This window comes from Schistosoma haematobium, chromosome ZW, assembly GCF_000699445.3.
Source record: "Schistosoma haematobium chromosome ZW, whole genome shotgun sequence".
In the NCBI taxonomy this organism is placed as follows: Eukaryota; Metazoa; Platyhelminthes; class Trematoda; order Strigeidida; family Schistosomatidae; genus Schistosoma; species Schistosoma haematobium.
Window position 1 is genome coordinate 73,869,675 of NC_067195.1, and position 288,358 is coordinate 74,158,032.

The window sequence follows — 288,358 nt, forward strand, 5'->3', positions numbered from 1 at the left end:
ATACCTCGACATATGATTGATCTAAATGTCTAAACAGCATACTGAAGCCACTTCAACACAATCTAATTAATGTCTTAAAGGATTCATACGAATTCAAATCAAAAGTCTTGAAGTTATCCATCAACATGAACGAAACAGTGGTAAGCTATGATGTATCTTTACAAACTAGCATTCCAATTGACAGATGTCTAGACTTCACTAATGGTTCACTAGAGAATGATAATACTCTATCTATTTTAATCATCAAATCCTTGAAATTGTGCTTGAACTCAACACTTTTCCCTTTTAAAGGTACCTTATGTAACAAATGAATGGAGTAGCTATGTGATCTCCAGTATCTCAGATTGACCGAGACTTATTTATGTCCCACACTGAGTCGCTCATTTTTGCTAGCACCATCAGACCACACATCTGGCTCAGATATGTAGATGACACATTTGTCATTATTAAAAAGACCTTACTTAGAAATTTCTCCAAAAACATAAACACGCTCTCAGAACACATCAAATTCACTTTTGAAATAGATGAACATAGCAAACTACCTTTCTCAAACTATTTAGTTTAAAGGAATTCTAATGGTAGTCTAAATCTAACCATATACCGAAAACCGACACGTTCTGATCGGTATATTGATTTTAACTCTGTACATCCATTCAGTGCGAAACTTTCCCTATCCCTGAATCTTTTCAGAAGAGCAACCAGGATCATTACTTCAGAAGAAGGAAAACTAAAAGAAAAAGAGAATATAATAAACATGCTACGACTTAATAATTTCCCTGAAAATATTAAAAACATTAAAACAAAACTATCCGTCTGTAAATAACAATCCTAATAAAAGATCTTGGATTGGTACTGTGGTTTCACTTTACCACCAAGGTACAACAGAAGAATTACAAAGGACATTGGAAACGCACAAAATTGAAGCTTTCTATAGATAACTAACACTAAGAAACTATTTAGTTAAAATAAAGATACTATCCCTTTCACTTCCACACAAAATTGTGTCTACAGATTAAGTTGTGTCAATTGTGATGCATTCTGTATTGGAGATTCTCCTCGTGAGGTCTCGACTCGTGCCAAGGAACATTTAATTTACACAAAAAGACCTCGTAATGATCGTGTAGAATTGGAAAATTTACAGGTTTAATCAGCAATAGCAGTGCATGCTATTTTCACGAAATCAATACTAAAAGTATCAAAATAATTCAGAAAGGCTTTTCCAATTACAAAGAGAGGCGAGTAGCCGAAACGTTTCACATTGTGCCAAATCCCCTGCCTTCAATAAGAAAGAAGGCCTGAATGTTCATTCAACTTGGACTGTTTATCCAAACAACCACATATGACCTTATTTTCCACACAATTTTCATACACACACATACCTAATCTCAACCTCACTACTTTATATTACAAATACATACATTTTTCATACCCACATTCTGACGCACAATTTAATACAGTGACAGGTCACACAAATTCACCTTGACCAAGAATAACTTGACATTGACATATGCAAACCTATGGTGATTTTGATTGTACAAAAAATGGTTTGCATTGTTTCCTTTGTTCTATTTTGAACTTGTGTTAATTTAATTCGGTTGTTTATTTACTCTGTAGAAGTGGTTTACATTAAGTCACGAAACGTCAGAAATACAATTTTTCTACTCATTGGGATATAACAACAAAAAATACATTTATTATCTTGTTTTGTCAAGTTTGTAAGTGTTATTGATCAGTTCTGTACGACAACGATTCGTTGGATAGAGTATGTTGTAACTATATATATATATATATATAACCACAGGAATTTCTCTGCAGGCCTAGAAGTTTAGTCAGTCAGTCATAGGTAAAATAGATTTTGGAACATTTTTGAATGGGTTTAGGTCGCCAAACCACAGAAGCACTGAGAAATGACAGTTTTGGTAAGAGATCTTTTAATTATGAACGATTAAAGCTTTTAAGGACCCACTAATAATGGAAAGTAACGATATTGAAAAGCTATTTGTTTCTCTCTTTTGAGCGTTGATTTAATTTTTTTGTTTTAAAATTAAAGTTGATAAAACTGAGTTATTTCGAGTAACATTAAAATGAACCATTTTTGTTAAATTGTCTTATTAACAATTAAAATATTGATTATCATGCGATATTGCATAACTACTTTTTCAACAATTAAGATAGAAGCATGATTTATTTTTTGAATGTTGTATTACTTATGTAACAAATTTTAAAACCAAATTGCAATTATAAACGAAAGATGACATAATCTATACGTGTAATTCGGCATAGATGTGAAAAAAGAACGGTCAAATTAATGATGCGAATTAATGTAGAATAAAGACCATAGTGGAAACCTCCTAATACCTACAATAATTTTGGTAGTTAATGAAACACGGTGGTAGGAATGTTTTGTTGACTAAGGCCAAGCGAAGTTTCCTACTCGACAATCAAAAATCATCTAGCATCAATGAATTTAAGTGAACAGTACTTCAAATTGTGGGCAGTAAATTAAGGGTGTTATGAAAATATATACATAAAACTCCTGAACAACCTTTTTCTAATTAAAAAATCTCACTTTTGTACATAAATATTTCTTGATAATTCATTGAATTTTTCATCAGATGTAACATTATACTGATTTGATTGCATAATAGAATCATTGAGGAACATTTGAACTTGTTCTTCAGTGATTTTACGTTGTTCTTGTATATCATGGAAATTTGACACAATTAATATGGGCAGTTTTGGAGGAATTTGTACAAGTTCATGACATACATATTCAAATGTCCTATATGAAAATTTATACAGCGAATGAGAGTGGGTAAAAATAAACTTTCATGAAGAATAAGGAAATTAAAAGTATGGATAGTAAAGCATATGTTGCCTGATAATTTTCGAAATCAGCAAAAAACGTATCACGGAACTTTCAGAAGGAAGTAGGTAACAGAATAAAACACCCCAAGGGATTGAACAGGCAATGATATCGAAGAGGGTTTTACAAAAAAGGATATAGTTCACCAGAACTCGAGTTTTGAGAATATTCCGTATGGGAGTATGTTGTTTCAGATAAAGAAACAAGCATCTCTGAAGTCAATGAAATTAGGATTGAGAAGCAGTCTCATTGATGATAGTACGAGGATTGTACTATAACACGGAGTGACTGCATTTAGAAAGAGTGGAACATTGGACTACGTCTTGGTGATTAAATGATGTTGCATTGATTTCGAGAGCTGAACTTTCTACTGAGTTCAGCATTATGTTGGATCATGAGTGTGTATACTGGTCAAAAGTTCAAATGAAAACTATTCAATGCTTCCCAGATGAAGTTATTCGCATTTCGGATGAGAATTATCTTTGAACTATAAAGTCTGTATGAAATCACTTGATTCAAATACTTTATATGATCGCTATATTTATTGCATTCATGTTTGAATTACAGAGATGATATCGGCTTAGGGAAAAACTAGGTTTCTATATTATTCTGAGTTTTAGGACAACTTATGTACATAAAACTACCAATTTCAAAAGTTTAAAGTTTCTACAAAACAATCTGGCTAAATAATAAGTACTTTTTCACTAGTAACCAGGTTTAAAACTTTTTCACACTTCTAATAAGCTGCAACTTATGAAGACAACCAAAATTTATTTATGACGTTGGGTGAATATTATGAAATATCAGCAAATGATCAAATTTGGATATATGAAGTGTTGGGTATCACTACTTATTCATCTAAATGTATTTTACTTATTGTAAGATGCAAGCGTCTTGAGATCAATGGATTTTATGTGAATTTATGGCTGGGTACTGAAACTGTTACTGGGTACTTGAACTATGGCGTCTATTTCTGTCTATTTCTCTGTCTAGCTGTCTATTTCTCTTTAATTTTCACTGATATATCAGCTGACATTATCTTACGACTCAAACTCAGATAAAGTATCTATTCTCGTTTATTTGCTTCGATAGTTATGTTTTAAGTCAGCTTATGTGAAATAATTATACCATTGTAAGTTGAGTTACACAACTGAACTGTCAAACATCTGATCGAATATACCAATTCAATAATTTCCATTATATATATATATATATATATATATATATATATATATATATATATATATATATATATATAATTCGACAGAAAGTGAACAACACTGGTCAAAGTTATCATCATAGTCATCAGGAAAATCAAATCAATGCATTTCTTTGCGGAAAACCTATCGACTTTACACACGTAATTTACCTGGTCTAAATTTAATAGGGTGTTTGTTTTTCCTAATGCCTACACCAAATTATTTAAGATGAATCACATATTTATCCAGGATACTTATCTTTTCTCTGATTGGCCAGTTTTGACCTTGAATTTTTCTTACTATCTTCCTGACATTTTTTCCATGGATATCACTACATTATTGATTTTTGCCATATTATTGTGTGTTTTCCTTTTTCTCCTATAAAACACAAGGCCTGTGGTTTGCAAATACACAAGCAGGAATATTTAGCAGTAATTTCAGTAAATGGTAACTAATCACTAGGAAAAGAAGTCATTCATTTTATTCACCATAAAGGGTTTATGGAAATTTATGAGTTACATGGTTTATGTCAAGAACTGATCTTAGTTAGGTAATCTTTAAAAACCAGAAAGCGCTGGACAACGGTTTCGTTCTAATATGGAACCTCTTGGTAGTGAGCACTCACAAACCCACCACAGGGGGTAGAACTCAGGACCTCCGGTCTTACATGTGAACGTTTAAAGTCTAGACCACTGGACCGGGACCCAACAATTGACATGTTTCACCCCAATCACTTCATAATATCGCGCGACCATGTTCATAGTTAAGTTTTCATCATTCCTGACAATATGAAATTGGGGATATGGAGTATGTCGGTTCAATCTATTTTACCTTCTTAAAAGTACAGTAAAAAATAATATTAAAAAGATTTCGGGAATCAAATATGAAATAGGCTAACTGTTCAACAGAAATTATCTATGGACATTGAACAGCCCCAAATGTGCAACGTTACGCAGTCTAAGATTAGGATGAAACATCTGTCCGTTGTTTTACGTTTTTCAATGGTTGTGCCTAGTGATAAAGTCAGTCCATGATGTAAATTATAAACTGAAAAAGGATCTCCATAAACCTCATCGATATAAAAAATATTTGGAATTTCCTCGTTTTATATTAATTCAAAGACCATAGTCTATATGACAGAATGTAAGAGTAATTCTCCAAGATTTAGAGTCGTTGGACGATAAAAATAGTGGTTCTACAAAATACTACAACCGACTACTAGTGCTAAGTGCTAATGAAAGTCGATCGATCAGGAAAATCAATACAGATATCGATTGATACAGTGTATTAAAGAATAATTTGTTTTGTTGTTATTTCTCTCATTAAAGTTACCAATGAATATATTTAATTAAACTTGACCCATTTTTTGTTTATATCAGTAGTATAAATTACAAGTGAATGTGAAAACAGAAAATTTTACAAATAGTAGTAGTATATATTGATAAGTTTAAAAGCATGACCTCGATAATCGGTAATACCAAATGCGTAATTAACCTATCTACATAGAAAGTAATCAATATATATGAAAATTATGTGCAAATGTTGTGTGCACTTTCGGCGGATATCACATCTTCAAAGCATGATAATAGTTATTAGTGTTAAACACTATTCTACTTTATAAATTACACCTACTATTTATTTAATTGAAAGTTAGGTCATACTTGAATCAATAATAATAATAATAATAATAATAATAATAATAATAATAATAATAATTCAATTTCAATTTCTTTACTAAATCAACTTAATTTAGTGTTCATTAAAGAAACGTGTTAATAGTGAGAAAAGTAGACGATTATTAAACTGAGACGTGATTACTAGAGCGCAAATGTGCTGGGTATGAGATAGTTATGCATGTAAGATAATGAAAGATGGTTAATTAATCTGAAAAAGTGATTGAAGATAGATGTGTACATCATTGTATTCCAGCCCAGTGATCTGAAGATTAAGTGTTCGCGTATGCGACCGAAGGTCTCGAGTTCGATCCCTTGGGATGGGGTTTCGGGTTCACACAGTTTGAGAGTCCCATACTAGGACGAACAAGCTGTCCAGTATGTACTGATATTGACAACACTTAAGAATATCCACAAGTTTCTATAAACTTAAGGTGAAGAAATTACGGACAACAAAATGCTGTACGGGTTGTCCAAATTTAAAAGATTATGTTTTTGGAAGCATTACGAGGCAACTCGATCGATTTTAAATACTTCAACATCAGAAACCACTTAGTATATTACTTGTATAAAAGCAAATCTTGATTCATTAACCATTCATCGTTTAAAATTTTCACCGAAATATATCCAAAATAAGAGGAAAGTATTAGTAATCTACGATGAAAAATCTGTTTTCATGACCTTCTTAGATATACTAATTTTTGAAAATATGGTAAAATATTTTCGGATTATTCAGTGCACTACTTAAATCTTTATAACAGTAGATAAGAATATCTCGGTGGAATAGGTTTCAAGTTGTATTGAATAATTGATGAAGGGGTTATATTTAGTGTCAATATTATAACCAACATGAAATGTTTTACTGAACCTAAAACGACTGTAAACTAATGACAAATAGTCTGATTATTCTGTATAATCTCTTTTTCTTGACACAACTGATTGAATGGAAACGAAGCGGAATTTGAGTCGATTTACAAATTACATCAACTGATATTATATTTAACAAATAATTTCAATATATAACGGCTTACAAAGTGAGTATTCTCTGAAGATAACAAAACCAATTTAATATTCAGTTGAATTATTAATATTTTGGTAGTATCATAGGTACATAACCAAAAAGTTGAAATTTCAACTCACGATGATTTTGTCATATCCATCATTAAGATAACACCATGTGCACCTTTGTAGACATTAATAAAACTTGCATCTAGACATGGTTCAATATTTCCCTGTTATAGAGGAAAAGGTTAGAATGTGAATAAATGGGCATAAAATCTGAACAAAATATTTTTGAATTAAAAAGAATTATAGTAACCGAATTGTAGGTCTAAATCAAATTAAAATTTGGGAACTAAGTCAAGTGGAATGGTATTATGATGTATTGTATATACGTTATATATTTGGGGTTAGGTTAAAACGAAGCTCTGAATTCAAATCCTTTTGACTTATAGTCTAAATACCAAACATCTAATGCACACCCAATTACGAGAATTGATTCTAAGAAGGTGAAGGGAGTAAATAGCACCATGGTAATGTCTCCGATTGAAAGTTTCAAAATTAGGTTCAGATGTTGAGCGAAGAAGGGTTTTTCATCAGTTTGTGAACACTTAATTGAAGTAATCTAACGAGTAGATACAGTCTGAAGAAAATTGCGGTGTGTGAGAACTTGCTATTTAAACTTTGATACATTGATTTTTTTTTATCAGAGTACCCTACATCGATAAATGGTGATGGGATTACAAAAATGAATTATTATCACAAACAGATAAAAATAAGATATTGATTCCAAGTTATTTGTAGTCTTATAATCAAAGCAGACAAAATAGCAGGACGAATAGATTTGTGTGCATTTATATCTTGTAAAATTTCCATCAGAATGCTCTTATAATACTTGATACTATTATAATCATTTGTAATGAAATAGTTCCTTCAAACAATAGTATTGTCATGAGACCTCTGTAAGATTCCTGTTCTATCGAAACCTTTCAAGTCCTGAATATATTATAAGGCTAATATTTCCATATAAAGTGAACTCGTTTACTATTTATACATGTGAGGCTTTTCAAAGGAATGTTACACGAGGTTGAACAGATGCAAGATTAAGTGGTGAGACAATAGTGTCATAAATATTAAGTTAATTTTTTGAAGTTACTGATATATATGTCAGTAGTTAGAGAATAAATAACTCCAACTGTGGCTCTTTTAGGGTTACTGTCATTCCAAAGCCCACACAAAGGAGGGGGGTTGGGTATGGGGTCAGCAACCTGATCACGTAGAAAACGACCTTGCAGGAAAAAGCTAACCAGAATAAACAAACTGAACCATTTAAACCCTGTCCTCTGAATTGAAGGATCTTCGTTCAGAAGAATTATGACACATGGTGAAAGCCCAGATTCTTCGGAAATCACGAGGTCGATGCCCTTTCTAACAACCAGAGCAACAATTAACATAAGAATATGGAATGTCCGAACAATGTGGGGGACTGGGAGGATCAACCAAATAGCTACGGAAATGAGGAGATACAACTTGGCGGTTCTTGGAATCAGTGAAACCTATTGGACCCAAGCTGGACAGAAAAGAATATATTTAGGAGGGATACTGCTGTACTCGGATCATGAAGAAGAACATGCTCAGCACACTCAGAGAGTTGCCTTGATGCTGTCAAAAGAGGCATATGAAGCACTTGTAGGGTGGAAATCTCACGAACCCAGAATCATCAAAGCATCCTACAAAACAACAAAGGGATCATAATGAATGCTATCCAATGTTATACACCCACCAATGATAGCAACGACGACGATAAATATCACTTTTGTGAGAGGCTACAATTAATCACAGTGAAGTGCTGAGAAAAGGACCTGGCCGTCATGATGGGAGACTTAAACGCCAAAGTTGGAATGGACAACATCGGATATCAAGATACCATGGGACGACATGGATTGACTAGGAGAAACCAACGAGAATGGTGACAGATTTGCAAACCTATGTGCATTCAACAAAATGATTATAGACGGCACAATATTCCTCCATAAACACATACATAAAGCTACATGGGTCTGGCTCACCGGATCGCACTACGCACAATCACATCGATCATATTTGCATCACTAAGAAATCAGGTCAATGAAAGACGTGAGAACTAGGAGAGGAGCTAACATAACTTCAGATCACCACCAACTGGTGGTTGCCAAGATGAAATCGAAGATAAAAAAGCATTGGAAAACTGCACAAATAGCATGACAGAGGTTCAATACAGTCTTTCTTCAAGATACGGACAAACTCAACAACAGGTTCAAAGCCCTACAAGTTCTACTTAAAGAAGACGAAACTACTATGGAGAATAATTGGAAAAGGATCAAAGAAGCATTAACTTAACATATAAGGAGGTTCTGGGTTGCAAGAGGCATTATCATAAGGAAAGGACCTCTATCGACAAAATTCAAGAAAGGAAGACCAAGAAGACAACGATTAACAATAGCCGAACAAGGGCAGAGAAAGTCAAGACACAAGCTGAATACAGAGAAGCAAACAAGCAAGTGAAAAAGAGCATTAGAACTGATAGGCAGAAATACGTGGAAGACTTAGCAACAACAGAGGAAAAAGCTACAACAGAAGTAAATGTCAAACAACTATGTGAAACGACGAAGAAACTGGAGGGGAAATATAATAAACCAGAGAGACCGGTCAAGGACAAACAAGGAAAGTCAATCACTGAAATTTGAAGGCATCTGAACAGATGGATAGAACACTTTGAGGAACTCTTGAATAGACCAGCTTCATTGAATCCACTGGATATTGAGGCAACACACACAGGCCTTCCTTTGGATGTCACTCCACCAACGATCGAAGAAATCAGGATGGCCATGAGACAAGTCAACACTGGGAAGTTAGTAGGACCTAACAATATAACAAACGAAGCACTGAAGTCAGACATGGAAGTAATTGCAAACGCGCTCCACGTCCTATTCAGGAAGATTTGGGAGGAAGAACAAGTGACACGGCAGACTAGAAAAAAGCATACCTCATCAAGATAACAAAGAAAGGAGATCTGAGCAAATATGAGAACTACAGAGGCATCACACTACTGTTAGTACCAAGAGAAGTTTTCAGAAGAGTGTTGCTGAGCCGGATGAAAGACTCAGTAAACGCCCAACTTCGAGGTCAACAGACCGGATTCCGTAAGGATTGATCGTGAACAAACCAAATCGCGACACTACGGATAACTGACTAATGCTTTCTCATAGTCAAGAATTTTTATTTATTTATTTTAACACATAGATATTGGTACAAGGAGGCACCAAATACATATGCGCCACGCAAATCTCATTCGATATGTTTGAGGGCTGTGATACTGCTCGAGTACCCAAACCGGAGCAGGTGGTTTTCTTAGGGGGCCACTCCCCGAGTTTCCGACCTAAAGGTCTGATCCACAAGGGAGTGGAGCATCGTAAGGAGATGCAGTCCCATGGAAGCCGGTGATCAACAAATGGTTCATACGCCATTTGTTCCCTCAGGACCCTGAAGCCCATGTGCACCATTGGTTTTGGATCCGATTAAAGCGCCGAACATACGTTTTTCGTCCTCTCATTTTCGTAAACAACACCCCCACCACGAGAAGACTTCCCCGACAGAGGCTGTATACGCGTGGCCGTGTGAGAGCACTTTTCGAGGGAGAGCGGACTCTTCCCACTCTCGGCCGTACCAGGGCATTTGGGGGCAGTCAAGAAAGTTTATGTACAGTGACGAGTTCCATTAAACTGATTGTTAAACGGCGTGGATAGGAGGACTTTATGGAAACTTCAACACTAAGGTATAGCTGAGAAGATCTTCAGTATAATCCGGAATTCATAGGACAGACTACACTGCAAGGTCGTGAATGGAGCACAGCTGACAAACTCATTCCAAGTAAGCACCGAAGACAGACAAGGCTGCTTACTCTCTCCCTTTCTCTTTTTTATGATGGTTGGCTGGATCGTTAAGACCTCCATATCTCAGTTGAAGCACGAAATACAATGGACAGCTTGGATGCAACGGCGCCCAAACCAAAACATGGCACAAGTCCATGAAGTCACTGACAAGTGGACTGAGTCATGTTGCTAGGTGTAGACTACCTGGTTGGGGACCGCGAGATGATAGCAACCGATGGTTAGAGACCCTGAATGACATGGCTCGAAATCGTTTGCAATGGCGCAGGTGCATCCACTCTCTGTGTTCTCCCAAATTCTAATCTTTTGAATTCTTCATGTCCCTTTTTCCTCTTTCCAAATTTATTTCACTGGATTATACTCTTTAAATAACATCTCCAAACCCTAATCTTCCCGATTACTGCTTATACTCTTATTACCTCTACCACTACGGGATTTGAATCGACAACTGCATCTCTGTGCTAATGTGGTGTGGCAACTCAAACTGATGTACGTACGTACGAAGTTCTACGTTGTTACTGACTGACTGACTGATGCAACTAGACGATTTGGATTTTGCAGATGACCTGACCCTTCTATCCCACGCACACACACACACCAACAAACGTAGTTCAAGACAACCGGTGTAGCATCAGTAGGCCTCAACATACCTAAGGGAAATAGCAACATCCTCAAATACAACACAAAGAACACCACCCCAGTCACACGATTGAGAAACTCCGGAAGATGTGAAACTCTTCACGTACCTGGGAAGCATCATCGCTGAGCAAGAAGGATCGACTGTCAGAATCTTCAATACGAACGTCAAAACAGTTCTACTGTATGGAGCTGAAACTTACTTACTTACGCCTGTTACTCCCAATGGAGCATAGGCCGCTGACCAGCATTCTCCAACCCACTCTGTCCTGGGCCTTCTTTTCTAGTTCCCTCCAATTCTTGTTCATTTTTCTCATGTCTATTTCCATTTCTCTTTGGTCTTCCTCTTTTCCTTTGACCTTCAGGATTCCATGCGAGGGCTTGTCTTGTGACGCAGTTGGGTGCTTTCCTCAATGTGTGTCCTATCCACTTCCAGCGCTTCTTCCTGATTTCTTCCTCCACTGGGATCTGGTTTGTTCTCACCCACAGTACGTTGTTGCTAATAGTGTCCGGCCAATGGATCTGAAGTATTTTGCGTAGACAATTGTTGATAAACACCTGTATTTTCTGGATGATGGCTTTTGTAGTTCTCCAGGTTTCTGCCCCATACAGTAGAACTGTCCTGACATTTGTATTGAAAATCCTGACCTTGGTGTTGGTTGACAGTTGCTTTGAGTTCCAGATGTTCCTCAGTTGTAAATATGCTGCTCTTGCTTTGCCGATCCGCGCCTTCACATCTGCATCAGATCCACCCTGTTCATCAATGATGCTGCCCAAATATGTAAAGGTTTTTACATCTTCCAAATCTTCTCCGTCAATTGTGATTGGATTGGTGCATTCTGTGTTGTATCGGAGAATCCTGCTTTTCCCTTTGTGTATATTGAGACCTATTGCTGCTGAGGCTGCTGCCACACTGTTCGTCTTCTCCTGCATCTGTTGTTGCGTTTGGGATAGAAGGGCCAGATCGTCTGCGAAGTCTAGATCATCCAACTGCATCTTAGATGTCCATTGTATCCCGCGCTTCCCTTCAGACGTTGACGTCTTCATGTAGAGTGATGAATTCCATTCAATTGATTGTTCCACAATGATCCGTGGAGTTGCGATTTGGTCTGTACACGATCTATCCTTACGGAATCCTGCCTGTTGGTCACGAAGTTGGGCGTCTACGCAGTCCTTCATCCTGTTTAACAATACCCTGTTGAAGACTTTTCCCGGTATTGAGAGAAGAGTGATGCCCCTGTAGTTATCACACTTGCTGAGATCGCCTTTCTTCGGTATTTTGATCAGAAGTCCTTCTTTCCAGTCTTTTGGTACTTGTTCCTCATCCCAAATCTTATTGAAGAGAATGTGGAGTATCCTTGCAGTTGCCGCTACGTCTGCTTTTAGTGCCTCTGCTGGGATGTTGTCTGGTCCTGCTGCTTTTCCACTCTTGATTTGTCTGATGGCCATGCTGATTTCTTCAATTGTTGGTGGGCCAACATCGATTGGGAGGTCCGTGGGTGCTGCTTCGATGTTAGGTGGGTTCAATGGGGCCGGTCGATTCAAGAGTTCTTTGAAGTGTTCTATCCACCTGTTTTGTTGCTCTTCAATGTTGGTGATTACCTCGCCTTCCTTGCTTTTCACTGGTCGTTCTGGTTTGCGGCGATTTCCAGAGGGTTTCTTTGTCGTGTCATACAGTTGTCTCATGTTTCCTTCTCTTGCAGCCTTTTCCGCCGTCGTTGCTAAATCTTCCACATATTTACGTTTGTCGGTTCGGATGCTCCTCTTCACTTGTTTGTTTACTTCTGTGTATTCAGCTTGTGCCTTGTCTTTTTCTGCTCTTGTTCGACTGGTATTGATTGCTGCCTTCTTGTTCCTCCTTTCTTGAATCTTATCCAGTGTATCAACAGTGATCCATTCCTTGTGATGGTGCTTCTTGTGACCCAGGACCTCATGACACGTTGAAGTGATTGCCTCTTTGATCCCCTTCCAGTTGCTCTCCACAGTAGTTCCTTCTCCATTGAGTAGATCATGAAAGGCCTGGAACTTGTTGCTGAGGACTATCTTGAATTTGTTGAGTTTGTTAGTATCCTGAAGAAAGGCCGTATGGAACTTTTGTGATATTGTCCGCCCCATTGTCCAGTGCTTCTTGAGTTTCAATTTCATCTTGGCGACCAGCAAGTGATGATCTGAGGCTATATCAGCTCCTCTCTTGGTTCTCACGTTCTTTATAGTCCTCCTGAACGTTTTGTTGATGCAAATATGGTCGATTTGGTTTTGTGTAGAGTGATCCGGTGAAGTCCATGTGGTTTTGTGTATGTGTTTATGTGGGAATATGGTGCCGCCTATGACCAGTTTATTGAAGGCACATAGATTTGCAAATCTCTCACCATTTTCGTTTCTTTCTCCCAGTCCGTGTCGTCCCATGATGTCTTCATATCCAGTGTTGTCCGTTCCAACATTGGCGTTGAAATCTCCCATCAGAATAGTCAGGTCCTTTTTTGGGCACTTCTCGACGATTGACTGCAGCCTATTGTAGAATTGATCTTTAGCGTCTTCATTGTAGTCGTTGGTAGGCGCATAGCATTGGATGATGTTCACTGAAATACCCTCTTTCTTTGTTTTGAACGAGGCTTTGATGATCCTTGGTCCATGAGATTCCCATCCTATAAGTGCATTTTGCGCTTGTTTGGACAGCATCAATGCAACTCCTTGTGTATAAGGTGCATTTTCTTCTTCATGGCCGGAGTATAACAAGAGCTCTCCTGTAGTTAGTCGTTGTTGTCCAACTTGTGTCCAATGTGTTTCACTGATCCCAAGTACCTCTAGGTTGTATCTTCTCATTTCTGCAGCAATTTGGAAGGCTCTTCCGGTGTCCCACATTGTACGAACATTCCATGTACCTAAATAAATGGTTGCTCTGGTTGTCAGAAGGGGCATCGGCCTCGTAACTTCCGAAGGGATTCGGCTTTCATCATGAGGCGTCATAATTCTTCTAAATGAAGACCTTCTGACTCCCAGGGCAGAGTTTAAAAGGTTTGAATAATTCTTTCTGGTTAGCGTTTTTTTAGCGAGTTAGTTTTCTACGGGATGGGGACGCTAACCCCATGCCCAACCCTCCTCCTTTATCCGGGCTTGGGACCGGCAGTAGCCCCCGGAGGGACTCCAGGCGGAGTTAGCTGAAACTTGGAGAACTAAAACAACCATCATCAAAAAGGTATAAGTATTTATAAATCATTTACTACACAAGAGACTCAATCTACGTTGACCGGAAACAATCAGCACAACCTATTATGCGAGAGAACAAATCAACTTATAACTGAAGAGAAAATTAGGAAAAGACGTTGGAGGACGCTTCTTTTACTTTAGGATGTGTAGAAACTATGATTTCATTCACGGGTTGATTTTACAACTGTATTATATTTTTACTCTAGTTTTAGTGAATCGTTCTTATGCGTAAGGAAATGCAGCTTAGTTTTACTCAAAAGTTGGTAAAAATTCTCAGTTCATATCAACCAGCATTAGTGTCTGCTTGGAGTAGAACTGATTTCTTATGATATTTCGTTGAAATATTTCACCTCCAATAGCTAAGTACTCTGCAAATTACTGAACAAAGCCCACGAACGGACAATGTCAGGCATCTGGAACGTAAAAAAAACTGCCACTCAAGACCAAAGTCAGAATTTGCAGTACAAACGTCGAGACAGTTCCGTTGTATGGAGATGAAACTTGGAGAGCAACTAAAGCAATTGTCAAAAAAGTACAGGTATTCATAAACAGTTGTCTATGCAAGATACTCCAGATCCGTTGACTGGATAGCATCAGCAAGAACCTACCCTTACAGAGAGCAAACCATGTTCTATCTGAAGAGGAAATTAGGAAAAGGTGCTGGAGGTGTGTAGGACACAAATTGTGGAAATTATCAAACTATATCACAAAGCAGGTCCTAGCTTGGAATCCTGAAGGCAGAACAAAAAGATGCAGATCAAAGAACACAGTGCGCCAGGAATTGGATGCAGACTCTGAAAAAATGAACAAAACTTGATAACAACTGGAAAGGAGAGCCCATGACAGAGTTAGTTGGAGAATCCTGTTTGGAGGCCTATGCTTCACAAGGGGTAACAGACATAGGTAAGTAATCTAAAAACTCAGTACCAAGTAGCCCTAAATCAATATGGAAGTAACCCCTACTAATGATAAGGAAACTAACATGAGATTAATAAAGAGGGAATTAGATTCTCTTATCAGTATACTTTATTCAAGTAGCTAACTGAACACAGGAAGGTGGTAATTTATAAACTAAATCATTACTGAAGAAAACATAATGATATTTCTTTTTGAATTGTATAAAGCTTTTTTAAAACAGTAATTAATAGTAACTACTTAATGTAAATGGATTTAAACTTGTCTTGGAACATAATTCCTAGTACATATATTATTTATATTCAAGCTAGATCAGGATGATTGGATAATTTGAGCATGGTAAATTATAAGAATTTATATGTAAGCTTGATCCCATTTAACATACCTTTTTATTACATTGAAACTTACTAAATGTAATGAACATATAATTATGCATCTTGAAGACAGTCCCAGTTAAAAAAATATGTCAAACAGTCTGTGTGTTAAAATAATTACTAAGCTGAACATTACAGTGAATTTATCTGAAGTAGGATCCCTCCTGAAACAAATATTCCCTTCTTGCTCCTCCCCTAACTTCACCAATATAACAATGGTCTTGAGAAAATACAAGTTAAGCAATAGTTTAACCGAAGTATTCTATTAAGTACTTGATTTGAAATTAAATGCGAGTGTAAACCTATCATGAATAAGTCTAAAGAAGTGTTTCTGATTTTCGTAGTAGGTGACACAGGTTACGAATATTTGATGAGGTATCCATTTCTTCAAAATTACAGATATATTCATAATTTAAATTACGAACTGATCTTAGTTGGGTCTCCCTGTGGTGGATGCTGCTTATGCTGAAAAATATAAGTAGTAAGTAGCACCAATCGAAAGTGCAACATCTGGTAGTAGAAAATTAAAGTGAAGAGAAGAGGGAGGGAAACAAAGAGGAATTGGAATAACAACCGAATTTAAAGGATGGAGAAATATGTACAGGACAACTGATGGAAGATGTGCAAATAATGTATTTAATGTATGATGTTTACATTTTGCGAAAGCACTAAGTAATTTGCATAAAAAATAGTTTTCCCCATCAAGTCATCATTCACTACATCACCATAGTAGACCTGGAAGCACTGGACGGCAGTTCCGTCCTAGTTAGAACTTTTAAGCAGTGCCCATCCACAATCCCGCATTTAGGGATTGAATCCAGGACATTCAGTGGTGCTTACCAGTAAGTTTGAAATCTGAGTGTATGGCATCCTGCTGACTACCTAGAATCAATACTCATTGAAATACACTAAACAAAATTGACACAATTTGACACAGTTACTAATAAGTAATATAACATGAAAACTTAAGAAAATAATAACTCACAGCCTGTCCACCAATATTGATAACAGGTTGGCCTTTTGTTAGTTTATTGAAAAACTTCAAGCCTTTCGAAGCGCTACTCCTAGGTTTACCTTTATCAACAACATCCCAAACTTCTACTTTAATTACACTTTGGGAATTCTGATGATTCCAATGAATGTTAGCCAACTGTCGAATGAAAATAATATCCAATGGATAAAATTTTTAATATGATTTATTCAAATAATATCAAAGTGTAAATCTAACGGTCAAAAACGGTAATGTTATTAAGGATTAACTTGAGGATGCTTTAATTATAACAAAGTATTACGGTACATAACTAGGTAACATTCACGTGGAAATGTTACAAAACGTTTCTATCCTGAAATTACTTGTTGGTGTTGGCACGAGACTACACATCCAACAAAAAACTCTATAATCATTACATTTTCCAAAACCTAATAAACCCTATACATGAGGGATTATGAAACACCGAAAGGCGGGGGATAACACAACTAAACTCTATGTCAAAAAAATCGGAAATGAACATTCAGTGGAATGTGGGGATTATATAAACAGGAACTGTGTTAGTGAAGCACTGGACACAATATCGTATAATGATCCAATTTGGTTAAAAAACGTGACCACAATCTAATATTAATCATTGTACGGTTCAACTACTGAACTTACTTTGTAATGTAAACAGGGAAAACTAATATTTAAATGAGTTTAGCAACTACGATACGCTAGAATTTTCCAACATTGAACAGAGTTAAAGATACAAACATGATTAAAGAATCAACTTTTAACACCTACACTAATTTGTAAGAAGACAGACACAATATGACAGTTTTAAAGGCGTATTTACAAAACCACTTACATAATGTCTATTAGTGAAAGTAATGTATGGTTAGGTAATCCTATGTACACACAATTATTTACAACAAAATTTCAGCTTCATCAATTTAAGACTATTACTTATTACGGGGCACTGATTATATGACTTTGTATTTGCCCTTCAAATAATTGACATTTTATTGATAAGTTGCTTTAAAAACCATAGCTCTGATTTACTCATATTTTTGAATAGTTTTCGTAAGTTTGAAACTTTGTGCACCCTTAGTTCATTTCTAACTTACACCTACTCCTACCAGTTTAGCACACAAATGTTGCAATTACCAAAATCGATGAAGGTCTGCAATCATATCATATCTATATTCAATTACTTTATACTTAAACACTAGGATTGTTTATTTGTTGATTGTAATATACACGAGATCTTTTAAAGATTCTTTAATGGAAGTCTTTTACATTTGTAAGACAACACATAGAACTAGTGCGTAATACATTCACTTTGACAAGCATTCTAATATTTTAACTGCAGCATAGGTAATATAATTTGGCAAAAACTAAACTTTGTGCTTACAAAGAGGTTCCACCAATGCATCAAACTGATAAACCCCTAAGCTTAGTGATAAACCCATTCAATCACATCTCCTCATGTTAAACTGGGTGGTGATGTATATCAGTCTTGAAGCAACATACTGCGATTGGAAAACGAGGAGCATATTCCGAAATTCAGATTTTATTGCCTGATATATCTACACGATACTGTATTAATTTTTCATAGTTACAAGTCAATACGAGGACCAAAGGTAAAGGGTCAACTTCTGATAAGTTTGTGGGAAGAATTGATATAATTAAATAAATATTTTTCAGTATTTAATGAATCGGTCAACCAACCATGTGGTCAGAGGTCGACAGAACAGAAATATGAATGAAGGCATACTGTATGCAAATAATAATAATAAAGCATTTACATTATGTGCAACTGGTTTAAAAATACTTCCATAATCAACTCAAGAATTTAAAGTAATTAGTCCCTTTGGTAAATTTGGATGCTGTAAAAAGAAGACGAAGATTGCCAGAATTATGTGATGTGTAAAAACAATACACTTTGAACAATCTGATCACATCAGTCAGTCAGCTACAACGTAGGACCAGGCACATATGTGCATCGGTTCAAGTTGCCATATCTCATCAGCACAACAAGATGAACACCGGATTCGTTGAAGTAGTTAATTCAGTGGTGGTAATATATAAAAGAAAGATTGCATATAAGGACATAGTACAAGAAGAAAGAGTTAGTCGTGAGGGGGGAAGAAATATGGATATGTGTAGAAATACATTCGTACTTACGCAAGTGAACCGTGCGTGAAGAATTTCCGGTATATATACTATGTCTAGTTAACCTTTTACTTTTTCGTATATAAATGTTCATAACAAGTATATGTGTGGTCAGATTGCTCGAAATGTATTGTGCTAATATAACACATAGTTCTGATAATATTCGTCTTCTCATTACAGTACCCAAAGATGTTTTACTATAATATTTCATCTACTTTTCTAAACAGTAAGATATAATTATTAGGATTTTAACATATAAGCAAAAATAAAGTTACTTGAATCTCATTGGATGGGATGTATTCTTCTTTAAACTGTTCACCCTTCAAGCGCGAAAGTAAAGCTGACTTTCCAACATTACGATCACCGCGTATAACAATTTTCACTAAAAATATAAGTAGTTTAAATTTCTTAATTACTAGATTCATATAATACTGAACCACTATGACCGATTTTTACGCCATCGATGGCAAGTATCTTGCGGTCGTCCCCGAATAAGCAGTTAGAACCTACCGACATGGCTCAGAAAGACAACCAAATAATTTCGCCTTGCTTTGTCTGCTCGTAGTTTTCCAATCTACTATTATGTTGACTGACATTATATATCAGAGTAGGAGGTGGCATGCATAAACCATGTCTTGACCAACTCGGCTGACAAAGGTTTATAGCCTTATTGATGAATTTAGCTTTTTTATTTAGTATTCTGTTCATAACCACACAATTATTCACTTTTTGGTTCTAATATGTGCGACTAATACCTTTGATCAAATATTTTTAGCCGAAGTGTGTATTTTACTTTCATGAGTGATGTTTGTAGCCTCATGGTAGCAAAGAGTGAACTATTGTTGTTAGTTTCCGTAGGAGCATCCCGTTTATATGTATGTATATATATAAATACTTTTACTTGATTCTCCTCTAATTTTACCTTAATCAGTACTAAAAACTACACGAGATGTCACTGGTTACTACCCGTTTGTCAATTAGCGTCAACAACTCATCCTGACAAGAAATCACTCGTTTCCTTATTGAGATGAATCCAAAACAAAACGTTCTATGCATCATTTTAGGAAAATAACAACCCATTAAGTGTGCTGACGTTGAATTTTCTAGTAATCTGGCGTAAAGTAGCGAAGACTAACGAATGTTATTCAGTACTAGGCACTTATCAACGATAGCAGTGAAGGTAATAGAAACCAGTTTAATGCGAGGATGCAATCCATCCTACAGAAATATTCAGTAAAAGAACTGAACATCCTGGTAGAGAAACTAATTTTTGAACTCAGATTGGACAATACTTTCAGGTTTTCAGTGGTGGTCTAACATTGATCGATTCATGATCTCAGTCATTGTTGAAGTAACTGAAAAGATATTCCCAATTCTCTTTAGAAAGATTCTGGAAGGAGAACAAGTACCAGAAGGTTGGAAAGAGGTACACCTCGATACCTGAAAAAGTCATCGCTATCATACAGAACTTATACGATGGACTACATTGCAAAGTTGTGCATGGGGGAAGCTCACAGATACTGGTGTTAAACAAGGCTACTAACTATTACCTTTTCTCCTCCTGTTAACTGCTGACTAGATTATGAAGGCCTCTGTTCCAGAAAAACAACATAACATAGTGAAAACCTTGAACACATACGGATGCTTTGGACTTTGCAGATGACTTAGCCGTTCTATCCCATACACAACAACAAATGCAGATAAATACAGCCAATATAGCGGAGGACTCCTCAAAAATAGACCTTAACATTCACAAGGGAAAAAGTAGGATGTTGAAGTACAAAACAGTGAGCATCAACTACATTACACTTGATTGGGAATCTCTAGAACAGGTAGGAGTCTCCATATACCTGCAGATTTTTATTGATAAAGAAGGAGGATCTGATGAAGATGTGAAGGTACGAATCGACAAAGCAAGGACAACATTCCTACAATTGAAGGATATCTGAAACTCAAAAGAACTGTTACCTAAAACCAAAGAATTTTCAACATGTTTTAAAGTTTTATTGTATGGAGCTGAAACTTGAAGAATTGCGACTATCACTAAAACAGTGAAGGTTTTGTAAATATATGTTTACGAAAGATACTCCGGATCCACTAACCGCAGACTATCGACAATAGCCTAATGTGAAACAGAACAAACCATTTGAGGAAGAAATTAGGAAAAGCCAAACGTAGATAAAACATGCTTTGTGGAAGCCATGTAAAATTACATCGCAAGATCTAACTTAACAAAGGGAAAAGAGGAAAACCAAAGAGCATATAACGCCGAGAATCAAAGGCAGACATTAAGACTATGGGCACCAATCGGCAACAACTAGAAAGGATCCCAGCACAGAGTTGTTTGAAGAACCCTGGTTGGTGGCCTACACACTGTGTAACAGGCCTCAACAAAAATAAATATATATAATAAATTTGAGGTCTGATGAACTACATCCAATATTTAGAGTTCGAATTCACTGACAAAGAGCTCTAGATATGGATAATTTATCTATAAATAATCTTTACAAACTTGAATATAAGTAATATTCATAGCGAGATTTCAAATCACAGAATTTAGTTCTTTAGTCAGTCGGATGTACAACCAGTGAAGTGTCAATTAAAAATGTAGAAAAAATGGTAGTGATGATAAAAGTAAACATTTTAATTTTTATGCCAATTCCTAAACATACTATTATAGTCGACTCCATGAGAAAATTTCTCTTGTAAATATTCACCAATAGGCTGTATATCGGCAGATGAATACCTTTTGGTAGTTGATTCATTTTTATCCCACCACTTTCTAGCTAAAGACATGCTAAGCAAAAATTCGCAAGTTCAGTAAAGACGTTTATTTTCGATTTTGTACAAATAGTTTTGGCAGTAAGTACGGTACTACAAGTCAAATAAAAAAATGGAAAATGAAGGGGTATACGTCAAAAGAAATTGTTACACTTAGGTATACGAATAAACAGTACTACATAAATTCAACCACATGATTTGCAGAGATCCTGTTGGTTTGGGGATGGTTGACTTTAATTGAAGATTAATATCGGTTGAGGAAATTTGATGGGAGGGAGGCTAAACAAATCGGCACTAGATTTAATAAGTTTGAGGATAGTTGAACTACATTGTTTAACAACTATAGCGATGATCTCTAACGCATCCATTTGATGACAAGTATCCAGTATATGATACGATATTGTATTACTTAAGAGAGTGTAGATTTTGAGACGACAACTTTTAAAATGTAAGAAGATTTTACAAGATAACCACTTTTTCATTTTACTTGTGCTATGATATCACGTTAACAGGAATTAATACGTTAGAAAGCACGGGGTCTCTTGGATTATTGAAATTATACATTAATTCCGAGATTTTGCAGATATTTCTAAAAAAAAGGATAAGTATTTATATACCGTCTCTAAACTAATTTACTCTTCCTAGAAGTTGACTTGACAAAGTAAATGAGTTAAATTCATTTGTGATTAAAGAAAATAGCACACATAAAACATACCTTATGCACAATTAATTATGATAAATAACAGGATAGTGTGATGCTCCCAACCAATGGAGCAGGGGTTTAAGCTTCTTCAAGATAACTCCATACTGCTTGCTTAACTACAGTGTATCAGCATCTAACTTTTCCCATATAGGGAAAAACAGAGAAGCCAAAAGCTTCATAACTGGTTACATCAATAACAAGGTGCTTTAAGGTGTAGATTTTTTACGCTAAACGTTGTGAACCATAACAGGACTTATATTAAATCCTAAAAGTATTCGAGTCTCGTTTTTCACTAAATATAAGGTTTCTACAGAATTTCGGAGGAGTTACGTACATAATGAATTACTTCGGAGGTTAACTTCAAAAGGGCAAAACATTTTTTATAAAATACAGATCACACAAAGTTTGTGGTGATATTGTGACAAGCTATTACTCTAAATAGTATTTTTTCTGCATATGACTAATAAATCTACTATATTTTACAAATCGGTAAACATACGGTTCCGTTGATCATACGGTTCGTGCTAATTGCAACACAAACAACACATACGTGAAAGTAGTGTATTTCGGAAACACGTGAACTTTCTAAGGGAAAAGCAGATTGTATAGTGGAAGCATAAAGAAAGAGTATACATCTGGGAAAAATAGACTTTAAGAGGAATTTCGGCAAGCCTTTTACAAAAAACTTTTTTCAGCACAGGTTTTCTATTAAAATTGAGGAGAATGATTTTTCGTAGTTTAATTTTCCAAAATTCTCCCCAAAATAGATTGTTTGAACAGAGTTATATGGGGACTATAAGTAAATATAAACTGTCTTGCTGTTTATTCGGTTATCCCATACATCAAACTACCAATTAAAGCATGTTCTAGACATACTAGCAGTCTAAATAAATTATTTAGGGACTTTGTCGCATATTTAGGTGTGGACAAATCAATATTTTTTGGATAACTCCCCGTCGATATTAGAAAACTCATCTACAAGTAAACATTTAAACGCATTTTCAGGTTAAAGACTTTGGTTCGACATTCTGTAAGAATAAAAGAGATTTAGTATTACCTGAAGTTAGCCCCATAGGGCTAACTTATAAGAAAACAATGGGGTCCGCTTATATATTTAAGTACGTTCTTGCGGCTTGACATGTCTTGAGTAGTTATTCACTTAATTTTAAAACTTTTTTCCGAACAAATGTCAGGATTGACCATTCTATGAAAGCGTTTAAAATGTTAATAGCTTCTCACAAACCTACAAACTTAAAAGAAACGTACGTTTTCGTAATGACGGGAATGTTTGTCATGTACAATGGCTTAAAATGGTTTCAAATGCTTCTGAGTGTAATAGGGGAAGCTTTAGCTTAACGGGCTTCCGTATCTAGTAGCATTGGATCGCCAATGTCTCCAGGTGAGAAGCTAGGTATATTTAACAATGGTAGAGAAAAAGTGTTATTAAACTATAGTGAGATACTGTCTTTAAGAATATATCAAGTTTTCTCTTAGAAGACTACTGGAAAGTCTCTTATATTAACTGAGCAGGCAGTGAATTTCAGTAGTTGACTACTCTTAAGGAGTAGAAGGTGTGTCTACAATCCGTTCTGCTGTATTGTTTTCGGGTGTTACTTCTAAGGTACTGAGTTTAAGCAGATGTTTAAGGGGTGTCAAGGAGTGTTAGGTTGTTGTAATTCATGAGAAACTCAGCTCTAAAACGCCCATACTCTAATGGGTAAAGTTTCAGTGATTCGAGGCGCGCTTCGTAAGGCTTGAGTTCGTGAACTGATTTTGTGGCTCGCCATTGGATGCGTTACAGTGTCCTTATCTTTTTAGAGTGATTGAGGAAACGCTACATTTACATGCCCTAAGGGGAATAGAATAGAACAGTTGAAGATTAGGTGGAAAGTTCTGCCGTCGACCTGACCAGAAATCTTATGCCGAGGTGTTCCAGTTAAAGAAAACGCTCAAACGACCCAGAATGACATTATGGAATTATGTATTACACTTAAACGTTATCTTGGATTTCATAACGATCGTAAAGACCGGCATACCCTGAGAAGAGGCATTGCACGTAAGCGATCTGTCTCTATTTCACAAGAGACGGATAACCCCGACTGGTGCTGGTATCACAAATTCTACGGAAAGTCTTCCAGAAATTGCAGAAAACCCTGCATATTTCAGAACTCAAAACCAACCGGCACAAAAAACAATTCGGGAGACTTCCCAACCGGCACGCGTTAACGGAAACCGTAGCCGGCAAACATAGCCGTCTGTCATACATCACAGATGTGACAACGTAAGTTCTCTATCTCGTCGATACTGTCGCAGAAGTTAGCGCCACTAGGGGGGTAGTGATCGGTAGTGGCAAACAAATCCTCAAAATAAATAGCTCTGTAAGTTTGCGACATTGGATTCTGACCACGTTAGTTTTAATGGACTCACCTAGTTGGAGGCGCTCGATCATGCATCTGCACCAGATCACGAGTGAGAACGCCGTGCTCAACATCCCCTGCAGTCACTAGCCAGCCTAGATCAGATGATCCTTGACATATTGATAACCTATCAAATATATCTTCGAACCTCCTCGCTTCTGTCTTTTGATTTCACTTGGTGAGTACTATTCATATTAGGTGCTACCGGTTAAAGCGTTGTCAAACTTCAAATACCTGTGAAATCTTTACCAGCATTACCAGCGCAAGGCTTGCTGGGAAGGTGTGGGGGATAGTTAAAGGAGACCCATTTGGTACTTAGTTTTTATTACTATTTTCATTTTCATCAGTTCTCATAGTTCGTACAATTATCAGTATTGCCTGTAAACTTGTCGTTTAATGTACGTGATCTTTGACCTTCCGTTCCAGTATGTGAACACACATAACATGACACATTGATCGTTGCTCACAAATGCTCTGCTGCATACATAGGCTGTTCTAGGTTTCTGGGCAGACCAATCTATTCATTCTTCTCAAACCAAATTTCGAACTTATCACTTATTGACTTATTAGCCCTAACTGTTTTTATGTGACGTATGTGCGCCGATTGCTTATCCTATTCATGATATATCTATCCTGGAAGTCTAAGTGTCGCTCGATAAACGAGGTGAGCTGCAGTGTATCCAATTTCAGCTTTTGCTGCATTGCGAATACCCAATAAAACGAGTGGAATAGAGTCGATCCATTGTGAGATGTCTGCATTTGAGAGTAAAACTTTGAGTTGTCGGTGAAAGCGTCCTACCAGCCAGTTTGCTCGTGGGTGGTAGGTGTTCGTTCGGAATCATGTGATTTCTAATAATGTAGTCAGACAACGGAAAAGTTCGGACTCGAACTAAAGTCACCGGTCTGTAGTACTAGTTGAATGTCAGTAGAATTTTGCTACCCATCATTCGACGGTAGCGCGGGCCATTGCTTCAGCAATAATGTCTTCAATGGGTACTGATTCGAGTGAAACGGTATACACAAGTCAAGAGATGAAAACATTCATTTGAATCTGGTAAGGGTTCTATCAAATCCAGATGAACATGGTCGAAACAAGCGTCGGGAGTTTTGAGTGAGCCTATGGGACATTTGTTGTGTATGATCACCTTAGATTTCTGGTATCCTACACAGGAGTATGCTCATTCTTTCCCAGCTTTATTCATGCCGGGTCAGCGAAATCGTTAGGGTATGAGTTTGGTGGTTGCTCGAATACCTGGATAACAAATCTTGTGCAACGTATTGAAGACGTTGCGTCGATAATGTTTCGGCACGATTAGGCGATCCCCACTTGTAGATGTGTCGCATAATAAAGTTTCCTTACCTGATCCCATCTGTTTAATACCCAGTTTTAGGGTTTTCGAATATAACTCGTGATGACAGTCGGGGTCTTCTTCATAAAGCTGGTCAAGTTTAAGAGGGTCGATTCTTTGGAAACTGTCCAGGGAAGTTATGCAAAACAAAGCGTCTGCAACTACATTATTCGCTCCAGAAATCAGTACACACAAACTAACCGGTGTCATAACTCGTTTATTACCAGTCCAAAAATTCCAAAATCCAGTGAGCATTTTATGTCACTCCGAATAATTGAGATAAGAGCCCCATACTTTAATGAGATCTACGTACTATCTGTCTCTTGTTTTTTGTTCCCGTAATTTCCAGCGTACTACGATTATATAAATACGACGTTCAGAGTTACACACTGATGTCGCCGTAAGCTTTTAATTCTATATACCCTGTGTTACACAATCTTAAGTAGCCTCTGTACACTTCATATGCTGTTATAGACTCCTGCTATAATTATCCCGTCAACCAAGCGTGTGACTCATGCTTTATCAATTTCAACACATAAGCCGGTATTCGCAACTGAATTCGACTACTTTCTTTTATAATAATAGTGATAATATCTCTCTGATAAAGCAGGTTCACGCCTTCTTTATTGGCATGATTGTTGATTCACAACATTGGTTTACAGATAATATGCTCCACAAGTAGAGTTGTAAATAGGTAAATTCCATGAGAATAAATCGCAATATGTTAGTGCAGATTTACCGGCGAATTAATAGTTGGGTATGTGCGTTTATAATGTACCATGAGCGCAGTTTTTGAGACCTGCTTCAACAATGGCATTGCGACCACATTGTGACCCTGGAAAACACACAGCAGGTCTAAAATCGGCATCCTTATGTTAGAATTGTGGTGCTGCCAAATATTCATGCAATACAACTGTATACTGAAAAAATTCATATGATCGAAATAGTGTTGTGTTTCCGCTAATTGATAGAACTTTGGTCTTCGTACGAATTTCGAATATAATACGTTCGATTTCCTTCACAAGTTCTCTCTGACTTGGTACTGAAACATGCGTGGATACTAGAGTATAAAATGAAAAATTCCGTACATTGCTAGTTAGCACACCTAATTCAGTTATTTCTGATTGTTATAAGTATTTTTATTGTTCTTTTATTATTCATGTCACAGCCTAACGCCTTGATTTTCTTTCAGAATACTGTAGACGACGGTTGGAATGAAACTTGGAAAAAAAACAGTATTCACTTCCACATGTGACCTATACGAAGGAAAAACGTTTCATTGGAAGTGCGTATATTTTCATTTTAATTTGATTCGCAATATTACTTACCACCCATCCGTCTTGTAAGTATGGAAATGGATAACTGTAATGTCATTTATTCCAAGTGCTTACCTAAGACAATCCAAGATTCCAACTTCGGTGCAAAATTGACGGTGCTATTAAAAAGCTCGGGTGTGTATAGCCAAAACATTCTTCAAGACTTTAATTTCTTCTGAAATAACTACCAAGTTTGGTAAAAATCTGAAAACATTCAGAGCAAATTTTGTGAACCACCAAACAAAATATCTCTAGGTTTTTACTAGATTTGGGTTTCGCCCACATTTTATTCTGGATTTTTCCAGGCCCTGAAATTTTCCCTGGGTTCTGGGACATTCCGCAGTCTTCGTACGTGAAATCCCAAAGAACAAACTGCCTTTGGTATTTCTGCCTACAATATCCACATGATATCTCATTGGTCAACGTTGATGATTGGCGGTTAACCTCGGCAATAATTCACAATCCATTTAATAGACCGAAATACCTTGATGTTATAAAACAATAAAATGATCAAAACAGAATCTATAAGGGATTACGGAGATGCCGGAAATGGTGCATACACCCTAAGGTGTTGTGGAGAGACATGGTTCCGTATAATCTAGACTATCGTATAGTGAACAGACAAGTGGTAGATGAGAATAACAATATATTGTCTCAAAAAGTCTTATCAGTGACTAAGAGAACTTGGATATAAAGAATATGAAGCAAATTGAATCTGTAAAGGCTATGGTTTCCACTATGAATGCCTAATTTTTAAATTGTATGAAATGCCTTGGGTTGATTGGAATGGATCACAATCAGGGAGTGATATCTAACGATGCAGCCTGTGAAAGAAGACTTGAGTAGTTTTGAAGCTTCATGTCTCAGCAATTTGAGAATCAAAAAGAGGACACTTGAACAGATAGTCTCGGTCGCTTGTGTTTAATTAAGTGTTCTCTATTCGGTTATCTTTACCTATAAGTCTGCAGCGAAGAAAAAATGAGTGCTTCTGTAGTACACATTATATAAGAGCAATTCCAACTTCTTGGCTCAAAAAGTTCTGATCTGAAAATCTTAAGGGTATGCTTGGCATATGACTTTGGTTGCTGATATGTTTAATCACTTAAGTCTGTTACTCTCAATGAAGCATAGGCCGACAACTAGCATTCTCGAACCCACTCTGTCCTGGAACTTCCTTTCTAGTGCTATCCAATTTTCGTTCATTCTTTTCATGCCAGTTTCCATTTCTCGGAGTAATGTGTTCTTTGATTTTCCCCTCCTCCTTTAGCCTTGAGGGTTTCATGTGGGGGCTTGCTTTGTGACGCAGTTGGGTGCTTTCCTCAATATGTGTCCTATCCACTTCCGCTGCTTCTTCCTGGTTTATTCCTGGTTTGTTCTCTCCCATAGTAGTTTGTTGCCAATAGTGTCTGACGAGTAAGTATCAAAAAACGCCATAGTGATAGATTTGGTTGGTACGAGAAAGAAGATGAAGATTATCAGGACTACGTGATATATAAACACAATACACTTCGAACAATCTGATCACATACTTGTTAAGAACAATTATATATGAAAACAGAAAACGTTAACCGGACAAATGGTGGGTAAGAAATAACAGTCAAGAGAATAATGTGAAGAACAATGTGAAACTTTCTATACTGGATAATAAAATAATATTACCAGAACAGTCTTGGAGTGAAAACAGATTTGAATATATAAAAGGGCTTGAGTTTTTGTGTGGCCAACTTTCAAGAAGCCTTAGTATACACTCTTGAACACTTGGTACAACGCAAAACAAGGTCTATGCTTCACCGAAAGCCTAAAAGTAATATAAACGATCGCGTCACGTCCCAATGTGTTTACCAACCTACATGTGTGTGTGGCCACACATACATTAAGAGAAGTAGTCGTGATTTGCAATTTAGAGTTTAAAAGTATGTACCTAAGTGGTTGCAAGCACAACCAAAATCAAATGATCCAATAAGGGTAGATGATAAATGTACATCGTTCTCTATCGCCAAACACAGTTAAAATTGGTCATAAGGTTGATCTTAACTCGACTTTCGTGACGTTGTACGAAGTGTTCAAGGGTGTATACTAAGGCTTATTGAGGCCTTGGCCACACAAAAACTCAAGCCCATTTATGTATTCAGATCTGTTAGCCCTTTCTGTTTTCATATATAATTGTTCTTAACAAGTATGTGATCAGGTTGTTCGAAGTGTATTGTCTTGACATATTACATAGTTCTGATAATCTTCGTCTTCTGTTTGCAGCATTCAAAATTATCACTGTGACCATTTGGTATATTGTGATATGGTGATTTACGTGGTTGAATATTTTGCGTTTCTTGATTACGCTTTCAAAGCCAAAAGGGTGCACGTAGCTTTACACTACGGAATTTGTTAAATTTTGTTAAGACCTGTTTCACTGTGCTTATGTTCATCACAGTGCATTTAAGTGGGTGTGATTTTGCTGCAGTTTAACGGTGATTATTTTGCTCAGGTGTTAATATTTAGCTTTACTTCAACCTACAGGTCAAACACATTGAAATTCATTTTAATGGAAATAACTAGGCTTCATTGACCACCTCTAGTCTTTCACCATGCAGTTCTTATTTTCTCTCCACTTCCTTTTTAAATTGTGGTTGTAACATGAAACTATGGAGGTTCTATTCAAACTCCGACCATATGTGAGTTCACTAATTCATGATTTGCAAATGTAATTTTTTGGGTGCTTAGAATAACTGTAAACTCGTAGAACTGTTCGAATACACAAACGTATTTATTACGCAGTTAATGTTACCCTATGAATAGTCTGTCATCTTTTTTTGCTAGTTTCATCTCTTCAGCTAATCTAATCATTTGTAAACCTTTGTTGTAAATTATTAATCATGTTTGTGGAATTTGAGTGAACCTGTTATAATACAAACTGTTATTTTCGTTATATTTTCTCCTATATCACCACGTTTAGAAACGGTTAGTGTGACAAAGGACTATTCCAGTTATGTAATGGGGTTTTTAAAATAATTTACGTCTATGAAGAAATAGACGAAAATAGAGGGTGCAAAACAATGATGAAAAGTACTGTTATAGGCATTGCGTCACCTGAGTGCTCTGAAGCCTATCACAGGTGTTGGAGGCGGTCAATACACGAAACATAGGACACGATTTCTAAAAGTCTTTGGTACCTGTTAACACAAAAACAACCTAGTTGGCCGATAAGGAACTTGCAAGGACTGCAAGTAACAAATATAGTTGAATAGAGAATCTAGAGAAAGAAACATGGATGAAAAGAACGGTATTTGGTGATCAGTATAAGTGGTAGTTCCTAAAGTTTCTATTTCGCTTTATATCAATGACATGAAGTTATCTCTTTGTGTTGAAACTACCACTTTTAATGTTTCTGTAAAGTTGTTCACAGAGAAATAGGAAGCAGCAGTAAAGCCCTACTATGCCTGGCATTACTACACAATGATGTGCTTAGCGGGTTTGCAATTTTTCGATTATAGAAGTATATTTAAGTTTATCAATTCGAAGTTATTAGTAAACATTACTGCAATGAAATAACAACTGGAACTTCAAAAAATTGAAGTTCAAAAAATTAAGTGGCTGAAAAGCTAGAGGTGGTAGATTCTACAGAGTGTATTTTAATGAGAGCGGAAAACTGGAGAAACATTCATATTTGTTTGAACTCTTGAAAAGTCAAGGCAGTGTTGTGTTACGCGTTGCTAGTTTTTTAATTATCGTTTCACGTTTGCATGGCCTTTGCTTTTTTCCTGCAGCTTGAGACATATCAGGCTTGTGTTTATGTTGAAAAAAATTTCGAACTTTGTGACATATATTTGGCAGCGGCTGACGTTGTAAAAAAGCTGGTAGGTTTCTAAAATATCGTGATTATTGTTATTATAGGTATCTACTCGAGATGAGAGTAAGATAGTGGATAATATTGCACTCTACTGCAACAAAGATAATACAATTGATGGTTATTGTCAAGTTACAAGCACTTCGGATATAGTTTCTGGTTGCGTGATTCAAATTGTTCTAAATGGTAATTTTAAAATTCCATGTAATTGGTTACCTTTATGAATTTAAATAAAGCTAGAACAAATATTGATGCAGAATAATATGAATTCATTTTATTTCAAGGTCTTGCGTCAGCTGCTTACAACCAAATATGTATTGGAATTTAAGCTCAATGTTAAATTCTAGTACATATTTGGTTGTAAGCAGCTGACGCGAGACCTTGAAATAAAATGAATTCATATTATTCTGCATCAATGTTTTTTCTAGCTTTATTTAAATTCTAAAATTGCTTGACAATTATTTTAATATTTGGAACATCTTACTACTTCTCACACTGTATTCATGTGATGTAGTTTATGTAGTTGAAATTTTTGATGTGCTTTAACACGTGATGGTAATACTTCCAGTTGATCGTTTATTCGAATGTGATCTGTCTGAAATTTTGTCGAAATTCGAGGCAGATTAATTGACAGAGTGTTTTAAGAAACTAATTCAACAAAATATTTATGAGTTGATACTTATGGGATTCCTTAAGTTAAGCCATAGTGTTTGACGAAGGCAAGAGTACGACGTTTTTCATACAACTCAACAACTTTTGAGGAATAAGCTTTTTTAGTGCAAATTTTTCATACAAATCCATTTGTCGTCTAATTTTATCCTGAAAGGTTAACGGCTAACGAAGATAGTACGCTTTTCGACAAAATATATCATGATTGTTTTGTGATCCTTTCAAGTGTTTTTTCTTATTTGACCAACAGAAAATTAAAGTTTCACAGGTTCCAAAAGTATTATGTTAGCAACAATGGGATCGACTGGCTTCTTTCTATAAACATTTATTTTTACTAGTTTTTGGTAATCCTACTAATCACATTTCAGTCAGTTTTCCAAGATGCTTGTTGTTTTGAGAGTGGGCTGAACAAAACTCCTATATGCATAATATCAAATACAATAATCTACTAGAAACAAGAAATTTATCTTTCTTCGTCCTAAGTTAATAATTAGTGGCACAATAACACTTTTTAGGTTGCAGACATGTAGTGGTTAAAATTTACAAGTTAAAACAATGGATATCATCATTATGCTCATCTGTTTTCAAGAAATAAGGATGTACTTAGATAATTTTAATGAGTATCTTGATTTGAAGCAAGACAATACACATATACCTCTAAAAAGCATGAACACACTTTTACATTTATTTGGCCTCAAAGAATTTTTGTTATAAAGTGGAAAATTTAGTTTTTATAGACGTATTTTATCCTCAAATAGTATGGCTTTAATATTATACAAATATTTTGAGAATAAATGAACTTGAAAATTGTGAAAACCAAAACCGGTGAGACATAATAACTTAATTTTTTAACCCGATTAGAAAAATAACAAAAACGATTTCATTTTTGTCGTAAACAGACGAATACTATTACTTTCTTGATGAACGTAGAGGTATCAATTTTTGTTAGTAATTAAATTAAGGTATTCTTAAAAAGTTGAAACTTGGTTTTTAAGTCATCTTGAAAAGTTTTGTATTAAATGGAAGACAGTACGGTGCAGATGTCTCAGACCTGCTTACAATGTAGTCATTTTTTAATCGATAAATTATTTCTTTCATCTTATGAATAATTCACTTTGGTAAGTTTTGAAAGCTATGACTTTGTAACAGAAACTAAGTAAGTTTCTCCGATAAAAATGGGAATAGATAACGAGAATATAGGACAAAGACTTATTAAGTATCTTGTAGTTCTGCCTCGTCGCGAGTTAACATTGGTTTGGTAAGATCCAAATAATACATCGAAAACATAACTCACTTTATCTTCATGAATAGCAAGTCGTGAGGTAAAATCGTATGTTTCCTCTAATTGTTAGATAGTGATAATATACATCTTAACTGGTTTGGTCGGTCATATCTTCCGATCAAAAGTAAAATGGGGCTGGAAAAAAGTTCTTGGGCACATAACAGATTTTATTTTCCTTAAGTTTAGTGTTTAACAGATAAATAAACAAAAGTATTTTGTCATACAGATAGTATGATAAGATGCAGTCTAATTACTCATTGACTGACACATTTTGAAGCTTGAGTGGCCTAAAAGACTTTATCAAAAATGAAAATAATAACTGAAACGTCAACCTTTTGAAGTGGGTGGTGTAGGTGGCAAGAAATCATGCTAACATGGCAGTATGGGAAATATGCCTATTCTCAGACTTGCGTTTGCTATAAAGCACAGGATTAATTGTACATAAATAATGGGTTTTTAGAATATGGATTATATCGTTTTTTTCTATACGCCTTCCGGTAAGTACTACAGTTGACCATCTAAAGTCGTCGTGATCTGCCTTCAAAATCGACTGTATAAATGATAATATCAGAAAAAATCATCAATTGGCAAAAAGATGCACAATTTGCTTTCTTTAGCGCCGAATCGTTTAAAATATTATACTGCTCAACAATGGAGTAATATGGGACTATTTATACCAAATTTTACGTTTGAATAAAAAATCATTAAAATCAAGTAGTTTTACTTCTATGATTGGTGCTAAATAAGTGGAGTTTTGAAGTTCAAGTTCACAATAGGTGGATTATGTTTAATAGATGTCTCTACTTGTAATGCAAAGAGGCTGTTGAGCGTAGTACTCTTTTTAGGGAAGTATAGTACTAAGTTTTGATAAAAATTGTGCAACTGTATTTTTCACACCATTAAGGAATTCAGTTTCATATTTTTATGATCGTATTGTTGGTTAAAAATTTGCATTTTTTACTTTTATTCTTTCTGCCGCTGATCCATAGTTTTGTAGTTGCATAAAAACGTGCTAAGTTTGTGAGTGAATAAAGTCAGCCGTTAATTCCACACACAGTTTAAATGTCTTATATCCTACAATAATTTTGTCGATTCATCTGTATAAGTTTAGGATCCTATTGAAACATTGTGGCTTATGTTGGTAAATTAACTAATGATTAGTACATGATTGACAAGCTAAATATGTATGCATTACTAAAGTGGAAACTAGGGCAACAATCTGTTTTTAGTCGTCATTGCACATACGTTATTTTTCAGTTTTGAGTGGTATTAACCTAAGAATCTTCATATTTTTACATCTATAAACAGATTTATATCTATATCACTATTAGAAGGAGTTTGAAGTATGCGACTGTTGATATTTTTGACTGAATAAATTCAGGGGCGAGACTCTAATTTATGGACGAGCCAATCAGAGGAGTTTTAGAGATTTCAAGGTTACGGCGCCAACTTCAGTGCTTAATGCTAACGTACAATCGGTTCACAGGGAATTTAGTATAAGACATGATAATTGAGGGGCTATAACAAATAAAACGGCGGGACTATAATTTGTGGACGAAACAATCAGGTATAAGGTAATAGATCTCGAATTTTAACGCGAAAGCCTTTCATTCATTTGGCTAAATAAATTTCTTGCATTATAGCTGATGTCAGTTCGTGATGAAAACCCTACACATATTTCCTAAGTAAGGCAAATTACGGCAATTATTGCAAACTGGATAATAAAAGCACCAGTAACACTGGCTGCAGCCAGGTACTACAATATATATACGGATGTTTGGAGAGCGTACATACTCCTACATAAGCTTGGTTATGTGCATCGTGTCGTATCCACAAGTAGCATTTTGTGGACTCAACAACCGGAGTGCACATAAACAATATCGAGGCTGAAAGAATTTTTGGGACTTTATCATGGCTCCAGATGCCGACTATTCTGTAGCTGTCTGGATGATTTCCTCTACTGCATACATTACGATTTTAGAACCTCTGAACCTCTTTCTAACCTTGTCAAGTTTTCGAACCACGTATATGAATTGTATCCACTTTATTTCCTTGGTTTTATATAACATTATTTTACTCTATACTGACTGTGCTGATTGGCTAATATTTTTCAAGGTTACTTAAGATCCGTTCAGAGGTTGTCCATAAATTAGAGTCTAGCCGATTCAGGTGCATGCAATTAACGAGTCCCAAGTAGGATGAATTACGCACCTTGAGTTTCATTATTATCTATTAAATCTTTTAAAGAATAAAGGGGATACAACCATTTTAAAGCAGAAAAAATATTCAAATATGTCATTTAACTGTAACTTTAGAAGATAGATATATGCGATTTAAATTGTTTAAAATATATTTTGTGATTCATAAATTTTCAGACAGATTAACTTGATATCATCTAGGGGTTCTAATTGTCTTTTCCTTTTCTATTTAAATCATGAAACTTAAATTCTTTTGAATTTATTTCATTCCAATTAAATGAACAGTATCTTTAGTATTTTAAAAAAGAATTTTATCCAAGGTCAGATAAATAAATCTTTATTTTATAATTGAGTTACATTAACGTATGTGCCTTTAAATTGCCATCGCAACAGAACTCAAGGAAAAAGCAGACAGATTTTTCAGAATTTTTTAGCAAAGATTTTGCCATTAAAAATTATAGTTTTATTATTATTATTTATTTGAACACATAAATATTGGTACGAAGGGGCAACGAATACATATGCACCACACAAGTCACTTGATTTGTGTATGGGCTGTGATACTGCTCGGGTGCCCAGACCGAAGCGGGTGGTTTTCTTAGGGGGCCACTCCACGAGCCTCTGACCTAAAGGTCAGATCCACAGGACAGTAGAGCATCGTGAGGAGATGCAGTCCCATGGAAGCCGGTGACCAATGTTTGGTTCATACGCCATTTGCTCCCTCAGGATACTGGGGCCCATGTGCACCATTGGTTTTGGATCCGGTTAAAGCGTCAAACATTCGCTTTTCGTCCTCTCATTTTCGTAAACAACACCCCCACCACGAGAAAGCAGTGAGTAGGACTTCCCTGGCAGAGGCTGTATACGCGTGGTCGTGTGAGAGCATTTCGAGAGGGAGGGAGGGCCCACCCCACTCTCGGTCATATCAGGGTATTTGATGGCAGAAATTATAGTTAAGATTGATTAATTGTAAAGAAATAATTTATATGTATATGTTTGATAATAAATCAAGTCTTATTAGACTTTTTATCCTCAATATTTAGTTTATTTGTTTTTTTCGAGTGAGAGAACAAACCTTTTCCACATCCTCATTTAAATATTATTGTTTTCCGAGAGCAATTTTGTGTTGATCAAATTTTCGTTTCATAGGAAACCATCAAAATGATCATCATTTAATTGACTTGGTCAAATATTCTTAACAAACAAAACGTTATGATTACAAAGTATGAGCTTATATCAACTTGCTAATAAAAACAACTTAAAGTATATCATAATTATTTCATAAAGTTATAAGTTTATTTATAGAATAAAGAGAAGTCAATTGAATTAAGGTAAAGTGATTCATTATTTATTTATTTTTTTAAAATGTGACTTCGCAACCAAATTCCATTAATGACAAGAAGGGACCAAGGGACTTTCAATTATTTTTATAATTTAGAAATTATCTTCTGTTTTCTTGATGTAAGTATTATGTAGTAATTCCAGATTAATAATTTAGTAAAGTAAGAAAGGGAGAGAGAGAGTGAGAAGGAGTTATTTCCTACTCAGATTTATATATTTGTCATGTGGTTTATTAATTCGTTTGCTCAAATGTTTACCAATGATAATAGAATTAGATGGATACAATTGTAGAATGAATTGGACTTACTTCCAACTGACTTTTATGACATTTTGTTTTAGAAAAAATTTTCTAAAACAACCATTAATGTTGCGGAAAATTCCCCCCCCCAGTTTATTTAAAAAGTCTATTAGTATTGAATTGTTTCATAGAAATCTTGATGAGGTCAAAATTGATTTAAATTCTTTGTGTGTATTCGGTTAGTTAATGATTTACTTATTTGAAAATAAAATGAACAATTTAATTAGTATTAGTCTGGGAAGTAAAAGAAATTTGATTGGTTTTAAGTATTTTTCTAAATTGTCCAAAGCGAATTGGATATATATATTTTTTCATAAGGTTGAGTTTCACTGCTAAACTTGATAAAATAGCAACTGTACTGTTATTGTATTATGACAATTCTCGACCTTACAGGGTAACTACTTGCAAGTAGTTAAAATTACTATTTCAAATTTAAAGGGTGGGTGAACCTTAGATATTGTGTTTGCTAAACACATTGAATATTCATTGTCACTAGTTGTTAATAATGTTATAACCATATTACATGACTTTCATTTCAGATTAAATAATTATTAAGGTACAATATTGATTAGCTACTGATATTTAAGTAAAGTAAAACTCTAGAATCTAAAGTGATTAAATTATTACGAAAACCATGAGGGTGGTGTTTACTAAGTCATTTAAAACCATAGTTTCTTGAATTAGATATTGTGTTGTTAAGGATAGTTTATTGGTAGTTTTAGACGTTCATCTTACATACTTTGATATTTATCACTAGAGAAGAAGGTAATATCTGTTAGGATTCACTATCATAATCAATCAATTGGTTACTGATTAATGACTATTACCCGGTATTTTGTTGTTACTTTTAATCAACATTCTTTTTATATATATTGAAATAAATTTATATTATGAGAAGTTATAGAGTAATATGCCTTCTAAGTGTATGACTTATTTCTACATGTTATACATACATAGATATGTAATATTTATAGTAAATTTCTCTGTAATTTGCTCATAAACTCAATATATAATTATTAGGCTTTGATAGTTAAAGTTACACGTAATCAAGATAGCGATAGATTGTAGAAAATAGTAATTATTATCATTACATTATTATTTCATCCATACTCTTTAAAAATAGAAACTATTTGATTCTTACAAACATTTACATAGAAATAAGTAATCTTGATACTGTTTTGTGTTAACAAATGAGTTGATAAAATAAAGCGACTAGATTTCTTGTATTATACTGTATATTGATTATGACTAACCGGTTAGATCTATATTTTCGTTTTTTGAATAACTTAATCCAGTGACGTGATTATTTAATTTTAAGTAGTTTGATACATTAGTTTAGAGGCCTTGTGATTATGTTTTTGTGCTTGTTGTCAATTTTAGCCTACAGTAACTGGATTTATAAAGAAATGAATACTCTCTGAGGAACTCAAACCAGTGTTACACTTAAAGATGTTATCGTTAAAGCTTTCTCACTATAGCTAATCGTTTACAGAACATTACATGATTCTGTAATGATAGACGTTTGAAATAAAATATTCACTAGAATAAATTGCTCAAAAAAGTGAATTATTAATTTAAACAATATTGAAGATCAGCATTCTATTTAATCCGTTCAATATCAGAGGGTAAATTGAAAAATAAATAAACTACAGAATGGTAAAGATGTCTAACATGACTGGTTAACTTTACTTACTTGTCAGTAATGTTATAATTTTACACATACAGTTGAGTGGAAATTGTCGCTGTACATCAAGTCCATTGATTATGAAAAGGCATCTGACAGTGTAGATAGGGGGACGTTATGGAAACTTCTTCGACACTACGGAGTTCCTGAGAAGATTGTCAACATTATCCGGAACTCATACGACGGACTGCAGTGCAAGGATGTGCATGGAGGACAGCTGACAGATGCATTACAAGTAAGGACCGGAGTCAGACAAGGCTGTCTACTCTCTCCCTTCCTCTTTCTTCTGGTGGTCGACTGGATTATGAAGACCTCGACATCTGAAGGAAGAGACGGGATACAATGGACAGCTCAGAATCAATTAGACGATTTGGACTTCGCAGATGACCTAGCCCTCCTATCGCATACACACCAACAAATGCAGACAAAGACAGCCAGTGTAGCAGCAGTCTCTGCATCAGTAGGCCTCAACATACACAAGGGGAAAACCAAGGTCCTCAAATACAACACGGAGAAAAGCAATCCGATCACTCTTGATGGCAAAGCTCTGGAAGATGTAGAATCCTTCACATAACTGGGAAGCATCATCGATGAACAAGGAGGTTCAGATGCAAACGTAAATGCAAGGATTGGCAAGCGAGGGTCACATTCCTACAATTGAAGAACATATGGAACTCAAAACAACTTTCAACCAATATCAAAGTGAGAATCTTCAATACGAACGTCAAGGCAGTTCTACTGTATGGAGCCGAAACTTAGAGAACTACTACAACCATCATCAAACATGTACAAGTATTTATAAATGGTTGTCTACGCAAGATACTCAACATCCATTGGCCGGATACTATCAGCAACAGCCTTCTCTCTAGCTTCCATCTGAAGAGGAAATTAAGAAAAGACGATGGAAATGGATAGGACATATATTACGCGAATCATCAAACTGCGTTACGAGGCAAGCCCTAACTTAGAATGTTGAAGGGAAGCGGAAAAAGAGGAAGGCCAAAGAACACATTACGTCGTGAAATAGAAGCAGATATGAAAAGGATGAATAACAACTGGAAGGAGCTAGAAAGGATTTCCCAGCAGAGGGTTGGATGGCGAATGCTAGTGAGCGGCCTATGTTCCTTCACGAGGCGTAACAGGCGTAAGTAAGTTATACTATTGAATGGTTGAATCAAATAATCTTAGTGTAGTAAAATGGATTTTTATTTTATTCAATTACTGTCAAGCCCTTTAGTTTATTATTATGCATTATCCAGTAAGCCAAAAAATATTCCGCTTTAACTTAATATTTACATTTTGCACGATGTAAGTAGATGGTACAAAGTTTAAATAATTAAAAAAAAACTACCCAATTCGATCAGAGAAAAAAGTAACAGATTAAGCCGAATTATACAAATTCACTCATTTTGTAGATTTGATTTAGCTGCTTACAACCTAAAAACAATAACAATCATTAATTAAGACTAATATACCTGTTTAATATCATATCAATGAAAATTGGCTTAATAATTCTTACATCATAAGTGTTTTAAGCTGCACTTACATTACTGTCTTAAGCTATGCACTTTCATAGATGCTGTTACATAATCACTAACATCAGTTTTTCTTCTAGAATTAGAATATTAATTAACATACAAATATCCGACCGTTAGAACAAGTTTGGATTTCTTCTTCAATTACTGTCATTATTGTACCAGTATTCATCAAAATGATATAAAGTTAATGCATTTGTTTTCAATAATCATGAATTACTATATTGGTTGTTTGAATCTTCTCACTGATATTTAGGATTTGAAAATAAAACAAAATGCACGTCCTAGATTTGACTGCTAACCACCATCCATCTCTGATAAAGATCATTACTATTGTTTTTAGGCTGTAACTTACAGATGGGAAGAAACCACTAAATAAATGAATTAATACTAGTCTATTACGTTTGTTGTTTTTTCTATATTGAAAGTTTTAGATGAGTAAAAATTTCATAAGAGATCATTTTTGTTATTACGATTTATATGGTCTGAATCATAAAATATTTATTAATTACATATCATGCTAATAGTGTAGTGAACGAGAACACAAGTGGGGACAACCAAATGTATTTGAAAACAAAATTACAAAATCTCTTAGTAAAATCTGAGAACGATACAGTAAATACTTCATTTTCAAAATGTCGATCAATTATCTCAGACTTGATTGTTCCTTCGTTTCCACACCACTCATTCTCTGTTCTCGTTCTCTTTCCTTTGATCTTCTTAATCTTCTGCCTCCAGACATTTCACTTTCGATTGATGATACATACTACTTATATCTGTTGACATCAGTAGCACACACCACCAGATTTGTAAGGAATTATCATATTCTATTTCGGTTATTCTGTCCTATAGTACAATAAAAAAACAGTCTAGTGTTGGAATGTATACTAGATATCTGATAAACATCTAAAAATATCAAATTTTATCAGAATAAAAAGTTAATTATGAGAAATAGTTGAAATATTGAATAACTTTTCATACAGACTTTGAAAACCACAACGTATGATTTGATTTCAGTAAGAATTTCAAATTTTATGGAATCAAAGGAATCCAATTTATAATACAGAATCTCGATCAGTCAGTCAGTCAGCTCCAACGTAGGACCAGGCACGTATGTGCATCGGTTCAACTTGCCATACCTCATTAGCACAACAAAATGAACACCGGATTCATATAAGTAGTTAATTCAGTGGTGGTAATATTAAAGAAAGATTGCAATAAGGATATAGTACAAGAAGAAAGAATTAGTTCGTAGAAAGAAAGATATGAAGCGATTTTATCTCTTAGTTTAAGGGAAGACAGAAAGTGTATACACCGACGCCATTGCGATCGATTCTCAGCCATATCATCAAGAGTCTCCAACCATTGGTTACGATAATCACGCGGACCACAACCAAGTAGTCTGCATCTACCAACATGGCTCAGACTAGAAGTTAATGACTTCAAGCACTGATGCCACGTTTTGGTTTGGCCGCCCCTAACTTTCTTCCAACCATCCCGAACACCGGTTAGCATTGCACGTCGTGGTAATCGGTGTTCGGACATACGTAACACGTAGCCCAACCATCTCAGTCAGTGACTTCAAATAACCTATAAATATGAAAATAATCAAAGTTTTCAAATATAAGGAAATATTTCTCACTTAACTGATTTTATTCTTTTTGGTTCACACAATGACTTTCTTTGTTTGAACATTGCCAAAAGTATCATAAAGCTGCCAAGATTCAATGGGTTTCTACGACCTGTCAAGCCTATCTAAAAGAATACTAGAATGAAATTTGAAAGCTACATGGATAAAGGAAGATATACGAGACTAATCCGAATCATGACTCTTTAAAATTATTTACGCTGAATCATTTCAATGATACTAAGTCAAGATCAGTAAAATTTGAATAAAAACTTTCATAATGAACATAAACATTATTACGGTTTTAAATGTCTCTAAAAACACCATTTTATACAGCTCTATTGTTTTTTTCCCCTCAGAATACAATATTTTAAATGTACAAAGTTGAACTTAATTGAAAAATTCAAATATGGGATTTTAGGGTAAAGTAACTAGGTTTGCTAGTATTAACCAATTTATTACATTAAAAGAAAACATAGTAACAAAGTTAATCCCCTTTCATGGAATTTGACCTCAGTTTATAAATTTGTACATAATTATGAAATGATTATTTCAAAATGATTTCTTAATTTTATTCACCCTCAATTCGTTTGTATAATTCAATAACAAAAACATCATTTTACTGAATAAGATGAATTTATTCAATGTTAATAGGTTTGTTTCAGTTGAATATAACCTGAATATACAATTAGATAGTAGGGATAGAAAGAAAAATCAAGTACATTTTCTGTTTAGGATGAAAATGAATCAAGCTTACGTTTTATAAACAAAACAGTTAGATTTTAGTTACTTAAAGAAGTTAAAATTAATCAAGTTTTGAAATGTTTACCAAATAAGTGGAGCTAAAATTAAAAAAAAGGAAATGCAAAGAACGTTTAACAACAACAACAACAACAATTCGTTACACCGTGAATATGTTAATTGTAGTAGGTGTCTTTTTCTTCATTGAATAAACAAATGAAGTAATTAGATAAAGAAATAGAAATGATACTGAAAGTAATTTGAAATGAAAAAAAGTTGATTTTGTTTATAAGAAAAGATGAATGATGGCTTACAGTGGAATTCAGAACTCACATTCCATCCTATTCGCGACTTATCATTTCGATATTTAAACCATCACAAATTGAAATACAAATGACGAAGAAAATGAAAGTAATCAAATTTTAATGTAGTAAAGATGTACTAGGGTCAAGATATTTTTCTACACAGAGGTTAGACTTAATTTCATGGATAGCTAAAACTTTTGATATTTTGCAAAGTTAGAAACTAGTTTATATTTAGAGATTTGAATAAATTTAACGAATAACTTCGAAATTAATGCACTAATTAAATTCATTCAAGAATAAGGCTTTTGATTCTCTCCTTCCCACTCACGTATAATCAAGCTGAAATTGTAGTGAACAGAACACCAGTGCGGGCAATCGAATGTATTTAACACAAAATTACAGATCTTGTTCATAAAATCTAACAATCATAAAGTAAATGCTTAATTTGCAAAATGTCCACCAATTGTATCGAAATGACTTAGACTTCATTGTTCTTGCATTTTCAAACAAATTGCATCCTGTTTCCATTCTTTACTGTTCGATCCTCTTGTCTCTCTGCTGCCAGACTTTCTGTTTACGACTAACATCATATACTACTTATGTCAATATAAGTAGCATACACCACAGACAGACACTTATTATAGTTAAACTTTTTTATTTCACAAGAACAGAGATGCACACAAAATTAACCAAATGAAGAAACGTATCCCTTGCTTTTATCAGCAAAGATAAATAGTGGCTAACAGTGGAATCCAGGATGCACGTTTTGTCCTATGTCGGACTCGTCAGCTGGATCTACCTGCATCTCACAGTTGATGTTCACTCTGGGACTCGAACCCAGTACCGTTCACTTCAAACACTATCGCATTATCCACTCAGCTACTGAGTCCTAATATCCACCTGCTTGTGCAAAGGGGTGAAGTTTTAAATTCACTTGATATTGTTTACTTGAATCTTCCCATTAATGATTAGGACTGTAATTGATCAGTCTTTTATTGGCATATGTGCATACTGTGCGTACTGCCTTGATATTGCCATAAGTCACAAGCTTTATAAGTAAAGATGGACGGTGTCTAGCAGTGGAATCTAAGACGTCCCGGAGTGAACATCAACTTTGGGATCCAAGTACATCCAGCTAACTAGTCTCAAATAGAACGAAATGCGCATCATGGATTCCATTGCTAGTCACTGTCTATCTTTGCTTATATAAAGAAAGGTATGAAATAACTAATTTTGTTCTATTTAAACTGACTAATATTGAAACTTTGCTATTGAAATTTTAAATTATTTATCAATTGAATTATATATACATAAATAATTTACAATAAAAGACTAATCGGTACTTTGAGTAATCGTGAACATGAAAAAAGACAGTCACATTATAATGTATTATAACCAGTGATTAGAGAGTTTAAATGATATAGAACAGAATTGCCTTCAGGTTTATTGACTTTTTATCTTCATATAGTTTCTGAGTCCCAAAATCTCATACCATTTTTTTCTTCTTTTTAATACATACTCTTTTATACTAATACTGATACTATTTATACTTTACTGGGACTTTAATAATTTTATTTTAGTATGTTTATGTGATGTAGCAACTTCAACCGATGCATATATATATATATATATATATATATATATGACTAACTGAAGTATTACACCATCATTTATGTGTTCTGAATAATTATAATATATGAGCCTACTATTTTATATTAACTCTAGTTTTTAAGTGGAGTTTTATAATTAAATGAAATAATTAGAGATAAATTTAATATCAAAAGGGGTTTTGTGGAGATTGTAGTAATTTCAATAGTTGAGATCATGAGTCAATTGAAGCTACACCACCATAGAAAACTTGCAAGCACTGGATGACCATCTCGTCCTATCGTGAGACTCCTCAACAGTGCGTATCTACAATCCCGCTCTGAGTGATCCGAACCCAGGATCTATCGGTCTCACACGTGAACGCCTAACCACTAGACGACTGAGCTGGCCAGTATCTAACGGTGTTAATGTCTAACTTCAACTAATCCACGAAATTGAGCAACACATCCACCATTGTCATTAGTGAGTTACTATCTCATAACAGACCTGGTTGAACTCCACTGGTCACTGCTAGAACAAGTTTATGACTAGTTAAACTTATTAGCTCAGTAGATAATGTGTTAATGTTTGAAGTGAAAGATATCGAGTCTGAGCTTCAATGTTAACATCACTGCTAGGATGTGGATAAATTCAGCTGGTGAGTACTAAGTAGGATAAGACGCAATTCCACGGTTCGATTGTTACCAACATTTCAACTTTATATTTCCTATAATTCATTCAGGTATCTCTAAACAAGTTTTTAAAATTTATTCTCACTTGAACCATTTTTTTTCGAGTTATTTATTTCATGCTGAGTATTTATCAAAATAACTTTTATAATTATCGGACATAGTAAAACCACAGATGAAGTTTAAACCTATTCCAAGCACTTGGGTTTAACTATCGTACCAGTTAACCCATTTAAAATAAAACAACCCAGACTTATAGTTTATGATATTAACGAGATAATGAATTCTATTACTACTGGGATAACATTAGATATGACGTCAATAAATAAACAACAATTACTGATTCATGTTAATTTAGCATTTGTAATTCAGTCTTAAAGTTAACATAACCTTTAAACGGCTCTTATGAGTGCATTGATTTGGTTCTAAGTCACTTTAAACAATTTATCAATATTAATTTGAATGTAAACTCATACGAAAATTCTAAAACTATTTAGTAAGTTTTAAAGCGTATTTCATGAACTGATCACGCTTAGACAACTACTCAAAACCAATAAACGGTGGACAGACTTTTTATTCAAACACTGGCGACTTTGATGATGCACATTCACGATCTTGCGGAGTTTAAACTCATGACTTTTAGGTCTCATGTTAAGTGCTCAGTCTTGAAGCCAGTTAACTGGCATCCAATGATTTGGTTATCCAACTTCATTTAGTTTTCGAACTGATTGAATTTGATACTTCGAACCATTCATTCTTGAAACGGCGGCTTAGGGATAGCCCTTTCTTGGATACATTTCTGACGGAATCGTAAGTGGTTACTATACAGGAGCCCTATATTTCTTTACAGCAATTGTCCAATTTGTTTCCTAGATTTTAATAATTAGTTAGACCATGGCAAAAATGATTTGAAAACAATACTTATCCCTTAGATTCATTAACCAATTAAGCATTAAAACAAGATTTCCATTTGTTATTGACAAAGATTTCAATAGTTTCATAGGTATAATCCATTAAAATGTTCAGTTATTTAACATGATGAATAAAGCATTATTAAAACATTGATCACTACAAATAGATAATGAAAGTTCTATCATATCAGTTACAATTAGTTTATGTTAAAACCGATTGTTTACATTTATTATTGACAGCAGAAATAAACACAGATATTTTGTAGGTTGAAGTCAATTTCCTCTCGTGACTTGAATTATTTTCATAATCCCATATATATATATAATATGACACAGCAATATTTTGTCATTCAAAGCGAATTCATTATTAAGAATCATTGTTTTTCTCTATTCATCTTTATATTCTCTGTTTCTCCTACATTATTTTCATTAGTTTGTAGTAACTACATAGAATCAACGTGTATCCATACTCGTGTATGCATGAATGTATCTCTTTATGTGTGTGTGTGTTTGTGTTTAAATGAGAGTAGAAAAAATACAAATGTAATATGTACTATATATTCTAATAAACTATACGTTTCTTCTCTAATTTAAAATCGACCGAAACAAACAAGCAAACAAACATACAATACAATTGAATTACACTTTATTTTCTCTTTACTTTCTTCTCAACTTATTTTGAAAGCAAAAAAATGAAACAAAACAATTAAAGAACAGAGAAAAAAATAAAGAAATTTTCTCTTTCATTTCATGCATAGAAAAAAGAAAGATAGAAAGAAGGAAAGAAAGAAAGAAATGAGAATTCTTCGCAATTCAGTAATTCATTAGTGATGCATTTTCTTTTGTTTCTGTTTGATTAAACTAAAGAAATAGTATTTAATTATTTTCAAAATAAAGATGATGGTTGAATATTATTATTATCAATTTGAAAGTTTAATAATTGAATTTAACTACTGAACTCTATCTAACTTTGATGAATTAGTTGTTGTATGTTCTTTGAGAAAGAAGAGAGCTATAGTTTAAACGATGAAAAAAAATCATGTTATAAGATAGTAACCGAATGATGACAATGGTGGATGTGTTGCTCAATTTCGTGGATTAGTTGAAGTTAGACATTAACACCGTTAGATACTGGCCAGCTCAGTCGTCTAGTGGTTAGGCGTTCACGTGTGAGACCGATAGATCCTGGGTTCGGATCACTCAGAGCGGGATTGTAGATACGCACTGTTGAGGAGTCTCACGATAGGACGAGATGGTCATCCAGTGCTTGCAGGTTTTCTATGGTGGTGTAGCTTCAATTGACTCATGATCTCAACTATTAAAATTCCATGTTGCTTCATCTTAATTCAATGATGCTGTAAATTGAATAATACTAAAGTTTGATTTATGACTAATCAACCTATTTGTATAATTTGAAGTAGAATGAAAAGTAAAATATTGAATCGTTTGATCAAAACGTTCATTTTAACTGTGTCGAAAAAGTTAACTTATACTTCCGTTTTTCAAGTCACTGATTATTCAGCTCCTACTTTTATGCCTTGGTTGAAAATAGTTATTTATCGTTTATTGTTCAATTGTATGTGCTTTATGTCAGTCTTTCACTTGGACATTTGGATTTTACAATCAACTATGAAGTTGAAAATTATATACATGTCTTTAAAGCATATTAGAAACTAAATGTCTATTCAGTGGAATAATAGGGATATGGTTCGAATTATCTACCGACTTAAGCTAAACAAATATTAAGAACTAGAAGGTACTAGATAGCCATTCGTCATCATATAGGACTTAGTATTGAGCATGTACAACATCAGGGATCGAATTTAGGACGTGCAGGGTTAGTAGCGAGAGCTTAACTTTTAGATTACTCAATTATTATCCGGTTATTTACATGTCTAACTTTAATTGACTCGTGATATTAGGAAACCACCTTTCATTGTACTCGATAGTTAACTGAATCACAAGTGACCAGGTTGAACTCCATTGATCTCATTAGAATTCTAGAAATTTCATCTCGAATTTAGTTACTAGTTAGAACTTGATGATTATTAGTGTTGACGTTTGTAGATGTCAATAACATTGATGAATCTTTACAAAAGTTCATAATAAAAGAACATTGTATAATATAGAAAATGAGAAATAATTAGATTAAGAGAACGTATTACATATTTATAAATATATACCGAAATTTTTGTCTAAGTGCTTTTGAAGATTGAGTTATAATTGAGGAAAGAAAGTCGTTACTATGCTTCAGATTTGTTGAAACCATTTATGTAGTGAAATATTTTCATATGCAATTTATTCTTCAGAATATTGTAAATATATGCACATAAAGATGTATATGTTTCATTAAATACATTAAATAAACCAAGATTGATAGAGATTTCATTTATAATGAAGCATATTGAGAAAATGGTTTCGTAATAATCGTTCTTAAAACAATTTTCTTATAGTTTTGTTGAAGAGAAAGTATAACGAGATTTGACTGTTATTCACATGACACATTTTAAGGTTCAGTAATTTTCAGGTTTAAAGTCTCAAGGGTAATCTAATCAGGTTAAATTATCCAATCAATACATAATGTATACATTAGCTTAATATTTTTTGGTAATTTGGAACTAAAATGGTTGTAAAACTATACTATAGTGATAACTTTGGATGATATTATAAATAAACTTGATGTTTACGCTCCTTATGAGGGTCGATGAATACATAGATCGTCAAAACAAATAGTATGTTGTCATAAAAGTGATGAAACATGAACTCATATGAAGATTGTAGATAGTTTACGAGTGATTTGTGGTTTAGTATCAGTTCTCGCTCTTTTAAAGAAAACGCCTAACCACGAAGACTTATTAATTCTAAATTCTTAGTTTCTCTACAGGTCTCAAATCAAATTATATATATATTTTACATGGTTTTCATAATCTATTTGTCCAGAATCCCTGTATAGTCAATGTAAGGACGTTACGAAATCATGATTTTAGAGCCATTCAAACGAAATTCTTAACCTCAGTAACAATGTAATTTAATTGAAAGTTCGAACATATGATAAAGTCTTGATCTAATAAAGTAAACACATTGTGCAATTCACCTTATCACACTATATAAATTTCATAGCATAATGGCCAAATAAATCTTATTCAATCCTAACTAGTTTACATATTGAATAAAGGTAGCTTCTATAAATTTCTTATTAAAGCAAAATATTACTTAGCAGAACTTTATAAATTTATCACAAACTCAAGGTTATTGTTTTATTACTGACTTACCACTCAGTAATGATGAATTTGTGCCAAAATGATTTTTTAAACTGAAACAATCTTTCTTACATTCTATGCTCAAAGTCACAAAAATATACGTTTAAGTAGTTCAGTTCATGTTTTAGTAAAAGGATAATAATAATGATAATAGTAATCTAAGTTTAGGATCGGTTAAATAACTTGTTTAGTTGTAGAAAAGAAATAAAATGTAAAATCTTGCAACAGATTCTTATCTTTATAGGCATGTGCATTGTGAATAGTGAAATAGTACATAAAAAAATGAAAAAAAAAATGTTCTCACTTAAATATACATCAGGCTTTACTCTAGTGTGTGATACTGTTTATATGAATATATGAAAAACATTAAACCTTTCTAAGTAACCTGTGAATCATATCATTAGTTTACTTCCATGCTTACATGGACTGATTGTTCACACACATAGTATTAAGTCATTTTCATTAATGGTTATTTGAAAACATAGATATGTAAACGAAGAATATTCATTTAATAAATTCTCTCTACATTCTACTTAAAGAAATCCAAATGGATGATTGAAATGTATGGCTAAGTTTAAGACGAATACATCTTGTAAATCTAAGCATATAAATATAAGATTATTGATAATCTATAATTCATCCTGATTATTATTCTGAATGTTTCATTTATACGTGATAAACAACAATTTTTATTTTATTTTACAAACAACTTTGAATCCATATAGAAAAATGAAAAGAAAAACAAGTGATTAACCTTAAACGTGGTCATTTGTTTTTATCATTAATGTGGGTTTTTAGAACTGTAGGATTTGAATAGAATTGATTATTCACTTAGTATTATTTGATTGTATCTTCCCATTGTTGTTTAAGACTGAAATTGATCACTCACTTGTTAGCATATGTGCATCCTGTATGGATTACCTCAATACTGCCTTAATTCACAAGCTTTATAAGCAGTGATGGATAGTGACTAACAGTGGAATCGAAGACGCGCGTTTCGTCTTATTTTGGTCTTGTCATCTGGATACACTTTCATCCCAGAGTTAATGTTCACTCTGGAATGCAGGTATATTCAGCTGATGAGTCTCAGGTAGGATGAAACGCGCATCCCGAACTCCACTGCTTGTCATCACCCATCCTTTTTTTCCAAGTTTCGATCTACTTTTGTCGAAATCTTTGTTCATGTTGCTTATTATTAATAATAATTAATAATACACCTTCTGTCTTGCTATCAATTTGTACTTTTTACTTATTATGAACAGTTAAGTAGTTTATTTCATTATTAACAATATCTCATAAGTTGCCTTGATCGATTTACTATTTATTATATATGTATATATATATTGTTGTATATTAGGGTGAAGTCCAGTAGAAATTTAACTGAAAACAGAATTTCTCGCTAATATGCATTGACCTAAATTACACAACTCGAATCTGCAGAATTAATACGAAAAGTAATTCAGTTAAAAATAGTTTTTACAACAGTGGTTATCAGTTTTAAAATGCACAGATTGTTTTCCATTAATCTCTCCCATATATATATTCGTCGTACAACATATTAAGTACACAAATTCCAGTCTGTCTATTGTTTCTATGAACGAGGAAAAGTTGGGAGGTATGTGCTAACTACTATGGTATTTTTCCCCGAAATTCCTCGTTTGTAACAACAACGAAAGTTTCTCTCATATATCATCATATCAGTAAATAATAGATTGATAAATTATGATTACTTACTTACTCACGCCTGTTATTCTCAATGGAACATAGGCCGCCGTCCAGGAATTTTCAACCCACTCTGTCCTGGGCCGTTCTTTCTAGTTCTATCAAATTTTTGTTCATTTTTCTCATTTCTGTCTCCATTTCTCGGTGTAATGTGTTCTTTGATCTTCCCCTCCTCCTTTGGCCTTGAGGATTCCATGTGAGGGCTTGCCGTGTGACGCAGTTGAGTACTTTCCTTAATATATGTCCTATCCGCTTCCAGCGTTTCTTCTTGATTTCTTCCTCCACTGGTATCTGGTTTGTTCTCTCCCACAGTAGGTTGTTTTTGATAGTGTCTGGCCAACGAATCTGAAGTATTTTGCGTAGACAGCTGTTAATAAACACTTGCATTTTCTGGATGGTGGCTTTCGTAGTTCTCCACGTTTCCGCCCGAGTAGACAGTAGAACTGTTTTGACATCTGTATTGAAAATTGTGATCTTTATGTGGTTGACAATTGTTTTGAGTTCCAGATATTCTTCAATTGTAAATATGCTGCTCTTGCTTTGCCGATCCGCGCCTTCACATCTGCATCAGATCCACCGTGTTCATCAATGATGCTGCTCAGATATGTAAAGGTTTTTACATCTTCCAAATCTTCCCCGTCAATTGTGATTGGGTTGGTGGATGCTGTATTGTATCGGAGAATCTTGCTTTTCCCTTTGTGTATATTGAGACCTACTGCTGCTGAGGCTGCTGCTACACTGGTCGTCCTCTCCTGCATTGTTGTTGCGTGTGCGATAGAAGAGCTAGATCAACTGCGAAGTCCAGATCGTCCAGCTGAATTCTAGCTGTCCACTGTGTCTCATGGTTCTCCTCAGATGTTGACCTCTTCATGATCCAGTCGGTCACAAGGAGAAGGAGGAAGAGTGAGAGTAATCAACCTTGTCTGACACCGGTATTTACCTCGAACGAGTCTGTCAACTGTCCTCCATGCATGATTTTGCAGTTTGATCCATCATAGGAATTCTGTATGAGATTGACTATTTTCTTAGGTACGCCGTAGTGTTGAGGAAGCCTCCATAGTGTTGTCCTATCCACGCTATCAAATGCTTTTTCGTAGTCAATGAAGTTGATGTAGAGTGATGAATTCCATTCAATTGATTATTCCACAATGACCCGTAGAGTTGCGATTTGGTCTGTACACGATCTATCCTTACAGAATCCTGCCTGTTGATCTCGAAGTTAGGCGTCTACGGAGTCCTTCATTCTGTTTAACAACACCCTATTGAAGACGTTTCCCAGTATTGAGAGAAGAGTGATGTCCCTATAGTTATTACAGTTGCTGAAATCGCCTTTATTTTGGTATCTTGATCAGAGAAAAATTATGATGAGTTCATTCCAAAAAAAAACAACCCGATCTAGAAAAAAACAACAACTTATCATACTATTTATGAAAATCATAGTAGCCTAGAGAATTGAATAGAACATTTATTATACTTTACTTTCATATATTCTCATGACCTATTAACAATTCATGAAATTTTATTATAGTTAGTAGCAAGAAAATAAGAAAAATTAACACGGTTTATACAATGTTCAATTTCTTGTTACTATTTTACCAATGTTGATAATCATTATCAAATTAGAAAAAAAATTTTTCTTCTATTTTTTTGACAATAAATTTGATGAGGTCAAATGAGATAAAACTAAGTTCCAATCTTTCCTAGTAATTAAATTCCCCCTTTTTTTTGATAAAATTTTTAATAAACTGTGAATAAACTCAAGTTCGTATATGATAGGCCAATCGATATTATTGATAATTTTTCTCGAAGTATTTTTTATATTACTTATGTAGTAAGTTCATTTTCTATAGAAAGTCACTAATGTATAATAATCAATATTGAGTTAGTTCGCATAGGATGCATATATGCTAATAAGGGATTGATCAATTAAAATCCTAAATAACAATGGGAAGATATAAGTAAATAACACTAAGTGAATATAAAACTTCACTCTATTACACAAGCAAGTGACTATTAAAACTCAGTAGCTAAGTAGATAATACGATAGTGTTTGAAGCAAACGGTACTGGGTTTGAGTCTTCGAGTAAACATCAACTGTGAGGTGCAGGTAGATTCAACTAACGAGTCCCTAGTAGGACAAAATGTGAGTCCAGGTTTCTACTGTTAGCCACTACCCATCATTGCTTATAAAGCTTGTGACCTAAGTCAATATCGAGGCGATGCGCACAGGATGCACATCTGCCAATAAGAGACTGATCAATTACAGTTCTAAATAACAATGGGAAGATATGAGTAAACAACACTAAGTTTTTTTCATTGAATGTATTTTTATATTATTGAATTTCGTAAGTAATAATTATTTGGGCTGCTTTAGAAATACATATATTGTTCATAGTTTAAAATCTCTGTTGTTTGAATCAGGTTTTACCTTACAAATGTGTATTTTTATGGCCAAATAATTATTTGAACTAATATATTATACAAAATCAAAAATTAAGTGGAACATCCACATACTTGTTGGTAGAATGTCTTCAATATTAACAAACAAAATAAGTGAATAAGTTGATTAAGTGATCAAAAATTAGCTTTCTGTATGGAAATGCTGAACAGGCATTTTGTCCTAGTTTGTAACTCTTTAGTATTGTGAACACACAACCGAACTAGGAATTGAATCCCAGAACATTAAATCCTGAAGTGACCAATAACCTAGGTTTCCTAATACAGTTAACTCATTACTTTATAGAACTATTATCGAATAAAATTGGTGATACCCGCTTCACTCTGGACACACTTTCGATTCTACCGGTCAACAAATCTTATCAGAACTCTAGAAATTTATGTTGTGACTGAGACATGACAAAAGTCATCGCGAAACCGAATAGATATTCATCAGTAATCAATTCATAATGCAATAATCGGTTAGATAGAAAACAAAGGCCAGTTTATATTTATGTATATATATATCGAAAGATCGAGTTAATCATTTGTTTATCATTGAGAAAATGTTCAGTAGACCAGTATGATTTTTAATGTAGTTGCCTGTTTGCTTTTCGCTCAGTATCTCCTTATATGATTGAACAAAATAAGGAACGAGTCGGTAAAAAGAGAAGAGAAAAATTGGACACAGGAAATAAGACAACTTTTTTTCTTTTAAAGCAGTAAATACAGTAACTATAAAGACTTGTTGAAATACGTTTTTGAAAATGAAAACGAAAAAATTCATTTCTCAATTTGAACAACAAAAAGGCCAGGAAATGGTTTATGAGAATAGATTAATGAGAGAAAAATTGTAATTGCTTTTTTAAACTTTTAATCTTGATAGCCATCTCAGATATACTTTAAACGTTTTTATTTTTGTTCTGTAGTTTACATCACCATCTAAACTAGATAATGAATTAAAACCAAGAAGTAGTAGGTATCTATTTCATATGAATATTGCACTTGTCAATAATGTACTTTTACAACGTTGTCAGAATGTTAGTCCTTAACCTCCAAGACCTCTCTGTGTAAAAAGTGTTAGGTTACAAAGTTTGTAGTTTCAAGTAAACTCAAACTTAGTCAATTTGTAATTTTCACGTTCATTTAGATCAGATTATAAAAATTCTGATAGAGAACATGTTTATTGAGAGTTAACAGGGTTTACTATAGAAAATTCTTTATAATATATCATTAAATAAGTTTTCAATGAACATATGTATGCATTTTTCCTCTTGAAATCATATACAAATGGAGGTGGGATGGAGTATTTTGAGTTTTATCTCTTCTTCCAAATGTAAATACATTTGATAAAGATAAAGAAAATCTTCAGGAGAAAAAAAATCTTTTTCTTTTGACAAAATCATTTATTCAAGTCGTACATTCATGTTTATAGTTGTATGATAAATATGTGTCTATAGAAGAATAGAAAAGATTGTATCATAGAGTACATACATTTGATTGGTGGGAGTTATTAATTGTATATAAGATTTTTTTGAATCGACTATCTTTTGTTACAGATGATGAATATATCGAAGCTATTCGGTTGTTGAGTTTGATTCAGTCTTTTATCTCCTTTTACCCGATTTCCAAACTAGCTGACCTTTTATTTTTATATATAAATGCTTTTAAAAAGCATATGTGTGATCAGATTGTTCGAAATGTATTGCGCTATAATATCACATAATTCTGATAATCTTCGTCTTATTACATTATCGAAATTTTCTAGAATGATCTTAAATTAATAAAATAGCGTGCATTCGTTTGATTATTTATATAATGGTTAAGATCATGAGTCAGTTGAAGCTAGACTACCCTGGAAAACCTGGAAGTACTGGACGGCCGTTTCGTCCTATTGTGGGCTTCATGAGGTATATCCTGGAGTTCTAGTGAGAAGCAGTGACCAGTGGAGTTCAACCAGGCCTATTGTGAGATAGTAACTTACTGAAGAAAATGGTGAATGTGTCGCTCAATTTCGTGGATTAGTTCAGGTTAGACATTAACACTGTTGAATGCCGGCCGGCTCAGCGGTCTAGTGGTTAAGTGCTCGCGCGCGAAACCAGTAGGTCCTGGGTTCGAATCTCGCAGGGGGCGAGGTCGTAGATGCGCACTGCTGAGGAGTCCCACAATAGGACGAAACGGCAGTCCAGTGCTTCCAGGTTTTCCATGGTGGTCTAGCTTCAACTGACTCATGATCTTAACCATTGAAATTACTACAATCTCCACAAAACCCATCTGATATTTATATAATAAACTGTTTGATTCAGAGATAAACATATTTGAAATATGGCGCTATAAAGATTCTTCAACTCATTTAACGTCAAACTCAGTATGTCAAAATTCATTAAAGTAACATGTAACCCTAGTAATTTATTTATCTCAATATATTCTATTATCATTTAGGACAAAATAAACTTCTAGTTTATTTGGGTCTATTAATGTATGCAACTATTATTATTATTATAAATCCGAATGTTGGAAAATCTGGTACTTAGTTACGCAGGAACAGATAACGATAACAATATGTGTGACATCTCAAGCTTATGACGTATATGTTACATTCAAATCATTCCCGATGATGAAATTGTAACGCTTCTGTTTTCTAACATTCTATATGAATGCATTTCTCAGTATTTTCGGTGAATTTTCTCTTTATTTAGTTTGTGAATATTATATATAATAGCATATTTATTACTGAGGATTTTTTTAATGCCTTAACTTTCATCCTGTCTACTTTTTTCATCCTCCTTTACAGTGGAGTGTTCACCAAAGACACATGTAGATATCTTTACATGATTAAAATGAAATCCATGATAAAAGTTATTCTCTTACATCCAGCACTTACTAAATGAACTACAAAAAATGCTCGAAATCGTTGGATATTTTGCTTTTATTGGACACTGAAAAAGGGATAGTTAACCTCATATTTCTTAATGTAGATAAAAACCTTAAGAATTATACCTTATTGAGTTACACAGTATGAGAGTTCGGTCTATCAGTTTTATGAATGAATAATATCACTCTGTAATTATATGTATCACAAAGTATGTTGACAATAATAATAACGTTTTAGTCGTTTATATTTCTAAATAACACTTTCTGATGGAGTCTATCTGAAGTTTGTGCTGATGATCTCGTTCAGATGAACAATGAAAGCTCCACGACCAAACCATTCAGCTCAGAGAACAAAACTCCATCAAAATCATTCACTTGAGCTACAAATCTTCTCCACCATCTCTAAATAACACTGTTAGCTGGTTTTTGTATTGTTTCATTTCTCTCAGGACCAAACAGAAAAAACAAATTGTAGAAAAAAAAGAAAACAACTAACTGTATATTCGTTTTGATTTTCTCAATAGATTTTTTAATCCTTTCTAACTACTCCTCTACACACACATACATACACATACACATAAACACACTTTCTAACCTTAAAATAACAAGAAATCACGTTTAAAGTACATATAGATTGTATACTCAATGAATAGAAACACAGCGGTTTGTTTTTCGAAAGGATATATATATATATATTATTGAAATGAAAACAAATGAGAAAAAAAGTAGTCAGAAGAGGAAGTCAATACCTCCTTACAAATTTCAATATCCAAGTTCAATTATTTTAAGAAACGGTGTACATTTAACTAAAAAAACTTTGAAATTTTGAATAGTTTGAAAATGAGTTGGTTTATAGTATACAATACTCATATCATGAATAGCAAATCACTTTTGAATAAATAGATTTAGAGTGACCGTCAACATTCATTGATGAATTATGTGTCAGTCTAAATTCTTTTTATGATGATTTAATTTGATCGTTGAGTACCATTATAGTACCGAACCAGTACATTACAAGTAGACTTATAGAATTAAAATGTTTTGTGGATTTTAGTGGCTTGACATCTGACTTCAAATAGCTCACTTGCTGCTTGTTATTGAATTATTCATGTCGGCTATCCTCATATCTAATCATCGACTTAAGTAGCGTCGGTAAATAATGGGATTAAATAAGTCAAATACGAGAATGGATTTTTGAAGACATATATTTCGTACAGTCGTTTAGCGGAAAGCGAAGCAAAATGAAATAATACGCATTGGAGAAGGCATGTTAGCCAAATCGACTTAATCAAGCATGAATCAATATTTTTAGTCGAACAAAAATAAGTTGCAGACATGTAATGAGTAGGATAAGAAATTCACACACATGCGATCATATAAAAACAGTCAAGTTTAATAAGCGAATAATTGACAAGGTCAAAATGTGACTCAAGAAGAATGAATAAATTGCCTTGTCCGGAATCTAGAATAAGCTTTGTCGGTTTAACATAGAAACCAACACTACATGATGGAATAATGTAAAATTTCAAACTGGGATAAAGTTGGTTTCTTTAGTTATTTGTTTTATCATATAGCTTTAAATATAATAAATAACTGAGTCCAGTATTGAATACTCTAAAACATTAAAACCCAAATTGTTTGACTTCATACTTGAACAAAAGATTATGTTATTTGTATCAGTGTTTATTTGATTTGTTTACCTCAGTTCAGTTATAAGTTCAGTCAGACTCGCTCGCATACATTTAATGCTGACCAGTTAACTGTCATAGTCAACGTACTGTGATCGAGCTACTTAGATTAAGTTTTCATTCTTAGTGTGGTGTTTATATTAGTTGCTAAATGTTTTATATTATTGTTGTTCGTTTCTCTCATATTCGATCGAATCCACAAACTTGTGTTCAGGATTTTTTCTTCTGGTACATTAGTAACCGCTATTAGAAATAACAATAACAGTAAATTGATAAACTGGAAAGTGTTTCGAAACATCGAAGTGTATGTATGATGAGAAACGTCAAATATATAGGTGTGATGTCAAAATATTCAAATTAGTTTTTAATCAGAATAAAGCTACGCATGATGCAGACAGAGTAAACAAGGATAAGATCCAAATTAATTGTTAATAAGCATTTGTCAAATGGTGGCTAGCTGTATTCAATCCTTCTGTTCAGGCTGTTTTGATTAGTTTAGTACTTTTGCTGTCAATCTTTATGCGTGCTAAACCCTTTTTGAAGTATTTTGGTCCTTTCAAAGTTATTCTTGTATTCTGTTTTTAACGAATGTAGCATATTCAATGATCTATTCTCAAATTTCTTAAGATCAACTGAGGATTTGGAAACAATATTCAATGAGTGTCTGTCTGGAAGTTTCCCCCACATAAACATTGTATTCATAATAATTGATCTCATAAACAATGTCCTATTTCTCTTCTTCTAGTATTCTGTCCTAAACTGTAACTAACGTCAATCATGTGATATTGCTATTCTGGAGATAAACCCTTATAATATGTTTGATTAAAATTCTATTAATTTACATCACTGTTTTTGGACGATATGGGATGACAACGATGTTCTTTCATTCTCTCATTATATATTCTAATTTAGTTTTTCTTCCATTTATAACAATCCTTGAAAATTCTTTAGGGTTGTTAATTCCGTCATTCGGTTGTAATGAGATTATAGCTGATTTTGATTAAACTTTTATGACTATAAGATTTTGTGTTGATTCTAGAATTTTAATGGTTGAATTCATGAGTCGACCTAAGCTATATAGATAAATAAACATTGGTAGAAAAAAGATGAGAACTTATTAATAAGTGGAATATACTCATTGAGACACAAGATAAGATAAAGGGTTCTAACTTTATGAAGTCATATAAAACTTTGAGGTTACAATCTAATCATGAATGTGCACAGCTGAAGAGTCCTGTACCAGGAACAAATGACCTTGAAGTGCTTCCAGGTTTTCAGTGATGATTTAACACCGATCGATTCATGATTTCAATGAAATATAATTTAATAGTTGGCTTACTGCTTAAAAGGTTTTCATATCATGGAGATTTTAAATACATGGTTGTATAATTAATAAATATTTTCACTGGTTGAAATCATGAGTCAAATGAAGCCAGACCACCATGGAAAACTTGAATGCACTGGACGACCATTTCGTCCTAGTATGAGACTCCTTAGCAGTGCGCATCCACGATCCCGCCCCCCGCGAGATTTGAATCCAGTGGAGTTTAACCGGGTCTGTCGTGAGATATCAACTCACTGAAGACAATGGTGTACGGTGGTGCAACTTCGTGGATTGGTTGAAGTTAGACATTAACACTATCGGATGCCGGCTCAGTTAAGCGCCCGGCGCGAGACTGATAGGTCTTGGGTTCGGCTCTCGCGGGGTGCGGGATCGTGGATACGCCCTGCTGAGGAGTCCCATACTAGAACGAAACGGTCGTCCAGTGCATTCAGGTTTTCCATGGTGTTCTAGCTTCAATTGACTAAGGATTTCAACCAGTGAGATTTCTAAAATCTCCACAAAACGCATTCTGATGATAAATATTTTAATGAAATAATTCTACAATTTCAGAATAAATCAAAGTTTAATTTGTTATTTTCAAAATCATTTAACGATGCAGTCAATTTTGAATTATTTGGTTAAGTGTTTGTTCCTTTGAGTGTTCTAGTTTCCAGATAACTAAATGATAATGTACGTGAAACCTTAAAAGTAAATCTGATCCAACATTTGACCAAACTTATTGATCATTTATGCATCTAATGTTGTTGTTTTATTTCTCTTTGTTTTACAATTTTAAATGATTCATAACAATCTTTCTCATAGAATTTCGTAACTTATATATAAATGTTTCTTTGGAAAACATATATTTAGATAAAATTCAAATTGAAAGACAAGTACAAGTTGTCGGTCACAATTTTCAAGTACACAGTTATCGATCACCACATTTTTGTGATTATTGTGGGGAAGTATTATTTGGTTTGGTACGTCAAGGTCTACGCTGTTCGGGTAAGTGTTTATACTTTAACTATATATAAAAATAAAATACTTAACTCCCTTTGTTCTATATATATATATATATATATATATATATATATATATATATATATATATATATATATAAAGAGAGAGAGGTAGGTCAAAGTTACAGTTATTAGTTTTATGAAGAATTAAAATGGCTAATAGTTTTACTACTGTATAAATGAACTTTATAAATGCAAATAATTTAAGTTGCCATGGTTCGGTAGACTTCATACAACGTTTGTTAGGTCAAAAATACACTTTAAAATCCCGTTTTACTTGATCCTACTGTTAATTTGTTTGAAACATTTGGTAACATTTATTAAGTTGAGATTTCCAATTAGTTTATTTGGATACAGATATCAGATTGTTGTATATACTGAAGTAATTAACTTCTAATAAAATTGGCAACCATCTATTAGTACATTCTGCTTTGAAGGTCATTACTTTAGTATTATTATTGTTATTATTATTAGTGGTTTTATTCAATATTATATACAATATAGAATTCTCAGCACAAAGCATTTCAACAAGTTTTCGATTCTTATTTATTGATCGATCCTGACGATAGATATTTAATGGTTGCCAATTAGATGTTAGCAGTTCAGGAATCGACATCTAAATAGCGTATATTATTTTCGCTGTATATTGACAGCAACCAGGATGTCTCTGATTGTACTTTTTTGTTAATCGTACAATGAAAGGTCATAAAAGTGCCTGAACAGATTGCCTGGTTAATAAGTATAATGATGTGTTAAGACAAACAAAATCCGATAACTTGTAGAAATATCTAGATGGCAGAAACAAGTAGCCCAGATACTCAAGCGGGCAGTTACCAATTTAAGATACCCGCTAATTTCTGTAATGAATTTGAGCTTATGTTCAGTAGCTTGTGTTTTTCCATCCTTGATTCTAAGAAAAAAAGTTTCAACATGGCAATATTTAAGCAAAGTCTTCATGACAGACATCTCCCGATGGAGACTGATCCATCTCAGTCTTTAGTATTAAATAATAGCCATTGTAAACTATTTAGATTATCTTGAGAATTATATTTTATCTTCACTGAAGTATTTTATAATTAACCTATCTTATTCAACTTTAACAATAACTGGATATTAAGTGTTCTTATTTTAATCTTATCATTATAATGGTATATTGATATTATTAAATGGCTGTTCCAAAAAAACTTCTCTTCAACATAAAAATATCAGAGGGGGTTTTGTGAAGATTTTAGAAATGTCACTGATTGAAATCATGAGTCAATTGAAACTAGACCACCATGGAAAACCTGGAAGCACTGCTGAGGAGTCCCATACTAGGACGAAACGGCCGTCCAGTACTTCCAGGTTTTCCATGGTGGTCTAGCTTCAATTGACTCATGATTTCAATCAGTGAAATATATTAATGTAGGAAATAATCGATTCAAGTAAATTTCAGTGATATTTCTCAATTTTTTTTATCTTTCCTATATTTCTAACTTCTTTACAACATTATTAAAACTAGATAAATTATAGTAAAAAAAGGGGATTAATTTGCGTGTTTCAATACTTAAAATACCATACTTTAACTTATATGATGTTGCTAACGAATATGCAAAAAGAATTTTTCATATTATATAAATAAATTCCTTGTTTTATTTTACAATTAAACTCAGTTTTACGTTATGTAAAGAATAAAATAGTGAAGGTTTTTAATTTCAAATTTATCAAAGATTTTCATAACCAATGACATGCAATTTGTGATTAGTATTATTATTATTATTGCTGTTTTTGTTTCAGAGAAATATTAATCTTATGTTCACTTGGTATTGTTTACTTCAATCTTCCCATTTATGATTAAGAGTACAATTGATCAATCTCTTATAGCTTATAATGCTTGTGAATTAAGGCAATATCGAGGTAATGCGCACAGTATACATATATGTCAATAAGAAACAGATAGATTATAGTCATAAATAGCAATGGGAAGATTCAAGTAAACAATATCAAGTGAATTTAAAACTTCACCCCATTGCACAAGCAGGTGGATATTAGGACTCAGTAGCTGAGTGGATAATGCGATAGAGTTTGAAGTGAACGGTACTGGGTTCGAGTCCCAGAGTGAACATCAACTGTGAGATGCAGGTAGATCCAGCTGACGAGTCCGACATAGGACAAAACGTGCATCCTGGATTCCACTGTTAGCCACTATTCATCTTTGCTTACTAATATTATGTGTTTCAGTCCAAATTCCTCACTTTTGTTTATTACTATTGCTGTTGTTGGAAAAAAATACTGAACAAGATTAGGTGTTGAATAGAATTATTAGTCGATGATATCAACTGTGAAATTCAACATTCTCTACAATCCTTCTATAGTGTTAATATGCGTACTAGTAAGAAAGAAGGTAAATTTCCATAAACTATTTTAGTGGAAGTCACAACATGAAAATTAGGATAGAAATACGAAGATGGTTATTTATCACAAATTCACAACAGCCAGAAAATCTTTGAAATTCAGAAATCATAGAATAGTTTTGTCCTAATATAAGGTTCATTAGTAGAGCGTATCGAAACTCTGGAAAGAATTGAATTAAAAAACCTTAGATACTACAGTTAGCTCCTTAATTTAAGATCATTGGTTTGGAATCGAGTGATTTGTACTAATAACATTATTCCATTTCCGATACACTGCAATAATCATGCTAGTGCGTAATCGCTCTACACTTGGTCTAGCTAAAAACTATTTGTGAATTGTGATCAGATTCGTGGGAATCCGCGTCAAAGTTAATTACAAGAGAACACATTATTGCTGTTTATTTGATAACAATTCTAGAGGTCAATCTAATTTAAAGGTAGCTTTTTGTTAGGGATTAGTGTTGGACGGTTGGATCTTGATTTCAAAATGTGAATAATTAAATTCTGTCTCGATGATTTAATGGTAAGAAATGGGCCACAAGACCTAACATTCCTTGTTCCTTTCTCAAACAAAGTTGGCGTATATAGTCTCTTCTCATACTAGGACTTGCTATATGGTTTAACCTATGATAACGAACAGTCTTCAAGTCAAATTAACCCCAATAAAAAACGTAGAAAGCATGTTAGACTCCTTCCATGATTATCCATTTAAGAAACTAATGTACAGTATTTTTAATTAATGATTTTTGAATTTAATGAATTAGTGAACATAATGTACCAAGCTAATTTCAAAATCTTTATTAAAATGTCCGTAACTGTGTCATGTTAATCAGAAATTCTTAATTGTTTTAAGTTATTTGAAAAGGAATTCTATCAACTATCATCCATAGAGTGAGTCCGCTAATAAAACATTTAATCAAAGTAAATGATTCTAGGTAGAATTGACAAAAGGAAAAATAAGTCTGATTGTTATTTGTAAATAATCTTAATGTACAAGTAAATGAGCAGTATCAGATCTTTTGTACATAATACAATTTCATTGTTTGTGTTATATGTTTTGTGAAGATTGTATTTAGCGATTTTATCATTAAATAATAACAATTAGGAAGTCAGTAAGAATCGAATAGCGTTAAATAAATTGTATTGGTCGGTATTCGATATCCTACTTAAACTTCTTAAACAATTCGTCCTGATAATCGTTACTTGATAATGTCCCCAATGGTGTACAAATCAGAAGACGAGTACGAAGTGTTGATCGCGTTTATCATTGAACGACGCATAGGTCACCAATATCACAGACATGCTAAAGAATAATTGAAGGGCTAATGCCGAAAAGCGAGTTTGCGAGTCAAAATGAATAGGATTAAAATGTACGTATATATACATAGGGAGATGAATGAATCATCGAATCAATTAAGCGACAAACATTAAAGCTAACAATAAATATGTGCGTAGGCCGTAAGCAATGCTCAGGTAGACATATTCATACAAGCGCAACAATAATAAAGGCACAATGGCATAGATAAGTTGTTGTTGTTGTACGAATAACTCTGTTTGTTAAATGACTTAAAAAAGGGCTTAATCGACTTAAATGTGAACAAACTCAGTTGCACATGAGCTGCTATAAAACGTTTAATATTAGTTTCAGAAGTACTAACAGTCTGCAACCGTAGAGTGGTGGGCGATTTGACTCCGAGAACTTAGATTTCATGATACTATTAAGAAATTGAACTAAGATGTAATTATTCACATTTTCTTATTTCAAACATTTCAAATATGGTACTTGTTTGTGTCTAGCATTAAGATTAATTTCCCGACATTCAATTGTAAGTCCACAAGCTCTGGGATTGATTCTGTCTAGAGTGAGACAGATACCATATTATATAATCAATAAAGTTGGAAAATGGAATATCATGTGATTTCGACTCATCATTTCAGCATAATTAGTCTTTAATTCAAGATCTGAATGTACTGAATTCATTTTAATCATGCATTAATGAGCAAACAAACAAACAAACAAAAAAACTGAGGATTTCTAAAAATGGAAATAAACAGTTAATGATTGCCTCACTAAGATTGGTTAATGATCATACTCTCCTTCAAATTACATTAAAGCATAGAGATTTGTGGATATGGATACAATTTGTCTTAGCTATTCATATATTTTTATGTAAAAAAGTCTTTTCTTGCGTAACAAGATAAAAGAATATAAATATTAAAGGATAAAAGGGGAAGGATAATTTAACACTTTGTCGTTGCATTTTGTACTTCATTGTGAAAAAACCATCATGATCATTAGAAATTATTCTTTGTTTACTTTTAAGAAAAAGAAAATACAACAACTTATTGTTGCGTATAGTCATTAGTATAGTTGTTGAATAAGTAGACATAATGTCTGCTTATATATAGTTGTATATATTATAAGCTCTTCTTTTCATATCTATATCTTTACATGTAATTCATTGTACATAAGTAGCAATAAGTAGTAATTAGATTTATATCATAAGTTTTTAGAAAAAATATATCAATCATTATGATATATAAAAATTTCTTCTTACTTATAGTAGAATTATAGATAGATTCAAAGAGTAAATCTTGAATAACACATGTAAAAACTATGAAAATTTGAGAAGTAAAAGGTGTCTATGTTTTATTTTGACGAAGTTCATCGTTAGATATGAGAATTTCTTGAATTTCCTATAAAATAGTCAAACTGTGTTTTATTGAAAGCGTTGGTAACTTAATGGATAAAAAAAGACAAAAGTTATTCAAAATTATTATTGAATGATGTAATTAAGGGATTAAAGTATTTCAATTAAATTCTTACTGTTTAATATTATTTAAATATTAAAAAAACAAAATAATTGATTAGTAACCTTATCAATTATTATGGATTTGTATTTGTGTCAGTTTTTTATGTGTTGAGGAGGAATAAGCCTAGTTCAGTTTAATTTAATCCTGTATATAGCAACTCACGTGCAATTGAGTTTGTTCACATTTAATTCGGTTAAGTCATTTTGTTAACTTATTTAACGAACTGAGTTATCCGTACAACAACAACTTATCTATATCATTGTATCTTTATTATTGTTGCGAATGTATGAACATGTATGGTTGAGCATCGATTACTGCGTACACATTTATTCACGCTGCTAGCCTTACTACTAACCGCTTAATTGATTCGATGATTCATTCATTTCACTATGTATATATATGTCCATGTTATTCATGTTCATTGCTCTCTCTCGCTTAATTGTACTCGCTTGCTCGTACTCATATTCGCTGACTCACTCGCTCGCTCGCCTGCTTACCTTTCGGCACAACTCTTTCATGCTTGTTTAACGCACCTGTAATTTTTGAAATCTGTGTGTGTGGTCCCATAATAAACGTAATCAACACTTCGTATTCGCCTTCTGATTAATGTACCGTTGGAGCGTTATCTAGTGACGGTTATCAAGACGAACTGTATACGAAGTCTAACGATTATATTGAATACCGACCACCACACTGTGCAAGATTCTAGGGCTCAACTTTGGTTGTTGTTCTTTCAATTAATTTAAAAAGCTAACAAATTTTTTTTGAGTAGATGATGACTGTTTGTATACAGTATCAGGCTTTTGGGAAGCAAATAACTTAAAAAGTGTCCTAAACATTACATTTTCGTAGCTTTTATCAGCTACTGTTTTACGATATTCCTGTGTTTTTAGGTCTTGACTGATGATAACCTTTAGATCACTCTGTTTGGACAACAATAATTCATCATTATCTAAAATATATTTCTTTGTACTTTGGTGGTCAATATGAATAATAACGCAGATAATGAGATTGACCAAATATCAGCTTACCTTATTATTTCAATTTTTTTCTGAATATCAATTAACATTCTCTTCGTTATGTATCTGTATAATAACGAGATCAATCATTATAGCAAAAACGGTTGATCATTTACGTATAAATGAATAGTACTAACTCCAAACCTGAAAAAAACATGTGATACACTAGATAAATAGTAAAGATTTTACTTGTACTCTTTATTTCCATTTAACGATAAGATTCTTTTTTTTCCCAGTCATAATTTGTTTCTGATTCTAATGTTGAACGGCTTGCTGAACTAAAAAAAAACACAACAAAAATCACAGTTATATAGAATGTCTGGCATTAGCGCGTACACTAATTTTCCATACCAGTAACAGTTTAGTTGTATACTAAGAATGCTATTAAAACTGTTTCTAGCTGAAAATTGATAACATTCTATATCTACAATATCTAAACTATGTCTATTCACGGTTTAGACATTCACAATCATATTACTGTCATAATTAATTTGTAATTGTAATTAAATTGTCTGATAAAATTTAATTTGTGTATTTTCTATAGTCATCATAATGGAAACACTTGGTAATAAGAAATATAATAATTTTACCAATTTAAATGCTGATTGTTTGAGGTTAGACATTAACACCATTGGATGCCGGCTCGGTGGTCCAGTAGGTTAAGCGTTGGCGCGCAAGACTGAAGGCCCTGGGTTTCAATCCCGCGAGCGGGATCGTGGATACACACTGCTGAGGAGTCCCACAATAGGACGAAACGGCCGTCTAGTGCTTCCAGGTTTTCAATGGTGGTCTAACATCAATCGGTTCATGATCTCGATCGAAACTTAACAATCTCCACAACCCCTATGGTGATAATGATGCAACAGTTAGATTACCTTTAGAATTAAACAAAATGAAAAAAAAACAGACTATGAAAAAAAGAGATTATATATTAAAAGATTAAAACATGACAATAATAGTATCATTTTGAGAATTAGTTAGGATTTCATTCTGGTGAATAGATTTTACCGGGTTTTTATATTCAGTCAGTATTCGATCAAGTCATACAATAAACTATTTGACCAGTTGCAATGTATTACTTTTTAAGTAATACAAAATCATTTCTTATGTATTGTTTTATATGGTGGTAAGATAATTGGATTTCTCTTAAAAGATACTGATTAGTCGCAAAGTGAATTCTAAAAATAATATGCAATTCGTTGTGGGAATAGTTGTTAACACTCAGAAAACAAATATCCAGCACAGGGATTTTTAGTGGTCCAGCTATAAAGTATTCTGACATATCCTATCATGCAAATGTTCTAACTGGCTATTTTTGCTTACACTTAATGAATTCGACAGCCGACAATGAAATATAAACCAAATTAATTGATAGATTAGGCTAAGCCAGAAAGATCACGTGCTTGTGCCCATATGCCACTTCAAGATCATACGGTGAGTAAGGTAAAGTAAGCAAAGCATAGCACTGGATGAAGCCTACTGTGGACCCGATCAAGTTCTTAGTCTACGTGTCCTTATCAGCGTCTGAAGGAAAGGTGTATACACACAAATCTTAGTTAACTAGTCATTCGCGACCTTTTCGCTTGTATAACAGGTTGAGCAATCGTGTAGAAAGCATGGTTACCTGATGTTGATTTGGATGATAGAGGGACATAAAACTAATAATGAAATGTTTTTTACTTGGATAACAAATTTATTGGTTAAGAACCCTTGGAACTCCTAACTTCATTCCCTCTGAATGTTTGGTTTTCTCCAACGTTTATGGATTTTCCTATCAATAATTCAATCGGTTAGCCAAAGTCGTTCTGGATTATATAAGTGATGGTGACAATGTGCTTGTTGTGTCCGATTCTACTGTGTTTTAGTTAAGGATGCGAAATACAACCTAGTTTTTTAGTTTGCAAATGATAAGCTAATCCTATGATTGTTTATATCTAGAACTGCCTAGAATCAAAGTGGAAAGTCATAACCTATAAAACCAAGTAAGTTGAAAATGCTGCAGTAATTTATTAGCAGATAAAAATTGAACTGTATTGCAAAATATTTAACTATGCGCGTTCAATTAAATAAATATTATCATCAGAAGAGGTTTTTGTGGATATTATAGTAATTTCAATAGTTGAGATAATGAGTCAATTCAAGCTAGAACATCATGGAAGATCTGGAAACACTGGACGGCCGTTTCATCCTAGTATGGGACTCGTCAGCAGTGCGCATCCACGATCCTGTCTCCCACGAGATTCGAACCACAGGACCTATCAGTCTCGCGCGCGAGTACTTAACAATTAGATCACTGAGCCGGCTAGAATCCAACGGTGTTAATGTCTAAGTTCAACCAGTCCACAAAGTTGCGCGACCGTACATCATTGACTTCAGTGAGTTGATATCTCATAACAGACATGGTTGAACTCCATTGGTCACTGTTTCTCACTAGAACTCCTGGAAATACCCTTTAGGGACAGTCACTAATGATTATATGTTGGTTAATATCAGAAGGGTTTTTCGTGGATATTATAGTAATTTCAATAGTTGAGATCGTGAGTCAATTGAAACTAGACCACCATGGAAAACCTCGAAGCAATGGATGGCCGTTTGGTTCTATCATAGGACTCCTCAGCAATGCGCACCTACGACCCCTCCCGCCCGTCCCACAATAAAACGAAGCGACCGTCCAGTGCTTCCAGGTTTTCCATAGTGGTCTAACTTCAATTGACTCATGATCTCAACTATTGAAATTAAATAAATATTGCTGATATAATTTCATTTATACTCATTAGTATAGTACAGTACTGAAGAGTTCCCAATTAGAATGAAACAACTATGTGTAGTGCTTTTTGATTTTTAATCATTTTTTTTCAATTAATGTCATTCTGAATTAATGTATAGATAATACACATAATGAAATGATGAAATCTTTCATCTTCCTAAATATTCCTTCCTAAAAAAGAAAACATAATTAGTATAAATCACAAAACAACACAAAACATTTATTTCTATTCCTTTCATCATATATAGCATCAAACAACTTATTCTTAATATTCAACATTGTATATATATATATATATATATATATATATATATATATATATTCTAACTTGTCAGTTGAATGCTTCTTGTTATATCTGGTCGTCGCTGCTTGTTATGTTGGAAACACTTATCATCTATACTCGGAACGAGGGACCTCTGCAATTCCCACGATGAGAAAGTAAGAACGCAAAGACTGGTATAAGTGAAGATTTATTAACCCCAAAACACAACGACGACAATGATCTAGTCGAAAGCACACTCATTTATATATTGATTGTACACCCATTTTAATTAGTAATTAGGATGAAATCACATATATAGAAAAAGTACTTAGAGTTATAACAAATCACATATTGTGCATAGTTCATGTCAATTAAATACAAGAATAAAATATCATACGAGAATAGAAACACAATTACTACACTGAATGATCATTACATTGAATCAGAATGGAAGTAATGTGAAACAATAACTCATAATGAGTAAATCAATCGAATTTTTAACTTTTCTTACCATCTTATCATCAATATGTTATACTTTAGATAAATTTTTATATGGTATGGTATTATTTCAATATTCATATCAATTAAGGCATGATCATTATCAGATAAAAAATAAACAATAAAAATAAATAAATAAATTTTGATTAGTTATAGCATGATTGAATCAATAGTTTAAATAAAATGTCAAATAGAATAAATAAACAATTATTATTATTTATAAGAAGTTGATTAAATATTGAAAAAATTATCTTTTCGTCATTTCAAACAAAAAAGATATTTAACTGATTAAAAATCAATTAATTATTAGAATGATTATTATAGAGTAACTGGGACTATTTCAATAGTAGAGACCCCCCCCCTGAATTTCCTGGTACAGCTGAGGTTGGGGAGAGTCAACTCTCTCTCTCTCTCTCGAAATGCTCTCATATGGCTGCATGTATACAGCTGCTTCAAGGGAAGTCCTACTCACTGCATTCTTGAGAAGAGGGTGTGTTGTTTGCAAAATTGAGAGGACGGGAAGTAAATATTAGGCGCTTTAACCGGGTTGATGGATATGAAGGACTCACCTAGAGGAGTTGGATAACCCTGACTCCAAACCACATGGGCTTCAGGATCCTGAAGGAACAAATGTCGTACGAACCAATTATTGATCACTGGCTGCAATGGGACTGCATCTTCTGACGTTGCTCCATTGCCTTGTAGATCAGACCTTTAGATCGGAGACTCGGTGTTTGGCCCCTAAGAAAACCACCTGGTTCGGTTCGGACACCCGGGCAGCATCCCAGCTTTCACACAAATCAAGTGATTTGTGTGGCGCATATGTATTCGGTGCCCCTTTATGCCAATGTTTATCTGTTAAAATAAATGAATATTATATTTCTACTAACCATAAAATGATCATTTTAATGATTTTGAAATTAAATATTATTTTAAAAAAATAAAACAAAATGGACTTTCAAAAATGTGATCAATCTAGTGTTACGTAATTATTTGAGTTAAGTTATTATTGAATTTGGTTAGAATTAGTTGACAGAGTGTTTTAATTATTTAACTATGCAGTTAAGGTTAATTATTTATGAAATTCTAATACGATTAGAAAAAACGCTACATTATCTCCATAGATTGTTATGAATATTGAATCCCTAGAAAGATATTTACCTGTCGATTATTTGAATTTTTATATTCTCGCTTTAAATATTATCTCTATAGAAGTTAAGCTTTATGTTTTACTTGGATTAAAGACTCTATTTCCTTCTGGATAAGTAGCTCTTCATGTATATTGAATGTTCGAATTATTTTTACGGTCATTGTAGATATTTTTATACGACTGTAGTGTTCTCTTAACTTATTCTTGCTTTGGCTTTACCTATCAAATGTTCTTTTCAAAATTTGTCGTTTTGCAGTAATTGGGGCTGAGAGAGGAAATATAATTATGGTATCAAGATATTAGTATAAGAGGCAGAAATTATCGGCGTCAATTTAAGAGACATTAATAACATTTTGAGTGTGAACTTAATATCAATCAACTGTTTGGCATTTTATTAACAGTATACATATGTATCTAGTTGGAACTAATTACCAGATTGAATTACAAATAGCTTTTAAAGTCATGCATTGAATCTTATCTAACCTGATTTGTACAGTAATACTTTGCATTTTATACATAACAGAATTCATAGGAGTTTAAAAAAGTAAATCTGGTACTTGCGTTCAAGAATCGTTTGTATAACTTAATGTTCTTTTAACGTGACTTAACCGAAATAAATCTCTGTTCAAGGAAATTCTTACTTTCTATTCAAGTGAAATGATTCAGATAACTAGTAAGTATTGTATGATAATAAATAAATCTAAATACAAGTAAGAATGTTTATAAACCAGTGATTTAACATGGTATTTAATATTAGACTTCAGCCAAAAAGAACCATATACTAATCATTGAACAAGTAGGTTAAACAGACATTTTAATGTAAAATAAAACATCTGTTAAATATTAACACTTATCAGTTATTCTCACGAGTTATTTTTTTTTGTTGGTTTTCCGGTTTCGTTGAATCAATTTTGTTGTTATTCACCCTCCTTTTTTTAATGTCTCTCTCTTTTATTCATTGGTTACAACTATTCTTACGGATAGAAACAGTATGTATGAATCAATAAAATTTCGGTATTATGTTAATTGATGATAATGTCAATACTTGATTGATCAGTAGTTTTTATTAATCAGTTAAAATATGCCTTATGGAAATAGTTTTCGAACAGCTTAGACATGAAAACATTCTAAGAAAGAAAGACAATGTATGTAATGTGATAAAAACTATAAATTTAGTCAGTGACATAAATCTTTTCCCTAAACACCGGTTATGATCTTTACGATTTCGATAAGTTGCTTGTTAATATTCTAAATTATATTGTCATTATCTACGTTATAGCTTTCGGCTTGTTTGGAACTCGTCGGCTAAATTTATTTGGATTCCAGTTTTAATATTCATTTTCGAATTCGAACTCACTGTCTGTCACTTAAAAATTAAACAGATTATTCACTGAACTACTGGCTCCATATAACCACTAACTAAAGATGTTAATAATGGTTTCTAATTTCCGGTTATTGAAACTTGTGATAAAAGGTGTTTCGAAAAAATCCGCTTATGATGAATATAGGCCAATAAATGTTCGCGCGCGAGACCAAAGATCCTAGGTTCGAATCTCGCCAACAGGATCATGAATACGCACTGTTGAGATGTCCTATAGGAAACAGTTATCCAGTACTTCCAGTTTCTCAACAATCTCTACAACCCCATACGGATAAAAACTGATAGATTATAGTCTTGAATTTCAACAGCGTGACGTTACAAACTGTTGAGATTTATACAATAATCTCACCCAGTTTCTTAAAAATAATCATACTAATAATATAGGATTTTCTATTATTGTTCTATTATATATATATATATATATAACAAGGAGTCAGTATGTGAACAAACATATCATGGATTACTATTTAAAACCATCGTATAGCTACGATAAAAAGTTTAAGAGAATATGTTTTTTCACTAAACTAATTATTTAGTCTTACTTATTTTATGTCTCAATAGATGTTTATTGTTTCTGGGTATTTATGTGAATAATAGTCGATCCAATAAATAATTTATAATTATGCGATTATTCAGCTGATTTGTAATACTGTTTTTTTTATATTTCGTACATAACTATTTTGGCAGGTGGCACTTTCTTCTCCGTTTTTGTTTGTTAAGTTTTCATGTTCTAATATTATTGTAATGAATTCATTAACATGACAATTTTTTTGATTAAGATCATGAATCAATTAATGTTAGAAAATCGTTGGAAACCTGGAAGCACTGGACGGCCGTTTCATCCTAGTACGGGACTCCTCAGCAGTGCGCATCCACGATCCCGCTCCCTGCGAGATTCGAACCCAGCTCCACTGGTCACGGCTTCTCACTAGAACTCCTAATCCTAATCCGTGTCGGGTAGAGACAGGTATCTACCTCAGTACAGTGGAAGTTGGTCGCGCAATTTCGTGGATTGGTTGATGTTAGACACTAACACCATTGGATACCGGCTCAGTGGTCCAGTTGGTTAAGCGCCTGGCGCGAGACCGATAGGTCCTGTGTTCGAATCTCGCAGGGAGCGGGATCGTGGATGCGCACTGCTGAAGAGTCCCATACTAGGAGGAAACGGCCGTCCAGTGCTTCCAGGTTTCCAACGGTGGTCTAACATCTATTGATTCATGATCTCAATCAAAAACTTAACAGTCTCCACAACCCCTATACTGATGACAATTTTTTGTTATTGTCGTCCCATTTATATACACAATATAATTTCTTAGTATACATTGGGATTGTATGAATTCCTATGTTTTTATTTTATAAATTAAAACAATACTGTATAAAACACTTATAGCAAAGAAACATTGATAAGAATAATTGTTATAATTAACCGATGTTTATTTGTCTTTCATGTTCTGTTAATACTGAAGTAAGTTTTACGTTGAACTTATTATCTGGGGAGGGTTTGTGTTTTCTTTTTTTTGGCACTTATCGACCTTAACTATTAAAATTTGTAAATTCTTATGTGTTACCTAATATACATAATTTTTCTTGAAAGTTTAAGAAAAAACTTTTATTGTGTTGAATGAAGTATGGAAGGCGCCTAGTAATAAGTATAGTGGATTTATGATATCACTATGAGTATGATTGTAGATAGATATTTGAAATTTTGCAAACAGTTAACAAGTAATGTTTCATTAGACACAAATAATTCACTTCATTTTCTATCTTTCCACTTCACATCACTTCCAACAGAACAAAAAGCAAATATATTAAAATTCATGCATGCAAACAAGAGTAGAAAATGATCCACATTATCATATTTAATACATCTACCATGAAATAAAATGGTAGTAAGCATTAGTTTAACTGGAATGTTATATTAGCAAATATGTTGCTAGTTCACTTGTATATATTCTTATTTACCTTATAATGATTTCATTTAATTCTAAATAATTTATTTACTTATTTCATGTATATATGTGTACAAAAGAAGATACCTCTTCATGATATATGGAAAGTAAAAGGAGTTTGTTGAAATGTTGCATGTCGAGAATCCCATATTGTAATGAAAATGGGATACTGAATACAGCCATTATTATTATTATTATTATTATTATCAATATCATTATTATTAACAAGGGAGGTAATTTATGTCCTGAAGTAGGGAAAATAATTTATTACTTTCTAACTGAAGATTTTATCTTTAGTCTGAAAAACATCATTTTCAAGTGTAACTTTAATTATCCGATTTAAAAAGAATCATTTGTTATTGTTTTATTTTACGTTTGAAAAAAAGAAGGACGAATATTTTATACAAAAAAGAGGGCAATCATATATTCAGGAGGGGTTTTGTGGAGATTTTAGTAATTTCAGTAGTTGAAATCATGAGTTAATTGAAGCTAGAACACCATGGATGACCTGGAAGCACTGGACGGCCGTTTCATCCTAGTATGGGACTCCTCAGCAGTGCGCATCCACGATCCCGCTCCCTGCGAGATTCGAACCCAGCTCCACTGGTCACGGCTTCTCACTAGAACTCCTAATCCTAATCCGTGTCGGGTAGAGACAGGTATCTACCTCAGTACAGTGGAAGTTGGTCGCGCAATTTCGTGGATTGGTTGATGTTAGACACTAACACCATTGGATACCGGCTCAGTGGTCCAGTTGGTTAAGCGCCTGGCGCGAGACCGATAGGTCCTGTGTTCGAATCTCTACAGGGATTGTCAAAGAATTATTACTAAAATGCACTATGAATGTACATTTCAAATTCAATGGGGAAATCTACAGAAAAATAGATGGCGTCGCGATGGTTTCACCCCTGGGTCCCATATTGGCAGACATTTTCCTTTCTAAACTAGAAAACGGCCAACTGGCACAAGAGATCGATAAGTTTCCATTGTACTATCGATATATGGATAATACATTTATCCTTTGTAACGAGCGTACGGACTTGATAAGAACACTCGAGCAATTCAATACAGCTCACCCGTCCATAAAATTCACATGTGAGAAAGTAAATGGGGGTAAAATAGCCTTCCTAGATGTTCTGCTTACAAGGAGAAAAGATGGATCGCTAAAAAGAAACATAAACAGGAAAATGACCTGGACGGGTCAATATACTAACTTTTTCAGTTTCGTTCCTCTACAACAAAAAAAGGAACCTTATCAAGACACTACATCATAGAATCAAGACTATATGCACTATGGATACGATTGAAGATGAAACAAAGAGATTGTTTACAACCCTGAAAGAAAATGGATATCCAGAGAAATTTATAAATAAAAACCTAGCCAATAAAAGACAGCGTAGAGAATGTCCAACAGTAAATAGAAAGCCTCTATATATACGCTTACAATTCAGAGGAGACGCGCCGAGTGAAATGTTAAGACTTAGGTAGATCAATTCAAAGGACTTTCAACGCAGCTAAACTACAACTAGTATTCTCCACACGACCAATAATCACTCCGAGGTTGAAAGATAAATTACCTAGACTAGCCACCTCCTTCTGTATCTATCAATTCAACTGCTCCTGTGGAGCAAGTTATATTGGCAGATGTTCTAGGAATTTGTACATTCGGGCTCGTGAGCACCTACCCGTGTGGTTAAACAAAGGTGTTGTCAAAACTGTTAACAGCTCCATCTTAGACCATTTAGTCCAAACAGGACATACAGCCAACATGGAGCAATCTTTTGCAATAGTTTATCGTGTCAACAGCAGTCTACCTAATTCCGTCAGACTGCGAATCCTACAGACGGCTGAAGCAATTGCTATTCGGATCAAAAAGCCAGAGCTTTGTATCCAAAAGAAGTATGTTCAGCCTCTCCTTTTACCCTGGCCAACTAGCTAATAATCAATCTTATAATGTGGTGACATAATCTGATTAATGTTCATTTTATGTCCCAAACTTATTATTATTATTATTACTATTATTATTATTATTATTATTACTATTATTGTCTTTACACTTGATAAACCCTTTTTGAGGAATTTATTTAATATCCACCCCTGAACCTACTATATTTGACCTGATTATTTTACATATTACGCAATTTCCGATTTGTAATCACAATATTCTCTCGCTCTCTCTCTCTTACCCCATGTTGACCATATTTATTCTGATAATTTATCTCACAATTTCATTTCGCTTATAAACCGTTTCAAGTTAACACTTCATATTAGTCAGCCCCAACATTAACAATTTTATTTTTATATAACAAACAATTCCTGATTCACATATTACCATTTCCAAATGATGATGTATTTTGCCTTAAATCTGGCCAATTTTATGGATTATTAATCTGGATTTATAATTGTAGAACCTGATGAGAAATTATTGAAAAGAATATTCTTCGTACATACAATTGTGTTATTTTATTTGTTCTGTCGAGGTTTATGACCTCCAGAGAGTAACCATCCACTGTACCAAACGAGATCATGTCCAGGACATGTAGGTTACGGAGTAGGTACAATACATTTTAACTTGTGAGCTATATATTCTACCTGTTATATTGTGCAACAATCATAGAATGATGTCGGTGAATGGCTGCTTTATACCCAACATATTTAAGCTGAATCAATCACAATATATAACAATATTGGCACAATTAACAATGGCAGGCCTCGTAGACAGTCAAGTATTCCAGTATTCTAAGAGAAATCAACATAGTTTGTAATGTTTATTTACAAATGTGTAACATAGTTTACTTTAGAATTTTATTTAGATAATGTAAATTCATTTATCCTTTTTAATTGTCAATGTATTTTCAGGTTGTAGTCAAAATTTTCACAAAAAATGCGCGTACAAAATACCCAACACATGTACTGGTATAAGTACTAGATCAAGTTTAACGAAACAATCCAGTTTTGAAATAAATAACCAATCATCGTCCAATTTGTCAAACACTACCGTGGGTTATTTTTTTAGCTTATCTTCCATTTTAAAGTACATCTTTCTTTTTATTATTGCTTTTTTATCCGACTCTCATATTTATATCATTGAACAATGAGTATTTTGTCTGTTTATTTAACCTGACGTAACAAAGTAACTTAAGGACTCAATGATATGATGTTAACTATAAAGTTTGAATATTTTAGGCCTAATTCTGTGTCATGCTGTAAGAGTGTATTAATAATGAATTCAGACTATTACAAATAGTTTTCATGGCATTTCTAGATGATTATTATTCATAATATAAAGTAAATTGACCAACAGATTTGTAATACTGATATTGCGTCATCATTTGCATTGTTAAGTTTATTGTTCATTGTCATAATTTTCTAAAATATTTGGTTGAAACGTACATTGTTAATTTGTCACCATTTTGTTTCTAATGAGCATTTAACCATCAATAGGTTTTTGGTGTATCTATCCTCATTTTTTTTAAAAATTTGCTCTTAGGTATATTAATTATTTTATTCGTGCAAAACTAGGTTTGATTATAACTGTGAACTGTAGTTATATTTCATGGTAGGTTTGATATCAATTAGTATACCAAGGTTTTGATGAAGTTTTGTTTTCTGTGCTGGATGGTTTAGTCGTGGAGCTTTCATCGTTCTTCTGAACGACATCATCAGCACAAACTTCAGATAGAAGTGAAGTGTTCGAATTTCTCCATATGCGTTTCACAGCTTGTTCTATACACCTCGACATTGATTGGTATACCAAGGTGAAATGGACAATATTAACGACCCTACAGGAAATCTAAGTTAAAGATTGCAACTTTCTTGTTGAGCACGTTGTGTTGAATTACTCAAACCAATAAAACCCGATGGTAATCAACATCAAAACACTTTGAATAAATAATTATAGGATCGTATATTTCTAGTATCATTTTAAATTATACATGATTTTTTTTTCTATAAAATATAATCAATGGGAAGATACAAGTAAACAACACCAAGTAGAATATAAGATATAATCAATTATTGAGATTTTTCATATTGTTGGATTTAAAACAAAATTTGTAAAATCAAATAGATTCATACTACTTATTAAGTTTACTATTATCTACTTAAATGCCTTAAAATTTCATAATTGAAAATTATACGAAAATAACAGCCTTATTTAGAAAGTAATGAAATCATTTGTCTCTAAATTCAAAAATATGGTAGGTAGTATCTGTTACCTAGAAATGAACGTAAAATAACAAAGATATCTTGGAGAATCCTAAATGTGAGTCAAGAGTGAAAGTCATGAAATGTACCATATATTTCGAATGTCTCACGTAAAATCGAAAAAAAGTCATATTTTGAATCAATACTAATGGAGAAACACTCAATAAAGAAAAATAATTCCGATAGAAAAGATTGTGTTATTTATTATCATTGTTACTTATTTAAACACATAAATATCGGTACATGGAGGCACTAAACAGGTATGCGCCACATAAATAACTCGATTTGTGTGAGGGATGGGATACTTCCCGGATGCCCAAACCGAACCAGGTGGTTTTCTTAGGGGGCCACACCCGTAGCCTTCGACCTAAAGGTCTAATCCATAAAGCAGTGGAGCAGCGTCAGAAGATGCAGTCCTATGGTAGCAGGTGACCAACGATTTGTTCATACGCTAGTTGTTCCTACAGGATCCTGAAGCCCATGTGCATCATTGGTTTGGAATCAGTGTTTTCCAACTCCCCTAGGAGGACTCTCCATGTCCACTAACCCGGACATTCGCTTTTCGTCCTCTCAATTTCGTAAACAACACCCCCACTGCCAGAATGCAGTGAGTAGGACTTTCCTGGAAGTGGTTGTATGCATATGGCTATGTGAGAGCATTTGGGGTGGGAGAGTTGACTCTCCCCACTCTCGGCTGTACTCGGGTATTTGGGGCGAGAGAAAAGATGAAAGTTAAAAATCTTTAACACAACTGATACTGAATATTGTTTTTATTAAATATTTAGTAATTTGAGAGTAAAATAAAATCAAAATGATCGGGAAAAAATGGATAAGAGAGAAATGTATTGAAAGATTAAGATTTTTACTTGAAAAAAAAGGTGAACATATTTGTTATCAGCCTAGTGTAGAATTAGCAAATAGATTTTCACTTCTTGCATGAATAATACTATTGGCACTCGAATTTTATTGTTAGGGTTGAATATATATATCCTTTCAAATAATAAAACACACAATTATGACATGTTATTTGCTATAACCGTGACGACAGCAGATTAGAGGACAGCGAATTATCGACCGGACCAAAGACGCGCAAACACGTAAGAACAGCCTAGGGTTTTGATTGGTCCCGGTTCACTGTCTAGCCCAGCCAGTTGAGTCCAGAACACAAGTCTCAGCCTCTGAGTTATGAATCATTATATTTCAAACATACTTTGTTTATATACCAGTCAAGCAGACCACATCGTACCATAAAATAGAAAATAACATTGTACAATATTGACCAGTAGGAAAATGACACGTGAAATAAACGTTGACCAATGAGGAAATAACATCATCTCAAGTCCAAGGATAGCGTTAGACTTAAGAGAATAATTTTTGGGATATTTTTCTGAATATTCCAACATTATTATATGTGAAAATCACTTTCGGAATGTTATAAACATCAGAAAATTCTATGATAGCCAATAATGGACATTTGTTTGTCAACCAAGTGATTTGTTTTTAGAACAGCAACATGGTCTTGAAACATTACACCATCGTTTCCTAATCACCTAAATAATATGATTAATAGAATTGAATATCATCAACCAATTTTTTAGTGTTCGAAGGTTTAGTTTTGTTAATTGTGTTAAGTAATAGGACTCCAACTTTAAATAGGGTTTAGTTCAATCTATTCTGAGATATCAATTTCATTAAGAAATATGATAATATTTAATTAGATGAATAAAGTATATGGTTGAGGGGTTGAACATATCACCTGTAGTTGGAATAGCTTTAGTCAACTTTCTTTATACCAGGTTCAAGCATGATGTGTTAATTATGTGATATATTGTATTGTCATTGAGATAAATTTGATCGGATAGATTTGAATACCTTAGTAGAATTATTAAACATTTAACATGTAAACAAAGCTTACACAAATTATATTCTTCTTGAAGATGTACTTTTTGTTGTATTTTTGCTTTTGCCATCTTTTTGAATTCAGAACATTATTTCGTGACAGCACTTTTTAAATTAATGTATTCATTAATTTACTTAAAATAATTTTATATTATCAGTATAGGATTATGGAGATTATTAAGTTTTTGATTGAGATCATGAACTGATTGATGTTAGACCACCATTGAAAACCTGGAAGCACTGGACGGCCGTTTCATCCTATTGTGGGACTACTCAGCAGCACACATCCACGATTCCAGGGCCTTTAGTCTCGCGCACCAACGATTAAACTCTATACCACTGAGTCGGCATCCAGCGGTGTTAATGAATAATCTCAACCAATACGCAAAATTGCGCGACCATCTTCCATTTTACTGGGGTAAATACCTACCTCTGCTCGACATGGATTAGCTCCAGTGGTCACGGCTTCTCACTAGAACTCCGAGAGTTCCCTCACGAAGCTAGTCAGTAGTGAGCACATGGTGATTATCAGTATCGAGTTGTGGAGATTAATAAGTTTTGATTGAGATAATGAACCGAATGCCGCGAGCGGGATCGTGGATATGCACTGCTGAGGAGTCCCACAATAGGATGAAACGGCCGTCCAGTGCTTCTAGGATTTCAATGGTGGTTTAACATCAATCGGTTCATGGTCTCAATCAAAAAAGTTTATGTTACCCAAATATTTGGCACTTTTATTCATTTACTTGAGAATATCACATGATAATTGACTCCTTATCAGTTAAAGTTTATGGGGACTAACATAGAATAGATAGAATATGGTTAGCAGTGGAATTCAGGATAGATGTTTCGTTCTGGTTCAAACTCATCAGCTGAATATATTTACATCTCAGGAGTAATGTTCACACTGGCACTTAAACCATATACCTTTCTCTTCAAATGCCTATTGTGTTATCTACCGAACTTCTGGACTCACATAGATACTAACATATGAAAGAAGTATGTTTTGAACAAAAAGTATTGGTAATATTTGTTGAACTGACCTTTATTAGGTAATCATTAAAAATTAAGAAACGTTAGATAGTATTCTCTTCTTAGTATAAAGCGTTTTAAACTATCACCCATTCACAACCTCTCTGCATGTTTTTTTTTTCGAATTTACGACAGTATGTGATGTCATTAATAAATACTTAATAGAGTTTCACCGAAAGGTCACATCTTTATAATTCTATGTATTTCACTTGAATTTTTGTTCCATATTTTCCCTTTCCCTTACTCTTTCACTTCTGTGATATTCAAATCATGAATTGGACATTTAGTCATTTCATACATATGTACATTGTACTTATTTCTTATCTGGAATAAATTATGATTACAGTCGATGAGTTAAAATAAAATTTAATAAAAAAAAAACAACAAAACAATTTATTTTATTTTTCATGGTACTCAGAAGATTCATAATTAATAATAAGCGAATGAAAAGTACAAAAAGATTGGTAGCCACATTGCAATATGGTCGATAGCATTCGATCTGCACTAAATAAGGACTTAACACACATGACATTGATCACCACCCAGTGATCAATCAATAGTGAGTAAAAACTATATATTTAGTAGGTAACTAAAATAAGAAAATACAACTAATTCCAAATTACGCAATCAAACAGAACTAGAAAAAGTATTTGAATGAAATAATTCAAAGGTTCAGTTTATTTTGTCAAATTCTGAAGAGGCCTATCCTAATGTTAACAATCTATTCATAAGTAACTAGTTTTGAAGTGTACTTCTCAGAGTCACTGTGAAGAACTGTGGTTAGTAAGATTTAACCTTGTAAAATGCAAGTTGGTTATCAACTAATGTTTGTACAATATTGCAAATCAATTGAAGGTTTTGAAATGTAAACCTTTGATAGCATGATTCTACTCAAATCATTTTTCCTGTTATTTTCAACTACAAAAATTAATGTAGTACTGTTGTTATCCATTGAGGTACTTTTACATAGTTATGTAGTCTTGTGAAAAGTTCTTGATTTGATCAGTAACTGTAGTTTGATCATTATGAAGTTGAAGTAATATAGATAAGTAGTAAACTACATCAAGAAAATTTAGGGGATATAAACGATTTATATAAATAAATTAATCAATTAATCATTTTTGGCAAATATGTACAGTAACTAAATCATCTAGATGAAATTTGTTTAATTAAGCTGACTTCAAAAAATTAAGATAAATCAAATATTAGTTGTGTTGGCATATATAAAGAATTTGACTTTATTACAGTTTGTCATAACAGAGCAAAGACTAGTGAGGCTTAATACAAATAAGAAATCGAGACAGACAGATATTTTGTACACCGACAATAAATCCATATCTGATCAACAACTATATGAAAAATATGCTGATTTATATCTCATTTACTTATCTGGTCTATAGTTCTATTTGATTATAATGAACTAGGTAATACTTGGCATAAACTAATCAGTTTAGAATAACAGTAGACCAAACTACATCAACTAATTGATACAACCAAATACTGAGTTATGTAATTTTCTCTTTCTAACGAGTTCAGTATGTAAATGGTTTAAGGATTTCACACTGACAGAATGAATATTTACAGTTTGAAAATGTTTGATGAAACTCTTGGTAACATTTTAATGAAAATTATGTATTTAAATGCACGCTACAGAGGACATTTGGAAATTTGTTCATTTACCATTCTGCCAAAGCGGTTCTGTGTTTATCTAGCACTGATTTAAATGTGAGATGGTATTCAGCTTGTTTAATACTAGTATGGATGATGTGAGAAAAATTTCTCTTTACTTGCGCATGAATATATAATCCAGAATACCAGAAGTAGACTAAATTGAAACTTATTTATTCTTAACCTTTATACTTCTACCTCTGCTTTGTATAGAGCAAATAATGTAAAACTTAATATGAAAAGAGCAAGAACAAAGATTCTAGCAGAATAACATGAATTCATTTTATTTCGTAGGTTCTCGTCAGCTGCTTACAACCTATAGTATTTACAAAGATAATAATCACATAATGGGTTTGAATTGCTTACATGAGAGGGTTTATATTTAAGAAATATTCGTGAAGTATGACATGGGTGTAAATGAAATTAATAGGCTGAATATTGTAAATATATACCTAATGTGAAAGAATATTCTAGAGCATTAATTGTGACAACAGTTCAAATGGGTAGAAACAATTGATTACATAATGAATAAACATTGATAGGAACATAGTGAGTAGAGTTCAGTTGAAAGACTATTAATTTTTTAAAGATAGTTGAAAAAATAAAATCAATGACGTAATAAATATAAAAGATAAAATTAAAAATAAAATTTTTTTAGCTGCAGCGGAAGAATATTTGTCACCAAGGCAGGGAAAGATTAACAATCATCTCCTTCTGAACACATAAATCAGGTTTTGGCGCCTGATAGCAACTGCTTCAGCAAACTTCAGAAGACTGGAGTTTGGCTGCTTACTAATAACCTTGAATGATTGTAGGGTGTCAACCTGATGGCCTGTGTCAAGCAGATGTTTAGTGATTGCGCTACTTAGAGTCTTTCTTTCTCTTGTTCTGAGGTTTTTGGAACATGTTCAAAAATCTGAGATATGCCCTCCTTTCTGTTCGGCCAATGTAGCTGCTTTGGCAGGTACATGTAAATTTATAAATACAGTTGGCGGTAACATGAAAAGGATGCTTATCAACCTTTGATTGAGTTAATGAACATGTTGTTTTATAAAGAATTTGAAGTTTGGCCGCCGGATAGGTTCTGGCTAGCGCAGTATTCAGTCTCCTGTTGATTGTGTTTGCAACCTTTTCTCACTTATTGGCTGCAAATCTTTTAACTGGTCAAACAGATACCGCCAACTGTATTTATAAATTTACATGTACCTGCCAAAGCAGCTACATTGGCCGAACAGAAAGGAGGGCATATCTCAGATTTTTTGAACATGTTCCAAAAAACCTCAGAACAAGAGAAAGAAAGACTCTAAGTAGCGCAATCACTAAACATCTGCTTGACACAGGCCATCAGGTTGACACCCTACAATCATTCAAGGTTATTAGTAAGCAGCCAAACTCCAGTCTTCTGAAGTTTGCTGAAGCAGTTGCTATCAGGCGCCAAAAACCTGATTTATGTGTTCAGAAGGAGATGATTGTTAATCTTTCCCTGCCTTGGTGACAAATATTCTTCCGCTGCAGCTAAAAAAAATTTTTATTTTTAATTTTATCTTTTATATTTATTACGTCATTGATTTTATTTTTTCAACTATCTTTAAAAAATTAATAGTCTTTCAACTGAACTCTACTCACTATGTTCCTATCAATGTTTATTCATTATGTAATCAATTGTTTCTACCCATTTGAACTGTTGTCACAATTAATGCTCTAGAATATTCTTTCACATTAGGTATATATTTACAATATTCAGCCTATTAATTTCATTTACACCCATGTCATACTTCACGAATATTTCTTAAATATAAACCCTCTCATGTAAGCAATTCAAACCCATTATGTGATTATTATCTTTGTAAATACTATAGGTTGTAAGCAGCTGACGAGAACCTACGAAATAAAATGAATTCATGTTATTCTGCTAGAATCTTTGTTCTTGCTCTTTTCAAAATGATAAAGGGAACTATGTGTATGAAATAAAACTTATTAATCAGTCTGTAGTAACCAATGTTATGTTGTCCAGTTGTTAGTGTTGGTTAAATCCTCATGAGTAAATTACGATGTAACCACTAACTTAAATAACATAGGGACACGTTGTGTAATATTAAAGGACTAATAAGAAAAGGAATCCTGTGTCTAGGTTTTATATACGTTAGAATATGTCACTATGGCATATCTGTATTCTTGTGAAAGCTATTGATTGTTTTGTATTGTAAGTCCTTATCAGCCGATGTCATAATTACATAGATTATAACTGAGCTATTCACCATATGATTACTCATTTTTAAAAATTAAGATGCTTGAAACGATCTATCACTTATTAATAACCAACTTCATGCTATCTGCCAAGTACTGCTGAACAAATATATTATCCATATGATGTAATTTATTAATGGTTACGAATACTTATCAAGTTTTACAGCGAAAGTACTATTTAGATGTTATACATATTTATACCTGATAAAAGTAGCTAACAAATAAATTACAGACCAATCTGTTTGTTTCCTTTTTAATTTTAGAATCTATTTGATATAATGTTTATTCATAAAACCAATAGACCAAATAATGTGAATTTCATGGAGAATTCATTTACTTAACTTTACCATACACAAAAACAGAGCAGGTTTCAAACTGAATATAATGAATAGCCTGGAGATTTTTAAAGTTAGCAATGAAAATAAAGTTAGATATGTTAACAATCATTGTAACAATATAGAGGGTGTACGACTGTGATCTAAATGAAGTGAACATCTACTTATTACTTGGAATTTAGCTTAGATTAAAAAATGACACCATCCAGAAGACCACGAAAAAAAACTGAGGAGACATATATATGTAGTACATGTCTAGGTTTGATCCTGTGATTAGCTCAAGGTAATAACTTCTATTGAGTTCCAAACTGGGACTAAACAAAAAAATCACTATTTGTCTTTTTCAGTAGTTTTCAACATCAATAGTCGTCAGATTGAAATCTGACTGTCAGTTAATTTCTATCATTCTCTAAATAATGATTTATATGAATTTATTTTTTAAGTAACCAGCTATACCTTCATTATTAATTTGCTTCAGTAAGAACTATTTTAGGGATCATAATTAACGGAATAAAAGTTCCGAACGTCGATCAAGTAATTTATTTATCACTTGATAGTGCATACCGCTGTGTTAGTTCTAGAGCATGATGTTTATTATTTATATAATTCAATAACCTGAAGAAAATAGAACATAATACATCAAAAAATAACATTTTCGTTCTTGTGTAACGGTTTTATTATCCCTTCCTATAAATTAATATAAAGTCGTAGCACACCGTTGAGACATTAAGTCTCCACTGAAATATCAATTCTTAGAGATAGTCATATAAAGTTTCAGAAGGATTGTATGAAAAATGGACGACTTTCCAAGCAAAATTGAACAATCAAATCAGTTAGCTGTTGTGAAGAGAACTTTAGCAGCTTTGCTTCTTTAACCAATCACCGTCGTAACGGTTATTATATAAACCTCAACGGTGTTACAAATCAGAAGGGAAAGACAAGCGGCAACTACAGTTTATTAGCGGATAATACAGATCACAAAGCTATTAGCATATCGAGCAAATTTGAAGCGGAGTGGCGAATAAGTATGTGCGAGGAATCTCATGGGCAAATTTATAATCAAATTGCATAAGGGTGCAGTAAGGCAAAGCAAAAGCAAACATATAAATATATGGGGAGGAGCAATCAACATTTTAGCTAGAGTGTGTCATGTGCTCTAGTGATCATAACGGTACAAAGAAATATGCGAATCGTTACTATTCAAATAACAATGTCTGCTAAGTCTGTTAAGTAAGTTAATGAAAAGGTTTAATCAAAATTAACCATAATCAAAATTGGCTGTAGGATAGTTGATATAGAAATTCTTATCCAGTAATCATTATTACCATGTTTTATTTTTTCTCATATAGCCAGGGTCAATTACTGTAGGTGTAGGTGCATCTGTTATGATTGCTTGAATCTAATCAGTGTGTTTACTCTTGAAGATTACTAGTGTATTAATGTAGATGTAAAAGAGTGGAACTCTTCTAAGAGTTAATATTCTTATCAATCCTTGTCAAAATTATTATCTGTAGTTTTTCAATTGTTCAATGTATTGAAATAAATGTTATAGAGCTTGCTCTTTAATGATTTACCGATGAGACCACAATTTATGGACGACCATTGAGCGACGCTAAAGTGACATTAAGAGTGTTCACCTAATAACTAGAACCAAATGAAGGTTATAAACCAGTGTGAGGAATTATAATTATGATTTACAATTGACAGTTAAGTTTAGGAATTAGATTTAGGGTTTTCATCATGAATTGAGATAAGCTATAATACCAAAACTCTATTTAGCCAAATGGATGAGTGGATTTCGCACCAAAATTCAAAACTTATCTTATACCTGATTGTTTGGTCCATAAATTATAGTTTCACTTAATTATTCATCAAAAAGATTGATCCTAATCTCAGTCTCATTACCCCATTTTAAAAATACATTTTGTTGAATAATACCCTTTCAATTCTTTCATCATCATATAAAAATCATAAGTTAATTCCTTTCTTTCTATTCAATATTAATGTATATTTCAGATTCATTCATATATTTTTATAATAATAATAATAATAATATAATTCCAATTCTATTGCTATAAAGAAACATAGCTCTAAGCAAAATGGATTACTAGTAATTTGTTTATCTTTGTTTTCAGTTTATTAATTTGTTTCCCTCTTCTTTTTTGTTTTTTTTCCTTATTATTTTATTTATTTTCTCGTTAAATGAAAAAGAAAAAAATTGTTATCCTTAAGGCATAATCATATTTAACAATTTATTTAAAGCTCATTAAAACCTTATTTCAGTTTAAATAAATTTTTTAAGATTGAATGAATACTGGACCGCCGTTTCGTCCTATTGTGGGACTCCTCAGCAGTGCGCATCTACGTCCTCGCCTCCGCCAGATTCGAACCCAGGACCTACTGGTTTCGCGCGCGAGAACTTGACCACTGGACCACTAGGCTGGTCAGAATCCAACGGTGTTAATGTATAACATCAACTAATTCACGAAATTGAACGACATATCCACCATTGTCTTCAGTAAGTTACTATCTCACAACAGACTCGATTAAATTCCACTGGTCACTACTTCTCACTAGAACTCCAGGATATACCTCGTGAAGCCAGTCACTAGTGAGCATTTGTTGATTAATATCAGATGGGTTTTGTGGGTATAGTTGAGATCATGAGTCAGTTGAAGTCCTCTAATCGGCGGCCCCTTGAGATATAACACTATCTGAATTGTGTTAATAGATTAATATCCATTTTCACTTAGTTTATAATCGGTTGACGTAAGATATATTACTAAAAGTGGATTATGTAGACAAAGCAACAAAATATCGTACATCATCGTATATCGACTGAGTATACCAGTCGGTTGAAATTAGAAATTAAGTTGAAACAAAAACACAACAACAACTAAATATTAAGAAATGTAGACAATAAAGTAATTTTCCATGGAATTAATTGAACTGCTTTCAAATCGATTCTTCTTTATTGAACCCTATACACAGTTTATTTTATCTTTTGAATGTATAAATGTAAAATAACATTATACCTTTATACAAATACTACTATCTACCTAGTGTCTATTCTTTATTCTTATATAGATATCTTGATATCTAAGCTCAAAACACTACAAAATAAGAAAATAGATGTACGACAGAAAAGAAAAAGAAACATTTTGATAGTTATCACGTTCATGTTTCTAAGACTTTAGCATGTTGTACGTGCAATTATTATTAATAATTTGTTGCTTTGTTATTTTTCTTTTAAATCACTTAACTTTTTCAGTATTCAAGTTGAAGGTCTGTTTCTTTTTCTTGAAAAAATTGAAATATGATAAGAAAGTTTCAGTAGATGAGATCATGAGTCAACTGAAGCTAGAGGTATTTCATGGTGGTCTAGCTTCAATTGACTCATGATCTCAACTATTGAAATTATTCAAATATGCACAAAAACCCTTTCTGATATTAATCAACTTAAACCCATTAGTGACTGTCTCCAAGGGGTGTTTCCAGGAGTTCTAGTGAGAAGCAGTGACCAGTGGAGTTCAATCGGGTCTGTTGTGAGATAGTAACTCGCTGATGACAATGGTGAATGTGTCACTCAATTTCATGAATTGGTTGAAGTTAGAAATTTACACCGTTGGATTCTGGCCCGCCCAATGGTTTAGTGGTTAAGTGCTCACGTGCGAGGCTGAAAGGTCCTAGGTTTGGATAGTGGATGTGCACTGCTGAGTCCCACAGTAGGATGAAACGACCATCCAGTGGTTCCAGGTTTTCCATGGTGGTCTAGCTTCCATTGACTCATGATCTCAACTATTGAAATTATTATAATATCCACAGAAACCCCTTCTGATACTATAAGGATTATTAATTCCAAATGGTAACCTATGAAAGTGTTTATATCAAGAACCCATTAATAGGAAATCAAGTATTCACATAAATAAAGAAATTAAAAAAATGTTCTAATAAATTATTCAGTTCACTATTCATTATTATTTTATTCAAAATGGATAATATTCAACTCTCAAGAGAGTTAGAATTAGAATTACAGTTTTAAATCTTTTCGAATGGAATTCAAAACGTAAAGTCAACTAACATATCTCTATACAGTATGCTTTGATGTTGGCATTAAATGGTTTGAAATTGTTTAGAAACATTTCAATGTCATCATGAATCGAAGTTTAAAAGTCGAATTAAAAAAGGTTTACCTTATTTCTGACATATATTTCATTAGAAACATGATTTAGTCAGAATTCTCTCATTTATCATTCAGTGAAATCAAACTCCCATTCAAATATGTCATTATGAGCGGATCTAATAATAGACATCTTTATTTCGTACAAAATAACTCTACAAAAAAATGGAAAAAAAGTTTCATTTTCATAATTCTCAGATCAATTTCATTACATTAGTTCTTAGGCTTTCTAGGAAGTTTGACCAAACTAAAAGAACTTATTTATAAAACTGTATATGACCTGAAAATATACTGATTCCCTTTTGGTGGCGTTTTGTTCTCTGAGCGGGATGGTTTAGTCGTGGAGCTTTCATCGTTCTTCTGAATGACATAATCAGCATAAACTTCAGATAGAAGTGAAGTGTTCGAATTTCTCCATATGCGTTTCACAGCTTGTTCTGTGCACCTCGATGTTGATTGGTTCTTATTGACCTTAAATTTGTCATTGTTTACTTCTTTCTTTTGGTTGTGTCTCCCATTGGTTTGATGATGTCGTTCAGAAGAAAGATGAAAGCTCCACGACCAAACCACTCAGCTCAGAGAACAAAACTACATCAAAATCACCTACCTGAGCTACAAATCTCCACCATCTCATAGTTGATTTTTATGTTTATTATTCGACAGTTGGTCTATAATTTAGATAGTGTTTGCTCATTAAGGGAAGGATGTAATTTTTAAAATGAAATGTTTACGTTTTCTTAACTTCGATAGCATTTGCTAGTCTATTTATCTCAGTTGTTTTACATAAGTTAGTTACACTTATTTGCAAATATATTAATAAGTATAACCTAGTATTTCAAGACACATATTTTGATAATTAGAGAGTTAGTGATTTCACAATGTCTGTTACTTAATAAATGACCCATTCTTCTATTTAATAGTTTTCACTAAACCCATTTACCTGAGTATACTCATATCCAATTGAAGTATGCTCTGAAAACTTGACAAAATTTAAATTTCTTTTAAGTAGTATAAATATTGTAATGACGATTACTGATAACAGTTGAAATCTAACCCACTTCGTTCAGTCAGTTGTCTCTGTCTTATAAACTTTGATGGTTGAATTTAAGTGTCCAATCAATAGTTTCGATATACAAGATTTGTTAATTAACAACAGTGAATATTATAATTTATGACTGTCTAAATGTAGACAGGAGCCACTTGTTCTGTTATGAAAACAAAGATAAGTGTACTATCAAAAACAAATGGGAAAAACTACTGTTTATTTAATGTAATATTCTTTGATGGTTAAACATCGTGACATTCATCATATGTGGTACAGGATCAAACCTAATACTGTTCAATTCTATTCTATACAAATATAATTAAGCGATCATCGAGTATGTTGTGAGAAGACACAACTCTTTGTGTTATATTACAATATTTTAATTTGTACTAATGTGTTTTTGTTATGATTTAGTGAAATTACACTAAACCTTAAAAACACAGGAAAAAAGTGTGAACTGTTGATTTATTTATTATTATTACCAATAAGTTTTTATGGGAAGAGAATTTAATAGACAATGAAGAGATTTAATTTTTGCCTATGAAACGAAGTAACTCCATAGTAAAAAAAAAGAATCATATATTGTGATCTTATGACGTAGAGATTTAACATGATTAAATTCTTAAATTTTCGTTATTATTTTAACTCATGCAGATTCAATGGCTGAATTCATGAGTAAATTGACCACCATGGAAAACCTGGAAACACTGAACGGCAGTTTCATCTTAGTATGGGACTCCTCTGCAATGCGCATTGACGGTCCCACCTTTCGGGCTTCAAACCCATGAACTAACAGTCTCGCGTACTCGAACACTTAACCTCTAAACTATTGATCCAGCATCCAACGGTGTTAATGTCTAACATCAACTAATCCACGAAATCGAGTGACACATTCACCATTGTCATCAGCGAGTTACTATCTCACAACAGACCTGGTTGAACTCCATTGGTCACTTCTTCTCACTAGAACTTTAGGAAATACTCATTGGAGACAGTCACTATTGAGGATATGATGATTATAACCAATTGGGTTTTGCGGAGATTGTAGTAATTTAATAGTTGAATTCATAAATCAATTGAAGCTAGACCACCATGGAAAACCTGTAAGCACTGAACGGCCGTATTATTTTAGTATGGTACTCCTCATACTAGGATGAAACGGCTGTCCAGTGCTTCCGAATTTCCGATGGTGGTCATGCAAATTCCTTGATTCACAAATGTAAACAAAACGAAATAGATAATATTTACAGAATATCATGAATTCATTGCAGTTTGTTGCTTTCTCTTTGTCTACATACAAGATAATATGTTTAACTATATTGAATTAATAGCATCAAATTAAAAAATTCATCTGGAAATCATTGGTGAATAAATTGTGTAAAACAAAGAAGTGTTCTTATGATTGTTAAATGCAATACATCTAAATTGTTAAGATTATTTTATTAGTTAATATCACAACACCTTTTATAAGTTAAGAAATTAGAGGTTAATTCATGAAGTCAACTCACTAAATTCTGACTTTGATTTATTTAGAAAATAAGGGGGATCAACATGTAACCGACGCAATTTAAAATTAACTACTAACTCTTACTAGTTACAATGGTTAAATTTAAACGTTTTAAGTGTTTGGCTTTTGAGAATTTTAATAACATGGAATTGAACTGTTTATTGATCAAATCTATTTTGTGCCTCGTGTTCAGTAGGCGGCGTGCTATGGATGATGGAAACTAATTTAAAAATAACATTTCTAGCTAAATCATTAAACTAAAAATTCTTCATATTATTGAGTTGCTAAGTGCCAATGACATGTATATATATATATATAATCTCATGTTCTTTCAGAAGTATTACATGATTGAATGTTTAAAATTATTGAAACATTGGTGACGTTGTTCTATTGATTCAGTTCCATTATATTTAAATGAAATTTCATGTTTACATTAGAATTTTTCATCCAATACTTACATTTTATATTTTACCATGCACAATTCATATACTATACGTTTATATTAGCACTAATGAAGTATATCTATACTCTTCAGTTATTATATATGTTAGTCATATTTAACCATAATTAATTATATTACATGTTCAATCATAAATATTAACTTTAATTTTTATCATCTAGTGTAATGTATATTTTTGACAAAGTTTCCTACTTAAACGTGACTAAACACAAGATAACTATTATGGAGGAAACAAAAAAACACTAGTATAGGGGTTGTGGAGATTATTAAGTTCTTGATTGAGATCATGAACCGATTGATGTTAGACCACCTTTGGAAACCTGGAAGCACTGGACAGCCATTTCGCTCTATTGTGGGACTCATCAGCAGTGTTCGCGCACGAGACCGAAGGCCCTGAGTTCGAATCCAGCGAGCAGGATCGTGGATGCGCACTGCTGAGGACGAAACGGTCGTCCTGTTCTCCCAGGTTTCCAAAGGTAGTCTAACATTAATCGGTTCATGAACTCAGTCAACAAACAAACAAACAAAACACACACGTATTTTGATTGATATGAACAGAAACAAATAACAATTAACAAAGTAATATACAAGTTGACTCGTCTTATTATTTTTTCAGTGTTTTCTTTCTTTTTGTATTTTTTTCTCTTATGTAGTTGTCTATGATTTTTTTCTTCTTCTTACCATAAAATTATAGACAAGATAAAAACTGATTGATGGATGGATGGATATGATAGAAGTTTGTGTTATCAAGTATATTTAATAAAATAAAATTTTTTAAAAAAAAGAGCACAAAACTGGAAGTTGAATTACGTGACGGTTCAAAACAAAATTGTAGATGTTTATTTTTTCCTACATTTATCATTCTTTGTGTAAGTATGGGAAAGAGTTATAGAGATATGAAAAACTCGAAACTTCTCTTCACGTTGTTTTTTTACGTATTCTAACACGTATAACGATGAAGATGTAACATGAGATGATATATTTCTTTTGAACATAATCCAAATATGATGAACACAATGATTGAAGTCACTAACATTCAATAAAAATTGATTGCATAATTTAAATATAATAATCTTGAAAGCTTCTATTTTTTAATCTTTGTGTTAGTACACGGTAGTTGGAAAAAGAGTTATAACATAGTGTAACTAGTAATTATCGGCGATAGTTCCAAACTTTTTCGTTCCATACTAATTTTTGATGAAAGCTTTTGAAGTAGTCATTATATATATGACTGCTTGGATGGATTATCACATTATTAAAAGCATAAAAAATGTTTCGCTTGTTTTAATGGTGACTGATTATCGACATTATTAAGAGGTCATCAACTGATAATATGAATGATATGCAGTGATCACTTTTGATAAGATTACTTATATTGTTTCGAATCAAGAATTGACGTTAATTGAACAACCATTGAAACTAATAAGTATTAAATACTTGTTCCTTTCTAGTATAGGACTCCTTATCAATGTGAACTTGAGACCTTCAAGTCTCACTATAGAACACATGTTCAGTATTTACCAACTATTAGTGATTGTTTAAGTAAACCCTGTTCATAATGTAAAATCATAAATTTCAACAATCTTCAGAACAACTTATCCTAGAAAAGATTAATATTATCAGTTTTGTTTGTTCATCATAGAAATAGAGTATTGGTTAAAACAATTAACAGATGGCCATATACCATCTATTTTTAACTTTCCTATACTTACTTCAGTTGATACAACCAAAATAGTATCATTGATTAATAAATACATGGAGTGTTGTTAGGGTTATAAGTTGTATTATACTGATTAAATTATTCTGTATATTATTAAGATACTTTGAAGTAAACATCCTGGTAACTTAGTATTTTCTGTAGTAAAATGGGTAGTAATTAATGCCTGTTTAAAGTAATTCATTTTATATTGGAAACGGTTTTCAGAAAAAGAATAAACAGAACACTTATTTTGGAACTATAACGGCCAGAAGTTTGACATTTGATTTTAAATGTATTTTTCTGGTAGACTAAATGCATTTATCAGTAGTTTATTCTTGAGTTTGATACCTGACAAATATCTGTATCGACAAATTCTTTGGCATAGTTGTTACATATTTTTTCTATAGTTTATTAACAATTATGTTCTTATTTGATTGTCTCCGATTTCGGGTACCAATAAAGATATAACTATTTTCTCAGTGTTATAGAAATGTATTTCTTACATTTATTTACTATAAATAACTATGGTCTAGTTCAGAATATGACAATAGTATGATACGGTAATATTAAGTTTACTGTTTTCACTGAAACTGATAATATAATTTTTGATAGGCATTGAGCAATTTAGAAAACATAGTTTATATAATTACTTGGATCTTCTCATTGATGTTTAGGACTGCAATTGATCAGTCTCTTATTGGTATATGTGCATACTGTATATATTGCCTCGATATAGCCTTAATTAATAGCCTTAAATAATACCAAGTGAATGTTAACTTTACCACATTATAAAAGCAAGTGACTATCAGGACTCAGTAGGCAAGTGGATAACACGATGGCGTTTGAAGCGAACGGTATTGGGTTCGAGTTCCAGTGTGGACATCTACTCTGAGATGCAGGTTCATTCAGCTGACGGGTCCCAAATAGAACAAAACGCGCGTCCTGGATTCCACAGCTAGCTACTATCTTTGCTTAGTTACAAACTATGTAGACATTCAGAAATAATAATTCTTCGTTTTCACAAACGTATACTCAAGAAATGTGCGGATGAATTTTTAAAACATCGAACATGATGCGATTCTTCATGTGCCCATACATTCGTTTAGGATAATAAGTTACAAAACAAAGAACGTTTGAAATAAGCAAGCACTACTGCATATACAATGAACAAATGTTGTGCGATTTCAATTTACTATAGATGTTTATGATATTATATCGTAATGACTAGTCACTATGAGGATCACTTAGTACCAACTTATCAAACTCCACTATGAACATCAGCAATGGGATACAGATAAATCTAACTGATGAGTATCAAATGAAAATTTCCGCTCATTATGGGTTTCACTACTAACTATAATTCAGTCTTACTAAAACTTGTACTTACTTCTTTAGTTAAAAGGTTGAAATGTTATGTAAAAATATCAATAGAGGTTTTTTTCAGACTTCTACATAGTAAGTGTCGTAGCAACAGAAATATTAGTGATATATTTGTTCTAACAATCAGCTTATTAGCTTTTAATAGTCAAAAAGCAAATGAACTATTATAAATTTATCAAAAAATCATTATACTACTTATAACTCATCAGTAAATATCCATGAATAAAGCAAAATAACTGATATTGTAGTGAAGGAGAACACAGGTGAGGACAACCGAATTGTATTTAGCACAAAATTACAGTTACTTGTTAAAATAGAAAAACAATATAGTAAATCGTTAATTTACAAAATATCAATCCATCATGTCAACATGGACTGTTCCTGTTACAAACATCAATCCATTGTCTCACATTTCATTGTTCATCCGTTTTCTTACAAATTGCATTGTGTTCGCGCACTTCCTTTCTTGATCTTCCCCCATCTTCTGCTGCCAGACATCACGTTTTTAGCTCGCGTCATATACTACTTACATCAATATAAGTAGCACGCACCACAATAGGAATTGATTTTATATCATTTTCAACAATATAAAATGAGGAAACAAAAAATACAATATGTTCATCTTGGAAGACATGTTAATATAACTGATGATGTGAACTATCTACTTGTACATTAATATAATCTTTTATTAATTGACTTTTATAATAATCTTTCTTTAATAGTTAGTAACACAATTCACTAAATGAATACGTTCAAAAATTCATTATCTTTATTAAGGATTCATCTTTAATGAAAAATAACTTTTATTTCTACAACAGCTATTTGATAATATTGATTAGTTGGTACTAAGTGATCCTCATAGTGACTAGTCATTACGATATAATATCATAAACATCTATAGTAAATTGAAATCGCACAACATTTGTTCATTGTATATGCAGTAGTGCTTGCTTATTTCAAACGTTCTTTGTTTTGTAACTTATTATCCTAAACGAATGTATGGGCACATGAAGAATCGCATCATGTTTGATGTTTTAAAAAATTCATCCACACATTAAATGTAATTTGTTAATTAATTTTCATTGATAATTGAAGTGTATTATATAAATTTTATTAAAGAATTCAGTATGAAATTAGAATTTGTTTTATTGTTTTAATGACAAAAAAGAAACACTGAAAGAAAATTTAGATAAAAATATTGAACATTCAAACAAGTAAACAAACGATCAAAAAGTTCATTCATTTTAAGTACTGAAGTACTTTATCTTAAATTTAAATTATACAAATATTCTTCAAGATTAGAATGAATAGTTTAATAGAAATCAGGCACCGAATATAGAGAAGTCCTTATATGTGAAAATTATTATTTGAAATAATCTTAACGATTAGAATTTAAAATAATTCCAACGTTTCGTCCAGCTAACTTGTCTGGACTTCTTCAGGATAATAATCAAAATATATAGAACAACTTTCGTTATCAATTGTTAAAAGGATATTTCTGAGTGATATGCGTTGATTTTGATTAATACCCTGAAGAAGTTCAGACAAGTTAACTGGACGAAACGTTGGAATTTTTCTAAATTTCAATCACTGAGATTAATTAAAATGATGATTTTCACATATAATGATTAAATTTAATTGATTTTGATTTGATTTTAAAAAAAATTTTTTTCTGATAAATCAACTTTATTTGGTTTTCTTTATTGTTAAGTGATATAATTTTGATGAGAAAAGATGGATTTTATTGAATTTCATAACATCTTCGATATTTATAGATGATACTATCTGAATTTCATGGTAAAGAAAGTTTATAGTTCAGATAGATTATATCAGTGGCATTTGGATTCTTTGAGATGGATAGTTTACTTATGAATTATTCATTGTATTTGTATTTGTAAACAAAAGCGATCCCTTTAACCTCAAAATAGTGGACATTTTATGTTAATCTGTATTAAATAAGGTGGATTGACTGAGCTATCATTGTTTGAAAATTTGTTTTCAATAATTCTTTACTTTGACTTGACGTTTGAACTAGTTTGGAGATTGAGTCTCTTATCATTTGTTTATTGATTACTGAGTAAACTGGGAGTCAAGTTTACAAAAACAAAACTCTTGGAATTTCTTCATGTTTAAATTTGCTTTTAAGATATTTCCTCAGAGTAATTTGTGTCTGCAGTTATCTACATTCATTTGAACAAGTGAAGACATATTATTGTGTTTACATAGACCGAATCAAAGAGGATGGATTTCTTATACGGTGTATTTTGTTTCATCGTTGATGCAACCTATCTTTGTGATAATATTTCTTTTTACCAATTTGGCCTTTAGTTTGTAGAGATTTTGTGGATACAATTGATTGACCAATTACTATAGTCCTTAAATTTAGGATCTTGTGTATATCTTAGATTATGTAGATATATTACATCTATAAAAATTTATATACTTAATAAATTAGTGAATAAATCACTTTATGATTAGTTTTCTTTATGAAGCCGTACATTCGAATTATGAACATGAATTTAAAAACCCACTTAATTTAAAGAAGCAAACTACAAGTCTTAAAACTGACATACATTGTAAGCGATGACAACTTTTTTTTCTTTCTTTGATAACTTCTTAATGGAATAACTGTGATTATTAGTATCATTGTTCATATGTCATCAGGAAAATTAGCAGTTCAAACGGTGTCATACAAAAATGAGTGCATAAACCTGAAATTAAATTGATCGTATAAAATAGAAATTCCGCGTAAATTCTCCTTATCAGATAAGTGAAGTTCGGAAGCAAATCTATTCAGTTTCTATTTGTTAATTTATGCGATTGATGTTTTTGAGTGTATTAGCAGACTTTGGATTTACAAAGTGTTAAAAATGTCACTTTCATATGAACTATTACTAATTTAAAAAATCAGACAAGTTTTTTGATATGTTTTTTAAAACTAATAAATGGATTTCACTGAGAACTTACACCATATGATGAACAAGTTAAAACCTAAAGTATTAGAAAATAGTCATCTTCTAGTTCGAGACACTATGACAATGTTCACATAGAATTCAGTTTAGAATTCGTCAATCTTAAAATGTCTTGAAGATTATTATCAGACCCCGAATCAATGACTCCAATATTTTACGTTCGTCACAGGACTCGAGTTAACGAATTTTTCTGTGTATACTGATGAGTAGCATGTCACTGAGCAATATTTTATAAATAATTGGTACCAATAATCTCAGTCGATAACGAAAGTTGTGTTTATGTAAATTGAGTACCAAGTGTAATATTTCTTACATAGAACAAACTTACATGGTAAAGATTTAAGTATTAGTTTTCTTTAATGGACTAAGTCTAACCATCTTCAATTTTTCCGTAGCGTTAATAAATGCATTACATCTGAATTCTGTGACCAATATTTAGGCGTATATCACCTACGGATTTTTCAATCTACTAATTTATTCACTGGGAATGTATGTGAATAAAGAATTATTAACTTTAATGTTATAAGCTGGTTATCTAATATCTAGTTATTATTGCACTCATTTACTAGGTATAAGGTAATGTATCAGACTTCGAGCCAGATTCTAAGTGTATGTAAATGTGTGTGGCTAGTGATACTACCTGATCCTGATCTTGTAGATGAAGCTGAGTTCACAGCTGGGACCTATTGGCTGGAAATCAAACTTCATAACTAATAAGCGACTGTTCCATGTTTACTTGATAAGGATTAGGACTAGAAAAGAATATGTTTTATTTTGTATATACTTTAAAAGTGAAGTTCAATAAAACATAAACATAAGAAGAAAAATAAATACCGTTAATATATGGTTATTCTGTTACCCGGTGATAAATTGTGATAGGCTTTGTAGTCTTCAGAACTTGACATATTTTATCAGTTAATTTCTAGATGTAATGTATCAACATACTAGTAAATGTTTTAGGGACATTCGTTGGTGGGATATGATGAGTAGTGTACCGAATAGTAATTATTAGCAATGTAAGTCAGCCGAAATATCTCACTGGTAATGTCATTATTTGTACCTAAGAGTCAAGTAATTCAAACTGTTAAGAGGTTAAAGGTATCCATTTACAAAAAATCATAGACACATCCTCATGAAACCAAGATTTAAAAAATCTCGTTCATTGTTTTTAACAGTAAAACATAATACTTAGTTTAAGTTTAATGCACAACTAACGGGGAATACATAACATAAATAGTTAGATTGCCTCATGTGATTATATTGAAGAAAAAAAATCAAATTTATTATTCAGTACTCAGTTTTTATATTTCTGGTTGTTTCAATATATTTAATCTTGTGAAATTCGTAAGTTGGTTTGAGACGATAAGTGCCTGAATAAAAGCTGATGAGTTCGAATCAGTCAAACATTATTCTGAATCTGATTATTATTAGAAAATCAGCTCACTGGAATGTAATTTTCGATCCACTTTTTGTTTCAAATGAATCATCGACTGTCAAAAATTCTTTCAAGGTGTCACAGACGTCTGTTTAAGGTATCTGAAGAAAAAATTGTCAGTGCGAAGACAACTGAGCTCCTTTCAGTCTAACTGATAGTTAACAAACAACCTGAGGAACATTCTTCTTCTCATCAAGTATAAGGTGACCATGATATAATGGACGTACCAACTAAATTCTAATATTTGTTCTATATATTTGTAAATAATTCAGGTTCAATCGCATTCTCTTCATGGAAATGAAGACCAATCTCTATCGGTTCAGTTTCAGAAAAATAAAACTCAACGATCTTTAGATACCGGTTTGGAGAGCAAGTCGACTGATTTGAAAAGTAAGTATGAGAAATATGAACATCTTATTACATTGTAATTGCATATAATAACGAATAAATAGTTATTTTTTGTTATGGTATACGTACAATCTGTAAAGCAGATGCTTATTATTGTAGGATTGTTATAAGATTAATACAATTTATGGTTTATGGAATATCCAGTAAAACGTATTCACCTGAGGAATTAAACATATTTCCCAACTGTAATATAAACGACGAATGTTTATTGAACGTGGAGTCCAACTATGTCTGGCGTGAAAGGATTATCCACCACAGACAGTGAAAGACGGTAGAGAAATATCACTAACTGAGTGAGGTTAGACATTAATACCGGTGGGTGTTGGCTTGGTAGTCTACAAGTTAAGCATTCATGCATAAGACCTGAGGCCTTGGACTCAAATCCTAAATGTGGCTCATGGATTCACTATACTCAGCAGTTCCATACTAGAACCAAACAGACATCAATTAACTCAAGATTTTCAACAATGGTTTCATCAAGATCACTTTATGATTTCAACGATGAAAATTTTACAATTTCCACAAATCCCTCTACACTGATTTCTATTGATATTGTATTTATTGAGTAACAATTAGATTGTAATACAAGTTAGCTGACTATTAGATCATCCGAAAAGTATCTTATGCGATAAACTAAAAACAGTCGTAAATTTATATTGTTGAAATTATAGATAATAGATTGACTGAATCATATAAATAGTTACTGTTCTAGAAATATTTAAGTTGAAAAGGAAATTGTATCAGTATAAAATTTATATTAATAATCACAGATTCAATCTTTGTTATCAACTAAGTAATGAAATTCATTTGATGTTGTTTTACTTGTATATTTCGATTGTTATTTAGGACTGCAGTTGATCAGTCTCATGTTGGCATATGTGCATTCTGTGCGGATTGCCTAGATATATAGCCTTAAGTCACAAGCTTTTTAAGCAAAGGTGGATAGTGGCTATCAGGACTCAGTAGGTAAGTGGATAACGCGATGGCATTTGAAGCTGACGGTGCTGGGTTCGAGTCCCGGAGTGAAAATCAACTTTGGGATGCAGGTACATCCAGCTGACGAGTCCCAAATAGGACGAAACGTGCGTCCTGAATTCCGCAGCTAGCCACTATCTATCTTTGCTTAAGAAATGAAATGTTTGAAAAGTATTTTATTTACAACAATTAATCTCTTTCATAAATGTAGGTAATGGAATGAAAGGAAAAAAACGAGGTTTATCCTAGCTATATGACATATTAACTCCATATATTTCAAAGAATCGGATCACACATTTACTTAATAGCATTTATATATGAAAAATAAAGGTCGATTAAGTGAATTGAAAGATCAAAGAAAAACAAAGATAATAATAATAATTAAAAAAACAATGTGTAAAACAACATGTATCATACCAATTCGGATAATAAGTTTAATTTAAGTATCAGATTATTTCTGAACACAATCGACATTGGAACTAGACATTTAAATGGCTATGGTTTCAATGTTGAATTACGTAATAAGATTGGTTCTTATTCACACTTGATAGTTTTGTATATTAATTGTCTAGAGTATACACTTTGTTTGTAAATTGGATTATCTTGAAGTATTTATTTATTATCTATTATTATCGTATTTCATTGTTATTTTAATACATTGTGTCTGCATCGACCATATATTTACCATTCATCAGGTTCTAGAACACAGGCATGCTTATCGGCGTCCAACAAGGGTGGTCTTTTTTAACTTTAAAGCAGCATTTGACTCTCTAGACGACGAGATTCTGTGGCAGTGTCTGTCATTGAAAGGCGTACCTCAGAAGTACATAAACCTTGTGAAGGCTCTTGACTCGAACACTACTAGTTGAGTCAGAGCTTACGGCGAACTGTCATCTGCTTTTGCAACCTCATGTGGTGTCCGTCAAGACTATCCACTTTCTCCACTTTTGTTTAACTTGTTTAACATAGACTGAAATTTTGGGTCGAACGCGTTGACAACTTCACTTATCTTGGAAGTCGAATCAGCCCAGATGGGTTGATGTCTAACGAAATCTCAGCACGGATTCGAAAAGTTCGTCTGGCTTTTGCCAACTTCTGTCACTATGGCGAAGGCGAGATATCCGTCTATCAATAAAAGGACGAGTATACTGCGCAGCAGTCCGTTCTGTTTTAATTTACGGCAGCGAAACATGGCCATTAAGAGTAGAAGACACTCGTAAGCTACTAATATTTGACCACAGATGCCTCAGAAATATTGCTGGCGTCTGCTGGGATCACTGGATAAGTAATAGTGAGGCTAGATGCAGAGTACTAGAGAATGATGGTAAATCAGTTGATGAAGTTGTGAGTCTTCATCGACTGAGATGGTTGGGCCACGTGTTACGTACGCCTAAACACCGATTACCACGACGTGCAATGCTAACTGGTGTTGGAGATGGTTGGAAGAAAGTTAGGGGCGACCAAACCAAAACGTGGCATCAGTCATTGAAGTCACTATTTTCTAGTCTGAGCCATGTTGGTAGATGCAGACAATTTGGTTGAGGTCCGCGTGACTATCGTAACCAATGTTTGGAGACTCTAGATGACATAGCGGAGAATCTATCACAATGGCGTAGCTGTTTACACTCTTTGTCTTCCCTTGATCACCGAGATTAAAAATTACTTCATATCTTTCTATCTACTAACTAATTCTTTCTTCCTGCACTATTTCGTTATATGCAATGTTTCTTTAATATTATCACCACTGAATTAACTACTTTTATGAATCCGGTGTTCATTTTGTTGTGCTAATGAGGTATGGAAAGTTGAACCTATGCACATATATGCCTGGTTCGACGTTGTAACTGATTGGTTTTAATACATTTTTTTATTATATTCATTATTCTATACTATTGTGAAGTGTAGAGTTTATAACCCGATTAAAAAAATGAATGAATTATATACATCTTATAAATTTGTAAAATAATCCTTTAAAGTGTTCTACGTATATCATTCATTTTAATGTGCTAAGAATTTCAAAGGAAATATTTTTTATAAAAAATTTATTCCTTAATACGTTGAAAAGGAAATATTGATTTCTTAGTTGAACAAAAAAGAAACACAACAAATACTGATAAGATCCTTAATTTCTTGTAGGTTACTAACAGAAAATTAAAAACACTTCTAAGATAACCAATATCCTTTACATATTTCATATAATCCAGATTAATTTCCATTACAGATACAATCAATGACCTGAAATTTAATCAAATTAATTTCTAGAACAAATTATTAATACTACTTATTATTATTATTATTATTATTATAGGGAATCGGAATACCAACATAAATAAGAATGAAAGTAGTTCATCTATTCATTGTGAATAATAAAATTTCTAACTATTCAAACTCATGATTATTTTTTTATTACTGTTCAGTTAAATCATTTTTAATCAACATTTTATGATCATTAAAGTGAGAGCAAAAAAAAAGAGAGAAAAAAGGAAACAGTAGAAAGACAAACACGATCGATGGAGACAAGTTAAGGGAATTCGTATTGAACACGAGAGAAGTAGAAGAAGAAGAAGAAGAAAAAATAGGATTAATTTGTCTTTATTTATTTATTTATTTTCATAGTGATGTATATATGAATATGAATTCGACCCTATTAAAAATATGAAGGTTGATGAAGAGAAGCGTAAAAGAAAAAGATTAATGAGAAAGATAAATAGAAAATAAGCTCTATTCTATATTAATAATTTTGAATGAGTGAATTGAGAGCTTGAGCAAGCGGACTAAAACAAAACACATTCATAAGATTAATTAATAGAGGCAAGCAAAAGAAAAAAAATACGTCAGTTGATAAGAAGTAAACAAAAAAAAATTCTGTTTTCATTTTTTGTTCGAAAGAAAAACAAAATAAAAAAATAAAGGTCAGTCAATTTTGTAAAAAAAAATATTTAATTTTTTTCTGGCATAGAAACTTATATTCCTATCTCTTAACAATAATTAAATAATAAATAAAAGACAGTGGAGGTTTTTGGGGTATAACAAAGAAAAAAGAAAAAACAAACGTTTCTTTTTTAAATATAAAAGTTCATAAACATTCATTGATTTGAAACTAGTTTTTTTTTCTCTTTTAATGATAATAAACTGGTAATCCTTTAAAAGCAGATAGGACTAAGTTGATAACGATGTGGATATTTTAGATCAAGTTAAAGTATGAGTCTAATGATACCATGTTTTCAATAATATTTCAGTAGATGTGACTTAGTGATAAGAAAACTAAACATTAAAAAGACGTAGAATATATAGCACCTCATGTGCGATTGAGTTTGTTCTCATTCAATTCGGTCAAGCCCTTTTGTTAACTTCTTTAGCGGACAAAGTCATCCGTACTATAATAATTTATTGTGCCTTTATTAGTGTTGTGCTTGTATGAAATATGTATGCTTGAACATTGCTTACCGCCTACGCATATATTTAATTCTGCTAGCTTTATTATTAGCTGCTTAATTGACTCGATGATTCATCTGTATCCTTATATATATATACATGTACATTTAAACCTACACACTCCGCTCTTTCGATTCGCTGACTTACTCATTTGCCTCTCTGCTTTGTGGTCTGAGTTATCTGCTAATAAAACTGTAGTCGCTGCTTCTCTTTGCCTTCTGATTTTAAACAGCGTTGATGATTATATGATAACGGTTACGAGAGTGAGTGGTCAACGAAGCACAGCCACTACAAATATATCTGTAAACATTTCATGGATTATAATTAAACGAATGAGCTATAATGGTTTAAACTTCATCAGAGAATTTTTATATGTACAACATTTCTAGCTAATCATTTATAACTCATTCGTATTTGATAATGAAATGATTTGTAACTGAATTATTCATTACGAAAAAACAAACAAATAAATGCTTGATAAACAATACAAGTTAGTGACTATCAGCGTTCAATAGCTAAAGGGACAATGCGATGTCATTTGAAATGAACAGTACTGGGTTCGAGTCTCGGAATGAACATCAACTCTGTGATGTAGAAGGTTAATCCATCTAACGGGTAGAAAATAAAACGAAATATGCGTCCTGAATTCCACTACAAGCGACTGAAGATTGATTGGCGAGACTATAATTTATGGACGAGCAAATCAGAAGCGTTTGAGAGATTTCAAGGTTACGGCGCCAACTTCAGTGCTTAATGCTAACGTACGATTGGTTCACAGGGAATTTTGTACAAAACATGATAATTGAGCGGCAACAACAAATAAAACAGTGAGACTATAATTTGTGGACGAAACAATCAGGCATAAGATAATAGATCTCGAATTTTAACGCGAAAGCCTTTCATCCATTTGGTTAAATAAACTCCTGGCATTATAGCTGATGTCAGTTCGTGATGAAAACCCTATACATATTTCCTAAGTAAGGCAAATTACGACAATTATTGCGAACTGGATAATAAAAGCACCAGTAACACTGGCTGCAGCCAGGTACTACAATATATATACGGATGTTTATAGAGCGTACATACTCCTACATAGGCTTGGTTATATTCATCGTGTCGTATCCACAAGTAGCATTTTGTGGACTCAACAACCGGAGTGCACATAAACAATATCGAGGCTGAAAGAGTATTTGGGACTTTATCATGGCTCTAGATGCCGACTATTCTGTAGCTGTCTGGATGATTTCCTCTACTTCATGCATTACGATTTTAGAACCTCTGAACCTCTTTCTAACCTTGGTAAGGTTTCGAACCACGTATAAGACGTGTATCCACTTTATTTCCTTGGTTTTGTATAATATATTTTTACTCTATACTGACTGTGTGCTGACTGGCTAATATTTCTCAAGGTTACTTAAGATTCGTTCAAAGATCGTCTATAAACTAGAGTCTAGCTGATTTATTTCTTATAATACTTGTGACTTAAGGCAATATTGAGGCAATCTGTCCAGAATACACATATATCAATAATAAGAGACTAATCAATTGCACTCCTAAACATCAATGAAAAGTTTCAAACCATCAAAACAAAAAATGAATTTTTAATAAAAAATTCTTGAATAATTTTCTAATTATTATTGTTTTTTCACTTTTATGTAACTAGAGGTTATTTAACAGAGGGATAAACAAATTAAGTTTAGTCAATATGACATAATCAAGAAAACACTTCAAATCATTGAATGCTAAATCTTTATAACTTAAGTGAATTGTTAATCAATGTGTTGTATGCAAAATCAATCATTGAATATCCACTACTTATTTCTAATATAAATAATGAGGTAAATTACTTAGATATCATGAAGTTGAATATATTGTTAACTGTTAGAAAACAACAGCAAAAAAGAAAATAAGAGAAACGTGTTTTATCATTATGATATAGGTCGCTTATTATTATGTTATTAACGAAAAAAGAGAACAACATGACAAACTGTCACGAGGGGAAGATATTTTCTAGGATGTAAACACTAAAATAAATTAACTTCATGAATCTTATTATGATTTAATGGGTAGAAAAAAGAAACTTCTTTTTAACCTTCCTAATAAGACGACGATAATAATTATATTCTTATAAGCTATACACTAATTAAACTCAAAGTTTGATTTTATTCAATGTGACTATATGTTTTAAGTTATTTTATAAGCATTTTATTCATTCTATTAGTTCATAGTAAAGAGATGGGATAAAACATAATGTCTATGTACTTGAAGAAAGAAACATGAATTGATTTTAGTGTTTTATTATATTAATATTTAGAATTAGAATGGTCATTCGGTGAGACTATAATTTATGGATCAATCAATCAGGTGTAAGGAAACACGTCTCAGATTTTGGCGCGAAATTCATTCATCTATTTGGCTAAATAGAGTTTTAACATTATAGCTTATGTCAATTCATGATGAAAACCCTAAATCTAATTCCTAACCTTAACCATCAATTGTAAATCATAATTCGAATTCCTCACATTCGTTTATAACCCTCATTTGATTCTAATTATTAGGTGAACACTGCCAAGGTCACTTTAACTTCGCTCAATGGTCGTCCATAAATTATAGTTGCACTGATCATTCATTTTTTAGAAATATTCCTTCATTTACAAATATTATTAATTATTAAATATTTAACTGAATGTGATTATTCATTTTTTGTTTGGTTTATTTTGCTGGTTATAATTCATTTCAATTGTGAATAAGTTTGAGTGTTGAAAACGGTCAATCATTTACATTACATTTCATATGTGATTATCTTACTAAATTGTATACAATCTGATATCTTTAATCCATTTTGTATATAATTAGATGGATAGATATAATGCATATATATATAGTCTACTTGGTATACTGGAAAGATATGGTGATTATACGCTTCTAAATGTGAAACGTTTTACAAGTATCATGATCCCTTAAGAAGATTATAAATTTCATGAAGAAAATTATTCATTCATTCATCTTTTTTACTTTATTGATTGCATCTTATATACGTCAACTCTCAAAGTGCCAGATAAAAATGCTGTTTTGTTTGTAAACTATTGTGTCCTATTTGTCATCATTCTTCTGACATGAAATGTTTCCAATAGATCATGATGCTCTGTTGTGACGTTCATGGTCTACTGAACGGAATAATGTTAGTTACAAAACCATCGAAGATCAGGAAGCACTAGACAACAGTCTCGTCTTTATGTTACAGGCCTTAGATTAGTACAAAACACTCTTCTACTGCCTCCTAGTTCTGACTGATTGTGCAACTGAGATTCATTTATGATATAAACTATAAAATTCGGTGATCACCTCTAAAACTCTGAGCCAGGATACAGTGGTGTATAAGTCTAACTTTAATCAGTCCATAATATTGCGCTGGATCGAAAGTTCTGGGTGCACATTGCTGATAAGTCCCATATTCCGACAAACATGGCTATTCATAGCTTCCTGGTTTTGGGTGATTATCTAGGTAAGATCGATTCGTGATTTCAACAACATTCAAAAGTCATCGAGTATATTATTGCTGTTCACTTCGGATAATAATAGTTTATGTTTATTCTCTTCCTCGTTAAGTATTACTGTCATTATTTCTAAAACGTTTCTTAATCGTTATGTGTCATATTTTGTTTTATTAAGCAAAGCTATTGTGATGACATTCAGAGAAATAATATAACTACATTTCTTTGTGCCACAAGAACACCTATACCTTAGTTACACTATTTCTTTTTTGAGAAAAGAAGTTTAGGAACATTTCCTCTGGAAACATTTTAGTGATTTTAAAACAATCGCACATTATCAATGTAGACCTTAGTTTAAAACTGCATGTATTGACTAATATACATGTAAACTCAAGTGTTGATTTGAGAAACGATGATGAAAAATAAGATAGATAGATAGATACTGAACTGACAAACACCATATTATTTAAATCGAAGGACAAAATGTAGGCTGAAGTACAGTTTATTTATCGATGAAGATATATCAACATAACAATTATACATTTAACGTTTTTCCATCAATTCACGGCATATAACTCTTGGTTATATTGCAGTAAACGAGAACACAAATAGATACCATTGAATGTCCTACTGTCATATGATTTTGAGGTGGTGGAGAAAATTTGTTGTTCAGGCTGAGCTACAAAACCATCGAACGTATTCGAATACAACATTATAGAACATCTTAATAGAATCTGAGAACCATACAGTAAATACTTAATTTGAAAAATGTCAATCAATTGTCTCAGATTTCATTGTTCCTTCATTTCCACAGAAATATCTCTCTGTTCTCGTTCTCTTTTCTTTGATTTTCACTTTAGACTGATGAAACATACTACTTATATCTATCGACATCAGTAGCACACACTACAATATTATATGTGATTTTTTTTCAATTTTTACTGTTCAACATAAATGTGCTGGACATTGAAGATTGACTTAGTGGTTTTATACTGGTCTTCAAACATCAAGCGAAAAATAAACATTTGTTTTGCTTTAATGTTTAATCAAATTTGCAGATCGATAGTTTACTGAATTAGATGGTCAGACAAATAACAGTTTGAAGTATTTTGCTAATGACGTTTTAATGCTTTGAGCTTGTTCAGCAAATAATAAAATAAATTTTTGATACTTGAGTCATTTTTAACTTTCTTGTATCAAACTGTGATTATATTTTTATGATGGTCAACATAAAGGTTATGATTCTGTAGTGTAAGAACACTGTAAGTTGATCATTTGCCTTTAAAACAAAACAACGCTGTATCTTTAAATTGTCTATATTCTTAATTATTTCAAATAGATAGACTTAAGATAGTTAACCATTCAGTACTCCAAGGTTAAATGACTAATTTTTTTATTTTCCTAAAAGATTGGATAAGGTATTCTTTCACTTTATATACAAATATTTGTAATAAGTGATGGTGTTTGAAGCTAACTGTATTGGGTTCGAATCATTGAGTGAATATCAATTCCTGTATGCACTTAAATCCAACTGAGTTCCACATAGAACAAAACGTGTCTCCTGTATCTCACTACTAGACACTATCCATCTTTACTTATAATGCATGTGACTGAAGACAATATCGAGGCAATCCGCAAAGGATGCACATATGCTTATAAGGGACTGTTATTGTTATTGAATCAAAATCATATTAACATTCTGATCATTAACCTTTCGTATTATTTTTTTCTATACAAAATTTCAGGTCACTTAAATCATGAAGCTAATGATCATGATCTCAGGTAATTGAGTATTGAATTAAAAAAACGTTTTCAGTAATACAAAATTTAAGTTTTACTTATAAAAATGTATCTTTTTCATTTTTCGATTGTCTAGATGAAGCATTTCTAATTAGCTTAGGTTTATTGTGGATTACTTTGTGACAGTATTAACTGACTGTCGAATCCCTATCGCTTATTCTATTAAATTATGTAGCAAATATATTGATAAGATTCATTTTTCTTCATCCTGTTTTAAGTGTTTTCATTGTTTAAGACTGCCGATATTTTATTACACTGACTGAATTGTTGATATTACACAATATAACATGTACATAAATGAAACCAGATTCTTATAAAATCTCAGCCATTGAGATAAGAAATAACTTTAGAATTTCATTCGGCAATCTGGTCTGGACTGTCTTTAGGAAAATAAATAAACTTCACTGATTGAAATCATGAGTCAATTGAAGCTAGAAAACCATGGAAAACCTGGAAGCACTGAACGGCCGTTTCGTCCTAGTATGTATGTATGTATGTATGTATGTATGTATGTATGTATGTATGTATGTATGTGCAGACGAAAGAACCATCGAACGTGTTTAGGACTCTAGACAATAGTCATGAATGAAAATTGTCACAAATCAAACTTGTCATTATAATATAACCAAAGCTCACAGTAGAGAAAATACAATCGAAATCAATAATATTGTGGTGTGAGCTACTTATATTCATATAAGTAGTATATAACGATATTCAGGAATAGAATGTATTTGAGTAGAAGATCGAGGCAATTGGTATGAAAATTCAAGAACAATGAAACCTGAAACGATGGACTGATATTTGCAAAGGGTATAGTCATGTTTGAGACAATTGATTTATATTTTGCAAATTAACTATTTACGGTAGGGTTCTCAGATTTCAGCAAGATGTTCTGTTTGTGCTCAAATACATTCGATTGACCCCTAGTCGTGTTACTGTTCACTACAATATTTCAGTAAAGTGAGTAATATATATTATGGAAGATTACTTGCATTTTAATCAAGTTTTCAACATATAACATATAGGAAGCATTTCGACAATGTAATGAGAAGTGGTAGGTTGTGAGAATTATGTGATATATTTGTGCAATACATTTCAAACAATTTGAGAAGCATATTTTAGAATTTCAGGAATTTCTTTTTTAAATAATAAGGACAATTTAAGATACATGTTCTTTGATAGTAGTAGGTGAGCATATTTTGAAATAAACTAACTTATATTGTTTACAGTAAAAGACTCAATTACTTTCACAAATGACTTTAATTCATCATTAAACTGTCAAGTTTATTCAACAGTTTGTTGTTTCACTTACTAACGACATGTATTTAAAGTTACTTGTAGGATAATGTACAGTAGTATACGTTCAGAAACTTAAGAATTCCCATGAAATGAAATCAGTGTTTTAATTCAAATTAAACTGAAGTGTTATTTAGATGTTATAGCAACTAACCGATAATCAATTTCCATTATGGTTAATTTTTGTTAAGCACTTTTATTAACTTATTTAACAGACAATGTTGTTCGAGCAGTAACAACTTATCTATTTCTTTGTACTATTATGATCATTATCTTATCTGTATAAACCTGTACGCTTGATCACATAACAGCCTACGCACATACCTCTCCCTAGCCAAAATGTTAATCGCTTAAATATCACTCTATGATTCATCCTTCTCTCCATGTTATATGTACTCAGATCCTATTATTAGCCTTATCCATTCAATTTGATTATAAATTTGCCTCTATATTTGCTCACCGTTCACACATTAATCTTTCTGCTTCAAATTCGCTTGATGTACTTATAACTTTGTTGTCTGCGCCATCCGATAATAAACTGTAGTTGCCGCTTCTTATTGCCTTCTGATTTATATAAAGACGGTTATCAAGGTGATTGATTACCTAAACTAAGCCACTACAATGTAGTTTGAAAGTTACTAAAAATGAGTGATTAAGTGACCCGATGGATTAAATAATTTAACCATATTGTTATACTGGTATTGTTACCAAATATACATCGAAAGTTCAAAAAAGTGTAAACGAATCGTTATTGACTTATTAACAAATAAAACGTTGAATTAAGTAATTTAAACTGTCAGCATATGTGTAACTTGCTAGGAAACTGGTTCCATCAGAAAACTGTTCTTAATTTTTAAAGGATATTCTGTGATCTTATTGATTTACTTAACAATAGTTGCTTACTCATCTCTCCTCATTCTGATGAGTGTTTCACCTGCATAATGTATCGACAGGACCATAGCTTACAATTTTCTAGTAAAAAGCTCTACATAATTACGAAATATGCATCGTTTTGAGCTATAGACAATTTGATAACAAAGCAAACAATAGAAAATCTGTATCAAGGGTATCTTTGATACAATTACTATCAAGACGATCAGTTTGTCTATTATTTAAATAAAAACATCAAACAAAAATATCGTACTGGAAAATAGCGGAACAGGTGGGCAGAGCATTTTGAAGAACTGTTTAATATACCGGCCCCAGTGAACCCACTGGACGTCAGAGCAGCACACGCAGACCCTTCAAATAATGTCACTCTGCCAACGATTGAAGAAATCATGATGGCCATCAGACAAATCAAGGGTGAGAAAGCAGCAAGATTTGACAATATGCTAGTTGAAACATTGAAGCCAGATATGACGGTAACTGCAAAATGCAATTCTTCTTTCGTTACATAAATCTGTCTCATATTATTTATCGTTATCATTTTGTTGGAGTGATCCAGAAAATTGCTTGCAAAAGACAAGCAAGCATCAGGAATCACTAAGAAGCGTTTCGTGCAGTCAGCGTTCACTTGGAGTTTTTGCCAAAAATATCAAAGAAGCGAAACGTCACATGCAGAGGGTCTGATTGGCTGGTTGTTACACTGCTACTATGTTTAGTAGCATTCCATAATCTTCGAGCAACCCAAGGACATCTAAAAATATTATAAAAACCCTATATTTTCTGTGTTAAAATAAACCTTAGAGTAAACTACTTCTCGCGTACTTTGAGTCTTCTCTCTCGTGTTCAGGTCGCTGTATAGTTCTAGCTTGGGGGCTACGGAATAGCTTAGGAGACGAATACAGCGTTCAATCCTCAAGACTTATCACATTTCACTTACAAAATCTTGAAATAATCAATTAATTCTGAAAGCACTTCTGTGATTGCATATTATTTGGCAGTTATTGAAGGATATGTACACAAAAAGTAGTTAGAACTGTGCAATTTTCAGTAATTTCTGATTTTATATTTTAATGTAACTAAATAATGACTTTAATCAACATATATCCTTCTAGAATTGTACTTCATCTTTTCTAGATTACTATTTTTCTCTATTGACTTGTTTTTTAACTCGAAAATTCTTGTTTTTTTCGTAATTATTGATTTAGTACGATTGTCCACTCACTAAATATCGACTATGATGTGAGCTGCTTAAGGATAAGCCAATAACGACAACCACATTAGGGTTTTTGGTGCATTTACCTTTTCTGAGTAGTAATATCTATTAGCAAGTATATCACTCTGCACTTTATCTCTGTGAAGTAGACACCGAATCTTTTTCCTAGAATAATAATGTAAAGTTTACAATGATCACAATTAGAAGTACTAATATTATGATAAATGATTTGTTAGTAGTTGAGATTATGAATAAATATCTTTAATATGAAATAAGAGATTGTTCACTTTTCAATTGTAGTACTGCATTTGTTTCTAGAGACTCATGATTTTCTAAATTAATAGCTTCCTAAAAAAATGTGTTTACATTTTTGTTGGTTACCACGGGAGGTTTTCGGCATCTATCTTGCACTATTGATGTTCTGAACTTTTATTACGGAAAGTCCGTTTCTCAGCGTTATTACAACACATATAATCTCAACATATTAAGATAAATGAACAAATGTAACATATTTAGTCAACCAAACATTAAGAATAGCTTGTGTGTCTCAGCCCGGTACATGAATCATTAGATAAACTTTACTGATCCAAACCTTTTGGTTACATTGTCCATGAAACAAAATTGATTTAAAAGGTGGTTGGGGTTGTCAACAGGAGACTAATTTCAATCATCTTTTATTTAAACAGAGACCGTAGATTTTCTAGTCACTTAGACCAATGGTCACATTTCGACTTGACCAGTAGGATTCGATCAGCACTAAAAAGGAACTGTGTGATTACTCACAACTGATTGATCAATCAATTGTAAATACAAAACTGATTCAATGGCATGAGTTAATATTTACCTGGAAATATATTATTGTCACTATCTTCGTTTCCTAATCCTTCTAATCTCCCTATTACATAATGAAAAAATCAAAAAAATTTCTATCTACGTTGCATTGATTTTTAACTCATTATATTGTCTGTATTATTTGAAAAAAAATACTTGCTTCAAATTATTGTTTGTTACATTTTATTTAAGTAGAAAAATTGTATTCTTGGTATTTCGTGACTTAATGCAAGCCACTTCTTCAATATGAAGTCAAGAAATATCAGAAATAGAATTTTTCTACTCATTAGAATATAACAACAACAAAAATAATATTTTGGCGCAATTCGGTGGATCAGTTGAAGTGAGACATTAACACCTTTGGATTCTGACCGGCTCAATGGTCTAATGGTTAAGTGCTTGCGCGCGAGATTGATAGGTCCTGTGGTTCGAATCTCGTAGGGGACGGGATCGCAAGTGCGCACTGCTGAGGAGTCCCATACTAGAACGAAACGGTCATTCAGTGCTTCCAGGTTTTCCATGGTGTTCTAGCTTCAATTGACTTCTGATTTCAACCATTGAAATTACTAAAATCTCCACAAAACTCCTTCTGATATTTTTTTTCTATTAACTTTCTACCTAATTGAAACAATCAAGTTCAAATTTGGCATTGATACCTACGAATTTTCAACAAAAAAAATGTTTAAAAGAAATGCATAAGATATCATTCTATTTGTTTACATTGTATCCATTTTAATTACTGTCCAACAGGGGTATATCTAAGTAAATAACAATTCTATGAGAATATACTCAAACTGGCTTATTGATCTGTTTATTGATAATTATCAATGTAACATTATTTTTTAATTTATTTTTAAAGATTTTACTATTTACTAAATAGTATTCGTCATTTGTTTTAATTGTAATTACTGACAACTTTTGGTTACATACAATAACAGTAGGTGTCGCCTTGTCCTATTCTATTATTCTGTTGATAAGGCTTCATTTTTCAATGATTAGATTATAATTAATTGGAATAAAATCAGAAAACATTTATATTTTGGATAAATTGATTCATTTCCGTTCATTTACATATTCATATACTTGAATATGCTTGCTAAAATGATCTAGTTTACATTCAAAACATTTAAGTGTTAAACAAAAAATATAAATAGAAATCAATAATTAATTGAATGATTATTGGATTATTGATATAGTTATCATGACTACGGTTTTGGTTTCTATATTGATTGATTTATCACTGAAAATTTCTTTCAGTTCTTCATGTATTTAATAATATAAAACACATAGAAATAAGATTTTCAACATTGGTATGTTTAAATGGCAAATAATCTGTTAAAATGGATTATTCGGACGAAAAAAATGTTGAAAAATGATAATAATTCATATTGTACAAAGACGTTTATTATTCCGTGACGGTGTGGTGTAATCATTAAAATGTTAAACTTTCAGCTGGTTCTACTCCCACTTCACCTACTTTGGTTTTGGACTAGTTAGTATTATCCCTAAACCTCACAGTCAAAGTGTGACTTGAAGCTTAGTGCACTAATCTATACTTAAGAAAAATGAATCTTTTAATAATAAACAAAGTAATCAAAGCGATTATAGATATAATTTATTATTGACTGATTAGTGAGTACTGGTCGGTGTCATACATGTCATGTCTTCTTTAGTGCTGATCAAATTCTGTCGATCAAGTTGCAATATGGCTACTAGTTTAAGTGACTCGACTTTGGATGCACGACATTAAGGTGCATTTTGGTGATTGGAGGCAATCGACAAGAAACTATGAACCTACGTTTAATGATATTTGATAGTAAGGTATGTATGTAACCACTAATGCTGCCTGATGGAAACAATTCCGCGCCATTAAACTCAGTAGTCGGGTATGTTATCTCTGAGCCATCAGGGCCACGACTTGCCTCTTGTATGATGGGAAGCGAAGAAGGACTGAAGATATATGGCATTGGTCGTTACTCGGTGATCAATTAATTGTAAACACATTTCAGTCATACAAGAGGTTAGTCGCAACCGCGAATGCATGGTAGTGTCATCTCTGTCTGAGGTTTCATTGAGATTATAGATATACTTTGCTGTTCCATAACACTAAACGTAAGTTCAGAGTTTTCTGTCGCCTATTTCCAACCATCACTATAAAGATATAGCTTGAATCATGGACTGAATCTAGTAAGATAACTATTGAAACCAGGAAGCAGTTGACAGCTGATCCGTTTTAGTGTGGGACACAACCATAACGCACATTTACAACCCCAACAGAAACCAAACATAGAACAGTCAAGTCTTGCATCTAATACTTAACCTTTAGACCATCGAGTTGCCTTCCACTTATTTGTGTTCCTACACGTAACCAATTCGTAACTGAAAAAATAAAACAAAGAACAAAACTTGTGAGCAATTACTATTTATTTCACATAAATTAATTATCAGTAAGTATTAGATGTGTTGCATAAAACGATTCTAAAATTCCCCAGATCTTAAGTTCGTTTCCACTATACATGAAAAAATTATTTCTCATTATTATTATTATTATCATCAGCTTTATTCAATATTATATTTTTGGTACAATATAGAATTCTCAGCGTAAAGTATTTCAACAATTTTCCGTTTCTTTCTTCTTGGTCGGTCCTGGCGATAAATATTGAGTGATCGCCAGTTAGATGTTAGCAGTTCAGTAAATGAACATCTGAATAATGTGCATTCTTTTCGCTGTATATTGCCAGCAACCACATTCTCTCTTATTGAGTTTTTTGTAACTTTGACAACGAAAGGTTGTACACTTTAGAAACGCAGCAGAATACATCATGTGATTAATAAACATATTGATATATGAAAACAAATAAAAATAGATAACTTATTGAAATATCTGGATGGCAGGAACAGGTAGCCCAGATGCTCAAGCAGGCCGCCTTTTGTTGGGATACTAATTACTTCATGGAGCAGGAAATTCAAGATGTCAATGCATTGAAATAAGTTAAATTTCCTTCAGGTCTCACCCAAAAATATAATTTAATCATTTTTCAATTTTTTAAACCATCATAAGCACTGTAGGTGTCATTACCAAGGTTTGATTTGATAATTTCGAATAAATTGAGCATTGGGTTGATTGTTATAAATAAAAATAAAGTGACTTACACTAAGTCACGAAACGTCAGAAAATCCAATTTTCTACTCATTGGGATATTACAAATATATTATTATTTTTATTTACATCATAGGCACTTTTAAAACATGTTGTGTAATTTAGATATGGATTTATTACATTTCATTCGAAATACAACTTTTAATAAAGATGGTAAACAATAGTAAGAAACTACTTTTCACAATCTATGAACTGAAGAGATTGCATTGTTGAAATACTCTTATTTTTTCGAAACGAAAGTGTACTGCGTAATCTTTTTCATAATCTAATAATTTTAAAACGATTACTTACTGACTCACTTCTGTTACTCATCGTGGAGTAGGATGGGCCACCCACTGGGATTCTCCATCGAATTCTTTCCTGGACAATTCTTTCTAACTGTTTCCAGTTGCTATTCGTCCTTTTGATATCTGCTTTGAATTCTCGGCGCAGTGTATAAATATTGTATTAAAAATGAAATGTTTCTATTCTTTTATTTTTAGTAATACAACAATTCAAAGGTATAAGACAATTATTAAAATTGGTCAAATTCAACCAATCAATACATCACCTCTTAGAAAAAGTAGTATACTACTAGGCAAACCATTATGGAGTCAACAAGTTATTGAAAAACCACTTGAAGTTCCGCATACATTCGAGTTGAGACGAAGTGCTAAGCCTATTGTTTGTCAAAACTGTCATCGTTTATTACATGGATTATTTCGGCAAGGTTTACAGTGTAAAGGTTGGTTATTACCTACCCACAATTCTATACATTTTTGAACCCGTAATTCTCAGACCTCATCACGTACTGACCATCGCCCTCTTGTATTTTGCCGTCGATATGCAAGAAGGAATAAGACGTGACTTTAAAAGAGGTTTTATTACCCAAGATAAGACTCCGTGATTGATAGAATCCACATTGTACAGAATATTGGAGAAGACAGTGTTAGTTCCATGTATTGACACTTTGAAAAGGTGACAATTATTGTTGTTTTTGTGGCAATCGTACAACACCTTCAAAGTCACTCGTTATTTTTTAACCTTTGGTCTGACGAAATGCTGAATTTCCAGTGTTATCCTTCGCCTAATGTATTTATCACATGAGCAAATTACGTACAAAGAAAATATGACTTTCAATAAGCTTGTCTCGAAATACAGTTAAGGCATAAAATTTGTGGAAACATAAAGTCAGTTTTTCAAGATTTTGTTATTAGACCATAGTTAATAGGTAGTGTAGTAGTAACAACTATAATAATCAAGATTTTGTTGGTAATAATAATAAACGTAGTGTTAATATGATATGAATTGTTCAGTATGCAGTTATTTAACAGCGTAAGCATCTCATTCACACAGGAAATCAGTGGCTGTTTGAACAGCCCGGTGATAACGTCTCAGACTGTGAAACCTAGTGACCCATGTTTGAATCCATCAAGGAATATCAGTTCCTTCAGTATTGCATCGTGATGGCGACTTTCAAGCAGCACGAGACCCAAGTTCAGAGCTACCTACCTACCACCTCCAAGCACGTTACATCAAATATATATATATAATTACATATTTTGGTGATATATACGTAACATGTACTGTATTTTTATTTTGGTACTTAGCCATATAATTCCTATTCAAAAACAGTTATTTTAAAGCATACTATCTTCATTGTTTAATTCTGAAAATGCCATTTTATATTATCTGATTATTTTATCGCTTATAAGTAAACTTATCCTTCAATTGCGGAATCACCATCGATCGGGTCGAATACGACAGGCAGAGGTTGGCAGCATTAAACGTTCTCTTTACTGTTCTAGTCAATCTATTCCGTAATACATAATGAAGAGGCACAAAGCTTAAAAAGTGTGTGTATTGGCTTGGAGAAGAACCTTTTCTATACACACCTCTGCTGATAGAACCATTTTCTTTTCTACTTAACTAAACGTCCAGGAAATTTAGTTTGTTATCTATTTCCTCTTCACATGTAAATTTAATAGCAGGATGTTTGTTATTAAATAGTTCTATTAGAACTATAAGTAAACTAACAAAAATCTTTGTGCTTTGTTCATTGATTTAAAAAAAGACTGTAAATTATGGGTACATAAGAAATGCGCCACATCGATACCGAACAATTGTGATGGTGAACAATTTTCTCAAGAAGACAATCCCATCAAAGGTAAATATGACGGTTTGATTTTTTTTAATGCTCTGTACTTTATAAAAAGATTTCATGCAATTGGTTCCCTTTATGAATTTAAATAGAGCAAGAACAAACATTGATGCAGAATAGTATGAATTCATATTATTTCGAGGTTTCTCGTCAGCTGCTTACAAACCAAAATTGTGATAGAATTTTTACATGGAGATAGTGTGAAACAATTGACATAAATGAGTGTAAATAACGTGATTACAATAATAACTATATATATATATATATATATATATATATTTGCTAGAAACAGGTCAGAGGTCAAAAGAGGGGGTTAATCCAGGGTGGGTGGTGTAATAATTTAGTGAAGTTCATAAATTGTGTGATAATTGTAGAGATTAATGGAATTAAATAATGATAAGGTAGATTGCGTAATAATAATTAAATAGGGTTTGGAAAGTTAAGATGATTTAAGAGGATCAGGTGACGGAAATGTGTGAATAAAATTTATTTTAAGAATCAGGTAATAGGGGAGTATAAATTATCTTAGAATAAGTAAATGAATAAAATAACCAAAACACAAAACAAACAGAAACAAAAAGATTACCAGGGTAGTGAAAAGTTTATTAAAGTCTCTTTTTGGATGCATAAGTCCGGTTTCAGTTTCTTAATTGCAATGGCTTCAGCAAAGCGGAGAGTGGTAGTAGTTCTTTGTCTATTGATTATTTTAAACGCGCGCATAATATCGACGGTATGCCCGGTGTCAAGTAGATGCCGAGCTATTGCACTGTTAAAAGCTTTAGTCCCTCTCAGCGTCAAGTTCTTCGGAATATGCTCAGAAATGTGAACCTGTACTCTTCTCTCAGTTCTTCCAATGTATGTGCTACGGCACGTACATGTGAATTGGTAAATGCAGTTGGAGCAACTGAGGGAGAGGACTTGTCGATTTTCGTTTGTTTCAGTGAGGAATATGTTTTCCATAACGTAGTCAGTTTGGCTGCCGGGTAGGTCACTTTTAAAGCCAAACTGACTACGTTATGGAAAACATATTCCTCACTGAAACAAACGAAAATCGACAAGTCCTCTCCCTCAGTTGCTCCAACTGCATTTACTAATTCACATGTACGTGCCGTAGCACATACATTGGAAGAACTGAGAGAAGAGTACAGGTTCACATTTCTGAGCATATTCCGAAGAACTTGACGCTGAGAGGGACTAAAGCTTTTAACAGTGCAATAGCTCGGCATCTACTTGACACCGGGCATACCGTCGATATTATGCGCGCGTTTAAAATAATCAATAGACAAAGAACTACTACCACTCTCCGCTTTGCTGAAGCCATTGCAATTAAGAAACTGAAACCGGACTTATGCATCCAAAAAGAGACTTTAATAAACTTTTCACTACCCTGGTAATCTTTTTGTTTCTGTTTGTTTTGTGTTTTGGTTATTTTATTCATTTACTTATTCTAAGATAATTTATACTCCCCTATTACCTGATTCTTAAAATAAATTTTATTCACACATTTCCGTCACCTGATCCTCTTAAATCATCTTAACTTTCCAAACCCTATTTAATTATTATTACGCAATCTACCTTATCATTATTTGATTCCATTAATCTCTACAATTATCACACAATTTATGAACTTCACTAAATTATTACACCACCCACCCTGGATTAACCCCTCTTTGACCTCTGACCTGTTTCTAGCAAATATATATATATATATATATATATATATATAGTTATTATTGTAATCACGTTATTTACACTCATTTATGTCAATTGTTTCACACTATCTCCATGTAAAAATTCTATCACAATTTTGGTTTGTAAGCAGCTGACGAGAAACCTCGAAATAATATGAATTCATACTATTCTGCATCAATGTTTGTTCTTGCTCTATATAAAAAGATTTGTTTGTCCGTTAGCGTTTTTAGTTGCATTTCACAGAAATTATGATTAGGTGTTATTTGCTCTCTTTCCAAATTTGATTGTTCATTATAATATATTGATCACCAAACGAAGCATTGATGATGCCTTAATGAAAACACATAATCATCATACACTTTTAGTAAAAGTCAGTAGTTTTTATATAATTTAGTATTTGTGCAGTCAGCTGCAGTGTTTATTGACAGTCGTTGAACTCTCTTCCTTTCTTATTGAAGAATTGTATAGATAGATCAATAAAAAAATACTTGGTGACCTGACGAATATCTTGTCTACCTGTTCCTGCCATCTAAATATTTGAACAAGTCATCTGTTTTTGTTTGTTTTAACAAATCATTATGCCTACACAACTGTTATTAAACACTTGTATCTTCTGGATGATGGCTTTCGTAGTTATCCACGTTTCCGCCTCAGTAGACAGTAGAACAGTCTTGACATTTCTATTGAAAATTATGGATACACTTGAAAAGCCAAAAATATATATATGTAATAGGACCATGAAATGATTGTTCATTATGTACGATAGATTTTTATATTGTTTCTTTTAATTTATCATCTATACTTTTTCTATAAGTAGCCTAGAACGATTGTAGGAAAAAAATACCATTTTACATAAATTAGTCAATAATGATATGAAATAATGATGATGATAATAATAAAGATGAATTTACTAATATATCAGTAGAATTATTCGAAATTAACCTATGCTAGCTTCTTACTTGATACAGACATTAAAAAATATGACTAATTTATGAATTAAATAATATGACTTTTTAATAGTTGAGTTCATAAGCTTATTATCCCTCGTTCAGGAACACAGGACGCCCAATACCAATGTCTATCGAACTCTGTCTTAGACAATCTCTTCCAGTTGCTTTTTGTGCTTTTTATGTCTGCTTTTAACTTCAGATTCAGTGTGTTCTTTGGTCTTTCTCTTGTCCGTTTCCCACCTGTAGCTCCTCTAGAGTTCCCAAACTGTTCCCAAGCTCAGGGTTAGCAATCATATCCTGTAGAAAAATACCTTGCTAAAAAACACTAACCAGATGTCATACATTAGTCATACTAAAGATCAGTTATAAGTGAAATAGATGTGTTTTACATTAACAGGAATAATAAAATTATAAATATTATTTATTACATAATTCAGTCGGGAAGTTTGAGTTAATCAATAGAGGTTGAATATTTCAGTTTGAAATTTATCTTATGTTGTTCAAATATCAGTATAGTGGTACCTATGGTTATATGTTGACTATTTATAGTAATGGTTATCGACAAAATCTAAATCACAACTGTGATCAAAAGAAGTGTGATTGCAAGTGTTTTCAATGTTTCTGGGTCTTTATGGATTTATTATTATTTCAGTTCTATAGAACATGATAAATCATTATTATACACCTAAACGACGATCCTATGAATATACATGTTTATTTCTAATAAAAATTGATATAAAATTTAACCTTTCAATTGTTGAAATATATTTTAAACTATTAAACTATTTTCTGATATTTTTATCTGGCCTTTTATAAACCATACTGGTAGATGTTCACTCAGTCGTTAGTTAAGTTGCCTGGTAGTAGTTGGCCTCCTCAATGTACATTACGAATTAAGCTGCTCCTGTCGAGATAGTTATATCGACCGTATTACCAAGAAACTTAAACAACGAATGAATGAACATCTACCGGCATGGTTTATGAAGTGCCAAAAAATACAATACACAGTTCTATTTTCTCATGTCATGTATATTAATAAATTTTATTAAAATTTTTCATATCTGATTAAAATACTCAACATGTTTTTAATAACTATTGAATTAAATGTGTCAATTTAATGAATCTAACTGATATTATTAAATGAAGTATTGAATAAATTTAACACTCCAAAACCATATCAGTCTCTCATGTGAGGAGAAGAAGAACGATCAGCTCCCCTTCCTAGATATACTTCTGAGTAGATGAGAAGATGGCTCAGTCAAGCGATCCATTTTGAGAAAACCGACGTGGATAGGCCAATACCTTATTTATTATAATTATTGCCCTGTGCAATATAAACGTGGTTTGATAAGGTGCCTACTCAACAGGCTTGACAGTATTTGTACAAATGACACCATTGATGATGATGTTAAGTTGCTAAGTAAAGCATTAATAGAAAATGGCTATCCTCTGAAATTCATAAATAGATGGAAGGTCAATGGTACAACGAGACCTACTGTAGCCTTAGTGAAAAAAGCCTGTCTACATCACCTTACCATTCAGAGGTGATTCAAATAGCCTTTTACTGAAACAACGACTTAAATCAGTCATCAACAAAACGTATTGCGCAGCAAAGCTCATTATCAAAGAAAGAACAAGGTGCATGCTTCATGCAAAACTTAAAAGACATGAAAGCAATTGCGTCACATCCCACTGTGTTTACCAATTTAAATATGTGTGTGGTCACACATACATAGGGAGGAGCAATCGTGACCTCAAAATTAGGGTGTGTGAACACGTACCAAAATGGTTGCAGAAACAAATACAATCAAGTGACCCAATAAGAGCAGAGGATAAAAATCCATCATTCTCTATTGCTAAACATATAATTGAAACAGACCATAAGATTGATCTAAACTCGGCTTTTGTGGTTTTGTATAAAAGTGTAAAAGGGCGTATACTAAGGTTTATTGAAGCCTTAGCCATACGAAAATTCAAACCCCCTTTGTGTGTTCGAAAACTGTTTGTTCTTACCTTAAATCTACCCTGGTAATGTTGACTAATTATCAAGAGTGATTAGGTTTCGAATTGTGTTCATATTACTATTACTCTTATTATTATCCTTGTCTCCTCTTACCCCATTTCCAGTCTAGTTGACCTTTTATTTTTATATATAAATGCTCTTAACAAGTATATGTGTGATCAGATTGTTCGAAATGTATTGCGCTAATACATCACGTAATTCTGATAATCTTCGTCTTCTTATTACATTATCGAAATCATACAGAAATCTAATGAGATATGAATACTTTAATCACAAAAAGGATAACTGTAGATTATTAAATGAGAGAAGTCACTCTATGAAGCCATAGAAAATAATCAGAATTTATGTTTAACTAACTTTTGAAATATTTTGGAGAATATTTGATATAAATAAATTTTAGCAACATAATAATCTTTTTATATTATTGTTTCTACTGTTCTACATTTCGAACAATCTGATCACACATGTACTTGTTAAGAACCTAAGGTTTATTGAAGCCTTGGCTATCCGGAAATTAAAACCCCCTTTGTGTGTTTAAAAACAATTTGTGCTTACACTTAACCTACCCTGGTAATACTGATTTATTATCCGGAGTGGTAATCACATTTGTTTTTGTGTACTTTATTATTTTTCCTTTGTTATGACTTACCCTTAACCTGTCTAGTTGACCTTTTAATTACTGTTCTACTTCAAATGAGGTTTTTAATGTTTACTATGTGAACACAGAAATAAACTTCCACAATAATGTTAATTTATATTTTTAGTTTAACAATTTTATACAAATAAATATTTTAATCAGAGAGTGGTTTTGTGGATATTATCGTAAGTTAATAGTTGAATTCATAAGTCAATTGAAACTAGACCACCATGAAAAGCCTGGAAGCACTGAACGGTTGTTTCGTCCCAGTATGGCAATCCTCTGCAGTGCGCATCCACGATCTCGCCTCATGATATTCGAACCACTGGACCTATCAGTCTCATGGGCGAACGCTTAACCTGTACACCACTGAGTCGGCATCCAACTGTGTTAATGTCTAACTTTAACCAATCCAAGAACTTATGCCACCGTCCATCATTGTCATCAGTGAGTAACTTTCTCACAACTGAATCTGGACTCTTTGTTATTTGATACTTGTCAATAAGGTGTATCTGAAATTGCTGAGAGAACTAATGCCTCCTAACGAACTCGATCTTAAGTCACCCGAATCAACAGTCTAAAATATTATTTTTGAAGCATTCGAGGCTTCTGTTGACCTCTTATAAAACTAAGAGATATTTACAATTGACTAACTACTGAGTAGACTAGTGATATTTATCTAACCCTATAATAATGATCAAATTCTATTGCACAAATATGATCGCTAGTTTAAATGACTTAATCAAGGCTAAAGGAATAGATAAGGATGACGTTGTTCACTCATCGATGATGCACCAGTTATAAACAATCCAACTCATTAGACTGGAGTTTTGATAAAAACTTTTAGTATAAGATGGAAGTTGTAAAAACCTTTCAGTTTCAACTAATATAGTGCTTGTAAGCAAATAAATAACTGACTTATGGAGGTAACACTGTCTTTAAGAAAATAAAAAATAAGAGTTGTTGTGTTGTATTTATAGCGATAAAAATATCAACAATAACAGGCCATACTCAAACAGCTTTATCCCATGTTTATTAGCATCAAGTTTAAAGGTCGCTTCTCATTTGTATATCAAGTTCAGATTAGCAAACCTAAAGACTTAAGATTACACGTAATAGTTATAGCTTAAATATTTAGCACCAACTTAGTGAAATCTGACTTATACATAGAAAAGAAATATGTTTAATGCTTTTATTTACCTTGAGTCATGATACAGCTTTTCTATTCCTAGTCTAATCTTGTCAGTACACCTTAGGAAAATTAGTTCCTCACTTTACATATCATTACGATTTGTACTCCCTCATATGATGTCTTCTTATTCATAATTATAAGCTTATCCTTCTTATTTTACATATTACTCTCCTTAACAATAATAATACCAATAATGGTAATAATATTAGTAATACCAACAGTAGTAATAATAATTGTCATTCTTTCTATTCTTATTATTATCACACTAAACACAACATAACAATACCTATTTTATATCAAAAACTTTACATAAAAATTTCAGTTTATTGATCAGAACTAAAATAACGTGGTAAGCGAACAATGTTGATTTCAATTAAATCTTGATTAGGATTAGGAATGTATTCCAACTTACAATTAGCCTTTATATACATAAATGTAATCTATAGTAATGAAATAGATTACATAAGTAGGCGTAATAAGTGTAATGTACAAAATGATAATAAAATAGTTTGTATATTAATGGTGATATAATTAACAGAAGCTTGAATAAATGTTTCAATAATTATTAAATAATTTCAATGGTTAAGATCATGAGTCAGTTGAAGCTAGACCACCATGGAAAACTTGGAAGCACTGGACGGCCGTTTCGTCCTAGTATGGGACTCCAAAGCAGTGCGTATTCACGATCTCTCCCCCTGCGAGATTCGAACCCAAGACCCACTGGTTTCGCGCGCAAGCACTTAACCACTAGACCACTGAGCCGGCATCCAACGGTGTTAATGTCTAACTTCAATTAATCCACCAAATTGAGTGACACATTCACAATTGTCTTCAGTGAGTTACTATCTCACAACAGACTCGATTAAACTCTGCTGGTCACTACTTCTCACTAGAACTCCAGGATATACCTCGTGAAGCCAGTCACTAGTGAGCTTATGTTGATTAATATCAGATGGGTTTTGTGAATATTATAATAATTTCAATGGTTAAGATCATGAGTCAGTTGTTAACTAATTCATAACTTGGAAAAAGTAAACAGTGAATTATTAGTCACTAAAAATTTATTAATGTTGTCTAGTAAGAGGTGTGCAAATACATAAACAGTGAATGAAGAGATATGAAAGAAATGAGGAAGAATAAATAAAATGAAGGTATGTCAAACTAATAAAGTCGTCTATTAAATCTCATCAGGTCATGGAAGGGATACGCGGTGTTATGTCCTTAACTCATACGAATACCGCGAATACGATTGCTAAATTTAGATACGCGGACTTATACGACCAACAAATAGTGCATACACCTGGACGTACAGCCTGGAGTCCCAATCGGTTCTTTTACATACTTCTTAACACCTATCTCAGCCTCCGCGATATGAATCATACCAAACATTCGGTTTATGTACAAGCCAAATAGACCACACCACACCAGAAATAGAAAATAACATTTATAAAAGATCAAGCCAAAAAGTGGCTGTGATTGTGGGTGACTGAAATTAACAAACTGGGCATAACTTTAGGACAGCAACTCGTATAATGATAGTCTATAAGTCAAAATAAAGCTTATAATAAGAGAAATCAGAATATACATAAACTAGTCACTTAATAGTTACACATTAAGAATATAAGTATAATATTAGTTCATAAATAGATCCCAACAGTTATTTTTGATTCTTCTCGTCGGAGTATAATATTGGGTCTTAAAGTTCTAGAAAACTCGTTCTGAACACAGATTAAAGTTATTGTCTCAAACCCTCACATCTTTAGACATATGTAAGGGACGGTGAGGAATCCTATCGGTAAACTGTGAAAGTATGCAGCAGATCAATCGAAACGATTTACTTTCATCATCATAGCACCTCTGCCGACCAATGATGATAACAATGGAGCTATGTATTATCTTAGTTTCACCATTTCCTTACCACACTGGATGATATTCAGTTATTCGTTGATCAAGTTATTTGGTGGAACATCTAGCATAGTCTGCTCCTCAGGACAGTTACATTAGTGAATACACATCAAAAGGGTGGAATCAAGCAAATTATCCTCTGTTTCACTACATACACCACTGATTGACTGAAAAATGACAAACTAGGATTAGCTGTCACAAAAGTCTTGTAGAACGTACTACGAGCACACCTGTTATCTCTGTACTAATTTATACTTTTTACATATTTTGACCAGTTATTTAATCTATTTTATTTTTATCGTTAACTCAGCAATTGCCTCGATTAAATATAACTGTATGTCAAAGTAAAGACTTGTGAAAATGTAACTGAAAAATGTATCATTCACTAATCAAATTTAAAGGATTGAAACGTTTATTTTTGAAAATACACTATGATATAAAGAGAAAGAATTATTTTGTAGAAAGAAAGGTATAAATTAATTTTAGTCCCCTGTTTAAGGGAAGACAAAGAATGTAAACACCTACGCTATTGTGACAGATTCTCAGCTATGTCATCTAGAGTCTCCAAACATTGGTCATAATAGTTACGCGGACCCCAACCAAGTAGTCTGCATCTACCAACATGACTAAGACTAAAAGTTAGTGACTTCAATGACTGATGTCGCGTTTTGGTTTGGCCACCCCTAACCTCTAACCATCCTTCTCCAACTTACTTATTATAAATAAGGGTTAAAACAAAATTATTTTATGGTAAACAATTTGAAAACTTTATTTCTTATTCAAATCAATTCGAAGTTATGCAACTGGATATTTTTTATCTTCTATAACATTCATTCACAAATTCTGCTTATTATCTTCACTGAAATTCATGACTTGTATGAGGAACCCAAATTCTGTTGTTGTATGTAATACCAAATGATTGAAATTTTCAATTATTTCGAAGAATATTTCTATCCTAAACCGAACAGATAGGTCCCGGGTTCAAATCCTAAGGGGTTTCAACTACTGAATAATTAAAATCTCCACAAAACCCTCTTCTGGAGATAAAATTGTATTAATATATTATATATTTAATAGCTGAGATGATGAGTTGATTGAAGTTAGACCACCATGTAAAACCTGGGAGCACTGAACGACCGTTTCAACCTAGTATGGGACTCCAAAGCAGTGCGCATCCACGATCACGCCTCATAATATTCGAACCACGGGAGCTATCAATCTCGCGCGCAAACACCTAACCACTAGACCACTGAGTCGGCATCCAACGGTGTTAATGTCTAACTTCAATTAATCCATGAAATTGAGCGACACATCCACCATTGTCTTCAGTGAGTTACTATCTCACAACAAACTTAGTTAAACTCCACTGGTTAGTGCTTCTCATTAGAACTCTAAGAAATACCTCTTGAATCCAGTCACTAATGAGCATATGTTGATTATCATCAGAAGGAGGTTTTTGGATATTATAGTAATTTTAATACTTGAGATCATGAGGCTCACAATAGGACGAAAAAACCGTCTAGTGCTTTTAATTTTTTACATAGTGGTCTAGCTTTAACTGACTCATGATCTCATCTATTAAAATTACTATAATATCTACAAAACCCCCTTTTGATATTATATTTTCTTATCTAACATTATCTATTAACAATGTTGTATGTTTATTTCTTTGAATATTCGGCGAGAATCTAATTTATGGACGATCTTTGAACGAATCTTAAGTAACCTTGAGAAATATTAGCCAGTCAGCACACAGTCAGTATAGAGTAAAATAATGTTATATAAAACCAAGGAAATAAAGTGGATACACGTCTTATACGTAGTTCAAAAACTTATCAAGGTTAGAAAGAGGTTCAGAGGTTCTAAAATCGTAATGCATGAAGTAGAGGAAATCATCCAGACAGCTACAGAATAGTCGGCATCTGGAGCCATGATAAAGTCCCAAATACTCTTTCAGCCTCGATATTGTTTATGTGCACTCCGGTTGTTGAGTCCACAAAATGCTACTTGTGGATACGACACGATGAATATAACCAAGCCTATGTAGGAGTATGTACGCTCTATAAACATCCGTATATATATTGTAGTACCTGGCTGCAGCCAGTGTTACTGGTGCTTTTATTATCCAGTTCGCAATAATTGTCGTAATTTGCCTTACTTAGGAAATATGTATAGGGTTTTCATCACGAACTGACATCAGCTATAATGCCAGGAGTTTATTTAACCAAATGGATGAAAGGCTTTCGCGTTAAAATTCGAGATCTATTATCTTATGCCTGATTGTTTCGTCCACAAATTATAGTCTCACTGTTTTATTTGTTGTTGCCGCTCAATTATCATGTTTTGTACAAAATTCCCTGTGAACCAATCGTACGTTAGCATTAAGCACTGAAGTTGGCGCCGTAACCTTGAAATCTCTCAAACGCTTCTGATTTGCTCGTCCATAAATTAGAGTTAAACGTTACTTTTTTCTTTCAAAACAATAATGTATCATTTTCTTTCTCCATATAATCAATTTTATATAAAGTAAAAGTTATTTTTATTATATTAAGCTTATAATATTTATCAGCTTATAAATTAAATATTTCTTTCTAATCTAATATTGAACACCGTTGTTTGTTGTTGTCGGTGGTGGTGGTGGTGGTGTTTTTGTATTTCTATTATTGTTGCTAATTACTTTTTTTCAGTATTTTTTTTAAAAAAAAAGAAACATTCTTCAAATAAATCAGTCAACAACTAATAATCAGTTATAAAATATCTTTATTTATTTTAAACAAATTGGATAAGTCAATTAAGCATGCATCAATAAAGTATTCTAATAAATTTTTTTATGCTTCATAAAGCAGATTAAATTGTTTATATTTTTTTGTATATTTCGATTTTTCAAAAAATCTATTCTCAATTGTATGATTGTATATTGATCAAGTTTGCATGGTTGCATGGGTGTATCTAGGGGGAGAGAGAGAGAGATTACTCGGCAGACAGAGAGGAAAATATTCTTTCTTTAGTATAGAGTATTGAGTAAAAACCAGATGTCTAGGATTAAAAAAAAGCAAATTACTCAAATTTATCCATAATTTTAAATAACTATTATTATAATAATTTAAATTAGATTTATGTTATAGACTCTAACTGAAATGTAAATGTTATCTATTTTATACAAAAATTAAGGATTTTAGATAATGTGCTTCTGTATCTTAGTATGAAACTTGTCACAAGTGGCTTTTCACTAACTATTCAGAGATTGAATCCAAGATCGTCAAACATCATAATAACCATAGGTAACGAGTTTCAAAAGGCTATTTGGTGTTATTTAGTTTAAACTAAAAAGCGAATTTTTCTCTGGAAACATTTTATACTTACAATGAAATCATTATGTACTATGGGAAAATAAGTTAAGAATAGAGTTAATGAATTAAAAGATAATTAAAGTATAAAAAAATTTAAATGGAATGAGATTGATTTCACTTGACAGTTATTGGTTAAATTGATAAAGCAATATTTATTTTCTAATGACAATGTAACGTATTCATCTAGCATAAGGAACCATTGACTTACTTACACTTGTTACTCCTCGTAAATGAGCACAGGCCGCCCACTAGTACTCTCCATACAACTCTGTCCTGAGCAATCCTTTCCAGTCCTTTCCAGCTGTTATTCATTCTTTTTATGTCTGCTTCAATTTCCCGACGTAATGTATTCTTTGGCCTAACTCTTTCACCGTTTTCCTTCACGATTCAAGGTAGTAAGCGCTTTCCTCGTGATGCAGTTTGGTGATTTTCACAATCTATGAACTATCCACTTCCAGAATCTTGTCTTAATTCCTTCTTCAGTTGGAGTTTGGTTTGTCCTATCCCACAGTAGGGTGTTGCTGATCGTATCCGACCAATGGATGTTGAGTATCCTGCATAGACAACTATTTATAAATACTTGTACCTTCTTGATGATGGTTGTGGTAGTTTTCCACGTTTCAGCTCCGTACTGTAGGACTGTCTTGACTAGTGAATAAATAGAGCTACAAAAATTATCGAATATTTCTGCAACCCATTCGCATTATGTATTATATTTGCATTTATATATGTTCTCTCGATAGGTTTATACATACCAGTTGTTTAAGCGCCTGGCGCGAGACTGATAGGTCCTGGGTTCGAATCTCGCGAGGCGGAGTCGTGGATGCGCGCTGCTGAGGAGTCCCACAACAGGACGAAACGGCCATCCAGTGCTTCCAGGCTTTTCATGGTGGTCTAGCCTCAACTGACTCATGATCTCAATTGTTGAACTTACTACAATCTCCATAAAACCCCTTCTGATACTTATACATACTAGACAATGTGTAATGATGCTATATGCATGAAATATCTATTTATCCATTGGTTTTCTTCTGTCAAAATCAGAAGGCATGAAAAAGGAAGCGCTCATTTGTTTATAACTGATAAAATTCTTAAACTCAATAATAAATGCGTTTTGGATCAGTAAGCCACTCATAAATATAGTCAGTACGAAATTAGCAAGAAAACTATTACTTTTCCCACAATTTTTAAATTCATATCGCTTAACGTTACATTTTTGGTTTTGCAATGATGCTATTAGGAGTAATCTAACAACCATACTCTATATGACTGAATAAAATGAAGTATTGGATTATTTCTTTCTACTTAGATAAATAAACAAAAAAAACCTAGTAGCTTTTAAAATACAAAAATGTAATGCAAAAACATTTTTTTAATGATAACGCATGAATTAAGTAGTCCGGTTAAATGTCAAATTTATTACTGTCAAACACTTTTTATCCCAGTCTATCTTGGACAAACATGTATATATAAAACTTGCTTGTAACTGATAATAGTAATGATAACTCTATTCATTTCTACATTATCCAGTAACTCGTGTCTGTGATGTATACAATGCTTATGTTTGTGCTACGGTGACCTGCTCTATTATTTAGTCCACATATTTTTCAACTGTGTAACTATCACAATAAACTTCTCTGTTTTTAATTGTTTTTCAAACAGAAAGATTAGAAATGATAACTGTATGGGTTCACATACTACTAATAAATGCACTTGGTATTGTTTGGCTTGTATCTTCCCATTAAGGTTTAGGACTGCAATTGATCAGTCTATTATTGGCATATGTGCATACTATGCTTATGCCCCGATGTTGCCTTAATTCACAAGCTTTTTGTAAGCAATGATACATAGTGGCTAGCAGTGGAATCCAGGACGCGCGTTTCGCCCTATTTGGGACTTGTCAGCAGGTACATCCGAGTTAGAGTGGATGTGTTTGAAGCGAATGGTACTGGGTTCAAGTCCCAGAGTGAACATCAACTGTGAAATGCAGGTACATCCAGCTGACGAGTCCCAAATAGGACGAAACGCGTGTCCTGGATTCCACAGCTAGTCACTATCTATCATTACTATTAATAAATGGTTGCAAATTATTTTGTTGCTACATACTAGAAAATTCTTTTTTCTTAATTTATACGTTTAAGAAATGAGAGATAAATATACTGAGAATCAAGCACCTTATGTAATATATGTATATGGTGAATGGCAAAAAAATAGTAATACCAGCTGATCTGATAGAAAACATTAATCACTGAATACAACTGGAAAATACTGATGAATAGAAATATTCCTAAAATATGTTTTGAATAATTACAATCTGAATGTATTTTAAAGAGTTATTTGTTAAAATACCGCATAATTCCTATTGAGGATTCTTTAATGTTCGAAAATTTGTCGTATTGAATATAACTATTATTGTTATCTGCGTGTAAGAGACAATGAGTCATATGATCAAACATAAACTCAACTACTACTACTACTACTACTACTACTACCACTACTACTGTTACTATAACTACTACTACTAATGGTATTATCATTTATGTCGGTTATTCCTAAATAAACTATGTTGCAACTGCGTCATATCATAGTACTTCAACAACAACAAAAACAACAAAACGTATGAATCGGACGATATGATTAGAAACATGAGGACCATAGATGAGAATTTACTGGATATCAAAAATAAATTAAAACAAATATTTGAACATATTAATGTTTATATGAATTAAATTGATTATTAGTCTCATTTGTGTGCATTAAACTCAATAATACTTGACGATTATTAGTGAATAATTCATGGAAAAGATATATATATATATATATAATACCATAAGATTAATCGTTTATGTCTAATAGATATAACTAATCTGGTTACTTCTTGAAATATGATTAAATGACATAAATGACTGGAAAAATAAAACAATATCATTGGTTAATAATCCGTTGATTGTGTTACTTACTTACACCTGTTATTCCTCGTTATAAACCATAAGCCTACCACCAGCATTCCTTATACAACCCTGTCCCGAACAATCCATTCCAGTTCTCCCCAGTTCCTATCCATCCTTTACATGTCTGCTTCGAATTATCGCTATCGTCTATTCTCCAGACTTCCTCTTTTCCCTTTCCCTTCACAATTCTAGTTAGTAAGCACTTGCCTCGAAATGCAATTTGATCGTTTCCTCAATCTATGTCCTATCCACTTTCAACGTATTTTCCTAATTCCCTCTTCAGCTGGAATTTGGTTTGTCCTCTCCCATAGTAAGCTGTTGCTGATGGTCTCCAGTCAAATAACATTGAGTATCTTACGTAGACGATTGTTTATAAATACCTTTACATTTCAACGATGGTTGTTTCAGCCCCACATAGTGGAACTGTCTTGGTGTTCATATTGAAGATTCTCACGTTGAAATGTTGTTTGTTATATTATATTCATACAATCCTATTTTGATATGATAACCTAACTTCTCCTACCTTGTATAACTATTTTTTTTACAATAAACCCATACGTATAAATCTACACTACTATTGTATCTCTCTCTTCATTATAATTATCTTATTCTTTTCTGATTACAACATTTAATTCAAGTTCATCAATAATATATAATAGAATACCCCTTTATGCTAATAAGATTACTCACTTAATCTTTAACCTATTTTATTGCTGATGAGGAGTATTGAAATACCTATGACAAATTTATTTTATTCTATAAATATTATTATCTATACTTTATTAAAATTCTGGTCAGTATCATTGAATATACGTAACATTTAGTGACATTTAGTGGTCATTATATTAAATTACATATCTGGGTCCAGTTGTGTCGGAAGTTAAACTTTATTCACTGTTTATCCTAAAGCATAAGGAGAATATCTTTTAATAACTACTTCAACTTCGACAGATGCTCATTTCAAATGAATATTCACCTAAATTTGTTGATAGAAACTTTAGACCAACACAGCATCCTGAAAAAAAATCGACAGTTCAAAAGAAAAGGCGATACTGCTGCTAAACTCTTGAATAAACGGATTCCAAAATCCCTGAGTAAAACCTCCTATTCAATTAAGCTCTGTATTGTATTATCAAGCTGGCCTATCATAAATAATACTATTAAAATTTTTAGAAAATCTTTTCCTATCATATTAGTTATCAGTAACTAGTCTTAAACATTTCTAGTTTATATTATTCATACTTAAAAAATAAACTAATAAATAACAACTATTCTATTGATAGTTATGTAACAAACTGACGGAAACAATAGTCTTTATTTTTTCTCATTTATTTACAATAATGTTCATATTCATAACAAACAATCTTCGAAACGAATGAGTTGAGTTGATGATAATAGGGATCTCTGTAAAATTGTTACATAATACAAAGAATCATGTAAAATAAGATAAAACATAAAGAATGATGTCCTAGAATACAAATAACTAATACAAACTATTAAAGAAAACAAATTTGGGGGTTAAAATGAATAAGTTAATGAATATATTTCATAAATATAAGTTTATAAGTTATAGGAGATCTTGTTTTTTCCTTTTGGCATAGATAGTAGATAGACGTTAGTAGACTTATATTAATGATATTCTATAAGCTATAGCGTAATAATCTTCTGAAGCAACGGGATGTACTGAAGTATTTATGAAGATTTAGTGGTTGAACGTTGCTTTCTTTTTGTTATCTAATTAATAATATCAAATCTAAAACAGAAAACACAAATAATGTGAATACAGCTTATATATGTTGGAGATCAATAGAGCAAGTGAACTGAATGATTTAATTGGACCATTTTTTGATTGAGATCATGAACCGATTGATGTTAGACCACCTTTGGAAACCTGGAAGCACTAGACGGCCGTTTCGTCCTATTGTGGGACTCCTCAGCAGTGCGCATCCACGATCCCGCTCGCGGGATTCAAACCCAGGGCCTTCGGTCTCGCGTGCGAACGCCTAACCTACCGGACCACTGAGCCGGCATCCAATGGTGATAGTGTAAAATCAAAAAACTTAACGATTAGGATATATAAGTGTTACACTTGTGCAATAATATCCTCTACACTTGAGCATAAAGATTCTTGTCGGCTATGTCTAACCATATGAATGTAGAATATTCTTTTAAGGAAATTTGGATCTTGTTCAACATTTATAAGTACAAGTTTAAGGTTAAATGAAAATCATGTTCAAGGAAAATGTACATTTTAGAATAAACGATATAATTTTATGATTCACAATAAAATGTGCGGGATCGTGGATGCGCGATGCTGAGGAGTCCCATACTAGGACGAAACGGCCGTCCAGTGCTTCTGAGTTTTCCATGGTAGTCTAGCTTAAATTAACTCATGATTTCAACCAGTGAAATGTGTTTTGTCCGAGTTTTTTTTAGAAAGAAGTAGCTGGAATATTCAAATAAAACATGTTTACTCTTTAATTCATTTTTTTATTGTTTGTTTGAATCTTCACATTGATGTTTAGGACTACAATTGATCAGCCTTATATTGACATATATAAATCTTGTGCAGATTGCCCCGGTATTGACTTGAGTCACAAGCATTCTCAGCAAAAATGGACGATGTCTAGGAGTGGAATCTAGGATGCACGTTTTGTCCTATTTAGGACTCGTGAGCTAGACGTACCTGCATTCCAGAGTTGATGTTCACTCTGAGACTCAAACTCAGTACTGTTCGTCTCAACAAAAAATATTAAAATGAATTAAAACTTTATTCCATTGCAAAAGTTATTGGTCATCAGAACTGAGTAGCTAGGTGGATTATACGATGGCGTTTGAAGCAAATGATAATGCGACCGAATCCCGGAGTGAACACCAACTATGAGATGCAGATACATCCAGTTGACGAGTCCTAAATGGGACAAAACGACCGTCCTGGATTCCATACATTTTTGCTTATAAAGCTTGATTATTTGGTTTGTTTCAAAATGATTAATGAATTTTATTGAATGGTTCTTAAATGAAAAATATTGGATTAAATATTTTATTTACAAATGTTTGATTAGATTCATTTTAATGCCTTGATTACCTGTTATTTATATCAAGTCACAACATTAAACATGATATAAATAAAAGATTTAAGTTAGTAAAATAACATGATTTTATTGAGATCATGAACCGATTGACGTTAGACCACCATTGAAAACCTGGAAGCACTGTACGGCCGTTTCGCCCTATTGTGGGTCTCCCCAGCAGTGCGCATTCACGACCCCGCCCGCGGGATTCGAACCCAGGGCCTTCAATGGTGTTCTAACATCAACCGGTTCATGATCTCAATCAAAAACTTAACAATCTCCACAACCGCTATACTGATAACATCATTTTAAGTTCAATCTTTGAATGAACATACTTTTAAATGAATCCTGTGAATTTATCATATAAAGTTATCCATGAAATTTACATAAATATCATCATTCTGTTTGAAATAGATTTTAGTGGGGCCCCTTTGTTTTGTCGTCATTTAGAATGGACGATGTTGTCGACAGGCTCTTCACTTTAGTGGTCCAGGACCTGACTCCATTTTGATCGTAGGAATGATTGCTGTCGAAATATGTATATATCGCCTATCCTCGTATATAATCATAAACTTAAATCGCGTTAGTCAATGACGGAATTAAATAAGTCAAATAACGAGAATGGACTTTTGAATACATATATTTTGCATATGAAGTGAATGGAATAGAGAGAAGCGAAACGCCGCGCAGTGGATATGTCGAATAAGCCAACTCCATTTAGTCAAGCGTTAATCAATATTTATAGGCACATAAAAATAAGTTACAGACATATGATGAACGGGATGGGAAGTGTACACCATATGCGCTCATATAAAAACAGTCAAGATTGAGAAGCGAATAATTAACAAGGTCAGAAGATGACTCAAGTAGAATGAATAGATTGGTTTATCCGAAACTTGAACAAGGTATATATACTACTACTACTACTACTACTACTTACGCCTGTTACTCCTCGTGAAGGAGCATAGGCCGCTCACCAGCATTCTATACCTTTTTAGAAAAAGGTATATATGGGCTTAACATAATAACCGACACTACAAGATCATTTAATCTTAAGGTGTATTATGTTTAAGGAACTCATACTTCGTTGCTTGAAAAAAACTTTAATTTTAGCCAGCTCGCATGATTTCCAGCTAATTAGTTTCTCTTTTAAGTAGAGAGAGATATCAACTGCCTTTTTTAAATACTTATATTCATTAAAAAGTTGATCATGAAAAAGTTTTAATACATAGTTCTAGTAAATTCCATTATTTAGTTTAAGTATTTAATTAAAACACGTAGGGTTATTATGCAAATCATTTAAAATGTTATGATAATTTATCCATATACTTTAAATAATTAGTTGAATAAGTTCAATCTTTTGTTTTAATAGTTTCAACTTTTATTCCATGAAAACATGAAGATACATATGTTTAACATATGAATGAGATAATTTGAATTATGAGAAAATTAAAGGTTATCATATTGATTAAAGTTAGATATTAACACCGTTGGATGTCGACTCAGTGGTCTAGAGGTTAAGTGTTCGAACGCGAGACCGGTGGTCCAATGTTCAAGTCCCACGTATGGGATCGTTGATGCGTATTGCTGAAGAGTTTCATACTAGGATGAAATGGTCATCCAGTGCTTTCAGGTTTTTATTAAGTGGTCCATCTTAGATTGGCTCATGAATTAAACTATTTAATTTACCATAGATTTCCTATGGGTGATTTTCTTTAAATTAATCAACCTTAAAAATATAGGTGTAAACAAGATTTAAAATGTAGATTTATCACTAAATTTTTACACATTAAATAATAACAGGTTGATTTCTTTAGTTTTAAAGTGAAACTTCTCCGTAAGTCATATAGAAAGTGCTTGTTCATTTATATAGTTCAACTGTAAAGTGTTCATTGTGAACTTAAAACTTTTGATGTGCACAATTTTCATGTCATTTCAGTTTGTCAAATCTTTTGGCATTACAAGATGTAGGATTCTACAGTTGTTTTTTTCAGTTTTCAATGTTGTATGATACTATTGAATTTTTTTATGGATGCTTGAGTGCTCATCAGTGCTAACCTAATTTTAGTGCTGACATTCTTAGAATATTTTGCTCATGTAGCATCCACTGAACTCTGATAATTATATTCTACAAACACAAGTGGACTATGAAGTGTTCACATACAATGTGATACATTTAATGTTTAGGAGCGTTTAGTTGTGTACATGTGTTACGTTAACAAGAAAAGGAAGTTCATCTTTTATGATCGCCTTTTACTAATGTGATCTCATTTTATACGGTTCTCAAGTATATTTACGAAGAAAACCTATTGACATAATGCTTGAATTAAGATTAACTTTAGAAACCTTAAACTATCTAGAGTATTAACAAAGATGCGTACTTTCTTCTCATTTTGTCATCTATTTTAGCATCATAAAAATAATCAAAATAGCATAAACTAGATCTTGACTAAAATAAAAATGTTTAAATGTGTATTTTATTTTGAGTAGATTAAACCGTTGAGGCTAAATGATAAATATTAATTAGCCTAACTTCATTTGACAATAAAAATAAAATATCCTATATTTGGATAGAAAAAGCATAAATGACTAAGTTTCGGTATTTTGACAAGTAGATTTTTCTATGATTTTAATGATTTAGAAAAACATTATAAAATTACTATCAAAAGATTGAAAAGTAGCCAAACTCCAGTCTTCTGAAGTTTGCGGAAGCCGTTGCTAGCAGGCATCAAAAACCTGACTTATGTGTTCAAAAGGGGATGGTTATTAATATCTCTTTACCTTGGTGACAGTCAGTCTTTCAGTAACAACGTAGAACTGCGTACGTACATACATCAGTTCGATTTGCTATACCACATTAGCACAAAGATACAATTGTCGATTCAAATCCCATAGTGGTAGAGGTGGTAAAAGTATAGGCAGTAATCGGAAACATTAGGGTTTGAAGATGTTATTCAAGGAGTATAATCCGGTGAAATAAATTTGGAAAGAGGAAAAAAGGGACACGAAGAATTCAGAAGATTAGAAATTGGGAAAACACAAAGAGCGGATGCACCTGTGCCATTGCAAACGATTTTGAGCCATGTCATTCAAGGTCTCTAACCATTGGTTGCTATCATCTCGCGGTCCCCAACCAGGTAGTCTACACCTGCCAACATGACTCAGTCCACTTGTCAGTGACTTCATAGACCTGTGCCATGTTTTGATCTGGCCGCCCCTAACTTTCTTCCAACCTACTCCTATACCACTGAACATTGCACGTCGAGACAGTCGGTGGTTGGGCATACGTAACACGTGTCCCAGCCATCTCAACTGATGAAGTTTCACTACTTCATCGATTGATTTGCCATCCTTACCTACTACCCGCTTCCTAACAACTGTATTACTTACTCGATGGTCCCAGGATATACGAGCAATATTTCAAAGACATCTATGATCAAATACTAGTAACCTACGAATATCCTCTACTCTTACCGGCCATTTTTCACTGCCATAAAGTAGGACGGAACGAACTGCTGCGCAGTAAACACGTCCTTTGGTTGGTAGACGGATATCTCGCCTACGCCATAAATGACGTAAGTTGGCAAAGGCTAGTCGAGCCTCCTGTATTGGTGCTGAGATTTCGTCACACACTAAACCACATGGGCTGATGAGACTTTCAAGGTAAGTGAAGCGGTCGACACTCTCAACTACTTCACTCCCTATCATTAGTTCGGGTGTCGATGCAACCCAATCCTGAAGCAACATTTTGCATTTCGAGGGGGAGAATCGCATGCCGAACATGCCCGCATTGTTGCTTAGAGTGGTCATAAGACTCTGCCTTTTGTCAGCGTCTTCGCCAAATAAAACTATGTCATCGGCATATTCTAAGTCAACAAGTGAACCTCCCGGTAGAAGTTCAACCCCTGGAAATTTAGATGAGGAGAGTGTTATCTCTAAAAGTACGTCGACCACAAAGTTGAACAAGAATGGAGAGAGTGGGCAGCCCTGACGAACACCACTTGAGGTAATCAATTCTGATGACAGTTCGCCATAAGCTCTCACTCGACCAGTTGTGTTCGAGTAGAGAGCCTTTATAAGGTTAATGTACTTCTTTGGTACTCCTTTCAGTGACGAACACTGCCACAGAGTCTCACGACCAACAGAGTCGAATGCCGCCTTAAAGACAGCGCACAAACGACTGTCTACTGGGATTCAGTCTAAGAGAGCTAGTTCTGGCTTAGGACTCAATGCTATACCTACGCTGGCGAGTCCACGAGAAGCAGCATCTGGGCTTCCAAATACACGAAGTGTGAATCGAGTTGGTTCTTTGTTTTGACATGGTGATGTCAAATGAATGATGCTACTCGGATCCTGTATGCACGTTTCGGAGACGCAGCATATATCGATGGCGCGAGATTCTAAAGTCATAGCTAAGCAAGCTTGTTGTCCTATTTGGCACAGTGTTCGGACGTTATAAGCTCCAACATGAAGTTTAGAGCATGGTTTCAGGAGACCAGGAATAACGTCCCGCGTACTCGAATCGTTTTCCATAGTGGTGCGAGGCGATAAAGGGACGTGAGAAGGGTTAGTCGTGGAGATAAGAGATGTATTAGGAGGTGTAGGAAAGATTTGAATGTGACTAACTTGGTCTCGTGTGCTGTTACGGGTATGAGGGCTGATATCACTTCCCGGCTTTCCACACCGTGGAAGGGTATTTCTTGAGGAACCTGAAAAAGAAGTTGGGTTAATGTTGGCCTTAACGACCTGGGAGCGTGACCGCAGAGCCTAAGGGACAACTGCTTGAGGTCGTTCGTGCACGGCCTTTGTGTGAGAGGTTTTTAATGTGTTAGCTCTGTTCTTCATAGGGCCTTACCGCCGGAGACGGAAATCCGTGAGGTGAGGTGAGGTGAGGTGTGACATTTTTAGAGTCGACCTTTTCTAACCCCTTTCTTCTTTGTGAGAAGATGCTGGTTGTCCGAGGGAAACACCTTACTACTGTCACATCCCACTACAGTCAGCAGTACGACCTCGCCCTCAGACCTAGAGTTGCTGCTTTTAGTCTTACCGTTCTCAAATCGACCTGCCTGGCATGGTAGAACCTACAGGAACATATGTTTCAGACAATATAGATCGGTTGGGTCATGACGATAGGCAAGCCCGACCACCGCGTCAAGGTAGCAGCTACGGTCGGGTGCTTTGGTGACACTATTCCTTCGCTGCATCTCAAAAATTTTTTCTCTAAACTCTTTCTTGCATTTATTACACCATTAAGTTTTATTTCAACTACCTTCCATATTAATAATCTTATTTTATCAACTGAGCTCTACTCATTTTATTTCTATCAATGTTTACTCACTATGTAATCACTTATTTCTATCCGTTTGAACAGTTGTCACAATTAATGTTGTAGAATGTTCTTTCACACGTGGTATATACTTACAATATTCAGTCTATTAATTTTATTTAGACCCTTGCTATACTATACTAATATGTCTTCAACATAACTTCCAAACATGCAAGTAGTTTAAACCCATTATGTCATTATAATTTTAAATATCACAGGCTGTAAGCAGCTGACGAGAACCTACAAAATAAAATGAATCCATGTTATTCTGCTAGAATCTTTGTTCTTGCTCTTTTCAAGACAATAAAGAGAACTATGTGTATAAAATGAATTGTCTCAGAATTGTGGAACAGTTGTTATCTTAAAGATAATAGTTAATTAAATATTCATGGATCTAGTATGTATTCATTTTTCTATCTCTTAACGAAATTATTACGTAGTGTGTATTTGTATCAGAAAGAGCAAGTATATACATTCGATAAACTTTATGTTGCTTAGAAACTCATTTCAGTGCAGTCAATCGAGATTATAATATTTACATTGGTAGTTTGGAGATTTTTTTTTACAATTCAAAGATAATTTTCCAGTGTATTGATATCAGCAAGGGAAATCAATAAAAGAACAAAGTTGTGTTCATCCTACCTTGAAAGTTTTCATCGTTCCTCTGAGATTTGAAAGTAATTAAACCTAAGACTTTCATTTGATTCAGTGAGTAAGGTACTTACACAATAATCAATAATCATACGGTTTGAAAGTTAATCAATGTTTGAATATTTAACTAATATCGATTTATGATAACAGTTTTTTATAGGCATATTCACAGTTAACTACTATGTATAACAAGTGTGAAAAGACCTATTCCACATATCAAAAAATTAATCAATAAACCTATATAAATATCCTTTATCAGATTTCCCTTTATTCTAAATCTTTTAGGTCACCAATAAATAATTAAAAGCTAAATGATCTATTAAAGATTGATCTGAAAAGTAATGATAATGAATATATACAATAGTATATATTTTATTATTAACAATGAATATACAGGTCACGATAATGCCAAGAGGATAAATCATCATCATTATCATCATAAGTTTATAGATTATTCCACATCATGAATAAATAGATCATATATATGGAACATTTAAGAAATTTACTTTTGATATGTTCCCTAATTACATACCTAACAAAGATCCACCTGAGCTACAAATCTTCTCCACCATCTCAATATCATGTGATTTTGTTTCTCCTATAAGACGTTTGCATTCTTTTTATTGGGTTACCATTATAAGTGTTTATTACTTTTATTCAACAACAAAAAAAGGAAAGAAACAAACTAATAATTATATTATCTTCAATGATTTTCAATAGAATTTTCATACTTTCCTTTACATTATGGAATATGAGCTAAAATTCATTACATTATTACTGACTTATTTATGATTTGCTTTTCTCTAAATGGTCGCTCATTATTTATTGTACACCTTGCGTTTCATTTTTCTAATCGCTGCTATGATTACCTTTCTAATGCAGTCATCTTTTTAATAAATTATTAATGACCATATTTAAACTAGATTCATGGAATTTGATTACTAAACGGGATATTAGTGAATACACAGTGGTCAATCATTGTTATAACTTGTGACCGCCGATTAGAGAGCACTGACTTATCGATCGGATCAATGACGCATAAAACACATGCGAACAGTCTAGATTCCTGATTGGCCTTGCTTTCCGCCTAGCCCAGCCAGTTAAGTCCAGAACACCAATCTCAGCCTCTGCGATATGAATCATTATATTTCAAACATACTAGGTTTATATACTAATCAAACAGACCACAACGTACCAATAAAATATGAAACAACATTTGTACAAGAATTAGCCAGATGTGGCTGCGAATGAGGGAAGTAGTAATTAATATACTGGGTATACCTCAAGAATGGTAAAACGCATAATAATAGTTTATGGGTCAAAATAAAGCTTATAATGAGAGGAATATGAATATGTATGGTTTAGTTACTTAATAATTATACAATAGGAATATATGTTTAGTATTGGTCCATCAATAGATCCCAAAAGTTACCATACATTATTCTTGTCGGGACACAACAATCATGTAAACATTTCTGTCTTAAAGAAAATCAGTAACTTCTCAAATAGCTCAATGGCAATTTGTTTGACTGTGATATGAATAAGCACATGTCTAATTTCTTATGGAAGTACCACATTCCTCAAGGTTACAGATACGCCTTGCTCACGTATGTCAACTAAGATGAAACTAAAGTTGAGAATTTCTTACTGACTATTCTCAATCACCTCATATCAAGTATGCAGAGTTAAAACATTTCGACTAGTCCAAAAACATCGCAAATTCATTGACAAAAATCTATCAGAATATAGTGTGAAGAAAAACAAAACAAAGATGATATTAGTTAAGAATAAATGATCAATAAATTTAATACAAAGTCTTGTATAGTTCTAAATTTATACTTGTAATTTTAGATAAATTTTTAAGGAAGTTTCATGTTTGAATTGGCTTGTTGTCTCTATCATCATTCAATGATTGTTTCAAATATTTTAGGATTAGGATAAATCAAACACAATAAGACGACTAGTTAAAATGCATTACATAACTACACAATACAACACTTGTAGATGCACGTTGTCTAACAGGTAAATATATATTTTCAATAAAGTCATAACTATCTTTAGAATGATAATGTAAAAAAAATGTAAGTTTTATAAAGTTGGAAAAAACATTAAATTAATCATACAATATCAGAAGGGGTTTGTGGAGATTTTAGAGATTTTCACAGATCGAAATCATGAGTCAGTTGAAGCTAGACCACCATGGAAAACCGTCCAGTGCTTCCAGGTTTTCCATGGTGGTCTAGCTTCAACTGACTCATGATTTCAATCTGTAATCATACAATAGTTATTTATAGGTGTTTAATGATCGAAATGCTGTGTCGTTGAGGGATTTGTTTTTAAGGTTTTGTAACGAACTATAGGATATTAACTCTGTATGTTATACATGATATTATTCATCTTATATTAATAATATAACTCTTGAGAGATTGTAAACCACTTGAGTAGTATTCTATAAACATTTCAACTGATATATCATGATGTGAATAATGAATGCCAACTGTTGGAATCCATTTATGGACTCATACTATACATATAGTTTTATTGCATAAATGTTAAGTAACTAAACCATGCATATTCATGTTTCTCATATGATGAGCTTTATTTTGACTGGTAAACTATTATTATACGATTTACCATTCTTGAATTATTCCCTGCCTATCAATTACTATCTTCCTTATTCACAGCCACATTTATTTAAATCTTTTACAAATGTTGTTTTCTATTTTTTGGTGCGATGTGATCTGTTTGGTTTGTATATAAGCCCAGCATGTTTGAAATATAAAGATTCATATCGCAGAGGCTGAGATTGGTGTTCTAAACTCAACAGTCGGGGCTAGACAGGAAGAACGACCGACATAGACTCTAGACTGCTCGTACGGGTTTACGTATTATTGGTTCGATCGATAATTCACTGTTCTCTAAGTGGTGGTATCATTACGTCACATATTAATAGGGGCAGAAGGCCACAAGTGATAACATCAACTAATACCAGTTTACAATATCTGAATTTAGCAATTATTCTAATGAATTACCTATATCAATTTTCTAATTTCATTGGTGTTTCTAGTTAACAAAATGACTCACTGAGTAAACTTAGTGCAAGTGTTTCATAATTGAAGTAAATGTCGATGAAAAAGCAAACTGTGGTCCTATATCAAAAGATATATTGAACATATTATCATAATAAATTGTGAGTTATTTTAAGGAAAAGAGATAAAGCACAATACAAAATTGTTATTAATTACCACATTCTTTGTTAATTGCATAATTCCTAATCTTTTATTATAGATACACAATCAAGAAATTCCTCCTCACTGTCAATAACAACATTGTTAGGAGTACAAGATCCAACGACATTATCATCATCATTATCATCCACATCATCGTCATCAAGTGGACCAAGTAAATTTAAAAAACGTTTATTTCTTCGTGGACAGACAGTTAGTGCTATTAATTCTCAAACTACGAATGAACAACAACAACAACCGGAAACACCATCAATCGATCAAAAACAAAACAGATTTTTACATACAACACAAAGACAAGTAACTGAAGAAAATCTATGCTCACCCTCAAAAAATGAACTGACAGAAATTCAACCACATTTTGTAGAGCCAAGTAAGTTAATTCTGAAAAAATTCATTTTTTCATAGTTTACATCATTGGCTGATTTCAGTCAGATCACCATGAAAAACTACAAAATACTGGATAGTTAGTTTGTTCTAGTATAAAACACTCTAAATGGCCATCTGTGATCCCACTAGGACTATTGAGCTGTCATAAAATGATTTACATGACTAAGTTTAATTAATACACAGAATCGTCAACCAATTTTTGAATAATATTAATAAGTAACAGTCTTATATCCGACATGATTGAACATCAGTGCCCACCAAATTAACCCTCCACCGTGGTTTATCAGAACATTAAAATATATATGGCCAAGATATAAAAAAAGAAATGCATGAAAACGAGTAAATAATCGCGAAGTGATTGGTAGTTGATCTAATATTACTTCAGACATTTTGATGTTCCTTAAATCAACCTTTAGAAAGAGAAGGATTCACCATATATACATATAGAACAAGTGAGAAAACAGTAAAATTTGATCTGAAGTAAGATTTGTTCGTTAGTTGAACACTTAATTTTACGTAGTCTACATCTACCATATACTCATTAATTGAAATTTTCACTTTCAGCATCAAAATTATTATCTTCATCAAATTCTTCCACTGATAATAAATTAATTCATTCTACTGATGTAAAAAATATTCAGTCAACAATTGAAGAACGTAAAGCACATTTTCGTGCACAACATCAAATTAAACAACTATGTGAACCGGATATGAAATTTAATGATTTAGTTAAATCAGCTGATACCGATCCACAGAGCAGTGAAAATGTTGATCAAACAACTCATTTACAAATGGATTTACATAACTTATCAACTGATTTAAGGAGTTCAATTGAAAGACCTTTGGTAAAGGTTAATCCATTGTTATGGTAAGAATTTGATTGTTATACTGCTTAATCACTAATAAAAAGGCTTAATTTATTAAAGAGATTTTTTAGAGGTTATTCAATCTGGTGTTCGTATCTAACAGGATAATTATTGTAAGCGAAATAGAATCGGATATCTCTTTCAAACTAATATGCGACTCTTTATTAACACGTACCTACTATCTCAGTGTAGACAGAACCCATAAACTCCAGGCTTTGTGGCAATCATAGTACAATGGACTGGCTTCTTGTAGCCGACGCTTTCAATTTCATTCTGCTTGTGTAATTGTATGGACACCATCTATGGTCAATAGGAATGACTTTTTCACTCTTGAGATGTTTAAAACCTGTTGTTCACAGTTTCTCACTAGAACATTAAGAAAAATTCTTTAAATTAGTAACAACATAATTGTTATAAGTATAAACAGATTATTAGGAATATTGAGGTTATAGTTTACATCAGAGCCTGACTTAAACCGGGCAAGCTCTAAACATTATGAAGAAATAAATTGCTGTTTATTGTACCTTCTAGGTATACAATTAAATAACGTCAATCGTGAGGTACTATCAATATCGACTGTTCAGTTTCATCGGTCAGATTAAATTAAACCCAATAGTAGCTAACCGTTTCACTGATTTAACGCTGTCCAATAAATAAACACCAGACCTAGACAAATAGCTTTCTTTTGATAACTTACAGAGCACAGATGGTCAGCGGCGGCTTAAACAGTTCAGTGGTTACATTTCAATAAACCAAATGAGTGATGTTGGTTTAAATCTCACAGTGTGCGTTAGTTTCATCAATATTTATAGGTATACCTATTTAATGAATTCCACATGACAAAAAATCTAGCCTTCACGTTTTCTAACGATTATTCCTAACTGCACAGTATTGAGTCATTTAGAATATCGGTCACATCTTAAATTGATCGACTGAATTTAATTATCACTAAGATCTAGACAAACATAACATTAGTTGCTAGTCAGTAGTTAATCAAAATAATTGACAATAAGCAAAATAATTGTAGGGAAATGGATTTATTTTGTGATATGCTGAATGCTTGAACCTAATTGCATCCACTTCCGTATATACTGCCGAATAGTATGACCAGGTATCACCAATAAAATGTACGTATTTGATAAAAACATAACTAAAATAACCCATTGTATTGTAGTGAACAGAACACAGGTGGGGACAATCGAATGTATTCAACACACAATTACAGGACTTGTTAGTAAAATCTAACATTAAAATAGTAAATGCTTAATTTGCAAAATGTCCACCAATTGTCTCAAAAGGACTCAGACTTGATTGTTCTTGCATTTTCATACAAACTGAATCCTATTTCCATTCTTTACTGTTCGATCGTCTTGTCTCTCTGCTGCCAGACCTTCTGTTCACGACTAACATCATATACTACTTATGTCAATATAAGTAGCACACACCACAGTATCAATGAATTAAAATAAAGAGAATTCAGTGGAGATTTTCTTTTCTACGAAATCATTTGCTCAAGCTGTACATTGGTATTTATAGTTGTGTGATAAATATATGTCTATAAAACGATAGGAAAGAATGTATTATAAAGTGATCGTTAGGAGATCGAATTAAAAACGTACGCACTGATGAGGCGTTGGTCATCCACCAACTCAAGCCCAGACTCTGAATGCAAAAACGATACTTCGGGCCTGTCAACCTTCCTTGACCCTGATTCCCTTTTGTGGTATGGTTTGGGATATTATTATTATTATTGTTATTATTATTTGATTATTTAAATTGGTTTGTTGTAATTCTAAACAGTAATCAGTTTCTATTATTACGACCTTTATGTTTTGTTGTTTTTTCTTCATATCTGTCAATTGGGCAATTATCTTTAATAATTCTGACCTGTAAATTAATTTCAACCTTATATTCTTCTCTAATAACTCTGCCTGTAGCTCTTCTAGACTTACTACTGGTCACGAGCCCACACAAAGAAGGAGAGTCGGGTATGGGGTCGGCAACCCCATCTCGTAGAAAAATATCTTGCTAAAAAAACGCCAACCAGATTAAACAAATTAAAGTAAGTAAACTCTGTCCTCCGAGTTAAAAAGAATTATCACGCCTCACAAGGAAAGCCGAAATTCTCCGGAAGTTACGAGGCCGATGCTCCTTCTAACAACCAGAGCAAAAATTAATGTAGGTGTATGAAACGTCCCGACAATGTTCAAGACTGAGAGAACCAGTCAAATAGCAACGGAAATGAGGAGATACAACGTGGCGGTTCTCGGAATCAGTGAAACCCGTTGGACCCAAGATGGACAGCAAAGGCTAGATACGAGAGAGATGCTGCTGTACTCCGGTCACGGTGAGGAAAATGCTCCACACTCAGGGAGTTGCTCTGATGCTATCCAAAAAAGCATGTAATGCACTCATAGGATGGGAATCTCATGGATCTTGGATCATCAAAGCATCCTTCACAATAAGGGAGGGAATCATGATGAATGTTGTCGAGTGTTGTGCATCAACCAATGATAGCAACAACGACAATAAGGATCAGTTTTATGAGAGGCTGCAACCAATCATAGCGAAGTGCCCAAGAAACGAATTCATCATCTTGATGGGAGACCTAAATGCTAAAGCCGGAATAGACAATACCGAATAGGAAGATATCATGGGATGACGTGAACTGGGAAAGAGAAATGAAAATGGTGAGAGATTTACAAACCTATGCCCACTCAACAAACTGGTTATAGGCAGCACAATATTCCCACACAAAGGCATACACAAAGCTATATGTGTCTCACCGGATCACACTACACAGAACCAGATCGATCATCTTTACATCAATAAAAAATTCAGAAGGACAATGGAAGACTTGAGAACCAGGAGAGGAGTTAAAGTTGCTTCAGATCCCCACCTGGTTGTGACCAAGATGAAACTGAAGCTAAAGAAATACTGGACGGCTGGGAAAACAGCAGCACAAAGGTTTCATACAGCCTTCCTACGAGAAACTGACAAACTCAACAAATTCAAGATAATTCTCAACAACACATTCCAGGCCTCAAAGAGTCTACTAAAAGAAGAAGAAACTACAATGGATGTCAACTAGAAAGGGATCAAATAAGAATCAACTCCAACATATCTGGAGGAGCTCGGCCGCAAGAAGCATCATAATAAGGAATGGATCTCTATAGGAACTCTGGACGAGATTTAAAAATGGATATACAAGAAGACAGCAATTAACAACAGCCAAACATGAACAGAGAAAGTCAAGGCACTAGCTGAATACATAGAAGCAAACAAGCAAGTGAAGAGGAGCATTAAAGCCGACAAGCAGAAAGACGTGGAAGAGCTAGCAACGGCAGCGGAAAAAGTTGCAAGACAAGAAAATATCAAACAACTGTATTGACAGGACGAAGAAACTGGTGGGAAAATATGGTAAAGCAGAGAGATCGGTCAAGTACAAAAAAGGCAAGACAACAACTGAAATTCAAGGACAGATGAACAGATTGGTAGAACACTTCGAGGAACTCTTGAATAGACCAGCTTCATTGAATACGCCGAATATCGAAGCATTACCACGGACCTTCCTATCAATGTCACTCCACAGACGACGGAAGAAATCAGGATGGCTACCAAACAAATCGAGAGTGGGAGAGCAGCAGGACTTGACAATATACCAGCTGAAGCTCTGGAGTCAGACGTAGAAGTAACTGCTTGAATGCTTTACGTTCTATTCAGGAAGATTTGGAGGAATAACAAGTGTCGACGGACTAGAAAGTAGGACACCTCATCAAGAAAGGAAACATCAGTAAGTGTGAGAACTACAGTGACATCACACTACTGTCAGTACCAGAAAAGGTTTTCAATAGCGTTGCTGAACTGGATGAAAGACTCAGTGGACGCCCAACTTTGAGATCAACAGGCTGGATTCCGTAGGGATCGGTGGTGCACAGACCAAATCGTGACACTACGGATCATCGTTGAGCAATCAGTTGAGTGGAACTTGTCACTATATATCAACTTCAGTGACTATGAGAAGGCGTTTGACAGTGTGGAAAGGGGAATATTGTGGAAATTTCTTCGACACTATGGTGTACCTTAGAAGGTTATCAATATCATTCATACGACGGACTACACTGAAAAGTGGTGCATGGAAGAAATCTGACAGATACATTCCAAGTGAGTAGCGGAGTCGGGCAAGGCTGTCCACTCTCCCCCTTTCTGCACAACAATTGTAGTGCAGATTTATACGTATGTGTTTATTGTAAAGAAACTAGTTATACAAGGTAGGAGAAGTTAGGTTATCATGATCACTAATCATATCAAAATAGGATTGTATGAATATAATATAACAAACAACATTTCAACGTGAGAATCTTCAATATGAACACCAAGACAGTTCCACTATGTGGGGCTGAAACAACCATCGTTGAAATGTAAAGGTATTTATAAACAATCGTCTACGTAAGATACTCAATGTTATTTGACTGGAAACCATCAGCAACAGCTTACTATGGGAGAGGACAAACCAAATTCCAGCTGAAGAGGGAATTGAGAAAAGATGTTGAAAGTGGATAGGACATAGATTGAGGAAATGATCAAATTGCATTTCGAGGCAAGTGCTTACTAACTAGAATTGTGAAGGGAAAGGGAAAAGAGGAAGTCTGGAGAATAGACTACAACGAGAATTCGAAGCAGACATGTAAAGGATGAATAGGAACTGGGGAGAACTGGAATGGATTGTTCGGGACAGGGCTGGATAAGGAATGTTGGTGGGTGGCCCATGCTACTCCACGATGGATAACTGGAGTAAGTAAATAGGTATTCTTCTCTAATTCCTTTTAATTATTACTCAATCTCATTTGACAATCGGAAGCTCAAATCAACTTATGATGTAATGTTTTCCATCCATCTATTGACATATATTTACCACACCATTATAAATATAAATGTACAGCTTGAGTAAATGATTTCGTCGAAAAGAAAACTTTCTTCACTGAATTCTCTTTATTTTTATTCAATGATAACTAATAGTTGCATTAAAGTCAGTGGTACCTTAATTTCACATTCTGGACAGGTCGTTTTACTGTTATACGTGTCTACATTTCAAATTCCAGAGATAATAAGTATTCGAATATCTGTTTTTTCAGAAACACTAACTACTGATAAATTTTTTACTCTAAGTAAAACTTCTAGTAGAATAATACTTTTGTTAAGTAAACAATGATGAAGTGTCAGGATGAGCATTCTGTTAAACAATGCACTATATATATTGTTTAAATTTAACTAATTTTCTATACATTTCAATGACATAGATTATAAAATGCTGAAATGGTTTGTAAATCCAATATAAGATGAGTTTCAAGTCATGATGAAAGTTTACTCTGAACATTGTACTATCATATAAAGATTGTATTATAGAATTCTTTGCTCACAAATATGCTGTTAATGAAATGGACATTTAAATTCACTAGATATTCTTTTACTTGAATCTTCTCACTGATGCGATTGATCCAGTCCCTTATTGGTGTATGTGCACACTGTGTGTATTGCCTCGATATAGCCTTAAACAATACGTTATGAATTTAAACTTTACCCCATTGCATAAGAAAGTGGCTATCAGGACTCAGTGGCTAAATGGATAACGCGATAGCGTTTTGAGTGAACAGTACTGGGTTCGATTCTCCGAGTGATTATCAACTCTGAGCTGCAGATACATCCAGCTGACGTGTCGTAAACAGGACGAAATGCCTGTCCTGGATTCCACTGAAAGAGATATTAATTTTGTTTTTTTTTTTAAAAAGAAAATAAAACAAGAAAAACTTCAATTTAATTAAAACTTGACAATAAGGATAGTATGTTATAGTATAAATAAGCATATGATTTTATTTTGTTTCATTCTTTACAAATACAAGCATTAATCATTCTATAGTAAACAAAAAACGATTTTTTCTTTGAAAAAAACGTCAACTAAACAAATTTTCAATAGTTGGAATCATGAATCAATTGAAGCTAGACCACCATGGAAAACTTGGAAGCACTGGACGGTAGGTCCTGGTTTCGAATCTCATGGGGGGGGGGCGGAATCATGGATGCTCATTGCCGTCCAGTGCTTCCAGTTTTTCCATGGAGGTTTAGCTTCAATTGACTTATGGTCTCAACTATTGAAATAACTAAAATCTCCACAAAACCCCTTCTGATAAACAAAGTTTATCAATTTCCTATCATAATGATTGATTTTGGTCCAATAATTGTTTACATTTGAAATACTTAATTTTTCTAAAATATTTATTATTTTTTCAGTATCATAAACATTGATGTATTTTAATGGAGATTATAACTTTACAATCATTAATTATGCTTATTATTATTTTGTTATTTTTAAATTAAATTCTAGTGGACAACGAAATATCCCATTGATGCGTGTAGTTCAATCAGTTCGTCATACTAAACGTTCTGGAAGTAGTTTAATCATTAGAGAAACTTGGATGGTTCATAGAACTAACAAGGATCCAGTTGTAAGTAAAAGAATGTCATTATTACGTTTATATATAGTACTTTAGAATATTTAATTCGTAGAATAAGCAATATTACAGGCTTCTGCTTCTAAAACTATAGAAATATGCCTACTATACATATCTATTTTATTATTAGTTTATTTTGTATTTTTTTGATTATCAGTGAGATGTCACTTGTGATTGAACATCTTAGCTTGGAATCTCTAAATAACTTGTTTAACAATTATAAATGACTAACTTATAAAATAATTGGTTCAATATCAGATTATATATTGTAACTTCTGCAATACAATGTTCAGCTCTACATAAAAATGATTAATCAATAGTTTTTGAAGTGAACAGCATTGGGTTCATGTCCCAGAGTAAACATCAACTCTGTGATACAGGTACATCCAGATTAAAGTTCAAAATGGAATGAAATGCGCATCCCGAATTCCACTGCTAGCCACAATCCGTTTTCGCTTTAAAAAGAAATGCCCAAACACGTTGTCTGATAACTTCCAATATTCGGAGATAATTTAATAATTAAATTCATATAGATTAAAATATCTAATATAACTATTTCAAGGTCTATTCATCAAAATTGCTGGTGTAACAACAAGCTGGTTTTAAATAGCTCTTTTTTAATTATATACTCTAAACTGTTACATCATTCATGACTTGGATTTGTAGATAGAAAAGTTATAAGCGAAGATGGATAGTGGCTAGCTGTGGAATCCAGGACGCGTGTTTCGTCTTATTTGGGACTCGTCAGCTGGAAGTAACGCGCTTCCTGGATCCCACTGCTAGCTACTATCCATCATTGCTCATAATGCTTATGAATCAAGGCAATATCGAGACAATACGCACAGTATGCACATATGTCAATAAAAGACTGATCAATTGCAGTCTTAATCATCAATAGGAAGATTCAAGTAAACCTAGTGAATCTCTATTCTAGTTGTTTAAACTCAATTGACTGTTATTTTATTTACTTAGTCCTAATTTCTCAAGTTGTTTAAAATATATATTATCTATGTGATTGAACTATCTTGTGTGAATTATCAAAATGTTTATGTCATGTTTTTAGTTTACTTTAAGATTCTTATGGGAATATACATAGCATGCTTTCATGATATATATATATATATCAAGGAATCGACTACGCTAAGAAACGAAGGCAGTGAAAACGTCAGATTATATGACTACCATACAGGGTTGTATGACTTCTACAAGATAAATTAAGAACGGGAATAAAACGAACAAACTAATAACTCATTGTAATGTGAATAGAATAATTTAGTTAAAATAATTAATTTCTATTTTATTGATTGAAAATGATGGTTTCTAAGGAATAAGATGAAGTGCTCCCTCGAATAATCAGTAGTACAAAATCAAACAGGATTGAAAAAATTGTTAAAGATGTATATTCAAATACGAAAGAACAATAAACGGTTATATTACTGATAGGCTTATTGTATAGTGAAAACAAGGAATAAACATTTTTTTCTCTGTGAACAAAATTCTGACTTTATGCCACGGTTACTGAAAGCTTTTGTTGTTTTACAGATTTATAAATAAAAAAAGTGTTCCAGATTTCAATGATGTATAATACATTTTGTATAAGAACATATCAGTTCAGACAGCGCAATTTTTGAATAGTCTATGCATTGTTTATCCACATTCCTGCTTTCCAAGAGAAGTTACGTACTCCCAGAAGCTCGACCCGCCATCATAATAATTCATAGTCAGAGACGCCATTACTTAGTTATTCAACCTATAACAGATCCCTTATAAAATTTAGTTAGAATTTTGGTCAAATCTTTGTGGAATCATTAATTCTCTCACTCCTCAAGATGATTCATGCTGAAAAGTTCCAACCAGTATAAAATTTAAACTGATAGCTTCCTATAGACTGTTTCTAACCACGTACTATCAAAATAACTTTTCGAAATACACAATTAATGAATAGAATTCCATCATACACAATATTCATTATAATCTAATGATTAATTAGTGTAACTTAATGAATAAGTAAATCAGACAAATACTCATTTAGAAATTCCCGGCGTTTTCTTTTCAAATTTAAACAAAAGTTTCTTACTTTAATGTATCCGTATAAAGATCCTGTCTACATAATACTTATTCTAATTTCGAATAGGTAAATACTACAGCTTACTTAATACTGAAGTAAATAGTTACGTGACAGAATGAAACTATTCTATTATTTTATTGATAAGAGTAACTTATTCAAGTTTAACAGTCTTTTTTTTCTTTTTCATTGACGAATGAATATATGTTTAATAGGCTTTATTAAAAACTGAAAGAAAAGACAAAAACGTTAAGAGAAGTTGATTGTTGTTTTTTGGAACAAATTATAGTCTCCTTTTTAATGTGATTTAGTATACAATGTGATTTCTATAATATTACGTCATCTGAATTTGTTTTCTTGATTGAGAAACATAACTCAACTGAAATGAATTGTAAGCTTCTTTTTGAACGAACAATTAGGTAGGGATAATCAATTTATCATTTGATGCTTACTTACTTACTTACTTACGCCTGTTACTCCTAATAGAGCATAGGCCGCCGACCAGCATTCTCCAACCCACTCTGTCATGGGCCTTCTTTTCTAATTCCATTCAATCCTTGTTCATTTTTCTCATTTCCATCTCCATTTCCCGGCATAATGTGTTCTGTGGTCTTCCTCTTTTCCTTTGGCCTTCAGGATTCCATATGAGGGCTTGTCGTGTGACACAGTTGGGTGCTTTCCTCAATGTGTGTCCTATCCATTATTTGATGCAAAATTACATAAAGTGTGAAAATCATACATTAAATACTTTATTTGCAAATCTTTCATCATTTATCTCAAACTTCATTGCGGTTACTCTTTATTTACATTCTCGCACTTTTCAATTCAATCTTTGCAATCTTTTATTACTAGGCTTTTCATTTCTGATTGGTGTTACATACTACATATGTCGATAGACATAAGTAGCATACAACATAAAGTTACTTAAGTATATTAATCTGCGAATGTTCATTTTTGTATAGAATCATGAATAATCCGTTTGTTCATCCACTTGACCTTCTACCAAATTTTCTGTATCCTTTAATAATATATATCTTAGCATTTTTGAGTAGAGAAAAAAAAGCCATTCTTTTACCTCTTTCATTAATCACTTAGTTTCTTTCAAGATTATACTCAGAAATTAATTTTAGTATATTGAGGTTAAATCTTAATTACCTTGTTCCGGTTTTATTTTTCATTAAGAGTATACTTTGATCAATAGATCACTTTAAAATTGATTTATACAAGAATCACCATGACTATAATTGCATGAATGAATATATCACATGAACTAATATTAAAAATTTAGTCAATAAACATTTAATCTCAGCAATAATAACGCTATGAGCGATTACATTTACAACATTTACAACATAGGTGGTTACATTTTTCATCCAAACTGGTGAATACATATATATATATATATATATATATATATATATATATATATATATACAATATGTTCATTCTCTTCTTATTCATTTACCACTGATAATTATATTCGACCAGTAGATAGTTTTTATTATGATATACTTTCAGATTAGTATTCAGTGGGTAATCACAATTGCTTGATCACTGGGTGGCGATCAATGTCATGCGTGTCTAGTCCTTATTAGTGCAGATCAAATGCTATCGATCATGTTGCAATATGGCCACCAGTCTAGGTGACTCGACACCCTGGTCCAGGGTTTCCTGTCAACTACCTCCAACCACCATCTAATCTTAGTATTCAGCGGGTAACATAACAAGTGACAGTTGTCTCTAAACATTATTCATTTGAATAGAATAAGTTTACAAAGAACCTACTAAGCAATTACAGATTGATTTCAATAGAAATATGATAAATAAAAATTTCAATAGTTGAAATCATGAGTCAATTGAAGCTAGACCACCATGGAAAAACTCTTCTGATATTAATCAATATATACTCACTAGTGACTGTCTCCAAGGGGTATTTTCTTGGAATTCTAGTGAGAAACAGTGACCAGTGGAGTTCAACCAAGTCTGTTGTGAGATAGTATCTCACTGATGACGTTGGTGAGTGTGTCACTCAATTTAGTGGATCAGTTGAAGTTAGACATTAACACTAGCTCAGTGGTCTAGAGGTTAAGCGTTTGCGCGCGACACTGATAGGTCTCAGGTTCGAATCTTGCGATGCAAGATCGTGGATGCACACTGCTGAGTCCCATACTAGAACGAAACGGCTGTCCAGTGTTTGCAGGTTTTCCATGGTGGTCTAGCTTCAATTGACTCATGATTTCAACTATTAAAATTACTAAAATCTCTACAAAACCCCTTCTGAAAATAAAAATTTATTGTATATAAACTAGACTTATTAATTTGTTAGATTATTTTTGTAATGTACTGCTTATACCTACAAATAGATACTGTTACTAATTGTATCTTTTTATTGTTAGACAAACTATTTCATCCTAATTAAGACCAACAGAAGTATAATATGTTAGAAATAGAAGATTAAATATTAATAGCAATAATCATAAACTCTTTAGATAAACAATTGGTCTCGTAATTCAGTAATGTAACAAGGAGTTACGTAATGAAGACGTTTGAACTTGGAAAATTTTCTTCTTAAATGACATCATTTTCTTATGTTTTACAATCGTATTTATAAGTGGTTTCTACATACAGTAGTCTACAATAAAATAGGAATGTGCTACAAAATTTTCAATGGTAGTCGAACGTATTCATGTACTGAATGTAAATGTTTGTAAAAATGATTTACTGTTGTACTGTTTTTTTTTATAAATAGTCTATATATAGAAAGGTCAGAATGCGTTTTGTGGAGATCTTTAGAAATTTCACAGATTAAAATCATGAGTCAATTGAAGTTAGACCACCATGGAAAACCTGGAAGCACTGGACGGCCAACTCGTCCTTGTATGGGACTCCTCAGCAGTGCGCATCCACGATCCCGCACCCAGCGGGATTCCAACCCAGGACCTATCAGTCTCGCGCCAGGCGCTTAACCAACTAGAACATTGAGATGACACCCAACGGTGTTATACCTCATAAGTGAAACAATAATTGTAACCTTAATAAACAGACTATTGATCATAAGTTAATGAATAAGTTTCTGAGTCGAAATTTCTGCTATTTCACAGATATTATCCATGACCTGAATGGTAGATTTTTATGACTAACATCAACTTCGCATACAAAATCCCTTCACATTGATTTTATTCGTTTATTATTATTATTAAAAATTATAGTTGCGTCGACATTTTTGGCGTCTTGGGACTAAATCAATAACAATGTTTTATCATGAGAAAACAAACCGTTATTTCAAGGTAAGTTGTATTCCTATACATTATCTTATTATTTATATAAATAAATATTTATTTATACAATACCCTCTAAAAAGTTATGATGATAACTTCCTAACACACAAATTAATATATCACTTAGAATGTTTTGATATATCTGTTGAATCGTTACACGCTTTAGAATTATGATCTTGTTCGAAGAACATTAAAAAGTGGAACATAAATAATGTAACATAACTGTCATAAGATTTTTTCTGGTTAGCGTTTAAATGTAGATGTAGAAACCTTCACATAACTGAGAAGCATCATCGATGAACAAGGAGGCTCAGATGCAGACGTAAAGGCGAGGATTGACAAAGCAAGGGCCGCATTCCTACAATTGAAGAACATATGCAATTCAAAACAACTTTCAACCAATATCAAAGTGAGAATCTTCAATACGAACGTCGAGGAAGTTCTACTGTACGGAGCCGAAACTTGGAGAGCTACAACAACCATCATCAAGAAGGTACAAGTATTTATAAATGGTTGTCTACGCAGGATACTCAACATCTATTGGTCGGATACCATCAGCAACAGTCTTCTGTGGGAGAGAACAAACCAGCTTCCAGCTGAAGAAGAAATTAGGAAAAGACGATGGAAATGAATAGGACATACATTACGAAAATCATCAAACTGCATCACGGGGCAAGCCCTAAATTGGAATCCGGAAGGGAAGCGGAAAAGAGGAAGGCCAAAGAACACATTACGTCGTGAAATAGAAGCAGATATGAAAAGGATGAATAGGAACTAGAAGGAGCTGGAAAGGATTGCCCAGGACAGGGTTGGATGGCCAATGCTTGTGAGCGGCCTATGCTCCTTCACGAGGAGTAACAGGCGTAAGTGAGTAACTGTCATAAGATTAGAAGCAATTTGATAATCTTTTTTTCAATTTTAGATCAAATAGACACGAAAATCTCTAAGCTTATATAAAACTCAAAAATTATTGAATGTTTAGACTTGTCACTCTAGAAGAATTAGGAAGGTGATCTGGTATTAAATGCTTAATTTTTTGATGATACATTCAAATTCAAATCTGAATCTAAAATCTGAAGTAATTTATATGCAAATCTTTTAGAGATTATTATTTTAGCCTTCAGAATATTGACGAATTCCACAATAATACATTATATTTTACACAAAGTTGTTGTACATTACAGTCCTTGTCATATGAAGTATCACCCAACACTACCAGAATAGTTACTTTGATTTTAACCCCTAGGTAAAAGTGACAAAGGCTAGAATTTAATGGTTACTTTTACGTCTACATATAGATAACTTCTGTGACAAAGAACAGAAAGAATCATCATCTGGATTTCTAAAGTTACTCAAATGCATCTTGTCTAGCAAGCATTAGGTTTTAAATACAAGTTAGGTTTAGTTGAATGAAGCTTTTGGAAGTTGGTTTAATTTGTAGGTTGTATTTATAATAGTTAGCTCACTAGTGACTTCCTTCATAATTTTCTCATAGTTCTAACGATTCACTTAGCCAGTGGAGTTCAAACATATAGTGAGTGAAATAACTATCAGTTATGGCAATAGCTGATTATCAAGTCATATCTCAGGTCAATATACATTGAAGTTATACCATTGAACTTTTAACCCAATGAACCTAATGATTGAGTGTTTTCCACGAGACTTGAAGGTTCTGAATTCAATGCTTAGCAAGATTTTGGATGACTTAAGTTAAGTCATGAAACGTCAGAAATACAATTTTCTACTCATTAAGATATCCTAAAAATATATTAATTATTAACTTTCTATCCGATTCTCAACTGATTTAAACTATCCAGTCCAACCTTGGCATTGATACTTACAACCTTATTACTTTGAATTACTTTAATTAAATCTTGAAACTTAATTTCATGACAAAAATATTGAATTAATTCTTGAAACTAAAATAGCCATTACTAATGATCTTTTAATGAGAACGACTATACGACTATCTTGACTTTTTGTGAAATAGTTTATGTATAAATTTGGCTTTTTGGTAAATAAAATATACCTTTGTTTCCTGAACAATTGTGATATTGATGGAATGTGTATCAAGAATACTGGTTTGTTAAGAAATCATCATTCATTCAAGCTACACATGTTAACTTTAAAACTAATCAACCATATACACCGTTGCATTCACTGTGTGGTATTATATATTTCAAGAAGCGTCTGTATCCACAAGACTTGTTCAGTCTGAGGCATAAAGCATTTCACCAAATACATATGCGCCACACAAATTTCACTTGCTATGTGTGAGGACTGTGATACTGCCCGGGTGCCCAAACTGAAGCAGGTGGTTTTCTTAGGGGGCCACACCTGGAGTTTTCGACCTGAAGGTCTGATCCACAAGGCAGTGGAGCATCGTAAGGAGATGCAGTCCCATGGAAGCCGGTGATCAACGATTGGTTCATGCACTATTTGTTCCCTCAGGATACTGGAGCCCATGTGCACCATTGGTTTGGAATCAGGGTTTTTCAACTTCCTTAGGTGGACTCTCCATGTCCACGAAGCCGGTTAAAGCGCCAGACATTCGCTTTTCGTCCTCTCAATTTGGTAAACAACAGTAATGTCACGACAAGGCAGTGAGTGGGACTTCCCTGGCAGAGGCTATATACGCGTGGCCATGTGAGAGTATTTTTCGAGGGAGAGCGGACTCTCCCCATTCTCGGCCATACCAGGGCATTCGGGGGCTGGTGGCTCAGCCGGAAGCTATGAAAAACTCAGAAGTCATATTAATTTCTCTAGGAGGATGCCATAAATATAGACTAGGTAAAGCTAAGAAGCCACTGTATGATTCTTTGCAATGGTTAATCAAAGGAATTTCAGGGGTCATCATTTTTGTGTCGTTAGTTTTGAAACAAAATTATTTTCTAATCATACAAATCATAAAACCTCCACATCCAATCAAAACTGTTTCCCATGGGTACAACTAGTCACATCTCATATGGGACTGGTGTACAATAAACTAAATAAATATTCTAATAAAAAAGCGTACACCTGGATATGGTAATTATATACTTTTTAAAAGCACTTAAATCAACCACTATTTATTTCCTATTTATGATCATACCATCATCATTTATTGTGATAAGTACAGAAAAATAAACCACACTTAGTTTTATGTCACTTATATTTATCACATATAATAGATACACATTATTTTTAGTTAATCCATAAATTCACAACTAATTGATCACCGGGTAGTGGTCAATGTCATGTATATCAAGCCCTTCTCAGCACTGACAGAATTCTGTCAATTAAGTTGTAATACAACCGCTAGTATAAATGATTCAACACTGCGTACGCTGTATTGAGATGCAAGGTGATGGTTGAGGATAATCCTCAGAAAACCTTCCTTGACTTAAGTTTCGTATTATTTTTCACTGGTTAGTAAGTTGTATCTGTAATCTTAAGAAAACTAATGCTCCGTGGTGGATTCGTCCTGTCACCCAGATTTGCAATCAGAGATGTTACCATTGAGCCAACTGAATAGAACTGACTTCGTAAAGGACTGAGATGTATTTCTAATTGACTGTAAGACTGACTGACACGAGATTGGACCCACCAAGTACAGGTACACCTTACTGACGAGTGACAAATAACACGAAACTTAAGTCTAGGATGGTTTTCTGTCGACTACTTCCAACCACCACCTTACATCATACATATATCTTTGTGTCTATCACTTATCTTTTCTGTAAATTGACTTCCTATCACAATATATCACCTAGTCCATTGAGTTGATTGTTGTTAACAAATAATCCTATTTTATTCAGACTATTCTGTTAAACATTGTTAATAAATAACTGATTTTTTCATAGTTCTTATTGTAGTTGTTATAATCGTGAAGATAGAAAACAGGTAGTTTTTTTAAAGAACACATTTGTTTTTGTTACTGATATACAGAATGTAACTTGGTAAACTTATTGTTATTAAATAATGGACTGAACTATTTATATTCTTTGTATATATATCATGTTTCATTGTTTAATTGAAGAGAACACACTCTTTAATGATGATGTGTTCATCGCAACTTATTATTACAACATGCTCTTGTTTAGACGATACAGAAGAAGAAGAAAACAACATTTTTTCCCAGACAAACAACTTGCTTTATTTTTTTCTTTTACTTGTAAAGTGATTGAAATAATTGGTAAAAAAAAGTTTTCCGTATCGTAGTTTCTTTGATGGTATAGTGAAAACTAAAATAAAATCATTGCAAGTCATAAATTGCAAGTATTGGAGAAGAAAGTAGTGATTGTTGGATTTTCTTAGCTGATCTTAGTTAGAAAACAATTGAAAACTCAAAAGCTTCAGATGGATGCTTCACATTAGTATGAAACTCCTTAGAGGCGCACGTTCATAATCCCACCAAGAAACAAACTCAAGTTTGTAGGTCCTGAGTTCAGCTGTCTCGATAAACTCTCCACATTAAAAATAATTATGTAATCACCAAAGATAATGGAAGATGGTTGCGCGAGACTACGTACTGACTGAAGTTAGACATATACATCATTGCATGTCTGTGTAGCGGTTCAGGAGTTGATTGCTCTCCTCTGGATTAATGATCCAAAGTTGGAGACAATTTGGGGTCGTGGTTGCATCTAGCTAAGAAGTCCCATAATAGTATGAAACAGCTGTCCAGTGCTTCTGAAATTACATCGGTTGTCTGACTATGATCAACCCAGGATGGAAACTATGAGAGTTATGAATTACTTAACAGTTTACAGTATCAGTACACGTAATTTCCACTTTAACTCTAACTCGTATCTTATATAAAAAATTTCCTACGGAAACCCTAACAAGTTATTTTACAATCAAATCATCAAATTGATCAACTGTTATGTCTGGAATTATAAACTATTCAACTCTTAGTACGTGGTCAGTTTAAATCTCTAACTCTCTGATGTCCAAGTTAGTATAAATTATTGGCACCGATTAATCATCGAGTAGTAACCAGTATCGTGTTTGTTTAACATTTAATGCTGACTGAATTCCATCGATCAAATTATAATGTAGCCATAAGTGTAAATGACCTGACATTGCTTGTACTATATTTAAATATTAGGTATTTAGAAGTAGTCAACTTTGTAACTTTCATAACAATAGAGGATGTTATTTTTGTATTCACTTTAATGTTTAACATGTATTACCAAATTATTGTGTGAATACTGGTTAAACTTGTACAGCATTTGATCCCGGCTCAGTGTTTATGTTCCCGGTTGCGGAGTAGTAGTTGAAAACTAAAGATTTCCACACTAGAATGAAACGGCTGTTCGATGCTTTTACATCTTCAGTGTTGTTTAACTTAGATGAATTCGTAATCTAAATAAATTTTAACAATCTTAATTAGTTAGATAAAAGGATAACTCAGTAACAAGTTTCGCAATTAGACTGAAGTTATCAGTAATTTTTTCACATGTACTATAGTGGTACGTGTCATTACTGATAGGAAATGGCTGTTTAGATGTCAATACTTTGGAATGTTAACTCATGCTATCAAACGGTTGAATTAATTGCATTGTATAACTTTGTTTTAATAGTTGCGCTAACCAATTATTGCTGCATAGCTTACCTGAATTAGGTTACCGTAAAATATATTTTTTAATTATTTGTTAAGCAAACATAAGATTACATTTTTCATAATATAGTAGTCTTTATAGCATTTTTTCACGAATGATATTTAAATGAAATGTACAGCAATAAAAAGTAACTATAAGCAAAAATGGATCGTAGCTATCAGTGGAATCCAGGACGCACATTTCGTCCTATTTGGGACTCATCAGATGAATGTACCTGCAACTCAGAGTTGATATTTACTTTGGGACTCGAACCCAGTGCTGTTCACTCAAAACGCCATCGCGTTATCCACTGAGTCCTGATAGTCACTTGCTTGTGAAATATGGTGAATTAAAAAGTGACTTCATTTATGGTCAAAGTATGTAAAATACTGTGACTAAAAAACATATCTTAATGTCTGAATGTTCCGGGTAAAAGATTTTCAATAAAATATTTATTATACTATGAGGAACGTTTTAAACTTAACAGTTATATTTAACAATATTAAATTCCCATTGAAAATTCCAGGAATTCATTTAATATTTATCATCGAAGTATGTCACAATATTCCATTAAGTTTTCTCCTTATAGCTCCACATACATAGCATTCCTTGATCGAATTTTGATGGTTATTTTAATTAGGTTACAGTTATCTGCAACAACTTCAGTGTTCAATAAATGTTCCATATCTAGCACTTTCGGGAAATTTTTTTTCTATTCCTTGAATGAATGAGTGCTGACTAGTGTAGTGTAATTTTTTCTAAAGATTTCGTTTCAAGAGTTTGGAATTATCTACAACTATCTGTTATATTTATGTCACTGTAGTGTACCTTAAAATACAGAATGAAAAGTTAGACCGTAATTATAATCTCGAAGGGAAATTATATATACATATATATATATATATATATATATATATATATATCCATTGAATATTCAAGATCTCACCACTAACGTCATCTATCTATGTTATTATTCTCAACTTTATTTGGTAATCACTAGGCAAACAAACATACACTTTCAAGATTTCTATTAGACGTATACAAGATGGGATGTCTTCACATATATATATATATATATATATATATATATATATATATATATATATATATATATATATATATATATATATATATATATAGTGGCTTCGTTATTTCTGTCTTTTGTTTTAACTTATATAACCAACGTACATTAATAAAGATAATGAAATATTTTACTTTCATTTTCTTCTTCTCGTTTTTCATAGGAACTTAATTTAAACGATATCATTTGTTTGGAACCAGCTGGTACAAATCCTTATCCATGGTGTCATCCAAACACTTCTCAGGCTACTACTACTACTACTACTACTACTACTACTACTACTACTACAATAGCCACAACAAATAATTGTCCAAATATTATTAATAAAAATATAAATGATTGTGATACTCGTTTAAAGTTATTGAATCTTAATGAATTCACTACAAGGTTAATTAAAAATAGTAATAACGATATAAAATTAGATAATTCACCTATTATACCAGATCATGTGTTTGAGTTACGTTGTGTTGACGATTTAATTTATTATGTTGGTCAGTTAGGTTATATGGAAAGTTTAGATAATGAAAATGATACTTCATTATTGTTTAAATTACATTCTCGGCGTAAATCACATTTTCCAGCATTGCCATCAGCTGTATCTTATGTACGTAAAGCTTCTGCTCCACTGTATGGTTTAGTATATTTACCTGAACCACCATTACAGCCACCGTTATCATCATCATCATCATTATTGACTACAGATATGAAATCATCTAATTTCTTAAAAGTTGATTTATCTCAATGTATGAAAACTCAAATGACTGGTAATTGTATACAAGAAAATTCCATAAGTGATGGTTGTTATCGTGCAGCGATTCTTCCACCACCTCCAGGAACTGGTTTAGATTTAGCAAAACATTTAGAAACAGCTATACGTCAATCAATGCTACCTTTAACTTCAAGAACAAGTTCACAGAAAAATACTACAATCAACAATGTAAATTATCAATCTACAAAAAAAGTGCAACAACAAGGAGATAAAGAAATCTTGGAACAGACTCATGGTGCACAAAAATCCATGACTTTATCAATTACAAATAATAAATTTATTATACCAAAACTTATGACAATTAATTCATCAATATGTAAAGATCCAGTCAACATATCAGAGTGTTCACAAATTTGTAATGAAGAAGTTGGTGAAAAAACTACGGAAATATCAGATTTAGAAAAAGCTGAAGATGATGATGGTACAGGTAAGAGTTAAACTAATACCCAACTGTTCACCAACATCGTATATCTCAGAAATATTAATTTACTGAATGAATAAATTTAATTTTTATAACAGAGAAAATGATTAATGAATCCATAGCCGTGTCAAGGATCTTAGTCATTTATTAACTGAACTATATTAACAATATAAAGTAGATATGCAGACAAACTCTTACATATGTCATTGTTTGAATATATTATACAATAAATTACTCAAATATTTTTCAGGCCTAGAATTAAAGCTTGAATTTGATTAAATAAGCGTTCAGTAGAGATTCTAAATCTTATTTTTTTCTAAGTTTTGATTATTTAATAGTTGAATTCATGAATCAATTGAAGCTAGACAGTCATAGAAAACCTGGAAGCACTAGACGGCATTAACACTTTTGAATGCCAACTCGGTGATTTAGTGGTTAAGCGCTCGCGCGCGAGACTGATAGGTCTTGGATTCCATTCCCATGGGGCGGGATCGTGGATGAGCGCTGCTGAAAAGTCTCATTCTAGGACAAAATGGCCTCCAAGTGCTTCCAGGTTTTCCAAGATGGTCTAGCTTTAATTGACTCATGAATTCAACTATTAAATTTGTTATTATCAAATAGATTTATACGAATATTAAATGGTTGGATAGATTATAGATTTTCATAAGGTTCAAAACATATCATGATTAAGACCATTCATAACTAATTACCTTAAACCACTAGTTTTTATTTTGATATCTCTGAACTATCTAACGTGAAACAAAATATACCATAACATGGAAGCACTGAGATGTAAGTGAACCCAGTTGAAAAATTTAAAATAAAACAAGATTTGCGACTTTGATTCCATTTTTAATCATTATTCAATTCAATTAAAAACTTACTTTGATCCTGAGTGCATAGAATTTGATGATCATTACGAAATACAGTATGACATACAATATATATTTTTTAAATGGATCAGTCAGAATGACGTCGCCAATCAAATGGGTTTTTTGTTGTTTCAACGAATCGCTTAAAAAATACTTTTTTTCTTGATATCAGATTTCAATATTCCTTTTGTATCACTTCACTATGTACATAGTATTAAATTCATAGAAAATTTAAATTTATACAAAACTATGCGAAACGTTAAATGAACCTAAGAATCATGAATTATCATCAAGATAGAATGAAATTTTCATTCGACTAGTTGCCAGAAACATGATCAATATTTGTTCCATTAAATTGTTGGCCTATGGAAACAAAGAAATACAGAATTCCGATATGACCTTCTTCAAGAGTGTTAAAAAAAAACACAAAAAATATTTCAGTGAATAATTGTTTTCGATCGCTTTTTCCTCGAGCTCCACAGTTGTAAATCCATAATTAATGTATTATACTATATAAAATTATTTGATAAGATCTATTACTGAAATTAAATTATGGAAAGATAACATCTGATTGCATCACTGCTGTTAAGTAGCTACTTATCAGTATTCGTAACTTGTTACATACAAAAGGGAAAAGCGAAATTCTCTTATGCACTACCACACTAAAAACTATAAGGCTTGTCATCAGATAGTGACTATGAAACACTATCACTTAGCTAATCGGGCAACAATTGACCATCGGTACGACAGAAATCTTCAGTTGGTTGATTGCTGAGTGGTAACCAATGTTGTTTTTGTCTAGTCCTTCAGTGATAGTCAAATTCTGTCAGTCGGTATGCTTACAATACATTTTTAAAATAGAATCTTTCTAGAAAAGATTAAGGGTCTGTGAAATTTATCAGTTTAAACCGAATCTTGTTTGGAAATTAATGTTTATTGATAAACTGTTCAACTGGCCACTAAAAGCATTTCAGAAAAAATAATGTGGCCATTCAATTTTGTTATTCATTACTCTGGGTAAAACAAACACTGTAAATCAATTTGAAAGTTTATTATAGAAAACTTGCCTATAATATTTAAAGTAAAAGATATAAACATTTTTTTCAACAAAGTAAACATTTTCATACTTATGTAGAAATATTTTAATATAGCTACTATTAATTTTAGGGCATTTGTGGAGATTGCGGCATGTTTAAAGTTGAATTCACAAGCTAGATCACTATTGAAAACCTGGAATGGCTTGATGGCCGTTTCATCCTAGTATGGGACTCCCTAGCAGGGCACACCCAAGATCCCGCCCCCCGCGAGATTTGGACTTGGGACCTACCAGTCCCGCGCGCGAGCGCTTAACCAATAGACCAATGAGCCGGCATCCAAAGGTGTTGAAGTTAGACATTAACATCGTTGGATGCCGGCTCATTGGTCTATTGGTTAAGCGCTCGCGCGCGGGACTGGTAGGTCCCAAGTCCAAATCCGCGAGTGCGCACTGCTGAGGGATCCCGTACTAGGACGAAACGGCCGTCCAATGCTTTCAGGTTTTCCATGGTGGTCTAGCTTCAATTGACTCATGATTTCAACTAGTGAGATTTTTAAGAATTTGGCTAGTAGCGGTAGACCTACTCATTAAATATATAGTAGTGTAAATCTACACTAAAAATCTAAAAAATATTATTTAAATGTTTTATCATTAACATATTCGCAGATACATTTTAGAAAATAAACTGACAACTTGGTGCTCTCAATTGTGAGCTAGTTTTGTGTATTCCGAAGCGATTCCTATATAATTCATTTTAGGATTTCTGATGTTATTTTGTTGAAGATCTACATAAAACCACTTTTTTTAAATTAGAGACATATCACTCGATCTATTAATACAGTAGCACTTCTGTTTTCATCAAGAACATGGTTTGAAATATATTTTTGAAGTACTTCTAAATTAAAATTCAAGTGCACTAAACGATGATTTACCAGTTTGAAGGCAATATCTTTATAAGTTATCATAAAAATAGAGACAATATTCATCTATCTATATGATGAGCTCAGGACAAGGTGTAATGCTGAGCAGTAATAACGCGCTTTGTTATATGTTATGATATCACATCAACATTTTAGATTATACTGAATAGTAAGTATAAGATGAACTTTCCAGGTTTATGCTGTAATTTAGTTTATCGCTAGATTATCAGTACCGATGGAACTTGCGTAAACTAATCCCTTTTTATATTAAACTATATGTTCTTTAGAACTACTTAAATAAATAATGATTGTATATTTATAAGTGAATAATTCTGACGTAGATTTTCTAAGATTTCAATTAGATGTAATGAATTGTTCAGTTGAATTCTCTGATAGTTAAACATTAACATACGGCTACTATCAAGTGATAATTGTACGATATTCATTCAATAATCTTATATAGAGATGTTGATATACAGAAGTGTTCAGAAATCACAAACTATAACAAAACAGATATTCAATCCTTTTTGACCTTCAAGGATTGTTTGAATAATATTAGCCCATGATAAAAAACTATTTCTAAATGAACCTAATAACTCTTAGAAAAAATCTATTCACGTTTAGATACTGATCTCAGCATTTTTAACTAGGATTGTTTACAAAATTTATAACTGACTGTTTTAAAATGAAACAAACTATTAAATAAGCTAAAATTAGCTCATGTTGACGATTTCTATTCCATCTTTCTTTATTTATTTACAGGGAGTTCAATAAGTGCTTTTATTGAAAGTAAACAACCTAGTGATAATGTAAGTTCGTACTATATTTTATCCTTTTTTTCTTGCTCTTTTCATATGTTAAATAAATTGATTTGTTTATATTTAATAAGAGTATTATTTCATAATAAACATTTATATGAATTCATATTACAAACATGGTTTAATAACTGATCCATTCAATATTTTATGAATGATTCAAAAGTTGATAACTCTTAGTTAAGTTATATATTGAGCCAATAAATTGATTCATTGAATCAGATTACTTGATTGATCTGATATTATTTTCTTTATTTCTACTTCAATTTGAATTAATATCTCACTTTCCGATTTCTTGTTAAGTTTATTCTAACTCTTTGATTGGTTTAAACTATGTAGAGATATTTCTGACCAACACTTTTATCAGGATTTAATGAACAGTTAACTCGAGGTCTAACAATATTCTTTATTTTTTTTTACATAAAACTATCAACTACTTATAAGTAGGTGGAGATGTATTAGTGTTAATTAGTTGTTATCAGCCAGAATCAATAACTATTTCTGCCAAACAATAAATTACACTTAACTGGTGTGTCTCAATGTTGTTATCTTTTTTACTAACTTATGTTCCATTAAGTGTTATGTCTACCAGCTTAGCTACTGTGTACGATACGCTATCGACTGCCAACATAGAATTTGGTTTATGGTCGAGATATCACATTTTGATTAGTTACTGAATATAATAAAATTATCGGAGTTTATCATCCAAATCTTATAAGTAATTAACGACCACTAGTGTTTTCCTAGTAAGTCCAGAGCTATTTATAAATCCTAGACACTTTTCCTCTTAATTCAAAGAGTTATTCCTCAATCTAGACAACCAACTTAAATGTAAAGTTGAAACGGTGATTTGTAAATCATTTACCAATTCTTCAGTTTTGATCAAGTTCTCTCTCATATAAGCTGTTTTCAGTCACTAATCCTACGGTTTTTACGCTAAACCATCAGAAGATCAACCATTCTAAATCATGTAATATGGTGACCTACAAAGTAAAATACTTTAAACTAACTGAGGGTTCCAGCGAACGAAGTGAGTAATTAACTCATTTGCGGGTTCTACTAGACACATTAACTTGATTTAACATTTTCAATTATTTAAAATTGAGTTTACGAGTAACTTTGTTGAAAATGTTTACCTTGTTACTAATCATTTTCGGTCTTTTGAATTTCATTGAAAGTAATTCGGAGGTGCCAACTTCTGTATCCTTTTATAAAATTTCAGATTATTAAGCAGAATAGTTTTTTATGCTTGTTAGTAAATCTAATTTAAAACAATTAGTCCGTTTTATAAATTTCGATAGAACAATGAGAAGACGGAGTTGATCTGAAAAATGTGATGTATTTACGCTATACATTTCGAACAATCTGGTCACACATATACTTGTCAGGGTATTTTTATATGAAAATACTAAAGGTCAAACAAATAAAAGTCCAATTAAAATAACTAAGGGGAGAGAAAGAATAAGAAATTGTCGCGTTATCCTAGGCCATGGAATGACTTAAGGATTACCAAGGTAAATTCAAGGTTACGACAAATTGTTTTTCTACACATAAATCATTCAAAACAAATAAGTACCTAAGACTCATTTAAAGATTTGAACTATACTCAACTGATAGACCCCTATAAATAAAAGTAATATATTTGTAATATCCCAATGAGTAGAAAATTGGATTTTCTGACGTTTCGTGATAGACCCCTAGTTCAATATTCTGAAGATTGTTCGGATCAAATTCACCTGGAACTTGATTCTTCTTCTTCTTCTTTTAAAAAAAAAAAACTCGTTTTCCAGCTATCTCGTATAACATAACTGTGAAAAAATCGATGTGAAGTAATTCTTATTAATGCATGTACATATTATACGTAAGTTCTTACTTTCATGTTATCGTAATCTCTTAAAGTCAACATGCATATTGCAACAAACATTTCTGATCAACGTATGTATTTATTCATATTAATTTGTTCGATGAGAAAAAGAATGTTTTAATTAGTAACACGATTATGAAATTAAGCCCGAGCTAGAAAAATAATCAATTCTTTTAGAAACATTTATCTTTTCATGAAAAAAACAACAACAGCGTAATACTTCATAGATCAATAGTCGAGAACATCATTCCTATGTACTCTCAACCACAGGTCAATCAGTGCTTAAGCTCCCAAAAGATGGGATCGATGATAGAGAATGAAAAAGCAAAACCGTGAAACTATTAATATTAATGTGTTGTGAATTACTAAAAATAAGGAATAAGCTTGAAATAAATAAAATACTTGAAATTTAAATGAAAACATGAATTTGATACTGACGAGTGGTAAATACCGGCCATCTCGCCTAAAATCGTCAAACTAATGGTCTTAGAAGTACCGTAAACGATTTAAGAAACCTACATCTGTATACAGTTTAACCAAAAACTGATAGATTCATGAGTTGGTGGCATACTTTCATTTGTTTTTAAAAAAAAATACAACTCAATGATAATCATAATACCAGGGATAATTAGTTGGTGATCGAGTATTCTATACAATTGTTTTAGTGCCTACCCAGCTGTTAAAGATTTACAATATAATCAGTTTAAGTGCTTCCCTTGTCTGTTACTCTACTCATAGTGTTGGTCTTGCTTATCCAATGCTGTTATCGTGAGAAATGTTTTGTAGATATCGATGGTCAAATATTTATGACCAACACATGTTTTATGTATTTAGTGGTTGTTTATTAGAAAATAAAAAAACTTACAATCCTATGTTCATTCCTCAAAAACATTCAGTTCTTTCGCTTACATGGTTGGTGGAATGAGCTTCATTGAGTTACTGTAAATAAACAGCTTCTACATGATAAAGTGCCCTCCATTTACACAAAAGTTACTTTTAAGAGAATTAATACATTATAACTATACGCTCCAAGATGGTAATTTTTCATTGGTTTTCATGAGAATCAGTTATCATTCAGGCTGCCTTAAATCTGAAGAGCAAAAGTCATTTCTGCTGCACCACTATTTAGATACCAAAAACCCTAGTGAATCACATTAATTTATTTGTAAGAGATGATTTTATTTAATTGCTATTAAGTTGAACATTTTATGGTCCCTCAAACAGAAGTTGATGGAACAGGGTTGGGACTTCAACTATATTGACCATTAGGCCACTATCCTATTTCCTAACAAATAACAAAGATAAAATTCAAATTAGTTATTGGAATCAATATGAATTGTTGTCATAACTACATTGTAATGACACTGCCTCTCTGTTGTAATTTGCGTCCTAGTTGTAATTATTTGGTTAGTCATCCATCTTCAGAAGATAATTTTTGTGTTAACCAACATAAGGTAAGAAAAATATGTATATAAACCACTTATTCTTACATTATATCAGTATTAAGTAAAACACATCCCATATACACGCATAACATACGAAATAAGTATTTGCCAAAAGTACGTTTTGTTAGTCAAATGATGGCCATTTTAAAGATGACGTTGCAAATCGTTGATCAAATCTTTTGACGAAAACATTTATGCTACAAGTCTATGACTTGTAGATCACCAAAGTAGATGATCTATGTCGATTGATTGGGGGCCTACTTGAGTCAGTGAGAATGATGTGACCGAAAGCTAACGTCGAAATCACACCTCACAGTCAGCACCTAACATGGATTACCCCTTCGTCGTATCAAGGTACTATGGATGCTTTGAAGACCATACAACACAAAGGACGTTATTACGGAAATATATTAGTAAGAATGAGTACAGAGAAGATAGTAAGATCACCACCACATTGGCCAGTCTATGGCATACAACTAACTGATGCGAGTTGGTTATGCTTGACTTTGACAGGGATCAATGATCTGTTCGATATTCAGTAACTCAACTGCCGGATGATTTGGATAGGTCTCTGTGACATTTCACTGTCCTTACAAACTATTCTCATATCTACGGCTTTTGTACCGAGAAACTAAAAATCTGATCTGCTAGTCTATTTCGAAGCACATTTACGAGTTCATGTACCTCTACAGACATAAATACAATATCACTTGAAAGATGTATTAAAGAACGGTAAATAGTATGACAGATCAACGAAAAATGGTAGGTTGATCCTTAGCTTTGTTATTGGACATTTTATGATCTCAACCTCCTGCTCTTTCAACAAATTAATTCTCTAAATTTCTGTCAACTTATTCGAACGAAATTAAACTGAAACATCATTATATTGTTGAAGCATCAAAAGTAATCATTCGGTATATCTGTGGTATTCTTTCATTATATGACTTTGATCTACTATTCATTTCATAGATGTTCTCATATGATACATTAACTTTTTTTTCATTATTGATAAATTTTTACCTCAACCTTTAAGTTTGCCTATTAACTTTAGTTTCTGATGAAGAAATTTTCCAGATTTTATCTACTGAAATATTTACAAGTGTGTATACCCATGAAACTGACTTCATTGAAAATTTCATTTTTATGAAATTTAAAATAAAAATAATTTTAACGAAATTGTTAACTGTACAGTTGATGTTTAATCAAAAGGAAATCGTGGTAGATGATAAAATGATTTTATTATTATTCTTCATGAATATAGAAATGTTGATTAACTAAGTAACAGGCTGTTTGGTTTTTGAATAACATATAACTTGGTGACATGATTAAAGGTAGTCTACAAGAAACCCTGGATTTCGTTTTAATATTGTTTTTGGTGGAGTTTTTTTCTCTGAGCTGGATGGTTTGGTCGTGGAGCTTTCATCGTTCTTCTGAACGACATCATCAGCACAAACTTCAGATAGAAGTGAAATGTTCAAATTTTTCCATATGTATTTCACAGCTTGTTCTGTGCACCTCGATGTTGATTGGTTCTTATTGACCTTAAATTTATCATTGTTTACTTCTTTGTTTTGGTTGTCTCCCATTAGTTTGGTTTTTGTTCCTATATTTGTGCATGATTTTCCTGATTGGTTGGTAAATTGGATTGATTTCAATATGCCTGTTGATTGCTGATTGACCTGAGTGCCAGGCTTCTAAAAATTCCCTGGTGTTTTTGGAGTTTCCTCTGTCTAAGATTTCCACATTTTTCCAATCGAATGAGTGTCCGCAGTTGTCCACCTGTATTGATATAAGCGAGGAGATATCATGGCGTTTGACTGGTAATTGATGTTCATGTAGGTGAAGGTGAAGGGGGTGTCCGCTTTGTCCGATGTAGTGTTTTTCGCAGTTGGCACAATTTATTTTGTAGATGATGTTTGATTCGTTTTCCTTTATTATTTCATCCTTTGGTTTGCATAGGATTGATTGTAGTGATTTTGTCGGTTTGTGTGCCACACCTATCCCTAAGGTTTTCAGCAGTCTCGTTGCGGTTTCTGATATTCCTTGTATGCATGGTAGGGTGATCCTTTTGTTGATTTCTCTGCTTGACTTGGGTTGTGATACTGCGTGCAGTTCGTATTTTTTGATGAAATTGATGGGATAGCCGTTCTTTTGAAATACATCCGTCAGGTATTTCTCTCCATTTTTTCGTGCTGCCAGTGTACTGCAGTGTGTCCTCGCCCTCTTGAACAAAGTGTGTACGTGAATAACATATAACTTGGTGACATGATTAAAGGTAGTCTACAAGAAACCCTGGATTTAGTTTTAATATTGTTTCGAATGCTTCAATAAGATTCGCCTGTAATTTTAAGTTAGGTCATTTAGATCAGTTGACAAACTGCAACTTAATCGAAAGAATTTGATCAGCATTAAGGATGATATGATACACATGAAATTAGTTACTAATCAATAATCAACCAATTATAAACACATAAATCTCAATGAAATTTTATCACATCAGATTATCATAATAAAAGTACAGTGAACTAGTAAACTTTTAGTTGGTAACTTAACGCTTTCATCATCTATTTTATTAATGTAAAATACTAAAACAAAAATAATGAAACTCTTAATTGTTGTGATGAAAAAAGTGTCGATTTTAATGGAATACACTATAAAATAAATTCTAAATGAAAACAGAGCAGATGAATTGATGAGAAAAGGCTCTAGAATTATTTCAATACGTTAACGCGGCATCCTTATGCACTTCATCATAGATTCTTTTTCTATTTTCCGCATTTATTGATTTTTTTGACAGGTTCAAGCATTGTATGAAATATTTCCAGATGAAGTTTTAGGCTCTGGACAATTCGGTATTGTTTATGGAGGTAGGTTGAACAAAGTTGTAAATATCCATAAAGAACAATATTGTAACAGTAATTCCTTTTTTTCTATACAAACTGTAATGTTATCATCAATGTATTCAGTCTTACCAGTTTTTGGATTAATAATACGTGTACGGGGTTTGAGATTACTGAATTTTACTCTTTGCGTTGCGAATCAACCGTAGTTGGACAGCTATTTTAAAACAGTAAGTACTGGTGAAATATTTTGTCCTTGAATCGCTGGATAATTATTTCATTCTAGTATGGAATTATTCGGCATTGCACATTCACGACACCACTAGAGTTGCTAACCTATTGATTTGAAGTTTAAGATCTGATCGTGGGACCCAAAGGCCTTAGGTTCGATCCCCAGTAGGGTTGTGAACGAGCGCTATTCAACCGTTCAGTAGTTCTTAGTTTTCAATGGTTCTTCAACAAATATGAGCTCATGATGTAAAAGTTCATATTTAATAATACCCTCAATTCTTCTTAATAATAAAATATCCTAGCTATTTGTAAGTTGTTTAAAGGCTAGATACACAATAAAGATTTACATTTTGTTGTACTGTAACTAATAAGCTGTATTTTAATGACCCATTTAGACTTTTGCTTCACTAAATTTATGATTATACTTCAGGAATTTAGTGAATGCCATGAATTCAGTAAGACACATACATGGTCTCAAATACATCAGAAATCATATGGAGATAAATCTCATCAAATTAAAGATATAATTAATAGCCCTATATTTGGTGTGTAACACCGGTATTAATATATATACAAGATAACCGATTACATGTAATTGTAATTGGTTTAGTACTTTTAATACATAAAATTATTTGAATGAATGTACAGTTTTTGAATTAATCATTTCTACACTGAGTGATAAATTATCATTATGATGAGAGTTAGTGGTGATAAAATTGTATCCTTATAGCCTGGTAAAGTCATAAATAGTTAATAATTTATTAGATTTTCGGTAACTTTCAGCTTACATAAATCAGTCAGCAGTCAGTCAGCTACAACGTAGAACCAGGCACATTTATGCATCTGTCCAAGTTGCCATACCTCATTAACACAACAAGACGAACACCGGATTCATAAAAGTAGTTAATTCAGAGATGGTAATATATAAAAGAAAGATTGCAATAAGGATATAATACAGGAAGAAAGAATTAGTTCGTAGAAAGAAAGATATGAAGCGATTTTATCTCTTAGTTTAAGGGAAGACAGAAAGTGTATACACCTACGCCATTGTGATCGATTCTGAGCCATGTCACCAAGAGCCTCCAACCATTGGTTACGATAGTCACGCGGACCTCAACCAAGTAGTCTGCATCTACCAACATGGCTCAGACTAGAAGTTAGTGACTTCAAGCACTGATGCCACGTTTTGGTTTGGCCACCCATAACTTTCTTCCAACCATCCCGAACGCCGGTTAGCATTGCACGTCGTGGTAATCGGTGTTCAACCATACGTAATACGTGGCCCAACCATCTCAGTCGATGAAGATTTACAACCTCATCAACTGATTCACCATAATTCCCTAATACCCAGCGTCTAGTATTCTGCATTAAATGGTTAGATAATTGATTATTCATTGGTTTTCTGGGAAATATCATTAAGATATACTTCAAGAATGATATTATCAAGAAAGGTAACGAGAATTTCATATTCAGATTAGAGAATACATCAACTTCATGGTCATCCGTTAGAACTATTTTTTTAAAAATCTTTACAATGATTGCCAGAGTGTACATTTATTATAGTGAAACGTTTAGAAAGTGATTATACAAAATAAAATATATGACAGTTACTGGTCATAAATAGACTGTATAACTAATAAACAAACATTTGACAGTACAATTCACGAGGATATGCATGAAATATTTAAAAATTACTCAGATAATTTGTTGACTACTTAACAACCTTATAATTTGATTCTGTTGTTAACCTGAAGCCATATGATATAAAATAGTTCAATCGATGTCAAGTCACTTGAACTAATGGATAGACTTCAATTTAATCAATAGAATTAGATCAGCACTAAAGTCTAGACAGAGATAACATTGGTTACTGCTTAGTCGGTTGTACATGATGTGGAATGTAACACAAACATTCATCACTTCAAGTTACTACATCACATTAGTACAACGATATATCATTATTAGCAGTAATAGAAAACATTAGAAATATGATAGTAGCGAAATTGATTATTTTTAATAAATTACACAGAAGTGCATGAACCCTGCATGATGTACACATCAAAATATATAAACTAGTTTTTAGTCAATAGATAGTTATGCACAGAAATATTTTGTTGTAATTTTTATATACTAATTTCAAAACGATTTTTGGTTTACGAATAATGGTGAGGTAATATCTAATTTAGAAAACAATAATAATGGTATTTATATATGTTTACAACAGTCGGATATCATTACTGTTGACGGTTTTTAAGGTCAGAAGAACCACTATTTATTTATCATAATAACTTGTATGAGTATCTTTTTTAATAGCTATAAAACAAATCTAGAATAAATTACAAAATAGTAGACTGTCAAGTTGAGTAAATGATTCATTTTAACTGTTATTACATCGACTTTCTTTAAGTTGGTAGGTTTATAACTCAATATTAGTTTACTACATTACTATAACTACAAAGAATTTCGAGACCCGAAGATGGTTGATTCAACTATATAATAATTCAAACGATTTATAATGTTGGAATGAATCAGTCATTCAGTGATTCCTGGTTATCCAATAAATATCAGTCTTGAAGTGTATATATATAGGTGTAATCATATCATTGATAAATTATCCATTTTTTTCATAGGTATACATCGTAAGACGAAACGTGAAGTGGCCATTAAAGTCATTGACAAATTACGATTCCCTACTAAAAGAGAGGCGCAACTAAAGAATGAAGTGTCCATTCTGCGTGTAAGTATTTAATGATAATAATAATTTTATGATAAAATTATATAATAGTACTTCATAAGTTAGTTTATACATTCAAAGTAATGATTATACTGATTTTCATTTTAGTCTAGTTGTGATAAGATGTCTTGTAGTTAAAAGATTTATTTTTTAACCAGTAGTTTGTAAGTTCAATCCCGACTCAAGTTATTTTCGTGTGAACAACTGGTCGAAAGTACTAGCCCTCAAACCAAGTCTATGACTTAAACCATTTACTCGGGAGATGAGTCACATTTCTGGACATAAAAAAAGCATGATTACAATCCACAACATCAATGTGTTAGACATGGATTTTATAGACCATCCACAAATCTATGACATTGGAAATTGATTACTAAGCTTACTTATTGCCCGCCAAGTGAAAAAAAAATGCTATCAATTCATAAATGTGACAAACATGAAAACACTATTTATTATACATTAAAACTTCATGATTTGAACGAGGTTTGAATGAATGAATGAACTGAACCGCTCTCGATAGGTAATATCCAACGTTACTATTTGATCGATTGACAGGCATGTCCTCAATAAACTGATATCAGAAGACAAAATAGCTGTTAAGTAAAAACGGGTTTTCTATGTAATAAATGCTTATCTAGAAAACATTAATACAAAATAAGTACGACTATATGATGTAAAAACGATCGGATGTCAATTTTGTGAGTCGTTTACTCTTCAACGAATTAAGATCTTTCTCATTATATTAACACTGAACTAAATTGATTCAGTATTCCACTAAATCAATAAAGAAAAAATGTTTCATCACATTTTTAGGTAGGTAGAACAGATTTACAGTTGCTAAAGAGCCGGGAAATCTGATAAGAATAACTTTGGGGAATATTCATAATTATAAGTATAGTAACGATGGTATATGGTAGTAGATGAGTTAAACGGGCAAGATTGTGAATTTTGTTTTCAACTTGTATAACAGGTGTCGAGTATGGAGATGAAAATTCTGGATGTGTACTCTCACAACTTACATACATCCACTATCTGCATTGTTTAAAAATAGGATACACTATTTTCAGTAACGTAATTACAATTTAAAAGCTGATAATCTACAGATTGACCACCAGGTTAATAGTTCAACGTAACCTTCATTGTGACTTGACTATAGCCTCAATTAACAATTTAAGTAAATGATAAAATTTGTAAAATCATCAAGTACTTTACAGGTTGCAAATATCTTTTTCTATAAGTCAAAATATTTGAAAATCCATTCCGTACAGCATATTCTCAAAATTAACATTAAGGTTAGTATGCCAAGGGCAAATGAATAACTATATGATCAAATCGATGCCAATCAGTAAGTTAGCCCATTTTTGTAGCAATTAACTGCGAAGGTAACACAAATATTGGTTTGAGCAACATACAACTGTCATTATCCAACAGGTCGAAAGTGCGGCTTAAAATCGAGTACACAAACTGTACATGGTGAAGAATATATAAAATCTGGCTTAGAGTAACATTTGTCATAAGAAATTTGACGAACACTACACAACTATCCCAATCGAAGTACAGTGAAATTTGAACCAGATGAATGCACACTGTTCAGTACCAAAATGTTTGATAAAATGATGTTGATCTTACTGCATTTGTTCATTTACCACAACTAATTATTTGCATCACAATTGGGAATGACCCAGTTACTTATCTGAAATCAGTTATTTAATTTTCGCAATTACAAACTAGTATATCTTCCTTATAAATCGAATGATATATATCGCAAATAAATCTCATGAATGACGATTTCCTTTCCTGGTAATCTGACATCTTAATTTTTGGATGACCACGTCAAGCTGTTAATAGAGTGACGAAATTACTCAAAATATTTATATGGACACATAAAGTAAAACATCTATGCAGTGATATCGGGTTGTAATGAACATAACTTAATTTTTTATGTAACGGCCAGTGATGTAAACCTCGAAATGAAGAACTTCACCGAGTTACTCATGAGGAAATGTGCGAACTACCAATGATAAGTTGTGGCTGAAGCTCAACCATAGCAGGCATGAAACAAGTATCGCCGATGGTAGGTGCGCATTATCGCGAACTGACTGTGGTACAAATGCAAACCGAACAACATTTATCACGAAGGGTATGTTGAATCCTTATTGTCGTCAGTACCTGCTGTCATCCGTTCCCATGCTAAAACAAAATAGGAGTCCAGTGGCCTTTCAGCAGTTATCTAAATTTGTCAAGGCATACAGGCAATCTATATTCAACTTCGATACTCGTGATGTCCTGAAGCAGTTATTCTTTATTCATGATTTTGTTTTTCTCTAAATTTAATCACATGTTAGAGGATGTTAAACGTTTTATTAATTGTTGTTTTATAGAATCTTAATCACCCTGGAGTGGTAAATCTTGAAAGAATGTTTGAAACACCAAAGCGCGTAAGTTGTCGAAATTTTGAGTGCCATTGTGACAAATTCCTAACGGATAGCAAACAAATAAATGTACCGATTTTATGTGCGCTCCATGCGAATATCTTAATATGTACAGTCACGTGAATAAGATGAGCAATCGAAACTATGGAGGGTAACCATGAGACAATCCTATCCTGGTTATGAGTTCTGCATATGACCACTAAACATAAACTCCATGTTAACGGATAAACACCAAAGACAACAATTACTTATAATAAAATTTTGGGTATTAATATATCTCTACACTACCCGTACGACCTCATCCGATCGATTGATATTTCTACAGTGAGTATACATTCAGTAAATCTGTAAAACTAAACACTAAAAGTTCAGAAATACTATAGGCTGAAGTAAAAGTACACTGCACATATTACTATCAAGACATTGTTCGGTTCAAAACTTACATATGACTGAACAGAGGAACATATAGATTCAGCAGGCAGCCAAGACAGGATGCAGTAAGATTTATTTGATACTCATAATTGATGAGACAAGTGGGATTTTACAAATGGTTAGACATTACTTCTAAGTATAGTATCTTACACAGCTGTTGGTCTCGAATCTGCTTTGCTAAATGACAGAGGAATTCGGATTTCGCCCTCTAGTTCGCAAGCCATAGCCCCTTCTGAATGTCAGTTTGAGCGACTATGTGGTAATGTAACTCGTGGTCATCTACCTGTAGAGTGAGCTAATAAACTGAATTTAGTTTCTTAATGTACTCTTTTTTTCTCTGAAGTGGCTTACTCGGGGTCACGAAGCGTCAGAAAATTTAATTTAGTTAACTCATCGTAATCAATTCACTAACAGAGTCTGTGTTTGGACGTTTTATTCTTCAGGTATTTGTGGTAATGGAAAAACTAGCAGGTGACATGCTGGAAATGATCCTCGGATCGCCACAAGGTCGACTGACAGAACGAGTTACGAAATACCTGGTGACACAAATACTAGTTGCTTTGCGATATCTCCACCTGCGAAGCATAGTACATTGTGATCTCAAGCCAGAAAATGTCCTACTGGCTATACCACCTAACACAGATGTGAATAATATGGGACTCCCAGAAGTTTCTCAGGTAAGATGTGTAAGAACCTCGGATAACACCTACGCCATTAAAAAATGGCAGCATACGTTGCGGTGGTGAGCAGGCGATTACACCGACTGTGAGTAATACGGCCACTCAAATGTCATCCAAAGCAGCACAAATACCACGTCGCTTCACCCCGCAGAAACAAGAACAGATTGCCGTCATGTGTTTATGTGCAACCAAATGAAATTATCTATGGTCAAAAGAGCAGGAAACTGCTCTCCTTGAAACTTAACCCCCATCCCATTTTTTTCTATTTACAGAGTGTAGCCCAACAGTTTCCCCAGATCAAGCTGTGCGACTTTGGATTTGCAAGGATTATAGGCGATAAGTCCTTCAGGCGATCGCTGGTTGGTACACCAGCATACCTAGGTAAGTTAAGAACTTAAGTCGTAATAAAAGGTGGTCTTAGAGATTTGAGAAAAGATCATGGGATTACAAAGATATGACACTCCACTTTTTATTTCAGCTCCTGAAGTACTGAAAAACCGTGGATACAACCGAGGGATCGACATGTGGTCTGTTGGAGTGATACTTTATGTAAGGTAAATCAGATTATGTCGAATCTAGTTAACGTGCCTGAAATTGGTAGTCTTAGTGGGACATTCCCGTTTAATGAAGAGGAGGATATAGCCGAACAAATAGAAAATGCCGAATTTATGTATCCAAGTGACCCGTGGGACAACATATCTGAAGACGGTAAGACCCACTTTAGGAAATATATGTATTCTTATAAGCCATACACCTAATAACACATTTGCTGCAAGTACGTCTCCGAAACCGATTCTCCGTTGAGAGAAGCCTTAACCACATTTGGATGCAGGTAAGCTCATTCAATACGCAACTAAAAGCGATTTAATTTACGGAGGTATAAGTACCCGCCAGCTCAACTCTTAATCTAAAATAAACCAACTTGATTTCTAAAACTGAGCTTTATCGTTTTGACAGGACTACATATGTTGGTGCGATTTACGTCGGTTGGAAGCCACACTCTCAAATGAAAGTCGGTTTCTTACTGCAAATGCAGATGATGCACGGTGGGAAAGATATCGTGAAAAGTGGAACAGCGAGATTGATGCAGAACCAAGGAACCGTGTTTCCGATCAGACGTCATGCAAGCTTCCTACATGGAAGGAACTCGCTTGGATAACAGACATAAATTTTTAGCTCATATACTTGCAACCAAATGAACTTGTACGAAACCCATTGTGATATAATAAAAAAACTTTTAATGATTGATTTGTAACACTTGTGCATAATGGACAGGACGAGTGAGACAAAAAGATAGCACAATGGAAATGTGAAACAAATTAGAGTTCAACTAAATGTATTACGAGGAATTAAGTTCATAAATCAATTTTAGCGATAACCGGTGTAATATTGACTCATTGCTGGCGGAGCGGCAGCAGTTGCGACCCCACCTGGAGCTCCGCCAACTGGGATAGTACCATATCCAGATGGGTAAGTAGAATACCCAGGGTAATAGCTTGCATAAGGATTTGCGGCTGGTGTCTGTGGCGTTACTGTTGCGGTTGGAGCACTTGGGACGCTACTGGATACGCTACCCGACACAGCCGAAGGCTGTTGCTGTTGTTGCCAAGCATTAAATTGTTGTGCAGCAACCATCGCTGCATCATACTTCCCAGCTCCTTGAGTACTTCCTGTAGCGCTTTGAGGAGCACCATAGTAGTAGGAGGCATAAGCCGCTGCAGCCGGTGTCGAATGGTCAGATGTGGCAGTAGTAGTGGCGGCGGAAGAAACTGCTGGCGCGGTTGTCTGTTGAGTTAGTTGAGGTTTGTCAGCAACAGCTGAGGCATATAGTGACTGTTGGGTGGTACCAGTGGTGGGTGCACATCGACTAACCGTTGCAGATGGTTGAGCAGTTTGCGACCCGTATGTACCATATCCGTACCCATAGTTGTAAGCACCATAAGATTGACTAACGGGAGGGGCGCTTGCATTACTACTCCCATCAGGTTTTGTATTCTGAGTAGAATAACCATACCCGTAACTTTGTGGTTGAGCTTGCTGAAAAAAAAATTAACGAGCTTCATAAACGAGGTAGAAAGATAAATATTATCAGGGCAAGGATGAGCATTCTTCAAACGTTAGTAAGCGAATGGCATTGGTAATCATCATAACATAGTTAATAGGAAATGCTGTTTTATCATAATATCAGGTTTAATAATAGTCTACAATGGATAATTTTATAATTTACCTGGATAGATGTTGCAGTTTGTTGTACTTGAGGTTGTGGTCGATTAACTGGCTGTGATGGTGGGTTATAAGTAGTGCTCTGTACGGGGGCAGCTGGAGGGATCGGTTGGGAAGCAGGGGGTCCAACATCGAACCGACTGCGTCCAGTTCTAGGACCTCCGGGAGGATTAGATGGTTGGATAGCTGCTTTTTGATTACCATTTGAAGTAAATCCGCCTGGATAACTGGATCCCAAAGGATAGCTGTTATAGGCATTTGTTTGGGAAGGAGTATTAGTTTCTGGTTTGGCATCAAAACGCGACTGTCTAGGAACGGGAGGGATACTGGTAGCAGAGGGATGATTGTCGGAATAGCGAGCAGCACCAGATGCATACAAACTAGAACTATCTGTACTTGAATGTTCATTCTGTGACATGGTTGTTTTATCAGGATCACTGGTACCATAAGCATGGGGTCCTCCAAAAGGACCACCTGAGTTTTGTTGCATTCCAGGTCTCCCAGATCTGTCTGATGCCATACCTCCACTGTAAGGATCTGAGCCAGGATTTGTGAAATTACCTTGATCACCAGTATATGAGTTGGGATAACTAGAAGCAGAATTAGGATTCCCATATGAAGGGAGATTCCCTCGATTGTAACCACCACCAGGTGCATTTGGATATCCTGCTGGACCACCGGAGAACGGGGGATTGCCTCTTTGGTAGGCAGAATAACTACCACCAGAAGGCTTTTGCAATGCGTTTGCGTTGTAAGGACCTGGTCCGCCAAAACGTCTGTTCCGATAATCATCATTTGGTGGCCCTGGATATTGCTCCTCAGCCGGGTTTTGATAACCTTCCGCACCGCCGTACATATTATACTGTTGGCTATCATCGGAAAATCCACCAATCATGTCGCGATCAGGCTGAGTACCACCACGACCGGAAACGGGTGCGTTGCGGCCCAGTTGACTACGATCAACACCCCTGTCAGTATTAGCTGCACGTCCTGGAGCGATTGCTCCACGTCCCATTGACGTTCCACCACGACCGGGGGCTCCACGAGATCCCTGCATTTGAACACCGCGGCCACCACTTCCGTACCCTCCTCTAAAGCCTCCACTCATTGGGCCACCTGAAATATACATATGTAGAGATATAAATGGGGGACAAAATGATGGAAATGTGCTGCAGCATAATCAGAGATAACGTACCTTCATACGGCGGCTGAGAAAGTGAGGCTTCGTTCATATCATAGGCGTTGCCAATTGGCTCTCCATCACCTGCATTGCCATCAAAGCGACTGTACATTGGGTCATTTGGTCCACCATAACCTGGGTTCACCCGGTCCATAGAACCACGGTAGGCACCCCGTCCAGCACGCGAATCAAAATTCGGTGCCGGGAACCCGCTTCTTGCAGGATTACTCCTCATTATGCCACCGCGAGAACTGTCGAAACCTCCAAAACCACCCGGGCCAGACATCCCACCTGGGAACGGTCCGCGATTCGGAGCCCCGAAACGACCACTAGGAGGACCACCACCATACCTTCCACTGGGCTGACGACCAAACGACTCTCGGTCACTATCTTGAAAAACGCAGGGGAAAACAAAGTATTATGAAGAGACCGAATAAGTAATGAATCTTAAACTGTTATCAATAACTGTCACTTACTACGATCGAAGCGATCTCCCTCACGACTACGATCACGGGAGGCATTGTAACCACCTCTGAAAGATAAAGAGAAATTGTTGAGAAGCCTGGAATCACTAAATCACATCACGTTTACTTCCAACCACATCAATTTTTACCTGTAGTCACGGCGACCACGATCATCATTCCGGCGGTTTGGAGAGCTTCGAAAATCATCACGTCGTCCACGTGGCATGTCACGACCACGATCTCGGCTATCCCGTCCGCGGAAACGTGAATTACGTGAGTCATCCCGGTCACGGTTCCCACCATCCCAACGTTGGCGCTTTTCCGGTGGTTGCCTGTTTGCCTGTCCTTCTTGATTGTATTGAGCAACTAGGACTTTTACATCATCCAGACCAAGTTCGGTAAAGATAACCTCATCAAAAACGCTAGAGGGATCTTCAGATACAGGTCTAGGAATCCCGAAATTTGCTGAAAGAGAAAAATTATTCCTTCTGACTTAGCTGGAACATGAAATCGTTTACAAGGAAAAAATCTAAAACAGCACATAAATTGAAACAAGTAAATGAAAGTAACCGTGTCTTTTATTTAAATATATTCGAACAACTGATCAGTAATCACTCGCTAGGTTTACTTTCGATCGACGAAATATAACCTAGACGCTTGAGTAGTAGAGAACCACGTTGTTTTTCCGGGCAGTATATTGTGAACGATTAACAAATGCTTGTTTTTTGGTAATAGTATGTACAGTTTGGTAGGATCATTTTGTAACTGTCACATTATGATGAGTCTACTGACTTTTTATGGTTTGAAAGGGAAATTTAGCTGTCGTTTACTGCAGAAATAAAAAATTCCACATTTAATTGGCATGCTTAAAAGGGTGGATGAATAAAGTCAAATCAGATTTTACTGTGATTTCAACTATCGCTAAAAAGGACAGAAAATACCGACCCTACGGTACATTAAGCTATAGTTAGTTTTGATTGGTCAGAACCTGGGTGGGAAACAAATACAAATACTCAACATGAATAAACACTAAAATAATTGAGAAACCCATAATTACTCGCAGTCTAGAGAAAGCAAGAAATCAGCAAGTTTGACTCCGACCGCCTTTCCCAGTGAACACTATGAATTGAAAACACAAGGTCAAATGACGGACTCATGGCAGCTCAGTCAGTCATCTACAACATAAGACCAGACAGCTGCTATCTCTTGATGCGAGTAACTACAGGTCACACAAAAACAAATAACTAGCTGAGACTTATCTGTAAACTACCAGGCATTCCGGATTGTACCAGCCCATACAATTGCATTTCTATGATGGAAACTTCGAAGATTAACTATCGAAAGAACTGTATTCCTTTCTAAATAGATACACATTTACATACTACCAATTACAGAAGGATTATTGTTCCAACAAATACTAAATGAATGCAAACAAATTTGTAAGCACTTAAGTATTCATCAAAATAGTACAATAGGATTTACCAATTAGTAGACCCAAGTATAAAATAGAACGCAGATTCATTAAAAGTAAATCCAAGGAAAACTTGCAGGACTTTATACCACCATTTCCAACAAAGAAAACTACCTTTCATCTCGAGAACTGCAGTTTCAGGCACTTCTTTGCCCTCCTCTTTTTCCCGTTGGGCAATTCGCCGCCTGAATTCTTCGTCAGTAGGAACGATAACAATGGCCTTTCGCTTGAAACCTTCAAATGGACGCATTTTACGGCGCTGTGCTGACGGGTACACATTTGTCTGTGATTAGGTTCAGGAGATGGAACCGAGCGAATGAGAGAAAAAACGAAGTTATATCAGTGCCACCACCAGGAATAGATAATTGTGCGCATTTGTACGATGGACCAAATCCAGTTGCAAGGTACATACCAAAAATGCAAAGCAAGTAAGGTACCTTGCATGTAAATTCGGACAAAATTATACATGTTCATTAACATGTACTTCGCCAAATTAGTCTATTGCAGCAGAACCAATCTAAGAAAACCATCATTCGAGCAAACTGATCAAGAACATCGGTACATTTAGTTTGAACAGCTGTTCGACCAGTGCTCATATGGGGTGTCTTAGAACGGAGACCACTGAATACAGTTTAATAAATAAAACATATAGTTCATAAGCACAAATTGATAATTAACAATAAAAACAAACTTGTAATACATATTGGTAGGAAATTTGATAACTTAAAATACATTACAGAAAACTAGAAATGTCTACGATTAACCCCTACGACTCGTCCACTAATTTAATGTATTGAAATCCCTTGGGAATACTATAACTTTAGAAAATCTGATACCATTAAATTAGTGTCTATGAGAAATAACTGACCTGATCCAAAATGTAATTACGACGGCGCATACACGCCATACTGATAAGTGTGTTTAAACACTTCGTTGATTTGTCAATCAAAACATCCCATCTCCCGTGATAATTACGTTGTCGTGCGATGCCCATTACCTAAAATAACAAATTGTATGAGTTTTTTATACACAAGTGGATAAATCCACACGTTTACTTGGTTAGGACTTACTTTCATCTTATCTAAAATAAGGTTGGTTCCTAGTATATTATATTGCTTTTCACGATGCTCTGTTCTCTGTTGCTCAGCGAAATACGTTTTTCCAGCTCCCGGTAGTCCTACCATCATAATCACTTCACACTCAGACTTTGATTGAGGTGGGCAGCGACCATGTACGCGACATGATAGGGGTAGACAATTTATTTGTTGCCAAGATAAAGGATCATCTGGAAAATTAAATTTACAAAGAATCGTGAATACACATAAGAACAAAGTAAACACGTGTTACGGAGCAGAATTTTATGCCTCATTGAAAGAATTTTACATCGGTGAAGGAAAAATGGTGGTTATCGACAGATGACACTTTGTGTCCGAGTGATGGCTGCTCACAAGACCGAATTACCGACGAATTTAGCTGATTGACTGAGGACCAACGATGAGACTACTAGCCTGTGTACGTTTCTTTTATCTTAAGATAACATGCCTGGATTATTAGCATTAAGAGGAACCCACATAATTAACTGTCATCAACGACTGGCCAATTGCAATTTCATAGGTCGCTTATTTTTTGATGTATAGGTCGTAACTGTTAGGCCTAATCGTAGTTTGTCATGTTGGAAAACTCACTTATTACATTCTGAAGGGTGGATCAGTCGATTAGTAAATTGACGAAAAACCTAGTAAACTAAAAAGTCCGTCTATCACACGTAGTCACTAACTGAATGAAGAATCACTTCTTCGAAGAAAAACCAGTAAACGCCTACAAGAGAAAGTAGCTAATAATTATCTTTTTGTGATTACCAACAACCTTCACATGGTGGCGAACTGATGCTCGAAGTATACCTTGGAAACGAGAGAGCTAGATTTACAAGTCTTACCTGATTTGTCTACACAGTAAACGTACAGTACAATATTTCTATTCGGATGTTGGTAGTTGGAGACATTCGACATTGGCTCGCTGGCAGATTGTACCACGAATTCATCCATTTAATCATCAATGCTTTGAGACATGAACCATTTACTTTTATTTTTAGGTATTTTAGTTAATAGTGATCAGTGAATACAAATCGAACCACTTAGGATTGGGAAAGCCTATTGGAGGACCTTATATCTGCAATGTTTTGGACCAACTTACGTTTTAAAATTGATGAGAATCAGATCCGAAGTAATTTTATTTTTAAGATGGAAAACATGTGTATTTTAGTATCATCAATCGTAAACTGAATCGGTTAGCGGTTCATAAGACTTACGATGAGACTAAGAATCGTGCATAACCTTGAGGTGAAATTTAGGCAGTTAATAAAGATACTGTTATAAGGTTTGACATTTGTGCAGAGGATGTGGTAGAGATTATATGCACTCATGGCAGAGTACAACTCCCAGTGGTGTGTTTATGTCAATTTACTGAAGTTAAACGTCAACTTTTGGAATTAACTAGAAGAAAGCTCTTTAAGATATGCTACCTAATAAAGTTTGGGCTTAGAGAGCTAGCAGCATAAGTCATACTGTTTCGCTTTATTAACTCAATTACTTTTCCGCACAAGCCGAAAAAGCCCAAAATTAGGACCAAATTGAGCTGTGATCATTATTTTTAAACTAATGATACTTAAGCACTTGTTTAGAGGGTGATGAAGTATGTCTTATCACACAAGACAATTCATCCATTTCAATATATAGAATAAGCAAAACGCAGACCACTTGGTACGTCGGTACGATACAAAAGTAACGTACACTCAAGGGTGAGGACGACAGACTTGAGGTACGCAATGAAGACTTGGATTTACAGAAGCAGGGAAGATGGCAATGATGCAATTAAGGCCATTTAGGATTTCACATACAGCAGGAAAATTCCGCGCTTCAGCTACAGGTCTTATTACTGGTGTCATAAAACCTTGGGGGCACGAGCTGTTAGTGTAAGCAACGGTTAACTAATGTGCACAGATCAGATATGTTGACATAGAACTATCGGGTCTGGCTATCTGAGAATTGTTTGCTTCCCGCGGACACTTGAATTATATCAGTTCATGTTCCTGATAAACAATAAAACTAGTTGAGAACTGCGTCCCAACCTAGCACACAAATCCAGAGAGTTGTGCAATCTACAACCGGATCATAAACGTGGTCAGTCAGTCATTAGTGTTCACACTGTTACTCACAGCAATTCAGACTTAACCTTCATCAGTGCTTTTTAAATAGGACTACTACATATTCTACATCTATAAGCGAAAGTGGCGGTAGACTAACCTCTGAAAGTTCAGGGAACGGAGGACAGTAAGTGCAACCAAATTTTTAAAACACTTAGTCTGATGAACTACATTATACAGCGACTTCTACTCATAAAAAGGACCTGTCTTGGTGGTAAACACGAGTCTTGGCACCTACTCAAGTTTGGATGACTAGGAAGTGCACTTAGGTCTCACGCAACAAGCAGCTTGAGTGAAAGTCCACGAATTCGTGGCATTTATCAGATACATGAACCGCTAAAACTAGCGACCGGACATAGTGTGTAGCAACACCCCACAGACAATCAATTAGACTTTACAACCAAACCCTTAGTGTGGATCGCATACTTTTATGAGACCGGCTGTTTAGTTACTTGAAAACAAAATTAAACAACTGAAGCTTACCAGATGAGATATTAGGACTAAACCAAGGAGACTGGTTTTCTTGCCCGAAGTTGCAGGCAAACTCAACGTTCTTCACGTAGACGTGCGGGAACAAAGCACAACGTTCTCCTAACTGTGACTTTTGAACACGGAAGCACTCCCCTTGGTCCACACCATTAACACTGAACCTTAACAGAGCTTCAACATTTGTCCATTCCTGAAGCATGAGATAAATAAACAACTTACGATGAAAGCACCAACGACATCACCTTCTCCGAATGTACAACCATAGTCAGTAAACTTGTTGTTTGTAGACTTTTTCCCCGTACCCCCATAGCCAAAAGACTGAGGCTCTTCGCCAAGAGTGAAATCGGTGTCTTCCGTAGACCAGCCAACTCGTAGTACGTGAGTTGACCCGCCGACCAAACTGTCATAGTTTTCAACAGGGAGATTTTTCACTACCCGTACTTCGAAAAATGACTACGACATAAGCGAAACATTAACACTTACCTTCCCAGATATTGAGCCATAATTTGCTCTTGCTCCAGCCCACATTAGTGAGAAACCACCCTCTGTCAGAGGTTTTGCCTGAGAGCCGGTAGCATCGATTATGAGGTTTAAATCACAATTGTAAGTGTCTAAGAAGACAGATACACTTTCTTCCCAATTATCTGGTTCCGGAACCATTTTTGATTTGACCTGTGGAGACCTGGAACGTCTACGGGGTGACCTGCGAGAGTCCCTATCTCGAGACCTAGATCTACGGCGGGGAGAGTGTGATGGTGAGCGCCTACGCTTGAGGTTCTCTTGGTCTGGTTTTTGTTGATTACCTGGACTACTATCCTTTTCATTTACTAACTAACAAAATTACAAACGGACATGAATCACTTACCCCGTTCTCACACCCACGCTGTGGGGACACGTTAGGACTTGAATCCAGTACATCACGTCCTGAGTTTTGACTCGGTTGCCTCGACAGATTCGTAGACGCCAAGTGGGGTTGTTCCTCAGAGTCTAATAATTGAGACATATGACTTCACTATCGTACCTGCCGGTTGTTTCTTGTCAAGATTAGGCGATGCCGATTTGAGAGCTTCATTTAGTCGATCCATTAAAATTTGCTTTGTCCCGAAAGTATTGAGACCACGCCTACCTAGCTCGGCTCTCAACTCTGGTACTTTCAGCTTAGACACATCGATGTCCTCACTCATCATTTAATGGCGAAACTATGGTGAGTGCGGACAAACAAGTTTCAAACAATGTTCCAATACTCTGAAACTTGGCAAGTTCAGGAATGAATTTTAAAAAATGAAGTTCAATCTCATTTTTATCCTCCTTTAAACCCGATTGAGCCCTTTGTTCTACTTCTGAGTGACTGTTGTTTTTCACACACAGTCATAGACTTTGATGAGCATCATGAATAAAAATCAGTCCTGTATTTCTTAACGTAGAAATCTATGTTGACTTTTGCCCATTATCGATCATCCCACGCGCTTTTTCATTTTGTATTCTGCTCGATATATTTCGTGAAGGGAATTTTGTTTACGCAACTTCGAAAAGAATAATTGCTGAGGTAGATTAGGCTGTTATTTCCCGACTGGGCGGGAAAACATGGTGTGAAATTTCTGATGAGTGGTACTAGAAAACATGCGCTTAACTGACGCCTTCAAATGTTATTAAAATCGGCTTTTGAACTGGGTACAGAATCTACCAATTCCCTCTTGATTTATGACGTTGAAGAACCTTCACTCATTGCACCAAATTTTCATAATGAAAGGATGAGCATTTCAGAAAACAGGCTCAATGTCTGGTTAATATGGTCCTGTAAAATTTGATATCAAGACATAATACAACACTCACTCCAGACCAGTTACTCAATAATGACAAACCACCTGATGCATCTGGAACTCTGACAATGAAAATCCAAATGTGTGAAAAAGCATGGGGATATGAAATGTAGAAATAAAATAGATTTATGGGACTTTTCCTACTTCCGGATGAAGCGCGGAATTTGTTTCTGAAGTTCCAAAATAGCCCTCGAGTCAGTATCCCAGCTAGTACGAATGATAAAACATTGGCACAAACGAAACATTTGAAAGAAGAGAAAAGGTAGGGTAACGCCAACCCAACCCTAAAAAACCCATTCATCAGTCTTTAGTCTTCAGTAATAAGGATAGTGGGTTGGTGAACCTGTGTTAATCCTGACAGATTGCCTTCCAGTGAAGGTCAAGTTTCTCCTCGAAAATACTCCCTGATGGGGCCGCTACCACTTGTTCGAGTAAGGCGTTCCAATCATTGACTACTCGATGAGAAAAACGGGGCCCCCCTTTGAGTTTATTAGATCCTTATTGCTATGACCTCGGAGATTATTAGTGCTGGAGGGAGCAAACAGATAAGACATATTAACACCCAAATCATAATTAAAGATACGAAATTCCAGTATAAGGTCACCTCGTGTTCTACGATACGACAAGGGGGAAAGGTTTAGGCGTTTTAAACGCTCATCGTAAGGGAGTCTAGAAAGACCCTTCACTAATTTCGTTCCCACACTCTGGACACGCTCAAGGGAGTTAGTATCCTTTACCAGACATGGGCTAGCTGCTTGGATACAGTACTCTAAATGTGGTCTAACATATATGGGATATAAAATTCGAAACGTTTCCTCGTCAAAAGATTTGAACGCTCGGCGAAGTGACCATAACGCTCGAAAACCTTTGACAGCGGCTGCTTTGCAATGCGTAGTTGTTTTTAAATCATGACTTAATACTACTCCTAAGTCTTTATGCTCTTGAACGCATGGAAGAGGTTGCCATCAATAGTATAATGGTAACTATTACCGTGACCTATGTGCATTAGCACACTCTTCCTAGCACTGATTTCTAAGCCCCACTCTCGAGCCCATCTAACTAAATCGTCTAAGTCAGCTTGAAGATCCAGATGATCAGCCGCACTTTTTATTGTTCTCCAGATTTTTACGTCATCCGCAAACAATAATGTCGACGACCTAAGCAACAGCGGTAGTTCATTGACGTGGAGAAGGAAGAGCAGTGGGCCTAAGATGGTGCCTTGGGGCACACCACTTTTGACCGGCTTCCAATCGGATAGCGTCCCACTGACCATTACTCTCTGTCTGCGGTCACATAAGAAGTTACCTACCCACTGCTGTACAGTACCTACTATTCCGAAGCTCGTGAGCTTCTGCATAAGACCTAAGTGTGAAACCTTGTCAAATGCTTCGCTAAAATCTATGAATATCACATCGACAGACAGGCCTTTATCTAAGACTGCTGTCCACTCCTCCCTCGCAATAAGTTAGTCAGGCATGAACCCTTGTTACGAAATCCATGTTGCTCAGGAGCTGACAGATTGTGTGAATCTCTGTGGCTTAGCAACCCAACCCGAATTATCTTTTTAAGCAACTTAACGACAATGCTAGTTAGACCGACAGGCCGGTAGTTAGATACGATCAACATCGAGGTGTACAGAACAAGCTGTGAAACGCATATGGAGAAATTCGAACACTTCACTTCTATCTGAAGTTTGTGCTGATGATGTCGTTCAGAAGAACGATGAAAGCCCAACGACTAAACCATTCAGCTCAGATACGATCTGTCTCTGACCATCCTTAAATATAGGACTGACTATGCGTCTTTCCAATCTCTAGGGAGTTGAGTGAGTGAAAGGGGCATGTTGAAGAGTGTCGCGAGCGGTCGTGAAATAATGTATGCAAGAGATGACAGCAGCCGTGGATGTAACCCGTCAGGGCCCGGTATCTTACAAGGTTTGAGGTTAGTTACCAACGGAAGGACAGTTACCTCAGTTACCTGTACAGATTCAATGGCTGGTATCTCGGTGTGAGTGGGACAAGTATTTGCTACAATAAACGTAGAGTAGACTTAGCTAAAATAGTTTGAAAAAGTCTCAGCTTTTGCCAGATCTGATTCAGCTAGTAATTCTGAATTTTCGTGTAACAGCAACGGGGAAATACCATCACTACGTTTCGTCCGCCGTTTAACATACGAAAACAATCGTTTCGGACAAGTACGGCTGTCATATACCAACTGTCGTCCGTAAATAGTACGGGATTTAGCTATGGCTTTCTTACAAATGTTCCGGAATTTTTGGTACTCACGATTAAATGTTGCATGACATGTCAACAAGAATGAGTCCAAGAAGAGTTTCCTACGTTTTAACAGCTACTGGGTTTCCTTATTGATCCATGGAGGGCAACGTGAAAGCTTACGTGCTGATCATGGGATAAATGGCGACATTACGGACTCGAATGTAGCATTAAACTTATTCCATTCGTCTTCGATCGATCCATCCGCGTCGACCGACCAATCAGTCGAGGTAGCACAGTTTCTGATTGCCGGAATATTAGCTCGCCAGATATTCGGACGGGATGAAGCAGGCACAAATCGTATGCCAAGTGTCTCAAACTTAAAGTCAAGTACAACGTGATCACTGTTCACTAGTGGGGTAAGGTGCTGAATATCAAAGAAATCCTCACAGTGGTGGGTAAGGGCGAGGTCCAGCAGTGACGGATCATGTTTCAAGTCAATATGCGTCGGTTTTGTGATACATTATACAAGTGCACACTGAATAACGGTTGAAAAAAGGTTGCTATCGAAACCTCCACCTTGAGCTGTAAGCTCTATCCAGTTGATATGCTGTGCGTTTAAGTCCCCAATGATGAGACAACATTCTGCCATACTCCAAGAACAGATGTGTCTTAAGATAAAGTTGTCAGCAAGGCAACATGGACTACGGTATATTCTCCCTATAGTCACTAACCCATTTCTAGATTTAATCTTACAACTTGCTGCCTCACATGTACCACTAACAACCAGTCGTTTTCCACGAACCAGATGATTCAACTGTTGTTGACGTGAGGAACGGGTTTGACTGATAGTTGTGAAGCTACCTTTAGGCTGTAAACATGAACCGATTCACCTCCATCTGTCCTACTCGGGATTTGTAGAGAAGTGAAAAACGACGCTTGATACACTGTAGCCAAGCTTGTTTATGATGTGACCTTTCGATCTTCTGGAAAACATGTAAGCCGCTTGTCTTATTTACTAGATCTGGATCTAGTCTCCTACGTGACTCGGTTTACAAACCTCATTCACCCTACTAAGCCTGTTATAATCAGACCCTCGTTATTCATATCTTTATACAACCTGGATGACTTTGTGGCATATACTCGTTTTCATATCGTGAGCGGTCTTGACATATAAATAATAAACTTAAAACGAGCCTTTCTAGATATCCGGCATAACAGGAAGACTACGCTGAAAATCCCTATACCAAAATCAGTTATACGAACCTTAAGAAATAACGAGATGACACACAGATGTTCTACTCCCATTTATACAACCTCAGCACGCTTTTTTGTTTTTTCACAGTGAAAATGCAGACGTGAACACAAAATTTATTGGTTCCAGTATGCCACCGCTCTTGATTTGGGCACTTTTAAGGTATCTGCCTCACTATCATGCTACGTGATCAGGAACTCCTCTCTGCCTCCTTTTTGATGCTAGGTTCGTGCACGGCAGCAATTTGAATGAACACAGTGGTCTACTTCAGGCACACCTTGTTGGAATACCCTACCATAAAAATGACAATGTTACACAACCATAGTATCCAGATAGTAGGTCAGATGTCTTATCATATACTGTTACGAAAGGAAACGACTGGATAAATTATGGGGTTCTGAACAAAACAATAGGTTATTCGAAACACATTAAGATTAGGGCTTGTGAAGTACTGGAATGTACAGGAGCATAAAAATGTAAGAACTATCCTACTTATATAACATGACAGGTAGATCAATAAGATTCCGGTGAACTAATAAGATGCGCAATGTGAAAATGGTTAGATTGACAAAAAGTAAACTATAAGAAATTCAAAAAGCTCCCCAGTATATAATTTTCTCGTGGCCAACTACCGTATCGTTTTAATACTATTCACTAGATAGAGCTCAAGTCACGTGTATATTACGGCTGTGTAAGGTAGCTTTTCAGGCCAAAATTTTGTAGAAAACTTTTCGTGTATGCGTCAGTAGGCAGTACAGTGGTATCGATACGTTCTTGATCTGTCTACCCAATAATATACAGGAGAGAACTTATCTCGATCTGGGTTAATGCCTCGACACTATATGCTAACTGATTTAACCTCGAGGTTAGAAATTCATGAGTTCAAATTGAGACTAACGGCATTGGACATAGAGACACAAACTACTCTTTCACCTGGTTGACTGACAAGCGAGAGGGTGAGAGAGTGAGGAGGCAACTGGAACACCACCCGATTTATTTCTAATTCCAGATTCAGTCTAGTGTAAGTAGGTGTGTAATGACTCACATTTATCACGAGAACACGACTGGTTTAATAAAAACGCTTATTATTATAACCAAGTGTACCAGTGACTGTTTTAATGTGCTTTTGTTTGACTGTGCTAATGACAGCTCTTTTGTGCTTCCATTCTTGTACTTACACTTTGATTGTAACTTCGCGCGAATTCGGTTACGTTCTGTAACCAAGCTTGTATCCTGGCATGATCTCGGTATCCTTTCGATGCCACGAGATCGCCAGCAAATATAACTCGACTTGGTCCATTAACTGCCTTCTGATATTTGGCTTCTCGGGGATTTCATGGGTTTCTTTGGTTACGTTCAACCTACGCCTTCTGATTTATTTGGCACGTGTTTCTTGGTAGCGGTGTTCATAGTTAACCTCAACTCGACGCCACGCTACAGGTGCATGAATAAATAAATGACTAATATGACTACAAAGCACAAACAATTTAAAAAATATAATCATGTCCAAACCGGACATTGGCGTAGAGAAATAGAGTACAAAAGGTTTTGTTTAAACTACAGCTTTGGAATAGAAAAAGGTGTGACAATGATTTATGTATCAAACAAAAGCTTGTTGTTTATTAAATAACAAAAAATAACAAAAATAAATGAAAAACTTTGAGTCGAGCCAAGTAGTTTCCTCAAAAATAGCTTACATTGTGTTTTCACGGCTTGGTTGCTTCTCTGTTCTCATCAGTTGTTTTCAGACACAGAATTCGTAAGTCCTCACTTCAGTGCACGTGATTATTTGTGGATGAAACTCCCCCAAACATACATTCCGTATGGGAAAGTCTCTCCGTCTTATCTGGCATTCAACGCCGTTTCTACCGCTATATTTGTTCACGTACGTTATTTTCATACTTTTTCACTCGTTTGTTGTTATCTGATTGTTCTTTTTATTGATTCTGAAGTTATTAATCCCATGATGCTATCAGGGTTTAACAACTGTCTCACTTTGTTTTACTTAGCATAGGATTCTGGAGTTTCAGTTTCTGGATTACTGATCTGTGATTCGCTCTGTGTAAAATAACTGATTTTGTCTTATTCCACTGAGAGTGAAACGTTTTCCCTATTTGTTGGAACCTTTAATATTGACGAGAAATTAGTTGTCTGAGTCTTAGATTTCTCATATAATTGTCTTAGTCTAACTGTTCACATTCTAGGCGAACTGAATAAATCTATCCCCTACTATTTTTAAACCTTTCCACATCATTATACGAAAATTACTGGTATTTGTCGTTTTTTGTGATACTTGTTTTAGGAGGTATACCACTGAAAAACCCAAGAACACGGAACTACTGGAGTTCTAGGAATTCTGGACTTTTCGAAGTAAGATATTTTTAACTTCAAATGGTAAGTTAAAGAATAGATGCAGATCATCTGTAAAAATGAAAACTTTTGTTGATGAGACCTAGATCTTCATGTGCAGTGTAGTATCAGGGGTTTTACGAAAATAAATTAGGCATGTGATTGAAAGAAGCAAAAGTGTGCAGCTTAAAGGTTTTACCTATCAATAGACTTCAGGTAGCTGGGAATTACTAACCGCGTATTGCATTGGATTAAATCTATTCTCACATACACCAAAATACTAAAACTAACTCCACAACATCTACAGCTCGACCAATAACTAGTGATGTTGTGCAGGCTAGTGTCTTCGGTTCATCGCTTTTCACGATCTACATCTACAATATATGCAGGTGCTTCAGGATGACTTAGGTCATCTATAAGACTAACATTTGTTACGTACTCAGTACTATGAAAACGATTCAGCATGAACTCAACAAGGCAGATAACTAACGAAAGCTCTGGAACTTAGTACTCAACGCAGATAAATGCGGCTGGACATGTTTTGGAGATGCGTCTGTTGAAATAAGACTAACACTGCCCAAACTCAAATGATCAACTGATCTTGGAGCACATTATTCTCACTGTCTCGACTTCACTGGAAATATTTCCGATAATGCATATAAAATGCGGAAATCGCCAGGCTTCATTCCCCTCAACTTCTTTCAAAATGAATCTAGAATCATCCATCACAAGATACGTGTAGGACCTTCAAGATAAAGCATTCACGATCAGACTTTAAAAATATGCAGGTTAAAACCTCGAGAAAACGTCTTCTTCGATAAGTATGCATTAATATGGAACAGTGTCTCCTCCGAGATATGCATGAGAGATGGATTACTTACGTTCTAAAGACTTCTTGATGAAACCCTCGCTCGAACTGATCTAGCACGTGTGAAAACATCTACACCCTATTGAGACATCATTGGCCCGCTTTATGTCTGAATCATATCAGGCTCTCATTTTAGTTTACTTTTCTTCTTTGTAGTTGTGTTAGATATATCTTCGTCGCTATATGTCCCTCCATAATTTTTACTTCAAGTAGATTAATCACTGAACCTACCGATACAGCTCAACTATAGTTAGTCACAAGGGACGCTCATTATTATCCTAAATACTTGTCAAGAGAGTCTCACAATCTCCCGCCTACTGCCAGTGGTCTTGCACCTATGGAGCCTGTAACCCTTTAACCAGTTAGGAAAGCACAAAAACATCATCAAATCTAAGTCATTGTTAGTTTTTTCCCGTCTGTTTCTCACCAGCTTTCTACTTTCACATGCACTATGTTGACTTACTATTAATTTTATTTCATTACCCGTTGCCTTATTTGTAATTAATATATTCCTACACTTTTACGTCTACTTTGGTAAACATTTATCCTAAATTATACCCTTCTTGATGCTTAAGTATTGTTTGTAAACCTATGGTTTATGCCATGGTCATTTAAATCACTGCATAGATGACTTACCCACATTCCATAGTTTGTAAAATGATACCTATGGAAATGTTGTTTTCCAAAAGGATGTGAAACATAGAGCAACGTGTGGGACACAATGTTTTATCTAAAAATAAACCTCAGCAAGCCCAACGTCACAAAAGGAGGAAAATGAACTTGCTTTTCAGAAACAATTGACGGTGAGAGCGGTGGCTTCAATCCCCCCATGTTTGTGAGGTATAACATTTCGTTTACTTCATGCTCTTTATGATCAACGACGAGTCAACCAATCACTGATGCTGAGGTTGATCTCGTATGCTCACTGCTCAAACTCTTGTTTCCGACTTTATGCTGAATTCGCTATTCTACTAAGGTATCTTATTATGTACTAACCCAGACTTTTACATCATGACCTAGTGGCTGACGTCAGATGAAAAAAGAATAAAAAGGAGACGGTAAAAATTACAGTTTCTAGCCTTTCTTAACATTTTACTCTCTTTTAATGCGCTTCCCATCCTAATAAACAGCCTTCCTTATTCTAACTTCGAGTTTCATTCCGTCATTTGAACCCGTTCCACCTAGTTACATAAGACAACTCATTGTTCTTTATTAATGTGTCCTCTTATCTGAAGGCTCTAACCACGCTTCTCTCTAGCAACAGAAGCTAGTAAAGGTTTTGTCTACTAATATGCATACGTTTACTTGTTCCACTACAAACTATTGTGGATTGTTTAGGGCTTATATGTAAGAGCTTTGCCGTTCCTTTATTTTTCTTCTTTCCCAGCATCACACTCTCAGTGCGCGGCTACGAAGCTGCTTGCGTCTAGAACAAATATAGGGTATGCGTTTCTCAAGGCTGAAGCTCATATCAAGCGCTTTTTTTCTATTGCATAAATGTTTAATAGGATTAGAATTATAAAGAAAATGCCGTGTTTGGTCGTGGTGTGCAATGTGGCGGTCGCAAAATATTGTAAAAACTGCACTCACAGTGCAATACTAAAACATAAACCTAGTCACTAACTCTCTGGGACATTTGCACGAATGTACTGGTTTTCGTTTTTATTCATTTCATTTATTAAACACCCTTAATTGGGAAGCATCTTATGAGCAAACAAATGTTGTGAATTATAGATCATGTCTGCAAAAAGGTGTGTATCTGGCCTGACGAAAGTACATTAACATATTATATCGCATTTGTCAATAGTCTACGTGTTCTCAATACTATATGTCATACGGTCCAAGATTAAACGTATGCCGTCCGGAATATTGTGCATTAGGAAGGAGAAGAGTTTATACAACATTGGTGAGGCCCTGAATTATGATAAGGATACTTAACGGACAAAAGAAGGCGATCAAAAATCTTCACACAACACATGAAAGCTAAAGGAATACAAACAGAAATCATTAATTCATTTCCTTAACTCTTTAGGAACTAAAAGTCTTGCTTTTTACATTGAACGACAAAATATACATATTTTAGATGGCGACGTATAGTTTTACTGGCCACACATGTTACCTAGTAAACAGTCTTAAGGTTCTCTGGTCCTTTACATGAAGAGTGATACATATGAATCCAACAGTTGGCGAGTCCTTGTTTCGGACGAAAATCTTTTTTATACTCATCAACCGAATAATCTCTATAAATTAGTGCTGCCGTTTTTATGTTTTGCATACGTTTACGATATATTACTTCGTATTGCCACTGTAGAGCGTATTTTCACCTCACTTGTATTTATGGAGCGAAAATGGGCATAACATATTACCTGTAGAGGTGGACACAGTTTTGGGTGCGAAATGGTGAATCGAAGAATTTGAATGTTGCAGCTCTCGGCTGTACACTACCCAAATGGACCACTGTTTAGTGAGGCACCATGTTACGTCTGAGGGAAGTTCGTACCGATTATTGTGTCTTCTGCCCACTTCTTTAGTCGCTAGAAAATCTCTCAACCTAATTTTAAGCCCCCCCCTACACGTTAAACCTGTACTTCATTTTAAGATGTGAGATTAGAAATAGTCTATCTTTGTCAGAAATTCTGAGACCTCAGGGACACTTTCAAAGGGAAACGTTAAGTAATAGATCACCATCTCGGTTCGTATGTCCGTAGAATTATAGCCTACGTCGTTACTAGTATTATTATAACAACAGACCAGATTCTAAAAGTCTAGATATGTTATGGTGTGACTACCTAATCTATGAGTTATTAAGTGGACGTCACATCACACGACTCGTCCTATCGTGTGAATCACCAGTATATATGATGGATAACGTATTTAGGCTGGAGACAGAACAATATATTTAATATGAATAAAAGGGATAAGTTACACAATAATGATTGCGCCTGCAAGGCTGAGCCATGCCATCCGAACTTAACTGAATGTTCTCGCGTTCTCCATTGTTAACCTTCTCTTCGTATCAGTCGTTGAATATAAATTTTTTCAGTAATTATATACTCCGCTTCAAAGGTCATGTGGTTACGGTCCAATGTCACTACACGTTTTCTTCAAGTTTTAGCTGGCGACAACACCACTGGTGAAGTAGTCCTGAAACAAGGACAGATACAAGCTCGCCCATACTACGTTTGCTACTCTGGATGTATAAGACACAGAAACTTCTTTGCCTCAATTGGCACATATTGTAGATAGAAAGATCATAGAAGACGGAGGAGTTTATCACGACGAACGAGGTTCAGGTCGCGAAGCTAATCACTATAGTCCAAACAATTTGGACAGGTCCGTAGGTACCAGTGGAATTTCGGTGCCGAGTCAACCAGATGCGACCAACTAGAAGCCTGGTTCAAAAGGACTCTCAAAAACGATCCCACACACAGGTTACACATGAATAGTCGCTTGTTTTATGTTCAGGACAGATATGGTTGTTCATTATCAATGCAATCGTTGATAGATGTCTCTAGTCGGAAACCAAAACACTTTAAGTTGACTTCTGAGAGTGTTAATAAGCTAAAGAATAAACTGGCCCAAGAATCTGTGTTAACTTATTCAGACTCCGATTTTCTGCCCTCTTCAATGATAGACGCTCCAGACAAAGCAGTGTGTGCCATCAATAAACTGGTCGAAAAAGCCATGCAACCGATTATTCATTTCTTAAAATGACTCGCTCCCAGTGAGACGAGATAATTTACTTTCAGACAAAAGCGTCTCGCAATGTACCTAGCCATCAAGAGCTTACGGAACGTGTTGGGAGTCAAGAGATTCGTAGATGACATAGGCCATAAACCTCTGACAAATGGATTAAAAGTTAATAAATATTTCTCCTAAGAAATCCTGCACCTCTACTCTTTATCTCAGTTCACTAGAGGCATACGGAGTGTCAATGGTTAGAACAATCGGGCGGCGGATTGATTCCTAAGACAATAAATGAATGAGATTTGCAGGATTTATGGTTTAGTTCGTTATTAGTACTGCTATAATGATAGACATAATCCTAGAATTGTAGATTTGTCATGATCTAATAACCTAATCTAAGAGATTTACATGGCCGTCCCATCATTGTTTATCCTGACTCGTCGTATCGTAAGGATGAGCAATATAACGTCTAGCGCTTTTGAAGAACAAGTTTGGGCAAAGATGGAATAATATATTTAATGTGAATAGATACAACTAATACAGAATGACCACGTCTGAAAGGCTGAGTCATGCCATTCGACTGAATGAATGTTCCAGTGTTTCCCTTTGTTAGCCTTTTTTCTGTGTTAAATGTTGAACATATACTTTTCAAGTTATCTCATGTTTAGCTTTGAGGATTGTGTGGTTAGGACCAATAGCACTACAAATTCCTCAGTCGACGAGTTGGGATGCAGCCGGGAGAAAATCACGAAATGCAGCACCAAATTTCAGCAAAGAATTCGTTACAAACTAAAACACTTACTATAGGCTAGTATTGACAACTTAATCTATTGCGATACGATCAGAGCTACGCCTTGACCTTTAGTCCCTAAACGTATAGGAAAATAAATATTTAATAATTCCCACACTTTGTCTCATACTGGCGCAAACGTCGCCATCAAACCAATAAATAATGGATGTATGTGGCCGAATGTAAAAACGCGGTATGTGCAAACGAATTCGAGAGTGTTCAGCATGCCGACAGTTAAAGGTTAGCTTGTAGTGACATTGGACCATAACTACACAATCCTCAAAGCTGAATACCAGATTACTCGGAAAATAGATATTCAATATTTAACGCGGAGAAATACCTAACGATGGAGAAGGCTCGAATAAGGAGTTGAATGAATCGGAGTTGATCGAATGGCATGGCTCGGCCATGCAGGCGTGGTCCCTGCTGAATATTACCTTATATCTTTTATTCATATTAAATATGTTGTTCTTTCCCTAGCTTAAGCTTGTTCTTCATCATGTATTGGTAGTTGTTACGACACAGTGAGTTGGTGTAGACGATGATGTGACTTCCACGTAAGATCTTATAGATTAGGCGGTTATATCATGACAAATCTACAATTTTAGGATTAGGTCTATTGTTAGAGCAGTACTAACATCATAGTTTGACAACACCTTAACCAGGAACACCTTCTATAACCGAACCAAATCAGTGAGGTCAGAAGTCAGAAGCGAAGAGGCTCGAAGATACATTTGATAGAATATCGGTATATAGAGAAGTGACTGGTTTAAGCTGGTTAGCCACTATAGGAGAAATGAAGCTCAGAGTACTCACTCGTGATCTGGTGCGGATGCATGACCGAGAGCTTTCAGCTAGATGAGTCCATTAAAAACTAATGCGGTCAGCATCAAATGTCGAAGACTTACAGAGCTATTGACTTTGAGGATTTGTTTACGGCCACATACGTTTCGCACATGTTTGTAGGTATTTGGAAGGCTCCTTACCACATATTAATGTTTAATAATTTATTTTGATGCCTAAGCAGATTCAATAGGTCACCCGAAGCAACAACAACTGATGTCATAGCCGTTACAGTGGTGAAAGGCTTTATTCAAAACTGGGTGGAGATGTTTGGTCCACTTTTCACAATAACAACTATTTGAGGAGCCCAATTTCCCTATGAGATATTCAATAGCTTAACTAGGCTTTAAGACCTCCTAGGTTTACTGCCAGTTTTAAGCCGGGACAAAGGAGGAAAAAGCAACTTGTTAAAAACAGGAGAGTGATATATTTGATACGAAAAGCGATAAGTTATGGAGGGTGGTCATGCTTTCATGATCGAGCCATATCATTTCGATTAATTGTTTTCAATTTCACCATTGTTGACCTGTCCTGAATGTTAATTGCTGAATGTAAACCTTCTCAGTAATTATACTCTAAGCTTCAAAGATAGTGTGGTTAGGAGCCAACACAACTACAGACTGTATAAAGCTTTTGTAATGCTCTTCCAGTAGTTGTACAGTGCTTCTTTAGCTTAAGTTTCCTCTTAGAAACCACCAGATGATGATCTGAGACCATTTCAATTCCCCTCTTGACCCTCACGTCTTTCATTGACCTCATGAGGTTTTTAATGGTGCAAATATGATCTATCTGGTTTTGTGTAGTGTGATCCGGTGGGATCAATGTAGCTCTGTGCATGCGCTTGTGGGGGAATATGGTGCCACCTATAACCGTTTTATTGAATGCACGTCAATTTGCGAATCTCTCATCATTCTCTTTCCTTTCTTTCAATCCATATTGTCCCATGATATCTTCATATCCGGTGTTGTCGATTCCATACCATCAGGATCGTCATATGCATTTCTTCACGATCGACTGCAGCCTCTTATAAAACTGATCTTTATCATCTTCATTGCTATTGTTGGTAGGTGCATAGAACTGGACGATATTCATTGTGACATCTTTCTTTATTTTGAAGGGTACTTTGACTTTCCTGTATCCATGGGATTCCCATCCTATCGATGCTTTTCGTACTTTTTTGGACAACAGTGCAACTGCTCATGTGTACAAGGCATTTCTTCTTCATGACCAAAGGGCAACAGCCCCTCTTCTGGAGCTAATCTTTTTCGTCCAGCTTGGGTTAAACGGGCTTCACTTACCACGATAACTGTCAAGTTGTATTTTCTTATTTCCAGAACTATTTGACTGGTCACTTCAGCATCCCACATTGTTCGGACATTCCACGTACCTGTATTATTTGTTACTCTGGTTTTCAGAATGGGCACCGGCCTCCTGATTTCATAGGAAGCTCGGCTTTCATTTTGAGGCGTCATAATTCTCCTAAATGAAGATCCCTTGACTGCCAAGGGAGAGTTCAAGTAGTTTAAACAGTTCGCGCTAGTTAGTGTTTTCTCGGCAAGGTTGTTATCCATGGGTTGAGGTTGCTGACCTTATGCTCAACCTTCTTCCTCTATTCTGGCTTAGGGCCTGCGGTTACCCTAGACGGGCTATAGGCATAGTCAGCGTAGATATTGTTGAAATGTGGAGATTATTCTTATTGATTAACTTGCCATTATTATCCAGAGCATGAGACATTCGCTTTGTAGAAAAACCTTTCATTTAGTGGTTCGCTGATGACAACTTGGTCATCATACGTGGCTCCACCGAGCAATATGGAATCAGTGTTCTAATGTACACTTTTTCTTGTGCGTGTTTCCAGCAGACGACAGCGATTTTGCGATTTAGGTGTGTTCATGAGCTCTGCATGTTCGTCTGCTTGTTTATGTCTTACATGCCTACTTACACGCTTAGGTATAGAGTAAATTTGGTGCAGGATACCAAAGCATTTTAATATGAAACACATCCTTTTTATATTTCGTAGCTTGGCCCTCTTATTTTACCGATGTTATGAGTTATTTTCTTAAAAGACGTTTGTTACGTCCTTGACCTGTCTACTCACTTTTGGCGCTGAGGATAACTTGTCTAATCTAGATTAAGACCTTGACGCGATAGGCTGACTGGCTTAACCTTGAGGCTAGTACGCGTGAGTTCGAAGTGGGTCAGGGAGAAGAAAACTATTATATCACCCGATTGGCTGATAAGCACGCGAGTGGGAGAAGACAGGTCAACTGGAACACTACTCGATTTATTCTCAATTCCGATCTGGTTCTCGGTTTCAGATCGGTGTCAAATATACATGAATAAATAGATAACTAACGCGACTATAGCGTACAACAATTAGGAAAATACAATTATGTCCAAAACTGGGAATTAGTGTAGAAAATAGAGTACAAAATAATGCTTTTAAATTACAATGGCTTTGGAACAAAAAGGACTGTGGCAGTGAATCATACATCGAACGAAAGCTTATGAATTGTAGAATAGACAAAGGGGAGAAACAAATGTTACTGTTTCACAAGCTTTGAATTAAATTAAATAAAGTCCCCAAAAATAGCTTTCGTAGTTTGTCAAGGCTCTTTGTTTCCCTGTTCACATCAACGTTTGATTGGGTGCAGATGTAACTGTAAGTTGTACAAGACGTTAGAATGGTATTGTTCAGGGTACCTATGGAAAAGCTAGGTGAAGCCTGAGTTTTGAGTAATTTGTGAAAGATTTAGTCCTCACTACAAGACCTTATGACAGATATTCGTCTTGCATTAGCAGATGGGCACTACTTGTAATTATTTTTGTCAAATGGGTCCGTATTTTCTGTAGCAGTAAACTGTTTGTGATTCTCATGGCTATCTATTGAGGGTTTTTTTATCACTATGGGATGACAAGTTATTGCTAGGGTATGAGTGGCCGGCAAAAATCCTTTAGATGTTCCTAGCATCCATAGCAGAGTGGAAGAACTATTTTTGATGGATGTAATGTGTGTGAGAGCGAACGCATACCTATGATTATCGGTACAATGCCTGAAAAGTTTTCTGCAACCATATGCTGACGTGATGATTGTTGAGTAGAGGAATCTTGTAAACATTGTTTCATCATAGTAGCCACAATAACCACTGGATAGGTTAGGCTGAGGTGTAAAATTCACGTTATTATAAAGACATTGAGCGACGACTCTGTCATGATCTGTTATGATCTTCCTGAATTGTCAATGGAGTGGTTAGTTTAAGTAATTGCAGGAAGGTGAAGAAAAATAAGATAGGGAGAATTATAAGCGACCTAACCCGACCTATTGCAGACGCCTCTAGATTTCGACAGGCCAGAAACCGGAACGACGTATGCAGATCATCACTGTGAAGATTGAAGTCTAGTCGAGTCGAGAAGGAATGGTGAAGAGTTTTAGTGTATATCAAAGTTATACTTTGATGCAAAGCCTAACCTGGATTGCCCTGCTTGGTATCCAGGCGCTGTAGCTTCTTTAGTGACTGCTTGGAAAGATATGCAAACAGATGTGGAAACAGCAGTGACATCTATCAATGATTTAAATCACAGGGTTACAAAGAACCAATGGATTTCCTCTAGGTCTGTTGCACTGATGGATTCTCGTAAACTCATCCCGTCAAGCTCTGAACACGATGAAGAGCGAAAACAAATCAGATCTAGGTTAAGCAAAAGTCTAAGGAACGACCGTGAGCAGTGGTGGGCAATGAAAGCAAATGAGATGGAAAAGGCGGCGGCTATAGGGAACACAAGACAGCTCTACAGACTAACAGAAGAAACTGGAATTAATAAGTCAAGTGTAAGTCAGACTATTTCGGAAAAAGACGACACCTTGATCTGCTCCCAGTCCAGACGTTTAGAATGATGGGGGGAACATTTCAGAGAACAGTTCAGCTGGCCTTCAGCTACTCTACAACTACCCTCCATTCCCAGACAGTGTGGATGGAACCTTGAAGTAGGTCCCTCAACTCTAGCAGAAGTTCAAAAGACTATAGTTAATCTGAAACGAGGAAGGGCAGATGGATTGACTCCAGAGGTCTTTAAGGATGGTGGTCCAATTTTAGCGATTAGGTTGACTAATATTTTAGCTAAGATCTGGGAATTAGACGTTATCCCATCTGACTGGTCGCAATCACTTATCGTCCCAATATATAAGAAAGGGTCAAAATCATCTTGTGACAACCACAGAGGGATTAGTTTGACTAATATAATATCTAAAATACTAGCTTCGATAATTATCAGACGCCTAACTAAGACTCGTGAACTGCAAACACGAGAGAATCAAGCTGGCTTTAGACCTGGTCGTGGCTGCATCGACCACATATTCACCATTCGTCAGATTCTAGAACACAGGCATACTTATCGGCGTCCGACAATGGTGGTCTTTCTCGACTTAAAAGCAGCATTTGACTCGGTAGACCGCGAGATTCTGTGGCAGTGTCTGTCATTGAAAGGCGTACCACAGAAGTACATAAACCTTGTGATGGCTCTTTACTCGAACACTACTAGTCGAGTCAGAGCTTATGGCGAACTGTCATCTACTTTTGCAACCTCAAGTGGTGTCCGTCAAGGCTGTCCACTTGCTCCATTTTTGTTTAACTTCATCATAGACCTACTGATGGTAATAAAATTCTCGTCTACTGAATTCTCGGGTATTGATCTCCTACCAGGAGGTACACTTATCGACTTACAATACGCAGATGATATAGTCCTGTTTGGTGAAGACGCTGATAAAATGCAGTCTTTTGGTAGCACTAAGCAACAATGCCAGAATGTTTGGAATGCGCTCCTCTCCCTCTAAATGCAAGTTGTTGCTTCAGGACTGGGCTGCGTCAACACCTGAACTATGGATAGGGAGTGAAGTAGTCGAACGCGTTGACAAATTCACGTACCTTGGAAGTCTGATCAGCCCTGATGGGTTGATGTTTAACGAAATCTCAGCACGGATTCGAAAAGCTCGTCTGGCTTTTGCCATCTTCCGTCACCTATGGCGAAGGCGAGATATTCGCCTATCAATAAAAGGACGAGTATACTGTGCGGCAGTCCGTTCTGTTTTAATTTACGGCGGCGAAACATGGCCATTAAGAGTAGAAGACACTCGTAAGCTACTAATATTTGACCACAGATGCCTCAGAAATATTGCTGGCGTCTGCTGGGATCACCGGATAAGCATTAGTGAGGCCAGATGCAGGGTATTAGAGAATGATGGTAAATCAGTTGATGAAATTGTGAATGTTCATCGACTGAGATGGTTGGGCCACGTGTTACGTATGGCTGAACACCGATTACCACGATGCGCAATGCTAACCGGCGTTCGGGATGGTTGGAAGAAAGTTATGGGTGGCCAAACCAAAACGTGGCATTAGTGCTTGAAGTCACTAACTTCTAGTCTGAGCCATGTTGGTAGATGCAGACTACTTGGTTGAGGTCCGCGTGACTATCGTAACCAATGGTTGGAGACTCTTGGTGACATGGCTCAGAATCGATTACAATGGCGTAGGTGTATACACTCTCTGTCTTCCCTTAAACTAAGAGATAAAATCGCTTCATATCTTTCTTTCTACTAACTAATTCTTTCTTCCTGTACTATATCCTTATTGCAATCTTTCTTTTATATATTACCACCTCTAAATTAACTACTTTTATGAATACGGTGTCCATCTTGTTGTGTTAATGAGGTATGGCAACTTGGACAGATGCATAAATGTGCCTGGTTCTACGTTGTAGCTGACTGACTGGCTTAGTGACTGCATAAAATAAACATAATGTGGCCAAAATGCCGCCACCACATGCCCCAGTCCATGGCCTGGACCTGATTAATCTGCTTTGATTACTGATGGTTTTCCGTAAACTTACGTTTAGTGATCTTTTGTCTATTGTAGAAATAATTCACGTCGATTGATGATTTTACTAATGTTCGGTTACATACTAGTAGTCCGACATATATTTTTAGTAGATTTGATATTTTCACCATCAGATATTGTCGGATCTCTGGTTTAACGCTTGCTACGGTCGAAGTTTAGTAAGAGAATATAAAAAAATGAAACTACCCGGTCGGACGGAAATGAACTAGACAAAACAGCCAATACGTAACATAATATATCTACCATAGTAACACAACAGAGGACGTTTCTGGTTGTTAACTTGGTCTTCTGTACCTTGCCCTTGTGAGAAATTACAGTCCATAAGAACCTGTAGCGTGGCGTCGAGTTGAGATTAACTGTGAACACCGCTACCAAGAAACACGTGCCAGATAAATCAGAAGGCGAGGATCGAACGTAACCAGATTTATTTCGTTGGCGATCTCGTGGTATTGAACGAATACCGAGATCGTGCCAAGGAATGGTACAAGCGAAAGCAGAAGAAAGGAGTACGTGCGAACAGTACCAAAAACCGCGGAACAATGATGGAAGGTAATGGAAGCACAAAATGGCTATAATTAGCACAGTTAAACAAAAGCACATTAAAACACACACCGGTACAGTTGGTTATAATAATAATTGTTTTTATTAAACCAGTCGTGTTCTCGTGATAAACGTGAGTCACTACAGGAGCCCCCCGCTAGAAAGGGTTTACACTTTCGATAAATAGCGGTTTGAATCGTGGGACTGATCGGCTGACGAGCGATTGTAGGACGGAAGAATTGGCGAACAGGAAAGCGATCGTTGATCGTCGAGTTGCCAACGAAGGTCGTTTTCGGAGAACAGTACCAGGAGCGATGTGTTGTATTTATTGCCCGAATTGGCATGCTACACCAGAGTGGTTTGTATCCAGAATCTGAAGAGGGCGTTCGTAGAGGTGCGCACCAGAAACGCTGCAGACGTAGGACGAAACCACGTTGAGCCAAAAGACCAGAAGCGACCGTAACGACCAAGTTCGAGACCAAGCGTGTGCCAAGCATTCGAAACCAATATATCGACTGAGTGCGTTGACAAGAGCATGGGTGATCAGGCCAACTTTCACCAAAGTTGACTGAAGTCGACGGAACCAAGCGGAGATGGTCGAAGGCGTGGGCTCAGGAAACAAAAAGAAAATAAAAAAAGAAGAGTGTAGCATACGTGTAGTATAGGAATAATCCTACACCGTATCGGTTGTTGACTGTGCGACTATTCGCGGAAGCGTACGGGTAACCGTACTCGGCGACCGGAACGTGAGACGGCAGTCTCGTTCGCGTCGTGTGAGCCTGCAATCTCATCCGAAGTCATGGGCGGCGTGGTCTGCTGATCTGGACGTGAGACTGTCGTCTCGTCCGTAGACGGTGCAGATGACGCGTGCTGTTGACTGGGACATGAGAATGAGGTCTCAGATGTATCTAGCGTGGGACCTGAAGGAGATTTAAGGATCCCGCTAGGTTTGCTAGGTCTAGCATTGAATCTCAGGTTGTCAGATAGGGCACTGTCATCGACGTGTGCTGGTTTGAGACGATCAATGCTGACGATCTCGACGCGGCCGTGTCGATCAACCTTGAAGGTCTTTTCGTGACGAGCGATCACGCGAAAAGGGCCTTCGTAAGGTTGTTGCAAAGGTTTGCGTACCGAATCTACTCGTACAAAAACATGTGAACAGGTAGATAACTCTCGAGGGAGAGCGACCTGTCGATGTTGTATTCGAGTTGACACCGGAGGCAGCGTTCGCATAAATGCAGACAGTCGTTGGACGTAGTCTGATTTAGCGAAATTAGGTCTGCTCCGTGGTGTGAAGAATTCCCCGGGCAGACGCAATGTCGTGCCGTATACAAGTTCAGCGGCGGAACATTGGATATCTGCCTTTAAACTCGTTCTGATACCTAAAAGAACGAGCGGTAAGGTTTCGTACCAGTCGTCGTTTTCGTGTGCTCGAAGAGCACTTTTAAGTTGCCGGTGAAACCTTTCAACTAAACCGTTTGAAGCTGGATGGTAGGCGGTAGTGCGTATTCGTTCCGTACCAAGCAGCCGAGTAAGTGAGGAGAATAGTGCGGACTCAAATTGTTGTCTTCGGTCAGTCGTGACGGTCGAGGGACAACCATATAGAGCTATCCATCGTTCTACGAAGCGGTGAGCAACTGTCTCCGCCGTGATAGACGTGATGGGTATAGCTTCGGGCCATCTGGTGAAGCGGTCGATGCACGTGAGTATGTGATCATACCCGTGCGATGGTGGCAGTGGTCCTACAATGTCTAAGTGAACATGATGGAAGCGAGCATCAGGCGCGGCGAATGTACCGAGGGGGGCGGCTACGTGCCTGTGCACTTTTGATCGTTGACATTGTAAGCATTGCTTAGCCCACATACGAACATCTTTATTCATGGCCGGCCAGACGTATCGTGCAGCGATGAGGCGTAATGTAGCTGCGATACCTGGGTGAGATAATCCATGCAGGGCATCGAATACGAGACGGCGATAAGCAGAGGGTACGATGGGTCGAGGAAGACCGGTAGAAGTATCACATAGAATGGTGCCAGAAGTCGTGGCTAGAGGTACTTCCTGATACTGAAGGGACGTAGAGTGTGGTGCTTCTGTACAGCTGGGATCGTTTGCTTGGGCAGCGGCCATAGCAGGAAGATCGAGCACCGGCAGGGTAACTGCATTCATTTGGATTCGTGATAGAGCATCGGCAACACAGTTCGACTTGCCTTGGATGTGACGAAGGTCTGTCGTGAACTGGGAGATATAGTCCAAATGTCTGCACTCTCGTGGTGAGTAGCGGTCAGACTTGGTATGCAAAGCATACGTTAAGGGCTTATGGTCGGTGAATAAAATGAATCGACGTCCTTCTACTGCGTGCCGAAAATGTTTGATGGCGCAGTAGGCTGCTAGCAGCTCGCGACCAAAAGTGCTATATTTCGTCTCCGTGGCAGTAAGGCGTCGTGAGAAAAACTCGAGAGGTTGCCAACTACCGGAGATGTTTTGTTGCATGACTGCTCCTATAGCAACATCGGATGCATCAACCGCTATACTAAGCGTGGCTGATGGATCGGGATGGGCGAGAAGAGTGGCTTGCGCAAGAGCCGTTTTGATTTCAGTGAATGCAGTACGTGCAGAATCGTTCATTTCCAATCTGCGTGGGTTGCCGCGTAGTAAGTCGGTTAGTGGTCGTAACCGTTCTGCCGCGTGTGGGATGAAACGACGGTAGAAGTTAACCAAACCGAGAAAAGCCTTCAGTTCCTTGAGTGAGGACGGCACGTTGTACTCCTTTATTGCTTGCACTTTGTCCTCACAAGGTAGAATACCCTCTTGCTTGATAACATGACCCAGAAATATTATTTCTCGTTTACCTAACTCGCATTTGTCTGGGTTAACTACTATTCCGTTATCCGAAAGGCGTTGGAATAATAGCGTAAGATGTTGATAATGTTCATCTACGTTTGATGATGCGATTAGCAGGTCATCAATATAGACGTGAACAAAATCGAGGTCTCGTACAATGCCATCGATAAACCTTTGAAAAGTTTGAGCAGCATTCCGTAATCCAAATGGCATTCGTAGGAACTCAAACAAACCGAAAGGAGTCGTGATAGCAGTTTTTCGATATCTTCAAGAGCGACTGGGATCTGATGATATGCTCGTACCAGATCGATCTTAGAAAAGATAGTCGTGCCCTTGAGCGATGCCGTGATGTCGTGTATGTGGGGGATGGGGTAGCTATCAAAGCGCGTAACTACGTTTAGAGCTCGGTAGTCGCCGCATGGTCTCCAACTAACCCCATCTTTTTGCGCACCATGTGTAGAGGAGAGGCCCATGGACTGTGAGAAGGACGAATAATACCAGTAGCTAGTAAATTGTCAAACTCACGCTTAGCAAAAGCTAATTTGTCCGGTGCCAGTCGGCGAGGTCGTGCCGTGACTGGCGGTCCGCGGGTGACTATGTGGTGTACCACACGATTGGTCACCGATGGAAGCTCCTCGAGTGGTTTAGTGAGTACGGGGAATTTCTCGAATAAAGCGTGGAATTTATCGTCACGCGAGTAAAAAGTGCCGAGGATTCGGTACGCGTTCATGTGGGCTTTACAGCCCATGAATTTGCTGTTCGACGAAGTATCGATTAGCTGCAGCCTACGTGAATCGACAAGCAATTCATAGTGCTGTAGAAAATCGATACCTAGTATGGCTGTGGGAACATCAGCAATGATGAACGTCCACAGATACCGTCGTTGGTTGCCCAGGTTGACCGCGAGTTGTCGTGTACCGTAGGTAGGAATGACTGAGCCATTCGCAGCGCGTAGTCGAAGCACTGTGGCTTGTGACTTGCTGCTACCTCGTGGTACGACAGAAACTTGGGCCCCAGTGTCTACTAGGAACCTAGCGTTTGTGCGATAATCGTGCACATAGAATAGGCGACCAACCTGGGGAGAAGGGTCGGCGAGTACGGCCGCTTTTACTCGCCGGCGCTGGCGTTTCCCGCCTTGTATGAGCATGGTGCTCGACAACGGCGGGCGCCAGACCCGAAGGACCTATGGAACCAGCACCAACTGTCACTCGCTTCCGTAGCCGCCTTTCGGCGTGGCCTGGAAGATGCCCTTTTTGGGCGAGTGGTGACGGGTTTGCGCGAACTTGAGCGAGCTCGGGGGACGTAGGGTTGGGGTACGTTACAACGGTCTCGAAAACTAAGACGTGTGTGAATACACCCGGCCCTGTCACCATGAGCTGAGGAATGACCGGCGTCCATGTCTACTTTAGGACGTGCCGTCGAAGCAACTACATAGGTGTCTCTATTACTAGTCCTCGCCAAAATTTTGTCTGCTATGAGGGCTACCTGGTTAAGCGGTGAGTCCTCGAGCAGTGCCGTCACAGTAGGTTGGATATGGGCTGGTAGTGACTCGAGCCATAATTCCTTAACTATCTCCGAGTCAGATGCTGTTGGTCCTGCAAGAGATTGCAGGCGCGTGAGGTGATGGCTTGGTTTAGCATCACCCAGGGGTGACGTGCTAACAGGGTCCTCAATCGTTCCTCCCTCGATGGGAGGAAATGTCGGAGAATTGCCTCCTTGAGGCGGTCATAAACATTAGGCACGTTAGAATTGAGGACGACCTTACGAACAGCTACTAAATGGTCCCCGGGTAACGATTCGAGAGCGTAGGCGTATTTTTGCCTTTGGCTCGTGATACGACGAGTCTCGAACTGAGACTCTATTGCAGCAAACCAGACCTCAGGGTCGTGGGGGATAAATGATACAGGTCGAAAATGAATGGCCTGTACGTCTGAGTCTATAACATTAATAGTATTCTTCTCGCTATCCGTCATGTCGTGTATATTATATATTAAAAATTAATATGAAAATATACGACAGACGTGGATAGATAAATAATAGACTCACCAAATTGACTTCTTTGGAAGATTTGACCCGAGGTTGCGGCGTGTTCCAAACTTTGGGATCACCAATTGTAGCGTGGCGTCGAGTTGAGATTAACTGTGAACACCGCTACCAAGAAACACGTGCCAGATAAATCAGAAGGCGAGGATCGAACGTAACCAGATTTATTTCGTTGGCGATCTCGTGGTATTGAACGAATACCGAGATCGTGCCAAGGAATGGTACAAGCGAAAGCAGAAGAAAGGAGTACGTGCGAACAGTACCAAAAACCGCGGAACAATGATGGAAGGTAATGGAAGCACAAAATGGCTATAATTAGCACAGTTAAACAAAAGCACATTAAAACACACACCGGTACAGTTGGTTATAATAATAATTGTTTTTATTAAACCAGTCGTGTCCTCGTGATAAACGTGAGTCACTACAAACCAAAGTCCTGTGTTGGCAATTCATATTAAGGTATTTCAGATAATTGAATATATTGGCTAACTTAAAGTATACAGTTAAGCCAATGAGGAATAAGAAAAGTCAAGGAAAAATAAGCCATTTATTTAACTTGATATTCTTTTGACTGTCCAAAACGGCTAACATCTAACGGTTGTTCGAACGTATACTTTAAGTTTATATGATGATCAGAAGAATTCGAATTATTGTACTAAAGGTTCCCCAAATTGTTCAATTTTTAAGCCAGACAGAAATAGATAAACACAAATGAATGTATTGTATTTGGAATTCGTAATCAGCGGGAAATGAAGTACAAAAGAATTATCAGTTCGTACTGAGTGGATATGTAGGACGATTATTTTAAACGTACAATATTTTTTGCTCTCAAAAAACTCACTATGGTGCTTCAATATTAATTACTTACACCTGTTACTCCCGATGGATCATAGGCCCCCGACCAGCATTCTCCAACCCACTCTGTCTTGTGCCTTGCTTTCTAGTTCTATCCAATTGTTGTTTATTCTTCTCATGACTGTCTCCATTTCTCGGTATAATGTGTTCTTTGGTCTTCCTCCTCTCCTTTGGCCTTGAGGATCTCAAGTGAGGGCTTGTCTTGTGACAGTTGGGTGGTTTCTTTAATGTGTAACCTATCCACATCCAGCTCTTCTTCCTGATTTCTTCCTTCGCTGAAATCTGGGTGGTTAAATATATATATATATATAATCAGTCATACACTTGGTTCTGTTTAGCCCACTCAGTAGCAGATTTGAGGTTTGTACAGAGAAAGTTTGTCTATCAGTATCAGTCTCGAACATCGCGCATCATAACAAATCCTATGAGGTGAAGTGTAACCTGAAGTTCTACACAATATACGGCCGTTGCTCCGACCAATGAACAAAAGGCGGAAGATGACAAAAGCACGATGTCTTTTTGCCGCAGCTGAAATAGTAGAAATTATATATACCTAGTGAGAAACACTACAAATATTGAGATCAAACGGACTAAAAGCATTTAGCAGCGCTGTCGCAAGACATCTCCTTGACACAGGACACGAAGTCGATATACTGAAGTCCTTCAAGGTGATCAACAAACAATCAAATTCAAACCTTTTGAAATTCGCGGAAGCAATAGCAATCAAACGTTTAAAACCAGATCTTTGCATACAAAAAGAAACAGTAATAAATCTTTCTTTGCCCTGGTAACATTCACCCCACCCCCTTTTATTTTATTTATTTTTATTACGTCATTTCAACTCTTTCTGAATTTTATAATTACATCACTCATAACTGACCAATTTCAATTCATATCTCTCTTTATTAACATTAATCTATTTTCAGTTACTTCATTACATAATCGTCTAATGTGTTTTAATTCCATGATTTCTAATCACTATTTCAATTTTCTGGAACCTTCCCTCCCAAACTCTATATATTCGAAACAAAAATTTTATGAGCTCATTAACTCTAACGAAATCTTTACCACATTATGTTACATATATTCATCCTTCATCGCCCTCTGTTGTATAAGTATGTCAATATCTGTAATAATGTTGAATTTCAAATATTTTAGGTTGTAAGCAGCTGATGAGAACCTAACGAAATAAAATGAATCCATATTATTCTGCACCAACCTTTGTTCTTACTCTCTTTAAAATATTGTATAATTAACGGATCCTGGTATAACTGCATAAACAATGTCAAGAATTGGAAATATATGTAGTTGTAGTATTCGTATTAAATGATGATCCCATCCCAATTTATTTCGTGGCTAGTTCGAATCCCAATTACGACATGTCCAGTTGTGTTTATAGAGTTCTATCTGCCTTAAATTGTACTATTCTGGAAGTCCTCAGTTGGCTTATCAATTCGGCCAAATGAACATTTTTCACCTGATTAGTTTATATGAATAACTTAACTAACAATAATGACAGTGGCTGAGCAATTATCAATAAATGCTTTTTTTATCTTGATATTTAGGAAAACAAATATCAGATAAATTGTAATAGGATCTTTAATAAATGAATTTATGAATCTTATTTTAAAACAAATTGATTGTGTCTGATTAATACCAAGAACTAGATTATATGGAATTGATCACAAATTTGCTTAGTATAAATATTAATGTGGTTAGTGATGGAATTCAGAACTTGAGTTTCATCCTATTTGGGACTCTTCATGACATAAGACTAAAAGTATATGTCTGGTGCCTGGTACTTATATTAATATAAGTAGTATATGGCGGGAGTCAGGAATGTAATGTCTGGCAGCAGAAGATGGGGAAGATCAAGAAAGGAAGAGCGAGGATAAAAAGCAAATAGTATGGAAATGCAAGGACGATGAAGTTCGAGACAATTATTGAACATTTTGCAAATTAAGTATTATAGTATGGTTCTTCTATTTTACCAAGTAACTCTATAATTTTGTGTTAAATATAATTCGGTTGTCCTCACCTGTGTTCTCCTTCACTACATATGAAGCTGCGAATTACTTTTGATTATCATGATGAATGAAATAAATTACCAGAATTTTAATTTTAATTAGATATTCAATAGAAAATTTCTCGGATAGCGGCCGGCTCAGGGGTCTAGAGGTTAAGCGTTCGCCCACGAGACTGATAGGTCTTGGGTTCATAGATGCGCACTGCTGAGGAGTTCCACAATAGGATGAAACGACCATCCAGTAATTCCATGTTTTCCATGATGGTCTAGCTTCAATTGACTCTTGATCTCAACTATTAAAATTAAGTCAATATCAGTTGAAAATTAAATAATAGCAAATATTTGTACTTTTACAGGAAACAATATATAAAATTTAAACAGTTGAGATCATGAGTCCATTGAAGCTAGACCGTCATGGAAAACATGGGAGCACTGAACGGCCGTTTCGTCCTATTGTGGGACTCCTCAGCAATGCACACCCACGATCCCGCCTCGAGGGATTCGAACCCAGAACCTATCAGTCACGCACCAGGCGCTTAACCAACTAGACCAGTGAGCCGGCATCCAATGCTGTTAATGTCTAACTTCAAAATTGCTTCAAAACTAAAAGAAATTTTTGTGTGTGTTTTCTTCTAAAAGTTTTTAATAAAATCAGCATTAAAATAATTAGAAAGATTGAATTTACTCTTGTGCATAGTAACAAATTCATTTTAAAAATGTCAAATGAAAAGGACCACGATGAGTTTTCACTATTAATCCAAGTAGAAAAACGATAACAGTAATAACAATCAATCTGATTATCTATTTAAAGCATTTGATAAATATCCTTTATTGTACATTTCTATTCACTTGTAAAACTAATCTTTACTGTTAAGATTCTGTAGTTTTCCAATGAATATTATGCTGAATAATTTTAAATAAATATAGTTGTTTTCTTATAAGATATCTAAACTTACTCAATGAATTCGGGGTGAACTGTAATAGTATTCAAACTAAAAACTAGACAGAATAACGGTGCTTCTAGGTCAAATGGTAAAACTCACGTAGAAACTTCATATTTTAGTTAACTGAATTATTTTTTTTTGTGTGTGTGTTTCTGCTTGGATCACCCTGGTTATCTACATATAACCTAGATTAGAAAAACAAATTTGTTTAGTATTTGACAGTAAAGCTTTTTGTTCTTTCAAGTACTTGATCGGAAGTACATACTGATACATACTGATATAATCTGATTTCAGGTCATAGGATTTTACTCCAAAAGAATGTTTGACTGGGGTAATAAAAAATCTATGGCAACATTGAGTAAACGGCCTCTTAACAAATAACATTTCTCAATGTGAGGCTGTAAAGATTGTTAAGTTTTTGTTTGAGATAATGAAATGATGAATTTTAGACCACTATTGGAAACCTGAAAACACTGGATTGGTTTAAGTTAGACATCAACGCCGTTGGATACCGGCTCAGTGGTCTAGAGGTTAAGCGATCACGTGTGAGACCAAAGGTCCTAAGTTGGAGTCCCGTAAGCAGAGTCGTGGATGTTCACAGCTGGGGAGTCCCAAACAAGGACGAAACTGCCATCCATTGCTTCCAGGTTTTCGGTGGTGGTCTAACTTAAATCGACTCATGATCTTAAACAAAAACATTTCATCACAACACTATGTTCATAAATTTGGTTGTGTCAGTTACGATAAATTTTATATTAAAAATTTCTTTTATGAAACTATTGTAGTATGGGCTATTTATGCGGACAGGGATAACTAATATGTAGCAGGAACTGGAAGTGAAATACTTACCAGCAGAAGATTGAAATGAAGAAGAGAAAGGAAAACACAGAGCAATTGGACTAATAACAGAATTAGAAGAATGATGGAGTATGTAAAGGACAACTGAAGGAAAATGTGCAGATGATGTAATTAATGTATGACTTCCATATTTTACTATGGCACTGTGTAATTTACATAAAACGGTTAATTGGTTTTTCCCACCAAGACTTCGTTCACTACACTATGAATTGTGTTGAACAATACTTATACATAGTGGATATCATCTTATGTTTAGGTACAAATTAGGAATCAGTGCATGATCTGCTCAATAACCATTATGCCAAGAATGATAATATTCAAATGGAAACTTTTTGAAACACAGAAAGACACGTAGCTAAAAATGTATATAATATCAAGTCATAGTGAAACTAATGAACAATGAGAGTTTTACTACACAACCGTATTGGATTATTTACCAAAAATACCAGATATTGTTCGATCAAAATTATACTAGAAAGTTAGATATTTTTTCCTTACTGGAATATTCAAAATATGTCATTGATATATATAGATAAAATCCACCATATATTAATCTTATTCAGTGTACTATTGAAAATCAGAGAGCACTAGACAACTGTTTTCTCTTAGTATGGAATTCCCGAGTAGTGGGAGCTCACGGCCTCACCAAGGGTCGAATTCGTGAACCTTCAGATCATATGACGAATATTTCATTTTTATAATCAATAAGCCGATGCCCAAAGTTACAATTCCAACTGAAGGTACTTTCCAATAAACCACAACGATCATCTAATACCATTACTAGCAACTGTCTCACTCCCAACATTTCTGAACTCTACGAGCCATGACTCCTGACTACAACTTCAGGGACATCTTGAAGTAGGCCATTATGTACACTGCTGAAGAATCTGATACTAAAACGAAATAGTTATCCTATGCTTCCTGTTTTTTTTAAAGGTATGACAAATTAGATCAATCTATGATAAATATTCTTTACAAATTAAGCCGATCTTCAAAAAGCACTTACAAATATCATTTACATAGTTGGAACTTACCATGATTTTTCTGTTACTTTGTAGTTTAGAAAAAAATTAATGCAAATAATACCATGGTCAAACGATAAATTATTAAAACTATGATTATTAGTAATAGTTCATATGGTTCCGCCAATATGGCCCACACCAAGATTCAATGGATTCTTAAGATCAAGTAAAAAACAAATATTTAATCTTCATATTTCAGAATCATCAGAATAGAAAATGAATAATGATTCACTGTTTGTTAGGAACATGTTATAGCCCAAAGCCCCCAATTAGAGAGCAGTGAATTATCGATCGGACCAAGGACTCGTAAAACACGTACGAGCAGCCTAGAGTCCTGATTGGCCCTGCTTTCCGCCTAGCCCAGCCAGTTAAGTCCCGAACACCAATCTCGGCCTCTGCAATATGTTTCATTATATATCAAACATACTGAGTTTATATACCAATCAAATAGACCACAACGTAGCATAAAATAGAAAATAACATTTGTACAAAATATGGCCAAATGTGGCTGTGAATGTGGGAGGCAGTGACTAATCGACAGGGTAAAACGTATAATAATAGTTTATAGGCCAAAATAAAGCTTATACTAAGGGGAACATGAATATGAATAGTTTGGTTATTTAACAATTATACGATAAAAATTGGTCCAAAATTTGGTCCATAAAAGGATCCCAAAGTTAGCATTCATTATGTTTCTCGAAACCTAAGAAAACCCAAACTATCTATATTTTGTAAGTATCGAAGAAAATATTTTAAATTTAAACAAAAGATACTGATCAATAATGTGTTCCTACTAAATTTCAAATAAAATGTTTTAGATACAATTATAGATATTAAATATTCCTCATTCGTACTAATTTACTTAACTGTTATTTCATAGATTGAAATCATGAGTCAATTGAAGCTAGACCACCATGGAAAACCTGGAAGCACTGGACGGTCGTTTCGTCCTAGTATGGGACTCCTCAGCAGTGCGCATCCAGTGGAGTTCAACCAGGTCTGTTGTGAGATATCAGCTCACTGAAGACATTGTTGTACGGTGGCGCAACTTCGTGGATTGGTTGAAGTTAGACAATAACAGCACTGGATGCCGGCTCAGTGGTCTAGTTGGTTAAGCGCCTGACGCAAGACTGATAGGTCCTGGGTTGGAATCTCGCGGGGTGCGGGATACGCGAATGCGCACTGCTGATGAGTCCCATACTAGGACGAGTTGGCCGTCCAGTGCTTCCAGGTTTTCCATGGTGGTCTAGCTTCAATTGACTCATGATTTCAACCAGTGAAATTTCTAAAATCTCCACAAACCCCTTCTGTTAACGGTTATTATTACTAAGATTTGTATTTAGACTAACATTTAGATAAGTTAATTCATGATTAATCGTTCTGTCATTATATTACATGTCAGTTTAATATTATATATTCAATGAACCAATTAGAATTTAGTAACTCAAGGTCATTGGTTAAATGTTTTTATTTTCCTTAATAAAGAAAATTGGACTAATCGATGATTATTTTCACAAATCGTAATATTCGAATGGATAGAATCATAATATGAACAAATCTATTTTAGATATAAAAATCAAGTTTAGAAATGAAACTTTTGAAAATTAGGATATTCCTTTTTTTTAAAAAAATTTATTCAAAATTAAATGTGTCCATTTAATTCGAAGCGGTTTTTTGAAGATTTCTTATAGTCATTTTCAATAGTTCAGTTATATAATTTTTTTTTTTTTTTTAAAAAAAATGTTGAAATAATAGGAATGAATCAATATGAAAAGACAAAATGTTCGAACACTTTCATTAATTGTAGTAACATTTACTTATTTATTACTTGGTGCAGCTATATTTGATGCATTAGAATCAGAATTTGAAATAAGTGAAGATGTACGCTTAAAAGAAAATGCTGAAATTTTACGTATTAAATATAATATAACAATTGATGATTTTGAAAAAATTACACAATTAGGTATACAAATGAAACCATATAAAGCGGGAACTCAATGGAAATTTGCTGGAGCATTTTATTTTTCCACAACAGTTATCACTACTATAGGTAAGTTTTTATAATTGAAATATTTGATTAATATTATTCAAGTTTTGTTATTGTACATATTCGATAGTAGATTTTAAGTAAATGTTAAGATGTTAAAGATAAAATATTAAGGTATAGTAAGAAGATTATTCTGGCAATCAGCTATTAATAATAATAATCTGACTGTAGACTAAAATTAAGTAGCAGTTATAGTATTAGAGTGCACTTTACCAAACATACTAACGAATGATATGCTTCGAATACACGAAACATCAGTTATTGACATAATTTTCAAAATGTCCTATGTATGTCATAATCTTTGAAAATAAACAATGAATCCTGGTAGATCATTTATTTAGTCTTCAAAAGGTTAATTTGGTGGAAATATTAGTTCACTATCTGTATAGTTAACTTCGTATTAAAAATATAACTTTTAGGCTAAATATGAGATGATGGAGGAGATTTGTAGCTCAGGTGGATGATTTTGATGGAGTTTTGTTCTCTGATCTGGATGGTTTGGTTAGGCTAAATATGGCAACAATGATAGTTCATCTGCAAGTTATCTATTAAAAAGTCCCTAACATCATGAAAGTAATCATATTCAATGGTAAGAAACTTTTTCAGAAAAAGGATCATATTTGATCTGTTGATTCAGTGACTGAAATTCTTTTTGAAAGTTTTATGTTTTTTGATCTGGATGACTTAATCATAGTTTTTGTTATCTTTCTAAGCACTGTCATAGGCCCTAACATCAGATAGAAATGATCCATTACAATTTCTCCACAACTGAATAAAAGCTTGTTTTGTTGATGTGGAAATTGGCTAATTTTTGTCTATAATTATGTTGTCATTTTTGAACATTTATTTTAATTGTTATCCCCTGACCTAATCTCTGATTTTGTAGTTGTTTAACATTTTTCTTATTGGCTGAACAATTGGGTCAATCTTCATATTTCTGTTGATTTATGAGCTATCTGAGCGTTACGCTTATAAAAATTCCCTAGTTTTCTCTGTCCAATATTTTTTACATTTTCATTGTCGAATTTATTTCCGTAGTTTTCCGTATTTATTTATATGAGAGAAGGTATTCGTTGGGGTTTAACAACTAGCTGGTATCCAAGTAAACTCAAACTGATAGGACGGCCACCTAGTTCAAAGTAATATTTATCGCACTAGTTGCAGTTTATCCTGAAGAGGTTATTTAATCTGTCCTACTTTTTTTGTTGTATTCTTTGGCCTAAGTAATATTGACTGAAATGATATGGTGGAATTGTGCAATATACATACTTCTGTAGTCCTTAAAAACCTATTTGTGATCTCAGTAATGTTCATCATGTAGGGTATGATTACCGTTTGCTAATTTGTGCTGCTGATTTTGTACTTGTCAATCATTTTGGTAAGCATTTCTTGATGTAGTTTTGTGGCTTATAGAGTCTAAGGAGTTAAAAAAGGAAATTCTTTTATCATATTAATATACTCTGCTTTAAATAATCCTATCTGCTTTTACGTGATCCGCTAATTTCATATTACCAATAAAAGGTTCTAAAGTTATAAAAACCGGATTTATTATCATTCGCTAAAATCTATTAGTTTTTTGAATAGTATACTTCAAAAGTACCGATTGATTATACTCTCATATCCAGTGCTGTGTTTTATTCAAGTAAACAGATATTCATTAGTAGTCTTTCAGTATTAAATGGAATTTTTGTTTATATCTGTCATTGTATATAATTGTTAAATGTGTTGTTACTTACTTATTTAAATTATTTATTGTGTTTAGTGTTTTTTAGCAATGTTGTTTTCTACGGGATGGGGTTACTGACCCCATGCTACACCTTCCTACTTTACCTGAGCTTGGGACCGGCAGTAACCCTAGAAGAGTTACAGGCATAGTTTACATGTGCTGCAACTGAAGTGATTGAATTAGGTAGTGACAAAAAATCAAACTTTATTTAGCTATCAGTAATAACTTAAGTAGTTTGTGAAGAGTATTTAATTCGCAGTTAATGTTTTCCATGATGTAATTACTGTCATTTGGAAAAGTACTCAAAAGTAGCTGTTTAGGACTTCTCGGTAGTTTACGTCAGCGACCCCATACAGGAATGAACTCAAGGAATCGAACTATTATGATTAGTATGGCACCATTGAGTTATTAAGTTTCAAAATGAGAAAATAATTGGCTTGAGTTAAATACTGAGAGAACTTTTGAAAGGAATAATCGACCCTGTGCATATGTATACTGATAAATATAAAAAAAATATAACTATCAGTGTACTGTTCTTATAGCAGTCCAAATGATTGATATAATTACTGAGATGATTAAGTCAATCAAATTTAAAATTTATCTACTGAACTAATCTTCCAATTTCTATCAAACCTAGAGACTATTAGATGTAATGAGACCACTGATTAGCTAACTGACTAGATATTGTTTCGACTGACAGAAGTGAATGATAACTAGTTATAATTCTTTCCCCATCTTAAATTATTTGGTAAATAATAAGTAACCTATAGTTATACCATTTTTGTAAAACATTTTGCACATAAATTTCAACTTTAGTTCCCCAATTTATGTGCACATTCTCTTAGTTGGCCATTGGCTTTGTTTTTAAACATCTTAGTTTACAGATGGTGGTCATTCTTGCGAATGGATTGATGATTTAGTTATTTGAACCATTTCAGTAAGTGTACCAATTGACAGAGGCGTCATAACATTCGGAGAGTTGATAATTTAGTAAACTAAAGCATGCGAAGTTAAAAAGGACAAAATTTGTCAACAGGATTACGTACTTTTTACGGCATTTAAAAAAATCATCCGTTTCATTTTATGATTGAAATTGATCCGTACAAAAGAATGAAAAGCTTTTTTGAGTTTTAGATAAGATCAGCTGATATACTAAGAGGAAATCTTTGTATGGCAAATGAACCTTATATCTCATTCAATATTCAGTTTGTTCGATTAATACAAAGCTAAACTTTATAAAGAGTATATTGTTGATAATGTCGGAAATATGGTTTAAGCTTTGTTTATCTTATATTTTGTTAACTGAAACAATAGTTGAAAACTTGAGAAAATAATCAATTGACTATAATTAATAATTGTCCCCGTAATGTTTTAGATAATAATGTTTCTGAGATTGATCGTATTTTTCGATTGTTTCTCTGCTAAACTGTCACCATGGAATACATTAAGTAATTTAATCATAAGTTATTTCATAAACAGAGAGAAAGCTATTTTATAGCTTGTTAGACAGATCTACTTTCTAAATGATTGTGTGGTGTGTGCTACTTATGTCTGTTGACATAAGTAGTAAGTAACACCAATCATAAGTGGAATGTATGGCAGTAGAAGGCTAAGGTGATCGAGTTCAAGAGAATAGAAAGAGAAATGATGGAAATTTGCAAATGAAGTTTTCAGTGTATGATTCTCATATTTTATGAAGATATTCTGTAAATTTCTACAGAACAATAAGCTGATTGTCCCTAACTAAGTGTTCATTCATTACAATTGCACAAAATCTATCATCAAACAGGTTAGCATGCGATAAGAACCTTATCTTATATTCGCTTTCAAGATTGACAAATATTTCACCCTGAAATATACTTTATTTTGCTATGCATTAAAAGTTCAAAAGGCCATCTGATTTGACAATGAAACGTAAACAGTTAGAAAATACAATAAAATTTCAACTTTATCTTCAATTGTAACTTTTTTCTGTTGTTTTGTTGCTCTGAACTTTTCTTCTATTTTTGCATTGATCAGTAAAATTTATCATCTGTTTTTGACATATCTGTTTAGTATCATTATATGTGAAAATTATATTTGAAATAATCTCAGTGATTGAAATTTAAAATAATTCCATATTTATTGATTTATTTGAACATATAAATATTGGTACGAAGGGGCAACGAATACATATGCACCACACAAGTCACTTGATTTGTGTATGGGCTGTGATACTGCTCGGGTGCCCAGACCGAAGCAAGTGGTTTTCTTAGGGAGCCATACCCGGAGCATTTGGCCTAAAGGTCTGATCCACAAGGCAGTGGAGCAGTCCCATGGCTGCCACCATTTTTTTTCTTCAGGATCCTGGGGCTCATGTGCACCAATGGTTTGGGATCAGGGTTTTCCAACTCCCGTAGGTGGATCATCCATATCTATCAACCCGGTCAAAGCACCGGACATTCGCTTTTCGTCCTCTCAATTTCATAAATAACACCCATGCAGCGAGAATCTAGTGAGTAGGACTGCCTTGGCAGTGGCTGTATGCACGTGGCCATATGAGAGCATTTCGAGAAGGAGAGCTGACTCTCTCTACTCTCGGCCGTACCAGGGCATAATAATCGGTGTTAATGTTTTTTCAACCTTCAAATTGCACTTTTATTTTATATTATTTATTCCTTCATATTATTCTGTTTACTAAAGTCAACATCCAAATATGATTGGATTAGCACAGAATAGATTTGATTTGATTGTTAAAGGCTATATATTTCTTTAATGATTTTGATTATTATCCTGAAGAAGCCCAGGCAAGTTTGCTGGACGAAAAATTCGAACTATTTTAATTTTCAATCGCTGAGATTATTTCAAATACAATTTTCACATATAATGACTTCACTATACTCGGCGCTCAATTTTTGTCAAACTATTTGTTCTAATATTGACTAATATTCGTATAAACCTATTTGATAATAAAAAATTTAATAGTTGAATTCATGAGTTAATTGAAGCTAGACCACCATAGGAAACATGGAAGCACTGGAGAGCCATTTCATCCTAGTATTGAACTCCTCAGTATTATGCATCCACTATGCCGCCTCACGAGATTCGAACCCAGGACCTACCAGTCTCGCACACGAACACCTAACCCCTCTAGACCAATGAGCCGGCTGCTATCCAACGGTGTTAATGTCCAACTACAACCATTCACGAAATCACGCCACCGTCCGTCATTGTCTTCATTGAGTTACTATCTCACAACAAACCCGGTTGAACTCCACTGGTCACTGCTTCTCACCAGAACTCCAGGAAACACCTCATGGAGGCAGTCGCTAGTGAGCATATGATGAGGCTAGTTTCAATGAACTCATGGATTCGACTATTAAATTACTATAATATCCACCAAACTCCTCTCTCATTACAATAACAAATTTTACAATTTTCAACAATCAATTATAATATTCTTGGGAATAAAGAAAGACAATTGTTAAAATATAGGATAAAAGCAAACAAAATATTAGTGATTAGAAAAAGTAGGACAGCCAAAGCTCTATTTATCTTAAAATCCTAGTAAAAACCCTAGAAAAATTTCAATGGAGTACAACCACTATAATAATCATAATAATGATAATAATGACAATTACACCATAATTATTAATTTATTTACACATTTCTTGTTACCAATAAAAAAACCCCAAATGTTTCAAATGTTTGAAACAGATGTACAAATGATGTCTTATGATTTGTTCTCTTTCTATTTTTCATTTATATGGGCGCGTATGCTCCTTTTATATTTATTCCTTGGTTGATAATTAGATTTTCAGTTTTATGATTTGACCATATGCTTGTATTAGTAAATGCAAGCTGATGTAAACATCAAATAAACGTTTATGAAGATATAAAATAACCAATATTCAGTTGTTGTAAGATAGAGCTATTATTTAATACACATCATATTACGTGGAGTTTACTACCACGAATAGCCACTTATCTCTAGGTCAAACAGATATAACAGTTTGGAGGCAAATTATGTGATAGCAACAAAAGTAAAAGTCAATAATGTATGATATATATATATATTTCTTAGCTGACTAAGATCAAAGACTTCAGGGAACCTAACTATATTTTCATTTGGTGATGGGTAGGAATGTTGGAAATATTCCCCAACCATATTAATCATTGAACTGTGTAAACCTCGTCAAGTATCTAGAAATGTTCACGTTCACTTTTAAAACTTCTTAATCGGTGAAATTCATTTTGTATTGGTTGTTTGGATCTTCTCCTTTATGTTCAGGAATGCAATTGATCAGTGTCTTACTAACATATGTGCATCCTATACTGATTGTCTCGATATTGCCTTAAGTCACACGCATTATAAATAGACATGGATGGTGTCAGTGGGATCAGTGTAATCCAGGATGGGTATTTCGTTCTATTTAGAACTCGTTAGCTGGATATACTCGCATCCAAGAGTTCACAATAGTGATATGAGTAGTTACATAGAAAACAACTAAGAGATTTAAATATGATTTTTTACACCTCTAACCCACTAGCGGAATTTATTTTCTTCAATTTTGCTGCTTTGCCTTCCTCTTTTTTTCAACTAAGATCTAACAGAATTTACTCATAAATAAATTGATAAAATTCACATTTGACTTCGTTTTAAAGTTGACTTTCTACACTTTCTTTTTGAATGTTTTCATAACAGTTGAAGATTCGTTCACTTGCTTGCCTGAATTAAAAAATCCTTGATGACTGATGGATAACATTTTGATTATCGATAAGCAGTTCTGTACTGGATACTATTTATCAGAATCATCTTTATATATGAATGACATAATTTAGTAGGAACTCAAACTTTCATCTAGTTACAGACAGTATGTCCTCATTTCAGATCTACCCTGACAATATTGGCTTATTATCCAGAGTGATGAAGTTTCAAATTGTTTTCACATTATTTTCACATTATTGTCTCCTCTTACCCTTCATTTCTAGTCTAGTTGATCATTTATTTTTATATATAAATGTTCTTAACAAGTATATGTATGATCAGATGGTTCGAAATGTACTGCGCTAAGATATCGCATAGTTCTGAAAATCTTCGTCTTCTTATTACACTATCGAAGTTTATCAAAGGTACTCATTGCTTCAAACAATAATAAAGATGTAGAATTATTTATTTTGGTGAATAAAACATGAAAGTTTTGTGAAAAGAGATTGTCGAATAAAATTTAATTTAATCGAATAATAAATATAGCTATTTGATTTATATAGAAAATTTTTAAATATGCAATGTTGCTAATGCTTATGGAATTCCATTACATGTTGCATTGTATTGTGTACTACTAATGTCGACAGATATAAGTAGTATATATCACCAATTGAAAATTGAATGTCTGGCAACAGAAGGTTGAAAAGATCGAAGAGAAGAGAATGAGAACATAGAATGATTGATATGAAAATGAAGGAATAATAAATTCTGAGATAATTGATGAAGAATTTACAAATGAAGTATTTACTGTATTATTCTTAGATTTTACTAAGAGATTTTGTAGTTTTGTATTCGAGTACATTTAGTTGTCCTCATTTGTATTCTTGTTCACTACAGTATCACTTGGAGTACAGTTATTATTTGGTTATCTGATACAAATTAATCATTAAGGCTTTTTAACTATCAGATATCTATGGTTTTTTCTTAATGGGAATCTAATCTTACCGTTAAAAATATGTGGTTGATAGATGGATTATTATATAAATAATTGATATTTGTATTATTTTATCAAACAAATAATAATAATAATAAGGAAGCAATTATCAATCATCTAGAATTTTTAATGAACGAAGTACATGAATAAATGTGTATAACAATAAAGTAATACTAAACTGTTTAACTTTTTTTATAAATCAGAATGGGGTATTGTGAATATTGTAGTAATTTTTAATAGTTGAATCCATGAGTCAATTAAATCTAGATCCCCCCCATGGAAAACCTGGAAACACTGGACAGATATTTCATCCTAATATGGGACTCTTCAGTAGTACATATTCACGAAACCATTCAATGCTTCCAAGTTTTTCATGATGGTCTAACTTTAATCAATTCATGGAATCAACTTTTCTATAAATATTGGGTTGATTTTTATTCAATCATATCGAGATAAAAATGTATGGAATTTTCTCCTTTTTTGATTATTAGCATATATACATTGAAAAAAATCAGTGACAGTTATCATATGTTCTCATATATGTGACTAAATGGACAAATAAATCCAGGGTATAAAATTAGATTTGTTGTCCAAAATATAGTGACACCAATGTCATAAATCTCCTTTTTTTTGTTTTTTTTTTCAAAACAAAAACAAATTTCATTGGTTATATTTAATATTATTACTGAAAACCTATCTCATCCTAATAGATTTGATTGTGAAAAATAGTCAATTATTTCAATCATTTCCATTTGTTGCCTGTTTTCTATATTATAAGTGACTGGATCAACTCTTTGGAATTATTATTATTATTGAACATAGAACTGATAGATTATTAAACAGTTTTACACATGTCTAAATTACATTTTGTCTGTCTATCTATCTATCTGTCTATCTACCTGTCTATCTATCTGCCTGTCTATCTATCCACCGATCTATTCGTTTTTATTAATATAGGCAGGAAGAATAATATGCTATGACTTTATACCAGATATTCTATTACTGATTTACTGATGATAATGATTATTATCATACATTATTAAACAGAGTGTTTTGATCTCATAGTATCTTCTTACTTATTCAAATTATATCATAAATTTTGAACTTGATGAAATTGGAAAATAAACAAGTATTAAATAAACTAACAACTTTTCAGTATTCATAGTTGAAGTAATTTCTGATACAAATATGTTTTACATTGATTGTTATTAGAAGCTGCAATAGATTGATATAGTATTCACAGTAGAAACACATTTATAGAAATCTCAAAAATGTACAAGAATAACGACAAACCTTAACTTTAAAAAAATACCATATGATAATTGAGAGATAGCAGTTCGAACGAATTAGATTTATCCAGGGATTAAAGGATAGCTTAACAAAGTTTCATCGACAAATATTCTTATACAGTCAGTATATCATTATTGTAATCTATGTTCTATAAAATATTTAACAAATAATGGTTTTATTATTTCTGGTACACTGAAAAACTTAAGGTATTGACATCTTTGCCAGTTTTTAGAGTACCATTGGTTTAAAATTGTTGATCCATGAAGAAATCAGATAAAGATATAACTGCAACTTTAGGCGAGTCTATAATTTATGGACGAACCAATCAGATTGAAGATAACAGGTCTTAGATTTTGGCACGAAATTCACTCACCTATTTGGCTAAATAGAGTTTTAGCATTATAGCTGATGTCAGTTCGTGATCAAAACCCTAAATCTAATTCCTAACCCTAACCATCAACTGTAAATTATAATCCTTATTCTTCAAACTGATTTATAACCCTCATTTAGCCCTAGTAAGCAGGCAGACACTCTCAAGGTCACTTTAGCGTCGTTCAAAGGTTGTCCATAAATTATAGTCTCACCGTAACTTTATTTCCAAGATTCGTTCGGTACGAAAGTCTTGGTTTGCAACAATAGTTACTAGTCTTTTTAGAGTTACAGACCAATAAACGATATGCATTAACTAGGGGGAAAGTAGGATAATTTGGAATTAGTTTCATAAAACTGCAGATCGAATTCGAAATCAGATAGGGTCTGCTACCTACTCAACTTGAAGAATTTGACTACCAAAAGTTCCAGATATTAGAGAAATAAACGATCTGACAAAGATTAAGTCTTTATACCTAAGCTCTAAAGATTAAGTATTTATGATCTAAGGAAAATTACTGTTTACCTAGATCTCAGTACAATTTTCTAACTGATCCATTTTGTTTTGACATTAAGGCAATGTTCATAGAGAACTAATAGACCTGTAAAACTGATAACAGCTTATAAAAATGCTTCAGCCAAACGAAAGCTACTGGATCGCATTCTTCATTAACAATGAATATGGTTTACAATCTTTAAAAAAATGTCGTATAAAATGCTTAATGCTTTAAATCAACTTATACTTGTGAACAAGCGTTTTCATAATGGAACTTCCATGAATCGGTATTCAATTCTCAACTCACATTATAAATCTGAGGTCAGTATGATATATTACAACAAGCCTAATAAATACAATGCATAAACGAAAAGCTATCCACAAATTCACTGATTGCACTGGTAAATGAGTATTGAGAATACTGATTGTTCAAGTAAATGTTAGTCCCATTTAAAAAAGAAGTATTCCAGTATTTCACTTAAAATCATCTTGATATTTTTGTATGTGGAATACCTAAAATAGTAAGCAGGTTTATGCTACTCACTAAATAGAAGAAATTTTCTCACCCCTAAACTAACCCATATTTATTATTAATGATGAGAAGCAATGTCAATTACCATTCTTTTTTATTCCATATCTACTAGGATATCTTCTGCATTTAAAGGAAAGTGAAGTTGATCTGACCACTCGACTTAAAGGTCCTTGGTTTGACCGAATGTTTGTTTATTGTGGAACACAGTGTTATAGAGTATAGATTTAAGGTAAAACAGCTGATCACTGACACTAGTTTTTAATGGCTCCTTAGATTTTTGTTGAGATTAAGTTCCCTGAGCTGAGTAGGTGATAGAACTAGCTGTTAGCCACGTATGAAGAAGTTGTCATAACTCACTTCTATCTAAAGTTTGTGCTGATGATATTGTATAGAAAGTCAATGAAAGCTTCAAATAAAAGCCGCTCTGCTCCGAGAACGTAATTTAAGTGAAGGTCTTCTCTTGAGCTGTAAATCTTCTTTACCGTCTCAAACGTTTTTCAGTTGATGATAGTAGTTGCTGGAACTTACTTCCTAATAATTATTCTGTTGAAATTGTCCATAAACGTAATGTACTCGTGTAAAAGATGTGTAATCATTCCCATTTCGTGGTTGGTTGACTACAAACATTTTACTCCACAATTCCCGAGGTATTTTCCGTGAAAAGCCAGTTTTAGTAGGTTTGTTCACTATTAGTATCTCTCTTTAGAAGAACCTCAATGTAATTGATAGTAAATCATTATGATGACTGATGATTCTTCTGAATCGGTATGAAAGAATAAACAATACAAAACGAAATTCCTTGCATCGTATTATTTTTCATTACCATTAGATTACTATCAACTATTACCTTTGTTTAATTAGTTTTTTTTATGGACATACTAAAAAATCATATGCCCAATAGTGACTGCCTTGAAGATGGATCTCCTGGGATTCTAGTGAGAAGCCGTGACCAGTGGAGTCTAAACCGTGTCGGTTAGAGACAGGTATCTGCTTCAAACAATAGATGGATGGTTGTGCAAGATCATAGATTAATTAAAGTTAGACATTAACAGCTTTGGATGCCGACTCAGTGATCTAGATGTTAGGCGCTCTTAAGACCATAGGTTCTGGGTTCGATTCCCACATGCGGGATCGTGGATGTTCACTGCTGAGGAGTTCAATACTAGGACTTTCAGGTTTTCCATAATGGCCTTTTTTGTAATCTAAATCAGCTTACGTTCATAATTAACAACCATCGCAGTATAAATCATCCTAAAAGAGTTGGTGATTTGTCTGAAGTTATATCATACCTCTACCACTACGGGATTTGAATCGACAACTGCATCTCTGTGCTAAGGTGGTGTGACAACTCGAACTGATGTGCGTACGTACGAAGTTCTACGTTGTACTGACTGACTGACTGATATCATGCATACTACACCATTCACCTGAAAAATTAAATTACATTACAATTAAAGTATAAATAGCTACAGGTATTTAAAATCTCTCACTTTGGTCTTTTGTTTTTCAGTTTAATTTTATATATATTTAACATTATATGTTAGCCAAATAATAATTTATGTTATCCTATTGATTAGTTATCAAGTTAGCAATCCTAAATTATTACTTATATGTGTCTGTGTATAAATCTACTAGAGAAGAATATAATTGTTCTGTATGAAGACCTGTTAACTAAGACAAATTGGATAACATAAAAATCTTTTATAAGCAAAGATGCTTGGTGGCTAGCAGTGGAATCCACGACGCGCATCTTGTCCTATTTGGGAATACCAAATGAATATAAATCTTTTGTTCGTTTTTCTATGTGTTAGATGGAGTCATGAATTCATATTTAAGTTATAGGAATTAATGTCAAATATTTTTGCTACACCAATTATCCTTTCTGTGAGTATTTCTATATGATCAACACTTATTATTTCCCAATTAAAGTAAAATAAATATGAATAAAAATAATATATTTGTAATATCCCAATGAGTAGAAAATTAGATTTCCTGACGTTTCGTGACTTAGTGTAAGCCACTTCTTCAGAGAATAAATAACCAAATTAAAACTAGTTCAAGTTTAAATAGTACAACGGAACAACGAAATTATCAAATCAAACCTTGGTAATGATACCTATAAAATAAATATGATTTCAGTATTGATAAACTTGTAGTTTAATAACTCGTTTCTTTAAAACCATATCGATTGAAGGCTTTCTGATATTTGCATCATAGTAAGAAGAAAATCCATTAGTTAGGATAATGGCTACTAGTAGAACTCATAACCCGTTTTGTACTACTTGGTATTTTGTCGGATGCATGTATATGAGAAACGGTGTAGATGTTTCTGAAATTTAAATCTCGTATCCTGGTTCCCATTTCTATCCACCGTCAAAAATAATAAATAACATTCAAACTGTTATCATTATCGACCTTATATGGTAACTTGGACCAATCACTTCAGAGTGAATTTAAACCATACAACTAACGAAAGTGTATCTACTCAGTTTATTAGAAAACATTATCTGAGATATGTAGTTCTGTACAAAAATGAAATTGATACCCTATTACTTCGACAACATTTTAAACTAATTGTTTCCCTGAGTTAAACTTCTGGAAAAAATAACATCATCAATAAAACTCAGGAATAGATTTCTCATGGCTGTTCTGTCAAGCTACATATAATTTATTGTTGAACGAATGTTGTAAGGTTTTTGAAATAAATGTTTTATCGATATGATTAAATGGTACTTTCTATAGTTTGCTTCAACGAGTCAGCGTTGAAAATAATAAGTTTTCAGAATTCGCATACATTGTGCAACATGAATATAATAGATATATTATACCTTATGTAATGCAATCACTAAAATAAATCACTCAATAATTTGGTACATTTGAGCTTGATGTTCAGTGATTGAAGAAAAGCGATCACATTACAAATACCAGTCTATCAATAAGCAGTAATTGTGACTTTCAGATTATTTCCCTCAGATATTTAGCACAGGATTATTAGTTAGCTTTTCACTAATATAATTTAATTAACTGATGTTAATTATTAGTAGACATAATAAAAATAGCCTTTATACATTTATAGTAAATAACTTAAGGTAGGGCAAACATACTGGGAAGCTTAAATTGGTCGAAGCCATTTAGAGGTAGAATGCTACGAATCTAACATGTGATCTTGTATTCAAGGTTGTCTGTCTGTAACATTTTGATCTTGTAAATATTAGTTAATAAATCGTTCAAGTAATTAGTGATCAGTATTAAATCATAGCTTGACTAGTTACCAATGTTGAGTAATTTATAAACAGCTTTCTTTGTTCATCTTCGATGACCAAATCTGAATACCAATAAATTTTTGTATGTTTGTCATTTATCTTACTTCAAGTGGTATATATCTACGTATGTAATTGTTAATAATAAAATGTATGATCTTTGTTAAAAAGAAAGTTTGTGAACAGTTCAAAGCTCGTTGATTTTCATTATTGGAAATCCGCCTACATATAAGTTATATATGAAACTATACGGTCAAACATACCGGATGATGACTGGAAGTTTGAAAATATGTGGATCATGAAGATCTAGACTAGGAGTCTTTGAATAACTAGTTTTCTACGCACCGAGTTGAAAAAAACGTAACTTATAACTAGATTTCAGTTTTTATTTAATTCATTTAGTGTCAAGTTATTCGTTTCGACTGAACCAGCTGTCGATCTATGCTAATTTACTAGAATTGATAGCTTGAGTAATTTTTCTTATGGAGAATCTAACAGTGATATCGACTTATGAATTATTGGTAAATAGTAAGTACCGGACAGCTATTTCTTTCTACAACTACTTTGTGAAGCGTCAGCGCTGAAGTCATTTTATGGTGGAAATTACTTGCTAAATTGTAAAAAATAACTAAGCATATATTAATTACATTATTCTGAATAGCGTTGGTTAGCAAACTAATATATACTAAGGAACATGAGAAGTGAACCTTTAGAAATCGAACCATGTGTAGTTGGCTCATTAATATTCTGCCCATCACAATTAGTTTTATTTCTATCCGACTGAAATGAATATTTATAGTAGAGTTACAGTAAACAGTGGTTACATTTTAGAAATTACTGTTTATTTGAATTTGACTTCTATCCTGAAGAACTAGTCTTGTAAATGTCCCTGTAAAAAACATTTTCATATAGTTCTATGGAGGGTAATATCCCAATGAATAGAAAAATTAATTTTTCTGAAAGGATAGTAAGGCTTTCTTTTCTATTGTGTGCAGTAGGGTTAAGTAATATATGGAAAGTTTCAGTTACTCGCCTTTCATTGTAGTTGGAAAAGCCCTCTTGTATTATTTTGATATTTTTAATGCCGACCTAATGTTTATTGAAAATGGTATGAACTGTGATTGTCGATCTGATCCGAAGCCTTGTTAGTCCTACAGAATTATTAGGCGGTTTCCTTGTGTATCCAAGATGTGCTTTGAATCAGGTAACGAGATGACTCTTCAATATAAAAGGTATCACAATCGACTCAGAGTAATTTGTAGACACTTAAAGGGGATTTCTTTCTTTTATGAGAACTAAAATATTTCAGAGGGGGTTAGTTTTTTTGTAGTATGCTTTGACTCTGTGTTATTTTAAGACTCTTTGGAGTTTTTCTGTTGTACCATAGCGGTGTGGTAAAACTACAGTACTAATCCATGGTATTTCATTCGAATTATTTTTTAGCAATGAAACGTCTCATTTTATTGCACTTTTAATAATGTTAACAGGAGAATAATTAAATCGCAAGATTTTAATTATAAACTGTTCATTTTGTTTATTCTGTCCAGGTGTAATGATCTTATTTACTCTTCTAAAGAGATTTAAGACCAGAGATTTTGCACTGAATGGATGTACTGAACTGAAGTCTATATAACGATTTGAATGAGCTGTCTTTCGGTAGATGGTTAGATTTAGAGATGCACTTAGATTTCTTTTAACTAACCAATCTAAAAATAGCAGCTCACCGTGTTCATTTTCATTCTCGTTCGTAAATTTAATGTGAGATGAGAGTATATTGATCAATTTAGAAAAAAGATCTTAGGTGAGTATGTTTTTACTGCAACAAAAGTATCATCTACATATCTGAGTCAAATTCATGGTTTAATGTCATTGGAGAATTAATAATAACAATCTACCGAATGCTCAACTTATTTGAAATCGTCAATTTAGACCTTGGTATTGACACCTATAAAGTAATTTTATTTACAGTTCGAATCGGAAACTAAAAAAATGATCAGTGCAAATAACTACAGATTACCGGTTCAATGTTGCCATAATTGGCTTATATTGATCTTATTACAACTGCTAGGTAATTTACCTACCTATCTAGTTAAAATAAAACGCTTGAATACTTTCATGTTAAATACTTCGGAGAAAATTTTTGTACAGTTCTTCTCATTAGAATCTTAGGTGAGATAACAAAAATGTCACTTAAAGTGGCAAAAATCTATCTATTCTTTATCTTTTTTTCAGATTTGAAGTCCCAATATTACTTTATTACTTGTTTTTTATTTTATATTCGTTCTTTAAAAAAATTTGATCATATTCAGGATAATTGTTAGAAGGAGAGTGCAGGATACGGATTTCGTCCTTTTTAAGACTCATCAGCCGAATGAATCTACCTCCCAGTGTCGACGTTCACACTAGCATTCAAATCCTGTGACACAGCTACAGAACGATGACAAAGACAAGTTGTATCGTCAACTTGGAGCTATAAGCACTTTCCCGACATTCATTCAAGAAGTTTATACGTCAATGAACATTAGTCGAATTTTATTTTAGGTACTAGTGATAAGCGAATATAAGTATTTACATTTTCTTCATGTTTATTTTTTTTTTACCATCGACTATGTTAGTTATCTCAAATTCATTACTGAATTTATTAATTTTCTCTATTTATAGTCATGTAAAGTGTAAAAACTTAGGATGATGAATATTTAGGTCGGACTTAGAGTTATTTGTGTTTTAATAACTGATTGAGTGATTTGAATCTCTTAGTAAATTACAATTTTTTTCTTTGATTAGCTCTCAATTTCTTAGAAAATCAAATAATTTATTTTGTTCTTTTCGTTCACATGGTTACTTTTTATCATCTTTTTATTTTATAGGTTATGGTCATAGTACACCGAAAACATTTGGTGGTAAAATATTTTGTATGTGTTATGCTTTACCTGGTATACCATTATGTCTTATTATGTTTCAAAGTATTGGTGAACGTATGAATACAATTATTACATATTTATTAAAAAAATCAAATCTTATGTGTAAAATACATAAACTTATTTCACAAACACATTTAATGATTGTTAGTTTTACAATTGGTTCAATTGTATTAACTATTGGTGCAATAGTATTTTCACGTTATGAAGATTGGGATTATTTAGATTCATTTTATTATTGTTTTATAACATTGACTACAATTGGTTTTGGTGATTTTGTTGCATTACAACGTAATAATTCATTAGCTAAACGTCCGGATTATGTTGCATTTAGTTTAATATTTATATTATTTGGTTTAACTGTAGTTAGTTCTGTTATGAATTTATTAGTTTTAAGATTTTTAACAATGAATACTGAAGATGAAAAACGTGATCAATTAGAAGCAGCTGTACATGCACAAGAATTACAACGTTTACGTGGTGATGTAATATGTGCTGATAAACAAAATGAATTACAAACATCATTATTAACACAACAATTACAAGGAGATGATTATGAAAGAAAACAATTAAATAATTATCATAATTATAATCATTCAACTTGTCAACAAAATATCAATCATAATCTTATTAATTGTAATCATATTATTTCATTATCAAATTCAAATTGTTTCATAAAAACATCACCACCACCATCATCATCATCATCATCGTCAACAACAACAACAACAACAACAATAGCAATGACGTCAACAGTCAATAATTGTTTACTTATTAATCGTCATACTGATACTTATCATATGAATTCAAAAAATGAAAATTTAACTAAATTTAAATTTTGTTTAATTTGTTTAAAAAAGTTTCATCCATTATCACAATCATTAGTATCATTATCATCACCGGGTATTTTAAATTCATCTTTGACTACAGTGAATGATAATTCACATGAAAATATGCTAAATAAACCAATTTCTACAAATAAGACTACTGCTACTACTAGTATTACCTATATTAATGATGATAATAATAATAATAATAGCAATAATAATAATAATAACCCATTCTTAATAAACTGTGTAACTGGTTGTCAGAATGAACAGTCAACTGCACGTCATCCAATTCTAATCTATGATGAAATCTCTCAAAAAGTTTCTTCGAATTTACATCAAGATAATTGTTCAAGTGAATTACTGAATTCATCAAATTCTCTTCAATATGATTTATGTTGTAGAAATCGTTACATCTATCCAGATTATATAAATTCATATCGTTATAATCCATATCATTCTTTTCACGATTCTAAATATTCTCCGTTAATAATACAACGATGTTCAGTTGATAATTGTAACTGTACAAATGAAAAACTACGAAATCATCAGTATTTCATTTCTCCTAAAGAATATTTAGTAGATAATAGGCAACCAGAAATTATAGAAGGAAATGAAACAATTGAGAGTGATAATCTGTCCGAAAATAAGAGTAGTTCGTTTAATGATATCAATTTAATCCAATCCCATTTTCATTTGATGTCTTCTTTTAAGCCGCATACTTATGATTTCACTTCACCGGGTCATTTCAGTTTGCCTGGTAGGCATAAAAATACTAATGAGGTAATGTCTACTCCAGTACATTCCTCTTTAGTTGCTCATGTTTTAAAATCTCATAAGCATAACTTTAATAATCAATATATTCTACCTCCAAGACAGTCTTTAAACAGTCAACCACCATTATCATCAGGAGGCGAGACGATACATCCATTGTTATCTTTATCAACGCATCATCATATGGATGTACTCAAATCTAATCAGCCATTAATAAATCCGTTTCCATTAGAATTTTTAAATTCACGATCAAACGAAAATGAAATAGTCCTTAACTCAGTCCCATATTTTCAATGCAAACGGTATCCTAGAGTTTATCAGGAACAACAGATGCGAACGAATGAAACGAATGATTATGGCGAAGAAAGCGTTGATTTTGACAAAGAATACAGTAACAAGCGTCCTAATCCACATTATTATCATGATGATATATTACTAACAAATGATGTAAGTAGCATCGATGATGAGATAAAATTTTCTGCCGATTCATCAATTTTTGAAGTCGGTCAGTCGGTGTCTACAAAAAGATCTGCTTCTGTTTGAAGAATAGGAGAACAATTCAATCAAACAAATATGTAGTCATACTATTTTCTTGTAAAAAATTTAAGACTATTAACATAATGGAATGTGAACATGATAATTAGATATCTTTTTATGATTTTATGTAATTGTTACATTTTAAAATAAACTATTAAGCTTTCAGGTTAGACAATATATCATTCTCAGAATAAACTTTATTATAATCACTTTTTATTGATGAGTTGGGTTCAGTATTAAGTATACTGTATTGTAATATACATTAAAATTGTATCAGTATAGGGTTGCGGAGATTATTAAGATTTTGATTGAAATCATGAACTGATTGATGTTAGACCGCCATTGAAAACCTAGAAGCATTAAACAACCGTTTCGTCCTATTGTGGGAATCCTCAGAAGTGCGCAGCCACGATCCGAACCCCGCGAGCAATCACAGAAAAGTGTTTCTTTTTTTATTCATTAACGATTGAATTCACTTTTACCATACCATACAATCGATTAATCTGTTATAACTTATGGTTTGTCCTCGGTTCTTCGTTTTCACCCCGTCTCCAAGTGTTGTAACTTGTGACCTGTGTGCACTGTTAATGTATGACGTAACCAATCAGGGAGCAGTGAATTATCGATCGGACCAGTGGCGCATAAAACACATACAAGCAGCCTAAAGTCCTGATTGGTTCTCCTTCCCACCTAGCCCAGCCAGTTAAGTCCAGAACACCAATCTCAGCCTCTGCGATATGATTCATTTATTTCAGACATACGGGGTTTATATACTGATCAAACAGACCACAACGTACCATAAAACAGGAAACATCATTTGTACAAGATTTGGCGAAGTGTGACTGTGAATGTGGGAGGTAGTGATTAATAGACAGGGCATAACTCAAGAACTGTAAATCGTATAATAATAATTCATAGGTGAAAATAATTCTCATAATAAAAGGGGCATGAATGTGAATAGTTTAGTTATTTAAAAATTATACTATAAACATATACGCATAGTATTTGTCCATAAATGGATCCCAAAAGTTACTATTCATTATGCTTATCGGGACAACATAATCAAAATGAAATTTTACTCATTTAATGAGCTTTTTTGTAAAAAAAAAAAAAGCATGATAGGATGTACTGGTTCCTTCAAAAATGATAGAAATATAATTGTATCTGTAAGTTCTTAATTGTGTAAATGTTAATACACGTCCAACACTAATACAACTTCAGCTATAATACTTCTAGTAATTTAAAAGGGATAAATTCAGTTATAACTAATTTTCTTCAAATTACATCATAAACATTTGTTAAAACAAGATTATAAATTTAGGTTAGTAATTGGCAAATTATTATTTTCAAATCTTATTCACTCAAATTTTTCTTTTCTTTTTGAATTTATTCTTTGTCTATATTTAATAATATAAACAAGCCAATTATGAATGACGTAAGCAGTCCAAGAACATTTATGAATCAAGTAAATTCTCTTCGCATAATGTTTTGTTTATAAATAGCGTTCATTACTATTATTTAAAATGATATCATTAGCAACAACATAAAAGAAACATTGATTATTAGCTTTAGAAATTTCTAGAAATTTGGTGGTATCCATGTTGATCAACCGTCAATAAACATATGGACGTTGACTCAAACTACCGTTAATACGGATAGGTTAATAAATATTAATAGAAGAAATCAATTACATTAAGATTGTTAGAGTGAAATGCTTTCAAAAACGTTGATATAATCTGAGGAAAAGTTTTAAACTGAAAGTATAGGTTGCAAGCTTATTTTAATTGAAAATGAATACCCTTTTCTTCAACATAAAGGTATTTATTTTATTTATTTATGGCTATGCAAGTTTATAATAGTTCTACCACAAGAACCTTAGAGGCTCTTAGCTCGGGTTGAAAAGTCTATCCAGTGATATATGAATCTATTTAGTTGTAACCAGTGTTAAGTGATTTGTTATTTGATACTAATCAAATACTACTGATCAATTTGCAATAGAACCATAAGATCAAGTGACTCATTATCGTAACAAACTTCATTTGATATCGTTGTAAGCAATCAAAAGATAGCCATGGATATAGGTTAGATTATAGCTTATACAATTCATTAAAACATATCTATGATTTTGAATGAAATGATGCTACAACTACAGAGGTATACCCATGTTTAAAGTATCCTAAAATAGAAATATGATGTTCTTACTGATTGTTCATTCAATAGAAGTTAATGCCATATTTGTTCATTACTTAATTCAGATCAAATTCTCTTAATCAACCTGCATGCATAATTTTTAAAAAGATTCATGATAGTACTTTTTAACAATAAGTTATAACCGTTGGATTTCGACGTTTACATGTATGGGACGTTAATTTAACTTAGACGAATATCTACACTAGATTCTCTCCCAGTGCCTATTCTACATGACATCAACACAACTCAGATTAAGAACACATGATTAGCCTGGCTAGGACGTGAATATATTTCCACACCGAACCCCGACACAATCCAACAACAATGAACAATTAATAATAATTATTATTATAAGGATAGGGGAATATATAACTCATATGACACCTGTCAGAGTATCTACATGTCTGACCAAGCAGACAACCAAATATTATCATTTTCACTCACGTATCACAATATACCCTATTTAGTTAATGATAGTTATCAAAAAAACACTCATTTGAAATCAAATAATTACATACACTTTTACAAAAGTTAATTGAAAGTCAAGTGAAATAATGAAGAATTAGATAAACATAACAAATAAACTTTTAATTTGACTTGTATCCATATATATATTTGTAATTATTTTTAACTAATTTCTTCAATAACAAAACTCATACTTTGAATTGTATATTGTCATTCATCCAAGATCTATAGTTTTGTTACCTTTGTTCTTTTCTTAGATTTATCTGTATAGTTTTATCTACATAAAGATAATTTGATAATGATTTATCTTAACTAGAGTTATTGAAAGTAGTCTGAAGTGTTCTCCAACTCAAAGGATTTATTACCTTTAAAATATGTATAAGAATAAATTGTATGAGCTCAAATGTTATTATAAATTAGTCTTGATAAATTTTTATCATTTGTTTATGAAATAACATAATATACTAGAATATATAGTCATTTTAACTGATGCATTACAGTATCACAGCTGTATTTCATTACAAGAATTTCTTAATAAGTAATTATATGGGATTAAATATAAATATATATATATATATATATATATATATTACTCTTATTATTAACATTATTATTAATATTATTACTATCATCATGAATAGTATTATTATCATTACTACTATTATCATTATTGTCATTATTATGATTATTATTGTCATCACTAATATTAACACTATTATTATTCTGAGTATTGTTATCATTATTATTATTATTATTATCGCTATTACTATTATCGTTATCATTATTATCGTTATTACTATTATTTATTCAGCTGGATTTACCATTCAACGATAGACTTTCTCTAAGAAAAAAACTTAAGTTTTTGTCTAAAATGAAATGAAAAAAAAGAATCTTTGTCATTTGATCTCTATTAAAATATTTACTGGAGCATAATTTTTATTTATTAAAATAATCCCTTTCATGTTACCACCAACTGTATATACAAATTTACATGTATCTGCCATAGCAGTTACATTGGTAAAATAGAAAGGAGAGCCTACATCCGATTCAAAGAACATATTCCGAAAAGTTTAAGATTAAATGGATTGAAAGCATTCAAGAATTCCATCGCAAGACATCTCCTTGACACAGGACACGAAGTCGACACACTGAAGTCCTTCAAGGTGATTAATAAACAATCAAGCTCCAACCTTCTGAAATTTACTCAAGCATTAGCAATCAAACGTCTAAAACCAGACCTATGTATACAAAAAGAGACAGTAATAAATCTCCAAAAACGAAGAATATTTGAGCGAACAATTGTTTTCAATAACTTCATCATCAGGCTCTACAGTTATAAGTCCATAATTATAATATTTTACAAAGGCCAAAAATAAGGCATGTTTTAATGAGTTTGACAATGTTATGTGTTTGATGATGTCACAGGTATTCAGTGTTTGACAACGCTTCTACCAGTAACACCTTCTAATGTATTTCGTTCCCACCCAGAGAAATCAAAAGACAGAGTCGAGGAGATCGGAAGAGTATATTTGGCGATGACCAATATATCGGAATTCTCTGATCTAATCTGGCTAGCGATTGCGGTTGATGTTGAGCACGGCGTTACCACACGTGATCTGGTGCGGATGCATGACCGAGCGCCTTCAGCTAGATGAGTCCACTAAAACATATGGTCAGCATCCAATGTCGAAAACTTAGTGCTATTTATTTTGGGGATTTATTTACCGCTACATGTTAAAAATGGTGAACGTTTGCATCTGTTACGATATATATATACTTCAAAAAGAAAAAAATTGTAATATTTGCAAATTAGAAAGGTTATTCAATAAAGGTCAGTAAATTGTTCAGTCACAATAAGATAATAGTACTATTACAAAATTGAAAATAATTTTGTCAACTGAGATAATAATAATATTGTTGTGTGAATATAATATGTAATAAAGGGGGGGTGTTATCAAGGTAATTACGGTCAACAAATTGGGAATGATGGATATGAAGATTAACATATAGATAATGACAAATAATGATAATAAGGAAAATAAATAAAATAAAGGAAGGGGTAAGAGGTTTATAATATTCAGTCTAGGTATTCGGTGACCCAGTCGTAGGCCACGGTAAACATAGAGGCTGGATATATTTCTTCTGGATACATAAATTAGGTCTTCTGGAGTTGATCCAGATGGCTTCGGCTGTGTAAAGCAGTCGTAATCTAGCTCCTTGAGGTAGATATTTTGGAACTTGATATAAAACAGATAAAGCTTTCTCTATTTTGATATGATGTTCACTATCTACCAAGTGAGAAAGAATAGTGCTGTTAATCGATTCCCCAACCAAGCTGGTACATGTTCACGAACACGCAAGGATAAAGCCCTTGGAGTACGGCCTATGTAACTAGCCCCACAGGAGCAGTTGGATTGGTATACACACATGGAGGAGCCCATCTCCGGCAACCTATCCTTGATTAGTTGTGTGAGTACTGGTTTAGTCGAAAAAATTGTGTGTAACTTGGCGGCATGAAACGTCTTTTCGACAGATCTTTTGAGTCGACGTGTTAGGATATCACCCGCTATGTCGCCTTTAATAAATCTTCCTTTACCCTGGTAACAATAATCCCCCTTTTTATTCATTTATTTCTATTTATTTATTTATTTAGTCATTATTCCAACTCTTTCTGAAGTTTAAATTACATCGTGCATAACTGACTGATTTCAATTCATATTTTCTTTATTAGCATTAATCTATTTTCATGAGTTCTCATAACTATTTCAATGTTCCGGAACTTTTCCTCTCAGACTTTATTTATCCGAGACAAAATTTTATGACCTCATTAACTCTAACGAAATCTTTACCACATTATGTTACATATATTCATCCTTCATCGCCCTCTGTTGTATAATTATGTCAATATCTGTAATAATGTTGAATTTCAAATATTTTAGGTTGTAAGCAGCTGATGAGAATCTAACGAAATAAAATGAATTCATATTATTCTGCACCAATTTTTGTTCTTGCTCTCTTTAAGATAATCATAAATTAGTTTCTAATGTATATCGAAATTTTCAAAGTAGATTTTATAATGAATAAACATTTTAGTAAAAATTTGGATTTATTGGTATTTTATGAATCGTAGATTTTGAAATCTTTTACGTAGTCAATTATTTTGATGTTAATTAGATCGGATGATAATGTTGTCGATGAGCTCATAACTTTAATGGTCCTTGAATATTTGACTTCAGGTAGATTGTACGAATGATTGTTATCGAAATATATATATATATATATATATATATATATATATATATATATATATATATATATATATATATATATATATATATATATATATATATAATCTTCGTATATGATCATCGACTTGAATCACGTTAGTGAATAACGGAATTAAATAGGTGAATTTCGAATGTGTATTTCATACGGTCGTTGATCTAAACAAGTGATCGAAAAAACGAAGCAAAGGGAAGAGTGCGAAGCGAAATGATGCGTGATAGAGAAGGCATGTGAGCCAACTCATTTTAACCAAACGTTAGTCGATATTTATAGTCAGACTAAAATGAGTTACAGACATGTGATGAATAGGATGAGAAGTGCACACACAAACGCTCATGTAAAAACAGTCAAGATTGAGAAGTGAATAATTAACAAGGTCAAAATGTGACTCAACAAGAATGAATAAATTGACTTATCTGGAAGCTATCATAAGCTATGTGGGCTTAACATCGCAACCGACACTACAACCTATCGGTTTAAATCTCTGTGGTGTCGTGTATGGGCGCTATAGTGTATTAATAAACTAAGATGAGACAAGTATCGAGTGCTTCTTGGCTTTCGAAAGCTCTAGAACTGTTGTCAGTCTGTTTAAGAAACCATGTACGAAAATGTATAAATCTCACACAAAACGGAATTTCAGGTAAGTAAAAATACCATAATTCTTTATTGTTTGTTGGAGATAAATTACTTATTGAGATTTAGATGGTGGTTGGAGGTAGTCAACAGGAAACCCTGGACCCGGGTTTCGTGCTACTTGGCACTCGTCAGCAAGGTGTACCTGTAATCTTGAGGGAACTAGTGCTCGCAGTGTCGAGTCACGTAGACTGGTGGCCACATTGCAACATGAAAGATAGCATTCGATCTGCACTAATAGGGACTAGACAAGCATGACATTGATCACCACCCAGTGATCAATCAATTGTGATAAATTACTTATATTTAATTAGTTCATTTTAATTCAATGTTTACAAACGCTCAGCCATTTCATGTAACCCTACGGGTTCATAATCACTTTAATTCTTATTCAACCAACTAGAAGTTTTCATTGTCATCTGAATCCAAGTCGCAATCATGTTTAAAACACTGGAAATCTGATGCAGTTATCTATTAGGCTTGAAAGGCAGTTGCTATATCAAGCAAAAATGTATGGTACATAAATTCAAAATTTCAATTTATAGTTAGCTAATTCAGCTGAAGAGGTAGTAATTATATTTAATACACAACTGGTAGCGGTGCTTTGGATGTTTCGTCCTATGCAGGCCTCGTCTGACGGGGTACATGCATTCCCGTGATGTTCACACTGAAACTCTAACCCAGGAAATTTCATTGTAATTTCCCAACACTTTTCACTGTGAACATCAAAATTCGGACTCAGCTATATATAACTGACTATTCCTGAATAGGGCAGATCTCAAGACCTGAATTCCATTGTTAGTCACATACCAGGTAAAAAGTGATATATATTTCAACCAATAATGACTTGGGAGGAAATTAGTTTCAAATCGTAAGTCAAATAATATGGTACATTGAATAAGTTTTACTTCGAAGTTCATTATCAACATTTCCATGGAAAAATAGCTAATCTGTTTTATCATCGGCTTTAAATTAAAGATGAATAATTTATGATATAACAGTGTTATGCAGTGAATAACCACAATACATTACTGATGTAAAAACTCTGTTGCAGATTAGCTGTGTATATAACTAACACTGAGATTCATCACTTTGAAAAGACTGCCTTCCTGTATGTTAATTGTTTAAATTAGTTTACTTCGGATATATTTGCGCTTACTGAATTGAACAAAGGTTTGCGAGGGATAACATGATTTCCTTTTATTTCTCTAGTTTCTCATCAGCTACTGACAACCAATAATATTTTGAAATTAACATTATTCATGGAGATTACCATAATTATACTAGTAAAGTTGATTATATGTGAATATTAAGTATCATAGTAATGATTCAAATAAAGTTAATACCACTGAAAGGAAAAAAACACTGAAAACAAACACAACATACAGAAATTTTCGAGCACATCGAGAACATTTAAAAAAGGTCATACAATTAAAGAATTAACTGAATACTTAGTAAAAAAGTTAAGATTAATGGTACCAGCAATAGGTCTCAATATACACAAAGGGAAAAGCAGGATTCTCCGATACAACACAGAATGCACCAATCCAATCACAATTGACGGAGAAGATTTGGAAGATGTAAAAACCTTTACGTATTTGGGCAGCGTCATTGATAAACAGGGTGGATCTGATGCAGATTTGAAGGCGCGGATCGGCAAAGCAAGAGCAGCATATTTACAACTGAGGAACATCTGGAACTCAAAGCAACTGTCAACCAACACCAAGGTCAGGATTTTCAATACAAATGTCAAGACAGTTCTACTGTATGGGGCAGAAACCTGGAGAACTACGAAAGCCATCATCCAGAAAATACAGGTGTTTATTAACAATTGTCTACGCAAAATACTTCAGATCCATTGGCCGGACACTATTAACAACATCGTACTGTGGGTGAGAACAAACCAGATCCCAGTGGAGGAAGAAATCAGGAAGAAGCGCTGGAAGTGGATAGGACACACAGTGAGGAAAGCACCCAACTGCGTCACAAGACAAGCTCTCACATGGAATCCTGAAGGCCAAAGGAAAAGAGGAAGACCAAATAACACATTACGCCGGGAAATGGAGATGGACATGAGAAAAATGAACAAGAATTGAATGGAATTAGAAAAGAAGGCCCAGGACAGAGTGGGTTGGAGAATGCTGGTCAGCGGCCTATGCTCCATTGGGAGTAGCAGGCGTAAGTAAGTAAGGTTAAAAATAAACTATGAATTTGAAAGATTAACAAATGATCCAATCGAAATAAGCGAATGATTGGAAGAGATGGTGAAATAAAATAATAATAATACCATAGTAAGGAAAGATATAACAGATTTACTTTTTGAACATAAAACTCCGATTTGTGGCAATTCATTATTGCGGTTCTATCAAATTATATATGACTGGAGTTTGATTATGTACTAACTGTGTTGGAAAGTCTAAACTTATCAGCTGGACATTGAATGTTTGCTGAAGTTGTGACGATAATTAACACTTAAAATTTGTTAAATGAGAAATGACTAATATCAGTGAACAATATTGGAAGGAATAACTTCCAGTCATAATGGGACATTCAATAATGTGAAATCCATGCGCATTAAATTATCAACCTTCAAATTTCTTATGTCACTGTAAAACTGTAATTTGTCAAAAAAAATAGTTCACGTTAAATATGGTTGTTTTAGATGCATACATATTCAATGTACAAAGTCAGTGTTACTTCAAACAACTTGATAGTTTAGTCGTGTGTGACCAGAGTTTTTTGGGAAAATGTGAAAACTATACATTGAGTAAGTCTTGTAAGTCTTCACCCAACCGTCTCAAACTTCATCGTCTTTCATTGCTATTACAATTACTCTCTGCTTACATTATCATTCTCTTCCACTCGATTTTCTCAACTTTCTGCTGATCTGCATTTCATTTCTGATTGATGTTACATACTACTGATATCGACAGATATAAGCAGCAAACAACACACAACAACAACAACAACAACTACTACTACTACATGAAAATCCTCAAGTTGTAGACTCAAGGTAAAGTTTTCGTAATCTGACAAATCATCATTAGTCATTTAAGAACTCTTATAACTCGAAAATGGCTATTATTATGTATTACATTCAATAAAAGTGAATTTCAATGATGTGATTGTTGAAAAATCCAACTGTAAATTAAATCATTTATTTCATCATCTTGAATGTTTACTCAAAAAAAAAAATTAAAAAATAACCTTTTCTCAAATTGACAAATACAATAAACAGAAATATAAAAATATTTTAAATTATTTAATATACTTTGCGCATTTCCGTTGTTAAGATATAAACTACTAATCTTCTATTGTTTTTCTCTTTTCCTTCTTTTTCCTCTTTTTCTTCCTCTTCCTCTTCTTCTTCTTCTTCTTCTTCATCATCATCTTCTTCTTTAAGTAAGTATCAATTTAAAATTTGATGAATATTTTAAAAGCTTGTTATTCCCCAATGATCTAAACTATTTAACTATTCAGATAATAATAACCTTAATCTTTAATATATTTTTTTCTTTTTACAAATTCTATTTGTTGGACAATTTTAGACAACTAAAAACAAAGAAACAAAACTCAATCTGAGATACAAATATTTATTTATTTTTTCTTAGTTAAATAATGTATGAAGGTCATTGTTGTTGATATCCATTTAAAGTATATTACTTATCAGGATATTTAAATATAATGTTATAATTGGATACAGTATATACAATTGATTGATCATAGAGTAGTGACCAATGTCATGTGTATCAGGTCTGTTTTTTTATATATCGACCAAGTTGTAATATAGCCAGTAGTGTATGTGACTCGACATTGCGTGTACTAATTTAAGATAAGGTGGTGGTTGGAGGCAGTCGATGGGAAACTCTGGATCCAAATTTCATTCTCTTTGGTACTCATCGTCAAGGTATACCTGTAATCCTGAGGGAACTGATGGATCCTAGAGGATTTGACCTCGTGTCAGTTTCACAGTCAGAGAATTTACCACTGAGTTGTCCGTAATAACTCTTTTGACTGTGAAGTTGGGTGATACGAAATCGAATCATCTAGGAAGCATCAGTTCCATCAGGAGTGCAAGTGCACCCTACTGATAAGTGTCAAAGAGCACGAAATCTAGGTCCAGGGATATATTTCCGTAGGATATATTGTTACAATAGGACACTTGTTCCCTTTCTAAATAATCGAGGGTGCGTACATTTTAAGTCATACTCTTATATGTTGAACATTAAGTAGAATATAAAATAAATTTAATTCAAGCACGAATTGTCTGACTCAATGACCTTAAATACAGATAAGGAATTTATTGTAGCTTAGAAGGTTTAAGCAATATGAATTCATAAATTTACATATGATCAATAACAGGATCTTTATTCTTTTGAACGGGACTTGTATACAGTTATTTGAGTGTTACAAAACAGACCTGGATAAATTCTGTTGATAGTTTATTAACTTAAATTATTTTATTGGTTTGGAAAGAAGACACTACTGCCTATCAGTTGCTATATTTCTTATGGTATTTTGAGTTATTAATTTAATAGATAATCTTCTTTTTAGTTAGTCTGAAACTTTTCACTAATAACTCAGCTAAATTCACATAGTTTTTGTTTGATGTTGACTAGGAGTGTTTTACCGGTAATAGAAATCTTTAAAGTGATTTTCAAACTGATTTTCCGTCTTATAAGCAGAGATGAATAGTGACTGACAGTGAAATTTACGACACGTGTTTTTCTTTATTTAGGAATTGTCAGCTGACAATCCAAACAGGATATACACATGTCAATAAGTGACTGATCAATTGCAGTCCTAAACATCAATGGGAAGATTTAAGCAGACAGTACAAGAATGAATTGGAACTTAACCCCATTGCACAGACTACTGGCCGTCAGGAATCAGTAGGTAAGTGAATAACGAGATGGCGTTTGAAGCAAACGGTACGGGGTTCGAGTCCCAGAGTGAATATCAACCCTGAGGTGCAGGTACATCCAGATAACGAATCCCAAACAGAACGAAACGCATATTCTGGATTCCATTGCTAGCCACCATCCATCTTTGCTTATAATGCTTATGACTTAAGATAATATCGAGGTAATCTGTACAGGATGCACATATGCCAATAAGAGACTGATCGGTTGCAGTTCTGAACATCAATGGGAAGATTTAAACAACCAATACGAAAAGGAATTGATTCTCCGTTTGTTAATAATCATTACAATGATGCCTTATTGATCTTGACAAAAAAAACACAACATTATGTTTCTTGTAATATTCGATCTCTTATTGGTTGATTAGTGTCTTTTATTCTAAAAGATTAAAACTAATGACTGATAATAATTACGTAAGTTACACCCAATATTATTCTCATTAGACATCATTAACTGAAAATACAAAATGAAACCTAGATTTCTTTTTTTTTCTAAAAAAAAACAATTCAATTTGCATAAAATCATGATTAAGTAGTATCTATATACATAATCATCAAATATAATTTATTATAACATGCAATTTATTTTCTTTTTTCTTTATAAACAATGAAATAAATATCTACTTTCTACCTTTATTTTGTCTTTTTTTCTCAACAGGTAAGCGTTGTTTAAGTAAAAAGTCTGTTTCGATGGTAACACATGTAATTCTCATTTCCTCTTTTTGTAATTCAAAAATATTTGATACATGAACAATTGGATAAGATTAATGATATATTCAGGAGGGGTTTTGTGGAGATTTTAATAATTTCAATAGTTGAAATCATGAGTCAATTGAAGCTAGACCATCATGGAAAAGCTAGAAATACTAGTTGACCGTTTCATCCTAATGTGGGACTCCTCAACGGTGCGCATCCACGATTCCGCCCCCACGATATTCTAACCCAGGACCTGGGATCGTGGATGCGCACCGTTGAGGAGTCCCACATTAGGATGAAACGACCGTCCAGTGCTTCCAGGTTTTTCATGGTGGTCTAGCTTCAATTGACTCATGATGTTAACTAAATGATATTTATTCCTTGATACCAACTATTAGTTCAAGTAATATTAATGTATGATGGTCTTTGATGATCAGTGTTATTTCTAACTATATATATGTTAACCGATTATTATGTATTTTACCTTAATAGATTTAGAAATTGTTGATTTTATTAAGTATCCTTGTTTGTTCATGATAAAACTGGAAATGGTTTAGTTTTCTTGAGATATTTAGTTTAATATAATGTTATTCAAGGGATGTTTTTCAATCATTTATTGAAAAAAGGAGAATGTACAAACTGTGGAGGAATAAAATTTCGATAAACATTATTTCGTTTGTAATGATTTATGTCTTATTTAGTCAAACATATGTTTTTTTATATTTAAACCGACTTTTGAGTAGTAATCGATCTCATGATTGCCTAGACTCTGGATCAAGTCATAATATGGCTATTAGTCTAAGGGATCACACAATGCGCGCATTATGATTTGATATTAGACTACTGGAGAAAATCATTAAGAAAGCATGAACCCAGGTTATTGGGACATGCAAGTAAAGTACATCTACAATCTTTAGAGAACTGATACATCATGAATGAAATCAATATCACCCTACTTCACAGTTTGAGATATTCTCAATGAATTTCGGATAGCTCAGTTTTAGTTTCTCAAACTGTTACCGCTTGCTCAAAATCTACAGGGATTATCAACTTGTCAGAGTTTCAGGCGTGTTTTGCAGATGAGTATTATTTGGTGCGGAAAACAGTAAACCAATAATCTAACATTAGTAGATGTTGATAGTGAATTAGATAATAGGACATAACTTCATTTGCTATTTTCATTGGATTCTACTATTGTGTACTGTTAATCTAATCAAAATTTAGCAATAAATATATGGAATTTGTAGCAGGTTTTCTGGAAGGGAGATGTTCTGGTAATAAATATACTACTTCTGTAAACAAAATTTATTTTAAATCTACATAAGATTTTCTTTTAAAAATATATGAGAATTGTATTTGTTAGTTCAGTATATGCTCAAACGTTTCTATGTAAAATCGACAAGCTAATCAATAAAACCTTCATTTTTCCATTCACTTGATAACAGGAACAGGCTTTAAAAACAAATATCATTATGAGCAAGGATGGATAGTGGCTAGCAGTGGAATACAGGATGCGCGTTTTTTTCCTATTTGGGACTCGTCAGCTGGATGTAGGTACATCTCAGAATTGATGTCCACTCTGGGACTCGAACCCAGTACAGTTCGTTCCAAGCGCCATCGCGTTATCCACTTAGCTACTGAGTACTGATAGACATTTGCCTTTACCGATAAGAGACTGGTCAATTGCAGTCCTAAATATCAATCGGAATATTCAAGTAATTAATACTAAGTGAATTTCAGTTTCACCCCATTGGACAAGCAAGCGGCTATCAGGACTCAATAGCTAAATGGATAACGCAATGTCATTTGAAGTAAACGGTACTTGTTTTGTGTCCTGGAGTGACACATCAACTATGAGATGCAGGTACATTCAGCTAATGAGTCCCATATGGGACGAAACGCGTGTTCTGGATTTCACTACTATCCACTATCCATCTTTGTTTATAATCATAATCAGTTTCAAATAATATTAATTCCTTTGAAAACAATAATTCATGCATTCTTTTATTTAGTTAAGATAGATTAATTAAACGAACATTGTTTAATCCTTTTGTTGTGATTATGAGAAAAGAAAACAATTAATCTTTTATGTATTTTGTAAAATACGGATTATCTAATATCTTTGTTAATCCTATTGCAATAAAGTAAAAATTCATTAACTTCTTTATTATATTATTCATTATTGTTAAAATTATGAGTTGAATTGATACTATAGAACACAGGTAGGGACAATCGAATATATTTTAGTCCAATATTACAGAACGTCTTAGTAAAATCTGTGAATCATACATTAAATACTTCATTTAAATAATGTCAATCAGTTGTCTCAGACTTCATTGTTCTTTCATATTCACACCAATCATTTTTTTACTCCTGTTCTCTTTTGTTTGATCTTCTTAACCTTCTGCTTCCAGGCATTTCACTTCCGATTGATGATACATACTACTTATATATCTATCGACATCAGTAGTACACATCACACTATCATTGAGTAATTTCAGTACTGATAATAAAAGTAGGAACTTGTATACTACTTTAGATAAAAAAAATTATGGTAATCAGCGAAACTAAAGATTTTTTATTTAGTCCTATTCAGAATTTGTCAGCTGATATTCACGTTGAAACTTAAATTCCGTGTACTTCACCTCAAACACTGACATATTATCTATCGAACCACTGAGTTCAGACAGTTTCAAAGGATGTACATGTTCTAACTAAGATCAATCAAAATCAGATAATAAATATTAACAACAGAATAATTCAAACACTGAATAATTATCCTAGAAATTTGGATAGTTTAAGTAAATCATATTCCGATTCTACTGTTTTCAATACAGTCAGCATATATAACCTCAAGACATAGCCAGTAAATGTGATTTTTACCATATTGTAATGTAGTTTTTTGTAGTAATGTATAATTGAATGTATTTATTAAAATATAAATAATTATAAACATTATTATAATTTTAATAGTTGAGATCATGATTCAATTGAAGCTAAACCACCATGGAAAACCTGAAAACATTGGACGACCGTTGCGCCCTACTGTGGGACTTCTCAGTAGTGCACATCCACGATCCCGCACCTCGCGAGATTCGAACCCAGGACCTTATTTTACATTATTTTATTGATATTAATTTTTTAACTCACATGTTATATTCCAACATATATTTAACCAGTTCAAATGATGAAAATATATATTGAGTCACTATTTAAACACAATCATTCAGTAAATTTACTAGTGTAAAACAATTATTTACTTTCATCTTGTTGATGTCACTAAGCGTTTTGTGATCAGGATGACTTTTATGCTAAATTATTGTAATGAAATAGAAAACGCAAATTACATCATTTCGAATTGTAAACTAGAAAGAAAATAGTTAGTTTTGGTATTTAGAGAAGATCAATGATTGTCATAGGTATAACTGAAAACAATCGTTTAATTGGTTTCACTATAAACTCATCATAGACTTTTAATATTGACGGAATAAATATTCACTTTTATAAAGTCTGAAATAGATTTTCAGCTGTCCTACATTCACTTAATAACATTGGTACAAACTATAGTAACATGATCTACTAAATATAGTCAAGAACACTTCACAATGATATTTTATTTCCTCTAGGTTACCAGTAGGCTCTCAAATTGTTATTATATACGGTGGTTTCTGAATGAACGTACTTTTTACTTATATATATATATATATATATAAGTGTCAATCCCTTTACGACTTATACCATCTTGAACATTTCCCTTCTATATTCCTCTATCTCATATTCTAATAATTAAATAAAAAATTCATCATCTATTCATACAATCTCGTTGTTATGATACATTAATTCCTGATAATAACCTGATCAATTTTAATAATAATTGCAACTTTATTAGTTGTTTTTCGTTGAAACTGTTCATTATCTGCTTTAAACTAGGTATCAATTTTGATATGAGTGTATTTATCAGTGTTTCACCATCTGTTATCTTTAAATATGAATCTATATAGCGATTTGTTTTGTATTATATTATAGTTTTATATTAAAATTAAAATGTACTATTACCGTTATTCACTTAACACTGACTTAAGCATGTATATGTAATGCTAAACAAGTTTGAAGTTATTTTAAAACTGAATTATTGATAAATAAGATCCAAGACTCAAATAGTTATATATTGAGTTTGCTATATCTCGATGAGAATTATGAATGGTAACTTTTGAGAATGGTTTGTGGACAAACATTATACATATATTCTTAATGTATATCTATACTCCTCTTATTATAAGCTTTATTGTGACCTATAAACTATTATTATATAATTTACCGTTCATGAGTTATGCCCTGTCTATTAATTACAGTCGCCTACATTCATAGCCACATTTGGCTAAATCTTGTACAAATATTATTTTCTATTTTATGGTACGATGTGGTCTGTTTGGTTTGTATATAAACCCAGTATGTTTAAAATACATGATTCATATCGCATAGGCTGAGATTGGTGTTATGGAGTTAACAGGTAGGGTTAGGGGGAAGAAGAACTGATATATTTTTTGCAACACAATTAGGCTTGGATTCAAGATTAAAAAACAAACAAAAAAAGACAAAATAATGTTGAAATGAATAGAAGATTTTTTAAAAAGAAATAAGGTGATTAGATAATAGTATAATTCAAAGATATTCAAGGAATTTTAATAGTTGAATTCATGAATCAATCAAAGCTAGACCATCATGGTAAGCCTGGAAGCACTGGATAGCCGCCTCGTCCTACAGTGGGACTTCTCAGCAGTGCGCATCCACGATTCTACCTCGCTAGCTTCGAACCCAGGAAACATCAGTCTCGCGCTCAGCTCTTAACCATTTGACCACTAAGCCGGCAGCTATCCAACGGTGTTAATGTCTAACATCAACTAATCCACGAAATTGAGAGAAACATCCACCATTTTCTTCAGTGATTTACTATCTCATATCAGATACGGTTGAACTCTACTAGTCATTGCTTCTCAGTAGAACTCCAGGAAATACCTCTTGGAGACCGTCACTAGTGAGCATATGTTGATTAATATCAGAAGGGGTTTTTGTAGATATTATAGTAACTTTATTAGTTGAGATCATGAGTCTCACAACAAACCGAAACGGCCGCCCAGTGTTTTCAGGTTTTTCATGGTAGTCTAACTTCAATTGACTCATGATCTCATCCATTAAAATTACAATAATATCCACAAAACCCCTTCTGACATTCAAGAAAGCTTACAGTGTGTTTCAACTGAGTAAGAAATACAAAATATTTCAAGAATTTGTTAATTTCTCCCCTTTAGAAACATTTCAAAATATTTATTCATTTTGTATACATAATGGTCTGCATACAATCTGTGGATTAATCTTTAAATAGTGAAATCTAAACAAAAAACATGTCACGAAATTAAATGAGTATTAAGAAAGAACGAATCGAGCGATGAAATTTCATTTCAATTTTTTTCATAATGGCTCTACACTATTATATATATGTATAATTTACAATCGTGAAGTAATACTCATCGAGTAGATACGTTACTTACTTACTTACTTACGCCTGTTACTCCCAATGGAGCATAGGCCGCTGACCAGCATTCTCCAACCCACTCTGTCCTGGGCCTTCTTTTCTAATTCCATTCAATTCTTGTTCATTTTTCTCATGTCCATCTCCATTTCCCGGCGTAATGTGTTCTTTGGTCTTCCTCTTTTCCTTTGGCCTTCAGGATTCCATGTGAGAGCTTGTCTTGTGACGCAGTTGGGTGCTTTCCTCACTGTGTGTCCTATCCACTTCTGGCGCTTCTTCCTGATTTCTTCCTCCACTGGGATCTGGTTTGTTCTCACCCACAGTACGATGTTGTTAATAGTGTCCGGCCAATGGATCTGAAGTATTTTGCGTAGACAATTGTTAATAAACACTTATATTTTCTGGATGATGGCTTTCGTAGTTCTCCAGGTTTCTGCCCCATACAGTAGAACTGTCTTGACATTTGTATTGAAAATCCTGACCTTGGTGTTGGTTGACAGTTGCTTTGAGTTCCAGATGTTCCTCAGTTGTAAATATGCTGCTCTTGCTTTGCCGATCCGCGCCTTCACATCTGCATCAGATCCACCGTGTTCATCAATGATGCTGCCCAAATACGTAAAGGTTTTTACATCTTCCAAATCTTCTCCGTCAATTGTGATTGAATTGGTGCATTCTGTTACGTAATAATTATATAATGACATATTGATTATAAACTAACATTGAGTATTTGGAAGAAAGAGGATTAAAAGAACCAAAGTAATTATTTGAAAATCAAGTAGTTGTTACGTTGTATAATATATAAAAAAGAAGAAGTAACTAACAAAATATTTTGATGAATGGTCAGTAGTATAATAGTTGTGTAAGAATCAATAGACGAATGTTGAAATTGAGACAATGGTGGGTGGTGGCACAATTTCGTGGATTGGTTGAAGTTAGACATTAACACCGTTGGATGCCGGTTCGGCATTCTAAAGGTTAAGCATTCGCACGCGAGACCGATAGGCTCTGGGTTCGAACCCCTTGAGGCGCGATTGTGGATTCACACTGCTGATAAGTCCCACAGTAGGACGAAACGGCCGTCTAATGCTTTCAGGTTTTCCATGATGGTCTAGCTTCAATTGATACATGAATTCAACGATTAAATAAGTAAAATACAAAAAGTGCAAGAAATGCGAGAATAGTTTATCAAAGCTCTGCTACGAATTCCCGTATACCGATGGCCCAGGTAGCGATAGTGGTTGTACAAACTTATTTTGGATACAAAGGTTTAGTTTGTGAACATGGATTCCAATGGTTTCTGCAGTGTGCAAAAGACGAACTCCTAAACTATGAGACAAATTTGATGGAATACTGCGGATAACCTTAAAAGTTTTATTCAGTTCAACTTGATGACCGGTGTTCACCAAGTGAGCGAGAATAGAACTCTTAATCACTTTTATCTGTCCTTTGCTCAACCAAGACGGATGGTGTTCTGTTATGTGATGACGGACTTACCGAATTGTACGCAACGTAGCAACTGATTGTTTTTCGAATAATTACTTTGGTTCTTTTAATCCTCTTTCTTCCAATTACTCAATGTTGGTTTATAATCAATATGTCATTATATAATTATTACGTAACGTATCTACTCGATGAGTATTACTTCACGATTGTAAATTATACATATATCTAATAGTGTAGAGCCATTATGAAAAACTAATTGAAATGAAATTTTATCGCTCGATTCGTTCCTCCTTTATTTATCAAATGTCAAAATGGGTATTTTTGCTATGTTGAATGAGTTGTGTTGCGTATAAGTTTGTAGAGTGTACAGAGAGAGAGAGAGAAATTGTTTTGTTGACATAATTCATTAATGCTTAAAGTAGTGGATATGTGTTTTAATTTTGAAATTCCGAAGACTTTTGAATACATTGTATCTTAATGTATGAGAAAAGAACTGTGAACCTGGCTTACAGAGGTTTATTTCATTTCAGTATACTTACTTTTACTTTGAGGACATAATGAAGCATATATCAAATTCTGACTATTTTAATAACGTCAGTTTTCACCTTTACAAATTATCATTTGAATTTGATTGATTGTCTTCATTTGTAGAACCTCTTGTTTTGTCTAGTTATTAAGTTTATCAGTATCTCTGTTTAACACATTTCTTCAAATAACATTGACTTAAAAAATTCAATTTTGCTGAAGTTGATCTTTTCGAGGAGAGCGTTTCTAGTTCACAATTGTCAATACAATAACGAATAGCACAGGTGAACTTGAATTGTTGGTTTTTCAAGGTACTTGTTATGTTTGTATTTTGTCTATTTAATTTAATGTCATCCAAATTTTAAATTAGTTTGTTACGTAACATTATTGTTTATCCAATTTCTTAAGTGTATTTCTGTTTGGGTGTACTTTGTTCCCTTAGTTCATAAAGTAATGCATCATAAGTTCTTACTTGACATCAAACGTTATAATACAAAATGCAATATGAAACACTATACACTTAATGTATTTGAAGAATTCTGTAAATGTCTTATAAACAGTAGTCCTAGAATTTAGTGAAATATTTGTGTAGTCCCATGGCTTTTATCAATAGAATATAATTCACTTAAATTAATGAATAAATTGACATTGTATGACATAATAGGTTTTTTAAACTCAGATGGGTTGTTTGATTGATGTCACATTTACAGCTAATATTGCGTCATCCAAAACGATAATTAAATCTTGTTGCTTAAACCATCTATTTTAGATAATACTGAATTCCCATAGAAATCACTACAGGAAAGTAATGTCTAAGTGATATAAAAAAAATCTTAAAAAGTCAATGTCAACTTTGTAGGTAAACAATTTAACTAAGCATCGACATCTTAATAAAAATGAATTGGACAAGCCTAGTAGGCCGTTTCCGAGAAGTGGCTACATCGAAGCAAGGCAAAACTACCGAGGTGGGATAGCTGATTTTACAGTTAAAGCTGTAGTATTTTTCTTCGTAACACTTGTACTCGTTTATGGGTATCAGTTGAGTGGTTGACTAGTCCGAACTCTACCACTCATTTTACCGCTCACGTTAGTTCATGCGACAAGTCCCACTATTTATGAGGCACAACGAGGAGGTGTGAGTCAGGTTTTACCTCCCACATTCCACTTAAACGTAATAATAATTACTGGAAATTGGTTTTAAGTTCATGGTATGAACAATTAAGTTGTAACAATTTTTCATAGTTGTGAAAATAGCTACTGAGTAAGTAAACTAGACAATAAAATTAAATTGTGTCAAATACTATCTTCTTCAGCAAATCTAATAAGACAAAATTTAAATCTATTTGTTGCTAGACAGTTATTTACCTATTAATAAGTTACATAACTTATAACGTTATGTAAATAATATAAATAGTTCAAAAGTCTTTATTAAACATTTATTAATTTATTTGAACACATTAACATAGGTACTAAGGGGCACCGATTACATATGCACCCCACAATAACAATGAAGACAGTAGTAGTTATCATTGATTTAAATGAGGAATGTGATACTACCTGGGTGCCAAAACCATAGCAGACCTGAATGTAGATGTCAAGCAATACTTCATATTAAAATAGATTAATATAACTAAATGGAGTTCTAAATAAAGAACTGTTTTATTTTAAATGTAGTAAATATGTATTTTCACGCAGCTACTAAGATGTCCATCTTAACACAAGACAATAAGGAAACTGTTTTTTTCAAAAAGACCTCAAATTTAAGCCTAGAATGTTTCGCATCTAAACGTGGTCCTCCACAATTTCTTGTTTAAGGTGATTAGAACCTATTGTGTTATGGTACATTTTCGAATTTCTCATAAACCCTACTCAGATATCAATTTAAGAATTTTCGTAAAAATAGTTAATTTAAAACGATATCTTTCATAAAACCGAGTTAAGGACATTTATTTCTAAATTATGCAATATGACTATTTGACAAATTACTAAGAGTTTGATCAACTGAGTAATTGAAGCCAGTACATATTGTGAATTTAAACCCGGTTAGTTATCGCGTGATTTATTCGCCAATCGAAATATGACATATTCAATCTTATTACTATGCTAAACCAGTAATACTCAACCGATATGAACAGCCTAGTGTCCTTATTGATCCTTTATTCACCTAGCCCAACCAGTCGAGTCCTGAACGCCAATAACAGATCTCACCATGGAGATCATTTACTTCAAACATATTTGGTTTATATACCAGTCAAACAGACTACATCACACCATAAAATAGGAAATAACATTTACAAAAAATCAATCCAAAACGTGGCTGTGAACGCCGGAGACTGTAATCAATAAACTAAACATAACTTAAGAACAGTAAATCGTATAATAATAATCTATAGGTCCAAATGAAGCTTATAATAAGAGGAATATAGATATTCATAATCTAGTCACTAACCAGTTATACTATATGTATATGATATTAGTCCATTAATAGTTCACAGAAATTACCCGTAACTTAATCATCTCTAGGATATAACAGTACACATTTTAGTTTCTTTTTAACATTTATGTCATAGATGATCATTCTATTTGTATAAGTAAATATATACAGTTATAAAAATAGGATACTGTTTCAAAATTACCAATCGTAGGATTGTTTATGGCTTTAAATAGTTCACTTCGAGATACATAGTAACTTTATTCTGTGTTTATTTTGTAACTCAAGTTGCATACAATTTATTTGTTGTCTTCAACTGGTTCAGTTCACCAAAACAAACGTTTTCAAAACATTTTTTTTGAGTTATGAAAAGGTTTTCTCCGTTCGATTAGAAAAATAAATAACAATAAATGCATAAACAAAAAAATCGTTAGAGTTTTAGACTGACGAAAACAATATTCCCTCTTTCTTTCAGTTTCCATTCATTATACAGGAAATGCAATCACCTAATTTGTATTTGCTGAATATATAGATCAATCATGTGACGTTTGTTCCACTTTAAAAATAAGAGTTAAATATTAAGGATAAACATTTTAAAACTCAAAACGTCTACTAATCTTTGAGAGTGAATAAGAGCTCAATATAAGTTTGCGTAACAGTGCAGTAATTTAAATGTTTTACTGTTATTATCACAGATATTAGAAAAGTATAGCCAATAATATGCAAATTGATATGATAAGATTGTTTAGAACAAATGTTTTTATTTATTTTAAGTGGTCAAAGGTAGATAACCAAAGAACTATGTGTTTGTAGTGATTAACACTTATTAATGCAAATTGTTTTCAAACTTGATAGAAATGATATCTATCTAAGGATTCAAACGTATGTGACATGGAGACTGAATAGTGTCAATAATAAACACAGATAGGTCCTGTGTTCGAATCTTGCGAGGGGCGGGGTCGTGGATATGCACAGCTGAGGAGTCCCATACTAGGACAAAACGGCCGTCTAGTGCTTCCAGGTTTTTCATGGTGGTCTAGCTTCAATCGACTCATGATTTCAACTAGTGAAACACAGATACATCAAGTTAGTTATCTGTATGGTACCTGATAGAGATGGGAAATAAGTGAGCTTAAATGAAATGATAATTTAAGTTATTGTATACTTTATATTTTCCCTGAATCTTGAGTTTTAACATACATACGTTTTATACTCCGATTTCATCCGTTATTTTCAAAGTTTATATTTTGTTTTGTTTTACTACTACTATAACTAACAAAATACTGGTATGGTTAATTGTTGTAACTGCTGTAAAATTCCTACATTTTACTTGTTACTGTGTAATTATAGAAAGGTTGATACGACTCAAATTAAGGAAGGAGATGAAACTGCAAATTGAAATTTTATTGTACATCAAATTTACTTATTTAGTTATTGGTTAAATTTAAATTAGATTATATAGACTTCAACATCTGAAGAAAGTATGGAATACAATGGATAGCTTATGTCCAGGTAGACGAATTTGGATTCTACCGAGGATGCAGCTCTTATACCTCACACACAGCAACAAATGCAAGTGAAGACTGTCAGTGTAGCAGCAGTCTCTTCAGCAGTAGGCCTCAACATACACAAAGGAAAAACAAGATTTAAAAATAGGAAACAGCGAGCACCATGGTAATCACACTTGATGGGGAAACTCTGGAAGAGGTGGAAACATTCAATTACCTGAGTAGAATTATCGATAAAGAAGAAGGGTTTGACGGGGGATGTGAAGGCATGGATTAGCAAAACAAGGGCGGAACTCAAAACAACTGTGAACCAATATCAAAGTGACAATCTTCAATACGACCGTCAAAACAGCTCTACTGTACGGAGCTCGGATTTAGATGACTACTATAACCATCATCAAAAAGGTACAAGTATTTATAAACAGTCGTTTACGTAAGATATTGAGTGTCTGTTGGCCGGATACCAATAGCAACAGCCTACTGTGAGAGAGAACAAACCAGCTCCCAGCTGAGTAGTAAACGAGAAAAATACGATGGAACTGGATAAGATATACATTAAAGAAATCCTCAAACTGCATCACGACGAAAGCCCTAACTTGTAATCCTGAAGGGAAGCGGAAAAAAGGAAGACGGAAAAACACAATGCATCGAGAATCGGGAGTAGACATGAAAAGGATGAATAGCAACTGGAAGAAGTGGAAAGGATTTCGCAGGAAATATTTTGATGGAGAATATTGGTGAGCGGCCTATGCTCCTCGATGAGGGGTAACATATGTAAATAAATAAGTAATTACATAAGTTTAAATGCATTTAAGTGGTGGAAGTCCATATAAACTAATTCATAATTTATTGCACGTAACTAATTTACAACATTGCTTCAACTAACAGTGTAATAAATTATTAGATTATATATTGGTTTCTTACTAACAACTATCAATAAACAAGCTTAAAATCACACTGTCGATCCGTAGAATGATTACAGTCGATTAGGTGTTCAACTATAGAGTTCCTAACTGTTTTCTTTTCACACTTGTAGAACCAGACTAGGATATGGAAGGTATGTCTTTTCAACGAAATTATTTCATATATATATATATATATATATACGATTGTACATATATATATATACGATTGTACAGCTTGATAATAAATTCGTTGAAAAGAGATCCTTTCCATATATCAGTCTGGTTCTACAAGGGTGAAAAGAAAACAGTTAGGAACTCTATAGTTGAACACCTAATTGACTGTAATCATTCTACGGATCCACAGTGTGATTTCAAGATTATTTATATGATTCGTTCAAATCTACCTAGATTTCTTCATATCCAACTATCAATAACACTACTATTATATTCAACTCCATTGATTTTCATCTTGTTTACGTTTCTTTTATTGAGTTGAGTATCAACATTATAACTGATACATATTTATACCAGATACTTCTTTATTTTTGTTGTTTATGTTAAAATTCATTTCATTTAAATAGATTAAAATAAACTATCCTACATAAATAATGTTTTTTTATTAAAAAAACTTCTATCTCACTATAAATACAATTATAGACAACATAATTCAAGTAAGTATCCCCATTTGTAGTAATATAAATCTATCTAAATAGTAAATTTAATGAGATGAAACAATTTGGAAAACATTGATCATAATATTTAGTAAAACAAATCCATGTCGGGTAGAGACAGTTATCTACCTCAGTACAATGGAAGTTGGTCGCGCAATTTCGTGGATTGGTTGATGTTAGACACTATCACCATTGGATGCCGGCTCAATGGTCCAGTAGGTTAAGCGTTTGCGCGCGAGACTGAAAGCCCTATGTTTGAATCCCGCGAGCAGGATCGTAGATGCGCACTTCTGAGAAGTCCCACAATAGGACGAACCGGCTGTCCAGTGCTTCCAGGTTTCCAAAGATGGGCTAGCATCAATCGGTTCACCATCTCAATCAAAAAAATAAATTGAAAAAAATAAACAAAGTGATTTATCAAAAAAAGTATAAAATATTTATTTATTTATATTTTTGAGGAATCAAATTGATTATATAAATTAATTCACTGATTTGTTCCGTTAGATAGAAGTTGAATAAGAGTTGAATTAAGGAGTTGGTTATAATCTAATATATTTTGGTAAATTATGAATATATGAAATCAATAAATTTGAATGAAATATGATTAGAAAATAAAATCGTTTATGTAATTTAGTGGGGCCCTTAATTCATGTTGACATTTAGATCGGACGATGTGGTCGACGGGCTCTCCACTTTAATAGCCTGAGATCTGACTCCATGTAGATCGTATGAATGATTGTTATTGAATGATTGCTGTCGAAATATATATGTCGCCTATCCTCATATATAATCATCAACTTAAAACGCGTTAGTCAATAACAGAATTAAATAAGTCAAATAACGAGAATGGACTTTTAAATACATATATTTTATATATGAACCGAATGTAATAGAGCGGAGCAAAATGACGCACAGTGGAGATGATGGGTAAGCCAACTCCATCTAGTCACACAAAAATATGCTACAGACATGTGATGAATAGGATAAGAAAGGCACATACATAATAAGCTCATATAAAAATATCAGAAGGGCTTTGTGGAGATTTTAGAAAATTCACAGATTGAAATCATGAGTCAATTGAAGCTAGACCACCATGGAAAACCTGGAAGCACTGGACGGCCGTTTCGTCCTAGTATGAGACTACTCAGCAGTGCGCATCCACGACCCCGCACCCCGCGTGATTCGAACCCAGGACCTACAGATTGAAATGGTTAAGTGCTCGCGTGCGAAACCAGAAAAGCAATATGAAACTCGTAAATGAAAGCCTAAGAAATGAAGCAGTTTCTAGAGAGAGAGAGAGAGAGAGAAAGAAAGAAAGAGGAAATGAGAGAGTGTTAAACAGAAAGATGACTTTAAAAAGCCGAAAATCTACTCAAAGCTTAGTTTGCATTTCATCTAATTAATGTGCTTTTATTATTTTTGACTGTAAAGTAGGAAATCACTGCTTTCAGACATCCAATTACTTGAATACAACTAAACATTCAATTGATTTTTGTATGTTTCGTTCAATTTTTAATTTAATACGCTACAGAACGAACATATGATATGAGGGAATAAATTAAACAGTCTAAAAATGATTGTTTTCATCAGATTCAATTAATAATATCTTATTGTCTGTTCTTGATATACGCTAAAATCGAAGGAATAAATTAATCCTGGCCATAATCTGTAAATGAAAATTTTATGATTGTTTCTAAGTTAATTTTTTTTTAGCTGACATAACAGTCGCATGTGAGTGTGTGTAAGTATACTTGTCTGTAAATATGTTAGTAAGTTAACTACTGTCATTTCCTTGATGCAGAAAAGAGATCATAGATTAGTCTGACTAGTTAAAATACATACAAACAAATGCTTTATCGATTTTAATCGTGTTTAGTTGATACCGGATCAATATAAGTAATATGCTTATATAAAATACGACTTAAAAGAATAATTAGAATGAGGGTTTGTGGAGAATGTAGTAAATTTATAGTTGAATTCACGAATTGACTAAAACTAGACTATCATTGAAAACCTGGAAGAAGTAAGCAACCGTAACTTCCTAGCATTGACTCCTCGGAAGTGTTCGTCCACGATCCTGTACGTGGGACTCGAACCCAGGACCTTTGGTCTCTCACCCGAACGCATGATCCCGGGTTCGAGTCTCGCATGTGATCTCGTGGACTGATGGGGCTTTTATATTGGGACGAAACGGCCGTCTGATGTTTTCAGGTTTTCAATGATGGTCTAGCTTAAATCGACTCATAAATTCAACCTTTACAAGTATAAGATATTTTTTATTAAAACTCTATGTTGCTACAAATTTCTTTAGTAACTTTAAGTAATAAAATATAGGATTAACATGATACTTGTATTCAGGAAATTAAGTATTTTGAGTTTTTGTATCATATAAATCAACGCGTACGTCCGATGAATATATCCATTTTTAGATCTGTTTCATTGGACAGGCCTTTAGAAATGAAACCGTATAGTTTGTCATATGGTTAACTAACATTTACGCAATTTGGTGTCTCGATTTTAATCAACATTATATGGTATTATCTTACCATAATCTTAATCTATTTATAAACAAATGAATAATAATTTGCTTCAAGATCTTTAGCACATGGAATCCTATAAATGTATAAGATCAAAGTCCTTGTTAAACATCATCATATTCAAAGCAATTAGTCCCTTTTATAAATTTCGATAGAGCAATGAGAAGACGGAGTTGATCTGAATAATGTGATGTATTTGAGTTATACATTTCGAACAATCTGGTCACAAACATACTTGTCAAGGCATTTTATATGAAAATTAATGAAGGTCAATTAAATGAAGGTCCGATTAAACAAAGTAATAAGGGAGAGAGAAAAAATTAACATCGTATAGAAAGAGTTGCGAATTATCGAATTACCTAAGGCCACAAAACGGCTTCAGGATTACCAGGGTAAATTCAAGGTTACTGACAAATGATTTTTGTACACATAAAGGGGGTTTAAATTTACGAATAGCCAATGCTCCGATAAACTTGGGAATTCGTCTTTGATTTTGATACAAAGTTTTAAAATCGTAATTGATGTCAATTATGTGCCTCGTTTCAATTATGTGCTTTTCTATCGAAGAACATGGTTTTCTACTTCCCATGTTGATCGGGACACTTGAAATTAACTTGTTTTGAAGCCATCTCGGCACATTTTCCATAACCCTTGATTGCATTGTTCGATTACTCCTCTCTATGTATTTGTGTTCACACAAACATGTAAATTGATAAATGCAATGAGATGTGAAGTCCGCCTGTAGCTCTTCTAGATATACTGCCAGTCCCAGGCCCAGGTAAAGGGGAAGGGTTGGGCGTGGGGATAGCGACCACTAACCAGAAAAAATAATTCAAACCATTTAAACTTTGCTCTGAGAGCTAGAAGGTCTTCATTTAGAAAAAATATGACGCCTCATGGTGAAAGCTGAGTTCCTCCGGAAGCCACGAGGACGATGCCCCTTCTAACAACCACAGTAACAATATTTATAGGTACATGGAACGTCCGGACAATTTGGGAGACCCGAAAGACCAGTCAAATAGCAACAGAAATGAGGAGATACAACTTGGCAGTACTAGGAAAAAGCGAAACCCATTGGGCCAAGCTGGACAACAAAGACTAGATACGGGAGAGATGCTGCTAAACTCCGGTCACGAAGAGGAAAATGCTCCACACACTCAGGGAGTTGCTCTAATGCTGTCAAAAGTAGCACGAAATGCATTTGTAGGATGGGAATCTCACCGATCCAGAATCATCAGAGCATCATTCAAAACAAAGAAGGAGGGGATCACAATGAATATTATCCAATGTTATGCACCCACTAATGATAGTAACGACGACATTGAAGATCAATTCTATGTGAGGCTGCAATCAATCATAGAGAAGTGCCCAAGAAAGGACCTAACTATTCTGATGGGAGATCTAAACGCCAAAGTCGGAATAGACAACATCGGATATGAAGATATAATGGGACAACATGGATTGACTGGGAGAGAGAGACGAAAATGGAGAAAGATTTGCAAATCAGTGTGCATTCAACAAATTGGTCATAGGCATCACAATATTTCCACACAAACGTATACATAATGCTACATGGATCTCACCGGACCACACCACAGAGAACCAGATAGATCATATTTGCATCAATAAAAAGTTCCGAAGCACAATGGAAGATGTGAGAACCAAGAGAGGAGCCGACGTAGCTGCAGACCACCACCTAGTTGTGGCCAATTTAAAACTGAAGCTAAAAAAGAACTGGACAACTGGACAAGCAGCACTACAAATGTTCAATACAACCTTCCTTCGAGATTCTGACAAACTCAATGAATTCAAGATAGCTCTCAACAACAGGTTCCAAGCCTTACAAGATCTACTGAAAGAAGAAGAAACTACTATGGAGGACACCTGGAAAGGCATCAAGGAAGCATTAACTTCAACGTGTCGAGAGGTTCTCGGTCTAAAGAAATACCATCATAAGGAATGGATCTCTATAGAAACACTGGACAGGATCAAAGAAAGAGAGAACAAGAAGACAGCAATTAACAACAGCCGAACACGAACAGAGAAAGTTCAAACACAAGCTGAATACATAGAAGCAAACAAACAAGTGAAGAGGAGCATTAGAGCCGACAAGAAGAAATACGTTGAAGAATTAGCAACGACGGCAGAAAAAGCTGCTAGAGAAGGAAATATACGATACAACGAAGAAACTAGCGGGGAGATATAGTAAATCAGAGAGACCGGTCAAAGACAAAGAAGGCAAGCCAATCACTGAAATTCAACAACAGAGGAGCAGTTGGGTAGAATATTTCGAGGAACTCCTGAATAGGCCGGCTCCAGTTAATCCACCGGACATCGAAGCAGCACACATAGATCTTCCTATAGATGTCAATCCACCAACTACGGAAGAAATCACAATGGCCATCAGACAAATCAAGAGCGGGAAAGCAGCGGGACCCGACAACATACCAGCTGAAGAACTGAAATCAGATATCGAAGTATCTACAAACAGGCTTCACCTTCTATTCAAAAAGATTTGGGAGGAGGAACGAGTGTCGATGGACTGAAAAGAAGGACACCTCATCAAGATTCCAAAGAAAGGATATCTGAGCAAATGTGAAAACTACAGAGGCATTACACTACTGTCAATACCAGGGAAATTCTTTAACAGAGTGTTGATGAACCGGACGAAAGATGCAGTAGACGCTCAACTTTGAGATCAACCTGCTGGATTCCGTAAGGATCGATCGTACACAGACCGAATCGTGACACTACGAATCATCGTCAAACAATCAATTGAATGGAACTCGTTACTGTACATCAACGTCATTGATTATGAAGAAGCATACGACAGTGTAGATATGAGGACTTTATGGAAAATTCTTCGACACTAAGGAGTTCCTGAGAAGATTGTCAATATTATCCGGAACTCACACGATGGACTGCAGTGCAAGGACGTGCATGGAGGACAGCTGACAGATGCATTCCAAGTAAGGACCGAAGTCAGACAAGGCTGTCTACTCTTTCCCTTCGTCTTTCTTCTGGCAGTCGACTAGATTATGAAGACCTCGACATCTGAGGGAAAACACGGCATACAATGGACAGCTCAGAATCAATTAGACGATTTGGACTTCGCATATGACCTAGCCCTCCTATCGCATACACACGAAACAATGCAGATAAAGACAGACAGTGTAGCAAACGTAAATGCAAGGATTGGCAAGCGAGGGCCTCATTCCTACTATTGAACAAAATATGGAACTCAAAACAACTTTCAACCAATATCAAAGTCACAATCTTCAATATCAACGTCAAGGCAGTTCTACTGTATGGAGCTGAAACTTAGAGAACTACAACAACTATCATCAAGAAGGTTGAAGTATTTATAAATGGTTGTCTACGCAGGATACTCAACATTCATTGACTGGATACCATCAGTAACAGTGTACTGTGAGAGAGAACAAACCAGCTTCCAGTTGAAGAAGAAATTAGGAAAAAACGATGGAAATGGATAGGACATACATTACGAAAATCATCAAACTGCATCACGAGGCAAGCCCTAATTTGGAATCGTGAAGGGAAGCGAAAAAGAGGAAGACCAAAGAACACATTACGTCGTGAAATAGAATTCGATATGAAAAGGATGAATAACAACTTGAAAGAGCTGGAAAGGAGTTTCCAGGACAGGGTTGGATGGCGAATGCTAGTGGGCGGCCTATTCTCCATCACGAGGAGTAACAGGCGTAAGTATAAATCTTATGTTCTTTACTTCTTGGCATTAGTCCAATCTCATTGTTAACTAGATGAAATAACATGACAATAAGGTACATTCTATGAAGTAGTGATATGTAACAAAGAAGAAGTCCTTATCTTTCCTTATATAATAAACATATGAATAACTTGTTTCTATAACAATTATTCAAAATAGGTCTCATTATTCATAAACCATTTTTACTGAAAATATTATCAAACCCAAAATGAAAGTGTGTTCTTTTCCCATAATTTAAATAAATAAATAAAAAAATTAGTCGAAACAATGAATGATGTATTGTTAGCTACAATCTAAGCTACATTGAAGAAAAAACAAAACTCAACCAATTCATGCATTAAATTAAATATATTTCTATAATCAGTTATTATCATAATTTTTTTCTTTTGGTCAATAAACTGATTTCCAATGATTAATTATGTATTCTCTGTGTAATAACCTATAGTAGTAGATTGTTTTCCAAATCTTTATTCTATAGGTAAACACAAACTTATCTTTCGATTCATCTATCTATTTATCTATCTATCCATATATATATCCAGTGGTAGTTACAAACTGATAAGAAAGATAATATAAATACAACAATAACAAGGCATCTAATAAACTATGACATATGTCAAAAACAAATATTTGAAATTGAGTAAAAGCCAATTGCAGAATAATACTATTCATATATATAAATGGTTGTGGATATTTGTGTGTATCCATGTATACGTACAAGTGTATAGATATAATTCACGTGGACTTGTGACAGGTTATAAACAGAAAAATAAATTATGAGAAGGAAAAAAAGACGAAGAAATATTATTATTGTAGATTTTCTTTACATCATTCATTCATTCATTATTGTTATATATATATATATAAAAGTTTCATTTTGTTCCCTTATTTACTATTTTGCATTTTTGTTTATTCTATCTACTGCACTACTACTACTACTATTTAAAATGAAACACATTGATTTAGTCAGTAAAATGAGGGATAGAAAAAGTGAGTAAGTGAGTGAGTGAGTGAGTGAAAGTGAGCAATGATAGATTAGTTGTTATTTATCAAGTTACCAATCAATCATTATTCATTGTTGTTTTATTTTCCTCCAGAAAATATACATGAAATACAGTTGAACGTTTAAATGATATATGCATGTATGTATATGGATAGCTATTAATTAAGCATGGATATTTATTTGATGATTTAAATTTTGATTTAAAAAAAGTTAATTATTTATTTGATTCTTCTGAAATTTATTATCATGATTGATTGGTGAAATTAGCCTGAGACTATATTTATGAAGATCATCAAAAATGACTGTCAATAAAGTTTTTGTGTTATACAGAATGTGAGTTAACATTGGAAATAATAAACTAGACATGTCATCTAAATATCCTACGTTTCATCTTAGCTGATGTAATATCTTAATACTTCTTCTTCTGTTAATGTTTTATTTACGATGAGAAATATCTTCATAGTTCCAGTAGTTTTAACTTATGATTTGTTACATTGTCTAAAGAAGTTCATTTCATTATAGACGACAGTTGATCGATGAACTCAGCTATATATTAACAAATGTTTCATATTTTAATTGAAGTATCAGGTAGATTGGTCTAAATAACTATTTTTCGTCATGTTAATACATCATTTGGTAAATTTGATCAATATACAGTTATAAAAGGTTATACTATGAGTCTGATTGACTAGAAAACAAATTTTAATGAACATTTACGGTGAGTAACGCTAAAGTGACCTTGAGAGTGTCTACTTACTTACTAAGGCTAAATGAGGGTTATAAATCAGTTTGAAGAATAAGGATTATGACTTTCAGTTGACCGTTAGGGTTAGGAATTAGATTTACGGTTTTCATCACGAATTGATATCATCTATAATGTCAAGACTATTTAGCCAAATGGGTGAATATATATATATATATATATATATATATATAGGGAGAGAAAGAGAGAATCCCAAAAACTGTATCACCAGATAACTCTTTGATAAAGTGGTATGCACAAGTTATAGACCATATTTATAAGAATTTGTAATCTATCATTGTTGATATTCAGGACTGGGATTAGCTGAAGATTCTCATACTAATGATTCCTGGTTCTAAGCTCTATAGTTTAGGTATTACTTACCATTGGTATAGGGGTTGTCGAACCAGTTGAATTCTAATGAGATCACAATCTAAAATCCGTAAGTAATGGACAGCCGTTTCGCTCTAATATGAGACTTCTCAGTAGTGCTTATTCATTTTCACTTACTGATTAAGGTAAAATTTTCATACCGTTGAATCTTGGGTTAGTGGTACAGAGGTTAAGCGTTAATGTGAGAGATCAAAGGCTGTAATGTCGGTTGCTATGTTAAGCCCACATAGATTATTATAGTTTCTGGACAGGCCAGTATATTCATTCTTCTTGAGTCACATTTTGACCTTGTTAATTATTCACTTATCATTCTTGACTTTTTATATGAGCGGGTGTGTACACTTCTTATCCTACTCATCACATATCTGTAAACTATTTTAGTCTGACTATAAATATCGATTAACGCTTGATTAAATTGAGTTGGCTAACGTGCCTTCTCCGCTGCACGTCCTTTCGTCTTACGTCGCTCTCCTTTCTTCACTTTATTCTCTGTAATTCTCCGATTGTCTGTTCCGATCAACAAGTGTATAAAATATATGTATTCAAACACCAATTCTCGTATTTGACTTAATCACTAACACGATTTAAGTCGATACTTTTTATACGAGGATAGCCAGGATGTATATTTATACATATATATGTATACACATACATATATGTATGTATATACAACAATCAGTCATACGATCCAACTTGAGTCAGATCCTGGACCACAAGGCTCTCAGTTCTATCCCTGGTGTAAGAGTCTGAAGCGCACCGTTGAGGAGTCACAAATTAAAACGTAATGGCTGTCCAGTACGTTCAGGTTTTCAGTGATTATCTAACTTAGATCTTTTTGTGATCTCAGTATTATATGTCACTTTTGGTAACATAAATCCAACCATTATTATGATTTTTGAACATTACTTTTCACCTATCTCCTCTTTTAATGATAAAGCACTCTCATCTTTATTTTATGGTGTTTTCTTTTCACAAAAAAAAATTGGGTCATTTAATAAGGAAGCTTTCATCATAATTCTGGATAACGTCGAACAAAGTTTTAATTAAATCATCCAGTTCAGAAACTACAAACAAGTGGAAGTTTTCAAGTGAACTCAAAATCTTCTACATCACTTCAATATAAATTCTTATTGTTTCTTAATACTTTATAAATGGTTTCTTTTTTGTCTTTACTTAATTAAATAAACCATCTTTGCATATGAATGATGGTATCCAACTCAGTTGTACTTAAATTTATGGCTGAAACACATTATTTTCATATTCTGTATAGTTATAAATAACCTGCTACTATTTGAACATGTGTTCAAGTTGGGGTTTTTTTTCTTGTACTTTGTTATTATGAAAAAGTTTTGTATTTCACTTCTCATATTATTTACCTATGCGTGTAGAGGATAGTTTTCTTTTTTCTTTTTTCTTTATCGATGTAATGCCTTTTTGATTTTTCAACAATTCTACAAATCACCAGTCATTTACATACTTCAATGTCAATTACACACACCCACATACATACACATACATACACACACATGCATATACATATTCCCAGTATCTATGCCTTTATATACATTCTTATAAGTAATGTGAATTATTTGTCTGTTTTCTAGTTCACATTGTATATTTATATTTGGTATGGAATACTTATATATTGTGGTTACCACTGGGTTTTTTTAGTCGTTTAGTTGTTGTATGTGCTTTTTTTTCTCATTTTTTTTCTTTTCATATATTATTATTCTTTTCCGTTCATTCTTCTTATGAATTTTAATATTATACAAGTACTTCGAGAAAAGTTTTATCAGAATTGTATAGTTACTATTGATGATGTTTCATTGGTTTTATAAGAAAGCTATGAAGCAACAAGTTTGAACTACTCAAAGATGTATTTTAGTAATAGACTTTTAAAATGGTACATTTAATGTAAAGATTAAAAAATCGTTAATAAATGAAGTTAGTTGTTTTAGGAAAAAAATATGTTAGAAATTTAATGATTATGACGAAAATTGACATTTGAACATTACTTGAAGTATTTATTATGTAATTTTAATTAAATTTCATAAATTTAATATAGCTTAACTATTATAGTGTGGATTGTAGTAAGATTGTAATAATTCTAATAGTTGAATTCATGAGTTGATCAAAGCTAAATCACTACTGAAAAACTGAAAACACTGAATGACTGTTTCATCCTAATATGTGAACTCCTCATCAGTGCGTATCCACAATCCCTCACATGAGACTCAAATCCAGGAAATTTTGGTCTCAAACGTGAACATTTAACCTCTATACCGCTGAGCTGGTATCCAAAGGTGTTAATGTCTGACTATTTATTAAGTTGGTTTTAAACTGTTATATAATTTTTATCCTTATTTTTTTCCATGGCAAATATAAATTCAGTAAAAGTGTGCGCAAATGTTTATATTTTTCTTACATTGAAATTTAAGGTCAACTATTGTTTTCTAGAATTTTTGTATTTTAGTAATGCACAAACTACTGAAGAAGCCAGCTATAAATTTATGTCTTCTCAGTTGAAACCCGTTCTTATTAACGCATAAATACATTTAAGATATTCACTTAATATAAAGTAAATTTTAGAACAGAAAAAATAGTAACAGCTATTAGATATTTATTTTGTTGAATAGATCGTATCAAGAAACCACAGGGTTATTACCTATACGAACAATGAGATGATTTCATTAATTCATACAACTTTAGTTAGTTAATGTTAATCAACACAGATTTGGGCAACAATGTGTATTAATTCAAGTTCTCATATGATATCTGAACATGAATGAAGAAATCAACAGATGTATAGCTAAACATTTATACTAATTTTAGTTTCAGTGATAGTAGAATAAGGCTAAACAATCCTAATATACTGGTTGGAATCATCAATGAATTGAACGTAGACCACCATGGAAAACCTGGACGCACTGAATGGCCATTTCGTCCTATTGTGGGACTACTCAGCAATGCGCATCCACGATCCCGCACCCCGTGAGATTTCAATCCAGGACCTATCAGTCTCGCGTCAGGCGCTTAACCAACTAGACCACTCAGTCGGCCGGCACCCAAAGAAGTTAATGTCTAACTTCAACCAATCCACGAAGTTGCGCCACCGTACACCATTGTCTTCAGTGAGTTGATATCTCACAACAGACCTGGTTGAACTCCACTGGTAACGACTTCTCACTAGAACTCCAGGAGTGTCTCCTGAAGTCAGTCACTGGTGAGCAGGTAATTATTATTATCAGAGGGGGTTTTGTGGAGATTTTAGAAATTTCACTGGTTGGAATCATGAGTCCCATACTAGGACGAAATGGCCGTTCAATGCTTTCAGGTTTTCTATGGTGGTCTAGCTTCAATTGACTCATGATTTCAACCAGTGAAGTTTCTAAAATATCCACAAAACCCCTTGTGATAATAATCCTAATATAGTTTGAAAACGAAGGAATTTGTGGAATAAAAGTTATGAAATAATATTTAAACTTACGACCTTGAAGGAGATAAAGAGTGACTATATCTGTGACAGTACTTTCATCCTGACTACTAGAATTACCAAGGAAAGTGTGCATGTGTTTAACAACATTTGCTGCATATGCCGTTTGAACCAGACATTTAACATGGCTAACATAGAACAAAAATTATCAGAAAATTATGTTTTACAGAAAAAGAATATTCTAATTTAACCAAACAAAATATGAAGTGGAATTGTCAAAGATTATATGCTGAAAAAATCAATACAGAACAGTTGTATTTATGCCAATGTGATGTAAAACAATACTATTATAAAGGTGGTTATTATGTGAATTCCGATTTATTTATAATATATAACAAGAAAAATCCTAACTTACATCGAGATAATGAAGCTTTGAATAGTGATAATCGATTCACAATTTATATCTCTGCGTTTTACTTTACTGTCTATCATCGACCCATTTCAATGAACGACAATATCTGTGGTTATTTGTCAATACGTATTTGGGTTTCAAAGACTATGAAAACTATGTATACCTAAATCATCACTTCATTCATAGCTTTTCATTCACTTAATTCTCTTTATATATATATATATATATATATATATATATATACTTATTATTTTGTTATTATTATTATTATCGGGATCGTGGATGCGCACTGCTGAAGAGTCCTGTACTAGAACGAAATGGCCGTCCAATGCTTCCAGGTTTTCCATGGTGGTCTAGCTTCAGCTGACTCATGAATTCAACTATTAAATTACTATCATTAGTCTTTTTCATTCGGTTTCGTTCCGTTATCAGAGTCGATTGTTTCACATTATACCTCAGTTTTACCTTTCGAGACATATATGGTTGTAAGCAGCTGATGAGAAACCACGAAATACAATGAATTCATACTATCCTGCCTCAATCGTTGTTCTGGCTTGATTTATAAAATTCATAAAGGGAATCAAGTGTATGAAACTAAGCCATATTGTTGATATAGTTATCGAAATTCGACTGGGGAATTTCAGATTAACTGAGCATTGGGGAGATTGTTTTATTCTCTTTTTTTATTTTTTAAAAAAGTCACCTATACTGAGTCATAAAATGTCAGAAAATTCAATTCTTTTACTCATTAGGTGTTAAGAATTCTACATTCCCAGAATTCACTTGATAAATGTCTTATTTTTGCAATTTTATTTTGAAAATTTGAATTTCTTGTTTTCACGTCAAAAGTGCCCGTTTTCACTTTTATATCGTATTTCCCACTTGGGAGAATTTTAAATGTCATTAGTTCACTGTCTCTTTTAATATACTATTTTGTAACGATTCCCAAGTACAATTTTATGTTGTATATAAACTCTTGAGTTGTGGTTGTTGTTGTTGTTGTTGTTTATGTTTCTGGATGCTTGTGAAATACATACTTCTCTCTCTAGTTAGCGAGGCTGTGTCACATTGAAATAAATAGCTTATTTAGTCATAGTATCACTGAGTCTTCGTTCCGTTTCACAGATTAGGTGAACTTATAATCTAATTAGGATGTTATAAATATATTATTTTTATTAGAGTTAAACGTGTAATTTTATTTTTGATACAAAATATAATTACGATAGTAAAGTTTTTTTAATATTTGTTTGAATTAACAGATTTTTTAAAATATTTCACCTTTCTGTATTTATAGGGTAACACATATAAATATAAAACAGTTTTATAGAAGAAAATCTATCATTATAGGGTAGTGGAGATTATTAAGTTTTTGATTGAAATTATGAACTGATTGATTTTAGACCATCGTTAAAAACGTGGAAGCACTAGACGGCCATTTCATCCAATTGTGGGACTCCTCAGCAGTTAGCATCTACGATATCGCTCGCGGGATTCGAACTCAGGGCCTTCAGTCTCGCGCAAGAACGGTTAACTTCTAGACCACTGAAACGGCTCGTATCCAACGGTGTTAATTTCTAATCTCAACCAATTCATGAAATTGCGCGATCATCTTCCATTGTACTGAGGTGGATGCCTGTCTCTACCCGACACGGATTAGCTTCACTTTTCAAAGCTTCTCATTAGGACTCCGAGAATTCACTCACGAAGCTAGTCACTAGTAAACAAGTGGTAATCGTGTTTGTGGTTGTTGTTGAGATTATTAAGTTTTTGATTGAGATCAAGAACTGATTGATGTTAGACCACCGCTGAAAACCTAGAAGCACTGGACAAGAAAATTTAAGTGGTCTTTTTAAAGGAGAAACAGTTAACACATAACGGAGAACAGTTGACTAAATCAAATGTATATTGTTCTATTCTTAAAATGTTAGTAATGTGAATCTTCAGATACATTAAATTATGGTAGTTTATTTCTAATATAAAATTTTAACGATATATTGAAAATAATCAACTTGAATTTGACAGTCGTAAGACAGTTTAAGAGGTTATAGTTTGAATGAACTTCAATTAATAGAATTATTGGTGCACACGGGCTCCAGGATCCTGAGGGAAAAATGGCGTATGGACCAATTATTGGTCGCCGGCTACTGTAGTACTGCATCTCCTGACGTTGCTCCACTACCTTATAGATCGAACTTTTAGGTCAAAGGCTACGGGCGTAACCCCTTAGTGAACCACCTGTCTCAGTCTGGGCACCCGGGCAGTATCACAGTCCACACACAAATCAAGTGACTTGTGTGGTGGATATGTATTCGGCACCCTTTTGTACCAATATTTATGTGTTCAAATAAATAAATAAGGGAATTACAGTATATTACTATGTAAAACATTATTCTTTCTTATAAGGGACTCGATTGAACGTTGAAAAATATCCAAAATCGTCTCATTAAATATTTTAAACGTTTCAACTTATCATAAAACACGAGAAAAACTGATATTAATTACTTCTGAAAGACTTAATTACAAAATCATATGATCCCTTTTTTGTTCGATTTTCGAAAGTATTGGACATACATAATTATAGCAACCGTCCTACAATTGATTTTGCTTACAGCTAATTTTGTCAAGTCCTTTAATTAAATTATTCAACAGACAGTATTATTCAAACAGTAACAATTTGCCTATTTTTTTTGTATTATTATGATCATTATCATGTCTATATAAACGTGTATACTTGATCACATGTGACAGCCCACTTTACGTTAAGCGTTAATCGCTTAAATATCATTCGATGAATCATTCAGTTTCCCACATATGTATATATTATTATTGTTATTAATTGCCTTACTTCGCTTCGCCACGACTCAATTTGACTCTGAATCTGCCTCTCTATTCGTTTGATCTCGTGTATAAGCCACTCTGCCCCAATCCACTCGATGTGCTTGTAACTTTGTTATCTCTGCTATCCAGTAATAAATTGTAGTCGCCGCTTCGTATTGCCTTCTGAATTCATATACCGTTAGGGTTTATTTAATAACGGTTATTAGTGTGATTGATAAACGAAGCGTAAGGAATTATCTCAAAGCCAAGCCACTACATATTAATCATATCTACTGACAGTCTCATATAATCATAATTATAGGGATTTTATTTTGCAAAGATACAATGCTTCCTCCTCACTTATTTATTTCAGATTATTTCTTATCATAAATCTAATGATCTGTGATGGTTACTGTGTTTATCAGTCTGTATCGTTTTATCCCATTGAGGTATTTCCATAATTTTTCGTCACTCATTTGGTGTCCATACAATTGTTCTCAGTTAGATTGATTTAATGTGTTGTACTTTCCTGAAGGTGAGGTCAACGGTATTACTTAGGTAACTAAGCGGAAGTAGATGGAAAGGTTTTCAACATTGTGGCTTAATTAGTCGACTATGAATATTTTAAACACTAAGAAAATAACCATAATATTTCATCGGAGGTATCGAATTGTTTTAGTTTGCAAAATTTTGATTGATGAAACGATTTAAGTAACATCCTCGTTATTTTTGTATAACGTATGTCAACAAACGGGGAATATACAAAAGTCAGCTTAATATCTACCAGTATTTCCATAGTCACAGATTGCAATGATGTTAACTATGTTTAGAAAATATCTTAATCAATAAATCTTGGCTCCAGACAATATGTAATCATCAACAGAATGCTAACTAATCAAGGGAGTCACAAACATTGACCTCAGTAGATATAAAGCATTAATTCCAATGTTAGACAGTAGGATGAGAGAAACAAAAAATGTTTCTTGAGGTTCTTACGTTTTTCTTGAACTAATTTTAACTCCATTTATTGAAATATAACTTATCGGAGATCTCACTAAGGATCATTGACATTGTTGTTTAAGTCAAATACAGTTTGCGAACTCACCTTAATAGTTCTTAGGTTATGCCTATATAAAATTAAGGTATTTCGTTAATGTGACTTGCATCTTTTACAAGTCAGTGACTACTAAGCACGTGCTTGACAGTTATTTAACAACCAACAGATTCATTTTTATTCTATTCATTCTTCAATTAAAAGTAACGAGGACGAATCCTAATAAGAAATTGCATTTCATTTGTATTTTTACTTAAATACGTGTATAATTTTATATGCTTATTTGCATTCCCATTACTATGATATCAGAATAATTCTGATTCCATATTTACAGCTTACTGTATGCATGACTTGAGAATTAATGAACTTATTATTCTGATTATTAATTTCACGACGTACGAGAAACGTCGGGTGGTGGAGGTGACAGTTTAGTCATAAAATAAATGTTTTGTCAGCGATTACATGATATTTAGAATGATATAAATCAGTTAAGTAATTATGAATAGGGGTCGATGCTAAAACTGTTAACAGATCAATCCTAGCTCACTTGATACAAACGGGTCATACAGCTAACATTGAACAGCTATTTACAGTAATGAATCATTTTAATAGTTATGTGTTTGATTCCGTCAGATAACGAATCTTTTAAACGCCTGAGTCAATAGCCATTCCGATCAGAACATCGAAGCCTTGTGTTCAGAACAAACATGTTTATTCGCTTCTTTGACCTTGGTCAAATTACTCCAACCAAATTAGTTGTCAATTATTTTATAGATTCGAACGTATAATTTTACTAAAGTAAATACAATCTTCCATTTTTCCTTTCCATGGCTTAAATTATTCTTATTCATATATCCTGTTATTGTTACCATGATCATAACTCTTGCAAACGTTTGAGAATTATATTTAACACCCACCCGTATTTAATCTTTCTTATGAAATCTATATTACTCTATATATTACGTGATCGTTGACCAAACATTTATGTTAATTTCTAACTACTGCTGAGGAGTCCCGTAGTTGGACGAAATGGCTGTCCAGTGTTTCCAGGTTTTCCATGATGGTCTAACATTAATTGACTTGTGAATTCAACTAGTGTAGTAATAAAATCTCCACAAAATCCCCTCCTAATAGTTTCCAACTACATTATAATTTCTCCTACTCCACGTTTCCTATAGTCATTCTGACTAATAATCTCACAATTTTATTCAATGTATAAACTTATTCAAGTTAACATCGTCTATTAGTCATTTCAATGTAAAAACAACCAGATTTGATTTTACACACACAATCGTGGAATCACATTTTATAGTTACCAACCAATTTATTTGTAACTGACCATTTTTTTGCAGATTATGTATTTGGATATTGAACAGTAGAAACTGAAGAGAATTTATCCAAAAATAATAAATTACATTACTGTTGTAGAAAACGAGATCAAAGTTTCATTGATTTTATGATTAGATTATTACTATTATTAGTGAGATGGTGGAGAAGATTTGTAGCTCAGATGAATGATTTTGATGAAGTTTTATTCTCTGAGCAAAACCATCGAGCTCAGAGAACAAAACTCCATCAAAATTATTATTATTATTATTATTATCATCATCATTGTTTTCTTTTATCAACTGTAAAATAAGGTTAACTAAGCATAGTATTTGTCACGAACATTAACATATACATCTATGTATATATGTCATTTCAGTAATCTATATTTGGTAAAAACATTAATATAATTAGTTCTTTTTTAGTAAAAGAAGCAAGATAATTACATATGATTAGTTAAAAACGGGGAAGTATTCCTTTTATATGCTTGTTATGCGTAAAATGAAACTTAATCATGAACTTTTCATTGTATCTACATCTGTAATTGATGAGGGAGTGTGGTAATTCGTATGTAGGCGTATAGATATATTTTATGATTAGTGATTTTACGTGTTTAT

At 33.8% G+C, this 288,358-nt stretch overlaps 4 protein-coding genes across 13 annotated transcripts in view; 2 read left to right on the plus strand and 2 right to left on the minus strand.

The window, feature by feature from the left end:
* Nucleotides 1-23,723, minus strand: part of RABL6_2 (Rab-like protein 6) — a 52,818-nt gene extending 29,095 nt beyond the window's left edge. For 2 of the 6 annotated variants that reach the window (XM_051218860.1, XM_051218861.1), the window contains exons 1-7: nt 23,678-23,723; nt 23,488-23,634; nt 21,619-21,820; nt 19,222-19,328; nt 16,784-16,948; nt 6,879-6,970; nt 2,570-2,782 (exon numbers count right to left, since the gene is read on the minus strand). In XM_051218860.1, the coding sequence (XP_051072445.1) occupies nt 2,570-2,782; nt 6,879-6,970; nt 16,784-16,948; nt 19,222-19,328; nt 21,619-21,742 (701 nt within the window). In that variant the 5' untranslated portion in view covers nt 21,743-21,820; nt 23,488-23,634; nt 23,678-23,723. Of the gene's footprint in view, nt 1-2,569; nt 2,783-6,878; nt 6,971-16,783; nt 16,949-19,221; nt 19,329-21,618; nt 22,317-23,487; nt 23,635-23,677 lie in introns of all 6 variants that reach the window. The other 4 variants (XM_051218863.1, XM_051218859.1, XM_051218862.1 and 1 more) reach the window with 4 other exon arrangements.
* Nucleotides 23,724-31,249: 7,526 nt separating this feature from the next.
* Nucleotides 31,250-185,986, plus strand: PRKD1 (Serine/threonine-protein kinase D1; the record flags this gene model as incomplete). Its single annotated transcript, XM_051212282.1, has 23 exons — nt 31,250-31,363; nt 31,401-31,539; nt 60,395-60,529; nt 77,636-77,775; nt 101,114-101,231; nt 110,899-110,935; nt 118,824-119,065; nt 120,395-120,487; nt 147,521-147,850; nt 148,432-148,735; nt 155,116-155,236; nt 160,517-160,594; nt 167,412-168,444; nt 172,029-172,075; nt 178,188-178,257; nt 181,092-181,198; nt 183,577-183,633; nt 184,503-184,736; nt 185,012-185,120; nt 185,218-185,293; nt 185,341-185,447; nt 185,486-185,571; nt 185,697-185,986. 23 exons carry the CDS (start codon nt 31,250-31,252, stop codon nt 185,913-185,915), a joined length of 3,996 nt encoding a protein of 1,331 aa, XP_051072451.1. The 3' UTR covers nt 185,916-185,986.
* On the minus strand, nt 185,958-194,960 carry HNRNPUL1 (Heteroproteinous nuclear ribonucleoprotein U-like protein 1; the record flags this gene model as incomplete). 5 transcript variants are annotated; one of them, XM_012940148.3, is made up of 13 exons in its annotated part: nt 194,790-194,960; nt 194,634-194,755; nt 194,252-194,599; nt 193,988-194,221; nt 193,763-193,958; nt 191,148-191,362; nt 190,946-191,074; nt 190,192-190,360; nt 188,756-189,071; nt 188,619-188,674; nt 188,158-188,532; nt 186,967-188,078; nt 186,108-186,776 (listed from the first exon to the last, which is right to left on the minus strand). In XM_012940148.3, the coding sequence occupies exons 1-13, from the start codon at nt 194,953-194,955 to the stop codon at nt 186,108-186,110; spliced, it is 4,107 nt and encodes a 1,368-aa protein (XP_012795602.2). In that variant the 5' UTR covers nt 194,956-194,960. The 5 variants fall into 5 exon arrangements, with proteins under 5 accessions (XP_051072452.1, XP_051072455.1, XP_051072454.1 ...); XM_051212283.1 differs by having other exon boundaries at nt 185,958-186,776; nt 188,619-188,713; nt 193,763-194,599; XM_051212286.1 differs by having other exon boundaries at nt 185,981-186,776; nt 193,763-194,599.
* A 31,184-nt stretch (nt 194,961-226,144) lies between these two features.
* Nucleotides 226,145-245,273, plus strand: KCNK9 (Potassium channel sub K member 9). Its single transcript, XM_051212287.1, has 2 exons — nt 226,145-226,666; nt 242,885-245,273. Exons 1-2 carry the CDS (start codon nt 226,384-226,386, stop codon nt 245,077-245,079), a joined length of 2,478 nt encoding a protein of 825 aa, XP_051072456.1. The 5' UTR covers nt 226,145-226,383; the 3' UTR covers nt 245,080-245,273.
* The last annotated feature ends 43,085 nt before the right edge of the window (nt 245,274-288,358 follow it).

Coding starts and splice junctions, on each gene's coding strand:
- KCNK9 (XM_051212287.1), top strand. CDS start 226,384: ATGAAAAGACAAAATGTTCGAACACTTTCATTAATTGTAGTAACATTT. Junction 226,667..242,884: donor AACAGTTATCACTACTATAG/GTAAGTTTTTAT, acceptor TTTATTTTATAG/GTTATGGTCATAGTACACCG.